We start from the raw sequence: 288,358 nt of genomic DNA on the forward strand, positions 1-288,358 counted from the left end.
GCAACGCTTTAGTTTTCTTCACAAATGGTGGTAATAGATCAGTTTCTGAATGTTCGTTCTAATTGGTTGTAATGTAGGATCCGAACGTAAATACGAGAAACTTATTGTTCACTTAGGGCGTTATGGTAAATGTCTTGAAATAGCCCCTGGTGTAGTTGTAAGAGTTTTTACTGAATAGTGTTCTTTACTGAGGTATATGTGTAATTATATAGATAGGGATCATCGAATAATTATTCAGTTGTTTAGGCACTTGAGTAGGCTTGCGCCCGACACCAAAAATCTGAAATGGTTAATAGATATTGTCATAATTGCTCATGTAAATTAGAACATTAATGTACAGTATTGAAAAATGCTAAACGTAATGAAACTGAGAAAAAAAACACTCACAATTTATCTAAATATTTGCAAATAGATAAATGTATTATTATTATCATCTATCTGCTAATACCTCGCCATTATTTACCCTGGGAAAAATTGTCATGATCGGATAGATATAGACAAAAAAGTAGTTCTTGGTTGTTTGGTTTATTATCATTTGTCTGACAAACTCCAGAGAAACTGAAGTAGACACCCTATACGTGATTTCATGGAAATTCAATTACGTGAGATTGTCTCGGTGGCCTTTTCCTGAATACAGAATACAAATGCTTGTTTCAAATAAAGTATAATACACAAGTGCAAGTGCAAACGAAGTCCTCTCTGTACGTTATTGGTTTTTAAAGCTCAATTTTCGTCAACAACATTAACGCAACATTTAGTTAACAATATTATTAAAATACATAATTGTGAATTTCGAACAAAGTTACAAGAGGACTATTTGCGCTAGCCGTCCCTAATTTAGCAGAGTAAGACTAGAGGGAAAGCAGCTAGTCATCACCACCCACTGCCAACTCTTGGGCTACTCTTTTACCAACGAATAGTGGGATTGACCGTCACTTTATAACGCGTCCATGACTGAAATGACGAGCGTGTTTGATGTGACGAGGATTTGAATCCTCGGTCCTCAGATTACTAGTCGAGCGCCCTAACCACCTGGCCATGCCGGGCCTATAGAAAGAAGAATATTGGTCACCTGTAATTATGTTTGTTTGTGACGAAATCTTCCTATTTCTCGAAATCGCTTAAACGAAAAATACCGCTTTCTAGTAAATAGATTAGAGTTTACGGATATAAATAAAATATTTAATTTTAGTTACATTTGTTTGCCGCTGGTTGAAAACTAATTAGTCTTCGAAAAGAACACTCTAAATTTGTATATAGGTTTGCTTGTTTTTTTGCAAATGGACTTGAAATTGCAAGTCCTCTAATTCTGAGTGCACTTAGCTTTGTTTTCCTTTTATTGAAACAGTTTTGATTGAATAACATATATTGAAATAGAATTACTAGGAAACCCTTTTAATTTTTTCTTCCCAGCGGATTTTTCATAGCCCTGGTTACACACGTTTGTTATCCGAAATGTCCATAAGTCAAATATTTTGTTTTTAAAGTTTTTCTAATTATTTCTTTCCTAGTCTTAAGTTCACCTTCACTGAGCATGCTCATCCTTTTAATCGTGGGAATGTTATAATTCGACGGTCAATCCCATTATTCGTTGGTAAAAGAGTAGCCCAAAAGTTGGCGGTGGATGCTGTTTACTAGCTGCCTTCCCTCTAGTCTTACACTGCTAAATTATGGACGGCTAGCGCAGGTGACCCTCGTGTAACTTTGCGCGAGGGTAAGAAACAAACCAAAAAACTATTCTTAAGTTCTCCTTCCTTTAAATAGAGTTCTAAACTTATAAATATTTATGTTGGAAACAATATTTTTTTAAAGATGTGCTTTTTTAATTTGTTTATTGTTAAGAACAAAATTACAAAATGGGCCATCTGTGCTATGCTCAACATAGATATCTAAACTTAATTTTTGGCGTTATATACCTGTTCTGATACTGCTCAGCCATTAGGGGGGCTATTGTAGTAGTGGTTTAAGAGACAAAAGCTGTGTCAGGAGTAACAACAATAATTATTCTCAGATGCCATCATTAATTTTGTGATAATTTTTTCATTTCAGTTAAAATTATTACACCAAGCTACTATGTACAAGAGAAAGTAATTTTAAGTTATAAAAATGTCATCACACATTCCATATTCGACACATACAGTATATGTGGCTTAGGACAACATCACAGTCCATCTTTGCGTACACGTATCATCATAAATACTCTTATCAATAAACACTTTCTCTAAAATTTAGCAAACATATATGAATATATAATTATTAACATTTGATTGTCACCCTTATAACGCACCTACCACCTAGTAGTACAGAGTACGATTTTGAGGCAAGGAGATGCAAACTATGAATTCTTGGTTTCACAGCACTGGAACACACTAACCAATATATCACACCAGCAAGCACAAAGCATCAGAGTGTGTTATATCTGCTGCACTCATCGCAGGAATCGAGCCCCGAACCTTAGCGTTATAAAACTTCAAGCTAATCACCCAACAACTAAGAGCGTAAGTATTCAGAGTAGCCTGGTTTCCAAACCAATTTAAAACTAACGTAAGTAATATTTTAGTTTTCAACAAATAGCTTCTTAATCAATAGGCTTAGAATTTGTAATAAAATCACGTGAATTCTGGATGTTTACTTTCTCCGCATTATTTTAATCTAATCTTTCATATACAAATCATAATCATGCTAAAATAACATTTCAATCACATACTTTGTCTCCCATGAGTTACTACCTAATTTCTTCCAATCTCAAAAGCCGTCAGTTGGACTGGAAGACAAGAAACAAAGTAGTTTTATAATTCAAACCAAGTCAATCAGTAAGAGACAGTTCGCGTTTTCATTGCTTTACTTCAAATATGTCCAAAGTAAATTAAAACACAGACATTGTCAAGCTATGAGTTGGATACAATACGATTCTCCTATGATTATTTTCTCGTTGACAGCGAAGCGACTTATTGTTCGTTTTTCTCTATTTGAACTTTTTGTCCTTTGAACTTCCTTATAGCTGTCTGATTCGTTTCACATAACATTACGTCTGTGTATAGAACAGACTGTTATCAGTACAGAGGAGTCACTTCAAATATTCTAGTAATTGTTTACCGGATTCAATCTCCCTAATTCTCCTTTCGTTACCCATAACACCCTCTGCACCTTGGGTCCGTGGGTGTCCAACAAGAGTTGCGATCAAATCCTGCTCTCCGGCCACACAAGAACAGATGGTTGGTGCTCCAACCTAGCCGTCTTTCCTCTAGTTCCCCGCAAGTACAGCGGTAAGTATACGGATTTAAAAAGCTAAAATCAGGGGTTCGATTCCGCTCGGTGAACTCAGCAGATAGCCCAAGGTAGCTGTGCTATAATAGAAACAAACACACTTTCTTTCTCTAGTGTTTAAATTTAGAATTAGGACATATTACCTCTCTATGGCTTGCAAAAGGTGAATGTGAAGAACAGAGATCCACATTTCGAAACGCTTGGGTTATAAAATGTTCCATTTATGTTTGTAGTTGAATTCTTGAACCTACGTGTTTTTTTTTTTCTAACATCACGATTTGAAACTGGGAACATGCGCAGAACATACATTGTGTAATTTACACAAAATCCTGAAACAAACGAACAAATACCACTTACAAACCGCCGTATCCAAAGTCTTTTCAGCCACAAAAGCCCTATTTTCCAGTATACATATGAAAGTTGAATATTTTGTTTTCGAGAACACAAAACACATTTTGACCTTTAAACTTCTTGCATTGTGCAGACACTGGTGATGATTGTCAAATAGTGAACTACAATAGCCAAAAATTATATTGGTTCAAAAATATATTAGGGTTGTAGTTAACTTATAACATTGTAAAGCTGTGAAGAGCCTAAAGCCGTGGCATGCCCAAGTTGGTTAAGGTATTCGACTCGTAATCTGAGGATCGTGAGTTCGAATCCCTGTCCTATCAAGCATGCTCACTTTTTCAGCCGTAAGGGCGATATTATGTTACAGTTAATCCCACTATGCGTTGGTAAAACAGTAGCCCAAGAGTTGGCAGTGAGTGGTGATGACTAGGTGCTTTTCCTCTAGTCTTACACTGCTAAATTAGGGACGGCTAGCGCAGATAGCCCTCGTGTAGCTTTGCGTGTAATTCGAAAATCAATCTAAAGCTGTAATTCCTCATCGGATCATCGATAACACCAGTCTTTGTTTTCTATTCTTGTAAGACAACAGCATAGAAGTTATTGTATATAACTTTGCTTTAAAAATAAACAAATCTCTGCTACATTTAGAAATGATTGCATTAGTATAACTCTGCTTGAGTTCGATTAATGGTGATAATTATTTTTATTCGGATTACGAGTCGAGAGCCCCCATAAAGTAGCATAAAAACAATTCTTATAACAATTCATCTGATAAAATATTACAACTGATGTTTAATATTTAATTATAGAACATTAACAGTAAGTACAATTATTGGGTGTTTATCATCTTAATTAATATTTATTTTATTTTCTAACCATTTACATATTAATGGTAAAAAAGCAGCGCTGTTCATTAATAGATGTAACATTTTAACATTTCACTTATATACTGGAAATTTCTACGTATGGAAAAACGATAACAAATATATTATTGTTTAAAGAATATAAAAAATGATTAGTGTTCTTGTTTGTTTTGGGATGGTTAAAAAGTTACTGTTTTATTTTAATCAACATAGATCTGTTACTAATAGCAAACAATATTATATATATGTCGTATTACAAGTCTTTTAATGTGAGGGTCGCGAGTTCGAATCCATGTCGCACCAAACATGCTCGCCCTTTCAGCCGTGGGAACGTTATAATTTGACGGTCAATACCACTTATTCGTTAGTAAAGGAATAACCTAAGAGTTGGCGGTGGGTTGTGATGACTAGCTGCCTTCCTTTTAGTCTTACTCTGCTAAATTAGGGACGGCTAGCAAAGATAGCCCTCGTGTAGCTTTGCGCGAAATTCAAAACAAATCAAACCAAAACCTCATAGGAGAGATTCCTGGGAAAACTTGCTCATGTGACGATTACAAAATTTAGTAACAACAAAGATAAAACCACCACATGCGAATGTTGCTCCTAGTGACGATGTAGAATAAATAATCTAGTTATATTCGCTAAATGATTTGGATATGATTTGCATCTTTCAAAATTTCTCTACTGAGAGGTTTTAGTTAAATCGCTTTCATTCGTTTAAGTAGCTAACTATGAAAAACTTGCAGCTGTTATTTTTTAACAGTTTAAAACACATTTTTACATAAAAAATAAACGAACATAAAATATAATTTAGAGCAATTGCACTTTATATATAGGCTTAAGCGTGGACTATGGACTAGAGTGTGGATCAAAAGTTCTGGGTAGAAAAGTCCTGTTTTTAAGCATTTAGACATTTCACTGTGGTGTGTTATAAGGGAGACAGTTAATCTTATTATTCGGTTCAAAGATACAAGCATATTTCGAGTGGTTCGTTTCCTGCTGCTGGCCAACCGTCTGACTCTTGGTATTTAATTCAAAATTAGGTGTGAGATCTATCTGATTAGTCTACATGCTTAAATCTCCATAAGATATATTTATATATTTGATGTTAAGTAATTTGTCTTATTTATTGGGCCATGATAAATTAGGATGTGTTAGTTGCGGTTCAAGATTTCTAGAATGCATTGAAAGGATATTTGTGTCAAGGCCAGCACTGCTTCTCAAGTTTAGTGTCAACAGACGTCTATGGGCATGTTAACTTTGTTGATAACTATCCATTTTAGCGGTTAATTAGCAAATTGTCCTCCTGTCATTAACGTTGACAAGACTGTAAGCAAAAAAAGATATTCGTTTCTCTGTTAACCCCTGGTGCGTTGAAATCAGTACGTATAAACTATGCTGATTAATTTATAACACGCGAAAACGGGCACCAGTATAAGGATATAATACAATCGCACACGGGTTGCTAATTATCAGAAAATATAAGTAATTCATGCAGAACCATTATATCCTTGCTTAAACAGAGCTATTCCTGGAATGGAGGACTTAATACTTTGCAATATAGATGAAGCGTTGAATTAATTAACTGCCTGTCTTTGTACATATCCATTCACCATGGTGTCTTCTATTCAACTCATCTAAGTGTCGTTTACAATTATCAACATTTTCATAGGTGTACACTGTACAGATGGTAAACGTTTTGCAGTCCCCCTCACCAAAGTGCACATGGAAAATGTTCATGTTTCACCACCTTTCATTATAAGACTATATACAATCCACGTGCAATGAAGTGACACGATCGACATAACCTAAAACGGTAGTGACTGTGCATAATTATTCATTAATTTAATATGTTCCAAACGAGGTTATGCCAATTAATAAAAACAATTTTTCCACTGGCTTCCAAGCCACTATTCCTTCCCCTATGACGGTGCAGATATAGTTTTTATTTCTTTAAATTCTATTTTAAACAATGAAGTGAGTACATCACTGGCTTAATGAGGTATGGAAATTGTAGACAGTTATTTTCAATCAAAGTTCATTGAAAAGAATGTTATCACTGTGTTATCACCCTAAAACTAATTATACAAAGTGCATAGTTTAAGACCTCTTGAACATGGAACAAAATATGATCAACAGTTGTTGTAAATAGATCCGGTCATCCGTGTCTAAGTAAGCACTGTTCGTGTTTGGTCATTCATGTCTAAGTAAGCACTGTTCGTGTTTGGTTATCCATGTAAGTAAGCACTGTTCGTGTTTGGTTATCCATGTCTAAGTAAGCACTGTTCATGTTTGGTTCCTTGGTCTCAACTTTCATGTTTGGTTCCTTGGTCTCAACTTTTATCAGTTTGTGATTCTCTTCATTTTGACGCTTAAGGAACCGGTATCAAGTTGGACATCTCTTTTACACACTGAGTTTGGATACCACATCAAGTGCCCTTTTCAATATCTTGGCTCAGCCATGAATAAGCTCGACGTGTTTCTCTACGCGAGCGCCACCGGGAGAGAAATTTGCATGAACATTTAAAATGACTTGTTTTTTTAATTGTCAAAGTGTACAGTGGCCCTTAGTCCTGTGTCTTGGCATAAGTTTGTTTGTTTTTGAACTTCGCGCAAAGCCATCCCTACTTTAGCAGTGTAAGACTAAAGGGAAGGCAGCTAGTCATCACCATCCACCGCTAACTCTTGGGCTGCTCTTGTCAATGAATAGTGGGATTGAGTTTCACATTATAACACCCCCAAGATTGAAAGAGCGAGCATGTTTGGTATGACAGGGATTCAAATTCACGACCCTCAGATTACGAGTCGAGCCTCTTAACCGCTTGTCCATGCTGGGTCGAATATCTAAGCGAAAGAAACGGTAGATCTAGTTGTATCTGATGATACGTGCTGGCGAAGTGCAGTTTATAGACTTGTAATTTTGTAACACTATTGTGGGGCATATATTTCTTTTAAATATTTCTTTACTGGCCATGTACTATAGGTTTCTAGTAAGAAGAACACAGCTGCCGATAGCGCTTTTCGCTCAGCCCAGAACTCGTCAGATTATCTGAGAATATGACACACAGACACACATATGAAACATTACTCCTATCACAGTTTCAAATTCTCTTTTTATTAACCTGAAAATAACCTAAGAAGGACGAAAATTTGTTTTAATACCCATACCAGCTGTCTTGAGATAAATTTTTACTTCAATTGGTTTTCTCATCATAACAAAAGGCTAATATTACAAGATATGAAATACAAAATTCAGTGCGTAGCGGGTACATTTTTTATTTTATAGGCACGTGTTATGAATGAACCATGTGTAATTGAATTTCAAATATATTACAATAAAAAACAACTGATAATTCCAAGGGACCGGCTAAACCATTTATTTGTTCCAGTTATAGGTTTCAAACTCGCAGATAGGCTGCTCGTATCTTCTACGACTTTTTATTCAGGCGTCTCTTGAGTGCGTGCATCGAACTAGGTTTCACTATGTACTTAGACAATAAATAAATTTGTGGCTAAAAATCTCTTACTATTTTGTTTGGTTAGATTTCTTTGAAATTAAACACAGCGGGCTATCTGTGTTGTGCCCAAAATGGGTATCGAAATTCGGTTTCTAGCGATGAAAGTCCGCAGACATACCACTGGTTGCCACTGGTTGGGGGGCATCTATTTTGTAATCAAACAGTAGTGAGTCGTGCGACCGAAACAATTTGCGCGACACACTGTGTGTCATTAATAGAGGTGACAATTTAGTGATGTTCAAACTTTTGTATCTCGGGCACTGTTATTCCAAAATAGCATATATTTTCAGTGAATATGCCCTAAAACATACCTACTTCACACACCAAATTTCAAGACAGCACATTAAGAATTACGTAAGATATAAAATATTTAATTTTGATTGAGGTTCTTTCAACTGAACTTTGTTCAGATAAAAACATATTTATCTTTTACTAATACTTTTTTCAAAGTTGGTATTTTCATAAATCTTTATAAACTACAAAAAGGAGTCAAATCCGGCCTGAATATAAGCACACATGCAAAGTTATTAAAGAAAACAAACTCAATTTTGACCAAAATTTTTGCGCATCAAATTTGACCTAAATATAAGCACACGTGCAAAATAATAAAAAAAAAATCTCAATTTTGACCAAATCTTTGCGCATCAAAGTTGACCTAAATATAAGCACACGTGCAAAATAATAATTAAATAAAAAACTCGATTTTGACCTAAATCTTTGCGCATTAAAGTCGGCCTAAATATAAGCATACCTGCAAAATTATTAAAGGAAAAAAATCGATTTTGACCTAATTTTTTGTGCATCAAATTTGGCCTAAATATAAGCACACGTGCAAAATTATAAAAGTAAAAACTGCATTTTGACTTAAATTTTTGCGCGCGTGTACCTAAAAAGATACGTGAGCTATCAATCCACGTTTTCTTACAGCTTTTGTGAACTTTGTTTCGTTTTCTTACGGTTTGAGTGCGGCTGATTTAGAGGGCAAAACTAAAGGATGAAAACAGATACTCAAGTATTGGTCAGTCCAAGCAAATTAAATTAACAGTTTCTAGCTGACGTTTTCAAAAGAATTATTATTCTTATTATGCGAGTGTTATTATTGATTATTCATTGACCGTGTGGCTTACATTTTAGAAATATATGAATTCGGTTTTAATTATTGTAAAAGTTATAGTTATTAGAGATATGGCTATATATGGCTACAAAGTAAAATTTTAACAGGAACTAGGGATCTTTGGTTATTGGGAAAATTACCATAAGTTTGTTTGTTTGTTTTTTGAATTTCGCTCAAAGCTACTCGAGGGCGATCTGCGCTAGCCGTCCATAATTTAGTAGTGTAAGGGAAGGCAACTAGTAATCACCACCCACCGCCAACTTTTGGGCTACTCTTTACCAACGAATAGTGGGATTGACCGTCCCATTATAACGCCCTCACGGCTGAAAGGGCGAGCATGCTTGGCGCGACGGGGATACGAAACCGCGACCCTCAGATTACGAGTCGCGCGCCTCAACACGCTTGGCCATACCGGGCCATTACCGTAAGAACTATCTAGAACAAAATAAATGCTATAAGGAATGTAATAATAGTTGAATAGGTTTTAAAACGGGCTTCAATACCTACTATAAACATTTTAATATAGCTATACGAATCACAATGCCAATCAATGTCTAGCTAACTGATGAATGAATATTTGGTGTAGAATTCTTATCAATGTTATAAGTGTAACTACCAGTTTGTCCGCTAATTTATTGTCGTTTCGTTAAGTTGCCTACTTAGTTCTATTATGGTTGTACCTTTTTTTTACCACCTAACATATTTTTGGTTGGGTTATTATATATACGAGTTCTTCTATTATTACTAAGTTACAAAATTTGTTCACTGTTCAAATCTATTTTCCTGATAACGTTTTGTGTTTCATACAAATCGCTTCTTAACTTCCCTCTGTCAAACTTGGTAAGGCCCGAAATGGACAGGTGGTTGAGGCGCTCGACTCGTAATCCGAGAGTCACGGGTTCGAATCCCCGTCACACCAAGCATGATTCCCCTTTCAGCCGTGGGGCGTTATAATGTGACGGTCAATCCCATTTCGTTGGTAAAAGAGTAGCCCAAGAGTTGGCGGTAGGTGGTGATGACTCTTTTGCTCTCTTTGAATCTTATCCTTCTGTTCGTACACTTGTACGTTTGGTCACATTAAGTTTCAACCACAACATTTCCTTTCCTTCAGACAGCCTGTGTAAATCTGTTTGTTATAAAACCTAATCGGAATCATTTGATATTTTCATAGATATCCTTGTGTCATTAGCAAACACTTTTACAACATACACCATAATTTTTGGACTGTTTTTAACATAAATTAAGTATAGCGTGAAACAAGGGACTTACACCTGGGGAACATCACTGGTTACTCTCCCTCACTTTGAATATATTTCCCTAACTCTGCCACGTATCCCCCTACTAGTAGCACAGTGACATGTCTGCGGACTTCTGCCGCTAGAAACCGTGTTTCGATACCCGTGATGGATAGAGCACAGATATCCAGTTGTGTAGCTTTGTACTTAAATCCAAACAAATAAACAAACAAACTTACGTTGTTCTCTGCTTTATTCGTAAAATTTTTAATATACATATTTTACTTAGAGTTACTCGTCGTCACGAAACAAACTTACTATTGTTTTTATTCTGTTTATTTGTAGTCATTTGTTTTTATTTTGTTTATTTGTAGTCATTTGTTTTTATTTTCTTTATTTGTTGTCATTAGGAAACAAACTTACTATTGTTTTTATTTTGTTTATTTATCTTTTTGTGAGCATCCACCTTTTCACGTACAGTCAATTATGATTTTTGGTTCTTAGGAGCCAGACAAAACCATTGTTGTAATGGAAGATGTTTTTCTGGCTAGGGGTCTGATATGGTCACTTAACCCACGAGCGCATGAGATCCTACTCAGATCTAAAATTCCAGCTCCAAACTTACCAACTTATAAAACTTTGCTCAAAATGTTGTCAGCACAGATTAAAGATTCTAACTTAATAACTACAAAATGTTGTCAGCACAGATTAAAGATTCTAACTTAATAACTACAAAATGTTGTCAGCACAGATTAAAGATTCTAACTTAATAACTACAAAATGTTGTCAGCACAGATTAAAGATTCTAACTTAATAACTACAAAATGTTGTCAGCACAGATTAAAAATTCTAACTTAATAACTACAAAATATTGTCAGCACAGATTAAAGATTCTAACTTAATAACTACAAAATGTTGTCAGCACAGATTAAAGATTCTAACTTAATAACTACAAAATCTTCGCGAGTAACTTAATCTAACGAACAAAATACAGTTTTTCTCTTCCGGGCGTGTTTTCTTTGTCCTAGCAGAATAACATTATCGCTAATAATTACTTACAAAAATCACTAAGACTTCGATACTCTGAATCGATAACTTCGACTGAAAATTAGACGCACTGAAATGAAGTGCACGAGGTGTGATCAAAACGTTCTAAGACTTCACTTTTATTCCGAAGAATATTGTACATACATCAGTATTATATGCTATCACCTTCAGGGTAATCTCCCCAGCTGATACACACTTGTTCCAACGTTCCTCCTATTTTACGAAGCAATGCTGGAAGGCTTCAACTATTGTGTGACATAGTTCTGCTCTCACATTATTATGGATGGTTGGAATGTCATCAAATCCGGCTGTTGTGTGACAGAGTTTTGTTCTCACATTATTATGGATGGTTGGAATGTCATCAAATCTCTTTCAACTTAATTTTGATTTTTGAGAACAAAAAAATCACGGGGCAAGATTGAGATAATACAGAAGGTGTGGTATCACAAGAATGGTTTTTTTTCTGCTAAACATTCGTGAACAGACACAGCAGTTTCTCAAAGCGCGTTGTCATGGTGAAGAAACCAGTGACCATTCTCCCACAGCTTGTGACAATCTCTTCTAACTTTCTCCCTCAAGCGAATTAAGACCTCTTTATAAAAGGCTGGTTAACTGTCTTTTACCTTAGTGACCGTTTCATCAGTGGACGATGTCGACGGTCGCCCAGAACTTGGGCCATCTTTGATTGCTTCCCGGCCATCATGGAAGCGTTTTATCCACTGATAAACGACAGCCTTACTTAAGCAGTCATCACCAAAGACAGTTCTTAACATTTCGATGATTTCTGTTCCTCCTTTACCATTCTTCACACAAAACTTGATACAAATACTTTCTTCTTCTTTTATGTCCATTTTTATTACGACAAGAGATACGTCTGTCTTTGAACACGTTTTTTGCAACACGGGTATAAGGTCTGGAGAAACGGTTTGTTAGTGGGTTAGATCACTATTTGTACTTTATACACACCTCAGTAAAGCTCACTGCCTCTGTACTGGCACCTGTGACAGAATAAGTCTCAGAACTTTTTGATCAGACCTCGTATATCCAGAAGTAAGATTAAAACTTACAGTAGTTTATGTTGAAAGTGTTTTAATTACCATACTCGCCTTACACGAAGGATTTTGTTTCCTTTTAATTTTACACAAGGCTACGCGAGGGCTATCTGCGCTAGCCGTCTCTAATTTAGCAGTGTAAGACTAGAGGGAAGGCAGCTAGTCATCACCACCCACCGCCAACTCTTGGGCTACTGTTCTACCAACTCTTTGACCGTCACATTATAACGCCCCCACGGCTGAAAGGGCGAGCATGTTTGGGGCGACGGGGATGCGAACCCGCGACCCTCAGATTACGAGTCGCACGCCTTAACACGCTTGGCCATGCCAGGCCTAGCCGTCTCTAATTTAGCAGTGTAAGACTAGAGGAAAGGCAGCTAGTTATCACCATCCAATGCCAACTCTTGGGCTTCTCTTTTACCAACACATAGTTGGATTGACCGTCACATTATAACACTCCCGCAGCTGATAGGGCGAGCATATTTGGTGTGACGGGTTTCGAAGCCGCGACCCTCGGGTTATGAGTTGAGCGCCCTGACCTCCTACGCCGGGCCTACGCGAAGGACGTTGTCTTGCTATGTCTGTTGTTGCTCCTACACATAACACGTCATCATACGTAATACTTCGACTCTTATCTGGTTATAATCACAACAAAACGAAACGTAGTTCGGAAACTTAGACTTCTTCATCCAGCTTGGTTTGGAAACAATCAATCACTGTTCCAAGATCGGCAAACAACAGAGCTGGGAGGAATCAATCAATCACTGTTCCAAGATCGGCAAACAACAGAGCTGGGAGGAACAGTTAGGAAAGTGACATATATAAATGTTATTCATTTATTTTGTTTTTAAAGATGAATAGCACTGACTGCTTGTAAGGATTTCTGATGCACTGGATATAAAGAATAAATAGTTCGTCTACGAATTGACAACATGATAATTCGGAATTCGATTTCCCGCGGTGGATATAGCATATAGTCCAATGTTCATTTGCACTTAAAGAAAATAACACAAAAACAAACAGTTATTTTGTCGTGGTATATTTCAACATTTATTATACTTGACGATATTCTACGTAGTGGTGATGGTGTAACACGATTTATTATTATGTATTTATTGTAATATAAATGTTTGTTTTAGTTATATATATATGTATGTATTTAAAAGTGCATGTAACGTGTAGTGTTAAATACGTGTTGCGAAATTCCAGCCTATTCTCTAATGTTCTAGAAGATTCTCAAGTGCAATAATTAACAATATATGCTTTACATTGTTGACAACTGAAATTTCTTGAACCTTGCCTTTATAAACGGGCCCGGCATGGCCAAGCGTGTTAAGGCGTTCGACTCGTAATCCGAGGGTCGCGGGTTCGCATCCCCGTCGCGCCAAACGTGCTCGCCCTTTCAGCCGTCGGGGCGTTATAAAGTCACGGTCAATCCCACTATTCGTTGGTAAAGAGTTGGCAGTGGGTGGTGATGACTAGCTGCCTTACCTCTAGTCTTACACTGCTAAATTAGGGACGACTAGCGCAAATATCCTTCAAGTAGTTTTGCGCGAAATTCAAAACAAACAAACGTTTATTAACCGACACGTGGAAAGTCGGTATAATATTGTTGGTTTGCTACAGTTAGTATGATACATATCTCGGAAACTATTACTGTGATGAACACTTATTAAAAGGTAAACTATAGATACTTAACCAGGAACATTTACGTATTTCCGTATATTACAAACCGTTGAATTTCATAAATTTAACTTCTGACTTTAGTATTTCTACCAGGACATAAGATATTTTCTCAGGGGAAAAAACAAAAACTCACATTTGAAGAAGCTACCTAACTTTAAATCAAGTGAATTTTATTTGTGTTTCAACATAGAATTAATTCGCTCATCTTGAAGCGTCGATAAAATATCTTGTTCCATACTACATAGAAGGCTCAGTATTGCTTGTTAGTTTACAAAACTTTTGTATATAATTTATCTTACATTTGTATTAACTATTTGTAATAATCGTTGTTATAAACTGTATTGTTTTGTTTTTGTTGTATACAAAAATATATTTGTGTGAAGAAAGAAAATTTTCTGTGTCAATCTTGTTGGCAAATATAAATTTAATACATAATGACATTTAATTTACTCTTAAATACAATCATAATACGTGGCATTATCAATTTGAGCTCCCCGCCAGTACAGAGGTAAGTCTACGGATTTACAACGCTAAAATAAGGGGTTCGATTCCTCTTGGTGGGGTCAGCAGATAGCCGATGTGGCTTTGCTATAAGAAACACGTTCAGGATAGATTATAATATATAACAGTAGGGCCCCGCATGGCCAGGTGGGTTAAGGCGTTCGACTCATGATCTGATGGTCAAAGCTTTGAATCCCCGTCGCATCAAACATGCTTGCCCTTGCAATCGTGGAGGCGTTATAATGTTATGGTCAATCACACTATTCGTTGGTAAAAGAGTAGCCCAAGAGTTGGCGGTGGGTGGTGATGACTAGCTGCCTTCCCTCTAGTCTTACACTGCTAAATTAAGGAGAGCTAACGCAGATAGCCCTCATGTAACTTTGCGCGAAATTAAAAAAACGTTGACGCAGTTTTTATTAAGCCAGAGCTCATGAGTTGGTCATATAGGAGATTTAAAACATACAAAAATATTCTCTTACCGACTTGGAACAAGACAATGTTCTAAACGAGAAATTGTATTTATTCCTGTTCATATGACAACACAACACTGTAATACGTGGTGATGTAAGCACGGTCACCATATTATACGTGGTGATGCGAACACGATGTACATATTATACGTGGTAACGTGAACACGGTGTACATATTATACGTGGTGATGTGAACACGGTGTACATATTATACATGGTGATGTGAACACGGTGTACATATTAGACATGGTGATGTGAACACGGTGTACATATTACACATGGTGATGTGAACACGATGTACATATTATACATGATGATGTGAACACAATGTACATATTATACATGGTGACGTGAACACGGTGTACATATTATACATGGTGACGTGAACACGGTGTACATATTATACATGGTGATGTGAACACGGTGTACATATTATACATGGTGATGTGAACACGGTGTACATATTATACATGATGATGTGAACACAATGTACATATTATACATGGTGACGTGAACACGGTGTACATATTATACATGGTGACGTGAACACGGTGTACATATTATACATGGTGATGTGAACACGGTGTACATATTATACATGGTGATGTGAACACGGTGTACATATTATACATGGTGACGTAAACACGGTGTACATATTATACATGGTGATGTGAACACGGTGTACATATTATACATGGTGATGTGAAGACGGTGCCTGTATAATATGTGGTGTTCTGATTTTCAACAGGTTAAGGTCAACATGCACCAATGAAAGTTTGTAAGAGAGAAAACTGTAGTGAAATTATGCTGCGGTTTTCAGTGAGCTATTCAAATAAGTGAGGATTGAACATACACACACAATTTTGCCATATTCTACATGGATTTTCCAGTATAACGTATTGTAGTTTATGAACAGTTTTGCCCCTGCCAGTTATGTTCATGAATTCTTACCTATAACAACACATACTTTGCTTACAACAGCCAGATTATTACTTGCTGCAGATCTCTTTCTAGATAGTCTTGGTGCCCCAAGCTGATCCACATTTATTTGTTTTCCTATGCTATTGAATTCAAGGAATATACTAATATTGGAAATTATAAATCCCCAATCTAAAAATATTAGAAAGAACTGTTACATACCCTCTCTAAAAGCAATCATTACTCTTTGACGCCACACTACCTAAACAATTCCAAACAATGTGAAGGTATAGTTCTGATACACTCCGTTTCACTGTGAATTTATATCGGCTGTGGTTGTCAAGCGAGTTGCTGATTTAAATATTCAAAATAATTTTATTATAATGTATTCAACCCTTTGTAATATTCAATTAGGAAATTGTTATAAAATAATTTTAAAATATTATTATTAATCGAGTTACGTAAAGTTTTAAAGGAAAATAGCAAGGAAGTGCAATAACAAGATAAAATTTAATAAGTTACTTTGCATGATGCATATCTGTTTTCAGTAACAGCAGCACCTGTTTTATTCATTTTACACAATAATACAAACCTTGATGGTATTATTGATTCTAGAAACCGTTCAAGTAGTATAAGTCCGCAGACATACCACTGTGCCATTGGCAAGATAGAACTAAAGGAAACTTGCCCCATCCGCCAGATAGAAGATTAAAAAACATGTAATATACGTGAACTTATGCTGAAATTATATGTTGTTTATTTTAAAAGTTCCTCTTTTTTTTAAACAGGAGTGTGTATTTTCTTACATCAAAGACACATTGAGATATCTGCTGTGTCGACCGAGGGCAATCGAACCCTTGAATTTAACGTTGTAAATCCGCAGATTTACTGCTGTCCCAGCGAGGAACCTTTCGACAGGAACGCCTCAGTTTCATAAAATGATAAACTGTATTATAAGTACGTATCATACTTCGGTGTACATTCGGTTAAATAAAAACACCTGATGCTAAATTATCTTAGATACCCAAATTACATAAAACACCAAAAATTACTGTTATATTAACAAGTAAGAGTAAATATCAATTCGTTCATTATCACTACTTAGTGGCACAGCAGGATGTCTGCGTATTTACAATACTAGAAATCGAGTTTCGATACCCGTGATGGGCAGAGCACAAATAGCCCATTGTTTAGCTTTGTGCTAAGTTATAGAAAAAATATATTATCATTGGCAGTTCCATTGAGAAAATTAAAGGCTTTAAAATTATACCAGTAGAAGTTTCAATTATCTTTACATTGATATTTTTATTAACAAAATTAAAAACATTCAACATGAAGATCTTCTGATAATTCGGTTAAATTACATCAGTAAACATAGGCCTGTCTATGACAATGTTACTCACAGAAGTTACCACAGTTTCTTATTAAACGAATTCTTGCAGGCCTTGGATGTTTTCCATTTGAAAATACATTTCACCAGCATATCATTCAACAAACATAGGGAATTCTAGCTGAAGGTAACTGAGCTCATAAGCAGATTGTTTGTTTTCATTTTGAATAAAATATTCTTACATTATAAATCAGACCCAGCTTGGCCAGGTGATTAAAGCGCTGGACTCGTAATCTGAAGGTCGCGGGTTCGAATCCCCACCACACATGCTCGCCCTTTCAGTCGTGGGGCATTATAATGTAATGGTCAGTCACACTATTCGTTGGTAAAAGAGTAGCTCAAGATTTGGCGGTGGGTGGTGATGACTAACTGCCTTCCCTCTAGTCTTACACTGCTAAATTATGGACGACTAGCGCAGATAGCCCTCGTGTAGCTTTGCGCGACATTCTAAGGTAAACAAACAAACAATAACCAGTATATCAGTATCGCTTTTAGATGTATAGATGATGTTATTATCTTTAGTTATCAAGGTTTTCTAAATATAACCATCCAAATGTATCCACCGGAGCTCACTTCAAAACAAAATACAATATGTGAATTAAGATATCACCATCATTACTCAAACATTAAAATTCAATAAAACCGACACTCTTAATCTTGAAGTAATAAATTGCCCAATCCCAAAAATGAATACTGCAAAGCACCATGTTACAAAATGTAGTACATTCAACTTATTAGATACAATAGAACAATATCTCATGGATAGAACTCCTAAACGTATTCTCCTGTTTCACAAGTAAGGTTCTCATTTACAAGTATAAGGAAAAAAATATAGCTAAAAAAAACCAACAACTATGTAGGACTGGCTATTGATCTGAAAGAAAAAAAGGAACCAAACAAGATAAGTGGACATATCACTTGCTCCAGTTAACGGTTGCATAGCAGACTAAGCCGTCTGACTTTACACGGAGAATGAAATCCCTACCGTCACTTTCTCTGTCAAATACTTGGTGTTTGAATAGAATCTCAGTTTAATCATTATACCTTTCCTTTAGTAAACTTTAGAACATTACTATTATACCATTTAACAGTACAGTAACAATTTACGTCTGGAAATTCTGTTTGTTTTTCCAGTGAGGAAACCAGTAATGTAGTTGTTTTATTCTCTATGTAAAGTCCAAACAGTTTAGTCTGCTGTATGATCAGTAGCCAGATTCAGTTACATGTTCACTTCCATCCCTATCTTGTTTAGTTCCTTTTCTAAAGTTCACTAACTAGCCCTACATTGTTTCTATTTAGTGATGAATCTTTTTTTTTCCTAATACTTGTTTGTTTACTTTTTGTAAGACGGTGTACATGAGTTACTAAGTTATAGAGTGTATTCTAATGTTTTATAATAAAATAGGTAGTCAAAGATTGTGGAGACTATTTAGCTATATCAAATGATGATAAAATTATAGTTACTGCTAGAACTAGGTAGGCCTGGCATGGCCAAGCGCGTAAGGCGTTCGACTCGTGATCTGATGGTCGAGGCTTCGAATCTCCGTCGCATCAAACATGCTCGCCCTCCCAGCCGTGGGAGCGTATAATGTGACGGTCAATCTCACTATTCGTTGGTAAAAGAGTAGCCCAAGAGTTGGCGGTGGGTGGTGATGACTAGCTGCCTTCCCTCTAGTCTTACACTGCTAAATTAGGGACGGCTTGCACAGATAGCCCTCGAGTAGCTTTGTACGAAATTCAAAAACAAACAAACAAAAACAGAACTAGGTGGATGCTAGACTTGTTGAATATAGATGGTGAGGCACGAAAATAAGAAATCTCAGTTTTTGACATTACGTCATTATCATAATATAAAAGATTGTTTAATGTAGATATTATTAAGTAAATTATTTTGTGAATTAATATTTCATGATTATTTTTTTATTACTATAAAGAGTTAAAAGCAGAGGATTATTGGAAATTGTGTTTGTAACTTGTTGATGTCGAGAATGTAACAAGCAGACGCCTTAGTAATAGATGTACACGTAGTGTGAGCGGGAAAACAAGAGACAGACAGGGATAATTGCAGAACAAAGTAAAATCACGGCCAAAGTTGGTGTGAAGGTAACTGCTGTAGAAGCGATAGGCCTATTAAAGGTAAGAGGAAAAGTAATAGTTTTAAAAGAGACAAGAAGTAATGTTTATTCCATCAAAGTGATCTATAAAGCAGTTAAACTGGTATGAGTGCACTTTAAACAGAGGATATTTTAAAGAAAGACCAGTTTACAACTGCAGTAACTTGCGCTATATTGTAAGTGAATTACACTATGTGACATAAATTTTGTTCCTGGATGGTATGCGTTATTTCTTAATTGCTTATGTTGTAAGAGTACAGAAAATAGCCATTATTCCCTTCGAACTTTGCTTTTGTGACTTGGATAATGAAATTTAGATATTAAGCTATTTTTTATGTAAAAACAGGCAAATTTGCACATTTTGATTTACATAAGGTCTGAATAATACAACATATGAATCAAAATTTGCATGTATTTATACTAAAGTTACACAAAAATTAACAAAATTTTTTAAAAGTAAAGTAAATCATTTTCACATATCAGCCCGCAAATATAATCTGCCATCACGTTTTCGTTGTACGCTTCCAGGTCACAAAAGCAAATTTTGAAGAGAAAAATAGGTCTTTTCCATTTGCTTTAGGTACAAGCAATTGGGAAATAACACTTTCTGCCCAGGAACAAGTAAAAATGTTGTTACATAGTGTTATATACAAATGACACTTGTCCAATAGAGACAGGAAAAGGTAGTTTGCCTTATAAACTGAAATTCTACAGTAATTACAAAGGCCTAAGTGAGCTTTTGACCGAAAGATTTGTTGTTGTTTTTAATTTTGCGCAAAGCTACTCGAGGGCTATCTGCGCTAGCCGTCCCTAATTTATCAGTGTAAGACTAGAGGGAATGCAGCTAGTTATCACCACCCAGCGCCAACTGCTGGGCTACTCTTTTACCAACGAATAGTGGGATTGATTGTCACGTTATAACGCCCTAAGGCTTAAAATACGAACACGTTTGGTATGACGGGAATTCGAACATACGACCCTCGGATTACTTGACAAGAAAGAGAGAACCATATAGTGTTTATGATATCCCTATGATAACTAGAGTGTAAAGAAATTCTTGTATGTTTGTTTGTTTTCTTGTTTTTTTGAATTAAGCACAAAGCTACATAGTGGACTGTCTGTGCTTTGCTAACCATGGGTATAGAAATCTAGATTCTAACAGTGTGAGTTCGCAGGTATACCGCTGTGCCACTAGGGGCTGTACATTTGTTAAACTAATAATATATATATATATATATATATATATAATTTTGAAAACAAGTTAATGAAGTGCTCTTATTATTTGCTTTTCTTCGAATTAACAGCCAACGAGTCGCAGACACCTACTGTAGAAGAAACCCCGAGCCTAACAGCAACAACTCGAGATATATTTATACTATTAAGAACTACGAGAAAAGCTTTGAACTGATAATTTGCATAATAGCCTTCAAGTTCTCCCAACGTCATTAGCTTAGGAAAATTAGTTTCAATATTTTTATTGAAGTTGCTATAGGCCTATCGCGTTTCCTTTTCAGCTTTTACAAACATTTTAACGTAATTTATCAATTTCTTCAGCCAGATCTCGGAGTTTGTTGTAGGAAGTAATTAAAGTAAACATAATAGTCTTAGACACATCATGTATTACGTTTAGTATGTTGTTTTCTTTGTATAATAGATAACATTGTGATATTTTCATGTATAGTATCATCATAAACATTGATGTCTAGTTGTACTATAGGAAAATTACTCATACTAGCTCGACTTAATTTAAACAGTAACATGTGTCATCTCCACTTGCCGCAGATGTCACTGTGCACTGGGGTTAAGCAAATGGCAAAATGAATTTCTTCAGCCAAAGTTCGTGTTAGGAAGAACTGAAGAAAAATTATCCATGTTATACTAGGTTACATTTATTTAAAATGATTGAAATGATTTTTTACTATGATTGAAGTTGAAGCCAACAGCTAGTGTTTGTAAGTTCCCTAAGTAAGATACACTGTTTTATATGTTTATTATTACTATAATTAAGAGTGTGACTATGCTGTTTTATGTATGGAAGTTCACATTTTTTTAATTTTGTCTTCTAAGTGTTATAGAGACTGTTTTGCACTGTTAGTTTAATATTCATATTTGGAACAGACCTAAATTTCCTAAACTGGCCGAACCTCCTGAGGACTTATTGGGTTTACAGCCGAAAACATGTATAACAGCAAGAAACCCAAGTGATAGAGCAACACATTCTAATCTTTACAAGTAAAAGCGTAGTAGAACTATATTAAATTAGCTCTACTGATCACCATATTTAGTTTTACTCTAAGTACTCAAATCAGAAGTTAATGCTTAATAGCTTTAGCGTTTATAACGCTAAATATCGGGATTCGATACCCAAGGGAGTATTCATTGTATGGCTTTGTATTTAATAATAAACAAACAAGCCTATTAGATGGAGAGAAAAACACGCGTTTTGTGTGCCTTTGTTATTTTTACAACATTGGAGACTTTGTAGGCAAGGAATCCAGGGTCACTTACATTAACAAGTACAGATTTGTCAGATGGACAATACGAATTTTTGTTGTTGTTTACATATATTAACTGGAGTACCCGTCCCCTGAATGGAAGTTATGAAAATTCATGATTAATTAATGGTTCTTTCCCTTATATGTAATTGTAAAAAAAAAAAAAAAAACGCCTATAAAAACTACAAAACACAAAATGTGAAACCAGAAGTTCGCATGTCTTTTAGAGTGGACCCAACAAATCCTCATGCGAAATTTGGTGAAGATTCATCAACAGAATTTGAAGTAGCGGTAAAGACACAACAACGCCCATAAAAGTCGCAAAAAGCGAAATTGAAAATTTGTATATATCTTCCCAAGCACCCAAAAACCTTCCTGCCATGACGCGAAATAGTGAAATAACAAAATGCCCATAAATTCGTTAAAACAAAAACTGAAAACTTGTATGTACCCCCACTTGGGCCGAATGAACCTTCACAACAATTTTGGTGGAGATCCATTAACACTTTGCGAAGTAGTGACAGAGACATAAAGCAGACAGTACTATCAAATTTATACAGATAAATAGTTACATTGACATACATAGACAGTATTATTATATTTATATAGATAAGTAATTACATGGACACACAACACACAGTACTCTTATATTTATACAGATAAGTAGTTTCATGGACATATATAGACAGTACTGTTTAGTTATATAAATAAGTAGTTACATGTACATACAACAGACAGTATTGTTATATTTATATAGATAAGTAGTTACATGGGCATACACAGACAGTACTGTTATATTTATATACAGGGTGTCCCGAAAAATGTATACACACTTTGAATGATTATAAATATAATGTTTGTTAAGATATATCTAGGTTTTATAATCCAAGTTTAAGAAGGCAAGTGTAGAATATTTTCAGTTATCGCAGGTGTTCGAACTTATGACCGTTCTGATCCAGGCACTGCAGGTAACGCGGACAGATGGAATTGCAAACTTCAAGAATCATTTTATTTCGTATTTGGGTCCCTTTACGGACAGTTTCATTTGTTTCAAACTTATCTCTGATGCGAGTAATGATGAGACACATTAGTGGATCTGTTTGAAACTCCATTCTAAACCGTCTTTATACTTCAGATATATACTCACACTTCCAGTAACACTTTAAGATAAATTTCCTTTTGCAAAGATTAGTCTTGCTTCTGCCATTACTTCAAATCAGTTGCATCTGTAAAAAAAAAAAAAATAGTTTGAGTGAGTTATAATCGTTCAAAATGTGTATACATTTTTTTGGGACACCCTGTAGATAAATAGTTACATGACATACATAAACAGTATTATTATATTTATATAGATAAGTAATTACATGGCCATTCAACACACAGTACTATTATGTGTATATAGATAAATAGTTACATGGAATATCACAGACAGTAGTGTTATATTTATATAGATAAGTATCTATGGACACACATAGTGCTATTATATAAGTTAAATACAGATAAGTATTTACATGGACATACATAGACAGTACTATTAGATTTATATAAAGATATACTGGGAAATCCAGAAACATACGTGTTAGCTATAGCAACATATCAATACAGTTTTTTGTTGGAGTAAACTTTCATATTTATGATAACTAAACAACAAAGGAAGTAATGTTTTAAGATGATTCGTATTAGCCTTCAGTCTCGTGGGTTAACAGAAGCTTACGTGGAAAAACAATCTACTTGGAAGCTTAAACTATGTTATTCTACACAACTTATGGTCTCTCAAACGACAATTTTTGTTTTTTCTTATGACTTTCAATTTTTTTCTTTAACATTTCTTTTAGTATTCTTCAGGGCTACATTTATAAAACATTCTGTTCCCTTTCCATATTGGATAGTTACAGGGATTTACTAGGTACAGATCGAGGTTATTATCTTCTTGTTTGCTCAATAATGAAAAAAAAAAAAAAAGTAAACAACGGTTAGAGTGGGTTGGTATTTACCCTTACATTAAAGGTTCCAGATACCCGAGGAAATTACCACAAAACTTCCCCGGTTAATGTATTATTTAATATCATTCTAGGTCTGATTATTTTTTTTTTCTTGGCGAATCTGTAAGCATGGAGTTTATTTCAATATTTTTTTCTCTTGTAGTCAAGCTCTTAACTGAGAATTAGCGAATTAGTCTCTCACAATCCCACACCCACTTCAGGTATTGAAACGTTAATTTTGTTTGTTTCTTATTCGATAACAAGGTACACAAAGGGATATCTGTGATGTGCCTATCACGAATATCGAAACCCTGTGTTTATCTTCATGATCCTCCAGACACAGCGCTGAGCCACTGGAAAGCTTAGTTATATAAGAATAATCTGTAAAACAACTGCGTGAAAACGTTCCAACAACAAAATAGTGATGTAGGTAATTCGAATATTTATGAATAAAAATATACAAAAACGCATGTTTCCAGCACTAATGCCTATAAAAACTAGGCATAGATCCAATGTTTTTAATTTTTATTTCTATTGTAAGAAATATTTTGTTTTTTGAGTATATATTCGTGATCTTCATTATATCGTTAACTTTTTTTTTTTTTTTTTTTGCTAATGAGAAATAATAACGGAAAGTAGAGTGTTATAAATACGTTCCTCGCTGGGACAGCGGTAAGTCTTCGGACTTACAACGTTAAAATCAACGGTTCGATTACCCTTGGCAGATACAGCAGATTGTTAGATGTAGTTTTACTGTAACAAGGCGCACACGAAATTATAAATAAATAACTAAAGTACAAATAAGTAAGAGAATGTATGAAATATATTTTAAATCCCCGGTTGCTAAAATATTAATTGTTTCAGACCTATCCCCTCCAATATAGATAATCCAAACCAGTAAAAAGATTCAGACCCATCCCCTCCAGTATAGATAATCCAAACCAGTATAAAGATACAGATAATCCAAACCAGCAAAAAGATTCAGACCCATCCCCTCCAGTATAAAGATTCAGATAATCCAAACCAGTAAAAAGATTCAGACCCATCCGAACCACTATAAAATGTAAACAGGAATGTTACCGTATCCAATCTGTATAAATAAATTTAAATATTAATCTGTTCCCTTTACGTTTCCATATTTCTTGATCAATCACCACCAAATTTTACACTGTGATACAGTATAATATGAGAAAGGTCAAACGGGTGGGGGTTTGGACACTCTACCTAATTTCGCATTGATAGAATTCTTAAAAACAGATTGTCTTTATTTTCAATATTAGTACGTTTATTTGTTGTTGTCACTTGCACTTTTAACGGTTATGATGCAAAGAATCACAATTTCCTATCCTTTACCACTGCAGCTAGTATTTTCATAAAGCAGGTTTTATAGGAATCATTTCAAAAATATGACTAACATTAACGCAAGATTCGTCCTTGCAATAATTAAAATCTGACAACATAAGATACATGTTTAGTATACACAGATGTTTATGTAAAAAAAAATCATTATTTTATATACAGAACGATATTTTCATTGTTGTATATTGTTGTTCCTTTTTATCGCGAGGTTACTCAATAAGTTATCTACACTGTGAAAGCCCTGGGGATTCGAATCCGGATTTTAATACTGTACATTTAGAATATTACCTCTCACCAATCTGGAGTTGGATTGGAGAATGGGAACATTCTGTCCTTAATGAGTATAACTTATGGGGATTTTTACATACGGCAAAGGTTATTTCCGTTTTCTAAACTTTATTACGATTCCATCACAACTCGCATTTGTTCCCATTTTATCAGAATAATATCATTTTACTCTCGTTATATAAAAGCGCTGGGTATAAAACACGAACAGTGTTCCAATAATGTTATAATTTTTTCACGCTAATTGACAGAACAATGCCATAATTTTTTTGCCTATATTTTAGGAATGGGAGAAGTTTGAAAGGCTTACTCATTAAAATTTCCCTTCACACAATATCACCTGATACTATCTTGAATATCAGGTTCGTGGTGTTGGTGCAGCGACAAAAAGGCTTCCATATATCTGTCGCGATCTTCTTTTTAAGGCCATTCGTAAAAAAACAAAACAATAAAAAACCTTATTATCGGTTATTCTAGAAATAAGATTGTAGATCACTTCGAAACAGCGAAAATGATAAAAAAAAAACTACATGTGAACTTTTATTTTCTCGTCGAAAGTAGATTTTTATATTTTATTTCGCCCTAGCAACTGATAATTGCTGCCATTTGGTAAACCGAAAGAAACAATCTTTCCGGTTTATTTTTTTGTTCTCCATAAAATGTACTTATAAAATCACGTGACCTGGCTTAATCGTGAATCTTTACTTCTGGTTAACATTACCATTTTATAAGTTAGGAAACCAATACGATAGTTAATGGTTCATAATATTGTTTAACGTCGGCTTACGGTTTGATAAGTTGCAAACAGAAAAAAACAAACAAACCTCTTTATGAAATAATTCAAAATCGGATGTAAGACTACAGTAGTGTAACTTTTACTTACACCGTGGTTTACTTAAAAATGCTTATCTTTAAGATTTTGTTTGTTTATTTATTTCGCTCAAAACGACGTGAGGGCTTGTTTGTTTGTTTTGGAATTTCGCACAAAGCTACTCGAGGGCTATCTGTGCTAGCCGTCCCTAATTTAGCAGTGTAAGACTAGAGGGAAGGCAGCTAGTCATCACCACCCACCGCCAACTCTTGGGCTACTCTTTTACCAACGAATAGTGGGATTGACCGTCACATTATACACCCCCACGGCTGGGAGGGCGAGCATGTTTAGCGCGACGCGGGCGCGAACCCGCGACCCTCGGATTACGAGTCGCACGCCTTACGCGCTCGGCCATGGACGTGAGGGCTATCTGCGCGAGCCGTCCCTAATTTAGCAAAGACTAGCGGGAAGGCATCTAGTCATTATCACCCGCCGCCAACTCTTGGCCTACTCTTTTAGCAACGAATAGTGGGATTGACAGTATTTTATAACGCCCCCAAGGCTGAAAGGACGAACACGTTTGTTATGACGGGGATTCAAGTGTTTTAACCACTTGACCATGCCGGGCCGCTTTTAACATACTGATCGACTAAGGTTAGAGATTAAAATACAAAGCGATCTCGGATGTTTCTTTTAAACAGCTAAACTTAGACGTTGATACAGTTGGTGTCCGTTACCTTTTACGGCCCCAAAACACATATTTCTTGATTTCGTTCATCACGTTTTTCTCAACAGGCCTAACAGAAACTTTAATTTTATGTTCATGTAATAGTAAAAAACAGTCTTCATTATGTCTGACTATCTATTTATCATTATTATATGAAAAATTAAAAAAGAAAAAATCGTAATTCTAGTGTAAACGATGTTTTTATCCATTGAAGTTATCTTACATAAATTTTATGTGATTTTTAGAAGATTAGACACATGGTAAAACAAGAATTATCGGTCAATAATATATTAATATTATATGACTGTAACTTGTAGAATACTCTATACTTTGTACATTATACAATCGGTGTTTTTAGAATACCCTATATTACACTACGCAACAACATTTTTATTTTTTTCTTGTTCCTGGGCAGAAAGTGTTATTTCCCAATTGCTTATGCCTAAAGTAAATGGAAAAGACCTATTTCTGTTTCCAAACTTTGCTATTGTGATACTGGAGCGTATAACGAAAACATCATGGGAGAGTATATTTGGGGGCTGATACGTGAAAGTGATTTACATTACAGTCACAAATCTCGAAAAACTACTCACTTCTAAACATTTTTGTATAACTTTAGTATAAATACATGTAAATCTTGATTCATATGTTGTTTTATTCAGACCTTATGTAACTGTAAATGTGCAAATTTGTTCGTTTTTACATTGAAAATAGGTTAATATCTAAATTTCATTATCCAGGTCACAAAAGCAAAGTTTGAAGGGAATAATTGCCATTTTCTGTACTCTTACAGCATAAACAATTAAGAAATAACACATACTATCCAGAAACAAAATCTGTGTTACATAGTGTTATGTATGAAGTGGTTCGTTTTGAATTTCGCACAAAGCTACGCGCTAGCTGTCCCTAATTTAGCAGTGTAAGACTAGATGGAAGGCAGCTAATCATCACTACCCACCGCCAACTCTTGGGCTACTCTTTTATTAACGAGTAGTGAGATTGACCATCACATTATAACGCCCCCACGGCTGAAAAAGCGAGCATGTTTGGTGTGACGGGGATTCGAACCCGCAACCCTCGGATTATGAGTCGATTATGAGTGTTAAAAAACAACAATTCGTGATGACCAGAAACACTTGAAGTAAAATGTATCACAGGATGGATGGTATTGGTATTAACACTTTTACCAAAATAGAGCAGAAAACAACGTTTTGACTTTCTTAGATCATCTTCAGATTAACTGAAATTTTGTCATAATTTGACAGAGCTATAAGTATTCATGATATTTGGGTGCCTGTTTTATTATATTCAACCAGGACCTGAAGTTTAGATGTTGGAAATTAAAGATGTACTTTCCAGATAACATGCTTGTCAAAGGTGATCCTAAGGTACTTTCTATGAATGAGATATTTTTACTCGGACATTAAAGAGAGGCGGGTCACGATGGGGACGAAACGTATGATGGGTAAGACACACAAAATGGCTCGAGTTTTAAAGGCATTGATACTAAGACACCAACGACAAGTGTTCTGGATGTCTGTGTCAATGACAGCTTGCAGATACCTGTTAAGAGTAACCATTCTCTTAGAAGTAGCAAGGAGGGCAGTATCATGAGGAGGAAGTGGGATTGGCATGTCTGATACATAAAGCAGGGGTAAAAGAACAGAACCCTGAAGAACCCCTGCTGCATTGGGAAACGATCTAGAATAGGCTCCCTGGATAAAAACTGTGCCTGGCTGATTCTAAACAAAGGAGTGAATAAGACGGATATACGAAAGCGGAAGGTGCAAACATCATAACCTGTAAATCAAATCTCGATACCAAACTGTGACAAATAAGTTTAAAAGTGTTACTATGATTGGTTACGGTGTCAGATAAATGGAGAAGTTGATCCACAGTTGAACGATAGGAACAGTAACCAGCCTGGTTATGAGGAAGAATGCTGTACCAGGTCAAGTGTGTATGAAGTCTGCGAACTAGATTTTTCTCAAACGTTTTACTCAAAACAATGGTAAGACTTATAGGTTTCAAGAAATTAGAGAATTGGGTGGTTTTTGGAAGAGGTAAACAGTAGAAGTCTTATATGAAACAGGGTGTCAGCCAATGTGAAGAAGAAAATTTAAAAAGGCAACCAGAAGAAGTAAAAATTGTGTAGTGGCAATACAAAGATGAGAGTAAGTTACACCTTCAGGGCTGGGGATGGTATTACGTCGACTACGTCGAAGGAGATACTAAACATCGTGAATGCATCAAGGGGCAGACAGAGAGAACATGGTGAATACTGGGAATGAGGTCAGAGAGAGAAGGTTCAGTTTGATGATAAATAATAGAAGAACCTTTAAGATTTATAGGGTGTTGATCAGGAACGTGAAAATGGGTTTCCAAGAAGAAGGCAAAAGCATCAGCTTTATCTAGCGAAGAGAGAGGAGCAGCCCCATTAACAAGAACAGTGTAGTAAGGAGTAATATGTTGCCCAGTAAGGATGTGACATTGCTTCCAGTACTGGGAAAACAATGAAAGTGGTTGAGAAAAGAGCTGACCTTTGTAGACCATGGGAGGAGGTCTAATGGGTCATTAGATTGATGCAAATCATGAAGTAGCATGAAAGAAAGGTGCAGAACATTCAGAACCTGAGGAGGAACAGCAGGCCTAGGATAAGAAAAAGAAGAACAAGGGATATGAAAAGTACCAACAGAGAGGAGAAGAGGTTCCAATGTGTAGACATAACTATCAACCTGGATAGCAGAGGTAGAACAGACATTTGTATCACCAAGTGTAGCATTAATACAAAGAACGACAGGCATCCCAATAAGCATGGCGAAAATTCCAGAATGGACGATGAGGAACAGGGGGAGCAGAGGTATGGGTACCCTTAAGATGAACCAATAGAAAAGAGATGACTGGTGGAAAGAAATGGTAAGAGATTGGCAAAAGTAAAAACAACATCAGGAAGCGTGTTGGAAACGGGACGACTCGGAGATAAAAATGAACAGGAAAGATCAGCTAGCATGGAGTAAAGTAAGATAACTCTGCTGTGGATGTTAAGGTCGATTAGAACGATATAGCTTCAAAAGATGTTCCAAAGTACAAAAGAAGGCACAAGGTAAAGGATGGCTGTGACGAAGGTATATGGTGACTAGTGTAAGAACACTAGCAGAAAGGTATGCTGTACGAATGTGTATGGTGACCAGTGTAAGAACCCTAGCAGAAAGGTATGCTGTACGAATGTGTATGGTGACCAGTGTAAGAACCCTAGCAGGAAAGTATACTGTACGAATGTATATGGTGACTAGTGTAAGAACCCTAGCAGAAAGGTATGCTGCACGAATGTGTATGGTGACCAGTGTAAGAACCCTAGCAGGAAAGTATACTGTACGAATGTGTATGGTGACCAGTGTAAGAACCCTAGCAGGAAAGTATACTGTACGAATGTATATGGTGACTAGTGTAAGAATCCTAGCAGAAAGGTATACTGTACGAATGTGTATGATAACCAGTGTAAGAACCCTAGCAGGAAAGTATACTGTACGAATGTATATGGTGACTAGTGTAAGAATCCTAGCAAAAAGGTATACTGTACGAATGTATATGGTGACTAGTGTAAGAACCCTAACAGAAAGGTATACTGTACGAATGTGTATGATAACCAGTGTAAGAACCCTAGCAGGAAAGTATACTGTACGAATGTGTATGATGACCAGTGTAAGAACTCTAGCAGGAAAGTATATTGTACGAATGTATATGGTGACTAGTGTAAGAACCCTAGCAGGAAAGTATACTGTACGAATGTGTATGATGACCAGTGTAAGAACTCTAGCAGGAAAGTATACTGTACGAATGTGTATGATGACCAGTGTAAGAACTCTAGCAGGAAAGTATACTGTACGAATGTATATGGTGACTAGTGTAAGAACTCTAGCAGGAAAGTATACTGTACGAATGTGTATGATGACCAGTGTAAGAACTCTAGCAGGAAAGTATACTGTACGAATGTGTATGATGACCAGTGTAAGAACTCTAGCAGGAAAGTATACTGTACGAATGTGTATGATGACCAGTGTAAGAACTCTAGCAGGAAAGTATACTGTACGAATGTATATGATAACCAGTGTAAGAACTCTAGCAGGAAAGTATATTGTACGAATGTGTATGATAACCAGTGTAAGAACTCTAGCAGGAAAGTATACTGTACGAATGTGTATGATGACCAGTGTAAGAACTCTAGCAGGAAAGTATACTGTACGAATGTATATGATAACCAGTGTAAGAACCCTAGCAGGAAAGTATATTGTACGAATGTGTATGATGACCAGTGTAAGAACTCTAGCAGGAAAGTATACTGTAACGAGTGGATGCTCGGGAACTTGATTAAGAGATACGGAATGAATACTGAAAGGAAGGCGAATCTCACAACTAATAGCAACACCATCTTTGCCAGCACCAGAAGAATGATCATAGTGAATAAAATGATAACGGTACAGCTTTCCGTGTGAGAAGGCTTAAGAAAAGTCTGATTAAGAAGAAAGCAGTCGTAGGAAACTTTATGGAAAAGCAACTCCAACAGAGGAAGATTCTGAATGGATGTTAACAAAGAGAAAGTTCAACACAGTCTCGACGTCTAATACGTCTGGTTCCCATAATCGACGAAAATTTAAATGTGTATTCAACCCAGAGTAGCTGGCATATCGAGTTGAAAGACGTCTTCAGCAGCAAGTTGAATGTTATAAAGAACAAATGGGCGTTAATGGGGGTGTTGTTTTGGAGAGTAATAGTGTAAAAACGAAGAATGTCCTCAACCGGAGGAAGAGAGAGGACAGAATTAGAAGGGCAGTAACAGTATCAGAAGTATCAAGAGGAGACACTATCTTTCAGTATCAGAAGTATCAAGAGGAGACACTATCTTACAGTTTCAGAAGTATCAAGAGGAGACACTATCTTACAGTTTCAGAAGTATCAAGAGGAGACACTATCTTACAGTTTCAGAAGTATCAAGAAGAGACACTATCTTACAGTATCAGAAGTATCAAGAGGAGACACTATCTTACAGTATCAGAAGTATCAAGAGGAGACACTATCTTACAGTATCAGAAGTATCAAGAGGAGATACTATCTTAGGATCTTTTTAGTTGGAAGAAGTTTTGCCACGACACCTGTATGAGTAGGTAGGGTGGTTCTAGCGATATGTCTTACAAACAGGAGGCAGTTGTGACTGAAGGCACTGATGGACAGAATGAGGGCCCCAGCAGTGGGAGCACACAGGCGACTTTGGACATTTATCAGTTGAGTGAGAGTTGTAAATTAAACATTTTCCACTGGGAGAGCCGATCGAGAGGTTTCAACTCGATGTTGTTGATGAAAAAATAGGATCTATGGTGAAGAAGAAGGCTAGTGACGTGACTGTTCTTACAGAGACCAAGAACCATGAATGTGTGATCCTGAACATTTATGATATGTATGACAAGCCGTACGTCGAGGTGGTCCTCCAGGAATTCAGAGATAATGATGTCTTTAGTGATAAGAGGATCCACTCCATTAATAACACACGTGAAAAAAAGAGCAGCTCGTTTAAGTGGTGGGCGTTGTTTTAAAGGACAGTTAAGTGTGTGAGCGGTGGTGTTGGAGTTCAGATTCAAGAGACCCATCTGATTACAAAGGATGTCACAGGGCCGAGCATCAGATGTTTTGAAAATAACACCATTACGAGTAGGAATTAGTTGTAGGATATTACATTGAAGACAGTATTTAATAAGCTCCTGGAACAACAATGGTGTGTTGAGAAAGTTAGGTTCCATTTGGGAAAGAAGTGTCCACACGGACAGATTACGAATGTGAAGAAGGCAAACTAGTAGTCACAGTCGGTGTTGTGACGATAGAGAAAGCAATAACATCAGTAAAAGTCGGTGATCCCACAGGCATGGAAGAGAAGACACACTAACAGTTCCAATATAATACCGATCATAAGATTGGTGGGAAGGGCCAAAATGAGAATCTGACTTCTCGTAAGGCTTAGCATGGCGACAAGTAGGTGATAGAACAGCTTTCGTAGACATCCTCGGACGATCCACCACAGCGGAAAAGACAAAGTGCATCGAGTAAAACACCGTGCAAATAAGTAAACCAAAAACTAACCTAGTAATAACGATGTAGAGCACAAGTAACAGTAACTCACTAATATTTCACACTCCAAGATCACACACTAAATCCAAAAGTCTGAAGCCTCATGATTTATAGGGAACAAGTTTGATATATAAGGTGTTATTTTGGTAATTAACAAATGGTGTTATTAAACTGAGAAATCAATAATATACACACAGATATCAAATGTATCGGTTGCGTAAAGGCCTCAGCTATATTATGCATTGAATATTAGTTTAAATAATTCTTTATTTATTTTTAGCGAAATTGTTTTGGCAGATATGTTGTGCATAAATCCTAAGGTGTTATTTATAAAAATATGTTCTGTTATCTAGCGCCAAAAAATAAAACTATTATGAAATATAAAAGCAAGATATGTTTAAGACAAAAACTTGATAAAATACATCAGAAATGAGTTTTTAGGACATCTTTACGAAACAAAAGCGAGTTAGTTATATTAAGGATAAACTGTAATTACTTAACAGTCAATAACAATTATACATAACATTTTTGTACTAGGTCTCAGAAAACAGTTTTTTCTAATTTATAATAAGCTGGCTTCTTAGATATGAACAATATTGCTAATTTAATATACTGTTCTTGTCGTGTAATGGTGAGAAATTCATGTATAAATAAAATTATTATTCATGTTTATATTAGAGGAATAAAACTGTAATCGCATAATAAACCAATTATTCTCCAAATAGTTCCATAAAGTATATTAAGAGCAATTTGAAATAAAACAAAATTTATTGCTTTTGAGTCAAAATAATCCATAACCTTTATCTTAAGTTTGATGTCTTATTAGCTATAACATTAAATTATAAGTTCAGTCTTAAAAAGAAGTTGATATATATTTGCTGCAGGTGTCTTTTTTTAATTTAATAGAATTCTTAAACCTATCTTAATAATATTAAGTAACAAATAAGCGAGAACAGATATGCTCATATGGTTTGATATTTCGCCAAGTTAAAAGCACCAGCGTTTGTACAAAGTGACCTACAGTCTCAAAAATCAATAAATTGTTTCTTTTCCTAGGAGTTCTTGATTTAGAAGTAAAGTGCAGCGTGACTTCTCTCCACTGTTCACTAGGTAACAGCTAAAAGGCAGCGTTTAGCTATAAAAAGGACTAAAAGACTACCATTCCTTCACAAGTAAACTAATTTCACATTTTTTAAGTAAAGAAGAACATAACTTGGAACAAGATTAGCAAAAACTTGATCAATAATTGATTTTTTTTTTCTACGATCAGATAATACATAGTGGTTTGAAAGCTACACGAGGGCTGTCTGCGCTAGCCGTCCATAATTTTTCAGTGTAAGACTAGAGAGAAGGCAGCTAGTCATCACCACCCATCACTAACTCTTAGGCTACCTTTTCACCAACGAATAGTGGGATTGACCGAACATTATAACGCCCCCACGGCTGAAAGAGCGAGCGCGTTTGATTTCGAACACGCGACCCTCGAATTACGAGTCGAACTCCTTAACCACCTGGCCATGCCGGGCCTACACACACACACCCATACAACAATTATACTACTATAAATTACATCAGTTGTACATAGACGATAAATTTAGCTCTATGTAACAAGACTGAAAAAAAAAGAAACTAAAACTTAAAGCTCGAGCTGTCATTCACAGCCAAGTTAAAAATAATGTTTATAAAAACAATTATAAATAAAACAGATTCGTTAACGCACTACTAACACGTCATAAGCAAGAAAATTAGCAACTGTATTACTTGACAAGAAAGCAAAAAAGGTTTTCATTTGAAAGATTCATCCGCAGTGTTACGAATCGTAACAGCACTGATGACCCCACCTGGTTGTGGGTATTCATCCCGAAACGACATTAAACATGGTGAAAATAACGTAGCAGAAATTATTTTATTGTTAAAACCATTCTTAGTTTTTACATTTATCAAACACCTAATCTCAAGTTCCCCGTTGAGACAGTCTATGGATTTACAACGCTAAAATTAGGAGTTCTATTCCCCTCAGTGGACACAGCAGATAGCCCTATGTGGCTTTGTTCTAAGAAAACATACATTTAATCTCAAACGTATCTGCTAATAAAATGACCCTTAGAAAAAAAAAAAGAGTAATGTATATACAACGTTGTTACCCTTCAAAGCTATATCTGTTGTGTACATTAACTCGTCATAATGGAGTAATTATTTTACGCTGGAAGGGTTTATTTGATTTAACTCGAATTTCGAGGACTGTCTGCTCTACCCGTACCGTAAGTTAGTTGTGATAGACTAAAGGGAAAGGCAGCTAATCAACACCACTCATAACGTATTTTGTTACTATTCTATAATATACTTACGTAATCAGTTCGCTATCGATTACAACGTGTTTCATAATTATCTGATAATATATATATAATTAAGTCAGTTTTTAATGTGTACACTTACAGTCTGTGTAAGTAATAAACTTGTAAAACTGGGGATTGTATTCTCTGATAACACGCTCTCCTCAATCCACCAGGGCACTATAAAAGACCGACAACACCTACACTCACACTGACCTGAAGACAAAAGGCGGAAGACTTTCGAAACGTCGTCCTCTATACTTGTGTCTCCACAACACGCAATTGCTGCCTATTCTACAAAGTTTCATCATTGGGATTGGATATTACCTTGTCAAATGGTTTAATGCACTCGATTCGTAATCTGAGGGTCGTAGGTTTCAATCCCCGTCATACCAAACGTGTTCGTACTTTAACCCTTGGGGTGTTATAATGTGACAGTCAATCCCACTATTCGTTGGTAAAAGAGTAGCCCAAGAGTTAGCAGTGGGTGGGGATGACTAGCCACCTTCCCTCTAGTCTTACACTGTTAAATTAGGGATGGATAGCGCAGACAGCCCTCGTGTAGCTTTGACCGAATTTCAAACAAACCTGTACATTGCATTTTTAAAACTTATTTTCAGTTTAAGTGATGTGCTTGAGTTGTAGTCTTATTTTGTTTTGTGGTGTTTCACTATTTGAAAGACACAGTATTCCTACTCACCTAGTCATAATCCAATGTTCTGAACTTTTTACCTCCTTTCATAACCCTATCAGACGTTCAGTTTGGCGCAGACAGCCTAATTGCTTTGTGCCATAAAACACCAAATCAATCAACCAACCAGTACGTGTTCAAGATGTCCGACCTGTAAATGAATGTAACCTTATTAAATCAAGGAAATATAAATTAATGAACAAACTATGACGTTTCAAATACTGTGTTTTTCTCATCAAACCCAAGGAGAAACGTTTTCACCCTCTCTCAACTTCAAACGTAATTTATTTGAATGTGTTCGTGAGTTATTTATATAAGCTCGCTAGAATTATTTGTAAAGGAACGTAATTGTATGTCTGTGGTTTTTTCCCACACTAATTAAAGAGTAGGCCTTTTTAAAGTTTTTGATGAAACTCGCTGAATGTTTAATTTCAGTTAACATCGACAAGAACAAAAAGTTTAATTAAATATCTAGATCCAAAAAGAAGCTAAGTGGAACGAAGCTGTCACAAGGCTGGCTTTCTCCAGCGAGAGGAAATCGACACAAATAGGTCGATTTGTTGTTGTCCCCTTGCGACAGCAGTAGGTCTACTGATTTATAACACTATGATTAGGGGCTCGATTCCCCTTGGTGGATACATCAGACACCTGGTTGTGGCTTTACTGTAAGCAAACACACCAATAGATATTGTTTGATAACTTCCTACCCTATAGGGAGACCATATGTTCCACATCGCCCGTCGCCAACTCCTGTGCCACTCTGTATTAATCGGTTAATGGAATTGAAACCGTTGCTCTTATTACGGTCCCATGATGCCAATACGATTTTGTGGGTTGCAAACCAGTTCCTTCGAATTCCAAATCTAAGCACACTAATGTGAGCCCATGTCCAACCCTTATAAATGAGTTAAATACACTTAAACAGGTTTAGAGGTATAATTTTGGAATTTCTCAATTACTGAGTAAAATCAGTAGCTACAAAAAAAATAACGCAGAATCTCAGGTCGAAGCAAAAAGATCCCTAGAAAGATTGGTTTATTAAAAATAAATAACTAAGCGCACTCTTTATCTTATTTAGGAAGAGACTGGAGCTTCAGAAGTGAAAGACCGCATTGTCTGATAAAATAAAAAAAACCCATTAGGAAACAAAACAGACACCGTAAAAATATATCATTTATTTAATGGTGAATATCAGTGACAGTTATGGTCCTTCATGAAAATATTAAATAAATAATAAATATTCTTGATATATGCTAAACAGATTAAAAATATCATTACAAAACAACTGACTACGGATATAGTAAACAACTGATTACGGATATAGTAAACAACTGATTACGGATATAGTAAACAACTGATTACGAATACAGCAGACGACTGATTACGGATACAGCAGACGACTCACTACAGATACAGCAGACGACTGACTACAGATATAGTAGACAGCTGACTACGAATACAGCAGACGACTGACTACGGATACAGCAGTCATCTGATTACGGATATAGCAGCCGACTGACTACGGATACAACAAATAACTGACTACGGATACAGCAGACGACTGACTACGGATACAGCAGTCATCTGACTGCGGATACAGCAGACTACTGACTACAGATACAACAAATTACTGACTACGGATACAACAAATAACTGACTACAGATACAGAGGACAACTGACTACGTATAAAATATGGAGCTGGTTACGGATAGATGACGACTAACTAGGAACACAAACTATAAACAAATCTGGATATTTTTTCTTTCCTGGTTCGGAGCTGATTAAAAGTAATTGTTCCATTAAGTAGGTTCTGGATCCAATTGGGTTCTTCTCTTGATTCTTCAAATTGGTCTATAAATTGGTTTTCAAGACGAATAGAAAGTACTGCACGACTGTTAACTCGTTTTCTTCCAAATATTCACCGAGGCAAGAAAATGTTTTACCTTTCTGAATCGGTTTTTCTACAGCGCAAAGTTTTTGCCTTTTTTTTGTGAAATGAAGACGCTTTGTCACTTCGCTTAAAAAATACTGCTATTTCAATTCTGTAGTGATGATTTAAGACTGTTGAGTTTATCGCAAACATCAGCCAGTGTCGCGTTCCACAAGTTGTTTCTCGTTTATAGAACGTGTTGGCCTGACGTAGGACTGCCGTGTAACTAACAATGGGAAGTTGGTTCTTCGTCTAAGAAGTACGACATGATAAATTTCCGCGAGATTAGAAGCGCACCTGCCGTTTAAATCCTTTGATTTTACGACGTTCACAACACTAAAAGCGTCTTGTAGCGCTTTGTTTGTTTCGAGTACAGTTTCGTTGCTTCTCTGTGTATGATACAATGTGTATATATTTGAGCAAAAACACTTGTAATAACTCTGAACCATTTTTTTTTATATACACTTACCTGCCCCATTAGTAGATACTCCCACACGATTACTCCACGAAAGATTGTTTGAGATAGCAAACACATCAAGAAGGAAGAAGTTGGCGTCTGTGAAATTATACCTTTCAGTTTCTGACGAAACACAATTCTTACACCTTTCATCTTAGTAACAGTATCGTAAAAATACCAGTAGCTGAGCTAAAGTTATATAGCGAATTCGGTTGTATAATACTAGTTGCATTTTTCTATCAGCAAAGATTACAGTGTCACGTGATTAAGTGATAGACCTGAGGGCCTCATTCTACCTCTCACATTTTTATGTCAGCAAAGATTACAGTGTCACGTGGTTAAGGGATAGACCTGAGGGCCTCACCCTACCTCTCTCTCACATTTTTATGACAGCAAAGAGTACAGTGTCACGTGATTAAGGGATAGACCCGAGGGCCTCACCCTATTTCTCTCTCACATTTTTTGTCAGCAAAGATTACAGTGTCATGTGATTAAGGGATAGACCCGAGAGCCTCATCCTACTTCTCTCTCACATTTTTATGTCAGCAGGAAGAACATATTATACCTATATTATACCTCTCCTATATTATACAACTTCAGGGTTTTTCCTAATCAAATAAGACAAACGTCTAAAGTATGTCATTTTTAGAACTCACGTTGTTTGTTTCATAAGTTTATTCTTCATGCTGTCATTATCTGAAATCTGTTAACAAATAATGCGCCACGATTGTAAGTAGCTCTTCTGATACTGACTTAAGTTTTTGGTTTGGTGTTCGTTTTACTGACAGAAACTGAGGAAAACGGCTAGACAGCCGTAGGTTTGTTGTTTTTTTCATTATCCTCAGCATTTAATGAATTATTCTGTTTACTTCTGAACTGTCTCTTGAAGATACACGAGATATTTTCTTGCCGATACGTAACACTCACTTATACATGCTTTTGACGAACTAGTAAATCTGTATTAATGACCAAAACTGGAAACTGACAATTATAAGGTGCCAGTTCAGGGTATCTCGACCATCTAATAAACAGTCACGTGAATGAAACCATGACTACGGGCTAAGTTCCCATATCATTGGTTTATTAATATTATTATGTGACAACTGGAGCTTTCAGAAAAGTGTAGTACTGCCTGGGTTTATTAATCCTTCGAACAAAATTAGATTTTGATAATGTTTGTACTAGTGATGCATAAGCAGGATAAATGGTTTTATGATGAATTAATCGAATTTGCTCTTCAGCTAGCGCCAAAAATAACAAATCACAAACATAATGCAGTAAATTTAATGGACATTTAATTCGGTAATTGGGGGGGGGGGAATATTAATTAATCAGGTACATGACTCATCAGCGCCACCTGTCATCTCGGTTCGTTCCTGTTAAAATAAATAAGGCCAAACAATGAGCAGTTTTAAGGGCAGCTTCCTTGTTTCTTAATTTACAGGTTTCAAATTACTGTTAGTACACAGCAAGGTGCGTTGTTTGGGGACAACCAAAACAGCCACTGTCCAGAAGAGAAAAAGTATTCGAATTTTTTATGACTTGAGTAAGAAAAATGTTTTCTATTTGTACGTAAATTTTCGAATACAAAACTCTCTGTATATCATAGACTAGTTATATGCGCTGAAATGTACAAAACTCTCTGTATATCATAGACTAATTATATGCGCTGAAATGTATAAAAAATGAAATACGTAACGTTTCGGTTTAGAAGTGTTTCTTTCTACTTAGTTCTGGACGTGGAAATAATATCTTTCTTTTTACAGTCCGCACGTTAATGCAGCTCTTTAGCTCGAACTGTTTGTGTATATGGTGTACTTGTCATTTTTTCCATGTAAGCTATTTATATTGTATTACCTAATAATACTAATATTTATACGATAGTTGTTTTTTTTAACTTTGCCTCCCAGTGGGACAACGGTTTGCAGATTTACTACGCTAGAAGTCGGGTTTCGATGCACATGGTGGATAGAGCACAAATAAACCGTTGTGTAACTTTGTGCTTAACTTCAAAACAAACAAATCAGTTACTTTTTTATTTTCAAACTTGTACTTCCGGGTGTAATTTTTACACCCTTGTAGACATATATGTCACCTCCCTACCGACTGTTAGCACTCTCTTGTTGTTGAAAGGGCGAATATGTTTGGTACCGGGTTTTGGTCCGTTGACCCTACCAAATCAAGAGAAGTTATATAGATAAACAGAAAGGAAGAGTGTGGCCAAATAAACAATTGAAAACACAAGACAAATGAATCGAGTGAAAAACAGATTAATGGATAAGTTATAAATAAACAAACAGATGGGTTGAGTAGATGAGAAACTGTGTGATGCTTAGAGTTATACTTATAAATAAACAAACAGATGGGTTGAGTAGATGAGAAACTGTGTAATGCTTAGAGTTATACTTATAAACAAACAAACAGATGGGTTGAGTAGATGAGAAACTGTGTGATGCTTAGAGTTATACTTATAAACAAACAAACAGATGGGTTGAGTAGATGAGAAACTGTGTGATGCTTAGAGTTATACTTATAAACAAACAAACAGATGGGTTGAGTAGATGAGAAACTGTGTGATGCTTAGAGTTATACTTATAAACAAACAGATGGGTTGAGTAGATGAGAAACTGTGTGATGCTTAGAGTTATACTTATAAACAAACAAACAGATGGGTTGAGTAGATGAGAAACTGTGTGATGCTTAGAGTTATACTTATAAACAAACAAACAGATGGGTTGAGTAGATGAGAAACTGTGTGATGCTTAGAGTTATACTTATAAATAAACAAACAGATGGGTTGAGTAGATGAGAAACTGTGTAATGCTTAGAGTTATACTTATAAACAAACAGATGGGTTGAGTAGATGAGAAACTGTGTGATGCTTAGAGTTATACTTATAAACAAACAAACAGATGGGTTGAGTAGATGAGAAACTGTGTGATGCTTAGAGTTATACTTATAAATAAAACAAACAGATGGGTTGAGTAGATGAGAAACTGTGTAATGCTTAGAGTTATACTTATAAAAACAAACAGATGGGTTGAGTAGATGAGAAACCGTGTGATGCTTAGAGTTATACTTATAAAGAAACAAACAGATGGGTTGAGTAGATGAGAAACTGTGTGATGCTTAGAGTTATACTTATAAATAAACAAACAGATGGGTTGAGTAGATGAGAAACTGTGTAATGCTTAGAGTTATACTTATAAATAAACAAACAGATGGGTTGAGTAGATGAGAAACCGTGTAATGCTTAGAGTTATACTTATAAACAAACAGATGGGTTGAGTAGATGAGAAACTGTGTGATGCTTAGAGTTATACTTATAAATAAACAAACAGATGGGTTGAGTAGATGAGAAACTGTGTAATGCTTAGAGTTATACTTATAAACAAACAAACAGATGGGTTGAGTAGATGAGAAACTGTGTGATGCTTAGAGTTATACTTATAAACAAACAAACAGATGGGTTGAGTAGATGAGAAACTGTGTGATGCTTAGAGTTATACTTATAAACAAACAAACAGATGGGTTGAGTAGATGAGAAACTGTGTGATGCTTAGAGTTACACTTATAAACAAACAGATGGGTTGAGTAGATGAGAAACTGTGTGATGCTTAGAGTTATACTTATAAACAAACAAACAGATGGGTTGAGTAGATGAGAAACTGTGTGATGCTTAGAGTTATACTTATAAATAAACAAACAGATGGGTTGAGTAGATGAGAAACTGTGTAATGCTTAGAGTTATACTTATAAACAAACAGATGGGTTGAGTAGATGAGAAACTGTGTGATGCTTAGAGTTATACTTATAAACAAACAAACAGATGGGTTGAGTAGATGAGAAACTGTGTGATGCTTAGAGTTATACTTATAAATAAACAAACAGATGGGTTGAGTAGATGAGAAACCGTGTAATGCTTAGAGTTATACTTATAAACAAACAGATGGGTTGAGTAGATGAGAAACTGTGTGATGCTTAGAGTTATACTTATAAACAAACAAACAGATGGGTTGAGTAGATGAGAAACTGTGTGATGCTTAGAGTTATACTTATAAATAAACAAACAGATGGGTTGAGTAGATGAGAAACTGTGTAATGCTTAGAGTTATACTTATAAATAAACAAACAGATGGGTTGAGTAGATGAGAAACTGTGTAATGCTTAGAGTTATACTTATAAACAAACAGATGGGTTGAGTAGATGAGAAACTGTGTGATGCTTAGAGTTATACTTATAAATAAACAAACAGATGGGTTGAGTAGATGAGAAACTGTGTAATGCTTAGAGTTATACTTATAAACAAACAGATGGGTTGAGTAGATGAGAAACTGTGTAATGCTTAGAGTTATACTTATAAATAAACAAACAGATGGGTTGAGTAGATGAGAAACTGTGTGATGCTTAGAGTTATACTTATAAACAAACAAACAGATGGGTTGAGTAGATGAGAAACTGTGTGATGCTTAGAGTTATACTTATAAATAAACAAACAGATGGGTTGAGTAGATGAGAAACTGTGTGATGCTTAGAGTTATACTTATAAATAAACAAACAGATGGGTTGAGTAGATGAGAAACTGTGTAATGCTTAGAGTTATACTTATAAACAAACAGATGGGTTGAGTAGATGAGAAACTGTGTGATGCTTTGGGAGAATAACAATGTTATTTTAAAACATCGTTGTTTGCTTTAGAGTTTCACACACGAGGACTATCTGCGATAGCCGTCCATAATTTAGCAGTGTAAGACTAGAGGGAAGGCAGCTAGTAAACGACAGCTGAAAGGGCGAGCATGTTTGGTGTGACGGGGACTCGAACCTGCGACCTGTGTATTATGAGTCGAGTGCCTTAACCACTTGGTCATGCTGGGCCAGAGAAATATGTATAAAAAGCGCTGACAACCAACTAAAGATACTAAAAATTTACAGTGTTTCGACCCCTGCTGTCCTTTTATATTTTTGATATAAATTACGCTCGAGAAAATAATTCCTTTTAAAAACATTTATGTATTTCATATTTTGAACATATATATATATGTGATACAGTGCACTAATAAAACCAACTGGTGCATTTCAGGTCGTGTGGTTTGGGTACTGACACATCTATTGGTAAGCAGACAACAACGTTTCGACTTTCCTAGGTCAATTTCAGGTTAACAAACAGAGAGTTTGCAACGGACACGTCTTATGGACGAGAGTATAAACGGGTACGGGATTGTAGGTGGTGTTGCAGTTAGATGTTAGGTTATTAATTAATATAGATATAAAGGTGTTCCTTTATATTGCTTTAATTTTGGTTTTAGTTTATGTATAAGTAGGGATTCTTTGATTTTATGTTTGTTTATATTTGTTTCTCTACTTAGTATTTGGGTGTTTTCTATGGCCATGCTGTATTTATTTGATTTGCAGTGCTCAAAAATACTAGAAAACCCACTGGCATCACAGTTATCTAACCAATTACCGGGTAATTACACATTAAATAAATTCAAAATGTTAACAAAAATGAGAAATAAGAACAGTGAGCAATTACACAGGACTACGATGGTTGTATTGTCTTTGAATGTTTACATGTTGTACAGCAATTTCTGTACATTGAATCTTAAAATATTCATATTTATCTATCATGTACAGATTTTTCACAAAACATCACATGTACCATTATGTAAGTGAATCATTTTCATTGAAATCGGATCACATTTTGTTATCTATGAAATGTTGACAACCACTAGACCAATCGCGACGTGAGAGTCTTATCGACCGTCCCAGAACCCAAACATAATAATAAAAATTGTTCATTGTGGTAAACGAAATAATAATTTGATTTACGTAAGAGATTTTTTCCCCATTTGTAAAACATCCTTACAAGATAGAAAAAATTAATATTATTTTCAAAAAGTAAGTAGCTGAATTATGGAAAAATCCGTTATAAAAACCAAGCAACTTTTATGAAGTTTAAATTCCAACAGAAAAGAATCTAGCGAGTGCAAGAAATTAAAAAATAGACATTTCTCCAACCTAATGAGAAATGAACGCCTTTTTTTTTGTGATTCGAATTAACCAGTCTACTTTCAACATAAAAGGCGTTCATTTGCTATTAGATTGGAGAAATGTCTATTTTTTAAATTTCTTACACTAGCTAGATTCTTTTCCGCAAGGATTGCACTAGTTTTATTTTACGTTGAGAAATCGGTGTCTCTAAAGAAAATGGTATGTCCTGCCATAAATGTTTCGCTAATAAAGTAGCAGATAGCCTAATGTAGCTTTGCTATAAAACACACAAACACACACAGGCGCGCGCTAATTAAAACTGTTAAGGCAATGTCTAACAGCTTCTAAAGTTTTACATACAAGAACAAAATGGAGTGTGGCGAGTTTAATGTGGCCTGAATGCTTTTTACGAACGCATTTCAATCTGAAGTTCATTTTTTGTTTGTTTTGGGATATCTGTTCAAAGTTATTGATAGATTAGAGGGAAGGGCTATCGGATAGCACCCACCGTCAATCCTTTAGTTACTCTTGACTGATCATATATCAAGTACTGACAGTCATTCTTATAATACACCTTCAAACCCAAAGTGCGTGACGTGATTTTCTGTTTTTGTGATAACGAGACACGAACACTGGGCTCTCAGATCCACGATCAGCCGAGTTAACCACTGAGCCACACTTACCGATTAAGTTATAAATTTCTAAATCCAGCAAAGAAAAGTATGGAAAAAAAATGCCAGGAGGAAGATGTGCAACAACGTTTGAGAAACTGATAGAAGAAAACTTTAAAAATATAGTTTGGAAATATCCTACAAATATAGCCGTTAATAATTACAATTATAATTATTTTCAAGAGAATAAAGCAGTACAATGCTAAATAAAGGAAAGTGTGCAATTATAGCTCCGTTAATAAAGAATATATTGTATAATTGTAGTTCTGTTCAGAAAATAAAATTGTACAATTACAGTTTATATTCGTGGAGATCAGATGTACAATTAAGCCTACAGTTTTATTCAGAAATATCAAACGTAAAATTAGGCTTAGAGGTTTGTTAAGGATGGTAAAGTGGTCTTTTATAAATTTCGTTTGTGGATTCTTTCCGATTACTTGATTAAAATTATACGAAATCAATTCCATGTAACGATAGCGAGATAGTTTACTTCTTCTGTAACCTACATATTACATTAAATCTAAATTTACAAATGACATTTCAACAGTGCTAATGTCGTAACAACGCTACGACTAACATACAAATAAACTTATATTGTTTCAAGGCTAATGGACCAAGTAACTGAATATACACAACAACTAATGCTGAGTTAAATACTTCACTGAAACTAAATATTTCAATGAATGACTAGTTCTCTACCAACTGAATAAAACTGACTCAATGTTTCAATGGTTTTCGTATTTATAATTTAGTCTTCTTTCTAAATACTTTACTAAGTACCATTCCACCAATATTCCCAATTATTCTGGGATTTCTTGATCTTTACGTTCTACCTTCCTTTGAAAAGTTTTAGATCTAACAGAGCTGGAAGGGTCAGGTGGGTTTGATTTCTTCCTCCAGTTTTGTGAATGGTAATAGTTTCGGTGAAACGACTGTAGTTTCTGAAGATATTAAAATAATCACTACATGAGGGTCAGAGTAGCCCTCACTTACTCTGACCCCTGAAAGGGTAATGTCCATGTACGTATTTAATTTCAACATGATGCGCTTTCTACTTAACATTCAAATGAAAACATTGGAAATGTAACTTACAACAAGTATATTTAGTGACAGTGGGCACAAGGAGGCATACAGTTCCAATGTAGCTTACAACAGGTATATTTAGGGACAGTGGGCACAAGGAGGCATACAGTTCCAATGTAGCTTACAACAGGTATATTTAGAGACAGTGGGCACAAGGAGGCATACAGTTCCAGTGCAGCTTACAACAGGTATATTTAGTGACAGTGGGCACAAGGAGGCATACAGTTCCAATGTAGCTTACAGCAGGTATATTTAGGGACAGTGGGCACAAGGAGGCATACAGTTCCAATGTAGCTTACAACAGGTATATTTAGGGACAGTGGGCACAAGGAGGCATACAGTTCCAATGTAGCTTACAACAGGTATATTTAGAGACAGTGGGCACAAGGAGGCATACAGTTCCAGTGTAGCTTACAACAGGTATATTTAGTGACAGTGGGCACAAGGAGGCATACAGTTCCAGTGTAGCTTACAACAGGTATATTTAGTGACAGTGGGCACAAGGAAGCTTATACAGTCCAATGTAGCTTACAACAGGTATATTTAGGACAGTGGGCACAAGGAGGCATACAGTCCAATGTAGCTTACAACAGGTATATTTAGAGACAGTGGGCACAAGGAGGCACACAGTCCCAGCAGCTTACAACAGGTATATTTGAGTGACAGTGGGCACAAGGAGGCATACAGTTCCAATGTAGCTTACAGCAGGTATATTTAGGACAGTGGGCACAAGGAGGCATACAGTCCAATGTAGCTTACAACAGGTATATTTTAGGGACAGTGGGCACAAGGAGGCACACAGTCCAATGTAGCCTTACAACAGGTATATTTAGAGACAGTGGGCACAAGGAGGCATACAGTCCAGTGTAGCTTACAACAGGTATATTTAGTGACAGTGGGCACAAGGAGGCATACAGTTCCAGTGTAGCTTACAACAGGTATATTTAGTGACAGTGGGCACAAGGAAGCATACAGTTCCAATGTAGCTTACAACAGGTATATTTAGGGACAGTGGGCACAAGGAGGCATACAGTTCCAATGTAGCTTACAACAGGTATATTTAGAGACAGTGGGCACAAGGAGGCATACAGTTCCAATGTAGCTTACAACAGGTATATTTAGTGACAGTGGGCACAAGGAGGCATACAGTCCAATGTAGCTTACAACAGGTATATTTAGGACAGTGGGCACAAGGAGGCATACAGTCCCAGTGTAGCTTACAACAGGTATATTTAGTGACAGTGGGCACAAGGAGGCATACAGTCCAATGTAGCTTACAACAGGTATATTTAAGGTCAGTGGGCACAAGGAGGCATACAGTTCCAATGTAGCTTGCAACAGGTATATTTAGAGACAGTGGGCACAAGGAGGCATACAGTTTTAGTGTAGCTTACAACAGGTATATTTAGTGACAGTGGGCACAAGGAGGCATACAGTTCCAATGTAGCTTACAACAGGTATATTTAGGGACAGTGGGCACAAGGAAGCATACAGTTCCAATGTAGCTTACAACAGGTATATTTAGTGACAGTGGGCATAAGGAGGCATACAGTTCCAATGTAGCCTACAACAGGTATATTTAGGGACAGTGGGCACAAGGAGGCATACAGTTCCAATGTAGCTTACAACAGGTATATTTAGGGACAGTGGGCACAAGGAGGCATACAGTTCCAATGTAGCTTACAACAGGTATATTTAGTGACAGTGGGCACAAGGAGGCATACAGTTTTACTCATGAAATTAAAATGTGTAGTTAGGCATATAGTCGCAATCACGAAGATAAACTGGTGTAAGCCTGTAGTTCTTCTTGTGATAACAAAATGTGCGATTAGGTTTAGGCCATATAATTCTATTCAGGAAAGGCCCGACATGGCCAGGTGAGTTAAGGCGTTCGACTCGTTATCCGAGGGTCGCGGGTTCGAATCCCCTTCGTACCAAACATGCTCGCCCTTTCAGCCAATCCCACTATTCTTTGGTAAAAGAGTAGCCCAAGATTTGGCAGTGAGTGGTGATAACTAGCTGCCTTCCCTCTGGTCTTACTCTGCTATATTAGGGACGGCTAGCGCAGATAGCCCTCGAGTAGCTTTGCGTGAAATTTAAAAACTAATCTATTCAAAAAAATAAAAGATACAATTAGTTAAGTTCAAGCAAAGCATAACATGATGAATAATAATAACAACCGAAGAACTGACGTGACCTTTTGCTACAAAAAAAAATAAAAAAAGGTTCCAGACTAAAACATTGTGCCCCGGTGATTCAGTAGCAAACATTGAAGTTTATAATGCTAAAACAGCCCATTACGTAACTTTAATTAAGATGAAGAAACATTTCTAGTTAGTACAGTGTCTTAATCGACAAACCTAGCAATACGCTATAACTAGGTTAGCATATTTTAAGAACTTACTAGCTGGGGTACCCGTCCTCTGGACATAAGTTATGTAAATTCATGATTAATGAAAGACTATCTTAGGACATGAAAAGTTATTTTCTTTATATATAATTAAAAGAGAAACAAATAAAAACAGCAAAACACAAAATGTGAAGCTGTAACTTTGCAGGTATCTCCTCACAGACCCAACAAATCTTCATGCCAAATTTGGTGAAAATCCATCAACGGGGGCGAAGTAGTGGTAAAAAATACCGTAAATATACTCATAAAACCGTAAAAATAAAGTTGAAAAAATTTGTGTGTATTTCTCCATGGACCTAATGAACCTCCACACCAAGTTTGGTGAAAACCCGTCCATACCCTTAGAAGTATTTACATGAGAATGGAAAAAAAGAAAGTTATCTGTGACGGGAAACGGAAGAGAAACGTGAAAATCGTGACCCCTATTGCAAATGTACATGCACACAGGATAAAAATTTCGCGAAGTTGGGGGCTGCACATCGCCCAATAAAAAGTTTTTTTCCAGTGTCATATAAGCAAGAGTTCCATTATAGTATGACAACTGACGGTAAAGATGAATATGTATGAACATATGATCCACACTATATCTAGTGCCGACTACACCTTTCGCTTAATACTAGGGCTCATCTGGTCGACAGAGATACGACAGACATAATAGTGATTAAGACGCAATTTATACCATTACTTGCACGAGCAAAAACTGTTTTTGGTGTGAATTGGATCAATGTTTCTGTTATTGTTTAACCTTGAACCCATTGCTGAAATATAGCAACTGTCACGTTTTTGTTTCATACCCTATTATTTCTTGAAGGTCAACACACAAAAATAGCTAAGAATGTTTCTTAACGTATATTCACACAATATAATAAGTTTTATTGTATAAATTTTGGAAGACATACAGTTGCTATTGTTCTAACGTTGCTTTTTTGTTAGGTGGATTCTTTTAAATTGCCCTGTGACATAATTAAGAATCCAATCCACCTAAACGATAAAAAATTATATTAATTCAACCTTAACTTTTCTACAAGCTTGTGCATTGTTATAAGATGTATTAAGTTACAGGCCTCGGTTACAAATGGCGTTTTGACGTAAAGAAGAAGCTAGCTGTTACACTAATGTAAAAATTAACTTATACAGCTTCACAGCTGATTGATCGATCAGGTAACTGAATACAAAACGCTAATTGAAATAAGAAAAACACAAGCTCTGAATTAAGATTCACTCTACTTACTAGAAACAACTCTATCCTTTTGCTTCACTGCTCCTATATCCTTCTCGAATTTAAGAGAAAATCAAGATTAGTAGAACCTTCTAGCCCTGCATTATTAAACTTTATGATCTCAATGTCATGTGACTGCTAGTTAATATTTAAATTACAGAGTTTAACAAGGATATGGCTTATAACACCATTAAAATAGTTTGTGAAAACTTCAGTTTTCCGTTCCTTATTTTCAAGGTTTCATAGAAATTCAGATGTTTCTATGTATAGCGCTAAGTGAATATTTTATTAAGAAATTTGAAATTAGCCTTTTCTACGTAATTTGTCCTTGCTTACTATTGCTAATGTCTTAGTTTCTTTAAAATTACCACTATTTAGATCACTAGTGCTAATACATGCATTAACAGGGCTAGTTTAAGGTTTAAGAAAAGTTTGTGATTGTATACGGCGAAGATGAATAAATAAGTGAAGCGAATTTAAAATACAGGGATATTTCTTTTATTAACTGGCATTGAAAAACAAAAGATATGGATCAACTTCAGTATTTGGACCACCTAGAAAGTGGCCTGCAATAAGTCGTATTTTTGTTATGGTAAGCAAAGTATGTCATCTTGTAATAAGTGAGGGTTCAGGAACTCAAAACCAATGGTACACATCATCTTCTGTCAGGAAAAATGGCATACTCTATGTGTACAGTAGTTCCATGACATATCCGTTCAACCACTACATGTCTTAAGCAACCAGAGAATGAAAGGGTATTCATGCTATTTCATATGAAGTCGTTGTATAGGCAGTGCCTGTGGTTTCTTGTGTAATATATATTGCTGAAATTGGCGCTGGTAAACAGTTATCCTCGTACACTGGATGGATTATGGAAAACATGCAGGTAGGGATGGAGTAGTTTGGACATTACAGCCTTTTGTAATGGAAACTACGTTGCAAGAATATAATCAAGACGCACGGTTGTCATGCTGCATTAGTTATGAACGTGGCGGCATTTACAATGATGGTAGGGTGAGACTTTAAAGTGGTTTTAATATAACATGTTCAACCTCTATTGATTCAATAGATGTATAACTTTATTTGATAGGCATTACTTTATTTTTTAAAGAAAAACACGGATCTTACAAATCTGGATACTTTTAATACAATGAACAATTTAATTTAAAACTGTAATTTCAAAACAATCTCGGATTTAAATTATCTTTATGATTTCAAAAGCGCGTGTTATTAGGTTAGTTGTTGATTATTGCTATTATACTCTTATTCTGAAATAATTTCTGTACTCGCAGAACATAAATTTTATTATTCTATTTATTACATATGCTTATTTCATTTTATTATGGTTTATTTTGGGTTTTGTATTGGCTTCAGTGGACGTGCTTCATTAAAAGAAATTTCGCTGCTGTTTCGCCAGTACAAAACTAAAAGTGAAACGCACAAGGTACATTCTGGTTAGCTGAACGAATTATGCTGTTGCTATTGCTATATAAACTATTTTTCAGATAAACTAATAAATCATGGCCTTGGAATGTGAGTTCGATCTGAATTGAGTTGTTTCTATTTATGGATTATACGAAGACTAAATTATTTAACTCCAACTATTGGCCGGTACCTCACGTAGTTTCGGGTTCGTGACATGACGTCGTGTATTTTTATTCCTCACAGCTAATGAGATTTCTAGAAACGATTTAGTGCTTCTATAAGGAAAGACACAAATGCTGACAGTAGGCATAAAGTAATGCAAAACAAGAAATGGTCACAATAGTATAATAGCAGAAGAACGAGAATTTTAAGAGAAATCTTTATAACTAAGCGTAAGTATAACAAAATATTGCAGGCGTGAAGAAATAATATAAAATTAGCTAGATTATTAAGCTGAGAAGCAATAACCACAAGAACGAAACAGAACAAGTCAAAAGTTATTTTCTTTCACCTCGAGATCAAATTTAAACTGTTTTCGAGTGCAGTGCCGCCAACTTGTGTTTTCATTCGCGTTCGTACACACCCGAGAAAAAATAAAATACCTACACGTCTGATACTATAAAAAGAGCTGATGCCTTTTTTATTGCTGTTGTCTGTCTATTTATCTGTCTATTCTCTTATCCAAAGCTTCGTCGTATTTCCAACTTTTACTCTCGTTCTCTACTGATCGATACATTTTCTGCCCAATATCGATTATATCTTTTTAACATTTTTATAAATCGGAAAACACTCGTTAAAACCAGTTAATGGCAAACTGTATTTTTAGTGTATAAAGGAAGTCTCGAGTTGGTGAAAATTGCTTTGTAATAATACACCTAACATGGCGCCACTAGTTGCTTGATTATCTGTATCTCGACAATATTATACCTTCCTGCTAAATCTGATTTTATTCAGTTATAGATTTGAACAATAATTAAGTAAAACGTTTTATATTCTGAATAATATAATTATGCATGCAAAAGAATCAAATAAATACACGAGAAAAGAGTGTTTGTTTGTTTCGGATATTTGCGTAAAGCTAGACAAGGGTTATCTGTGCTACTTGTTCTGAGTTTCGTCTGGTTTATTGGAGCAGTGGTATACGACAGATGGCCCTCTATCTGCTTCATTCGAGTCATTAAAATCATTTTTATTGAACAAGTGCAGTTAAAACGATCTAGCTTAAATCGTAATAATTTGTTATTTCTTTAAGGACTACAGATTATTCTTAGGCCTCATTTCTTCGTAAAACTTGTGTTAAAATTCCACCTAGTGTTAAAAATAGATACTGATGATGTTGCAAAAGTTTTTTTTAAATTTGCGGTAAAAATGAACACAATGTTCAGAACACTTTTTAACATATTTTTTAAATATTTCTACAGTAAATTCTACTTTCGCTAATAGGCCTAATTCATGAATAACACTGAAATTTTCCCAAATACGAGTGTTAAATTTTACCTCAGAGTTTTGGGTCTTTGGCTACTTTTTTTTTTTCTCCAGACCTGCTCACTCCCCAACAAATTAAGGTTGTGTATCACTGAAATGGAAGGTAGGAAGCTGGTCAATATCACCAGAGGTACCAAGGACAAAGCTCAGTGTTACGGCAGTGGGACACAAACAAAAAACGGTCAGATCCATAGATCGACACTTTAACTACGCCCAACCCAACTCAGCTCAAATATGTGTAACAATAATCGTGAAATGGTGTATTTACGAGATATTAAAATTATTCCTTGTTTAATTAACAATGTTTCAAGAACATATTGCTACAAATAATTAAATATACATTTTTTTTCCTAAAGAGGACGCTGTCGTTCACTAGTGTTTTGCATGCTTTGTTTTTGTATTGGTATGTTTTGTTAGTTTGAATTAAGCACAAAGCTACACAATGAGCTATTTGTACTCTGCTCACCGTGGGTATCGAAACCAGGTTTTGAGTGGTGTGAGTCCGCAAACATACTGCTGTGCCACTGGAGGGCGTATTGGTATTAAGTGACTAAAATAATTATTAACTGATAACCGTATTTTACAAAAAAAAACTCTAAGTAAGGTTATAACCTCTGGTACTGTAGAACATCTTGATTTGTATAAATGAAAAAACTGCTATTTCATCAAAATACAACTGAAAATTTATCTATAGAAAGACCGACATAAGTTCTTTAATATTTATTTCATATTTATATTTAGCAATTCTTAATCATAAAGTTCAACTTGTTGCGTATGTAGGAATATAATTCCAACGTTATAATCTTACTCGAACAAGCAGTGTATATACACAACCTGGTTTTTCGATGATAAATATTGTACTTACACAATCCAGTTTGTTTTTATAACTTCTACTAAAGGGTTTAAACTGAATTATTGAGTTCCTAAACACGTGAAACCTAAAACAAATACAAACATTTGAAGAATCTCAAGCCAAGAGAATATTTAATACAAGTTTCATATTATTATTCTGTATAGAGCTGTTTCACTATTTTATTTCTTTCAATCATCGTAAGCACATCATCAGCTAATGCCTACTGGACCGAAACGTCCTGCGCTTTAACAGATTTGCACATGAGAGCATAATCACGAGCTGTAACTGCAGGAAGACGGTTATCAAAAGACGCTCTTGAGTTGTCGTTATATTGAATAATTATATATCGATAGACGAATGCATTACAATCTATCAATAAAACACTGTCATCCTGTTTAGCATAATGGAAAGCAAAACTGCGAACGCTTTAATATTTTAATGTAAAAAAAAACTAATTATTAAACAGAATTCGCTGATGCATGTGTAGCACTATTATCTAAGAAGATGTGTAAAAAAAATACGTTTTAGGGTTAAATGTTATATAGTAATATCGATTACGTGGCCTTCAAAGTTGTTTTCTTGTTTGTAAAATAAACCAAAAACATAACTTTACAAATGTTATGATATTAGGGCTCTTAAAAACAACACAAAACAAATAGAACGTAAGTTAAGGTGGTTAGGAAACAAAGTTGCTGATTCTTTCTGTCTCCCTTTGTCGTTCAGAGTGTGTGTGCCACAAGGTATTTGAAATACTTAAGTTAAATGGCCGATAATAATCGGATTAATTCACGAGTTAAAACAGAAATGAAGCAATGGGTAATCATAAATCCTAATCTCATGTTAATATAAAAGAAGGATCTTATTAACATAAACCCTAATCTCGTGTTAATATGAAAGAAGGATCATATTAACATAAACCCTAATCTTGTGTTATTATGAAAGAAGGATCATGCTAACATAAACCCCAATCTCATGTTAATATGAAAGAAGGATCATGCTAACATAAACCCCAATCTCATGTTAATATGAAAGAAGGATCATGCTAACATAAATCCTAATCTCGTCTTATATGAAAGAAGAATCTTATTAGCATAAAGCCTAATCTCGTGTTAATATGAAAGAAGAATCTTATTAACATAAAGCCTAATATTGTGTTATTGTGAAAGAAGGATCATATTAACATAAATCCTAATCTCGTCTTATATGAAAGAAGAATCTTATTAGCATAAAGCCTAATCTCCTGTTAATATGAAAGAAAGATCATGTTGACACAAACCCTAATTTCGTGTTATTGTGAAGAAGGATCATATTAACATAAACCCTAATCTTGTGTTATTATGAAAGGAGGATCATGCTAACATAAACCCCAATATCATGTTAATATGAAAGAAGGATCATGCTAACATAAATCCTAATATCATATTAATATGAAAGAAGGATCATGTTAACATAAACCTAATCTCGTCTTATTGTGAAAGAAGGATCATGTTAACATAAACCCTAATCTCATGTTAATATGAAAGAAGGATCATGTTAACGTAAACCCTAATTTCGTCTTATTGTGAGAGAAGGATCATGTTAACATAAACCCTAATCTCATGTTAATATGAGAGAAAGGATCATGCTAACATAAAGCCTAATCTCGTGTTAATATGAAAGAAGGATCATGTTAACATAAACCCTAATCTCATATTAATATGAAAGAAGGATCATGTTAACATAAACCCTAATCTCGTGTTAATATGAAAGAAAGATCATGTTAACATAAACCCTAATTTCGTGTTATTGTGAAAGGAGGATCATGCTAACATAAACCCTAATCTTGTGTTATTGTGAAAGAAGGATCATGTTAACCCCTAATCTCGTGTTAATATGAAAGAAGGATCATGTTAACATAAACCCTAATCTCATATTCATATGAAAGAAGGATCATGTTAACATAAAGCCTAATCTTATGTTATTGTGAAAGAAGGATCATGCTAACATAAACCCTAATCTCTTGTTAATATAAAGAAGGACGATCATGTTAACATAAATCCGAATCTCATATTAATATGAAAGAAGGATTATGTTAATATAAACCCTAATCTCGTCTTATATGAAAGAAGGATCATGTTAACATAAACCCTAATCTCGTCTTATTGTGAAAGAAGTATCATGTTAACATAAACCCTAATCTCGTGTTAATATGAAAGATCATGTTAACCCTTTAAATATGAAAAAAGGATCATATTAACATAAACCCTAATCTTGTGTTATTATGAAAGAAGGATCATGCTAACATAAATCCTAATCTCGTCTTTTATGAAAGAAGAATCTTATTAGCCTAAAGCCTAATCTCGTGTTAATATGAAAGAAGAATCTTATTAACATAAAGCCTAATCTTGTGATAATAGGAAAGAAGAATCTTATTAGCATAAACCCTAATCTCGTGTTAATATGAAAGAAGAATATTATTAACATAAAGCCTAATCTTGTGTTATTATGAAAGAAGGATCATGTTAACATAAACACTAATCTCGTCTTATATGAAGAAGGATCATGTTAACATAAACCCTAATCTCATGTTAATATGAAAGAAGGATCTTATTAACATAAATCCTAATCTTGTGTTATTGTGAAAGAAGGATCATGTTAACATAAACCCTATTCTCGTGTTAATATGAAAGAAGGATCATGTTAACATAAATTCTAATCTCATATTAATATGAAAGAAGGATCATGTTAACATAAACCCTAATTTCGTGTTATTGTGAAAGAAGGATCATGCTAACATAAACCCTAATCTTGTGTTATTGTGAAAGAAGGATCATGTTAACATAAACCCTAATCTCGTCTTATTGTGAAAGAAGGATCATGTTAACATAAACCCTAATCTCGTGTTAATATGAAAGAAGGATCATGTTAACCCTTTAAATATGAAAAAAGGATCATATTAACATAAACCCTAATCTTGTGTTATTATGAAAGAAGGATCATGGTAACATAAACCCTAATCTCATATTCATATGAAAGAAGGATCATGTTAACATAAACCCTAATCTCGTCTTATTGTGAAAGAAGGATCATGTTAACATAAACCCTAATCTCGTGTTATTATGAAAGAAGGATCATGTTAACATAAACCCTAATCTCGTGTTAATATGAAAGAAGGATCATGTTAACCCTTTAAATATGAAAAAGGATCATATTAACATAAACCCTAATCTTGTGTTATTATGAAAGAAGAATCTTATTAGCATAAAGCCTAATCTCGTGTTAATATGAAAGAAGAATCTTATTAACATAAAGCCTAATCTAGTGATAATAGGAAAGAAGAATCTTATTAGCATAAACCCTAATCTCGTGTTAATATGAAAGAAGAATATTATTAACATAAAGCCTAATCTTGTGTTATTATGAAAGAAGGATCTTTTTTAGCATAAAGCCTAATCTAGTGTTAATATGAAAGAAGAATCTTATTAACATAAAGCCTAATCTAGTGTTAATATGAAAGAAGAATCTTATTAACATAAAGCCTAATCTTGTGTTAATATGAAAGATGAATCTTATTAGCATAAACCCTAATCTTGTGTTATTATGAAAGATGGATCATATTAACATACGGCCTTGTAATCATTAGGATACAATAATGTTAGGTTTTCTCATCGTATTTAAAGTTTTATTAAGATCAACAGAGGATATACCTTGTAACCAACTGCAGACAGCTTCATTTAAAGTATTTTTTATTGGGCCTATTCTGACATCGAATCTTTTTATAGGAAAATAGTTTTAGATAAAGTTCCTGGACAAGAAACCTGGCGTCACCAGCACTTTTAGGAGCGAGAAATCTTTCTTCAGTTATGAGTTAGAAAAGAATGAGGAAATATAAATATAAAAATTAACTAAAGGTTAATTTCAAGGATGTCATGGATATGAATATATGTACAGTGGATTTCCCTTGAAAATGTTTTTTATTTGTCATATCTTTTATTGAATAACAGAAAAATATTTAAAACTATATTATCTCAAATCCTAATTTTAACACTGGCTTTAATAATACCTGAACTTTCCATTATTTTAGTTACATTTTATCATAAAAGTGTCGTGCACCTACTGTAGTTTGTTAGATCTTTTGTTCCAATTAGCCTACAAAATAATGAAACAAGTTTTTCTGCAATAATCAAACGTAAAAATGAATTTCTAAAGAACACAAACCAGTTTCACAAGTTACTATATAGTCGGTATTTCCTTGAATTCCAGTACTACATCACATCAACATGGCATGCTTTCAATGAGTTTTACAGATATTCCTGAGTAACTGATTGTCATCCTTTTTTGAGTACATCAAAAAGTTCACCTTCCATTATTGACTTAACTCGGTTTAACTCAGCCCGTAAATTTTCAATCGGATTGATATCAGATGACTGATCCGGACATTCTATAATATCAGTTCTAAGATATTTTAATGACCCCAGAATTGTAGATCATTTTATTATTTCGTGGTCTAATCGGAATAAGATCTAACAATTCATAACAAGTGCACAACACTTCTTGTGATAAAATCTAACTAAAGTCATGAAAAGTTCAGTAATTTATGGAAGCCAGTGCTTATATTATGATTTAAGATCATATTTGAACAGATCTTGTCGAGTATGTTTTAAAAACATATAGCTTTACACATTTTTCTGTTATCTAATAAAAATATAACAAATTAACAATATTTTGAAGGGGTCCATCTTTTTTTGTCCATCCCTGTATATTAAAAGGTTTTTGAATATGTCGACACTGCCCATATAAAGTCGTGATGGAACGGCATACATCAGGCTTACATTCTGACTTTGTTTGACGTTGCGTAGGTGGTTTGAGATTGTCATAAATGGATGGCTTTTGGAAAGAGTATGCGACATCTCTTTGAGACGCAAAATATGAATCATTCCCATGATTAAGATGAGGTTAGAAAGAAGATTTAGAATTTCTAAGTATCCCTTATACTCAATGGGGTAACAAAATAATATGTATCATCTTGAGTCACTAGGACCATCAGTACTAGATCTACAAAACGTCGTACACTAGCCGTAGTAAGCAAAAGGCCTTACTTTGTAACAGAGGAGGGTCCACGAAAATAAAGGTTAGTGGCCAAACCGTTCGCACTCCCACCCTAGGCAACAGCATACAAGATAGTCGAGAAGGTTCTTCATCAGGAAAAGCGACATATGTCGTTTTGTACAAAAAATTGTTTCCATAGCATATCTGTTCAACGTTCACAAACCTCAAGAAACCGATGAATAAAACTGTTACTCATGTTATAGAAACACATATCGGTCAAGTTATCGGAAACAGAAGTAATGGATTTACGTATAATGAGACTGTTAAGATTAGCACTGGGCAACTGCTGTCCTCGTACACTGGATAGATTGTGGAAACTCAGCAGGACAAAATGATATGCGTTGAACATGACAACCTTATCGCGGCACATTCTGCACTGAAAACTACGTTATAAAGCTACTGTCAAGACGAACAATCGTTAGATAGAACATGGACGACAATGGCAACATTGACTCTAACAGTGCAGTTAAGCTCAAAAAACGTTTAATATAAATCATTCAGCTTTATGTATAGCAACTCACCGTAAAAAATACGGGAAGCATTTTGATTGGCTTTCAGTGAGAATGTTGCAAACAAAGTTGATTTCCGGTCTTCGAAAAGAGGGCGTGGAAGAGAAGTGTTTATTAAAAATTCAATGAATATTAAACAAAATATTTATCACCGGTTTTATAACTCCAGTTATTAAAAGCATATAAAAAAGATAAGTTCTTATATATGTATATTTCATATTTTTCAAATAGCGAACGAAAAGATAACGAAAAATATTTTTTCACTTATTATAATGCCTCATAGAATTTTTATAATGATGTCAAAAGCTATCCGTAAAAACTAAGACTAGAAAGTCAGGCATGAAACAAACGAACACACTGTTGTTCAGAGCTAAATGTTTCATCTGATTTCTCAGTACATTTGGTTAGCTTGAGATTATGTAAGTAGGCCTGTGTAAAGTAGAACACAATTTCCCGTTTAATATGCTAAAAATGATAAAAGTAATCGTTGGGCATATTCATTTTAAACACGCTATCGATTTAATATTCTCTGGACAACGAAGACGTTTCAGAGATCATACAGTAATAATCTTTGAATTTCTTTTTCAAACTCCTACATTTTAACTTTACTTTTCGTCTTTCTTTCAGTATGTAATAATATCGGACCTAATGTTTTTTTTATTATGTATTTATCATCGTGTCTACTTATTTTTCAAAGAACGCAACACAAAGTGTGTGTGCAAACCGCAAACGAACTTGGCAGGGGTTTAGTTTAGAGAAAGAGAAGTCTGAAGAATTCTCTCTCCAACTGGGTTGGTCAGGAACGTCGTGGTTCCTCTTCGTCCCCTCACGTGAGAGATTATTCAACTGTACTTGAAACTTTGCCTGTATTTAATTTTTTCTTGTTTAAGGTGATGAAGTGCGATGGGGCATTATAAATTTACAAGTGTGTGTGTAAGGTGTTGTCAGTCTTTTATAGTGTCCTGGTGGATTATGGAGAGCGTGTTATGATTGGTTGGATTATCACTGTTTCTGATTGCAGGAGAGATTTCCTGTAGAATCAACCAATGGTAGCCACAGGTTACTCACATCTAATCTGAAATCTCTGTTTAGTAAAGGTTTAATAGTGTTAATATAAAATGATTATTTGATTTTTCTTGTCTTCCAGAATTTGTCTGTATCGATGATTCTATTTTTCTCCCAGTTTATTCTGTGTCCAGTTGACACTCTGCAATGGCTAAATCTTGTGTTTTCATGAGACTTGTACTATCTTTATGTTCTTTTATTCTTGTTATGAGTTTCCTTCCCGTTTCTCCAATGTATGTATCGTTGCAGGAACACGGAATTCAATAGATGACGTTTCTGAGATTCTCTTTGGTTGGTCACTGTTTTTTTACCAGAATGGACCTTAAGGTATTGTAGGATTTCCACCGAACTTTTATGTTGAATTTCTTGGCTATGTGTTTGAGTTTTTCACTGAAATATTATAGGTATGGTAGGTAAAGTGGTGGTGACTTTCTTATCTTTTCTTTCTGTCGTGGTCTTCTTCGAGGAGTTTTTGAAATTTAAAACAAACAAACAAGCATCGCTTAAACCCGAATTTCGACACATGTGGTGGGCACAGCAGAGGTAATCCATTGTGAAACTTTGTGCTTAATAAGAAACGAACAAAATCATGTTGTATCCTTATGATAAACTATCTTTTCCTCTGACATGAAGCATGTTCCTTGATATTTCTTTTTATGATAAACTCTAATCAATAATACACTTTACAACGGAGAAGTTCTCGAAGGAATACTTTTAAATGTGCAGAAATCGCCCTGTGTTACACACAATTTTAAAATCGATGAAATAACGTTTTATAATACTTCTGTAACTTAATGTGTATTTTAAACCAAGTGACTAACAAAAACATCTTGCTATTTTCTCAGCTTCAACTTAAGTAATTTGAAGTAAATTTTAATTTTACGTTTGTTTATATGGTATCATGAATGTTAAAAACAGATAATTTTAAATATCAATGGATGTGTTTAATTTAAGTAAACGGCGGGAAATTCTAGGAAAGAGAGAAGTATTGTGATATTTAGATGTGCCACTGATTAATTTTGGTCCCCGAGTGAATTACTTATTTCGTACATTATACGTGTTTAAATTAGCCAAATTCGTGTAATATATTAAGCTTCAGCTTACTAAGATGTTACTTTCAGGCTAAATAGGCTATCTTGTGTCCTAGTTTTAACTCGCAGTAAAATTCATTAGTTTCTCTTTGAAATGGCCAAGCTGTTTCAGTCCTCAAGCCTTCTTTAACAATCTAAAGTAATGTTTTTGTCATCAAATTTGCAGTTTTCTGACTCTCGTAGGAATTAAAACATCATGTTATCTGTCTATTATCGTTCAAGAGAAACATAGTATATACTGGTTCATGATGAGAAATGCTTGTACAGTTCCATTAAAGCCGTTACTACGAAAAGTATCTCATTTCAAGACTTCGTTAATTCTTTTAGATCTTTGGGTTTTGGGAACTACTCACTGTCACTTAGATGTTATTATCCAAACATTCGGAGATTGGAAAACGTGTTTGTTTTTGAATTTCGCACAAAGCTACTCGAGGGCTATCTGTGCTAGCCGTCCCTAATTTAGCAGCGTAAGACTAGAGGGAAGGCAGCTAGTCATCACCACCCAACTCTTGGGCTACTCTTTTACCAACGAATAGTGGGATTGACCGTAACATTATAACGCCCCCACGGCTGGGAGGACGAGCATGTTTGGCGCGACTCGGGCGCGAACCCGCGACCCTCAGATTACGAAGCGCACGCCTTAACGCGCTAGGCCATGCCAGGTCCCTATTGGAAAAACTAAAAACATGTTTAGTGAAGTGAAATGTTTATTACAAAGAAACAGAAATAATACTAGGTAATAATATAATAATAAATAGAATATAAATCAACTAAACTGACTGTTTTCTAACACAAACTAAACTGACTGTTTTCTAACATAATACTTTGAATAACTTTTAGGAAGAAAATAATAAAATTAAATGTTTCGTTTTTCTTTTGCTAAGTTTCACACAAAGCCACTAGGAGGCTACTTGCTCTGACTATCTGTAATTTTAAACTAATAGATGAAAGAAAAGACAATTAGTCAACACAAATGGATAAAGACTCGTGGGATTGTGTGTACGAATAATGGGATATGACTGTTACTCTAATAACGCATCCATATCCCTGAAGTGTAGAGTGGTAATATATTTTTGGTGTTAGCGAGGCTTTAACCACTGAGCAGTACTTATTAACGTGTTAGCTTAGTTTAACTGTGACACATTTGAGTAAATGTTTAACAGACTTTTCAGACTAATTTCTTTATAGTTTAGGGTTCTATCATCGAAAATAAAAAAAAACTAAGGGTCGTGAATGTAGTGGAATAGTTTGGGTTATTTTTCTATTTACCGGATTTATTTATTTTTAATTTATTTTTTTATTTTTAGTGCAAGATTACATAATAGAATCATTTACCAATGGTACACAAACCGTTGGATATACCAAGATGGATCAGTATCTGATGGTCCTTGTACTAGTCCATTATTCCATATATTTTGCAAATATCTGCTGTTGCCTTGCCAGAGAAAAACCCCTCAAATCATCACACTGCTTCCCCCATGCCCCATGGGAGGTACTATGCATTGAGGTAAGTATCTTTCACCTTTCTTCTGCCGGACATACAACCTATACTTTTGGACCAAATATTTAAAACTTGGACTCATTTTTCCATAGCACATTTTTAACCGATCAACAGTCCAGTTTTGTATTTTTTTTTTTTTTCAAATTTCATTCTCTTGACAATATTTGGAAATCAAGCAAATATTATACTCTCGTTATGTCTTCTTGATACTGTTGATCAGTGACATTTTTTCCTTTTGTTCCAAAGGTTGCATAAACAAAGATACTTGACATCAGTATCACTGAGATAAGATATTCTGCTTCTTTCTTTCCTATTTTCAAATTTACCTGTCTCGTGTCACGATCTACGGTGTACCTGATATTGTTTGGGGAGCATTTCAAAGTCTGCTGCAATTTGTAAGAAAGTTCAATCAGCATCACTTAAAGCTTTTGTGCGAACTCCCTGTTCCTTACTATCTTCTTTATATGTACTTAGGATCGCTGCATGGGGCACCATGATAGTTATTTCAGGGCTCATATCTCATCATTATCTTAATTCGTGCAGAACCCTTATGATTGTGCCATTGATACAAGTATATGATAAAATATTCTCTTGTTCTAACTGGTATTTATTGTGTAACAGTAAATGAGTTCTTATCGAGATATTTCACTTTACATACATTTATTTTCAATTCCTAGTTGTTCTCCAATGGGAAAGCGGTAAATTTACAGATCTAGGGATATACAATCAGGCTTAGCAGCATATTTTAAAACATATTTTTGCTTATATTTATCTCACATATGTGCTAAAAGTAGAATAATCACATAAAGTCATGTAATATTAGTGCACTGACACGAGTATCCAACTAATGAGATCTACATTTACTGGTACACATATATAATTCATTTAAAACTGTACAACTGATTACAGTGTCTTTATATTGTAAATATTTCCTACCAAAACGTCTCTCGGAAGGTAAAATAAAGTATACATGTTGTTACTATCAATAGATTAAATAACAAGGTTGATTTTCCATCTGTGAAATGGATAATTCATGAAACAAGAGCGCTTTAGTTAATCAAAGTTTCGTAACTATTTCTTTTATAAATGAAAGCAAGTTAACGTTAAACGACATATTTGGCTTAGTCGCTTTGCCAAGAGCTTTCACATGCCATATACCTTTTAAAATTGAAAATATTGATAAATAACCAATAAGTTCCTCTTATTCCTTCAACGGACTGAATTGTTAAAGAAAATATCAATTATAAAGAGAAGGCCCGTTACCTTTCACGGCTCTGCATGGCTCGGGGGTTAAGGCGTTCGACTCGCCATCTGAGGATTGTGGGTTCGAATCCCAGTCGCACCAAACATGCTCGCCCTTTTAGCCGTGGGGCGTTATAATGTGACGGTCAATCCCACTATTCGTTTGTAAAGAGTAGCCCAATACTTGGTGGTGGGTGGCCTTCCATCTTGTCTTATACTGCCAAATTAAGGACGGCTAGCGAGATAGCCCTGGTGTAGCTTTGCGCGAAATTCAAAATAAAGAAAAAAGCGCTTTTAAATTACAGCCATTTTTCTTTCATCGCTTATTACTTAACATTTATTTTATGTCTTTTTTAGGACTACAAAATTCTCAGAGTGGTGTTACGTACGTTTCGTATACCTATTTATAAATCACTGGAAATAAGGAGTAATCATTTCTGTGATGTAATAACTAATTTATTCATTTGTACTTTGCCTAAAGAAAAATATTTAAAAAAATAGTTCGTTTGAAAGAGCATATACTTGAACCTGTTTCAAATTGGAAGTTTAAAGTTGTATTCTACAAAGGTGCTTATTTACATGTAAAAAACATGTAGAATAACAGGTTTTACTGTAAAAACTCGTTTTGTTAAACTTTACTGGTGATTTGTACAGACGTACTTGACTGTATATCTTAAACTGTTAATGAATGGTAAAGGATTAGTTCAGAAATAACACTATGTAATAAATTTGTACTTTTCTTGTTCCTGGACAGAAAGTGTTATTTCCCAATTGCTTATGCCTAAAGTAAATGGAAAAGACCTATTTTTCTCTTCAAACTTTGTTTTTGTGACCTGGGAGCGCATAACGAAAACATGATGGAAGACTATATTTGCGGGCTGATACGTGAAAGTGATATACATTACAGTCGCAAGTCTCGAGAAACTACTCACTTCTAAACATTTTTGTATAATTTTAGTATAAATACATGTAAATCTTGGTTCATATGTTGTTGTTTTTTAGACCTTATGGAAATAAAAATGCACAAATTTGCCCGTTTTAACATAGAAAATAGGTTAATATCTAAATTTCATTATCTAGGTCACAACAGCAAAATTTGAAGGGAATAATGGCCATTTTCTGTACTTTTACAACATAAGCAATTAAGAAATAACACATATTATCCAGGAATAAAATTTGTGTTACATAATGTTATTATTTACTGAATTTTCAAGTGGCTTCAAGTTTTGTTAGTCTTTGAGTAGACACACAGTTTGAGTGTGTATTTTCTTATAGTAAAGTCACGTCCAATTATCTTGCGTGTCCACTGAAAAGTTTGTGAGCCTTCTGGTGTCTCAGCGGTAAGTCTGAAACCATTTAAGACAAATGATCTGTTTTCACACCCGATGTGGACAGATAACCCTTCACAATGACTTTGTTCTTAAATTAACAGCTTCAATTTTTGTTTTAGTTGATCTTATGAAAAAGAAGTAGTCGGTATTTTAACTCGCACCCTGGTGTTTCAGCGGCGTGTTGAAGTAGTCGGTATTTTAACTCGCACCCTGGTGTTTCAGCGGCGTGTTGAAGTAGTCGGTATTTTAACTCGCACCCTGGTGTTTCAGCGGCGTGTTGAAGTAGTCGGTGTTTTAACTCGCATCCTGGTGTTTCAGCGGCGTGTTGAAGTAGTCGGTATTTTAACTCGCACCCTGGTGTTTCAGCGGCGTGTTGAAGTAGTCGGTATTTTAACTCGCACCCTGGTGTTTCAGCGGCGTGTTGAAGTAGTCGGTGTTTTAACTCGCACCCTGGTGTTTCAGCGGCGTGTTGAAGTAGTCGGTGTTTTAACTCGCACCCTGGTGTTTCAGCGGCGTGTTGAAGTAGTCGGTGTTTTAACTCGCACCCTGGTGTTTCAGCGGCGTGTTGAAGTAGTCGGTATTTTAACTCGCACCCTGGTGTTTCAGCGGCGTGTTTACGAACTTATAGCGCTATAAACCGGGGCTCGATTACCCGTAATGAACCCAATAAACAGCCTAATGTGATTAAACAATTACTTAAAAATAAATAAACCTTGCACATTTTATTATTATTATCACACTTTATTTTGTTGTAAATAAAACTTGAAGAAAATCATATCCTGTTATTGTAGGCTTAATGAGAATTAGAAATGCGTTATCATTAATGAAAGTTCTCTAATTGATTTTCAAAGGCCCATATAATTTACAGAACACCCTTTTGTAAACTTATTAAGTAACTTAGGACACGTAATTTAAGGGTGGTTGACAAAGAGCCGAAAGTACAAACATTAGAGTCTTTAGACCATGACCCTTGGAGGTACGATGACCAGAGATAAGTATTGACTCTCGCAGTGTAGAATTTTCATCTTATAATAACTTTCAGTTTCAGAAACTATTCATTTGTTCGTAAATGTTATTTAGAAAAATCGGTATCTTATACTTTTCATGTAGCGTTTCTACATGACGAAGAATTATCAATATTAATACCAATCACCATTACACACGTCATCAAACTACTAACAAGGTGAAAACCAGTCACCACTACTGACGTTACCAGAACAAGAGGAATAAACAGTTAATAAGACAGACCTCTCTACAGTTAATAAGACAGACCTCACTACAGTTAATGAGACAGACCTCACTACAGTTAATGAGACAGACCTCACTACAGTTAATGAGACAGACCTCACTACAGTTCATGAGACAGACTTCACTACAGTTTATGAGACAGACCTCACTCCAGTTCATGAGACAGACCTCACTACAGTTAATGAGAGACCTCACTACATTTTTGTGAAACGAACATGAAAATGATGAACGTTTACAGAAGTTGCTGTGTTTGTTTTTGAAACGTAGCCTCATGCTCATCTTTTCAACTCGCTGCGTCTTTAACTGTATAAGCCAACATCCGATGTGAACAGGAAAAAATAAGTAAAGCCATTGTGTGCCTCAGGTCACCTTGACCTTAGCACGAGCTGAACTGAACTGTTGAAAGTCACAAAAGCAGAAAGCTGCATTTAGAATACTAGGCAACCTGTATGAACATAACAAAAAACTATTGTAATTTTACACGTTCAACAAGAAATCAGCAGATGTTCAGACAGCCTGTTTAATAACAGCATGCGTTCTGTTACCACGATAACGTAGTTTCATTTCCTGTTGCTATGAGACTCTTCTATCAATAACATCAGTGTATGGATAAATTCTTTTCACTAAATTCCGCGATGATTAGATGTTGGTGAAAAACTGTTCACACAATCTTTAGAAATACTTATTAGCCACGTATCTTTTTTCAGCACTACTTCCTCTTATGTTTTATTAATGTATCGTTGAGACACCCCCTTCTGAAAAGTATTTTCGCAAACACAGAGCACAAAGTAAATAAACTGTTTGTTTTGAAATTAAACACAAAGCACCATGATAGGATATCTGCGCTAGAAAACAAACAGTGAGTTAGTTCATTTTATGGGTACTTTTGAATATACTTAAAGTTATCTTTAATTTATACTTTGGGTTTACGGCCGAAAATGTTAATAACGAGGGTGCTAACTGATCAAACAGTGCATTCTAATCTTTGTAAGTAGAAACGTAACAAAACTACCTCTAATTAGCTACACATATTGTCAGGTTGATTTTGAGTTTCGTTCTACCTAGGTATTTTTGCTTAATTCGGTTTGTTTGGAACTTTGCAAAAACAATACGACGATTATCTGTACCAAATGTCCCTAATTTAGCAGTGATACACTGAAGATAAGACACCACCCACTACCAACTTTTGGCTATTCTTTTACTAATAAATAGTGGGATGAATAGTAACATTATAAGGCTGAAAGGGGGGATCATGTTCAGTGACAGGGTACGAGCCTACAACCCGCATGTTATTTTCCTTTATCCATTGGTTTTTGTGTGTTTTACTTTATACTAATTTGGTGGTCTTGTGTTGAGACGTTTGAAAACTGTTCTTACTTTATGGATCCACAGCGGACTCACACGGCTAGAAAACGGGTATCGAAACTATACGGGTCAACTATATATTGTGTCTGTTATTGTCTACCTCTTTAGACTTCGTGTTTGTGATCAACATTTGCTTCTTTATTAGGTGTTTACGGTATTCCTTGTTAAAAATGATCATCTGTTTTCTTCAATCTTCTTGGTTTCTATAAAGTAGATATTATTCAATCATAAAGCTAAATATCCTACAGGGTGCTATGGTACAGTCCATAGGGCGCTATGGTTTATAGTCGACGTGTTTATCCGTTGGTGTGAATTTCCTGTGAATTCCTTGTGGTATATGTCTCAGTAACCACTGCGTCAAAAAATTGGAGATTTTTATAATCTTCTATTTCTACAAGCGAATTTTATTACTGTTCGTTGGTTCTAGAATCACATTTGAACTTAAATCTCGGCATTTAGAGTGTCTGTTTTCATGGCGTCACCTTCGAATATTGAAGATATTATAGAGTTAAGCCTTTTTATTCTTGGTAGTAATTTTTTGGAGATACGTTTTGTTGGCACAAAATATTGCGAGTTTTATTATCAAGGAGATCGTCAGTTAGGTGTGTTTATGAATGTATTTATCGTTTTCAAATTATTGGCGTGTTTCCAAGGTTGCTGCGAAGGAGAATATATTGGATACATCAAACTGATAATAGTGTTTTGTCAAGTTGTTGAGAATATTTTTGTAATCTCTACAAAATGGACTTAGATCTTAACAAGTGAGGACTTTACCTGTGAATGGCACTGGCGGATCTAGGGAGCTACAAGGGCATTGGCGATCGTATCTACTGGGTACATTGGACAATTTCCCCGGACCCCACACATGGAAGGGCCCCGATTCTATACCTTTTAATCTGCTTCTGAGTTTGTTTATCATTATGGGACCCCGATTTACTGGTTTCTGCCAGGGGCTCCAGTATAAGAGATCATGTCCCCCTCTCAAAATCTCCGAACTGTTGCATATAAATGTTTGAAAACAAGTACGTAAGTTATGCTTGTTTACATTTGTTTATTTTTATTGGCTGAATGTTATAAACAGGCCATCATTTTCACTTCAAATGCTTGGTTTCTAGTATGCTGCAAACTATAAAACGTGTACTATACAATTAGATTGTACATCCATCGAATGAACTATACCCGTGGTAAAGACAGGATAACAGTCAGTCAACTTCAAGTTACATCCTTGGTCATCACCTCACTAGGTGTTTTCTTACCGTGACCCAGGCTGTTAAACAACGAATTTTATGAGTCCCAAAAATTATATTTGGTTCCAGGTAAAACACAGACTCAAAGATTAATACCTTATTAGACTCTCAATAAAGGGGCGTTGGAGGCGTGATGGACCAAGGAATCTTTGCTCCCCTCCCCCCAATTATTGTTTATAACTATATATTGTAGTCTGATAATGTGTTGTTAAGTTAAACTGGATGTTTGTTTAGTGATCGTCTTTAACTACATCTTGTAGTCTGGTTGTTGAGTTAAACTGGATGTTTGTGAAGTGATCGTTTTTAACTACATCTTGATGCACGTGGTGTTTTTTATCTGATGACAGAATTGTTATGGTGTTTTGTTTCTTCAATTTCTTGAGGCTGGCGCATTTTTGGACCTTGAGTGCATTGTAAAGTTCACAGCGAAACTGAAATATTTAATCATACACGAGTAGCCTTGAAGTTGGCGGCTGGTTCTGTGGTGCCTACCTACTATTGTTTGAGTTTAGAATCAGGGAAGTACAATGGAAGTTTTTTGAGTAGCTTTGAGCAAATATCTGAAACAAACAACATTAATGGCAGTTTTTGATGGTCATTACAGTGGACCTTCCGTTTCATAACTTTCTGAACATTTTACTAAACTCTTGGGGCCCGGCATGACCAAATGGGTTAAGGCGTTCGACTCGTAATCTGAGGGTCACGGGTTCGAATCCCCATAGCACCAAACATGCTCGCCCTTTCAGCCGAAGGAGAGTTATAATGTGACGGTCAATCCAACTATTCGTTGGTAAAAGAGTAGCCCAAGAGTTGGCGGTGGATGGTGATGACTAGCTGCCTTCCCTCTAGTCTTACACTGCAAAATTAGGGACGGCTAGCGCAGATAGCCCTCGTGTAGCTTTGCGCGAAATTCAAAACAAAACAATCATGTGTGAACATCAAACGTATTAAAATATTAATAACTTTATTTATGTGCTTAATACCATGTGTATAGTTAATATGAAAATAAAAAAATAAAAAAAATTACCGACAAGCTAATTCATATCAATAGTATTGTAGCGTGACCATTATTAATCAAGGGAAAAGAGCGTATTAAGAATATTGCGCCACCTAATGGTTATTTATAGCACTATGTTAAATTTAATCATACGAATCGAAAAACTAACCTGAGCATGAGGCGATATCTTGACATTTACTATTTACGATCATGCAAAAGTAGGCTTATTTGTGTTACATGTCAACTTTAATCTCAGGTGCCTTAAGAAAAAGTGTTGAATTTTTTGTTAAGATGTGGGATTAAAAAGAAATTCGTTTTTGAATGAATGCACTCGAGGAATATTCCCGTAATCCTGCATTAATTTCCTTCAGAAATTAGAAACGCTGTCATGCTAGTAATTCAGCTTGTCAGTAAATATAAAAAGTTTTGACATGTAAAAGTGTAATAAATACGAATGACTTTTGTTGCAACATTATCATATTTTTAAATAAATGTTTATTTTTAACTACGCTTTAATTACGTGCCATAAAAAAAACGAATTTTACTTTAGTCATTTCAAATGCTAGTTATTTCTATTGGTTAACAGCAAATTATTTGATACATTTAAAGAGCTTAGACACGTAACTGTTGTGATTAATTTTAGGCTACGATGCATAAAACAAGTTTCTGTTTTGAGGCTTTTTATTTGTGAATGTTTTGAATTGTTAGCTGATTATAATATATAGGTTAATAAGCATTAAATAGGTTAATAAAAACCTGTTGTTTTAACAATTACTTTATTTCTCTGATAGGTTTGTTAGTAGTTTTCCAACTACAAATTCTTCTAATACTATGAAAAATGGTTTTAATTGTAAAATGTTCTTTCGTAAATGTTCTGTAATTTTTTCTATGACTAGTGTGTTAGGCTACAGATCGAAGGATTCAGGGTTTGAGACGCAATGTACTAATCATGCTTCGTACGTTACTCTGTGGGTGCGCTATAAAAGTGGTATTTTATCCCAATTTGCGGTTCGAAAACCGGATAAAGTCCTTGTGGCGGAGGATGGTAGAGTTTGGCAGCTTTCTCATTGATCAGTAGTTAAAAATTGGCGATAATTACGCATGATTCTTAGAATTCTCTCAACCGGTCATTTAGATAACATAATGTGGTGTTTAAGTTGAAGAATTCATTGCATTTATTGAGGGTTAGGTTGGTAGAAACTCAGTTGCAACAATTAGCTTGAAGAAGATGTTTGTTTGAAATTAAACACAAAATTACACACTGGGGTATCTGCGTTCTGTCCATGACGGGTATCGAAATCTGATCTCTAGCGTTGTAAGTCCGCAGACGTACCACTGTATCGTCACTGGGAGGGAGGGTTTGTTTTGAATTTCTCTCAAAGCTACACGAGGGCTATCTGCGTTAGCCGTCCCTAATTTAGCAGTGTAGGACTAGAGGGAAGGCAGCTAGTCATCACCACCTACCGTCAACTCTTGGGCTACTCTTTTACCAACGAATAGTAGGATTGACCGTTACATTATAACTCCCCCACGGCTGAAAGGGCGAGCATGTTTGGTGCAACGTTGATTCGAACCTGCGACCCTCAGATTACGAGTCGAACGCCTTAACCAACTGTCCATGGCAGCCGGGGGGAGGGGAGAAATAAGATCTCATTGTCCCAAAGGGAAAGCCCTGTGTCCTTTGTGACAATGAAATTCTTATTCTTGAATCATCACGAGTGAAAAATATTGTGCTACCAACCGCAGTAACTTGAGTTTTAAACTTTTATTTAGCTTTGAAATGTGTTCAATCAAGAATAACAAAATCATACAGTGTATTATTTGACGTATTGTTTCACAATAAGACAGCGTAGTTTATTTCTATAAAGAAAGTACTTTGAATTTCAAAAGTAATGGGTTTCTTCATCTGATATTGCTTTGGTTGAAACATCAAAATTCGTTTCTGGTGGAAGGAATTATTACGACCGCCTGGACATTCAGTTTGATCTTTAAATGAAAGAGTATTGAGGCCAAGTACGAAAAGTGGTACTTTGATCAGTGAAGGCTGAATGATATAAGATAATCTACTTTTCAACATGTATTATACTAGTGGTAAAGTCTCGAAAGTTACTTGCTACCATCCCTAATTTTGAAATACTAATCAGATGAAAGAAAGTCAGTCAGCAGCACTCTACCACCTGCCATCCACGCTAAAGGATTGATTGTCACTTTTATAACGCATCCACAATTTTTACAAAATTCGGGAAATAATATGTGATAACGCAGTGATTCGAACCCAGCTCCCTAGTTCAAAAAATCACAGAGCCAATCTGCACTCATTGTAAAATTATGTTGTATAAGAAATTTAATAATTAATTAAAGGAAATTTAAACGGTTTTTTTAAATAAAGCTTGAGGCTTAAATAGCACACACAGAACTGCTTGGATATTTACCCCTTTTGGTTATTTATACACTGTCCCTTGACAGTATGTTTACAAAATAAACAGTCAGCAGCATTACTCAGTAAAACTTTGTTTTCAAAAATCAGTTTGTAAATAACAATCATTTTTTCTACTGTATACTTTCCAAGAGTTATTTCCTTACATTAAAAATATATACAACATATTTTAATAGTTTCGTAGCAAATACGTGTGGACATTTCTTTATTTTTCTGCTAGAATTGGGCATGAATCTAATCAAGTCTGCTGTGTTTATCTATATATATATCCTTTTGTAAATTTTCTTTAACAACTTTGCTCGTAATAATATGGGCATATAAATATTGTTAGAGGAATACTTGGCATTGCTGGTTTTTGTTTTTAATGAAACTTTAAAATTCGAGTGTTTTGATTAAGATATTTCTGTCTTGATACATTTTAGAAACGCTTATTGGAAATTAAATTTGTTTATTTTTCGATTAGTGGCATAACTTTGTAAACGGATATTTAAAATAAAGACTATACATTAGCTACAAGGAATTTCAGCATTTTTATTGTGCTATTGTAATAGCAAATAATCAATTTCGAACATACAGTGTCATCTGTTGACAATTATTGAAAATTAGAATGCTTTGTTTGAAACTCAGCATACTGAAATCACAGTTACAAAATGTACTGTTGCGTTAGATAGTTACATCTAAGATCATAAAATCAATTTCGTACATACAGTGTTATCTGTTGACAATTACTGAAAATTAGAATGTTTTGTTTGAAACTCAGCATGCTGAAATCACAGGTACAAAATGCACTGTTGCGTTGGATAGTGTTACATCTGAGATTATTAATCACAATGCATTGAAATAAAATTTCATTACAACCTATTTTTAATTATTGTTTAATACACCTTAAAATATTTTAAAATATTATTATTTATTAAAATATCATTTTTAATTATTGTTTAATACACTTTGATTAGACTGAAAGTACAGCAATCGGGAAGAAGACCTGAAAACTAACACTTGACCAGTAATTGTTCTGTTCTTATAGATGCGCTATGTATAAAGAACGACCTGTTAAGTGTTACAATCATTTACTAAGACGCACGACATGGCCAGGTGGGTTAAAACGTTCGACTCATCATTTGAGGGTCACGGGTGCGAATCCCCGTCGCACCAAACATATTCGCCCTTTCGTTGGGGGCGTTATAATATAACGGCCAATCCTACTAAGAGAGGAGACCAAGCGTCGGCTGTGGGTGGTGTTGACCAACTGCCTTCCTTCTAGTCTTACATTGCTAAATTAGGGACGGCTAGCGAAGATAGCCCTCGTGCAGCTTTACGCGAAATTCAAATACACAAATCATTTACTAGCTATCCACAGTCTCATAATCATAACACTAGTACTGAAAGACTCACTGGTAGACTAAAGTAGTGTGTCGTCATTTATGATCGAATTTAACGCTTGCAATATCAATAAAAGTAAGTGTATCGATTTTAAATACACTCCTGGAAAGTATAGCAATATGATTACACTGCTTTAAATTCTGGGAGTATCACTGCACTAGAGGAAAGTGTGGCACTCGTGGAAGTTAGAGGATTGTGACTACTCTAAAGGAAAGTGTAACACCAGCCGGCTATTTTGTCGAATACTGTTTGAACTTTAAATCTGTTCTTGATCAACTAACCCGTAAAACCTTAATGAACAGTTTTGATGTAATCTTCCTCTTCACAGAAGTCCCAACTACCGTAGCCTGTAATATAGCTTTAGAACTTTATATCCAAGACCCCAATCTATTAATACACATTCACAGCAACCAATTAGAGTCATATAATTCATCAAAAGTAACTTTATGTTCAATAACCAAAACTCCATACATATAAATGATCTAAGTGTGGACAATTCCGTGTCACCAGTTTTATCCAACATTTTAATGACGCAAATTGAATCTTAAGCGATCATTTAAGCCTTACACCCGCTACTGTATTGGTTCAGATATGTTGATGATACAATTGCTGGATTCACATCTACAGAACACACACTTAGTTTTTTTTCAGGCACGTTAACTCGATACATCCCAACATTAAGTTCACCTGTGAACAGGAAAAAACTAACCAAATAGCATTTCTTAACATCAAGATCACGAGAACTGATACACAATTCAAAATAGAAATCCACAGAAAAACACCCATACTGGATTATACATTCCCTAGGACTGTTTAAATCATTTTTGAAGGACGTTATGATTAAATTAATGAAATACAATTAACTTAACAGCCATAGAATATAGCAAATGAACCTCAGAATTGGATTAAACTTTTAACTGGATCACTCTAATCTGGTTTGTTTGTTTAGAGCAAAAATAACATACTAAGAAACCAAATAAACACAGCCCTAAAACTATGCTCACTCTATAAAATTAATGATGAAATTAACAAAATAAAACAACACTTCATCAACATCAACAAATTTCCTCAAATGACTGTGAAAAAAATTATACGCACACACCTAGACCAACAACAAACAAACAACAGTAAATCCCAAGATACAACAAACTACAAAACATTATATACTGCTGCATATCATATGTTCCGGTCATCAGCGAAAAAAATAACCAACATTTGGAAAAAAACTTATAACAAAACATAACATTCCGGTAAACACCAAATTTATTTAAAAAACCGGTTATAAAACTAAAGTCCATATTATGTAAAAACTATACTGACAAATACAACACCAACACTATTTATATAATACAATGTAATAGCTGTCATAATTTCTTTTTGGAGAAACAAGCAGAAAAAATGGAAACCAGATTCAAAGATAAAAAATAATGGTAAAGAAAAACGCACATTTTTCTAACACTGCAAATCAAACAAACACAACATACCCCTAGAAAATACCCATATATTAAATAAGGAAACAAATATAAACAATCGCAAAATCAAAGATTCCCTACTTATACAAAAACTAAAACCAAAATTAAACCAATATAAAGGAACACCTTTAAATCTATATTAATTAATAACCTGCAACACCACTTACAATCCCGTACCCGTGTATATTCTCGTCCCTAAGACATGTGCCTGGCAACGGTCAGTTGCAAACTCTTTTTGTTAAAGTGAAGATGACCTAAGAAGGCCGAAGCGTTGCTTTATACTTTATTTTAATTAAAGTGCTAATACCCATACCATCCGTCTTTAGAATACAAACTTGGACAAAGATAGCAAAGGATAAAAATGAAAACTAAACATACTCAATTGAGATAAAAGAATTATCAATTGTTTGCCATTAAGCCCAAAGCTACATAATGGGCTATCTGTGCTGTACTCATCATGGGTATCAAAATCTAGTGTTGGCCCGGCATGGCCAGGTGGGCTAAGGCGTTCGACTCGTAATCTGAGGGTCGCGGGTTCGAATCCCCGTCGCACCAAACATGCTCGCCCTTTCAGCTGTTGGAGCGTTATAATGTGACGGTCAATCCACTATTCGTTGGTAAAATAGCAGCCCAAGAGTTGGCGGTGGGTGGTGATGACGAGCTGTCTTCCCTCTAGTCTTACACTGCTAAATTAAGGACGGCTAGCGCAGATAGCCCTGGTGTAGCTGTGTGCGAAATTTAAAAAAAAAATCTAGTGTTTATCATTAGAAGTCCACTGACATAATGCTGAGTTACTGGGGTTATTTATGTAAATAAAATGTTGGGCTTCTATATTCATTATTATGGATTCTAACTACAATAAAAACTACATCTACATACGATAAAGAAAAAATAAGAAAGACAGCATAACATTTTAGTGTGGTTATCTCACAGTCCTTAAATTACCTAGGTGGTCATTTCCATTTTACATATTAAAGAGAGATAAACGTCAACTCGTACAAGTCTCTGTACCAACACCCTCAAACTGGTATGAACTCACTCCAGTATGTATGATCCAGAAAGGAGACCAAGTGTGTGATCCTCACGGAACAGCTGTTTTATAAGTTAGAGAATTAATGGAAGTTAATAGTATTTCCATATCTAGCTCACAAGGGCGTTAGTAAAAATATGCAGAAGAATTATATGAACATTTAGAAAGATCAACCTGAGTAATTCTAGTTATGGAAGAATGAAATCTGTAGTTTTCAACTTCGACTTTTATGTCATGCACGAAGTATTGAAACTAGAAAGAAAATCTAGGTAATTAAAGGATAAATTAAATTATAATTTTCAGGTTACAGTTTTTATTTGTGAGCACTGAAAATGCTTCTTAGTTTTAAACTAATATTTTACCAAGCGAATTATTATAGGATATCGAATTTCTGTTTCGTGTTAAAACAGAATGGTATGTATTTGTTTACATCAAAAGTACAAACTTATGTATTATAAAAACAACACAAGTGGGTTAATAACTGGTTCTCGTGGCTGTTGTTAAGAACAGAGCTAAAAAATTGGTTATCCATGCTCAGCTCACTGCACCGATATTGTACCACCAACAGAAGTACGTCATTGTGTTTGTGTTTTTCTTTTGCATAGCAAAGCCACGTTGAATGTTTACCGAGGGGAATCGACCTCCTGATTTTACCGTTGTAAATCAGTAGACTTATTGCTGTTCCAGCGGGGGACATATTGTGATAATGTTAGAAAAATTTTCGTAACTAGCTTCTTAGTCATTGACTATTTGTCAATGTGTAAGCTTTTATGAAATGTTAAATGTAAAATTTTCTCTTTACGTTTTATTTTAATTTTAATTTAATAGTTTAAATGATCGGGGGATTTTTTATTTTGCAAATTGAAATCACGTGGAGACTTAACGGAACAAAAAATCTTGGGAAAAAAATTATGACTGTTTTAAAAGTGAAGCCACTGGAAACAAATAATGTTCCTACACTTGATATGTCAATAAAGTTGTTGATATTCGATTATTCTGATCATTTAAAGGATAGAAACAACATTACCTTTAGACATGAGAATGACCACTTTTGATAAATATGTTTTTTTCGTTTGTGGGGTAAATTTCATTAGTTTAGATTTTACTCGTAACATTTATTCTGGTTCTTGTGTTTATACACAACTTCCAAGTTCAGTGAACTTCTAGTTCGGTGCTCGTTAATGTTTCCAAGTGTTTTTATTTACCTAAGCTGTTATACGTTTTAGTTGTCTTTTCTCTTGAACATTATTATAGTTTGTCAATAATTTTTAAACGATATTTATTTAAAAATTCCAAGGTATCAGTATCATGCTTTATAATTTTGCAGTTATTATTATTCATTGTGTTACCCCTAACAATGCAGTTATTATTATTCATTGTGTTACCCCTAACAATGCAGTCATGGATATTTATGTAGAAATTTAAACATTAAAACGTTCATATGTGGTATTAAGTTACATAAATATTGAGAGATAAGATTAAAATATGTTTCTGGATTTCGCACAGAGCTACACGAGGGTTATCTGCGCTAGCCGTTTTTAAATTAGCAGTGTAAGATTAGAGAGAAGGCAGCTCGTCATCACCACCCAACGCTTGGGCTACTCTTTACCAAAGAATAGTGGGATTGACCGTAACATTATAACGCCCCCACGGCTGAAAGGGGCGAGCATGTTTGGTGAGACCGGGATTCGAACCCGCGACTCAGATTACGAGTCTAACGCCTTAACCCACCTGGCCATGTCAGACCTGTCCAGTATGAAACTCTGATGAGACATTTCAGGTTTAGTATTATTTAAGTGCTTATTAATTGACCAAACTATTTATACATTACTACACGAGTTTGAAGTTTTTGGTTGCAAAATTTTCTTTTACTTATTATTACAAGTTTAATTTTATTATTGTCATAAAAATGTTTTGCATTTTTACCTTAATTTATATCTAATTTAAATGTACTAAGATTGTTGAGCCAAGTATAACTTTTACCACGGTGTGATAGTTCTTATTTGGATATTGGTTTAAAGAAGTGATAAATTTACTATAGCGTGGACACAGCGTTGGTTAAAATGTCTGCTTTCATTAGTAGTATTTTATTATTTATAATTTTATATTTATCACAGAATATCTCCTCCACTAGACACGCATCAGAGGAATGACAGGTACCAGATGTGAAGAAATATTGGACGTATTTGATTTTTATGACATTTTTATATTGATGTAACATACAATAAAACGGTTTATAAAATGGACAGAAACTAACAGCTAACACTGACCACATGAACACCAAAACTCCAAAGTTAATTACTTCTTCTTGTGTTTCAAATAGTTCCGTTGCGTAAGCATTATTTTTCTGTGGCCATCTTTGTAGCTATTTGTCAGACCAAAGCTCATCAAATACTTCCAAGTTCCACTGGCCATGACTGGAACTTTGCTACTTATCAAGCATTATTCCCTTGATTACTTGCACATAAAAGGTTTTTAGATGTTTAATTTGCAACCAGTGTGGACGTATTCACATTGAACTTTCAGATTCTTTATTGAGGCAAACCCATTTGTCGAATCCAAAGATAGGTTTGGTATTGAGAAGGACAGTAGTAATAGGAGTAGTTGTCTTCCTCCAAGATAGAAGGTCAAGAATAAGGATTCAAATGTCAAACATACAATAAAAAAGAGGATTGCATAATTTGATTTAAAAATCAAGCAAAGATCATTTTTGTGTGTGACCATTTGGTGGTGCAGCCACTTCAAAACCACAAGGCTCTTTCTAGATGTTCGTAACTCCCAGTAGAGAAACGTTACAATAATATGGATTCTGTATTTGACTACAGATGATCCTAGACGTTTTACCAGTGCGTCCAACATCTCCAAGAGACTACTACCAGAATTTCTTGTTCCTTGCCTGCCTCTCCATAGCACTACTTAATGTTTGGTTGAGGAAGAGATCCTGTGTTAACGTCTATTATGTTACTATAATGAGAGCTCTACATAACACTAAATTCAAATGTTGGTACCAATGTTGGGCGCAGCATAAATGACACAGTGTGTAGCTTTGTTCTTCACAACAAACACAAATATTATAACATGTATTTGTTTAGCACAAGAATCATAATTGGGTGTCTGGGTTCTACAGTCTCCAGGAGGAAACCAAATTCTGGATTTTAGATTTGTGAATCTATATAACATATGATTATTATACGTATATTAGTTTGTTATAACCTAAAAACAAGTTGGAATAAAAATAACGCTGCACTAACTGAAAAGATCCCAGGGTCGTTTGGAGCTATACTAGTTTATTTAGGTAACTTGATGGGATGCTTCCTACTACTATAATTTGTCTACTGTGCTACCAGTTAGTGCCTTTCTACCATATTGGGGGTTGGAATGCTAACTTCAAGAGGTAAGTTTTCAACTTACTTACCCCCAAATGGTGGTACCTTATTTTCTTATTTCAAATAATTTTTCATTACTTGGGAGAGCAGTCACCTTTCTACAACTGTCTGCAGGCAGTGAAGGGTGATAGACGTGGGACGTTGAGCACCCACATCTTGCTCTTCTAATTTATATTTCTGTATCTGTTGCTGCTCTTTTATTTCTTTTGTGAGACTGGCGATGAAGATTAAGATTAATAAACAGTGTACCCCCACCGCACTGTGGGTCCTACTTCTTCAGTCATCTCCAAAACCTAGGGTACATTTTATAATCCCACATTATAGTTTGTATCTTGGGATCTTTTAAATTACACTGCACAACAATTTTTTTGAAACGTTTTGCTTCCTGAAAAGTTTTTGCTGATTATGACAAGGACCTGGTGGATATGCACAAATATAGTTTTGGTTTTGCTTCATCACGTAGGAACTGAGAAATAGACATTTAACTCTTTACCGGCAATAACGTATTTAATTGCGTTTATGTTTCTAATACGCTATTAAGTTCAACATAAAGCGTTTTGCTTCTGATTTTCGTTTGTATTCAATATCCGGTGTATCACGTTGCAGTGTCCAACAGTAGTCAGCAAACATTGACGGATTCCAGTTGCCCTGATATCGTTTTTACATTGTAGCAATGTCCTGGTAAAACTGAAGATTTCGATGAAACGGTACATAATGGGCAAGTTTGGATGTGATTTTCGTGATCAGCAGCCAAAAATCTATAAGGAACACCCAACAATGTTCAAGAAGCAAAAACTTTGTTGTGCAGTGTTAGTGCATCGATTTTCTGTCTAATTCATTTTTGTTTCGGCTTGTTTTTTAAGTTATAACAAATTAATATAATTAGTCAGAGGTTTGAATTTGCTGTTTTTAATGCAGTCCTTCCTTATGACTTTGTTCACTTAAATTTATCAAACTGTATTAAATTTCAGTAAAATTATATATAAATATATATAATAGTAACTCTATAGCTTCACTGCTGACTTACTAAGAGACAGTCTATATAACATATGATTACTGAATGCAGCAACAAGTTTTTGTATGAGTGAAGATAAAGTGCCCGGCCTGGCTAGGTGGGTTAAGGCGTTCGACTCGTAACCCGAGGGTCGCGGGTTCAAAGCACCGTCACACCAAACATGCTCGCCCTTTCAGTCGTGGAGGCGTTATAATGTTACGGTTAATCCCACTAATCGTTGGTAGAGTAGCCCAAGAGTTGGCGGTGGGTGGTAATGACTAGCTACCTTCAACCTAGTCTTACACTGCTAAATTAGGGACGGCTAGTGCAGATAGCCCTCGTGTAGCTTCGCGCGAAATTCAAAAACAAACTAAAGATAAAATTGAGAAAAATACCACAAGCTTAGTACTATTTTTTGTGTGTAAAACATTTATAAAACTTTCCATAATCTTTTTAAAAAGGAAATCAGTATTCCACAGAAGCCTGATTTGTTACAAGATATATTTTTGGGTAAAGACCAGTTGATATAAAGGACATTTGAGAACTTATGGACTTTTTTAACGTTTGATGCGTGTGCTTTTCTTATAGCAAAGCCACATCGGACTATCTACCGAGAAGAATCGAACCCTGAATTTAACATTGTAAATCCGCAGTTACCGCTGTACAAGCGGTAGACTTTAATTTGACTCATAAACTGATACAACTTGTTTTTTGTATTTTTCAATATGTTTCCACATCATGAACATCCCAAATGCGACCAGATATCCACTTTAGAAGTCTTGCTGTTTCAACCCGCTAAATATACCGTATTACTTCGAATTTAAGACGCCCTCTAATCTAAGACGCACCCCACTTTTAAAAAGGTATTTTCAGGAGGAAAAATATGGATGATAATTAGAAAATAGTGTATATATCTTAAAAAGGTTTATTAACGAATCAAAAAATGTTAATGCATTTAAAATGCAATATATATAATATACAAATAACATTTTCATTACAACAATGTTTCCTTATTTAATCAGAATGTTACTCTGTTTCTTCTGACTCACTATTAACATTCTGAAGTTGAAGCATCTTCATCACTTGATTGTCATCTTGTGTTCCATCTTCCACGTCTTCAAACTCTGACAGCAATTTTTGACTAATTGTTGTTCTTCACCGTAATGATAAACCTTCACTCTTCATAAATTTCTGACATTAGCCACGACTAGCCTTGATATAAATACCACTATTTCCTGCACATTAGTTTTTAATATTAAGAGTTTTCTCGTTACAGAGAGTCCTCTATTTCGTAACTCTCTGAAATGCGTAAAAACGGCGGCATCTTGGACCACAAAACGACTTTGTACTCTTCTTGCAAAAAAACAACTTTGGTTTTCATACCATGGCAACGACGTACATTTGTCTCACTGTATATACTACTTTTTATCTACTCCACGATTCCCAATCTGTTCGGTGCACAAAAGAACTTTTCTCTTAAATTCGGTATCGTACGTAAAACGCAATAAAAATAAAATAAACACAATAAAATACGATCTGAACAAGAGAAAAGTCAGACTGAGGACGCTGATATCCAACTACATCGCTAGAAGGCGCTGCCATCGGCAAATTTGACGTTTTGTCTATGATTTTTTAGTCTTTCTGAATTCTTTTTAAAATATAGTCCAATCTGTTTGTTAATGCAAGGATTTTTCGAAAATGTTTGTTGTTCTAGGAAAATGATGTTTGCGAGACCCGAAAAGTGAAAAATATCTCGAATTTAAGACGCACCCTAATTTTCAGTTCGGAAAAATGTGAAAAAACGCGCGTCTTAAATTCGAAGTAATCCGATATGTACATTTGTAAGATAATAATTACTAGTGTAATAATAAAATGTTATGCTTGCTTGATACTGTAAAAGGCCAATAATTTGGTTGTATTTTTAATAAATTTCTTTATATCTACAACGCTTTTGCACTCAAAGGATTGCACAACAGAGTTGTGAAGAAAAACATTTAATTAACAAGCGTAGCTTACAATATTTGGAAACTCCATTCAAAAGTTCACACAATGTGAATAACTAATTCTGGAATGGCTGGAGTGGTTTAAAACTGCCCACAGATTCACTTAACTTACATGAAAGCTTGATACTTCTAAACACAGTCACGAACACTTGACCACTTCAACTGGACAGTGTCCAGAAAATCATAATTATTGCTCACAACATATATATGACGTCACCAAAAGTGACGATACATTTTTTTAAAATAATAAGACACCTGGTTTATAATGTTAGTAAACAGAGCAGACAAATATGCAAGATAAAACGGTTGAGACACAAAAACAGTGAAAATTACCTGAAAAGTAAATTGAAATTCAAACTTTTTTTAATTGTATTTTAGGATGTGATTAATGAAACTGGAACTTACTGAAATATGTCATGATTGTTACACAAACTTCAAAACATTCAGTTTTACAACAATTAAAAATATTCTCTTCCTCATTTCGCCCACTTTACTGTTACACAAACTATGATGAAAAATAACACGTTAACACGAACTGTACAACTGATACACAAACATCACTCAGAACATTGTAATAAATGTATGTACTTCAGTCAACACTCAGGTAACCTTAACAATGATTGGAGCAGGAAATCTCACTACTACCGAACATCTTCCAGCTTTGCCAACACGTACAAATTCATCACTGGTTGTATGATTGTGGAACACGGAACTGTGCAGAAAAGCTAGAATTTTAAAAATAACTCAATTTTGAAATGGTCGAGACTTTTCCACACTAGTTCCATTCTGATTCAAAACCACCAGTACAGTTTCACAGTCAACGGGGAACTCACTACGTGTACGTCGTATTTCCTTTTAGTAACTCCTGCATCTAACTACCAAGGGCTTAAAACACTCGAATTCTTTACCAAAACAAATAGTGTTTAACTCAGACGGTACAACTTATGATCACGTAATTTACTGGCAAAACAGTCTTAGTGTTACTGACTTTTAATTATCATGTTGGTGGATTTTCACTGGCAATTACACACAAAAATACTCAGAACTCAAAAAACAAGAAGTCTTCTCAGTAATGAGGTGTAGAAACAGAATGGGAGACACCGAGAGAAAAACAAGGAATGATATTTATTATTCTGATTATTTGAGGTATTTCTTATTTTGAAGTCAAAAACCACTAACTTATTATATATAAACATATTTACAAAACGGAAAGTATCTAATGCTAAAAAACAAGAAATATAAATTAAATGTAACTTAAGTCGACATTTGGTCAACTTTGTGTTAATTTTGCACCAACAAAAATATCCTACAAACTATTTTAAAGATACTCAAAAAACAATCTTTGAACAAAATGGAATGTTCAGTTTCCCATAGCAGCAACATGGGTATATAAAAAATAATGGCAAAGAACATTTATTAAAAAAATATTCCAATTAAATGCAATAGTTTGGCTATTATTTCAGAAGTTAAGCCAAAGAAATTGTTTTTAATAATTAACTAAAAGGAAATGCTATTGGACTGGTTGAATCAAAACCAGAAACAAGTTAGCTTCATAAAGTAAGTACTAAAAACAACTGTACTACAATAACAAAGGAAAGAACTGTTTTTGGCACAACTAATTTTAAAAATTATATATACAAGTGCACCTGTATTTGTACATTAAATCTCAAGGGTTTGTTTTGTTAGGAAGTTTAAGGTTGACTGGAACCTTGTATTATATAATTCTCTAATATCGTATAATGAGAACAGATTATAGGAATTTTTTTTTTCTCCTGGAGTTCATATGAAGTATTATTGTTAACAGACATCTTAAGTAAAGATACATTATGTATATATTAAATTACTGGTAGAAATTTTGAGTCTATTATATAGGTGCAGATAAGAATACACTAGCTGGGTGACTAAACTTTTCTGATTTCAACAACAGTACATTTTAGTGAGTGTGTATGTTAAATAACCCTATTTTTGTGTATTAATGACTGAATATTTAACACTATTTCAAAACTACCATAAAAATAAACTACTGGCTTTTGAAAGCAAACATAAACTGTTACTTTACCATTAAACTTTTTCTTTTAATGACCAAAATTATGGCCTTTTAATTTGTTTTTACTCATTAAAATAAATTTTCTCCACAATTAAAATGATCTTTTTGGATAAAAAAATAAAAATATTAAATCATCAACCTTGGAAAATATTTTTTATGGTATTCACTGTATTCATTCCTTCAATGTTGTGACTAAACAAACATACATTTGTTTACCTTATTACATGAATATTGTCAACGTACATGCCAAACAACTGTTGCTTTTAGCAAATATTTTTTCTTTTTTACGATGTACATTATGTTAAAATTTACAAAATGCTGTTTCCTACAAAGAATAGTGTATTTTTACTCATACAACCCATGATAGACTTGGGAAATACTAAAAAAGAAAATTCCAGTTTTCATATGGTTAGGTACTGGGTGGATTATATCTTTCAAATAAATATATTTGACAGTATGTTATTTGTTCCAATGGTTAAATATAATTTTCTCAAAATTTTAAAAAGAAACAGCTTGTGTCTAATCAGCAAATATACAAATTATTATAAACAATGTGTTAGGATGAAAAAACCTAAAACAACTTGAATATGTTCTAAAAATAAGATATAATTCCAACTCAGTGTCTAAAATATCTTGTTATATTTCACACCAAACAAGCAAAACTGAAAACGTTATTCATTTTAAATGAAACAAGTTCACAAAAAAAAAAAAAAAACATTATAGTTTGTGGAAGGTGTAATACAAACATAGAACCTTAAGACAACATCTATAAAGAATGTTTGAAATGTAATGCACGTCTGTCACCTAGACTTCATACCTACATTAAACAATAGCAATATAGATGTCAAGTATTGAGAAAACAAGTTCAATTGTGTAGGTGATAGAAAAAAAAGTTAAAAAACAAATTACAACTGGAAAATAACATATACCACTAGAAAACAAGGATATGATTTCTTGTTTATCACATACACCTGACAAGAAACAAAAGTATCTTTTATTGTTCCTCTTATTAAGAACAAATAAAATTAATTCAGAAAAAAATTAACCAATAGTGATCAAGATATAGAAAATAAGTGCCAACAATCTAATTTTTAATGTAATGTTTTAGTTTCTTCATCTTACCCATGTTAGTGAAATGCATCTTGAAAACAAAAGTTAAACAGACAATACGGAATACAAGACCAAAATGTGAGAACTTTTTTATACTCTCACTATTGGATATAGAGGGAGGGGAAATCCTCAAGTTGTTACATTGAATACAAGTACAAACGTTTTGTGTCACTAGTCAATTTCTGTTAGCTGTAGGTCACAAGTAGACCTTCATTTTCAATTCAAATGCTTACCTTCTACTATGACTTACAACTGGATTATACATCTACTGATTCAAATATACTTGTGGCCTTCACAGGATGGAAAATCATTCACACTGCATCCATGGTTACTGCCCCATCAGGTTCTCTGTTACCATGACCCAGTTTGTAGAGCAAGAAATTTTAAGAGTTCAAAATTATCTTTAGTTTCAGGTAAAACACAAACTCATGGATGAATGCCTTACAAGACTGCCAACAGAGACTATAGGAAAGGGAAAGCACCACAAACCCTCAATTTTGTAAACACTGAAGTCATGCCTACACATTTGTTTTTACTTACATTACATAGAGACTGAAATGGATGATGCAATCAATCTTGTTTCTTTACTAATTTTGATACCCCTATTCAAATTAGGTAGCTCCTTCCAAGATTGGACGCTACATATGAAACTGCCTCTTAACAGCATAATTTGAATAAACTATAAATGCAACGAATAACTTTTATATCTTATTCTAATTTCACCTAGTTCTTTACGTACAGTAAAATGTGACTCCGATTGGGTTTTAAGAGTATATTTTAGTTTATATAAACACTAAACAACAACTAACAAAACAGTTATCCATTGTTTACACCCTGCTGCCCCTTCTTTTCATCTCAGATGCAACACAAAACAACGTAAAGGTACATAATTTAGTGTCTAACAGCTCTAGACATCAAAATTCATGTACTTATTTGGAATTCAAGACACGAACATTTAAACCATACCTGTAACACTTTTTTCTGAACTTTCTTTGCTGTACTAGAAAATATGATTCTCTTAAACCTAACTTATATTTCATTTACAAACTCACAAGTCACATATTTGAGGACCGTTTCCTCTACGATCAATTATGAATACACACAGTACATCACTTTCAAGCACCTACAAAATTGACATACACATTAAACTAAGTTCAAACTGGGAAATAAACTAAGTCCAATGTTACAAAAAGATCTGAGATTCTATTTCAAAACACTACCTTTAACAAAGACCTTCATAAAATATTATTTCAATTTCCAATAAATAAACTTATGTCAAGTTATTTATATTCAATCCTTGTGTCGACAGTAAACACAGCTCAAAATATTTCTCAGCTTTCAAAGAAAATTCTACTTGCAGTTATGTGTAATAGATTTCATATATGCACACAAACGAAAAACAAATACAGTTTACTACATTTTAATAATAATAATAATAAATAACAAAATTGCTGAGATTTGGAAACACCATATCTGTTCATATCTGAGAGAAATGAATACAGACATTTACCTACTAACAACAACTGCAGTACTCACAAAAGTTCAGGAAGCATCTACTGTGTATCGCCATATTAGTAGATCTGTTCTGTTTCTACGCTAGCCATATGTATTTCTGTATACCATAGCTGTCAAAAGGCATTAATTAGAAATTTGATGATTTTCAAAGACACAGAAAAAAGAAAGAACAAAAAATGAAAACAATAATTTGAGGGGACCACCATTTTCATTGGAAGTAAAATCACAGAAATGTGGTACTCTAAACCTCCATTATATATACAGTAATATAATTTTCTATATCCACACATACACATAAATATATATATATATCTATAGATATACTGTATGTATACAAGAAGTATGCTTCTTTGGTGAGGTGATACCTGTGTCCTTCACTACGTTACGGGCCCCGATACTGATAAAGAGTACAGTTACACCTGGACTAGACCAGGTTCTGTTGAGGTTGCTTCTCAAATTCACTCCATGCATCATTCAATTCCATGAATATGAGTTTAGCAAGAGATTCATTCTCTGTTCCTACTTGCTGTAGTAGAAAAAAAAACAATTTATTTGACTCTTAACAATGAATTTTTAAATCAGATAAGAAGAAACGAATTTAATTCAAAATGATTCACTCTATTCATCTTATACCAATATTTTCCTGCAAGTTCTTGATAACATAATTGTGCAACTAGTATCTTTAAAAAAGATTCCTTGTAAATAATGAATACATAATATCAGAAGCTACTGTATTCAAAGACAAACATACAACAGTAACTATGAATGCAATACCACCTGATCGCTGAATTAACCCATGACAACAAAATGGAAAACGTCTGTTTTCAAAGTGCCACCCTATGAGAATAGTGAGATCCGTTTCCAAAAACAACTTTAAATACAGAATATACAGTGCATCTGTCAAAGTAATACCCAGTTGCAGTATACTAGAGTCTTTGCTAAATGTTAACTATAAGAGCGTGTTATAGGTTAAATATCTGTGAATAAATAATGGAAACACATGATGTGGGCTGAACAATTTTGATTAAAAAAATAATATGATGAAGACCAGCAGTGGTGTTACCTTTACCATTATTTACCAGTGGTAAATAATTCATTATTTATTAATTCTTTAATATGCTGAATACATCATTTCTTAAATATGTTGAATAATTTACTTTCTAAGAAGTATATTTTAGGCATCTTGGATAATCCAATAAGATCTTCAATAATCGATTCAAACAAGTGATATTTAAATACAATGGGTAGTTTGCTTTATTTTAAATTTTAAACATGTCTGTTGATTAATTAGTTTTTATCACAACACAACAATAACAATGTACAGTTTTAATTTATTTAAGTACTTATAATAATATCAGGTTAACCATCATCTACTGTCATGGTTAGTTGGCTATACAATCATGTATATCTAATTCCTGTTTGTTTTATATTAATTTTCAGTTGCTGTCTTCAGGAAGGTCCTGAGAATGTTCATTGTCATGTTGGTAATGAACAACATAAAGTATGAACAAGAGTTCACAAGCCACATCACAATACAAACATATAGCATCACCGAAATATCAACTGTTATAACATACAAGCATAGAGTCCAGGATTAAATACCAGCACTACAGAAACAGTCCTCAGGGTTTCCATGAAGACAACAGATTAGTAGTTGAAAGTTATAATAAAGACTGGTAAGTAATTAGCATCCAAAAAATTAAAAATACACATCAATAACTAATTATTAAATAGACTTAGGTATACGTTATTAACCATGACAATGAATGGAACTTCTTTGAAAGTACAATATTTGTTAAAAAAACAGTAAATTGTATTGGTTCTCAGTGTAAACAATCAGTAAAAGTGTCAAAAGTAAAAAAAATCAACTTAAAACTACAGAAAAACAAAAAAATCAGTTAAAAATACACTTAAATCGAATTGAAAAAAGTCCATTACCTGTAAAAAGATGGAAATGCAATCAAGTTGGACCTTCACCTGTGACATTATCAAATGTAAGAAATAAGCTCTCTGAAAACATATATAAAATGATGCCACCACTCACAGTCGTAACAAAGATATGAAAGTAAAATGTGCAATTGTGTCAATTCCAACTGAAAGAAAATGATGAGCTAAGAAAGAATGTGACCAATGTATAGTCCAGCCAGGACAACTTTCTCCTTCTGATCCTTAAGGAGATGAAATGATAACAGAGCAATGTGGCAATATTAATATCAAAATTAGAACATTGGTTGGCAGCATAATTCCATCCTTGCAAGTAGAGATGTGTCACACAACAGAAACTCCTTGGCTGAAGAGACTAGTGAGGATCTTTGAGTCTGAGATATCCTTTAAATCCCTCTCTACAATAATTCCTCATGAGGAGTTCAAAGTAGCATGGGGAATAATCTCAACAGGTATGTACCCAAAGGTTTCAGACTTCAGGAAGAAAGGTAGCATAACTTCTTGACTGACTTGGGAAAGCCAGCAAGCCCCTCTAATCCCTTCTTGATAAAAGAAAGGTGGCATCTGCCCCACAGATTTCTCAATCAAGGGATGTAAACATAGGAAATATGGTACAGGAATTGACTTAGGTAGTGACAGTGGAACAAAGTCTTCCATACATGATCATTTACCAATTAATTGTTTTTTTTACAATTTTATTATTTGGAAATGAATCCCCCTAAGAAAAAGATTCAGTACCCACTGACCCAACCCACCACAAAGTAATGCATTACAATGCCAAACAAGGACACTGTAGCAATACCAGGACCTCATGAGCACCACATCCAAACATCAGCATCAAACATAATGTCAACAACATCCATTGAGAATCCTCAATACTGGTACTCAGTTGACCCTAACCCAAAAGGACTAGCCAAGTGACCCTGGAGAGGTCACTCCAAAGCCACCCATCTATAGGAATTTAAGACACAACTCTTTCCCTTCATGGGTTTCCACATACAGAAAGCATATGAGTGGACATAAAATCCCAGAAATAGTAAAATGAGAATAGAGAAGCTTCCCCAAGAAGTCTCCTCACTACCTCCAGGAGTCCACCTCAAGAGGACATAGGTATGGAATGAACTACCAAAAGAACACTAATTTTCTACAATTCTGTATTCATAGAAAAAATAAAGTTATATTTATACTACTAATGTAAGATAATATCACTATCGATTACAGTTTTGAACTGAAGAACATATTATGGATTATGACATTAAAGCTGTATTCTTACTTTAATGATGCTGTATGCAAATTTTCATTCCTTTTTCCAATGGCCAAATTACTATGCACTCTTACTATGACATTATTATCCACAATATTTGTTAGTGTTTTCTTTAACATTTTCAAATGAAGTGGTTTACATATTTTTTTGCATGATAACAACCTACCCTTTTACCTTGAATTACACGTCGTACCTGTTATAACACGTAGTAAAATTTGGGAGTTTTTAAAAGTTATTTTTCATTTGGTAAAACTCTTGCAACACCCCTAGCAACTTGCCATGACACAAGTTTGGAAACCAGTGGTCTTAAGAGATAAGATTCTGAGAACACTACAACATCATTAGCATGAACTCCATTCACTTGGACCCCTAAGGTTAGGATTATAGTTTTGTATTCTCAAGTACTTATTTATTCTTGAAGCAGTATTAATAAAAATATCCTACCTAAATTGGACTCATCACTCCTAAACTTCTACAATAAACTCAATACGTGGAAAACTGTTCAAAAAATTATAATTTATCTTAAGTCTTTGAACACAAATAATTTTATTACAGAAGTGAAACTGTGGACTCACCTTATCTGGATGTACTGCTAGACAAGCTTTTCGATAAAACTTCTTCACATCTGCTGTTGTTACCAACTGATGCATGCCAACCTCTTGCCAACGAGCACTGTCCCACAACACTGTGTGAAGTGAACACAAGAGAGCTCGGATGTTTCTTTCTTTTCTTTGTGTCCAGTCTAAAACCTTTAAAAGGAAAATCAACTTAAACTTGCAGAATAAACTGGGAAACATATGATAATAAATTATGAAAATTCCATGTATAGTTTTCTGTGCTTAACATTATTTTAGTGAATTATGAGGTTTGGTATTTAGTGGGGGTGTACAAAGAACATCATAAAACATTTAATCTCAACTTATAAACAAACACTGCAATACTCAACTAGAAGAATTCCATTACAGTATATTCTGTACTGACTTTAAAACTTGTTACAAACCCTTAGTTTCTCAGGATCCATCTCTTTAGCTAGAACTTCTCTTCGCATATCAGCTATTGTCTTTGGTCCAACATCTTTTCTACCAAATCCTGAAAACCCTTGTGATCCTAATAAATCCTCAAACTCGTCTTGATCAACTACAGGCTTTGTACCTAGGTGAACAGCAATGATGTGAAAATTTAGTTTAGTATAAAACAAGATGAAAAAAACTGAAATTTTATAATGCCAGTAGTTGTTTTACAAAACCAACTGACATGTCATTTTTTACCATGATTGTATAACAATTCACCACAATTAAAATACAAAAACAATCTTCACTACACTCTGAAACAAAACAAAAACAGAAAAAAACACTTGACTGATCTCCAATAAGTATATATAAACATATATATATTTAATCAATCATAAATCTACTACAAAAATATTTAATAAGATTTAATGTAGTGTTTGTCCTGAAAAATAAATTTGAACAATTTTGTTCGATATTAATAAATTAGAGACACTTTTATTGCTATACTGAACCTAGAACAGGAAAACAAACAAGGTGTTTGCTATCTAGCTTTTCTGTTACATACTGGTTCTCTTGAAAGTTACTAAGCTCTGACAGTTAACTACTTAAAAGCTGTTTCACGTGCATCAATGGACACTTGCATACAAACTAAAAACTCCAAATTCATATTTCATATTTAGACTGCCATAAAACTAGATTTAATATTTTGATGTCCAATGAAACAGCAACCATTTCTCTATATGTTTACTGTCCCAAAGCATTTGATATATTTTAAAGTTTTCCTTTATTTTGTAAGGCACTTCTGGCCCTAAACTGAACACTTTTATCAAACACATGCTTTAAGCACTACATCTTCTGATAAATTACTAGATCAGAGTTCCAGCCACAATGAAGAATTATAAAAAAAATATTTAACAACCTAAAGTCTCCAGTGTTTTTGGAAAAGATTATTTAAATTATAGCACAATTTAGAAAGAGAACCTGAAATGTTAAGATGTTAGAAAAAAAACTTCAAATTATAAACATGCAAAAATACAGTCCTCTTTACCTTTGAAATTTTGTTGGCTTTGTACTTTTAACATACAAAATAATGATTACAAGAGATTCTGTAATGATAATTTAAAACTGAGTATACCAAAGGAAGAGTATATTTTATATTTGAAATTGAGACTTAACTCAAATGTAAGTATGTTTATGAAGATCACTACAATAAATAACCAAATTGTTTATCTTTAATAATTAATAACTGCTGTTTATAGTAATGTACAATAATAGATTAGTCTAAAATAAAAATATTTAAATAATAATAAACTATTATTTTGTAAACAAAACACACTAACACTGAAAATCTTTTCTTTTAATCAATAAATGAACACTGAAATCTTGTTGCTTTTTATCAGCTGAACTGAGTGCAACACTTTAACACCAAGTAGTTGAATACCACAGCTGCTGAGAACAAACTTGTGCTTCCATCTGTCAGCAGCAATGTTCACAAAATATTTGGGGTCCACAAAGACCCCAAAGACTAATGCAATTTGATGAACACAGGTCATCATAATCCACCGAGCAATCCCAGATAAACCAAACTGATAAAATTTAGTATCTAATTGATACATATATTTTTAAAGTTTCACGAAATTTTATCCTATTTTACAATGTGAACTTGAATATCTAAATATCACATTTCAAAAACTATGTTCCAAGTTTTGTTCACTAGCTCACAACACCAAACCTATAAACTCCTAAGACTGACAAAATATAAAAAAAAACAACTTACCAAAACCTTTTTTGGCCCCCCTTTCATCCCGTTCCCCGAAAATGCTGGTAAAATTGGTCCGGCTATAATCACTTTTCTGCAATCCTGCAGCAGCACTTGGCTTGGGCTGTTGAGAGTTCATCCCTGCTGCCTGTGGAAATGCACTGGGTCCAGTGCCTCCATATGACTGTGGGCGTGGCATGTGTTGAGGACTAGCACCAGGGGAAAGGCTGGAAGTGGTTCGTTGCTGCCAAGTGCCAAAGTTTTGTTGCAAATTTTTTCCAAAATTAGTTGTGAGATTTCCTGAATTAATAAAAAAATATATTTTTATGAGAACTGTTGTTACAGGAAGTATCAGATATGGATTCAAAGTGAAATTTAGCTGGCATTAATATATGAAAGAACATTTTAAAACCATTAAACATAACACCAATTTGCCTTTATATTAACCAAAGAAACGTGAACATAGTTCATCTATTTTACTTTATTTTGTATGCAAAATGTAACCAGTTTTCAGAGTTTGAGAAAATTATAGCACAATAAAATATTTACCTTAAAATAAATTATACAGTGTATAGCAGATGTGACAAACCTATAAAGTTAAATTACCATCTACGAGGTTTAATTAGCATCACATTAAGTAATCAGACAACCTAAGAGCTTTGTTAATTTGATTAGTGTCATGTAAGATAATTAACTAAGTAAACTTAATTAAATCTACTGTCATGAAAATGGTCAATACTTTTAACTATCCAGTAATTGAAATTATACCTGTTAATGTCTTTATAACAACTTAGTGTTTCCCCTTATTACTGGTTACTAATCAGTAATCGAAATACTGTTATTATGATTTTAATTTTCAATTTAGTTTACTCAAGTTATATAACATAATCAGCTAAATGAAATCAGGGTTTATATAACTACTCTTGATTATTTCAACTATTCAAGCGATCAGAATATTGCAATTATATCTGTTTTTTGTTAAGCATTAACTACGTTAGCATTAATTGTCAGTCAAACGTTTAAGTCTTTCCTTACAAGTAAATTTGTGTTACTTTTATTTTACAGTATTTGCTTATTACTGACACAGAGTCTCAGTCTGCTAATTTCCATCCAATGTTCAGCTAATACTTACAAGTCATTACATAATCTACAACACTTAACCCAGTGTGCACAGGGTCAGTCCAATTAACAGTCAGTAATTTTGACTATAATTCTGATATTACTATATGTACCTTCACAGAATGTGGCTTTTTATAAAAAGTGTAATTCTATTGTACAAAAATAATAAAGAGATGTCAGAAAAGTGTCTTAAGATATGTCTGTACTCGAGATATGTCTGTGAGTCGACTAAATCAATCTGTTTCAAACTGTTAGAAAAATATCTGTACTCGAGACATGTCTGTATGACAACTAAATCAATCTGTTTCAGACTAAGTGTTAGAAAAATATCTGTACTCGAGAATGTCTGTGTCGACTAAATCAGTCTGTTTCAGACTAAGTGTTAGAAAAATATCTGTACTCGAGACATGTCTGTGTCTACTAAATCAATCTGTTTCAGACTAAGTGTTAGAAAAATATCTGTACTTGAGACATGTCTGTGTGTCGACTAAATCAGTCTGTTTCAGACTAAGTGTTAGAAAAATATCTGTACTCGAGGCATGCCTGTGTGTCGACTAAATCAGTCTGTTTCAGACTAAGTGTTAGAAAAATATCTGTACTCGAGGCATGCCTGTGTGTCGACTAAATCAGTCTGTTTCAGACTAAGTGTTAGAAAAATATCTGTACTCGAGAATGTCTGTGTCGACTAAATCAGTCTGTTTCAGACTAAGTGTTAGAAAAATATCTGTACTCTAGACATGCCTGTGTGTCGACTAAATCAGTCTGTTTCAGACTAAGTGTTAGAAAAATATCTGTACTCGAGGCATGCCTGTGTGTCGACTAAATCAGTCTGTTTCAGACTAAGTGTTAGAAAAATATCTGTACTCTAGACATGCCTGTGTGTCGACTAAATCAGTCTGTTTCAGACTGTTAGAAGAATATCTGTACTCTAGACATGCCTGTGTGTCGACTAAATCAGTCTGTTTCAGACTAAGTGTTAGAAGAATATCTGTACTCGAGGCATGTCTGTGTGTCGACTAAATCAGTCTGTTTCAGACTAAGTGTTAGAAAAATATCTGTACTCGAGGCATGTCTGTGTGTCGACTAAATCAGTCTGTTTCAGACTAAGTGTTAGAAAAATATCTGTACTCGAGACATGTCTGTGTGTCAACTAAATCAGTCTGTTTCAGACTAAGTGTTAGAAAAATATCTGTACTCGAGGCATGTCTGTGTGTCGACTAAATCAGTCTGTTTCAGACTAAGTGTTAGAAAAATATCTGTACTCGAGACATGTCTGTGTGTCGACTAAATCAGTCTGTTTCAGACTAAGTGTTAGAAAAATATCTGTACTTTCGAGACATGTCTGTGTGTCGACTAAATCAGTCTGTTTCAGACTAAGTGTTAGAAAAATATCTGTACTTGAGACATGTCTGTGTGTCGACTAAATCAGTCTGTTTCAGACTAAGTGTTAGAAAAATATCTGTACTCAAGACATGTCTGTGTGTCGACTAAATCAGTCTGTTTCAGACTAAGTGTTAGAAAAATATCTGTACTTGAGACATGTCTGTGTGTCGACTAAATCAGTCTGTTTCAGACTAAGTGTTAGAAAAATATCTGTACTCGAGACATGTCTGTGTGTCGACTAAATCAGTCTGTTTCAGACTAAGTGTTAGAAAAATATCTGTACTCAAGACATGTCTGTGTGTCGACTAAATCAGTCTGTTTCAGACTAAGTGTTAGAAAAATATCTGTACTCGAGGCATGTCTGTGTGTCGACTAAATCAGTCTGTTTCAGACTAAGTGTTAGAAAAATATCTGTACTCGAGACATGTCTGTGTGTCGACTAAATCAGTCTGTTTCAGACTAAGTGTTAGAAAAAATATCTGTACTCGAGACATGTCTGTGTGTCGACTAAATCAGTCTGTTTCAGACTCAGAGAAACTGAAGTAAAGATGACATTCACAATTTTCATATTACCTCTACATAACCTCTAGAACCTACAAAATGCATACCTACAGTTTTTTCAGTATCTCTGTATACTGAATCTGGTATTTCTCTACTGTCCTACATAATGTTGTTTAACCAGCAGTTATAACCCTGACATCAAATACATAATACCACGATGAATGGTATTTTGTAACAAGAGGTTATGAAATGTGCACTTTGACCCCCCCCCCTCATCCAATCTACATTTTCTATATAGAATGTTCTAAAAAACAACAAACTTACCAAGATCAGCAAAAGGATCACAAGTTTCTTTCAATGCTTCCAGATTGGGGGTAGAAGCATTACGAGGAATGGTAACGTTTGGAAAATGTTTACCTGGGGGCACTGCTGGGCTGGGAGATGTGAAAACAGAATCCCAGCCACCCATAAGGGAAGCATCTTGACCTTCAGATGCCCGAAGATTACAGGCAGAAGCACTAGATGAAATACTGGGTTTACGCTGTTAACAATGAAGAAACAGACATATCTAAATATTCTACGTAACTTCAGACAAGGAAAGTAGATATAACAACACTTGAAATATACTAAAAATTATACAAAAATACAAGCACTAGGAAATTGAAAAGGGTGGGAATACTGGGATAAATAGTTCAGCTAAACTTAATATATTATTGTGAATTATTCAAAATGTCCATAAGTGATTTCTTAATCAAAATGGGTATTTATTGTTACAAAATATATAATGAAACAATTGGTATATTAATTAATAATACATTTTGTCAATGAATGGTTATGATCTTTTGAAATGGTATGTATATTTAAGGTGTATAAAATCAAAATACCCCATTTGAGTTTTAATTCAGATTTTCTGTTCTGATAACTTTATTACAACAGTTTATTTAAACCATAATTACATTTTAATAAGTTTTCAATGATAGCTACATAAACCAGCATTGCACTTTCTTATTCTGTCTTCAAAACATCAGAACTGGTATACTACAAAACCTCAAGACAGAGTTAGCAGTTCCCGATAAATTCCCAGTATTGTTCATATCTTCAAAAAATGAACATATTATACAAAGTATAGTATCTGGAAAAATGTAAATTTTGTAGTTTTAAACACAGTGTTGGAAGGTTCAGTATTAATAATTCATTAGAGGTATAAGCTACTAACTTTCTAAGTTATTTAGCTTTTAATGTTGTGGTTTAAACACTGGAAATGTGTGTGATCTAAACTTCATGATTCTGTCCAGGATCACTCATTGGAAATAAACAAACTACTTTATTACTGACAGCAGTTAACATTAACACTCATAAAACACGTAAAACAAATATTAGTTTTGCTATGGTTAAAATTTAAAGTTGTCACACCACATACAAGACTAAAGTCTGGTTATTAACCATGAATATACCAATTTATAAGAAATAACTTGTTTCTCATTTATATAACTGTCTTTAAAAGACAAACTTTTAGACAGTTATATACCATTTACATTCAAGTGCAACTGTGACGGCTCATTATATAATCAGAATTCAATTTCTCGAGAATATAGCACTTGTTTTGCTGCAAAAATCATCTGTTTTATAAATTCTTCTAGCTGTCCGACACAACACCATCTTTATTACAATGATAACACTATCTTGGACAACAAGATTATAAATGTTGGTTGGAAGTATGGTTAATACATTTTCAGTGTTTCAGATATTTCAAGAGTCACCTGTTAAAATACAAAGGTATATTAATCTCACAGCACCTAGTACATCAAACTAATCTTGTATAAGAAAATGTTGAATATAAGTAGCGAAATTCAGCCAGAGTAGCATTTATCTTAAGAAAGAAAGTAGTGACCGTTGTCAACCACAAGTAGTATTTGTTGTGAACCAGCATCCTATGCAATGAAATTGTACCTTCTTTAGACTTGTATTCAATATTTATTTCTGTAACTACAACCTAAAATTCTCTTTGCCCTACCACTAGCAACAGCACACTGCTTGAATGGCATAACAGACTGATTAACCATTATACCAAAGTCATTTTCTTAAGGATACTCCCATCCAAATTATACATATAATTGAAATTATGATAACCCACGTGTATTATCTTGCATATATTACAATGAAAACCCATCTGTCACTTATTTGACCAACTCACTAAATGATATAAATCCTTATGTAAACCAGTAACATCCTCTTCACAACCAGCAACATCCAAGAACTTAATATCATCTGCAACTTTAAGTAATTTATTGAGTATTCCTTCATCTATGTAGATAATGTAAATCAAAAAGAGTAATGGTCAAAAGACTGATCCATGAGGTACACCAATATCAATGTTAATCCAGTTTGACTGAACTCCATTTATAATAACCCTCTGCTCTCTTTCATCAAGCTACTCTTCTACCCAATTAGTTAACTTATCCCCTACACCTATAGAAATGTTTCTTTATAAACCTTTAATATGGCACTTTATCAAATGCTTTTTGAAAATCCACATACACCAAATCCTCACCTTTACCCTCATCTACATGTGCAGTAACATTTTCAAAACATGTCAAAAGATTTGTAAAGCAAGATTTTCCCTTTAGTAAAACAATGTTAACTATCCAATAAAATTCTAGATAACTTTGCAAAATATCAAACTCTCCAAAACTTCCCACAACTGATGATGTAAGACTAATAAGACCTATAATTACTAGAACTTCTATTAGCTCCCTTAAAAATATGAATGTCATTAGCTAATTTCCAATCTCTTAGTACTAGTCCACTATTCAAGGACAAAAAATTGTGGAAAGTAGTTCATGTATCCAATCTTTGACCTCTTTCAAAACCCTTGGGGAAGTACCTGGGGAAATATCTGGCCCAGGAGCCTTATCATTCCTTGAACTTCCCAACTTTATTTTGAATAACGCTCAGAATTTATGTAATTGTCTTGTTCATCTATCAAGTTCTCAAGATGTGGAATCCTGCTCACATCTACAATAGTAAAAGCTGAAAAAAAAGAATTTAATAACCTAGCCATTTCAGAATTATTAAATATAAGTCTTCCTTTATTACCCCTAAAGGGTCCTATCTCTATCCTAACATTGTGTTTACTCCTAATGTACTTTAAAAATTCTTACTGTTAATTTTTGTATTTTTAGTCAATTTGTTTCATTCATCCTTTTGAATGTATTAATTTTGTGTTTAACAAACATGTTCTACTATAGTCCTACACGATATCAGACAATTTAAATTTGTCATGGTTTTTTGCTTGCAGCTACCTTTTCTTGTTATAAATAATATATTTGTTTTGAATACTGAAAACAATTAACATTATCCACATTTGCTCAGTTTCTTCACATGCTTCACCTATTCAATACATCACATATAATTCTTGTTGCATCCCTTCAGAATTTGCTTTTGTAAAATTTGGAATAAAAGTAATATTTTTCCTGATTTCTGTATGTAGCAAAATAAACCTAATACAGCAATGATCACTTCTTCTGAGGTTTACCCCAATTTCCACCCTCTCAAGCATTTTTATATTAGAAGTTAACAATAAATATAAAACAGTATGCAAGTTCCTTGACCAACTGATGAAGAAATCCATCTTGAACAGTTTCTAAAAACCTTTCTTCCCCCTGATTTGACTCTAGCATTTCACAATCAATATGTCTGAAATTAAAATCACCCATAATTATGACTTTATTTACAGCTGAAATATTAATATCAGTGTAAAGTTTCTCAGTAATTTCATCACTTTCATCTGATGGTCTGTAACAAGTTCCTACTAAGAACTTTTCCCTTGATACCCCCTAATAGAACACCCAGAGATTTAATGTTTTTACTATTATCCTTAGTATTACAAACGTCAACAGGATATAACCCAAACTTTACATATAGAGTCAATTCTCTGTCTCTTGTCCTTAGTATTACAAACTTCAACAGGATATAATCCACACTTTAATAGAGTCAATTCTCTGTCTCTTGTCCTTAGTATTACAAACTTCAACAGGATATGACCTACACTTTACATATAGAGTCAATTCTCTGTCTCTTGTCCTTAGTATTACGAACTTCAACAGGATATAATCCACACTTTACATAGAGTCAATTCTCTGTCTTGTCTATTGCCCTAAGTATTACAAACTTCAACAGGATATAATCCACACTTTACATAGAGTCAATTCTCTGTCTTGTCTATTGCCCTAAGTATTACAAACTTCAACAGGATATAACCCACACTTTACATAGAGTCAATTCTCTGTCTTGTCTACCCTTATTACGAACTTCAACAGGATATAATCCACACTTTACATAGAGTCAATTCTCTGTCTTGTCTATTGCCCTAAGTATTACAAACTTCAACAGGATATAATCCACACTTTACATAGAGTCAATTCTCTGTCTCTTGTCCTTAGTATTACAAACTTCAACAGGATATAACCCACATTTTACATATAGAGTCAATTCTCTGTCTCTTGTCCTTAGTATTACGAACTTCAACAGGATATAATCCACACTTTACATAGAGTCAATTCTCTATCTTGTCTATTGCCCTAAGTATTACGAACTTCAACAGGATATAATCCACACTTTACATATAGAGTCAATTCTCTATCTTGTCTATTGCCCTAAGTATTACGAACTTCAACAGGATATAATCCACACTTTACATAGAGTCAATTCTCTATCTTGTCTATTGCCCTAAGTATTACGAACTTCAACAGGATATAATCCACACTTTACAAGTCAATTCTCTGTCTCTTGTCCTTATTACAAACTTCAACAGGATATAACCCACACTTTACATTGTCAATTCTCTATCTCGTCTATTATCCTTATTACAAACTTCAACAGGATATAATCCACACTTTACATAGTCAATTCTGTCTTGTCTATTGCTCTAAGTATTATCCTTATTACGAACTTCAACAGGATATAATCCACACTTTACATAGTCAATTCTGTCTTGTCTATTGCTCTTAGTATTACATCCTTATTACGAACTTCAACAGGATATAATCCACACTTTACATATAGAGTCAATTCTCTGTCTCTTGTCCTTAGTATTACGAACTTCAACAGGATATAATCCACACTTTACATATAGAGTCAATTCTCTGTCTTGTCTATTGTTCTTAGTATTACAAACTTCAACAAGATATAACCCACACTTTACATAGTCAATTCTCTGTCTCTGATATTCATGTTTTTCAAAGAAATTCCTATCATCCAAATCATCTACACTTAACTATGTATCAATTGTTCTCATTATATTATAATCTTCTATTTCTACCAGTGCTCTCAAGTCATCTATTTTATTTCTTATATTTCTAGCATGACAACAGTAACAATTAAGCCTATTTTATAAATACTTTTATACTGATTTTCAATGCTAAACATTCCTCTACATCTCAATTTTTCATTGAGTTTATCTCTGCTCTCACCACTGTCTAATCCTATAATCCTAGTTTAAATCTTCCTTTACAACTGAGTTAATAGTTCTTGCAGATGATTTCTTATACAGGTGTAAACCAGCCATTCTAAAAGTTCCCTCTTCCCACTAGGCTGATCACACAAGTCCAATCAGTTAACCTGCTCATCCTTGTATATTAATTTCAGCTTAGCATTTAGCCCTAATAACCTAACTCCTTTGACTTACTATTCCCTACACTGTTAGTCCCTAGGTGCAGAACAAATATTACATCATTGCCAGTTCCCTTCATTATATCTCTTGCTCTGTCAGTTAAGTCTTCTACTTGTGCCACAGGATAGCATAATCTCTTTTCTTCCTATTCCCCCCCCCAGACTATTGTATCCACATGTTATGTCCAGGAATTTTTCTAGTAAACCTTGTACATCAAGAAAATGTAAAGAATGTTTCAAATACACCTTATGCACCATAAGATATGCTCCTAATATACCATATACACCATATACTGACTGAGAAAAAAATGCAAGGAAAGTTTCCAATACATCAAGAGATTGTATGGAATGTTCCTAATACACCCTATACACCAAGGGATTGTGAATAATATTAATACATCCTAATACACTCTTAATGAGTTCTATACATCACATAATTGTAAAGAATGCAGCTGATACACCCCGTACACCAAACAATTGTAAAGAGTGTTTCCGTTATACCTAAACACCAAGAACCATATCAAACTTAACTAATACATCCTATAGGTCACAAAATTGTAAAGTGTGTATATAATACACTGAAAGATTGTATGTGTATCTAATACACCCTTCATTATGAGGTTGTATGAAATGTATTAATACACCCTATACACCAAGATTTTATGGAATGTTCCTAATACACCCTGTACAACAGTACATGGTTTTATATACATACAGTACTTGTAATTCAAACATTTTAAAATTCATATTTAGTCATGTTTCAACATTCATTTAGAATAATTCACAAGATAAAAACCTAACTTTCATTTCTGCAGTGTGCCAAGGACTTTCACACATAAAACACTTATTTTTATTTCAGAATATTTCTGTTTATCCTACATTATAGCTTTATACTTACTAGAAAGCTATCACTCAGTGAGAATATAAACATTCATGGATGTGTTTATCACGTTTCTTTTCTGTTTGAAAATTTATCACTACAGGTTCTTGTTCTCACCCTTTCACAATGTCACAGTGTGTGGTCTGAACAATTACTAATGAAGAACATTTGAAAATAGATGAAGACATTTAAATATGAATGGATAGAACATTAAAACTACTTACATCAACATAAAACAAATACAGTGGTTTAAACAGTATGTGTAGCAAAGCCACATTGAACTATCTGCTGAGTCCACTGAGGGGAATATGTTTTAGCAGTAATATTTGATTTTGTGGGAAGGTGACAAAATGGAATCCCTTGCAGAAGATAGTTTGTTAAGGCATTCTTTTCATTTCTATGGCAATAAGTCAAGTAAGTTTTGTAAGGTTTGGCAAGTATTGAGTACATACAATTAATTATAGCAAAATTTAAGTTTTTCACACGTTAAATACACTGATCATTTTAATGTTTTGCCATCAAGTACTGTTGATCTTTTATGAAATTGCATTAAATAATTTATGTCTGTTTCATGAGCAATGAGTTGGCAATTAAATACATACTTGAGGCGTATTTCCTGCACTGCTACTTCGAGTATCATTAATGTTGGTAGCAAATGGATCAAATATATCAGCAGAAGTATCTTCTGAAGTCTTTGGCACAGAACCTAAACCACCTGCATTGAACACGCCAAAAGGATCGGTTTCTGAGTTCTGGTTAGTTGCTGGTGTTGGACCTTTCATGGACCCAGCTGTGAATGGATCAAAAAGATCATGAAATTCAGAGCCTGAATTTAATGTTGTGATCAGTGGAACATCTGGATTGTTTAACAGATCAAAGTTAGTTAGCTGTGGCTTGCTTCCTTCAGCTGATATGTCCAGAAGATCAAAAGAGGACCCATTTTGATCTTTTTGTGTTCCTCTTTTAAAATCTCCATCTTCAGCAGAAGGGCTTGTTCCAAGGTTTAGAAGATCAACATCTTCAGGTGCTGATCTTTTTGAGTCTTCCAATGTTTTCTGTCTCCCTTGACTAAGAGGTGGTGATGTAGGTGTTTGGTCACTTTCTTCTTCCTTTAGTAAAAACATTAGAAATATGAATAAAAAAAATTGCCAATCATATGACTAAAGAGAAAAATAACAAAAAATAATCATTTATTTCTAAATAAAACTGATTGTATCTAAGGGAGCTATTTACTCTGAGGCATTGCTATGAACTTGGATGCCTTGTATAAGTGATTGTAATAACAAACAGAAAATGAAGTATAGGAAAGCATGTTCAAGACAATGATGTTTATAGAATGACAGCAAGGAGACACGTCAAGAAACTTGTTGTCATGTGGTTAATTTACAGCTAGTTTAAGAACTGATGCTACTGAGAACAACAAAAGAGTTATTGAAAACAGATTCAGAGAAAGCTGCTGAAAAACATCTACTATTTGTGTAGATTGAACAGATAGACATTATCAACATTAAAAGCTATAAACTAAAAATGAGAAACTGTCCATTGTATATTTGATTTGAAGTGAATTGACACTATCAAGGTTAAAAGGGGTGAAGCGTACTTGGACATTGAAACCAAAAAAGAACCTTGGACAATGGGCCGACACTACAGTATGGGCTGTTTCCAAGAGACTGATCAACTAACAGTCTTAGAAGTTCATAAACAAGAAATAAGTGTTGACCATTTGGTGACATGTAACAAAGAGGAAGAAGTTAACGTATATATGTAGTAATCAGTCGAATGGTAAATTGATTACCATCTTTCACTTTCTAGTTCAGTGATTATTTATAGAATGTATCTCTTGCCACAAGACATTATTACAATTTTGATTAAAGGTTGAAAAGATACAACATTGATTTTAACTCCTAGACAACATCAGGAAAAGAATAAATTTATTAATTCATACACACATATTTTTCCCAAGTTCATTGTTTCTTTCAGTCAACGTATGACCCCTCCCCCCCTTCCACATGCAACCCCATTTTAAAATCCATAAAACAAAATTCACTGATTTGAAAGTTAATATTTAAAACATGAATCTTGCAGATACCCCTATATATGATAGTTTCACATCTCATGCATCTGCTTACAAGTTTGCATGCTGCTGACCACCAGCTAACTCCCACGAAAAAACATTTAATGTAAAGTGTGCCATGATAGCCCTCCACCAATAGGAGGGCAACACAACTTCCTTTTACAATTACTCCCCCCTGTGCACTTTGTGTAATGGATGATTTAAGAAATTACCTTGGAATTGTCAGAATGGATTGCAACAAATGATCAACAAGAAGAGGGAGGAAACTGAAATACATCCTACTGACAGCTAGAAGCTTAACAATCCATATCAGAGTTTGTCTCTGAATGACTACAGTATTTCAGAGACAAACTCAAAAGAGAAGCAGCTGTGAAAGAACAGATAACTGGTTGGGGTGAGGGCAGTAAGAGGATGCCATCATGGTGGTATGAGCGAGCTACTATGACAAGACCTTGAAAAGAAGAAAAGTGCACAATCAAGGACAACAGATCTTCAAAAAAGTTCTACTGGAGGAAATGCATATTTGCGTGTACAACTTAAAAGAATGAGTGTCTTGAGGAAAGCCAGAGTTGAGAAGAGTTCTCCCAAGAAAGGGCATGGTTAAGCCAGTCATCTATGTAATACCAAGACCTTAATCCCCAATCTCTAAACAAGAGAGACAAATATTCTCACACCATGATTAAGGAGCAGATCCAATGCCAAAAAGCAGAGCACAGAACTGGATGACCCTATCCCAAAAGACAAAACATTAACAACAAAAAACACCAGAAGGACAAAGCAATCAGAACAAAATGTGTAAAAAAGTGTCCAAAATGTCAATCTTTGTCATCCACAGTATGGGTGAAATGAACCACCATATAGAAAAGAAACACTCCACAGGGAACCAGGAGATAATCAGAAGCTATATGAGAGACAACAGTTCATTAAGCTGAAGTCAATCCTTATTCATCTTAGGGAGCACAAAAAGATAAAGGTAATAATCAGTTGAAAGAGTAAATACTCTTTTGATGGAATTCTTGACCAAGAGATCCAAGACCATATTCTCAAGACATTGAAAATAAATGGCAGATGGAGGGAAGAAGAAAGGAAATGGAAGAATACGAAGAAAATGGAATGTCAGGTTGTGAGTGAGAACCTGAAGAATCTCTCCGTGAAATAAAAATGGAGACCAAAGGCTGGTGAAGAGAAACAGACAGGTCTACACAGGACCAGACACAACAAGATGAGTTTATCACTAGAAGTAGAAAAGATGAAGTTGAAATTGGTAGAAACAGAACAGTAAAGTTAGGAAAGACAAGAAGCCACAGTATACAGTTATAACTGGTTACAGGCCACTTTAGCCCAGACCTCCAGTAAGTCAGGAACATTCCCAAAAACCTCAGAATAAAGAAATGGAGCCTGACAAAAGTCATAGAGATAGGGGCAAGGGAGGCATATATTAACAAGGAGAGATCCCTATCCTAAAAGCAAAAAACAAGAAAGAAAAAAATACACTAGAAGCAGTATCAGTTAATGTGATCAAAAGAAGAGGACAAACCTCTTCAGAAATCTTCTCTGGAACATAGAGAAGTACTTCAGACATAAAATTAAGTGACAAGAGTAACATGAAAGACTGGTAAGAAAGAGATGAAGGCACAAACATGGGGCTCTACAAAGAAAAACAGAAATTAATGGGTGCACCTCCCAATCAAGTAAAAGAAGATCCAAAGACTAGGAATCAAATAACTGATACGAAGAACAGCTGTAAGCCAGAACAAAAAGATATGGTCTGTAGTTGTTTGAGAAACGCGTCTCTATGGACCATAATGTTAGATGAGAGTTGAGGAAAGACAAATTAATCTTAAATATGGATTTCATGTAGTAAAGCATGAGAGAAATCAACAGAACATATCTGCAAAATCAAGTCAAGAAAAGGATTAGTAAAAGTAAAGTGGGGATTTTCCTTCACAAGTGAATCTGTTCCTAGAGAAAACAGTAGTAGAAGTAGTAGCCACTCATATTAGCATGGTCACAATCATGTTCAAACTGGGAAGAAAGAGCATCTGTAAATATATATGCAAAAAGGGCTTGTTTGGGTTGAGAAAATATTTTACATAGAAGAGCGAACAACGTTTCGACCTTCTTCGGTCATCGTCAGGTTCACAAAGAAAAAGGCAACTGACCGGAAGCTGATCACATGTTTGAAAGGGGTTGTGTAACTGAGTGTCGGAATGTAGAGGGCAGTGTTAGATGTCTGAATATATTTTTATTTATTTTATTATATTAATATAGGTATAAAGGCGTTCCTTTATATTGGTTTATTTTGGGTTTAAGTTGTTGTATAAGTAAGGCTTCTTTAATTTTGCGTTTATGTTCATTTCTTTATTTAGTATTTGAGTGTTTTCTATAGTTATGTTGTGTTTATTTGACTCGCAGTGTTTGAAAACGTGTGAAGGTGACTTTTTATGTTCTTTGAATCTGGTTTCCATTTTTCTACTTGTTTCTCCAATATAGAAGTCGTGGCAGTTATCACATTGTATTTTATAAATAATGTTGGTGTGGTGTTTGTCAGTGTAGTTTTTACATAGTATAGACCTCAGTTTTGTGCCTGGTTTTTGAATAAATTTGGCATGTCATATTTTGTTACTAGTTTTTGCCAAATGTTGGTTATTTTTCTGCTGATGTCAGGAATATATGGTACACAGCAGTATATGGTTTCATGATTTTTTTATTTGTGAGATATATTTACTTTTGTTGGTTGATTTTGCTTTCTGTCTAGGTGTGTGCGTATAATGTTTTCTACGGTTTGTGGAGGAAACATATTGATGTTGATGAAGTATTGTTTTATTTTGTCTAATTCATTGTTAATTTTATCTGGTGAGCATAGTTTTATGGCTGTGTTTATTTGGTTTCTTAGTATGTTGAGTTTTTGTTTTGTTTCATGTGCTGAGTCCCAAGGAATGTATAGTCCAGTATGGGTGATATTTCAGTGGATTTCTGTTTTGAATTGTGTGTCGGTTCTTGTAATTTTGAGGTTAAGAAATGATATTTGATTGCTTTCTTCCTTTCATTCCTGTGAAGTTAATGTTGGGATGTATAGAGTTAATGTGATTGAAAAAATTAAGTATGTGTTCTGTAGATTTGAATCCCGCAACTGTGTCATCTACATATCTGTACCAGTATAGTGGTGGATGTAATGCTGTGTTAATTGCTTGTGTTTCAACTTGTGTCCTAAAAATATTGGCTAGAACTGGTGACACTGGGTTGCCCATGCTTAGGCCATTTGTTTGTATATAGTTTTGGTTGTTGAACATGAAGTTTGTCTTTATCGTGGTGAATTCTATGAGGGTTGCTAACTGGTTACTGGGAATTTCTATAGTTGGGTTAGGGTCTCGGATATAGAGTACTAAGGCTATCTTGCAGGCTTCAGTGGTTGGAACTTCTGTAAAGAAGGATATAACATCGAAACTGGTCATTAAGGCTTTATGATTAAGTTGATTTAGATTAGACATGAAATTAAAAGAGTCTTTGATGAATGAGCTGGCTGATGTTACATATTTGGAGAATGCCCATGCTATGTATTTACCAATATTGTAATTAAACGATTCATATGTGGAGATTATTGGTCGTAATGGACAATCTGGTTTATGAGGTTTGGGGATGCCGTATATTTGTGGTGTGCGTGAGTCGGTTTTACGTAGGTAGGAATAAAGTGTTTGTGAAATTTTGTTGGCTTTTTTCATTTGTAGTAGTAATTTGTTCAGTTGCATCTTGTGTGTCTTTGTTGGATTTGTGTGTATTGGTTTAAATTTGTTCGTGTCTGATAGAATGTTCTTCATTTTTTGGGTGTATTCATTTGTGTTCATTATGACTATAGCGTTACCTTTATCTGATTTTAGAATTTTTATGTTTTTGTCTTGTTTTAGGTTTTTGATGGAATTAATGTCTATTTTTGTAAGGTTGTTTTTTAGTTTTCTGTTTTGTGAAATTATGTTGATGGTTTTGTAAGAAAATTCTTTGAAAAAATCGTTTAAGATGTTTTTAGGTGTTTCTGGAAAATATAAATTTGTAATTTTACCTGGGAAGTTTGTCTGTTGGATGTCAATAAAATTATCTAAGTTGTCTTCTATCTGTTGTTTGTTTCCTTGTTTTTGTTTTCTGTAAATGATGGAAGAAGGAGGCTTAGTGAAAGTGTAGGAACCCCATATTACATCAAACAATGGCTTTCACTTCTTCCACTGAGAAGCCCTCATTAGCCACTACAGACACAGATCTTCTGATAGGAGCATTGCTACTATCACAGGATAAAACAAAAGTTTCCATCACTTAAGAATTCATAATAGCAGGATACACCACAAAAATTTTTCTTTTTTTCATTTCTAACTAAAAGAAAAAACAAAAAGATGCTGGTTTTGTGAATTATGAACATTAAACAAAAGAAACTAAAATAAAATTTAAATCAGCAGAAAACCATCACAAATTTACAGTAATTGAATATCAATTTTGAAATATGTCCATTCTAGACAATGCCAAGGGAAAGAATGAAGTTATTTTGAGTGCAAGTGCTTAGGGGGATTACTGTGCAAGGTAATGTTGCTCTCCTACTGGTGGAGGGCCCTTGTACTGAGACATTATGCCCTAGCACAGTTCATTTTAACCATGATTTTCACAAGGGAGTTAAGTTAAAGAGTAGCAGCATGAAAACATCATAGGCAGATCCACAAGGGGTCATGATATTCCTTGTGAGGTGTCATCCAACAACTTCCTCCATAATGTTTTCTAATCAAAGTTCTACATATCACAACTTATTTAATAGCTTCAACAACAACTATTAAAGCTGTACAAACCCAAGCCACTTCCTGCTCCTTCCAATTGACAGGTGGTAAAAATTCTGATGAAACAGTAGTTGTACCATTGGTCTCTTCACAAGATTGACGCTCATTCACAACATTTGTAAACTGGGCTGGAAATGACCATAAACCAGGAAATTAAAACTAATAAAACACAAAATAAACTCATGAACCACAAGTTGATTTTTCAACAGGCATTTATAAAATAAACCAGTATTTAATTTAAAAGAGAGTTGATGTATAAAGGTTTAAAAGCTGCTACTTTTCACTAATAATTGTTTCTTTTGAACTTTTTTAAGCACAACACTGTACAATTGTATCAGTTCTCTCTCTCTTCATCTATTTTAATCAAACCTACATAAAGGTTATCAACACAAAGCTGTCTCCTTCTAAAGAGGCAGACATGAGAAAAGACAGCCAGTTAACAGCATCCCTGGTATAAGTGGTGAGTCTTAACAGTAAGTGTTATTGAAAGAAAAACTGTAAACCAAACAGAAGGATTTGACTATTACCATTATAGCACATCCTCAATACCAAAGTGTGAAGCACATTTATGTGGTAATGAAATGCAAACCATGTAATCACAAGGAATTCTGGGCATGCTAAACATTAGGTTGTGTCTTGCCCCTACCACAAAGTTTGAACCCTGTATTAGTATTATAATGTTTTAAAGTTACTAAGCCGTTTTGGCTTCTTTTGTAGTTGTTTGAAAACCTAGTGAAATTCATCATAAGAAGCAAGAACAGAAAATAAAGGATATGATATCATAAGTTATATATTTTTTTATACATTAAATATAATCAAACATGTCAGGACCTCAAAATGTTATTCCCTAAATGTCATGTTGCCAATAACCACTGATTAAATACTCAACTGAGAATCAAACACTGTATTTTAACACTATGTATTATTAAATACCAATAATTTGATTTTAATACTTGAGTAAAAATGAAAAAACTGAAAAAAAAACCCATAAGAATAGTGATACTGGTTTGTTCAGTTCTTGTTTGGAAATTATAATACATCTGATTCAAATATCCAGAAACCAATGATACTCATACATTCAAATATCCAGAAACCAACGATATTCATACATGTATATAAACAGCAAAACAAACTTGTAGAACTTCTGTATTGTTTAACAATTAACAGATACGATACATAAACATAATTAACAATATCTCACAAGAACACTTAGGAAGATACATTTTAACACTTAAAGGAAACCAAATTATTTCAAAACTAATTCTTCTTTTAGAGATATAGCTAAGTATGTAAATAAATCAATAAAGGTAACACCTTATGGCACTTTTTCAAAACCATCCAAACTACAAGAAACTATCTTGGAAAGAACCTAAATGCCATAATGATTTAATACATTTTGTGCAAGTGCAAAAATATAGTCATGAAATTAAACATAATGACTTGCCAAATAACTGAGAATTTATCTGTAACATCTCAGGAATAATAAAACTTCATATTTTTGCACATAAAAATTACATGAATAATATTAAGTTAATAAATTAATACAAAATTTTTAATAAGTTACAAACATTAATGAAATTTTAAAATTATTTTGCTCTGACATTGGACTTTATCAAGTAAGTGCATAACAGACTGCTACATGTTGTTGCTGGACCTGAAACAAGGCTTACTTAAGTATTATGCTTATACATTACTACGTGCTGTTGCTACACATAAAACTGGGCTTATACAAGAATGATTCTATTACATATAACTGCTGCATGCTGTCGCTACACCTAAAACAAGGCTTACTTAAACATGACTCCATTTCATCCTCTGTAAAGAACAAAATTTTTGGTGAAAGATTCATCTTATCCAACCCCTCCCAAGCAAGGGGTTTATTGGGATGAAGAGGTTGTTCTTGGTTTCCAACTTCAACTTTCAGTGTTACTGTAAATCCTTCAGGATAACGATCTAATTCTTCCACACCATCTAAGTCATTTCTAAACACAAATATTAATATTTTAGATAATAAAGAAGTTATACATACAATTAATAGCCTTGTGTTACATTACACTTCAACTTAGTATGATAACGGTTTTATATTTTCAACATCAACCATAAATACAAAAATACTTATGTAACATTTTGCCCCTGGTTAACATACACAAAAATACTTATGTAACATTTTTATTCTCTTTCATGTTTTTTTTTTTCCTTTCACTCAATTTTGATCAATTTCAACATTTAAGTTTTGACCACAATTTTTCTAACTAATAACAAAAGCATTATACAGTTTGAACAAAGCATATATGAAATAAACACTTGCTTCTGCAGCACAGACTAATAACAGGAACCATACACATGTGCCTATGTGTGCAGAATTAGTGCAGTATTTTTAAGCCTAAAAGTAAGAGTCACTAAAATGGAGGAGGATATTAGAATACCTGTGAAATGTTAGCGTTTCTGTGCCAGGCTGAATAAAACCAGAGAAAAACCGTAAGTGTAAAATCTTGATAGCTGTAACCTGTAAAGACAGTTAACTATAAAATAATGTGTTTCTTTTGTTAACAAAAGTACACAAACTTGTATCTTTACACATATAGTAAGTTTCTTAGCTCTTTAATAACCACAGCACTTCTATTGAAAAACTTTAAAATATATAGTAATTAATAGTGTATAGTCTATAGGATTAGTACAGCATTCAGTAGTCTAAGAATAGTGACATAAATTAAGTTTTATTTTAATGTTTACCATTTGTAAAACATTAGATACTTCAACTTTTAAAACTGTAAAATTAATATTCACTTCATAGTACCAAATAATACGTACTTTTCCTTGAACTTTGCCCCCAAGAGTAGATCTGGCATGGTGGACCATCACTGTAGTGTCACCCATGACTGAAACATGCAGAGGTATAACAGCATGCTGGTCAGCCATGTTGAAATGCCTGAAAATTACAATACAGGTATCACAGTAAATTATCGCATGTTGTTCACAAAATATACACTGCTAATTGGTAAATAAAACATAATATTACAAAATGACACAGTAAACAAACAATTATATATGGTTTTAAATTTCAGCTTCTAGGAGCAGCAATCTCCTTTGCTAATATCAGAACTGTTGATCAATGTAATTTATATATATATATAAAATATGGAGGGTTCAGTAGTGTATTAAAATGCTTTTGCATATGCAAGTCAGAAATCCATGAGCCAACAAAAGTTGATGCAATGTCACAGTTAAGCAGCACAATTGTTTTCTTATAACAAAGCCACATATGGCTATCTGCTGTGTCCACTGAAGGTAATCAAACCCCTGACTTCAGCATTGTAAATCCAAAGAATTATCATTGTCCCATCAGTAGACTAAACAGCATATATTAGAACCACATTTTAACACTGTTTAACATTTCACACATACTGTGATCCCATGAAAAACTGGTCATTTTTAGGAAGAGAAAGTAACAGCCCCTTTTTATGTAAAATATTCATACAATTAAACCATAGAGATGTGTTCAAATCAGAAATTTAGAATTTTCACCCAAAATGGGGTTACTCCTTTCAGTTAATGGTGTTGGAAAAATAAAATATGGATCAATGTGGGATATCAGTAACATTCATAAAGAGACTGCTTACAAGCTCTAACTTCACTGTGATAAGCAAAGTGCAGTGTCTTTTAACAGGTAAGGAACCACAAGTTCAGTGATAAATATTGCTCATGAGTCCCAGACAACACTTCACTGCATAATCAAGCATAATCTGAGTCAGGAAAAGCAATACAAAGAATTTGTACATTGGTTGTTTACAGGACATACCTATTCAACCATTGAATACTTCAAGCATCTGAAAAATGAAATGGGTATGCAAGTTATTCCATACAAAGACATATCAATCAAGTTACTAGATGCAAAGGACTATAGATTTCTGTGAAACAGGCACTTGGAAAACATTACAAACAAAATGGATTGTGGAAAGCAATCAGAGAAGAGTATTATGCTTTAGACTGGATAGCCCTAAAATGGAGCTTTTTATAAAGTAATTTATGCTCCAAAGCAATTGTAAAGATGCTTGATCTTGGACAGAACATAACTGCACATCGGGACAAGGACTGGAAAAACATAAGGTTCAAAACTGTTTTAATATATAACATACTCAACCTTTATATCTCCCAGTTCATAAAACTTAATAAACTCTCTATACTTACTGGATTCTTTCATATTCTTGTGAAGTAGTAATTATCCTTTCTTCTCTTACATAAACCTCAGCAAAAGGACGACAACCATCTCTAAAAAACAAAGTTGAATCCTTATCTACTGTTAAGTAACTATACCTTTAAATAAACATGTTTATAAACAGGAATTAAACAACCATCTCTAAAAACAAAGTTGAATCCTTATCTACTGTTAAGTAACTATACCTTTAAATAAATATGTTTATAAACAGGAATTAAACAACCATCTCTAAAAAACAAAGTTGAATCCTTATTTACTGTTAAGTAACTATACCTTTAAATAAACATGTTTATAAACAGGAATTAATAATTGATTTGCTATTCCTGTATGTAGATATACTGATATAAATAATAAGATGAAACAGAAAACGACAGATTCAAGGCATCACTCACAGACTTTTCATATCCCCCATGAACTACTATTATTTAACATCGTTAAATGTTGTTAATAAAAATATGTGAGAATGCTATCTAAAGTTCTATGGCATGTGACAGGGAATAGCTTGACATTTTGTTTCACCACAAACAGAAAAACTAGTGATAAGAAAATACTACAAAGTATCAAAATATATTAACTGGTGAAAATTTTTGAATAACATAGATTGTTATGTTGGGTAAAAAGCATTTCAGACATCATGAACACAAATTTTCAATTCATTACTATAGTTCTGGTTGTTTTTTTAATGTCTTTCATCAGGGTTACTAACAGGGGATGACATTTCCCAAAACCAATATTACAAATAAGGAACTAAAAACAAAAATGCTAAGACGAGCAACACTGAAGAAAATGTATCCAATACTGAAACAGCATGTTCACTGTCATTAATACACACAAACAGACAGATACACGTTTTTAACTTTTTTTTTTTTTGCTTCTAACCTTTAGCACTGTGGTTTGCTATGTCTCACACAATACGAAATATAAATACCAAGTAATATTATACCATGACAGGGCTAAAAAATAACTTAAATCATATTTATTAATCTAATAAAATTAATGTATGATGGTATTTCAACTACACTATATATTTTACATGCTGTTGTTAATGGGGCCTTTCACTTGATAACAACTCATGTCAGCTGCTTTAAGCTTATTGCTCACCAAAATGACTCACTTTAGTTTCGTGAATAGAGGAACTGGTTTCATTTCAACAGAAATAATCTTCACCCTCCTTCTGTGAGGTAACCGTGGTTGCGATGAAACTAACTGGGAAACATAACCTATGTACCTGCAACAGAAAGTTACAGGTGAGAAGTGTGGTATCCATGCTATTGCATCAACAACTATAACCTTAATTACACAAAATACATATTTATTTATGGATTTTCTAAATAATTTACAGTACAGAAAAAGTTAAATGTCTCTACCCAAGTATCATTTACTACATGTCATGAAGTTTTAGTAACTTACAATCAAAATTCAAACTACCTTCCACTAATGTTATACAAATTAGTAACTAATAATCCATATTTTAAAAGTATACAAGTTTTAATTTCTTTATTTTAAAAAGCAATGTTTAAAATAATCTGATATCCCCTAGTGTGAGAAATGTAACATTTTCTCAAGATTTACCTCTTCTATTTTCTTCACCAACCCTCCAATATGTATGAAATTTAATGTAAATTACTTACTACAAAATTATCATTCCTCAGACAAGCCATAATTTTTAGTCTTCAATTTCATCTGGTTAGAGCCATCAAATAGAAAATCAGGCCACACCCACCTCTCTTTCATGATTTTTGATACTTCACTCTTACTCTTAACAGTGTATTATGTATAACCAATAGAATGCCAAAGTTTTCATCTATCAAATGACATAGTAAACTAATTTTTGAACAGAGAATTGTAGAAATGTTGTTTTCTCTGTCAGAACAAGTTTTGCTCCCATGAGAAAGATAATGACTAATGTGGATGAGCTTGTAACAACTCTTGTCACACAGTTGGAAAGCCAGAAAAATTGTGTCAGTTAGGAAAAATTGTCTGCTTTGCATTTTGGCATGTTACTATTAAATGTTCTTTGATGCATTACTTAATTAAATAAGAATTTTCTAGTGCATTACCACCACTGATATAAAACAAATTATGGTTAAGTGTTATCAACTGTCAACAACAAAAGAAAAAAAGATGACCCAAGTACTTTAGATTTTTTATTTCTCATGTTTATTCTTCATTATAAAAGTAACTAAAGCATAAAAACATAGAGATCTCTTTAGTTTAGTGAAAGTCAGATTATGTAAAATATATAATAATATAATGTTTCATAAGGTGCACAGAGTGACCAGCTCAGAGTAATATAATGTTTCATGAGGTGCACAGAGTGACCAGCTCTGTGAGCAGCTCATAATAATATAATGTTTCATGAGGTGCACAGAGTGACCAGCTCTGTGAGCAGCTCAGAGTAATATAATGTTTCATGAGGTGCACAGAGTGACCAGCTCTGTGAGCAGCTCAGAGTAATATAATGTTTCATGAGGTGCACAGAGTGACCAGCTCTGCGAGCAGCTCAGAGTAATATGTGACTAATGGAATTTGAAAGCACAAGTTCCGTGTTCCACGAGTGACTTACAACTTATAATGACATGAATAGTAAGAGGTAGATTTGGTTAAAAGAATAATAAAACAATAAGATTTAACATACAATGATGTATGTTATATGAGTTTAAGAGCTACTTAAGATAAACAAATGTGGTTTCATCTTATAATTTGAAGTAATTCTAGAAAGAAAAAATGGTAAGTTATTTTTTTGTAGTGGTTATGAGGTTGGTTAAACTGATCAACCTTGTTTAGAGTTAGGGCTGGGAAAATAATAGTTTTACTAAAAACAAATATTTGAAATTACTTATGAGATTTTGCAAATAGAATTTGAGATTTTTAACAAAGAAAAATACTTTTAACCTTAACACGATATACATACTACGTTAAAAGTTAGTAATATCCAAACTGTAAAGAATTTAAACAAGAACAAAGGGGTCATATGGTCAGCCAATTTGACCAGGCTCCTGTTGAGAGAGTTAATATATATTCTTATAGGTTTTGACTCCTTTGGATGAATGTAATTTATTCCATACGTCAGAAGAGAAACATATTAGCCAACAGTGTGCTTTACATTAATAAGCACAGAGGCTGAATGCATATCTCTTCCACTTCAGAGAGGCATTACACCAATTACTGGACAAAAATAAACATGTAAAAAGAAACAATATAAACAACTCTGGTAACAAAATTGGTCAAACCAGAGCAATGAACATTTTTGTATATCCAACCCAGATACATTTCAACATCGGTTTTCATAAAAAGCTGTTCATTAAAAAATAATTTTCCAGAACAATTCAGCCATTTTTCACACCACTTCATAACAACTCTCATATTTATGCTGTCCTCACACCTATTCATATTTTGTTTAATTTATTCAACCACATTGTAATCAAGTTAGTTATTCCATGAAATGACAAACTGTTATTACATCAAATAATACTTTTCATAAAGTCAGTTTTCCATGGTTTTCCAGACCTGTAAGTTAACTTTGGAATTTTTTAAAGTTTTCCAGTACAGATGAGAACCTTCCTAATAAACCCTTACAGTTTTTATTTTAATTCTGTCTTAACAAATGTGAGCACTGTATTAAAATGAGCAGAATGGTGTTACTCACAGAAAAGTGGGTACATGTAACAAAATACGTAACATCCACATTCAGTTAGACTGGATTGAAAGTTTTTTGTTTTGTTTTTTACATTTGTAACAGAATTATAAAACTGGGTGTCGTGAAACTGCATTAACAAATTTATCTACATAATTATGAAAATCTGCTGGCATAATCTAAATACTCTGAAATTAAACTGATTCAATTTAAAATTCTTACAAAATTGAACAAACAGCACAAACAAAATTAAAAACTTCACTGACCTTTTCTGTGAGGGCAGAAGACTGACTGGACATCTTCGCACAGCAAACAGCTGCAGAGCCTCTTCTGGTGTTTGAAAAGCTCTACACATTACCAGAAATGCACAAACAAGAACAGCTGAGGATACTTTTCCATCCTTAAGATAAAAAGAAGACATTAAGTTGTAAACATGTGAACAAATTCATGTGAAACACCATCAGTAACATAAAAAGGCTGCAAGTATAATATTAATCTTGAAACTGAGTTTCTAAATATGACACAATCCTACACTGATGGATATAACTATCTAATACACAGTTAACCACTTTAACCTGTTTTTATCAGTGTACATTACACTGATGGATATAACTATCTAATACACAGTTAACCACTTTAACCTGTTTTATCAGTGTACATTACACTGATGGATATAACTATCTAATACACAATTAACCACTTTAACCTGTTTTTTATCAGTGTACATTACACTGATGGATATAACTATCTAATACACAGTTAACCACTTTAACCTGTTTTATCAGTGTACATTACACTGATGGATATAACTATCTAATACACAGTTAACCACTTTAACCTGTTTTTTTATCAGTGTACATTACACTGATGGATATAACTATCTAATACACAGTTAACCACTTTAACCTGTTTTTATCAGTGTACATTACACTGATGGATATAACTATCTAATACACAGTTAACCACTTTAACCTGTTTTTATCAGTGTACATTACACTGATGGATATAACTATCTAATACACAGTTAACCACTTTAACCTGTTTTTATCAGTGTACATTACACTGATGGATATAACTATCTAATACACAGTTAACCACTTTAACCTGTTTTTATCAGTGTACATTACACTGATGGATATAACTATCTAATACACAGTTAACCACTTTAACCTGTTTTTATCAGTGTACATTACACTGATGGATATAACTATCTAATACACAATTAACCACTTTAACCTGTTTTTATCAGTGTACATTACACTGATGGATATAACTATCTAATACACAGTTAACCACTTTAACCTGTTTTTATCAGTGTACATTATCCAGATTCAACCACCATACATTTTTCATTGCATAACTGAATTTTTATCTTTTTATTTTGCTTCTCAGATGTGCATTATTCACAAGTACACAGAATTATGCACACACACTCAATCAATCACTATAAAATTATGCAAGTTAAAACATTCTGACTCTCCATATCTAGTAGCCAAGGTTTGAATACTCTTATCCAATCTGTACAATTATAAACTATTTAGATATTAATGAACAAATAGAGTAACCATTATAATTTGACTATATGTACTTGTATAACATACAAATAACTAAAATATTCCTACCAAATAATATCTATGCATAAATATTTAATATTCTAAATATATATTTTAATCATAAAATGTAATTTTTTCACATCACTAACATCCAACAGTTCTCACAAGTTAGAAAAATATACTTAATTTTAAATCTATAGCTTTCCTAAGTTTTGTTTACACTACTGTGTTAAACTTTACGAACAATCTCAGGTTAACTGTTAAAAGATAACATATTGACATCATAAATATATCTGCCTAATTTTCTAACAAAAAATTTCTGACCTACTAATAAAGAATAAGAATACTGATAGGTCGTGAATCTTGTGACCATTGCACAATTTGATTACTTGTCTCTTTTTACATTCATATATTTCACATGTGGCAACTTCAAGTTTTACAGCATTCTATGTCCTTTCTTACATACAGTGGAACCCCTCTAAAGCAGCCACCTTTGGGACTGAGACAAACTGGCCTGATTAGAGGGATTCCACTGTACATAATTAGGGATTATGTAAACAAAAAAGGGACTGATTGATTGACTGCTTTCAAGGGGTGACTGAATCTGAGGGGTTCCACTGTATATGTAAAACTCCACATTTAAAATAGTTGAATCTACAAGCTGTATTTTCAAGACAGCTGGTACGGGTATTAAAACTTTAATTAAAATAAGGAACAGAACAATTTTTGACTTTCTTAGGTCATCTTCTGGATAACATTAAATCTGGTAGACATCAAAAATCATAAATTTTAATTAGTAAAGTTTGGACATGTCACGGAACATTTCAAACCCTATTATTTTGCATCATTCCAATCAGTATATCAATCCTATCCTTGATTCAGTGTGTACAGGTGGAAGTAACAGTACACATGTCACAACCTTTTATAATTACATCCAAACTTTAAATAAACAACTTTATCACAAATTCACAAAATTCAGGTTTCAGAATTACAATTAACTTTAGGAGTATATAATTTCACATACAATTGCTCTTTCAGCCTTGAAATAAATATTAAAATTCAGATTTCAGAATTACAATTAACTTTAGAAGTATATAATTTCACATACTACTGCTCTTTAAGCCTTAAAATAAACATCAAAATTATAATTAATTTTAAAAGTAAAGAACCTCACATATAATTGCTCTTTTGGTCAATATGTTGAAAGGTGATGAAGAAACAGAGGGAAAAAATGTCTTAAATGTAAACTATGAAAAAAGAAGTTAAGAAACAGGAATTAATAAAATGATACTTTACTCTTCAAATTTTAGAAGTACTGAATCTAGTCTTAAAACATTATACTCAAGTAGGAAAGCTACATTAGGAGTACCACAAGAATCTACTATATTTCAAACTGAAATAGTGTATTATGTTAGTATACTATCACCAGTTATATTTTCAAATAATGATCACTAGAAATTACTGTTAATTATAATCTAAGTTAAAAAAAACTCTAAAGCTATATTAAAACTAGCAAAGCCAATGTGTTCTAACTAGAGTAATTGACTTACCATACAATGGACTACACATATATTTTTAGGATATTGTTGAAGCCACCAGAGCATATTTCTACACAAAGAAACTAATACTGTGAAAAGAGGTGCTTTTCTAGCATGCCAACCCACTTGGGTTACTTTGGATTCAAACTTCACTGAAGTGTACGCTCGACCAGACACATTGTAAATTGCATAATGATTACGATGCCTTGCATCAAGAAATCCTCGAACATCTTCTATGTGGTTTCGGTAAGTTGACTCTAATCCTTCGGCTGGGTACGACATAACTACAAGAGGAACAAGGTGTGACATTAATGACCTAACCTATGACCCACTAGGTGGCTAAGCTTTAAGTATTAATAAAACAAATTTGAAGAAAAGTGTTAAAATTGTGAAGCAGAAACAGAAAGATATGGACTAATACATAAACTAGAGGTATTAGTTAAACCAGATCATATGAACCAGAAAATAATTTATAGGAACCCGTAAATAGGTCACAAAAATCAGTAAATAATTGAGAAAAACTAGTAAACAGATCACATGAGCCATTAAATAGTTCCTAGCAATTAAATATAATTAAAGCAAATATCTTATGCAGTTTGTGTTGAGAATTTTCACCAAATAAAAATAAAAAGTTAAGCGAAAGTGATAACATTAATATGTGAAAGTGATCTCTAAAACTTCAGTGAAAATATCAAAGATTTTTGAAGCATCATTTTACAATTAATAAGAACACACAAGAAGTTTCAAGACAGAAAAAATCCTTAGGTATACATCTAGATGTAAAGAGATTTAAATATTCTAATATATTTATTCAAACTCATGTGAGTTTAGATGTGTTTAAAAAACTGAGGAAATGTACTAATACACAAACTTAACAAGAAATGTGATTATGAATCATGAAGGTCCTATACAAACTGAAACTAAACTTTTCTACACAAGTTAAATGTATTTAACTACCAAAAATTATAATACTTGAATACAGTTAAATAGAGGCCTAAATAAATACTTCAGATACTACTTAATTAATGAAAAACATAACAGAATATCATCTGTGAAAACTATTAACAAAGTCTTGTTATACCTGCTATTCTTGTAGTGACATAACTAAAATCCAAGTCTGTCTTTGTAATGGTTCTGAAAGATGTAAAATACAGCATTATCAACAGCTGGACACATCATTCTCTAATGGTTCTGAAAGATGTAACATACAACATGATCAACAGCTGAACACATCATTCTCTAATGGTTCTGAAAGATGTAACATACAACATGATCAACAGCTTGACATCATTCTCTAATGGTTCTGAAAGATGTAACATACAACATGATCAACAGCTTGACACATCATTCTCTAATGGTTCTGAAAGATGTAACATACAACATGATCAACAGCTTGACACATCATTCTCTAATGGTTCTGAAAGATGTAACATACAACATGATCAACAGCTTGACACATCATTCTCTAATGGTTCTGAAAGATGTAACATACAACATGATCAACAGCTTGACACATCATTCTCTAATGGTTCTAAAAGATGTAACATACAACATGATCAACAGCTTGACACATCATTCTCTAATGGTTCTGAAAGATGTAACATACAACATGATCAACAGCTGAACACATCATTCTCTAATGGTTCTGAAACATGTAACATACAACATGATCAACAGCTGAACACATCATTCTCTAATGGTTCTGAAAGATGTAACATACAACATGATCAACAGCTGAACACATCATTCTCTAATGGTTCTGAAAGATGTAACATACAACATGATCAACAGCTTGACACATCATTCTCTAATGGTTCTGAAAGATGTAACATACAACATGATCAACAGCTGAACACATCATTCTCTAATGGTTCTGAAACATGTAACATACAACATGATCAACAGCTGAACACATCATTCTCTAATGGTTCTGAAAGATGTAACATACAACATGATCAACAGCTGAACACATCATTCTCTAATGGTTCTGAAAGATGTAACATACAACATGATCAACAGCTGAACACATCATTCTCTAATGGTTCTGAAAGATGTAACATACAACATGATCAACAGCTTGACACATCATTCTCTAATGGTTCTGAAAGATGTAACATACAACATGATCAACAGCTTGACACATCATTCTCTAATGGTTCTGAAAGATGTAACATACAACATGATCAACAGCTTGACACATCATTCTCTAATGGTTCTAAAAGATGTAACATACAACATGATCAACAGCTTGACTCATCATTCTCTAATGTTTTTAATAGATGTAAAATACAGCATGATCAACAGCCGGATACATCATTTGGAATGGTTCTGAAACATGTAACATACAACATGATCAACAGCTGAACACATCATTCTCTAATGGTTCTGAAAGATGTAACATACAACATGATCAACAGCTTGACACATCATTCTCTAATGGTTCTGAAAGATGTAACATACAACATGATCAACAGCTGAACACATCATTCTCTAATGGTTCTGAAAGATGTAACATACAACATGATCAACAGCTGAACACATCATTCTCTAATGGTTCTGAAACATGTAACATACAACATGATCAACAGCTGAACACATCATTCTCTAATGGTTCTGAAAGATGTAACATACAACATGATCAACAGCTGAACACATCATTCTCTAATGGTTCTGAAAGATGTAACATACAACATGATCAACAGCTTGACACATCATTCTCTAATGGTTCTGAAAGATGTAACATACAACATGATCAACAGCTTGACACATCATTCTCTAATGGTTCTAAAAGATGTAACATACAACATGATCAACAGCTTGACACATCATTCTCTAATGTTTTTAATAGATGTAAAATACAGCATGATCAACAGCCGGATACATCATTTGGAATGGTTCTGAAAGATATAAAATACAGCATGATCAACAGCCGGATACATCATTCTCTAATGGTTCTGAAAGATATAACATACAACATGATCAACAGCTTGACACATCATTCTGTAATGGTTCTGAAAGATGTAAAATACAGTAAGATCAACAGCTGGATATATTATTCTGTAATGGTTCTGAAAGATGTAAAATACAACATGATCAACAACTGGATGTATTGTTCTGTAATGATTCAGAAGGATGGATGTAAAATACAGTTTGATCAAAATTTCAATACGTTAATAGTCACAACATTAGGAATTATTTTAGCCAATATTAGAATAAACTAATCTATGAAACCTGTTTTTCCTTTTTGTTAGTTATAGTTTTTATGAACCATAAACACTAAGTGTGGGTACACCCAATCCAATTTTATTGTTTAAGATTTGTACCAGCCTACCCTCAAATTGAAATTCTCTTAAATTAACCTGTGAGGTCTTGAGCATGGTCAAATACATCAATAAAAAGTCCAAAACTGTAATTAAATCTCAAATTGGTTAATAGATGACAGAGCTATGAGCTAAGTGTTTGTACTGGAACTCTGAGCCACTATATGAGTTGCTATACCACAGGTATAATAAAAAAAACAAAGTAATATTTTTATATGCATACTAAAACAAAATGAACAATTAGAGGAATATTTATTAAACATTAAAAAACATTTAACATATCAAAAGGTATGAATGAATGCTTAACATCAACAACAACCTCAGCTTCTGAGTTACAACTACTACATTCTTCATAAGACTTACTGTTGAACAGTTTGGATTACCCGTGTAGAAGTATCTCTAATGTTTTTAAATAGACTTCCAGCACCTCCTCGTATGGAAGTAAGAATTCCACTACCTGCAGCTACCTGGTTAGAGTTCTGGGAATAAGCTTGGCTTTGGTTAGTAGGAGGTGGAGGGGTTGGTGTATTATTACGTTCAGTACTACACTTCCTACCCTGACCAACGTGGGCTGAAATGGCAATGATCAAAATTATAAGTCTTGTGGACCATACATATGGTCTAGAAATATCTTGAACTTTTTTATATCTTGCATAAACAAACTAATCCACAGACTCTCAAACAAGAGTACACAAACTTTAACACATGTAAACATTAATACCTTAAACCTTCAAACAAAATTCTAATAAATAATAAAGATGCAGAATAATTAGATGCTTAGTAGAAACTTCATTGTTCCTGATGAATAATTAATATAATTATTTTGTAACCTGGACTAGCAGGATTGCTTTCTCCCATAGGTTGTCCTAGTCTTAATGGCTCTTGAAGGTTTATCTGTCTAGTTTCTGCTATTTCTAATAGCTGTTCTATCACAAGTTCAATTGTAGGTCTATCATCTGGATTGATCTGCAGCATTGCACCTAAAAGTATTATGAAAAATAGAAAACATTATGACAGTTGGAAAGTGTTAATACAAACTGTACTGTTTAAAATACTACACCACAAAGTAATATGCAGCTCTGACACAGCAGGTGTATCTTCACAAAATGTGGAGTGAATTATTTAATACTGCATAATAAAATTAATAACCTAAAATTTATGTAATATTAAAACACTGATTTCCAACTTCCTTTTTTATGCCAAGTTTACTTGAATACCATGGTAAGAGATTAGTTTAATTAAACATTGAATGTAACTCACTAACATCTGACATGCACACAAAGAAGTATTACAAGGTACTTGATTTGTTTGTACACATTGCACACCACACAAAGAAGTATTACAAGGTACTTGATTTGTTTGTACACATTGCACACCACACAAAGAAGTATTACAAGGTACTTGATTTGTTTGTACACATTGCACACCACACAAAGAAGTATTACAAGGTACTTGATTTGTTTGTACACATTGCACACCACACAAAGAAGTATTACAAGGTACTTGATTTGTTTGTACACATTGCACACCACAAAGAAGTATTACAAGGTACTTGATTTGTTTGTACACATTGCACACCACACAAAGAAGTATTACAAGGTACTTGATTTGTTTGTACACATTGCACACCACACAAAGAAGTATTACAAGGTACTTGATTTGTTTGTACACATTGCACACTTTCAGATGCTACACAAAGAATTGGTTGGTGAGTTGATTTAGTGTTTTATGGCACAAAGCAGATAGGCTATTTGTGCCAAACATTCAGTAAAAAGTAAATTTAGTAAAATTCATAAAAGGAAATTAAGGTAAAACAAAACAAAGTTTAAAAACAACAAATAGCATAAAACCAATGTTTACATCTAGTCTACAACATCAAGACAAAAACTATAGTAATTCAAGTTGTAAAGGACTTTCTGCAGCGTGACTGTAATAATCATACATGTTAGTCTTCCTGGCGAGTTAAGTACAAAAACCACCATCAGTCACCTGAAGTTGGCTTTTCCAGTCCTGGTTCCGACTTATTTGACGAAATAGCCATTTTCAAAAAGAAAAGTAATAAAAAGGTTTTAAAAGACGTGTAGCAAAATTATAATAATAACTCACCAAGATGACTAACGGGTAGTTCAAACAGCAGCATTAATCACCTGAAGTTGACCTTTCTAGTCCTGGTTTCAACTTATTTGATGTTACAGCCATTTTCTAATTTCAAATTGAACTAAATGAACTGTGATTCTTAAAAGGGAATCACATTAAACAAGGTCTAATGTATAAATTAAAAAACATAAATAACATTAAAAAGACTAATGGCCTTTAAAAAACTAAAAACTTTATCAAGAAGGATTGTGTCACCATCACCAATAACACTGCCCAATGTTACAGATAAACCTTGGGACAGAACATGTTTAAAATGGTACCCTCATTGAAAGTCATAATGACAGCAAGAAAGTAAAATGTGCCTTATTGTGATCTGAGTGTTACATAAACTACACACTGGTGCATCAGTTTCAGATAAAAGAAAACAATGAGTTAAGAAACTGTGACCAATGCATAATCTAGTTAGAACTTCCTCCTTCCGATCCTTACAGAAGCAAGACGGCCAAAGTCCAATACAGGGTTTTATTTACAAAATCTTGCTTTCATGTTGTTCACTGTAAGTCTACTGCCAGCTAACACAGAGCCAAGCCTTGATTACAGGACCACAGTCCATGTATGGAACAGGTACAGTGCCAGAGCAGATAGATTTAGCTGGAGTGTCAGTGAGCTCATTCCCTCAAATACCAACGTGGCCCGGTATCCAGAAAAATTGAATAAAAGTAGATGTTAAAGAGAAATGGACCAGTCAGTTTTGAAATATTGGCAAGAACAGGGTGTGAATTAACGTGAAGGGATTCCAGGACCAGTAGAAAACTAAGCAAGTCAGTGTAAATAGTGCAGTTTAAGTACTGCTTAGCTCCTGTGTGATCCAGGGCAAGAGAAATGGTATACAGTTCAGCAGTGAACACAGATGCTGTAGAGGGGATTCTGTGCACAACCACCGAACCACAACAAACCATGGCAGAGCCCACACAGTCACCTGATTTTGAACCATCTGTATAAATAGGAATGGAAGGATGGTTCAAAAGATGTTCAGCAAATAACAGACAGTATTTCCAATTGGGAGCATCTGCTTTTCTCAGATAACTTAAAGATAGGCCACATTTGGGAACTGTAAGAAGCCATGGTGGAATGGACTGACCAGTGGATACAGCAATGTTATCTACGGACAGACCCAATTCATCCAACTGAGCCTGGATACGAAGGCCAAAAGGAGCAATGGCAGATCATCCGTTCTGAAAAAGTATGATCCACCGAGGAAGAAAAATGTAACCCTACGTGGGATGCTATGGTAAGAAATGAAGTTTTGAAGCATATAGTAAAGACAGTGCAGTCCAGCATCTTTAAGGACAAGGTTCTGACATGAGATGTGAAAGTTGTTGACATACAGCCCATTTGCAAGTGAGAGGGAGTTGTTCAGTGATGGCATTAATCTTTACACTGAAAAGCATGACACTCAAAACACAGCTCTAAGGGACTCCAAGTTCCTGTAGAAAAGAGCAGGAAAGTGTCAAATCCAAACAAACTTGGAATCTCCTGTCCGTTAAAAAATTAATAAAAATGGCCAAATGGCCACATAACCCACATATATGGAGGTCTTGCAACACACCATACCTCCATGTTGTATCATAAGCCTTCTCAATGTCAAAGAATATTGATACAATATGTTGTCATTTGAGAAAAGCTTCTCTGATTGACATTTCAATTCAAATCAGGTGGTCCACGGTGGAGGGCTGTCATCAGAACCCACACTCGATGGGCAAGAGGTGGTTGGTTGATTCGAGGAACCAAACAAGATGAGCATTAACTATCCTCTCTAAGGTCTTACAGAGACAGCTTATCAAAGCAATTGGAGAGTAGTTTCAAGGAATCTTGGGATCCTTCCCAGGCTTAGAAAAAGGTAGGACAATAGCCTGGAGCCAGGCATCAGGAAAAGCATTCTCCTGCCAGATCTGGCAAAAAACAATCAGAAGAATAGCAAGAGAATTAGGAGATAGATGGTGCAGCATATCACAGTGGACATCATAAGGCCCAACTGACGTACTGCCAGATCGATGAGAATGATACATGGGATGGAAAGGCTGTCATATGAGAACAGGTTAAAATCTCTGCAATTTTGAGAGTTTAAAGGAATCTGATGTCAGAGTATAAGATTGTTAAGGGAACTGATATCGTATATACTTTGTATTTTTCTAATGGTGAGACAAGAAGACACAATTGTGTGTTTCGGCAGTTTAGACAGGCTAATTTTCTATCAGGATGATTCGTCTTTCGAACAGATTATGGTCACATGATAGACAACAGTGAATTCAAAGGAGTTTATGGAAAAGTTTAATAAAATATTTAATTAAGGACTAGCTTTGAGTTTTTTTATGTGTAGTTAATTTACTGGATGGGATAGCCTAGACAAACTAAATTGGCCCTTGTTGTCCTTGATGTTACATGTTAAATGTCATATGTCAGACTGCATCACCCATTGTCTTAAATCTGAATTACTTGTTTCTGTAAATACACAATTTCTATATTTGCATGTTACTTCAAATACCTGTTTATATTTCCATGCTACAATGTACCTCAAAGAATAATTATTACCTAGCATTCTCTCCAAACTACTGTCTATTTCTACTATCTGCTGGACTCTCATCTGAGTGTATAAATGACTATGCTATTTAGGCAAAATGCAATTTAACAAAAACCACAAATTAAAACATTTGATATGGTGTCTTTTTTATTCAGAAAAAATGTACAACATGACACAACATAACCTTCCTTGCCTTAACTCTTTAGATGTGTAACATGACACAACATAACCTGCCTTAACTTAAATTTTAAAACATAACACAACATAATAACCTTCCTCACATTAACTCTTCACATGTGAAACCAATACAACCTTTCTCCCCTAACTAAATGTGTAACATAACACAATAAAACCTTTCCTCACCTTAAATCTTTAAATGTGTAATATGACAGCATAACCCTCCTCATATTAGCTCTTTACATGTGTAACATAACACAATATAACCATCCTCACCTTAACTCTTTAGATGTGTAACATGACATAACAATCTTCTTCACTTTAACCTTTTTAGCAATAGATAATACACCACATATCTCAAATAGTTTGTAAAGTCAAAACAAAAAATACAATAGATCATGTGGTGATGTTCTGATCTCTACAGCCTTTGGACAAACAATAACTGCTATGGACACTCAATGCTATGAAGGTCTAAGAATGCCTCCATCCGTAAAGGCCTTATATAAACAAGTGTTATAGATGTGGATATTGCACATCATTATATTCTAGAAATGTTCCTGTTCCTATGGACTTTAGATAAACTATTGTTAATGGTGTTTGTTCCAGAAACACCAGCTATGACATAGTAATTAATATAACTCTTAAACATGACAACCCTATGTGTTACTTCATAATTGATGAAAGGAAGGTAAAAGCAGTTACATGAAGCAATTGAAAATATGCATGCATTCACCCATATACAAACACAATATCGTAGAGGCATAAACAAATCTCAAATCTATCTAACAGTACATTAAAAATATCTTGTGGTCCATCACTAAGTTTGCTAGCCTTACATCAGATAATCAGGAATAATTTAAGAAACTATAACATCCTATTTTGCTGTTAGCAATGATAGCTTAGCAAGGTTTCAAAACAAAAGTTTCAGAAGCAACAAGAGGAAGAAATCCAGAACTTGAAACAACACATAATCAATGGTATATGACATCACCTGTCTGGCAAATAGATATTTTCACTTGATTTTCTTTATAAACAACATTCAAATATACTCTTCAAAAAAAGAAACGCAAAAGGCAAAATATGAGACACATTGTTAAGTTTATTCCAGATAGTTCTGTGTGACGTGTGAAACTTTGCACATTCACTGCTAAACATCCAAAGTCTGCAAAGGCGAAGTCCACGCTCACTAGTTGAAGTTTAACGTCACTCAACGTCAATAATGAGTATGCCCCCCGTGAGCATCAATAACTGTTTGGCATCTCCTGCCCATGGAAACGATGAAATGACGAATCATATCCTGTGGAATGGCTGTCCACTCAGCCTGCAAAGCTGCTGCAAGCTGAGGTAGAGTCTGCGGTTGAGGTTGTCGCCGTCGCAGACGTCGGTCAAACTCGTCCCAAAGATTTTCGATGGGGCTTAAATCTGGTGATCTGGAGGGCCAGGGAAGAACGTTGATGTTGTGGTGTCTCAAGAAGACAGTGGTGAGTCGGGCTGTGTGAGGACGGGCATTTTCATGTTGAAAAACATCGTTGACGTTCACCATGATGGGTTGCACATAAAGCCTAAGAATCTCATAAACAGTTGCGTACGGTCTGATCGGAAATCCTACGCAGCCCTGGTATGGTTGAGGCAGTAGATGTCGCAGTGATGGTCCTATCCCGAAAGTGATGTAACCGGATGTTGCGATCTTGTGCGGGCGTGGTCACAAGAGCTCTGCCAGATCGTGGACAGTCACGAGTTGATCCATGTTGTTGGTGACGATTCCATAGCCTTATGATGGTGCTTGGGTGGACATTCACAGCTCTGGCAACATCTGATCGAGATTCGCCTGCTTCCAAGCGACCAATGGCGTTGTGCTTCAGTCAGTCTTGGCGTAACTGTATTGCATGTCGGTGGCTTAACACTGAGGTATGGAAACCGAGAACCCGTCACTTTTATAGGGATTTTGCACATGTTGCACTTGCAGAACATGCAGATCTCTCAAACAAATTTATTGGACATGCATGCGTTTTGGCGAAAAATCCAATGTTTTCCTACGTTTTCAAAGTGCACAACTTTTATTGTCATTTTGGTCTGACAATCAGTGTCTTAACACGTGTAACATCACATACTCTGAGCTTGTAATGTTATTACATATATTTCTCTTTAAAATAACAAAAATATCCCTTTTGCATTTGTTTTGAAGAGTATATATAATGGGTAAACAATTCAAGATAAAAAAAAACAACACACACACACACACAAACACTATATAACATTACCATAGCAGTAAAATTCAACTGTTAATTTCAAGTAAAAACAAAACCTATGAATATTTGTACAGAAATTTAACAATAACACTCACAAAGCTAATTTTTTCATTTATTAAAATAAACCTAAGGACTTACGTATTAGATTATGAAGAACTTTATAATCACTATCATTTTCTGGAATGGTGTATTTGCCATTTATAATACGTAACTTTGCAGAATCTTCAAATGGATGTACTCGAAAGGCTAATAGAAACAGCACACATCCCAAGGCCTAAGTTGAAAATTGAAAACCAGTTGAACTTTTTATTACATATAACTTTCATCAACAGTACTGTTACACAATATAAAGTTAGTAATTATAGAAAACTTGACTTAAATTACAGGCTTATTTTCAACAATGTCACCAAAAACTTAAGATAACCTTTTAACAAAATCATATTTTCTTTTATCATATACTTTACAAATAAGTAATTATATAATTAATTTTGTAATTATCCTTAGTTACCAAAGCCATAAAACAGTTTAAAAGATTACTAAATATAAGTACACAATGAATAGAAACAGATAATCCCAATGGTGCCAGATGGATGATCTCAGAATACAAACAGATGATCCCAATGATGCCAGATGGATGATCACAAAATACAAACAAATGATCTCAATGATGCCAAATGGATGATCTCAGAATACAAACAGATGATCCCAAGGATGCCAAATGGATGATCTCAGAATACAAATAGATGATCCCAAGGATGCCAAATGGATGATCTCATAATACAAACAAATAATCCTAACGATGCCAGATGGATGATCCCATAATACAAACAGATGATCCCAACGATGCCAGATGGATGATCTCAGAATACAAACAGATGATCCCAACGATGCCAGATGGATGATCTCAGAATACAAACAGATAATCCAAACGATGCCAGATGGATGATCTCAGAATACAAACAGATGATCCCAACGATGCCAGATGGATGATCACAGAATACAAACAGATGATCCCAATGATGCCAGATGGATGATTTCAGAATACAAACAGCCATGTTAAGAAGAAAAAGATATAGGAATTAACTGTTTTTTGTTTCTGTTACAACACTGCATTGTTCAGGCATGCCAATGACATTTATGAAAAAAAGAGGAAAAGGTATATAGCCTGGCGCCAGAGGCGCCACAGCGAGGCTCACCCACGCCTGACTTGGGGGGTCCCTAGTAAACATTCATTTACAGTTTTTAGCAGATTGATTTATTCTTTTAATTTGCATTCATTTTTTAGAAGATATATTTCAAAATATCTAAAATTAACAAATAAAATAAAAAGTAAATAAATGAAATTTAAGATTGTTTATTTGCTATTTATTCAGTTTAATTTTTTTCTAAATCAAAATATATTAGTAATATGAGTTAATAAAGCCAAAATAACTCAGTAAATATTTCAAATACAAATCATTTCATTATTATCCTTTTTGTCATTAATAACATCATCATCGTCAACTACTGGTATGCCGCCAATTGAATGTTTTACAGTCATTGCCAATAACTACTTTTCTGCTGCATATATTCCATACAATTTTCAAATCACATAAAATTACTCTTTTGACCAATCACGACTACCTACAGTTCAAATTGTTCATTTGTGCAATCTTATCATTACACTACTGGTACCTTAATGTCAGTGAATTTTCCATTCTTTCACAAATTGACAATACAAACTAAAACAGCATATGAAGGAAAGCTGTGACATTGCTTAAAAATTCAACTACTGATATGGTTCAATATTAAACTACTGATATCAGTGATATGACTCAGAAATTAAATTTTGTACAGTCACTGACATCAACAACTTCTGCTCTGCTGCATGTATTCCATTAAAATTTCAAATTACTTAAAATTAGTCTACATGACTACCTACAGTAAAACTTGTTCATCTATACAATCTTGTCAGTAAATTACTGGTACCTCAATATCAGTATATTTTTCATTCTTTCACAATACAAACTGAAACAGCAAATCAAGGAAAGCTTTGACATTGCTTCAAAATAAAATTAATAATATGCTTTAAAATAAACCACTGGCACTGTATGCTGCAGATAATAATAAAATGTTTTTCAGTCACTGATATCAACTTCTGCTCTGCTACATAAATTACAGTCAAATTTCAAATCACTTAATTTCCTTTAATCAATCTTGGCTACTTTCCTCTTTTTCGAAACAAGGGTTTCCAGTGCTCTCTTCCGAGCTTTTTTTCTCTCCTTCTCTGAATGGGCAGCTCTCTGTGCCTCTGCAGCTTTCTGGACTTTTTCTTTAGCCAAGGTGGCTGGACCAGATTTCACAGAACCATAGGCCTCAAGCCTTTCTGCCCTTTTCTTCTGATCCTCCCTCAGCTTTGAGGTATACTTTGAAGCTGCTGATCTAATGTCCTTACACATTCTCTTGTCTACAGGATCAAAATGAACATCTTTCCTTTTAAACATTTCAATCGCTGTTGTTTCTTTGGAGCGTAGAGAATATTTTATCGTCTGGTATGCACACGATACCAGACCACAAGACTGCCTCCAAGATGGCGGTCAGATTTTTTTTTTCTGCAAGAAACATTGAAAAAATATGATTTCTCCTCAAAAACCACCTACCCGGCCCCCAAATCGCTCATATTTTCTCCTCAAATATACACGAATCTCGTGGGTGATCGTTGGCCGTTTGAAAACCGCAAAAATCCGCGTTTCAGTGGAAAAATGGCACACATGATTGTTGGATGATAAGAGAGTGGTCAAAGATGGTTTCAAGTTACCTGTTCACTTGCAATATTCTGTACAAAGTGAATTTGGTGATAATGCAGTTTTGGTCATATTGGAAAACAACAGTCTGCAGATTTCAGTTGCCAAAAACCAATAAAATACATATTTTGTTAAGAGAAGTGTGGAAAATGTGAAAACAACCACTTTTTTACAGAACAGGAGCAAATTTGTCCCAAAAATAGGAGAATTATCTTCACAGTACAAGTCACAAGGTAAGGAAGCCATTCCTCATTCCAGACAATACCGTATATTGGCAGCATTATGAACCACTCTACTATCAGAATCATGAACCAATATACTATCAAAATCACAAACCACTATATTATCAGAATTACGAACCATTATATTATCACAACTTCCTACAGTTTGAGATACTGTAAACTCTTCCAGCAAGTCCAAAGGTGCACAATTCTTTGACAGTATACAGTCCTTACATGAAATTTTGTTAAACCATCTACAAACCCCAATAATTATGGTAACAGTTCTGTAATGTTGTGGCATATGAGTAACTGGATGATCAAGGTTTGTGGTATATAAAGGAACAGTTGCTTCTGTTAGATCCATTACAATGTTTGAGGAGGGCCTTTATACTGTCTACACCAGTGACCAGCTTACCAGACAATGTAGTTTTCATGTTAGGGCTCCTACTGATTCAATTCAAGGTAAGAGCTTTACCATTCTTCTGTGAGAGTATATGTGGTCCACTCTTAATCTTACTTGATGTGAAAGTATTCAAAACAATCAAGTTCAAGGAAACCCCAGTTCTTCACAAGTGGGGTACAATCACATAAATTTAGATGTCAGAATTATAATGTGTAACAATTTTCCTGCTTTAAATACTGCAAAAGGCAGTTTCACTAAATAATAACAATAACCTTTTACTCTTTGTTTCTCAAATGTTTTTCAATTCAGAGAGATGTCACTGATATCCCTTGATTTATTTCCCTTCTTACACTGAAAATAATCAAATTGCATGAAAGTTAGCTCAACCTTACTAAATGTCTAGTTTTAGAATTGCAAAATTCACAAACTTTATTTTCGTGTTTCTGTCCTTTTATTGAGTTATAAAATTCACATTATTTTGTTGTGATACACCATTCTGAAAAAACATAAATACTCCATCTTAGAATCTCAACTTTTACTGCTGATCAAAAGCTTCAATATGGTTGACATTTATGAGCATACTTTATGATACCTTAGTTTATACAGACAGAAGTGATGACTTCTGTCTATACAAAATATCTTTTGGTGATTTATAATAACCCATTCTTGACATATGGGGTATCCACTACCTTTTAAGCTAAGTATTATGACTTTTGCTAATAATATTTCTGATCAAGATCCACTTATGCATATAATAAACTATTTCTTCTATTTGTATTCATTTCTTGAATGCAATAAACTTACAAATAACCTTCAATATAAAGGATTTGAGTAAATAGAATATTCTGTCTTCACCCACCACACTCACTAAACCTAACTTCACTCCTGAGGCATTTCCTCATCAGTAGTAGTATGAAACCTTCAAACTGATATTGTTTAACCCCAGAACAGTTTCATGATTAGAAAAAAGCATCTAATGAAACTGTTGAAACAACAATCCAATGTTTGTTGTTTACTCCTAAGTCTTCTAAACTTCCCATAACATTACTTTGTTCATTCCTGCAGAAATTAATTGTCAATTACTCTCTCATAAACCATAAATTACTACTCAAACCATTTGCCCTATACTAAACCAAACAGCTTTTAATCTAGTCCATCAAAATGTATTTAAATGTTTCCTGTAACTACTTTCCAAGCTTTCCGTCATTAGCAGGCATTCAGACCACATACTGTGCCAAGACTAAAAGGCAGTTATTAAGCCCATATTAATAAAATGTGGATAACTGTATTCTCAAGAGATAATAGTTTATTAAAAAGTGTAAATGTGTACTTTAGGATAGATAATAGAATTCAAAACAAGTTGGCAAGTGTGTTGTTTGCAGGTTAGACTCCTCACACATGTGCAGACAAAGAAAGTTAGCATTACCTTCCTTTATATTTTTAATTAAGGAACATTGTAAAATATCAATTATAGAATATTTTAATAGTAATTATTATATGAATTTAAATTATGAAATTTTGGTGTACACCTAACACCTAAAAAATTCATAGGATTAATAATTTACTACTGAAGATAGTTTTAATTAACCTATTGGATAAATCAATATAAATAATTAGTATCAACCACTAGAAATGGATTATTAATATAGTTAGCTACTTATGAACATCAGTTGGTGTCACATAAAATAATAAGATTATAGGTAAGCAGGTTGGTGTCATGAAAATTAACAACTAATCAAAATGAATGTTTCCTGTTATAACTACTTCAACTACCCAAGTAACTGAAATATCAGGATGCAATTCTTTAGGTTACTGTCCAGGAAATTACTAATGAAAGAAATACACAGCTATTTTATCCAAACAAGTACTCGGCATATTCTAATGACAATTAAATTGATTTTACCCAAACTATTACTGACTCATGGGCAGGTATAAGAACAGGTACCACTCTTGTAATCTCAGGACAGCTGGTATGGGAATTAAAATAAAGTACAGAACAATGTTGTGTTGTTAAAAATAACTAACATGTTTGAAATCTTAAAAATATGAGACCTAACCTGTATACTTAACTATGACACTTACTGACCATAAGTTATTTAAACAATAAGCTTCATGTTACAAGTGTGACAGTTTTGAAACATGAACAGCAAGTTATTTTATTCTAGGTCAGAGCTTAAAAATACAAACATTGAAAAATGGGTTACTGACCAATATCTATGTATATCAGTAAGTGAATGAATATCTTAAAAACTTCTTGGACAACTCAGACATTTAGTTTCAATATCTTCAAGTTAACACACTTACCCAGATATCCATAGCTTGATTAATTGGATAATTATTATATGTATCAAGGATTTCTGGTGGTCTGTACATAGGAGTCGTATGTTTGGTCATCTAGCAGGAACAAGAACAATATTACAATTGTTTATCTGCTTTTTTTTCCATAATCCATTTGAATGTAGAAACACCTATTTTATTATAATTACCTATGTAATACAAAAATAAAGTTTAACATAATTCCTGTCATTTCTGGAAGAGGTCAGTTTTGTTCTAAAGCATGCTTACGGTTTCAAGAAGAGGTCACAGTTTTGTACTAAAGCATGCTTATGGTTTCAGGAAGAGGTCACAGTTTTGTACTAAAGCATGCTTATGGTTTCAGGAAGAGTCACAGTTTTGTAATAAAGCATGCTTATGGTTTCTGGAAGAGGTCATAGTTTTGTAATAAAGCATGCTTATGGTTTCAGGAAGAGGTCACAGTTTTGTACTAAAGCATGCTTATGGTTTCAGGAAGAGGTCACAGTTTTGTACTAAAGCATGCTTATGGTTTCTGGAAGAGGTCACAGTTTTGTTCTAAAGCATGCTTACGGTTTCAGGAAGAGGTCACAGTTTTGTTCTAAAGCATGCTTACAGTTTCAGGAAGAGGTCACAGTTTTGTACTAAAGCATGCTTACGGTTTCAGGAAGAGGTCACAGTTTTGTTCTAAAGCATGCTTATGGTTTCTGGAAGAGGTCATAGTTTTGTACCAAAGCATGCTTACAGTTTCAGGAAGAGGTCACAGTTTTGTACTAAAGCATGCTTATGGTTTCAGGAAGAGGTCACAGTTTTGTACTAAAGCATGCTTATGGTTTCAGGAAGAGTCACAGTTTTGTAATAAAGCATGCTTATGGTTTCTGGAAGAGGTCACAGTTTTGTACTAAAGCATGCTTATGGTTTCAGGAAGAGGTCACAGTTTTGTTCTAAAGCATGCTTACAGTTTCAGGAAGAGGTCACAGTTTTGTTCTAAAGCATGCTTACAGTTTCAGGAAGAGGTCACAGTTTTGTACTAAAGCATGCTTATGGTTTCAGGAAGAGGTCACAGTTTTGTTCTAAAGCATGCTTATGGTTTCTGGAAGAGGCCATAGTTTTGTACCAAAGCATGCTTACAGTTTCAGGAAGAGGTCACAGTTTTGTACTAAAGCATGCTTATGGTTTCTGGAAGAGGTCAGTTTTGTTCTAAAGCATGCTTATGGTTTCAGGAAGAGGTCACAGTTTTGTTCTAAAGCATGCTTACAGTTTCAGGAAGAGGTCACAGTTTTGTACTAAAGCATGCTTGCAGTTTCAGGAAGAGGTCGCAGTTTTGTACTAAAGCATGCTTGCAGTTTCAGGAAGAGGTCACAGTTTTGTACTAAAACATGCTTGCAGTTTCAGGAAGAGGTCACAGTTTTGTACTAAAGCATGCTTACAGTTTCAGGAAGAGGCCACAGTTTTGTACTAAAGCGTGCTTACGGTTTCTGGAAGAGGTCTTAGTTTTGTATTAAAGTGTGCTTACAGAAGTAATATCCGAGCTCACCTCATCTTCAACAAGGTTACGTTGTATGGCAGTCCATGAACTATTAGGATGATACGTCTTTGTTGTAGCAGATCCAAAGTCACAGAGCTTTAAAGTACCATCACTACTCAATAATAAATTTTCTATCTACAAATAAAAAGAACACATAGTGTTGGTTGTTTACACACTGCAGAGGACATTAACAATTACTTAAAACATATACCACTAAATAAATAAATTTATACTAACTGTTTTTCCTTTTGAAAATAAGTCTTAGTGAAGGAAATACTTGGAAATGATTTCTTTGAAGTGGAAAGCTCCATAATTTACTTTAATTAAACTTTCAGAGTATTAAAACTGTTTAAAACTCACAAGGAAAAAGAAACAGTTTCAATAGCTTGTTAAAATCTATACATTTACTTTAATAAAATCCACAAATTGTAGACCAGTGCTATTCATTACATACACTAACAATAGATTTTAGTAAAGCAATTACACTTGTATAAAAAGATTCAAATGGAACCAGAACCAGAAAATGCATTTTAAAATATCACTACCAGTATCTTGCTAGAACTTACATTCTTTTCAAATTCATTTCAACCATTAACTGAAATGTGCAAATCATGAGAGTACATACAGCTGGTCAAACACTGCACATCTTGTAAAACCTAGTGATGAACAAACCTTGAGGTCTCTATGAATGATTGGAGGCTGTTGTTCATGCATGTGCTGTACTGCTCGACATGTCTGATAAAATATCTGCACAACTTGTTGACACGTCAAGGGACCTTGTTTTGCTTTCAGAACATCTACTAGAGGTCCTCCTGAGAAATACAAGCACAATCAAAAACATTAAATAAACAGTACAAGTACCTTTATGGGTAAATCTCATTATTGTAACCGTTACAAATATGTTATGGAACATTACCCTTCCTTTTCCTCCAACGTTCCTGTAATTAGTAAAAAAGCCACAACTTAGCTAAACAGTGTCATAGCCACAAATGCCACAGAAAAGTAACTGATGAAAGTATTACTTGAAATTTACAAGCTGTTATGTCAAAGTTAACTTGTACTCATTAAAGTTTACATGATGTTGGTTCACAACAGGAATTGACTTTAAAAAACAAAATCAAAACTATTTTACAACAATCATTTTTAGTTTTATCCTTTCATAAGTACTGGACTCTCAAATGATGCACCATATGGTCACAAAGTGTTTAAACATAGCACCTTATGCCTAAAAAACTACATTAATCATCTTGTCTCTTGTTTTTATATGATCACAACAACAGAAGGGCAATCTTTACCCAACTAGTCAACAGTATTCACTGTCAGCTCTTGAACTACTCTTTTCTGAATGAATGGTGGACTTTGACAATCACTCCTGTAATGCATCCACAACAAAGTGTGAACCTTTTTTGTGTGTGGCAATGAGCTTTGAGCCACAAACCCTCAGATTCACAGACCACTCATGCTAATCATTAGTTCACACTATGACCAAGAGTAATGAGTAAAGTCTGTGTGTAATTGTTTAACATCATACAACATTAAGTTAATGTTAAACAAATCTAAAGGTTTTGTATTATGCCTAATAAATTTAGTATACTTCTGCTTTACACAAGAGTGTTCTTGGTTGTTTGGCAAATTCAAAATACAAAAAAATTAATATCTGACACTTTATATAATGTTTCATGCCTCATACAGTACTCTGTAAACTGTACACCCATTTGAAGACACATATTAACTTAAAAAGTTACACTTATCGTAAGCATATTTAACACTCTTGATAGATTGTTTAGGCAGAGTATTCATGCTGAAACTTTGTAAATTGGACAGCATCTGCCTGTTGTGGAGAGAAAGACTTTCAAAATATTGTCCTCTACACTTCTGTCTCCACAACAGGCAGTTGTTGTCCTTTCTACAAAGTTTCAGCATATTTAATATTTAACTTAATTTACTAAAATATCCAATTAGCCTTTTCACAGAGTGGCTGAGTTTCAAAATGTGACATTCTCTGATCAGTTACACTTTCCAAATCTGACCCATGAACATTTTTTTATTGTATAAAAGTTGAAAATCGGGGAACAAAGTGAATAATTAATAAAATATAAATAACTGAATTACCAGTCAACCAGTTATCTCCAAATAAAATAAATACACCATGCCTATTTGCAGCACATGTTCAAATCCATTCATTTAGACTTCTTATTTGTAGCTGATAGCTCTTGATAGGTTAACTCTTTCAGCAAATATTACAAAATCACCATATGGTAAACATGAAAATATACATAAACACAAGTATCATGATTGCCTATTTCACAGTAAGTGACTGAAATCTATTCTGCCATCACTTTAATGCCTGACAAACAATCATATTTAGGACTCAGGTGAGTTTTCTCGATTTCATTAATAGCAAATTTTACTTAAAGTTTATGTATTTAAAGATTTCAATAACAATGGTTAAAAACAAAAACTACCTTCTTGTTCAGTTTCACAGGAAGATGCTAAATACGTTATGTATGTGTGTGTGTATGCACACCACCTCACAACAGAGAATGTAGAACTTATGTAAAACAGGTTAATTTTTTTAATATTAAAAAATCAATTTATATTACACACACACACACACACACACTGAGAGAAAATTTAGTGATAGTTTACTTAATTAGTGTGCTCAAAGCTATTGAATATAATTTGTTGTATATCAGTGACATTAATTAATGCTTAACTTAAGATAAGGTAAAGGACCTTAACAATGGCATTAATAACTAACTTTCACACAAAAAAATTTCAAATTTAAGTTAAAAAAGCACTAAAGATAAAACAGTATTTGATTTTCGAAAAAATTATTCACTTAAAATACGATCAATTGAAACAAACAATAATTAAAACTTCTTAAAGGTTGTTAAAATGATCTAAATGTGTACTTCAAACTTTCCTTCTATATAGTTTGTGTACAAAACTAATTAATTCCCAAAGAAACAATTTTATGTAGTCATCACTTGAAATATCAACATGTTTTACATAACTTATATTTGAAACCATTAATACTTGGTGAAACTCCATTATTATTACACAATCAGTGAGAAAAACAAAGACAACTGTATGTTTCATTTATTAATGACCAGGGTTTGGCCAGTAAAGACATCAGCTTCAGATGATCATGATGTCTTTACTGATAAGATCATGGATGTTAATGGATGAAGTGTTTCCCAAAACTTACAATTGTATTTTGTCTTCTCAATTCCGTAGATACAGTTTACTCAAAAGCTGTTTCTCTATCAACATTTTCAACACCTTCCTTCTTCAATGTTATTGAGTATTATACCCACTATCTCATTTATTGCTATAAATTAAAGACTTCAAAAAATAACATTTTTGAATCAAAATTTGCTATTCAAAAACTACAATCATATATTATTTCACAAAATGCATGTGTAAATTTATTTAGCTATAAATTCCTCGGGCTAAGGTGGCTAGGCTCAGGTGGAGGGTTCCTTATTTATATGGTGTAGCCTCCCCCAGGCATAATGGGAGTTTAGGAATAGTTTTAAGATTTGCTTGATTTAAATAAACATTTAGAATTTTTGTTTCTGGTCCCTAAGAATACCATGTCATGTTTGAAACTGTGTTTATACCTCATTACAAATGTGTCACATGTGGCCAAGCACCTTGGGCATTTGTTCTAGCAAGGTTTATTTTGCAGTATCGACCCCCCCCTCCACTTGAGGTAGGTTTTGAAGTAATTGAGATAACAAAGGAATTTGATCAGTATATGGAGGATGCCTTGAACCTTGAAAAGGCTTTCAGACCATACAGCATTACTGCAATTTGTTTTCTATTTGCTAAATTTGAACCAGTTGCTAATTGGGTCATTACCAAAACAATTTTTATGAATATCAATACATATATTTCTGACAACTTTGTAATTATTAATAATACAAAAGGAACACCACAGAACTTCATGAAAACAGAACACAGAAGAGACTATCTATATACCTGTATATAGTTCTGTAAGCAGCAGATACTCAGATTTCCCATGGTCAGACTGGTTCTTGTCAATAGCAGCTGCTGCCATAAACTGTATGATGTTTGAATGGCCTGACAGCTTTTTCTGGAAGGTTGTCAAGTTATTTTAACAAACTAGATAAATTAATTACAAACTACAGTAGGAGTCTGGTTTACATTTTGCTTATATCACAAGTGATAAATGAATTAAAGGTTCTGTTGGCAATCTCTTCATTTAAGAATATTACAAGCACAAAATAACAAAATTTCAACTTTAAGTGGTATGTAATCATGATAACAAAAAATCTTTTTAATTTAATTGTAAATATATGCAAACTATAATACTTCACCAAAAGGAAAGGTGAGACAATGAAACAGTATGGTACAAAAGGAAAGGTGAGACAAAAACAGTAAGGTACAAAAGGAAAGGTGAGACAATGAAACAGTATGGTACTAAACATACGAGTTTTGATTTATCATTTGGAACACATTACACAGACTGTTCTTCCTCAAACAACACAGCTATGAAATAAACTTAGAACTAAACAAGTACAAAGTGAAATGATTAATGTAAGAAACCAATACCAGGTTTTTCTAGTGAGTGAACTAAACCTAAACTATAATACTTCACCAAAAGGAAAGGTTGAAACAGTACGGTACTAAACATACGAGTATTGATTTATCATTTGGAACACATTACACAGACTGTTCTTCCTCAAACAACACAGCTATGAAATAAACTTAGAACTAAACAAGTACAAAGTGAAATGATTAATGTAAGAAACCAATACCAGGTTTTTCTAGTGAGTGAACTAAACCTCAATCAACGGTGGTAGAAATGACAGTATAACTAATAAATCTACCAACTTACCACCTTCTAAAATGTTCTCAAAGTGACTTCATTTAAAAAATTTCAAAACAAAATCTGTAAATCCACATAAAGAGGAGAAATATATTACAAATATGTCAAGGTTTGTGATTTATATTTAATAAACTGATGTTTTAAATATAATATTTATACTGAATACAGTAACTCAAATGTAATGAGAATTTCTCTTCCAATACTGTATACATTGTACAACAGGGTATATTTACAAGACTGTATGAATCATGAGCTATTGTATTATTAATTATTACGGAAAATATAACAGTGTCATAAAATTTCTAACTGTTCTAGGAACGTTCTTAGCTATCACGCTGTTTTAATTTAACCAGTCCAAACTGAAACTCAAATTAAATCTAACTTAATTGATTAACACTCATAAAAACAGTAAAGCAAAAGATATGCCTTTATAGAAGTACAAAAACCAGAAGCTTTATAAGAAAATACGTGCAACAGCAAAATAGAAAAAAACACAGAAAAGACCATGCCATCACCCCTACTTTACTAGTATTATAATGCCACAAAACATTAGAAACTTGTTACTCCTATTTAAAATATTTTTAAAGAGTTTCACAATAACACTAATTTTTAAGGATACAAGTACAGATATCTCTTGTAAAATGCTCCTGCTTGCTTCCTCATCAGATGCCAGAAGTCTCTGAAAGATTCACAACAGGAAATGCACATGAATAGACAGATATTGAAAATTTATCTACCTGCATAATGTATACCAAAGTTTGCAGAGGTTACGGACTTATTCAAAAACTAACACACAGGATACTTCAACAAAAAGTCATCTAACACCAAATGCTTTACACAATTATATAAAAACAAAACTGTTCATTTTAAAATTGTGCAAATAAACAGATATACAAACCACATTCACCTTTCACATTTTCTTGACAACACAAGTTACCTTTGGTGTACAAAAAACATTTTTCTAGCCAAAGCTTTATTACATAATGTTTACACATATAGTTTTTGTTCTCTGAGATTACTTGCTTTATACCTACATACCATGTCTGTATGTTTGGCTTCAGCAAATTGCAGATGTTTATGTAATTATCTCAACAGTTATCCACGAGGCAGCATCTTTTTTACTTATAAATAATGAGTAAAAACACTGATTTTTTATTTAATGTTAGCATAATAATCAAAACACCAAACATCATAATTAACTCAAAATGCACATTGCCATACAGCTGCACTTAAAGATCAACTGATTTTATTTTGATGACAAGAAACCCACTTAAAGTAAGAATCTTTGGCAATTGGTAGTGTAATGCATGCCTTGAGTAACTGTGTTATGAGTTTTAACAGTTATCGACCTACAAAGGCAAAAAATGTATAAATGTAAATCACTTCTAGTAATGTGATTAAACACAATAATAAATGAAAGACCAATTAAAATGTGTCACTACTAAACAAGATTTCACATAAATCACTATTAAGAGTATGATTAATACATCTGAATTACTATTTGACAAATGTTTTGTTTTGGGTTTTTTCTCTATATGACAGCTGTGACCCATTTTAACAGTTTGCTGCATCACGTTAATGCCTACAAATTTTCAATCAACACTGAGAGATTATCTATTTTGGTATTACTTTTCAAACATATCAATTATTTATTATTTAACTCAATTAATGTTTTTCTTTTAAATAGCTATGAATTAACATATCAAAGTAAAACATACTTTATCAATCTCTTCTACTGGTCATCATAGTTCAGTCTTATGCAAAACATTACTTCTGATATCTTACAGGTAAGTTACATGACTGTTCATCCTAGAATAAGTTTTCACCTGTAAAACTATAACTGTTGACAAGAACAACTGTGAAGAAACTTATACACATGTCAGACAGGATCTGAATAATAGTATCCAGTAGTCTAAGAATCCTGGTAAAATAAGAACATTTTAAACAATGGTGATGTTTAGAAATCTTAAATTTTAAATAACAACAAGTTCACATGATGTATAATTCATCAGACATTATTTGTAACTTTATGAAAAACAATTTTTGCACATGACAATGTCAGTGGAACATTTGTTCTTCGGATACCACTCCACATGTGACACAACTCGGACAAGTTTCATTAACTGCAAGCACTGGTCATGAGAAATGAAAAGCTAATTATTATATAGTGATGGAAATCTGAGAATAAATGATGCTAATGGTTTAACATTCTGGATGTATAACCCATAAGGAACAATACCCAACAAGATAGGAAACTACAGAATTGTAACACAGTTCATCTTGCCCAAAGATAACAGGAGGCAATAAAAACAAGCTACATAGAAGTGTTCAAAGTTTATCATACAGAAAACCTTCCTTTCGAAGATCGTAAATACTTGTGAACAGAACTAGGACAAATGGAGTTGGTTCCAAAGCAATTAAAATGGGAAGGAGGCAGTTTTCCACTAGGGAAAAAGTCAATCACTTCTCAACAAGTGCTCCCACAACTGAGGCAAATAAAATACCTGTTTAATTGCAGATGTGATTTTTGCTTATCAAAAAGAGAAAAACTTGTTTGAAGAACATCTGGGAAGTACTCAACAGTCCAATGGACTGAATGAAGTCAATAAAATAAACAAGTTTTAAATTAAGATATTAACAAACATTCAATGAAGTGAATGGTATTAGTGTTCAACATAATAAACACGAGTTTTAAATTAAGATAATAACAAACATTCAATGAAGTGAATGAGGCTAGTGTTCAACATAATAAACATGAGTTTTAAATTAAGATAATAACAAACATTCAATGAAGTGAATGAGGCTAGTGTTCAACATAATAAACATGAGTTTTAAATTAAGATAATAACAAACATTCAATGAAGTGAATGAGGCTAGTGTTCACCAAAATAGTTGAAAGTTTCAAATTAAGGTTGATGAGGTGCTATATGAAAGATTAATTTGGATTAAAAAATAGACCCAGTTCTTATAAGAGATAAAATTTGCATTAAATGAGGACTTTTTCAACTGAAAGGATGCAACTAGTGAATTTTCTTGAGGAGTCTGCAATGATACCTATATTATCTCTATTTGCACAGGCAGGGGTCAAAGTCCACACCTTTCCATTTTACCCTACACTATTGATTTGTGTTCAAGTATTAAAAATACTAGATATAATATAATGAGATACAAAAAAACAATTTAGATACACACTTGGCAGAATATAGATGTTAAGCAAATATAATATGCAAACCATGTTGGATAAAGGTATTTTTATTCTTCACATAAACATTAACTTGAATTCTGACTATTCAGTGTGAGGCAGATGCATATTGTATTTGTGAATAGACTTTAATAATGTTTATTAACAGCTTTCCATAGTTCATGAAAATACAATTAAATTCTGAATTACAGTTAACACTTCTCCAATAAGGTGTTTGTCCTGTGAACTTATAAAGCTACTCATGCACAGATGTTTTCAATTCTAATCATGATGGTACTAAGATGCTAGAAAAAAACTTGACTATGTTACCTAAAAGGAATATAAATCTTGGTAAGCAAGTTGTATCACAAAAAACAAGTTACAATATCTCAGGGTCTAGTTTTACATTTCATACATTAGTTTATTTTCTATGTGAGTAAATCATTAATGTTGTAAAGGAAAAGAACTGAGGAATTTTTGTTAATAGACCTTCAAATATAATGGTGATTAAATCAATGTACAATGTGATATTTATACCATTTTTAAACTGAAAGCACAACAATTACTTTAAGTATTATATGGGGTACTAGGTAAAGTATATGATCCAACATTATAGAAAACTATGAACATGTTTGAAAAACTTATCTATATAAATGGTGAAATAGAGGAAGTTAGACATGAAATCATACATAAAAAGAGGCATTTTGATTTCAGTTTTGCTGTGTAACAAACTTAATCTTTTTTGTCTACTATTATGTAAACTGATTAACTTTATTAAACTTGTATAATTTTTCAGATTATATTTAATTTGATTGGTTGCTTTAAGGTTAGCACTGAGCTAATTGGATTGAATCCCATAATGTGTCATCTTCAATTTATTTTTTGCACTTTAAAATGTTACTGGCATCTATCCTGAAGAAAAGGAAGATATAATACAAATGCTATTAAAAGAAAGTTTTGTTAAATTTTAATCATTCATGCTTGTTTGTTCTTTCAATTCTAGCTTTATGGCCACAATTCCAAATAAATGTTGCAAACATCTGATATGTTTCACACACACACAAATAAACAATTAGCCTATCTACAACAATGTATGTTACTGACAATCTCAAATGCTAAATTATAAATCAAAGCTTACCTTAAGAGCATATTCTTTTCCAGTTGTGGGGTCCTGGGCCACAAACACAAATCCAAACCCACCTGTAATTTGTAGACATTTATTATTACTATTTGGGATAGTATTTAATGACTTGTTATAGTTAATTGTCAAAAACATTCTCTTTCATTTAAGAATTAATAAATATCAAATTATATACAATATATAATGGAGTAAGAAGTATTTCTTTCACACTCCAATTTCGAAAGGCTCTTCATAACTATCATTTAAGATTTAGGCTTAAACACGCCTACCTTCTGCAATGACTCTTTTTACTCGCAGTTTCTGAGTGCCCAACTCAACTATTTGACCAACAAATTCGTGATCTTCTTTTTGCGTGCTGTTACTACCAGAAAAATATACAAGAGCTGACTTAAAAAGATCTGTCATGTTTAGTTCCTTTAGATACAATTTTTACTAATAATGCATTACTAATTTAACTGTTTTCAGGCAAAAATCGACAGTGAATAAATTACTCCCCAGTATCAGCCATAACGGCAGTTGTGACGTCACAAAATTGAAGTAACTCGCTGTCATCTAGTGGTGTACATATTTGTTTATATAGATTAAAATATTTTTCATAAGAGAAATGTTGAGAATTTGTTTCGGTATTTTCGAGCAAAGAACTGCTTGAGCCTAACGGTCATATAAGTTCAACAGATAGACAAGATAAAAAGAAACTCTCGTACATCTGGTATTTCCGGATGAAAATGAATCAACTTTAAGGATATCAAATAGGTCCATTAGACGTAAAATGAAAAAATAAAACTTAACACAAAGTATAATACAGAATATACAATCTTTGTTAAAAACATAAACATAAAAAGCGTGTTTACTTGCTTACATATAATGACGTACTGTTGCTATAGCTGAATACTTTCAATTGTTAACTCTACATTATCTTTGTTCCACACTAAACTAACAACATGTGGCATTTCTTGACAAGTAAAAAACTTAGCATCTACCAACGGCGACGAGCGCTACACGCGTGACCGGTCATTCTTTGTTGAAGCACACTGTTGTCGAAATCCTTGCACAACGTGTAGTATTAAATAATATCTTCTACGGCAGAATAGCTGTTATTAACCTTCATAATAAAGTGAAACAAAGGTAGTTTTCGTGACCACATTTTATGTCAATACCGGTAGAAATACAGAACTTAGTTAAATCAGAATAAATACTACAAGAAGACAAAAATGTATGGTATATTCATATATCACACATATAACTCTCTGGTTACTATAAATAGGCTGAATAGCTACGAAAAACCTCACTTATATCAACAATCACAAATTGCAGAGCACGTTTTTGCAGCAAGGGATCTTGAACCAGTTAGCTATTAGACCATGTGCTCGGTCCAAAATCGTAACATAAAACAGAAGAAGATAACACAGAAGAGCAAATATTGTGATATTTGCAGCTAAACTGATTTTTATATAAATATTTTATACATCCACTAATAACAACAGGCTAAATCAGGAAATTTAAGGTTGCTTTGAATCAGAAAATATTGTATAAGTTTGAAAAAAAGCAACAACTAAGACAATCTTTATTACAATGAAACAAAAAGGAGTTGCAGTATACATATTTGTATAGAGTAGTGGACCTCCAGTTTTACAGTATTGTTGAGTAGATAGTCAACTTTTGTTCAATAAGTGAACTAGTCACGATAAAGTAAAATAGTTAGAACGAAAAACAAATTATTGCTTCACTTTCAAAAGAATGCCCTGTATTCCTTCTCTTACGAGAAATTCGCTACGATAATGTTATTCTCTTACAACATTCATTGGCTGTAGCATACAGATATCATCCACTTAACAGCAAAAGATGTTACAACTTTTTACCCTTTAAAACTTGAACAAAATATAATGCAGTATCCCATCATCTACAATAAATACAATCTGCTACAGAGAACAAAGATCAAAGTAAATAAAATAAGGCAACTTCAACAGTTTTCTGAACCACATGTTTATGGTAAAAGGCGAAGAAATAAGAAAAATTAAAAATTTTAAACAATTTTATATTACCGAAAACAGGTAGAAAGCATGTGATTTGTCGGCATATTACAAGAGGACGAAAACCCCTGCTTTATGGAAAGGTTTGGCTTAGCTTGTTTTGAATTTCGCGCAAAGCTACTCGAGGGCTATCTGCGCTTTATGGACAAGAACAGCTGCAAACGAATATTGAGAAGATGCTAAAAGTGTGTTTTGAATATACAAATATTAAGATAGGCACTTTCATAAAATTTATTTTCACTAAAACTGTGATGTATTTTATTTTTTCTTGTTATGCTATAATAGTTACGAAATTAATATATACGTGTATATGTGTGTGTGTTCTCGCGTACTTTCTTATACTAGGCTGTCTTTCAAAAAACAAAAACTTTTAATATAGTACTATGCAAAACAATAACGACTAATTAGATTATTTTGACATCACTTAAAGGTGGGTTGAAAGTGCAAACGTACTTGGTGCAAAAAATGAGTAAATAATAAATATAATTTCATATTAAATGAAAATAGCTAGAAGAGGTACTAAAGTGTGCGCTTTGAAACATATGTTCTCTTATTATTGTTAAACTAAAATATTTATGATAAAATAACTCTTGTTGTGTTAATTATTAAATGCTAGGACAAGTTCAAACTTATTTGAAAAATAAATAAAACTGGAAAAACGTGCCGCATACAGATCGGTTACGTAACCACTCCAATAACAAAGAAACACCTTTGACTTCGTGATAACCACACAAAATCTTTATCAGTACTTCCACTATGGTATAGGTTCGCTCTCAGCATTTAAGTGATAAACTTGAAAACTATAGTTATAAAATTTGAGGTTCGATACCCGAGGCAGACACAACTGCATACAGCTAATAGCGTAACTTTGCGCTAAAACAAAAATACTCGAAAAACATTCAGAAAGTAAAATATTTAGCATAAATAATATCTCTAATTTAGCATTAAATTTCTCAAGAGTGAATACTGTTTTAGTACAACTTCCCTTATTGATTGTTTTTAAATACATGTGAGATATTCTGTTAATTGATTACTGTTTGACAAAAAAAAATTCGCAAGATTTTTAACGCGAGCATATATTACAGTGTTTCATAATTATTCCAACAGATGTCGTCAGTTAAAACAAACTGTATATTTGTTTGTTACATGAGCTCAATTTTTGTTTGTTTGTTAGTAATTAAGCACAGAGCTATACAATGGGTTATCTGTGCTCTTACAACGACGTGTCGTAGCACAACGTTGTTATAGTAAACATTTAATAAATTGTATACAAATAATTGGTTTACGATTCGTGGACATGCGCCGTCTGGCTAAATTAAAGGTTAAAAAATACAAACATTGAATTAGTTGTTTCTATATCTTGTGTTTTGAACAATTCATCGATCTGACAGAATATGAATATTTTAACAATGTTTACTGGGCTTCACTAATAAATAAGTTTAGGATAACGCGAAAGGTAAATAATTTCTGAACCTTTGTTGATGGTAGAGTAAAAAATCTGTGTTGCATTTTTTGAAAATACAATTTTAGAAAACAAATGGCGATGAATAAAAATTTAAATTAAATTACTTTTAGACAGCCATTTTTAGACCGCTGTATGTACATTAGCATCTATTGCTTGTGCTTTTACTCACTTCAATTAATAATAGTTTTATTTTCGTCTTAACGAAAGATGTGGATCTTAGAATAAAATCGTTAGATATTTTAAGCGTGAAAAGTATATGAAAAATAACTTTAAGAACTAGCTTACTTTAGAATTAAAAACAAGTTTGATTGTTTGTTTGTTTATTTTAGAGAGAAATATCTGCACATTGCCCATTGTTTATATATATATATATATATATATATACACTACATGGCCAAAATTATTTGGACATCCGACCTTCACACCCATATGTGCTTGTTGAACATCTCATTCCAAAACCATAAGCATTAATATGGAGTTGGTCCCCCTTTGTTACTATAACAGACTCCATTCTTCTGGGAAGGCTTTTTACTAGATTTTCGAACATGCCTGCGGGGATTCGCTCCTCTTCAGCCACAAGAGCATTAGTGAGGTTGGGCACTGATGTCGGGCGAGAAGGCCTAGCCCATAGTCGGCGTCCCAATTCATTCCAAATGTGTTCGATTGGGTTGAGATCAAGGCTGTATGCAGGCCAGTCAAGTTCTTTCACACCAACCTCGGCAAACCATGTCTTTATGGACCTCGCTTCGTACACGGGGCATTGTCATACTGAAACAAAAAAGGACCTTTCCCAAACTGTTGGTACAAAGTTGGAAGCACACAATTCTCTATAATGTCATTGTATGCTGTAGCATTAAGATTTTCCGACCCAAGCCCCAAGACCATTATTCCTTCTCCTCAAAACTTTACATTTGGTACTATGCATTCAGGCAGGTAACGTTCTCCTGGCATCTGCCAAACCTAGATTCGTTCCTCAGACTGACAGATAGTGAAGCAGGATTCGTCACTCCAGAAAACGCATTTCCACTGCTCCAGAGCCCAATGGCGGTGTGCTTTACACTACTCCAGCCGACGCTTAGCATTGCGCATGATGATCATAGGCTTGTGTGCAGCTGCCCAGCAATGGAAACCCATTTCATGAGCTCCCGACGAACAGTTCTTGTGCCGATGTTGCTTCTTTCAGAGACAGTTTGGAACTCGGTAGTGAGTGCTGTAACTGTGGACAAACGATTTTTACTCGCTTCAGCACTCAGCAGATCTGTTCTGTAAGGTTGTGTGGCCTACCGCTTCGTGGCTGAGCTGTTGTTGCTCCTAGACGTTTCCACTTCACAATAACAGCACTTACAGTTGACCTGGGCAGATCTAGCAGGGCAGAAATTTGACGAACTGACTTGTTGACAGTGTCAGGTTGAAAGTTACTGAGCTCTTTAGCACGACCCATTCTACTTTCATTGTTTGTCTAAGGAGAGTTGTATGACTATACGCTTGATTTTATGCCCCTGTTAGCAATGGGTGTGGCTGAAATAGCCGAACAACTAACTAAAAAGGGTGTCCACATACTTTTGGTCATGTAATGTATATATAAACAGAAAGGTAGCATAATAGGCTTTGAGGTTTGTTTTTTAATAATTGGTGTCTGACACATACAAAGAGAAACAAAACTTAGTTTCTCATTGGAAACATATAACTAATCAAATTACACCATCTTTATTTGTCGTATGAACTACAATAAAAAAAAAATATTTTGAAGCTTTATTACTCCCCACGCCCCCTAGTGGGATAGCATCAAGTCTGCGGATTTAAAACGCTAGAAACCGGATTTCAATACCCGTGGTGGAGCAGAGCACATGTAGCCCATTATGCAACTTTATGCTGAATTCCGAACAAACAAACAAAACTAATTAATATAAAAACTTACGATTTTCGCCAAAGCGAGTAGCATCATTTTCTATACATATAATGTAATCCTTTGTTTATGAGCAGAGTAAAAATCCTACACAGTTTCTTAATTCCAAACAACCAATCACTTTCTGTACATTGAGACAATGACTCATACATTAGTCATCACTACCTAATTAAAATTTATACTGACTCTGGCTGTAAAACCTTTTTCAACTAAACCGAATATACTCAACAAACTTTTCGTGTTTTTTTCGATTTTTCTCTAACATTTTCGATTAATTTAAAACTTTTAATGTTTATACTTTTCGAAAACTAATCCAAAAATGACGCCTTTCGACTTAATATGACAACTCCATGATGACGAAAAACCAACTTGAAGTAAAAATGTATTCTAAAGACGGATGGTATTGGTTTAGTTTTCAACTTGCGCGCAAAGCAACACGGGGGCTATCTGCCCTAGCCGTCCATAATTTAGCAGCGTAAAACTAGAGTGAAGGTAGTTAGTCATCACCACCCAGTGTCAACTCTTAGGCTACCGTCACATTATAACGCCCTCACAGACGAAAGGGCGAGCATGCTTTGATATGACGGGGATTTGAACCCGCACCATTCGGAACACTCCCCCTCGCTAGTACAGCGGTATGTCTCCCGATTTACAACGCTAAAATCAGGGATTCGATTCCCCTCGGTGGATCTCAGCAGATAGCCCGATGTAGCTTTGCTATAAGAAAACACACGCCTTAACCACTGGGGCGTTGGTTTTGGTATTAAAATATTAATTAGATTAACCTTTTTATTAACCTGAAGATGACCTAAGAAGGTCAAAACGTTGTTCTATAGTTTATTTTAATTTAAGTTTTAATACCCATATCAACCGTCTTTAGAACATATAATATGGCTACTTATAATCGAAAGCATAACAAATAAATATTTTTATTCAACACCTGTAAGGCCCGGCATGGCCAAGCGCGTAAGGCGTGAGACTCGTAATCCGAGGGTCGCGGGTTCGCGTCGCGCTAAACATGCTCGCCCTCCCAGCCATGGGGGCGTAAAATGTGACGGTCAATCCCACTATTCGTTGGTAAAAGAGTAGCCCAAGAGTTGGCGGTGGGTGATGATGACTAGCTGCCTTCCCTCTTGTCTTACACAGCTAAATTAGGGACGGCTTACGGAGATAGCCCTCGTGTTTCTTTGCGCGAAATTCAAAACAAACAAACAACTCACAGAGGGACAGAAAAAGAAACATATCTCGACGGCATTTCAGAAGTAGTTGTAAATGACAGTCGTAACTGACCTAAATCGAATGTAGATGAAAGTTTCCTACTCGTTTGTGTTTTACAAACATAGTCATATTCTCTCAACCCCTCTATGTAAATTCAACAGGAAGGAATAATTTTGTTCTTGATTGTTTTTTCACTTAATCATATTTTATTATAAATTATTAGATTAAGAACACAAAATCTCCGCATTGTTAGCGGCGCTTTTGTGGTTCCTGCTGAGAAATTGTTAATTATTTGAATAATAATCAAATGGGGTGATGTTATGATATGTACAGTTTATTATATCACTTGTTCTGTCTAGCTTAGGTAAGGAGGGGAAAATTGTATATAGTACACAGATCTACAAGTGTATAGCTATATACAAAAACATTGATTGTTGGTTTTTGAATTTCGCGTAAAGTTAAAGAGGGGTACCCGCGCTAACTGTCCCTGATTTAGTAGTGTAAGACAGGAAAAGCGGCTAGTCATCACCACCCACCGCCAACTCTTGGGCTACTCTTTTACCAACGAATAGTGGGATTGATCGACCTTTATAACGTGCCCACGGCTGAAAGGACGAGCATGTTAAGTGTGACGGGGATTCGAACGCCTTAAACCACCTGGTCATGCCAAGCCTGCTTTTGTCAAAATGTATATTTTAAAATAATTTAAGTTTTCCAAAATCGCTTCTTTTCCGAAAATTTTTATTTAGTAAATTCGATAAGTATAATTTATATATATATATAACGCCCACTAGTGGGTCGGTGGTAAGTTTAAAAACTGACAACTCTAAAATCAAGTGGTCGGATCACCGCAGATAGCACGTTTTGTAGCTTTGAGCAAACACACACACACAAAATGAAATAAACGTTTTCTTTCATAGCTGAGACGCATTCGAAAAATACGTTGAATTTTTTTCCTACTTTTATTTGTTATAAATCCCTTTAAGAATCATTGTTTTTATGTTCTTTATGACGACAAACTCACTTGAAGTAAAAATGTATCTCAGGACGGCTGGTATGGGTATTAACACTTTTACTTATAAAGAAAACAACAACGTTTCGACTTTGTTAAGTCATCTTCAGGAGGCTCGGCATGGCCAGGTGGGTTAAGGCGTTCGACTCGTAATTTGAGGGTCGCGGGTTCGAATCCCAGTCGCACCAAACACGCTCGCCATTTCGGCTATGAGGACGTTATAATGTAACGGTCAATCCCACTATTCGTTGGAAAGACAGTAGCTCAAAAGTTGGCGGTGGATGGTGATGACTATCTGTCTTCCCTCTAGTTTTACGCTGCCAAAACAGGGACGGCTATCGCAGATAGCCCTCGAGTAGCTTTGCACGAAACTCAAAAAACAAACAAACATCTTCAGGTTAACAAAAACTTGAAATACATGTTTTATGTTTGTTTCTTACATAAATATATTTATAGCTTAGTTTTATTATGTTGCTTTCTAAATGGAGCCATATGGTTCAGCGACAAGTCTGCGAACTCAAACCGCTAAGATCTGGGCTTTTAACAACAAATAAACAGAGTTTTGAATACAACCAATGAGCTTCTGTTACATAAACAAGTTATGTTGCCCTTTCTTTAAAATATAGAAGCACTACGAACGTTAACGTAAATATTTAATATGATCAGAGTTATCTTGTGCTCCGGGGAAGAATTAGTGTTAGCTCAACGAACAGTTTTTGGAATGATTCAGTTTAAAAACATAACGACTGATTAATGTTTGTTTAAAAATGCTATGCCGTGTGATACAGTTCTGCTCAACCGCCTCGCCCCCCCCCCCCAGAAGTATGTCTGTAGACTTACTCTAATAAAAACAGGGTTTCAATAACCGTAGTGGGTAGAGCACAGATAGCCCTTGGTTTAGCTTTGCGCCTAACAACAACCATCTTTCATTTACCGTACTCAAGGTCCTCCTGATGAATAAGGGGCCCTGGGGAAATATCCTTGCCATCTCGGTGGGCTTGAATACGGTACTGCTGTACCATAATAAAGTTAATCAAATTACTAAATGATACAATAACTAGTGACACAAAGATTGCTAGAGAAAGCAGCAGACGTCCTTGGCACGTGCTTAGCGTCATCCAAGTCATGGCGTTACGCGTCCTGAGACATTACAGCTAGGCCTGAATTAATTAGCAGTGTTTTTGTGATCATTTTAAGCACACTCATGTTTTGTGCATATCAGCAAGTTGTTGAAATTTGGTCAAGGCTACCTATAGGGGCTCACATATATTTGTTTACACTGTAGTATTTGAATACAGTATAAACCATTTCTCGAGATGTTTAGTTTAAATGTATTGTTTATTTCCTACTACGTACATCAGGCAGGACATTCATTGTTGAGTTACATCACTTACTTTCTTGTAAACAATTAAAACTTTTCGAGGTTCTGTCAAAAATCACAATGTACTTTGATGAATAATAACAACAAACGTTTTTATATATTCGTTTTTATATTACATAATTTGTTTGTTTTTTCTTACAGCAAATCTACATGGGGCTATCTGCTGTGTCTGTCGAGGGAAATCGAAACCTGTATTTTAGCGTTACCAGCCCGTACCTTTGTCCTACTGCTGCTAAGTAGATGTTACAGAAACCAATTTAACCATCTGTTTGTTTCAAAGTTTCGCACAACGGTACACAATGAATGACTTCTGAATTAGCTGTCTGTAATTTGTTAACTGAAGTATTAGCGAGAAGGTAATTATTCAACATAGTTAATCACCAACTTGTTTGTGGGAAATGGACAGCAAACATTCAATCCGCAGATTAACAGTGATTAAATAGTTATTTATTTTCCACATCAAATGATGACGTAATCCGAACATTTGTGATTAGAAAAATTAATCAGTTCATTATAACTAATATCAGGTAATATTTGGAATAAATGTGAAGGGTTACTTAATGCTTACACACGTGTAACATTTGCCGATTGTTATGTGACAGACACACGTGTAACATTTGCCGATTGTTATGTGACAGAGAACTAACTGGTTTCGTTGTAGACCTCCCTACGGCAAGGAGAGCGTTTACGTCATCAGAAAACCATATCCGGCCCATTTCTTCCCCCTTTAATGACAGAGAAAGTATTAGAGGATACCAAACAGTATTGCAGAATGAGTTCACGTGATAACAGCTTGTACGATATTAATAGACGTTAGGCCTAAAACCATTCTTGGTTGTGCCAAGTATTACGTCATGGAGAGAAAGATCCAAGGTTACGACGACCCAGTTAGCATTCAAGGGACAAAAAATTATTCTAATTTGCAAGTATGCCCTTGGCAAAGGTCACGTACTTAAACACCGTGTCTTTCTCTGGACAAATTGTGTCACACTCCATGTCGACTTCACAAATGTATTGTGGAAGTAAACCAGCCTATGAAATTTGTAAAAGTACTTTTAAAAAATAGTATGAATTTTCTGCGTATATCTATTCATATCTTCTAGGTGCTTTCCAGTGGCACAGCTGTATATATGCGGATTTAGAACGCCAGAAACCTGGTTTCGATACCTATGGTGAGCAAAGCATAGAGAGCCCATTATGTAGCTTTTTGCTTGTATTTTAACCAACAAAAACACATGAAAAATATGTAGGAAAAAAAAAAAAACTTAAACTACAAATGAAAATATGTCATCAGAGATACAAAAGATATATGCATTGCTATTCAAGCATTCTAGGCCTAACATTCATTATAAAAATTAAATATAATAACGGTAGACTACAAGGTTTCTTTTTTCAAAATCTTCTCGACCCCTCAGTGGCACAGCGGTTGTCTACAGACTTATAATGCTAGAATCCGGGTTGTGATACCCGTGGTGGGCAGAGCACAGATAGCCCATTGTGTAGCTTTGTGCTGAACTTCAAACTGCAATCTTCTTAATCAATCCATTAAGAACTTCATAACAGTGGTGTGTAAATAGTTAATAACAGGTCAGGTTCATGTGAATGTAACAGTTCAGGTTCGTTGTTCCATCTCCAAAAGCATCTCTGGTAACTCAGCGATAACTCTGTGGATTTATACATTAAAAACCGGGTTTTGATACCCATTGTGAGAACAGTCAATTGTGTAGCTTTTTGCTTAACTACAAACGAAACCTCATACAAATTGCTGCCGAAGAGTTCCTTCGTAAATACCAAAAGTATAGAATGCTACTTTACACAGTACAACAACCACGAACCGTGGCAATAAAAAATAATAAAACTGGATATGGTAAACATTCTAATGTTTATTAGCTTTCAGCTTTAAATACTGTCGAATATAGTTAGGTGCAGAGGCCCTGCATGGCCAGGTGATTAGAGGTTCGACTCGTAATGTGAGAGACAAGAGTTTGAATCCAGTGACACCCAATATGATCGCCCTTTCAGCCGTGGGAATGTTATAATTTGAGGGTCAATCCCATTATTCGTTGATAAAAGAGTAGCCCAAGAATTGGCGGTGGATAGTGATGACTAGCTGCCTTTCTTCTAGTCTTACACTGTTAAATTAGGGACGTTTAGCGCAAATAGTCCTCGTGTAGCTTTGCGAGAAATTCAAAAAACAAAATGAAAGTTAGGTGCAGAATTTATGTCCATAAATATAATTAACAACTCCCGTCACATTAACCTATCCCCCAAGTGGCACAGTGATATGTCTTCGGACTTACACACTAAAAACAGAGTTTCAATACCAGTAGTGGGCAGAGCACAGATAGCCCATTGTGTAGCTTTGTGCTTAATTCAAAACAAACAAACAAACAAACAAACACATTAATCTCTCTTGGAATATGTGCATGACTTAGGTGAAATAGGCTTAGAAGACAGATAAGTCAGTGAAGGTGATTTAAAAACTGTTCTTGCTGAACAAAACATTTGATTAAGTTTGGTTTACTTACAAGTGCATTTAAAAATTACGCTTGGATCTATTACTAGAGGAAAATCCAGTTACACAAACCGTGGTAATCCCGTTCAACTGGACCCCCGAATTGGGAGAAATTATCATGGAATGTGAGGTGAAATGTTTTCAGAGGTGGAGTGAGGTAAGAAGAGCACTATACATACAAAGATATTTCTCCCAGAATAATTCTGACCTTGAAAGATCCCCGTGTTTGTCATTTTAAACACAAAACGGGGCGACTCAAAGATTGGAATTGTGAAGATGTAAATTAAATACTCCGTTTCTATTGAGACATGTCCGCAATAAGTTTAGATAAGATGTGTAATATTATGATGAATATTGAAACAAGAACCAAGAACCCTTTGGAACCCCTGATTAACCACTTTTGAAATATAAGTTGGTAGGATTAATTTAGTTCTCCTTTCTCTCTAGACAGAATCAAAGAAAATCGACTCGTTATACCGGCTTTAGGTCATTCATTACCTGCACGTTATACCGGCTTTAGGTCATTCATTACCTGCACGTTATACCGGCTTTAGATCATTCATTACCTGCACGTTATACCGGCTTTTCATTACCTGCACGGGCTCATTCATTACCTGCACGTTATACCGGCTTTAGATCATTCATTACCTGCACGTTATACCGGCTTTAGGTCATTCATTACCTGCACGTTATACCGGCTTTAGGTCATTCATTACCTGCACGTTATACCGGCTTTAGGTCATTCATTACCTGCACGTTATACCGGCTTTAGGTCATTCATTACCTGCACGTTATACCGGCTTTAGGTGATTCATTACCTGCACGTTATACCGGCTTTAGGTCATTCATTCATTACCTGCATACCGGCTTTAGATCATTCATTACCTGCACGTTATACCGGCTTTAGGTCATTCATTACCTGCACGTTATACCGGCTTTAGCATTCATTACCTGCACGTTATACCGGCTTTAGATCATATTACCGGCCGGCTTTAGATCATTCATTACCTGCACGTTATACCGGCTTTAGATCATTCATTACCTGCACGTTATACCGGCTTTAGGTCATTCATTACCTGCACGTTATACCGGCTTTAGGTCATTCATTACAGGTCATTCATTACCTGCACGTTATACCGGCTTTAGGCATTCATTACCTGCACGTTATACCGGCTTTAGGTCATTCATTACCTGCACGTTATACCGGCTTTAGGTCATTCATTACCTGCACGTTATACCGGCTTTAGATCATTCATTACCTGCACGTTATACCGGCTTTAGATCATTCATTACCTGCACGTTATACCGGCTTTAGATCATTCATTACCTGCACGTTATACCGGCTTTAGATCATTCATTACCTGCACGTTATACCGGCTTTAGATCATTCATTACCTGCACGTTATACCGGCTTTAGATCATTCATTACCTGCACGTTATACCGGCTTTAGATCATTCATTACCTGCACGTTATACCGGCTTTAGATCATTCATTACCTGCACGTTATACCGGCTTTAGATCATTCATTACCTGCACGTTATACCGGCTTTAGGTCATTCATTACCTGCACGTTATACCGGCTTTAGGTCATTCATTACCTGCACGTTATACCGGCTTCAGGTCATTCATTACCTGCACGTTATACCGGCTTTAGATCATTCATTACCTGCACGTTATACCGGCTTTAGATCATTCATTACCTGCACGTTATACCGGCTTTAGGCACGTTATACCGGCTTTAGGTCATTCATTACCTGCACGTTATACCGGCTTTAGATCATTCATTACCTGCACGTTATACCGGCTTTAGATCATTCATTACCTGCACGTTATACCGGCTTTAGATCATTCATTACCTGCACGTTATACAGGCTTTAGGTCATTCATTACCTGCACGTTATACCGGCTTTAGGTTATTCATTACCTGCACGTTATACCGGCTTTAGATCATTCATTACCTGCACGTTATACCGGCTTTAGATCATTCATTACCTGCACGTTATACCGGCTTTAGATCATTCATTACCTGCACGTTATACCGGCTTTAGGTCATTCATTACCTGCACGTTATACCGGCTTTAGGTCATTCAGTACCTGCACTTTAGCTCTCATATAATCAGTTTTTGAACTCTGATGATGCTAGCTGACAGCATCTTCTCACATGGCGCTGATGGGGAGAGTTGGATTGTCATGTATATTTCACTTTACAAGCTTGACTAGTCTGACTTTTCTCGGTTCGATACCACCAGTTGGCAATTACGGTTGTTAAGAATAGTAGACGTTTTCCCTTAATATTGTAACTGCTTGTAGACTTTATAGTGTATTTGAACAGTGTATCAAAAAACAGGATTGGTAACGGCACTCCTGCAGAAGAATGGTATCGTCTATCATACCCCCGTGAAAATCGATGAGATCTTTGCTTTTATTAGTAAAGACTTGTGTTATTATTACAACTCTGCATTTATATTCCTCGGACAATCACCTGACAAATCATATGATTAGTTTAACATATTAATGGAATATTGTACGAGTGTATGTTTTGAGGCTCTTAATAAAGTGCCTTGTCAGGGTGATTTGTTGACTATTACTGTACATCAGTAAGTTTCGTGATACATCAAGAAACGTATCAGTTTTACAGAACGGCACATTTTTAAGTAATATAATAATAAACTCCCGAAACTAAACCATTATAAATTATTATATTTATATTACACATTGACACGAATACGTTCATCAATAACTATATAATTTGAAAATTTTACAGTGCAAACAAACTCAATGGAGTACATGCACTCTATCAACTGTGGAGAAGCGAACTTTGGATTTTAGAGTTCTTCAGCCCAAGTAGATTAGTTAAAAGCTATTAATAAATTATTTATTTTATTCCTGTATATAGATATTTCAGATGCATCAATCACAAACATGAAAATGGTAGTTAAAGATGTATACCAACAATTTTATAATCTCGTTCCCAGTGGACGGTAAAAATTATTCCGACCGTTATATGTTGCATACAAGCTTATAAGAGCATATAAGCTCGGTAGCTTCAATTCTACATCGTCATTATGTTAACGATCATTTAATGTTATACATTTTCAGGTAATGAAACCATTTATCCAATACTGAAGAGAACGAAACAGCTCAGGATGTTTCTATTGGTTACAAAATGACGGACTTGATTATCAAATCCAGTGTCAGTTCCACATAACATTGACTTTATTGGATAGAAAATTTTAAACAAAGCATTGTCAGAGTTTGAAACTGTATCTCAGAACGGCGGGTATTAGCACTTTTATTGATAAGCAGAGAACAACGTTTCGACCATCCTAGGTCTTCTTCAGGTTAACAAAGAGAGTTTGCAACTAAGCGTTGCCGGACACATATGTTACGGACAAGAGTATAAACGAGAACGGGATTGTAGGGGGCGTTGCAGTTGGATGTTAGGTTATTAATTAGTACAGGTATAAAGGTGTTCCTTTATATTGGATATGATATGCATATGTAGCGCTACTTATACAGCAATTAAAACCAAAATTAAACCAATATATGATGAACTGATATAAGATGAACTGGGAAGGTCGAAACGTTGTTCTCTGCTTATCAATAAAAGTGTTAAAACCCGCCGTTCTGAAGTACATTTTTTTTTTATTTCAAGTGGATTTCTTGTCATCAACAAGAGCTTGAAACCAATACTTCGTTCTGTAACAAAGACAACACGAAATGTTTACTTTCCACAATTAAAGTGAACTTTACAATGCTATTATCACTTTTCAATAATTTAACTTCGGTTCGTTTCAGAAGCTGTTAATTACTTTTGGTTTCGTTTTCAACTTTAGTTGTTATTTATTATTTGCAACTTATTTCACACACTGTGTGTAATTTCCTAACAATATTAACGTTACGCTAAGTACTATTGCTAGAGGATACGGTTTCTTTTATTTCGAATTTCGCACCAAGCTACACGAGGGCCAACTGCACTAGCCATCCCTAATTTAGCAGTGTAAGACCAGAAGGAAGACAGCTAGTCATCACCACCCACCGCCAACTCTTGGGATACTCTTTTACCAACGAATAGTGGAATTGGCCTTCACATAATAACGCCCCAACGACTGGAAGGGCGAACTGTTTGGAACGACGGGGATTCCAACCCGCGACCCTCGGATTTAGAGTGGAGTGCCTTAACCACCTGGCCTTTCTCGACTTATTTAGGTCTAAAATGCGTATGCACTGTTTATTAACAACTAAAGCTTATCAATTTGTAAACACACATTCAAACGTTTCTGTATAATCAGCTAAGTTTACCTTAATTACTTCTTTACGGTGGCCCGGCATGGCCAGGTGAGTTAAGGCGTTTGACTCGTAATCTGAGGGTCGCGGGTTCTAATCTCCGTCGCACCAGACATGCTCGTCTTTTCAGCCGTGGGGGCGTTATAATGTGACGATTAATCCCACTATTCGTTGGAAAAAGAGTAGTCCAAGAGCTGGTGGTGGGTGGTGATGACTAGTTTCCTTCAATCTAGTATTGCACTGCTAAATTAGGGACGACTAGCGCAGATAGCCCATGTGTAGCTTTGCGCGAAGTTCCAAACAAAACCTTTTATGTTTACTTTATTTAGTAATAATTTAACTTCAATTCGTTTCTTATAATCTAAAAATACGTTCTAGCTATTTGATACCAGTTTAGTTTTTCATTTTTGTGAGTTTCTTTGTTTCATCTAGTAAAACAATGTCATACACTAAGTGTTAGTAAAACAATGTCATACACTAAATGTTAATAAAACAATGTCATACACGAAATGTTAGTAAAACAATGTCATAGTAAAACACTAAATGTTAATAAAACAATGTTAGTAAAACAATGTCATACACTAAATGTTAATAAAACAATGTCATACACTAAGTGTTAGTAAAACAAAGTCATACACTAAATGTTAATAAAACAATGTCATACACTAAGTGTTAGTAAAACAATGTCATACACTAAATGTTAATAAAACAATGTCATACACGAAATGTTAGTAAAACAATGTCATACACTAAGTGTTAGTAAAACAATGTCATACACTAAATGTTAATAAAACAATGTCATACACTAAGTGTTAGTAAAACAATGTCATACACTAAGTGTTAGTAAAACAATGTCATACACTAAGTGTTAGTAAAACAATGTCATACACTAAATGTTAATACAACAATGTCATACACTAAGTGTTAGTAAAACAATGTCTAAAGGTTCTTTATTGTTTCATTCTTGTTTATCGTACTTATTGTTTATTTTATGTATAGTTTTATTAAATAAGGTTACATCTACCCCAGTTTTTCTACGACGTATTTTTTTTTTTTCAAGCAGGCACGTAATATCTGTAATAAAGAATGGCGTAAATGGCGTACACGAAAATGAAAGAATAAGGGATATTCTAGGGAAGGGCGTGAAAAGTGTCGTAAATATTTTGCAGGTCGCGAACAGCCGGAAATATTAAATACACTTTTGTGGGCGTTTTAGTTAAGGTTGTTTTTGCTTAAGTCGCTCAATTTTCGCATATAGACCCCAAAGACGATTATTCGTTACCTAAAAATCTTAAAAGCCCCTATGTACGACCTTTCATCTGCTTTGAATGTTTCCGTTTCATCTTAAGTTAGTGTTGCTTTTCACTCCGAATTAAACAACTTTTTATGGCACTATACACAGGGATTTTAAAGACGTGTATGTTAAATTTGAAACCACGCAGTCAACTAGATACTTTATAAACATGACTCACTTAACCTCTGACACATCCAAGGATCTTAAACCTCTCACGTTTCTGTTACTACGACAACAGCTATTAAAAACCTTCCAACGCACGTATTCAAGGTGCATGGAGTTTCATGTTGTGCCAAAAAAACAAACAAAACACACACACACACAGCATACAGTTTCGTGTATTGGCGGATAAAATATGATATTAAATATTTATCCTAAAGAAGCACCTATTTACATCTCACTGGCGAACATTATTCGTCTCAGTTCCCACTGTACAGATTACCAATACGTTTCTGAAACATGTTATGTTTAACGCCCAACAGTGCATCTGTTTAATATAAACCGTTACGAAGAAATATCAGAATTTGTTACTGATTTTAGGGCAACGAACTTCTCCTCACACTATTATATTAACAGTAAGTTGATCTCTGTTAAGATAGGAGTGCACATGGTACTGTATTGTATACTTTATTCCTGCATCTCTTAAACTTACACATGATACTATGCACTTCACAACAACAATTAACACATTCTGACAACTCTTGACAGTACACACGATACTATGTACTTCACAACAATACTTAATTTACTCTGACATCTCTCAACAGTACACATCATACTATGTACTTCACAACAATACTAAACACATTCTGAGATCTCCCAACAGTACACATGATACTATGCACTTCACAACAATACTTTATTTATTCTGACATCTCTCAACAGTACACATCATACTATGTACTTCACAACAATACTAAACACATTCTGAGATCTCCCAACAGTACACATGATACTATGCACTTCACAACAATACTTTATTTATTCTGACATCTCCCAACAGTACAAATGATACTATGTACTTCACAACAATATGTAATTTATTCTGACATCTCCCAACAGTACACATGATACTATGTACTTCACAATAATACTTTATTTATTCTGACATCTCTCAACAGTGCACATGATATTATGTACTTCACAACAATACTTAACACATTCTGACATCTCCCAACAGTACAAATGATACTATGTACTTCACAACAATACTTAACACATTCTGACATCTCCCAACAGTACAAATGATACTATGTACTTCACAACAATACTTAACACATTCTGACATCTCCCAACAGTACAAATGATACTATGTACTTCCCAACAATATGTAACTTATTCCGACGTCTTTTTAAAGCAGGTACTCAGACTTTTGTTCATTTATATCACAAATTTTGGGTTTAAATACGTTAGCTAAGATTGCTCTGTCTTAAAGTCCCGTGAGAGAAACAAGGTTCTGAGGCTTTTCACCCTAAAGTGTTTGAGTTCAAACAAACCTCTAAGTAGCTTTTCCGTGTCCAACATATTTACTTTAAAAACCTTGAAAATCAGATTAGTCAACACTTTAAATCTAAGGAAGTCGTAAGTTTTATTTAATGTACTCAATACTAGATTACTGGTACTGTCACCCTGTTGTGTTTTAATTAATGTACTCAATATTAGATTACTGGTACTGTCACTCTGTTGAGTTTTATTTAATGTACTCAAAACTAGATTACTAGAACTGTCACCCTGTTGAGTTTTATTTAATGTACTCAAAACTAAATTACTAGAACTGTCACCCTGTTGAGTTTTATTTAATGTACTCAAAACTAAATTACTAGAACTGTCACCCTGTTGAGTTTTATTTAATGTACTCAATACTAGATTACTCGTATTGTCACCCTGTTGAGTTTTATTTAATGTAGTCAATACTAGATTACTGGTACTGTCATCCTGTTGAGTTTTATTTAATGTAGTCAATACTAGATTACTAGTACTGTCACCCTGTTGAGTTTTATTTAATGTACTCAATATTATATTACTACTAGATTACTAGTATTGTCACCCAGTTGAGTTTTATTTAATGTACTCAATACTAGATTACTAGAACTGTCACCCTGTTGAGTTTTATTTAATGTACTTAATACTAGATTACTAGTACTGTCACTCTGTTGAGTTTTATTTAATGTACTTAATACTAGATTATTAGTATTGTCACTCTGTTGAGTTTTATTTAATGTACTCAATACTAGATTACTGGTACTGTTACCCTGTTGAGTTTTATTTAATGTACTCAATACTTGATTACTACTGTTACCCTGTTGAGTTTTATTTAATGTACTTAATACTAGATTACTAGTACTGTCACTCTGTTGAGTTTTATTTAATGCACTCAATATTAGATTACTAACATTGTCACTCTGTTGAGTTTTATTTAATGTACTCAATACTAGATTACTGGTACTGTTACCCTGTTGAGTTTTATTTAATGTACTCAATACTTGATTACTACTGTTACCCTGTTGAGTTTTATTTAATGTACTTAATACTAGATTACTAGTACTGTCACTCTGTTGAGTTTTATTTAATGTACTTAATACTAGATTATTAGTATTGTCACTCTGTTGAGTTTTATTTAATGTACTCAATACTAGATTACTGGTACTGTTACCCTGTTGAGTTTTATTTAATGTACTCAACACTAGATTACTGGTACTGTTACCCTGTTAAGTTCTATTTAATGTACTCAATATTAGATTACTAGTATTGTCACTCTGTTGAGTTCTATTTAATGCACTCAATATTAGATTACTAGTATTGTCACTCTGTTGAGTTCTATTTAATGCACTCAATATTAGATTACTGGTACTGTTACCCTGTTGAGTTCTATTTAATGTACTCAATATTAGATTACTAGTATTGTCACTCTGTTGAGTTCTATTTAATGTACTCAATATTAGATTACTAGTATTGTCACTCTGTTGAGTTCTATTTAATGTACTCAATATTAGATTACTAGTATTGTCACTCTGTTGAGTTCTATTTAATGCACTCAATATTAGATTACTAGTATTGTCACTCTGTTGAGTTCTATTTAATGTACTCAATATTAGATTACTAGTATTGTCACTCTGTTGAGTTTTATTTAATGTACTCAATACTAGATTACTGGTACTGTTACCCTGTTGAGTTCTATTTAATGTACTCAATATTAGATTACTAGTATTGTCACTCTGTTGAGTTCTATTTAATGTACTCAATATTAGATTACTAGTATTGTCACTCTGTTGAGTTCTATTTAATGTACTCAATATTAGATTACTAGTATTGTCACCCTGTTGAGTTTTATTTAATGTACTCAATACTAGATTACTGGTACTGTTACCCTGTTGAGTTCTATTTAATGTTCTCAATACTAGATTACTGGTACTGTTACCCTGTTGAGTTTTATTTAATGTACTCAATACTCAATGTGCTCGTCACTATTATTAAAGATGGTGATGATAAAAAATGTTTTTTTCTTTAACTTATATCAATTTTAAGAAAGGTAGTATTTAACAACAGAGATTGACAAATAACTCACACGCCGAAAAAACATTAGTTAAATTCCTGAGCGAAAACCCTGACAAGCGATATATTATTCGCATATGTATTAATAACATGTTAGAAAAAGTCGTTCATACTTCAGGTGTAACAATGTCAAACATTTCTATAAAAAGTAAAAAAATAAGTAAACTTATAACAATATAAAAATATTAATTAGAAAAATAAAGATTGTGCTATAACAAATAACGCCCCCAGTAGCATAGCGGAATTTCTGTGAACTTCCACTATTAGCCCCATCCCCAATACAACAGTAAGTCTACGGATTTACAACGCTAAAATCATAGGTTCAACTACCGTCGGTGGGCTCAGCCGATAGCCCGATGTAGCTTTGCTACAAGAAAACATACACACACCCAATACTAGAAAGCGGGCTTCAATACTCGTGGTGGGCAGTGCAGAGATAGCCCATTCTTTTGCCTCGTGCTTAATTTCTAATAATCGATGAACAAGAAACAATGAAATGAGAGTTAGAATGATGATCACAAATCTACAAAATTGAATCTCTGTATCGACAGCTTTATACACGTATCTGTAAGTAAAAGTGAGGATTACATTTTATAAACCTGAGACTATCGTGTTCATTCTTGTAAAAGTTATACTTAACAGAGATATGGATGCTGTGTTCATTCTATGGACATATAAAAACTGAACAAATGAATAAGGAGAAACATTTAGAATGTTAACAGAAAGTTTGGATTGTTTGTAGAATGTCTGTAAGAAGTATTTAAACCAAAATAAATGTTGCTGTGAAAAGTGTAGATTTTTTAAATTTGTTTTGTTGATAACATTGTGATCCGTATAGATAAATAAGGCTAACATTGTGATCCGTATAGATAAATAAGGCTAACATTGTGATCTGTGTATATAAATAAAGCTGACATTGTGATCCGTATAGGTAAATAAGGCTAACATTGTGATCTGTATAGATAAATAAGGCTAACATTGTGATATGTATAGATAAATAAGGCTAACATTGTGATCTGTATAGATAAATAAGGCTAACATTGTGTCCGTATAGGTAAATAAGGCTAACATTGTGTCCGTATAGGTAAATAAGGCTAACATTGTGTCCGTATAGGTAAATAAGGCTAACATTGTGTCCGTATAGATAAATAAGGCTGACATTGTGTCCGTATAGGTAAATAAGGCTAACATTGTGTCCATATAGATAAATAAGGCGAATATTGTGATCCGTATAGGTAAATAAGGCTAACATTGTGATCTGTATAGATAAATAAGGCTGACGTTGTGATTCGTATAGGTAAATAAGGCTAACATTGTGATCTGTATAGATAAATAAGGCTGACATTGTGTCCGTATAGGTAAATAAGGCTAAAATTGTGTCCGTATAGATAAATAAGGCTAACATTGTGATCTGTATAGATAAATAAGGCTAACATTGTGTCCGCATAGATAAATAAGGCGAATATTGTGATCCGTATATGTAAGTAAGGCTAACATTGTGATCCGTATAGATAAATAAGGCTAAAATTGTGATCCGTATAGATAAATAAGGCGAATATTGTGATCCGTATAGGTAAATAAGGCTAACATTGTGATCTGTATAGATAAATAAGGCTGACGTTGTGATTCGTATAGGTAAATAAGGCTAACATTGTGATCTGTATAGATAAATAAGGCTGACATTGTGTCCGTATAGGTAAATAAGGCTAAAAATTGTGTCCGTATAGATAAATAAGGCTAACATTGTGATCTGTATAGATAAATAAGGCTAACATTGTGTCCGCATAGATAAATAAGGCGAATATTGTGATCCGTATATGTAAGTAAGGCTAACATTGTGATCCGTATAGATAAATAAGGCTAAAATTGTGATCCGTATAGATAAATAAGGCTAACATTGTGATCCGATAGATAAATAAGGCTAACATTGTGATCCGTATAGATAAATAAGGCTAACATTGTGATCCGTATAGATAAATAAGGCTAACATTGTGATCCGTATAGATAAATAAGGCTAACATTGTGATCCGTATAGGTAAATAAGGCAGTCTTTGTAAGGGTTGAAAATGTGTTGTTTTTTAATTCAATCAACTAGCGTAATTTCTTTGCTTATGCACTTGTTATTACAGTATTTACTTTGTTTTGGTTACTTCTTATAATAATTCTCTGAATAACCAACGGTCCCTTTTTTCGTTAAATTTTTAATATTTTTCTTTTCATGTTTATAAAATAATTAAAAATGAGTTTGACTCTTAACCGTACTTACAGTGGTGTTCAATAGTTCGTTTGTTTTTTAATATTGGGCAAAGCTACACGAGGGCTATTTGCGCTAGCCGTTCCTAATTTGCAGTGTAAAAATAGAGAGAAGGCAGCTAGTCTCACCATCCACCGCCAACTCTTGGACTACTCTTTTAACAAAGAATAGTAAGATTGATCGTCACGTTATAACACCCCACGGCTAACAGGGCGAGCATGTTTGGTGTGACGGAGATTCGAACTGTCGACCCTAAGATTATGAGTCGAACGCCTTAATCCATCTGACCATGCCGGGCCGAAGATGTGTAAGTGAAAGGAAAGATGTTTGTCAGTTATAAAAGACTGTTTAATATAGGTGGTGTTATAAAATACTGTTTAATATAGGTAGTATTATAAGAGACTGTTTAATATAGGTAGTATTATAAAATACTGTTTAATATAGGTAGTGTTATAAAATACTCTTTAATATAGGTAGTATTATAAAATAATGTTTAATATAGGTAGTATTATAAGAGACTGTTTAATGCAGGTAGTATTATAAAAGACTGTTTAATATAGGTAGTGTTATAAAAGACTGTTTAATATAGGTAGCATTATAAAAGACTGTTTAATATAGGTAGTATTATAAAAGACTGTTTAATATAGGTAGTATTATAAAAGGCTGTTTAATATAGGTAGTATTATAAGACACTGTTTAATATAGGTAGTATTATAAAAGACTGTTTAATATAGGTAGTATTATAAGAGACTGTTTAATATAGGTAGTATTATAAAAGACTGTTTAATATAGGTAGTATTATAAAAGACTGTTTAATATAGGTAGTATTATAAAAGACTGTTTAATATAGGTAGTATTATAAGAGACTGTTTAATATAGGTAGTATTATAAAAGACTGTTTAATATAGGTGGTATTATAAGAGACTGTTTAATATAGGTAGTATTATAAGAGACTGTTTAATACAGGTAGTATTATAAAAGACTGTTTAATATAGGTAGTATTATAAGAGACTGTTTAATATAGGTAGTGTTATAAAAGACTGTTTAATATAGGTAGTATTATAAGAGACTTTTTAATATAGGTGGTATTATAAGAGACTGTTTAATATAGGTAGTATTATAAGAGACTGTTTAATACAGGTAGTATTATAAAAGACTGTTTAATATAGGTAGTATTATAAGAGACTGTTTAATATAGGTAGTGTTATAAAAGACTGTTTAATATAGGTAGTATTATAAGAGACTGTTTAATATAGGTAGCATTATAAGAGACTGTTTAATATAGGTAGTATTATAAAAGACTGTTTAATATAGGTAGTATTATAAAAGACTGTTTAATATAGGTAGTATTATAAGACACTGTTTAATATAGGTAGTATTATAAAAGACTGTTTAATATAGGTAGTATTATAAGAGACTGTTTAATATAGGTAGTATTATAAAAGACTGTTTGATATAGGTAGTATTATAAGAGACTGTTTAATATAGGTAGTATTATAAGAGACTGTTTAATATAGGTAGTGTTATAAAAGACTGTTTAATATAGGTAGTATTATAAGAGACTGTTTAATATAGGTAGTATTATAAAAGACTGTTTAATACAGGTAGTATTATAAAAGACTGTTTAATATAGGTAGTATTATAAAAGACTGTTTAATATAGGTAGTATTATAAAAGACTGTTTAATATAGGTAGTATTATAAGAGACTGTTTAATATAGGTAGTATTATAAAAGACTGTTTAATATAGGTAGTATTATAAGAGACTGTTTAATATAGGTAGTATTATAAAAGACTGTTTAATATAGGTAGTATTATAAGAGACTGTTTAATATAGGTAGTGTTATAAAAGACTGTTTAATATAGGTAGTATTATAAGAGACTGTTTAATATAGGTAGTGTTATAAAAGACTGTTTAATATAGGTAGTATTATAAGAGACTGTTTAATATAGGTAGTATGAACTAATTTATTTTATGAGTTAATATTTCATGACTGTTTAGTTTTTTCATAATAAGAAAGTTAAAAGCAGACAATTATTGGAAGTTGCGTTTGTAAGTTACTGATGTTAAGGCACTGGAACGTCGCATACAATCCATTAATGTGAAAGATACAGATATTTCTAGAAATCCTAAGTAATTGACGTATAAATAGTGACGGAGAGACAAAGAAAGAGCAGAGGAATAGTAAAGTTACAGAAGGAATTCGGCCAAAGAAAGGTTAAAGACAAGGTTAATTGTCATAGGAATGGAAGACCTAACGATTAATGTAGGCGTAATGATAGATATATTAAAAAGTGATAAGAAAAATAATTTATATCGTCAAAAATATTTGTGAAGTAATCGTACTTGTCTGTGTGAAACTTTGACAAAAAGGCAGACAGTTATCGGAAATATAAAGAGGTAAAACGGAACAAATGATTTTAAAAATGTAGAACACAACAATTGTAACTCCGTGAAAGTAAGTGAAGTATACTCTCATAACTTGGCATTAGTAATAAAGAAAAATAGTAAGGCTTGTCAAGTAAAATTTTAAAGCAATTGAATAAGCCAATGTGGACTTTTACGTAGTGTTTGTGATATGCCTATGTTCATCCATATTGTGAAAAATTTATTGTTTTTACGTTTAACTTGTTTTGAATATATACTGTTTGCAAAATAAGTGGTGTGTGCTGTTCGTTTATTTTTTGGATTTATCTCCAACAAGTTACAGACACCTACTGTAGAAAAATCATAAGCCCAACATACACCTATAGATATATTTTACTACTACTCAAAAAGTAAGTTCCTGACATCTGGCCAGCCACAGCCAGGATTATACAGTGGTAAACAACGATTGATGAAAACGTGAATGACAACGGAAATAACTAGGGCTATAAACACACAACTGTAGTAGTAGCGCAGAGACTGTAAAGATTACAATTGTATACACACAACTGTAGTAGTAGCGCAGAGACTGTAAAGATTACAATTGTTTACACACAACTGTAGTAGTAGCGCAGAGACTATTTAACCAACTTCCAGGAGGAAAGAAGAGACCATTAAACCTGACCATCCTAGGTCTTTAGTCCTAAATCCCAGTAAAAGAAAAATAATTTTATATTCTGTAAAATACCAGAAAACGAAAACGAACTTTTTCTTAAGTTTTCAACCTATCGGAACATTGTAATTTAAACATAATACAAAAAAAAACTGAACTTTTTACATTGGGTTTTGTTTGTTTGTTTTCTAACTGTCCCTAATTTAGCAGTGTAAGATTAGAGAGAAGGCAGTTAGTCATCGCCACCCACCGTCAACTCTTGGACTACTCTTTTACCAGCGAATAGTGGGATTGACCAGAACATTAACCAAAACGTGATAAGATAATTGTTTGTTTGTTTGAAGTTAAGCAAAAACCTACACAATGGGCTATCTGTGCTCTGTCCACCACGGTATCGAAAACCGATTTCTCGCAGTGTAAATCTGGACTCATACCGTTGTGTCACTGGTCGGGGGGCAGATGAGACAATAATAACCTAAAGAGACTGACTGTTTATAATACCAAACCTTTTTATTAAAAACAACTAATAGAATGTAACAGGTGACTGGAGAATTACACATATCAGCAGGTTTTGTACAGAGTGTAGTGGACTAATTTTTATTGATAGATAAATTTGTTCTTAATGTCAAACGCAAGGTTATTCAACGAGTCATCCTTGCTAAGCCAACCGCGAGTGTCGAAACCTGATTTTTAGCATTGTGTATTTGTGTGTGTGTTTCTTATAGCAAAGTCACATCGGGCTATCTGTTGAGTCCACCGAGGGAAATCACGGAGATATAACTGTGTATTAGCATTTGAAGGTTTTACCAATCAGTAGGAATGAAACTCTTTCCTTAGAGATTACAAACCTCGAATAATTTCTCTTTCTTTTATGGATTTTTTTCTCACCGACAATTTTGGATTTAATTCTCGATTAACCACATTGGTTACTTTGATGATTAATTAATGTGAGGTCCGGCATGGCCAAGCGTGTTAAGGCGTTCGACTCGTAATCTGAGGGTCGCGGGTTCGAATCCTCGTCGCACCAAACATGCTCGCCCTTTCAGCAGTGGGAGCGTTATAATGTTGCGGTCAATCCCTTTATTCGTTGGTAAAAGAGTAGCCCAAGAGTTGGCGGTGGGTGGTGATGACTAGCTGCCTTCCCTCTAGTCTTACATTGCTAAATTAGGAACAGCTAGCGCAGATAGCCCTCGAGTAGCTTTGTGCAAAATTCAAAACAATCAATCAATTAATGAGAATCTAATTGTTATTTGACTACTGTATTTATATAGAATTTGACTTGTGGACTCTACACATACATGTGTATTTTTACATATGTGCATGTATAACAAAAACAAAGAAAAACATAAAATGCGAACGTGAGTCGCAATTAGGTCAGAGACTGTGTGTCGAAGGTCACCTTTTCAGGGACAAATCTGTTTCATTGACATTTGGCCATGGAGTACAAGAACAAACACGTTATGCTAAATTGATGTATATAACTGTTACCTAGGTTTTGTACAGCTGTAACAGTGTGGAACACAACATTGATCTCAATAAAATTACACAAGTCTTATATCACTAAAGTAACATAAGCCTTACATCAGTAAGGTAACACAAGTCTTATATCACTAAAGTAACATAAGCCTTACATCAGTAAGGTAACACAAGCCTTGTATTATTACAGTAACACAAGTCTTATATAAATAAAGTAACATAAGCCTTACATCAGTAAGGTAACACAAGCCTTGTATTATTGCAGTAACACAAGTCTTATATCACTAAGGTAACACAAACCTTATATCACTAAGGTAACACAAGCCTTATATCACTAAGGTAACACAAGCCTTATATCACTAATGCAACGCAAAACTTTACCATTAAGGTAACACAAGCCTTATATCACCAAGGCAACACAAAGCTTCTAACATAATGGTAAACAGACAACTACTATAAGGCACGAAATATTTTCTAAGATAACAGACCCATTCTATTATTACCATAATATAGACATGGTTCAAAATTCAAGTCATTTAGTCCTTTTAGACGACCAGATTTAAATGTATCTCGTCGTTTAATGTGCATCCTACATTTATTTTCCTGAAACTATAATTGTATTTTCGTCTCGTGAAATCGTCTTCTTTACTTGAAATCCCCAAATAAAACCTCGAGCTTTCTGGGGATCCATAGGTTATTTTTAGACATTATAAGAAATTTCTATGACGTCTGAAATTGAAAGGAGGTTCCTGAAATACGTGAGATCGATGAAAACAAGATGTGACAAATATTGACGTCTTAATGTTGATCTATTTACCTCACATCAGTATTAAAATAACAATCTCAAATGACGTTATTTTATTTATTAAGATTAATATAAGAAGTAGGTACATTCCAAGAGTGATATAATCAGAAAAATGTGTTTCTAATTAAAGGATTTTGTTTAATGTTCATGTATATATATATACCTACTTGCATCTGTGCTTTCCTACAAAAACAAAACAAACTCACATCTGCACTGTAAACCTGTGTATACACCTTCTTGGAATGAACCAGCTGGTATTTTAATGAAACACCGATTAGAAAGTTTTACGAATCCAGATCCAGAGAAAGGAAACGTTATACAAAATCCATACGACCCGGAACATATACCCTGACTTAATAATTTGTTGTTGTTGTTGCGATTACAATATAAGGTAAATAAAAACAGGTAAAATAAATAGTTTTCATAATAACGTGCGTTTTTTTTAGCTGGATGAAAATTATCAAAATTGTTGTTTTTTTTATATTTATTCAGGTCAATATGGAACCCTCCGGATATCTCTAAATCCGGATGTTTAACCTACGAGTTCGGTTAAACATAATAATCCACTAGTCACTTCTTATAAGACAGATTTTAGCACCTGAAACAACCAGTTATATAAAGGTTTCAAGAACCTGTATCCTAAACGAAGAAAATAATATTTAGAGTCCTTTCTGTTATATTTTAAATATTTTAATTTGTTTAATATTGTGGTTAATTGTACTGAAATGATGTATGCATGTAATCATCATGTTCACATGGTCTGTAAGATGGACTTAAATAACCTGTTATCAAGTGTACTATACTTGTTGGTACTTGGTGATGACGCATCCTCATCTGTAAGATGGACTTAAATAACCTGTTATCAAGTGTACTATACTTGTTGGTACTTGGTGATGACGCATCCTCATAAGCTGTTTCTTGTTGTTGTTTTTTAATTTAGCGCAAAGCTACACGAGGGCAAGCTGCGTTGGCCGTCCCTAATTCAGCACTGATAAACTAGAGGAAAGTCAGCTGGTAAATATCACCTACCGCCGATTCTTGGGCTATTCTTTACCACCGAAGAATGGGATTGATTGTCACATTATAACACCCAAATGGTTGATTCACCGATTGGGATTTAAATACCCTAACAACCAGACCACGTCATTTTGTTTTGTGGAAAATGGATGAAAGAACTTCTCTTGTGTGTGTAGGTAACGTTTGTGGATTATACTTAGTTGACTGTATAGGCATAAATCTACAATGCTAGAATTCGAACCTCAATCTCCGCAGAGAACATAGTGTAAATAGCCCATGGTATAGTTTTGTACAGGTATATAAGCATGCATACATTAACCGATCCGTTTACTTTATGTTTTTAACATTTCTCGGATTCTTTTCGAACTAAATTGAAGTTTATATTTGTGACATGTAAAAAACAACAACATCAAGTTAATATAATATTTTTGACATATAGAATAACCCAGTGTAATGGAATTTGATCTCTCCAAGTCCAAAGTTGGTCTGTTAACAATATGTTTTAAATTAAAAACGAATTAGGCTTAACTTAGTTTCTTCACGCTGGCAATTCGGTTAAATTGTTTAACAGATCTACTGGAAATGGAGAATGATTATTTTGACAATTAACAGGCTCTAAGATAATGTTAATAGTACAAAAATTCTGCTATTAACACCTAAAAATAGTATGATTACTATTATAAATACATTGAAATATTCTCAGAGTTTGACTTTTGTCATACAAATTCACTGAATATATATATATAAAGTAAAATATAAGTAATTCGCTAAATGCATTACAAATAACATTAGGATCTTTTTTTTGTAATACAGCAACAATCATATCTGCAAGATGATCGAATATGCTTATGTTGGGACCAATAGATGGCGGTAAATGAATCGGTACATGAATTGATTTGTTTGTTTTGAACTTCGCGCAAAGCTACTCGAAGACTACCTGCGCTAACTGTCCTTAATTCTGCAATGTAAGACTAGAGGGAAGGTAGCTAGTCACCACCACCCACTGCCAACTCTTGGGCTACTCTTCTACCAACGAATAGTGGGATTGACCGACATTATAACACCCCAACGGCTGAAAGGGCGATCATGTTTGGTGTAGGACAGCAGTTCGAACCCGCGACCCTCGGATTACGAGTCGAGTGCATTAATCACCTGGCTATGCCGAGCCTAAAGTGATGAGGAAGCGAAAGAAAAACGAACTAGAGAAAATTTTTTAGAATTCAATTATTTATTGAGAGGGTGAGTTAGCTATAATATTAACGTTGCTGCAAAACAAACGTCGCTACAAAGCGAATTGACTGCACACTTGATTTGAAAAGTCCGTGAGAAAAACATATAGTGGCAATTATGATACTGAAATAAAAATGTATCTTTGAACGGCTAATATGTCTGTTAACACTTTTATTGATGAGCAGAGAACGACATTTTGACCTTCCTAGGTCACCTTCAGGTTAACCTAAGTCGATATGTTGTTCTCTGCCTATCAATAAAAGTGTTAATACCCATACTATCCGTTCTGAAACACATGTTTATTTCAAGCGGATTTCTCGGCATCAAAAGACACAGAGATAAGGCCCGAGGACAACCAGTATTTATGAGAGGGGGAAAATGTGGCAGTTGAAGTTGTTAAACGTTGTTTGTTAGGAAGTGGTAAAGGCTTAGCTCTTCAACTCAGTTAGTAAAACCTCCGCTCGTAGTGCGAGCACTTCTGGATTCAAATCCTGCTAGAAAAAAAGACGGAAGGGGCGGGTCAGATTACTCCGTCTATCCACTACCAACGTATTTAAAACTATACCGATACGATTTTATCTTTCGATAGTAGGTTACTTAACATGACTGACCCTCACTACTATACTACCGACATATCTATCACTATCACTATCATCTTATTCACTGTAAATTAAATAACACGTGTTTGACCTTCTATATATAGATCAGTAAACACATGCGTGACTATGTCTCATCAGCCGGTAAGATACTTAATCTGTTGTTGATCTCTTATGTATTATCCATTTGTAGGCTAGTTGACCCCAGGCTACCATCCTTTCGTTTTTTCACTTCCGGAGTAATCTATATACTGAACAGTGTTACAACACTGTTATAAAACTCATAGAGGACTCAAAGAGCAATTCGTAAGATTCAATCTAATGTTAATATTTTTCTTTAAATGTAGTGCGGTGACAGATATGTTACAGTATTTTTCAGTCTATATTACAAGTGATGTAATAATAGAAACAATTTCAAAATACGGAAAAGCTGGTAGAATACGAATTACATATGTAACCCTGAAGTCAGCACGTGCCCAATTCTTTATATGGTCTTCACTTATAGGTTAGTCCCCTGGTGGGTCAGTCGTAAATGTTTGGACTTTGAACTCTAAAATTCGGGGCTCGACTTTCCATGGTGGATAGAGTCCAGACAACACATTGCATGGCTTTGAGCTACAACAAATCATACAGTAATGGTTTAATTATCACTGACCATCCACAACCATTTCTGTTTCTTTAGAAACTTGATTAAGACAATTTATTAACATACACACGATATTTATAAAATTCCGTTAAAAATATATGAATATTGATACTAAATCACAAAGCGTTGTTTTTGTCTACATAAAGGCTCGCTTACTCTGATTGTTTGTTTTTTTTTATATATAGACTGATTACTGTTGTGGCACTTTTTGATTGGTTGAAACGAAAACCAGTTACTTCATTCAGTACTTAGGACATGAACTAGTGATTCACCCATGATTATAAAGTTACAAAGAATCATGGCTGTTTCAAATATTGTTTAGTGAGGAAAGATCTAAGCATTATTTGTAGAAACATTATTTGTTATTTGTAATTTAATGTTATCAGTTTGGCCGACAGATGTCAGTGCTCATGCAGTGCTATAAGGTTTTTGTTATTGTTTTCTAAAGTGAAATAATAACGCTGACCTAATTTAAAATGTCACAGAAATTCCGAAAAAAATGATTCTAAATGAGCACATGTTAATGAAGAAGGCTGATGAGATAGGGTTCAAATAAAGTGAGATCTAAAAATAAGAAGTCGCCAACTCTGGTTTTATTTAGTCTTGGGATAACGTCTAGACTTCATCCTCAAGTCAATCAATATTTATCAGTAAAACAATAATAGTACATGCTTGGGAAGCTTTAAACTTTATTAAACTATTTAAAAGTGAAATTAGAAGTAGGGAAGTACAGATGATGTCACCACGTGCATAAGGGAGGGGTAAGGGGTCGCAGATAATACTATTATCAGAGTTGCAAATGGAAAGGTATTTGGAGCGCTATACCTCAGACTCCCCTCTGCATGGCTAGGTGGTTAAGGCACTCGACTCGTAATCCCAATTTTGCGGGTTCGAATCCCTGTTACACCAAACACATTCGCTCTTTCAGCCGTAAGGACGTTATGATGTGACTGTCAATTCCACTATTTGTTGGTAAAAGAGTAGCCCAAGAGTTGGCGGTGGGTGGTGATGACTAGTTGTCTTCCCTCTAGTCTTACATTGCTAAATTATGGACGGCTAGCACAGAAAGTCCTCGGGTAGCTTTGCGCGAAATTCAAAACAAACAGAAGCGTTTATATGTTAAGGTTTGAGACGGAATTTCATTAGAGGCACTCACTCAGATTACGGGTACTGTCATCCTGTTGAGTTTTATTTAATGTACTAAATACCAGGTTACTGGTACTGTCACTCTGTTGAGTTTTATTTAATGTACTCAATACTAGATTACTGGTACTGTCACCCTGTTGAGTTTTATTTAATGTACTCAATACCAGATTACTGGTACTGTCACCCTGTTGAGTTTTATTTAATGTACTCAATACTAGATTACTAGTATTGTCACTCTGTTGAGTTTTAATTAATGTACTCAATACTAGATTACTGGTACTATCACCCTGTTGAGTTTTATTTAATGTACTCAATACTAGATTACTAGTATTGTCACTCTGTTGAGTTTTAATTAATGTACTCAATACTAGATTACTGGTACTGTCACTCTGTTGAGTTTTATTTAATGTACTCAATACTAGATTACTAGTACTGTCACTCTGTTGGGTTTTATTTAATGTACTCAATACTAGATTACTGGTACTGTCACTCTGTTGAGTTTTATTTAATGTACTCAATACTAAATTACTAGTACTGTCACTCTGTTGAGTTTTATTTAATGTACTCAATACTAGATTACTAGTACTGTCACTCTGTTGAGTTTTAATTGACTTATCGTGCACAATACCCAACCTTTGCAAGCGTCGTTAGACCTCGTGTCTCTCACTAGCCAACTCGATCGGTTCGACATTTTTGATTAGACCATTCGGCTCAAAGTTTCCTTTGTAGTAAAGGTGTTTAATGGATATCACATGTTGTGGAATAGTCATAACCCTCTTAGGTTTGACTTTACATCATTGAAACACCCTGTACAGCCGTCAAATTGGTTCAGAACCTTATCTATCTAACATCACACGAGAGTGATCTAGGCAGATGACTTAACTGATTTAATTACTTTAAATGTGCAGCACTGCTTTCACACTTTATAAAATATCGCAAACAAAAATGTTTTATTCGCGAAGCTAGGGTTTTCTTCCTGGTTTCCTATAAAAGTGATAAATCATCTTATTGCGAAATGTAAGTTAACAGGCAAAATCAGGGTGAAATTAGGACAAGTTGGGGTTGTGGTCGCTTGAAGCTAACTAATTATATAATCACACTGAGACTGAAGTCTAGACAAGCTGGGTAGTGGTTGTCTCGAGATAACCAACCGGTTGTCTTCCCTGAGAAACAGCTGAATTGGCATCTGTGTGTCGTTAGGTTGTGGATACTGATACAGGAAGGCTTTTGAGTTAAATCTGTTTTTTGTATTTAAAAACGTGCTTTGTCCACGAAAACTGCTCGATTCACGGGTTATTTCTTATTCTTAAAAATATAATTAACTGAGGTGGGCTGTCACGTGAAAGCTAAATTTATGCAAGTAATAGTTTCTTTTATCAAATTTGCTACAGAATCACGTTCTGAGCAAATGCCCGGATAAAATGTCAGTAAGACCTATTTGTAACACACACTTATACAATTTTTCTGGTTATGGTTTCACGTATATATGAAATACACCTACTGGTGTTGCTCCAATAGGCAGCCAAGAGTTATTGCTTGAAAATGCATACACTGTAAGGTCAAGAATGACAACTATATGCGTGCGTATATGGTTGTTCCAGTGACGTATTTAGGTAGGGGCTAGAAGAGGTCAATTGATAATTTTATTCTCTTTAAAATTACCTGGGTTTTAGGGACCACAGAAATTATTAGCCTCTGTACCCATACTCTCAATGAGGCTACATTGATAATTTTATTCTATGTAAAATTATAGGGGCTGTAGCGACCACAAAAATTATTAGTCCCTGTACCCATACTCTCAATGAGGCTACATTGATAATTTTATTCTATGTAAAATTATAGGGGCTGTAGCGACCACAAAAATTATTAGTCCCTGTACCCATACTCTCAATGAGGCCTCATTGATAATTTTATTCTATGTAAAATTATAGGGGCTGTAGCGACCACAAAAATTATTAGCCCCTGGGCCTACACAACCATAAATCTGCCCCTGATAACTTCACCCTTTATTTTTGTGTAATTTCTATACGTTTTTCTCTCAAATAATCTAAACTGGTTATGAATTTAGCATTTGAAAGTGAATAAAAATCAAAGACTTTTAAGATCAAATGCATATTTGTTGTTGATAAGAAAATATAATATAATAATGAAAATAAATACAATGTTTATATATTTAGCTAAATATAAGGTTGTTATTATTTAGGTGGAATACAGGTACACAGAGTGCTGTCAAATTAAGAAATGCATCTTAAATTAAACATCTACATATGTAATTTGTATAATGAAACAGTTTCTATGGATATCACGAACGATTTATTCGTTTAGCAAACAACTTTATCACCCACCTGCAGAAAAAGTGACTCATGATTTCATCCATCGCAACAATGCTTTACCAAAACATGTAGAACACAAATTATAACATAATAGTGTTATAAAAAGCCTCTAAAACCTTAAATCAATTCATACGAAATATTTAATACTTGGTTGGTCTTTCTGGTACTCTAATAATCTCGGTAAGATGACGTGGCATGCTGTCGATAAGGTTATTGATGTACTTTACCGTAATTTCATTCCAGCCTGCCACTAGAAGGCGTTGCAACTCAGCTACAGTAACTAGTTTAGGGTCGGCAATGGTTAGTAATTTTCAAATTCAGTTCTCCCCAATAGTTCTCAACGGGATTATAACCTGGAAACTTTGCTGACCATGGAAATCTTGTAATGTCCTCCTAGTTAAGATAATCCAATACAAAGCGTGCACTATGGTCAGTTGCATTGTCATCTTGAAACAAAAAGTTATTTTAAAACCTTGCCCTAGGATATGACAGAAATATCTACTCCATGTTATGCTTGTGGGAGACCCATTAACGTTTGAAGAGCAGTTTATCATGATGAATAACTGCCCAAACATGTACTGAACCATCTCCTGCGTGCTCCCTGTGAGAAAGACAGTCTTCCATCATTTCTTCTCCAGGAAAACAACAAACAGAAATCCTACAATTAGCGTCAACAAGCTGGGAACACGATTTATCTGATAAGATGGCATGTCTTTGGTGTTGACATGCTGTCTTGCCCAAGTAACATAGTAAATTTTGGTTAATATCGGTTTACAGATATCTCTTCTTGCAGAATAATCTAGTTTTGTCAGTCTTCTATTCAATGATCTTCTGGATACCCTGAGTTAAATGTGTTTACGCGATTTCTGTCGCCAGGTGTTGCAAGACTTCTTTCGACCTTAAACTGTTAAGCTAATCAAAACATGATAATCTCGAGCAACAGTTTATCAGCGTCTACCAATGAACAACGTTTCCTATAGTCCGATAACTTTACAGGATTCTGAATACATTCTACTTGGTTACTATACTGTTTTGGCAATGTCCGTGCGTTTCAAAACATATCTAGACAGTTAAACAATTTGATGCCGTGTAACTTCTGCCACGTAACAACGCACGACTTTACAACAAGTGCAGAGAAATTGTCTGAACAAAGATGTCATCTGTATTGAAAAATATTATATCCAAAGTACACCCTTTTATACAAAACAGATGTGCATGTGTGTACCGAATCAACATAACTTATGCGACCCCTATAATATATCCATTACTAAGGAATCAAACACAATTATTTGTTGTTGATACTTGTAATCCTATAATGTATTTATCTCTTAAGAATCAACCAAAATTCCCCACGTAATTACATGTCACCGTATAAAACAATCGACCACAAGCGAATGTAACAAAATCCACCTTTTTGTTTCGTGTAATTATAAGAAAAACCGTATAAAACAATTCACAATTACCTGCCCTCTTATAAAACAGTGTAACATAATAATCAAACACGATTTCCTTTTGTTGCTTTCCACCCGCCATCTTGTAGAAACCGTGAATTAATAATTTTGCTTATTACAACTTAATAAATCGAAATATTATTGTATGGTTTTTCTACGTTTCTCCGCCGCTGTCTGAGATCTTCATTAAAAAGTATCTATCGGGGAAAATATTGTTTGTTTGTTTGTTTTGGAATTTCGCGCAAAGCTACACCAGGGCTATCTGCGCTAGCCGTCCCTAATTTATCAGCGTAAGACTAGGTGGAAGGCAGCTAATCATCACCACCCACTGCCAACTCTTGTGCTGCTATTTTACCAACGAATAGTGGGATTGACTGCACATTATAACGCCCCCACGGCTAAAAGGGGGAGCTTGTTTGTTGCGACGGAGACTCGAACCCGCGACACTTCAGATTACGAGTCGAACGCCTTAACCCACTTGGCCATGCCGGGCCCGGAAAAGTAAAACACTGACTCTTTCAATGAATAATAAATTATTCAGTTTATTTACTGAAAACAAAATCATATTATGAAGATTAACCGAAAATATACATTTTTGTCACACCGTTGAATCGCATGCAATTTAAATGTTAATGACTACAATATTACTGTAATTAATATAAAACACTAATTATAATTTCAAATGCAGTTGGAATGCAACTATTTTATTTTCTGGTATAATATGAAGAAACCTAAATCAAACATCTTAAGAAGGTTTGGAAATAAAAACTTCTTAATTAGATAATTGTATCTTGATTTTAGATCAGATGTTTTTGTTTAACGCTTTATATTTTAACTAAAAACATCAGAGATTATAAACATTTTCCGGAAATTTCTTCAACTTTTACAGTAAGGTGTTGTTGTTTTTCAGTGCAAGACTGTTTGCGCTCTCTGCACCCTTGGGAATTGAACCCTGGATTTCAGAATCTTAATTTCAAAAATTTACCGGTGACAGGCTGAGGTTCTTCAAATTAATCCGAGGGTCGCGGGTTCGAATCCCGGTCGCACCAAACATGTTTGCCCTTTCAGTCCTGGGAGCGTTATAATATGACGGTCAATCCCAGTATTCGTTAGTAAAAGAGTAGCCCAAGAGTCAGCGGTGGGTGGTGATAACTAGCTGCCTTCCCTTTAGTCTTACACTGCTAAATTAGGGACGGCTAGCGCAGATAACTCTCGTGTAGCTTTGCGCGAAATTCAAAACTGACAAAACAAAACAACCAAAGTAAAAAAATAAATAAATAAATGATGTATTTACACTTCAGTTTTATGTCCTGTATCAGGGAATCTATAAACGGTTATAGATTACATACGATTATCGGCTTCTTTATATATTTTGTAGTTGTTGTTATTTGGCATTTTATGGCGCAAAGCAAATAGGCTGTCTGCGCCAAACAACCGATAAATCATCTTATTTCAAAGCAGTGTCACATTGGACTATCTACTGTGTTCATAGCAAGGAATCGAGCCCAGGATTTTAGCGTTATAATTTTCGATGAAGGCTCATTAGCAGCGTTTGTTCCCAATGTAACTACGTTTATCTGCGGACTCACACCGCTAAAAACTGGGTTTCGATACTCGTGGTAGGCAGAGCACAGGTAGTTCATTGTGTAGCTTTGTGCTTAATTCTAAACAAAGAAACAAAATAAATGCGTTTAACATCTATAGGTTCTTATGTCATCCGGGAGCCAACGGACGGTACAAGGTTGAGGAATATGGAGACACTTTCTAAGTAAAATCACTGAGAGGTTTTGTGTAAATTGAGCAAACATAAATTCCTCATTTTCAAACAAAATAAAGGGGGGGATTCTTTTTAAACACCAGACATAATAGAACTCTCGATTATTTGTGCAGTTAAATATTTATTGGTATACAAAGATTAAATACTAGCAACATTTTTAAAATTCTGAGAAATAACGTCACTTAAGATCCGGTTATATTGACATTTCACTAATTATTTCCAAATATATTTCGCTAAAGGTTTTTGTTGGTTTCTTTAACTTTTACCCGAGAACGTTTTCTGCGAATGTTGGCCTTGAAAATGAATTTGTAACGTGAGAAAACAACATTGTCATGTCGTATGACATATAACCTTCAACATAATTAAGGTGAAACAATTACGTTTCGAAAAACAAATGCCAGTGTATTAAGCGAGGAAAGTACATTCCAGGTTTGGTACTTTCATGATAAAACCAGGTAAACAAGTGTTATTATTTACATATATTATTACATTGCATAAAGTTGCAACAATATTTTTCCTTTCCAGAGTAATTACGTAAGCAGTAGGTACATTTTTAATCTGTCGTCTCGTAATCTTGGTGAGATAAAGCATCTTACGTTTTGTTGTGTAAGATATCATTATCTTATCGTTTTAGGTAAGAATAAAACCGTCTAATGAACCTTGAACATTGACGAGTTTCTTTGTTTGTCTTTTGTTCTTTATTGAACACTAGTCTCCATATAATGTCGCAATATCGGTATTTGCAAATTCATGTTTATTTTTCAGATGTTCAATACTTTATTATTTCAATGCACAGGATACTACAATTTACAGCATGGCACGAGCTCATATCTGCGGTTCTATTCGAGGTCAGATGTTTGGGGTCGGTCTGTGGTTGGTTATATTAGAAGGCAGATGTGTGGCTGTATTCCAAATTAGTCAACTGGAATATATCCATAGTTATATTAGAGATTAGATCTGTGGTTGTGTTCGAGGTCAGATGTTTGAAGCCTATTCTTTTTTACATTGTACATCAGATTGATGGTTGTATTCGAGATCAGATGTTTAGGGTTTGTAGCAAGAAAAAACGGTTCCTCACAGTTTCTCACTGTTATTCTTTTGAATGATATGGCTAATGTTTAAGTGATTTTAAAAGTTGGATATTCTAGCTTGAACTACGAGTGGACAACAAATACTGTATTAACAGAATTCAAGAAATGCAAAAATACTAGAAGTAGAATATGACCACGTGCTGGGTTGTTGTTTTCATCTTGTGTAGAACATAATATGTTTAAAGGTCGTCACAGTTTATCTTCAACTGTTAAATAGATAACATTTGGTGTTAACAAGATTTTCTTGAAGCTAAAACAGATCAGTTGTTAACATGAAGGAAGCACGATTATTTAACAGAGCTGTTATTAACACGAAAAAAAATGTGATTAACTGAAACTCAACACAAACCAACACGTGCATTGTAACACGTGACTTAGCGCTAAGCACCAGGAATTAACAAATTATAAACAGAAACTGAGGAGTTAGAAAACAAATATTAGTGTCCATGTGTGAGAGGGATTTCTTCATACAATTTTTGTTAATGTTCATGTACAACACTAGAACGTCATGTGCAATATGGTGGAAAATAAAACATAGTTTTCCCAGAAATTCCCCAAACGATGTAAAGCATACGTACTTTTTGCACGGAACGACACCATTTTGTTTTTTGCCGCATGAACATCCTAAAAATGCGAAATCCTCTGAGTATATATATATATATATATATATATATATGCATATGTACAACAGTAATATATGTTTTTAATAATTAGAAGCAAGCTATAACAATATATAAACATTTCCGAATAACATCTATAAGACTAGTGTCAGGTATATACGACAGTAATATATTTTTTAACAAGTAGAAGAAAGTTGTAACAATATATAAACATTCTGGAATTATTATCTATAAGGCTAGTGTTAGAAAAATACGAGAGTAATGTATTTCTAATAATTAGAAGAAAGTTACAACGATCTATAAACATTTTGTAATTATTATCTATGAGGCTAGTGTTAGATATATACAACAGTAATATATTTTTCAATAATTAAGAGAAAGTTATAACAATGTGTAAACATTTTGGAATTATTATCTACGAGGCCAGAAACGTGGGAAGCCATCTGAATCATCAAGGTTAAATTTTTTCTCATCAGAGAACAAAACCTTCTTCCAATTTTATATGTCCCATGTTTGGTGCTACGCAGCAAAGTTTAACCGAGCTGTTTCGTGGTGTGGAAGGAGGCGTGGTCTTTCAAGACGTTTACGTTTTGACGTAAACGTTATTGCGTCCGTAAGACCTTAATCTGGTTCGACGATCGGCTGGTGTCTTGCCGGACAACCCGTCGAATCCACCTGCTCAACGCCGGCGAAATTTTCTTGAGCCGACCACTTGAAATTCTCGTTCCGTATCCCTCAAGGTCTTTTAATAAATTTGCAAAAGCAGTTTTACTACGCCCAATCTCACCAGCGATGGCACATTGAGAGAGACCTTGCTTTTGCAGCCCGACAATTCTGCCATATTCAAACTCTGTCAACTTTTAGCCTTAGCCATGTTTTTACCCAATGTAACACAGGAGATGTCAGTGGGTGATGTTGACAACGATAATGCTTGAGCACAAATGACTAAACGTCGTTACGTGTTTACCGATTAACGCTTCGTTTGAGTATGGTCTTAAACTTTAGACCAGCTAGTATTTAGGCTAATTTCATAGTGTTCACATTTTCCCTATTAAATGCTAAAAAAGTTTTTATTTTTATTTTCCCTTTTCTTATTATCATCTTTCAAAACTCTACTCAAATAAGTGGTTGAGTCTAACAAGGCAAAATGCATATTTTGCCAGCAGTGCATAAACATTTTGGAATTAACATCTATAAGCGTTGCTGTTGCTACACAATGGGCAGTTTGTCTAACACTGAGAATCGAAAACGGGATTTTAACGTTGCAAATCTATAAACTCATCGCTAACCAACTAACCAGTTTGCTTTTAAATTACCAAACTAAAACTTTATGTGTTTCTTTCAGTAGTTGTAACGTTTTCCAACGCTGAAGTCAATCAGCAAAGAGCTAAATGAGGATGTGCTATGTATTCTTGTAGAACTGAAGCAATCAGTCGCTATGTTTCGGAGCCAAATGAAGATGTGCTATGTATTCTTGTAGAACTGAAGTAACAGTCGCTATGTTTCGGAACCAAATGAGGATGTGCTATGTATTCTTGTAGAACTGAAGTAATCAGTCGCTATGTTTTGGAACCAAATGAGGATGTGCTATGTATTCTTGTAGAACTGAAGTAATCAGTCGCTATGTTTCGGAACCAAATGAGGATGTGCTATGTATTCTTGTAGAACTAAAGTAACAGTCGCTATGTTTCGGAACCAAATGAGGATGTGCTATGTATTCTTGTAGAACTGAAGTAATCAGTCGCTATGTTTTGGAACCAAATGAGGATGTGCTATGTATTCTTGTAGAACTGAAGTAATCAGTCGCTATGTTTCGGAACCAAATGAGGATGTGCTATGTATTCTTGTAGAACTGAAGTAATCAGTCGCTATGTTTTGGAACCAAATGAGGATGTGCTATGTATTCTTGTAGAACTGAAGCAATCAGTCGCTATGTTTCGTATAAGCTGAAGATATTAATAATCTATTTGAGATAATGGCTAAATCCAGATTTCAAACACTTATAAAACATTTGATTCGTTTGTTATGAATTTCATGCAAAGCTACCCGAGGGTTATTTGGGCTAGCCATCTATAATTTAAGAGGAAAGCAGCTAACCATCACCACCCACCGCCAGTTCTTGACTATTACTTTACCAACGGCTAGTGGGATTGACCGTCACACGGCTAGAAGGGCGAGCATTCAAACCCACGTCCCACAGATTGTGAGTCGAGCTCCCTAACCACCTGGCCATGCAGGGGGCCTTCACAGAATGTAACTAGTACTTAAAAATTTCAAAATATCTGAAAAGGAAGGTTTAAGAAGTTGACTGTCTAATTTATAAATACATTCAAGAAACCATTATTTCTGAACAAATAAAAAGTGTAGATATAATAATGTTATCTCCAAATTCCTTTCTCTTTACACGAGTTATTAAATAGACTTGTTAATTATTCTGTGGTTATTAAATTTGTTTAGTTAACACAATGCTCTGCCCAACACGTGTATTGAAATCCGGTTTCTGGCGTTATAAGTCCGCAGGCATTGCGTTATGTCACTGGATAAATAAATAATAGTACCGTCATCACCCGGTATTCCCAACTGGTCACCATTCCAAGTACTGACCGTTGGTGTCAACGGGAATCATAAGGAATCGCGATTTTTTTTCAACACGGTATGAAGGACGGCTGAAATTGTGTTTCAACATGGTGTGAAGGACGGCTGATATTGTGTTTCAACATGGTATGAAGGATGGCTGAAATTGTGTTTCAACATGGTATGAAGGACGGCTGATATTGTGTTTCAACACGGTATGAAGGACGGCTGATATTGTGTTTCAACATGGTATGAAGGACGGCTGATATTGTGTTTCAACATGGTATGAAGGACGGCTGATATTGTGTTTCAACACGGTATGAAGGACGGCTGATATTGTGTTTCAACACGGTATGAAGGACGGCTGATATTGTGTTTCAACACGGTATGAAGGACGGCTGATATTGTGTTTCAACACGGTATGAAGGACGGCTGATATTGTGTTTCAACACGGTATGAAGGACGGCTGATATTGTGTTTCAACACGGTATGAAGAACGGCTGATATTGTGTTTCAACACGGTATGAAGGACGGCTGATATTGTGTTTCAACACGGTATGAAGGACGGCTGATATTGTGTTTCAACACGGTATGAAGGACGGCTGATATTGTGTTTCAACACGGTATGAAGGACGGCTGATATTGTGTTTCAACACGGTATGAAGGACGGCTGAAATTGTGTTTCAACACGGTATGAAGGACGGCTGATATTGTGTTTCAACATGGTATGAAGGACGGCTGAAATTGTGTTTCAACACGGTATGAAGGACGGTTGATATTGTGTTTCAACACGGTATGAAGGGCGGCTGATATTGTGTTTCAACACGGTATGAAGGACGGCTGAAATTGTGTTTCAACACGGTATGAAGGACGGCTGATATTGTGTTTCAACATGGTATGAAGGACGGCTGATATTGTGTTTCAACATGGTATGAAGGACGGCTGATATTGTGTTTCAACATGGTATGAAGGACGGCTGAAATTGTGTTTCAACATGGTATGAAGGACGGCTGATATTGTGTTTCAACATGGTATGAAGGACGGTTGATATTGTGTTTCAACATGGTATGAAGGACGGCTGATATTGTGTTTCAACACGGTATGAAGGACGGCTGATATTGTGTTTCAACACGGTATGAAGGACGGCTGATATTGTGTTTCAACACGGTATGAAGGACGGCTGATATTGTGTTTCAACACGGTATGAAGGACGGCTGATATTGTGTTTCAACATGGTATGAAGGACGGCTGAAATTGTGTTTCAACACGGTATGAAGGACGGCTGATATTGTGTTTCAACATGGTATGAAGGACGGCTGAAATTGTGTTTCAACATGGTGTGAAGGACGGCTGATATTGTGTTTCAACATGGTATGAAGGACGGCTGATATTGTGTTTCAACATGGTATGAAGGACTGCTGAAATTGCGAGATAAATAAATACAACGTTATTTACTTCCATTACTTATAAACTATTTAAACTGTAATTATTGGCATTTAATCAGTTTTTTTCGTAAGTTTCACAAAGGAAACCCATAATTCAAACAAATAGACGTTATATTTGGTTATTTGGTTTGTTTGATTTCACGCTACTTGAGGACTAACTTCGTGTGCCGAATGCAAGTCGAAAGCCCTAATTACTAGGCCATGTTAGAGGCCTCACAAAACGCATGAGGCAAGTAGCCTAAAAGAAAATGTTGTTTTTTTTGAGGCTGGAACAATACGTGGTTAGTGTGTTTAAATTAATAAATGGTCCCCTTGTTAGAGTTAACTATATATGTGCAGAGTGAGTGTGCAATATTCGGTTCTGAAACATTACTCCTGTATATATGTAAAATCGGCTCGTTTGTGGGTTTTCTCGACATCACTGATTACTCTTGTATGCTGAGTATTTACTGCTCGCAGTCAGTGACAGCTACTTTGTAGACAATGATTTTTCACAAGAAACTAGGAGTTTCACATGATCAATAGCATTTCTAAAGGGTAAACCCCTGGGGAAAGTACCCGGTTTCACAGTTGTACGATTTCTTTCTTTCTGGCGACTAAGGGCGTGACAATTGTTTGACGTTACGAAAACATACATTGCAAACAGTTTCTGAAACGATACATGTAAATGGAAAACTTAAAAATTCAGCAGTTATTTTAATTATATATCATGCTACAAAAAATAGAATTGTCGAATTAGTCATTCTTAAAGAACAGAATGTCATAAGCGACGGTTTTACCTTACATATTAAGATTCATTCTTACACATTCTGAAGTAAAAAGTCTAAATGTCATCAGAGGTGTTATAAAAGTTTGTTTTGTTTGTCTGTCTTAAAGCAGACAGTTTGTTTTGTTTGTCTTAAAGCATACAGTGTGTTTTGTTTGTCTTAAAGCAGACAGTTTGTTTTGTTTGTCTTAAAGCAGACAGTTTGTTTTGTTTGTCTGCCTTAAAACAGACAGTTTGTTTTGTTTTGAATTTTGCGCAAAGCTACACGAGGGCTATCTGTGCTGGCAGTCTCTAATTTAGCAGTGTAAGACTAGCAGGAAAGCAGCTAGTCATCACAACCCACCGCCAACTCTTGGGTTGCTCTTTTACCAACGAATAGTGGGATTGACTATCACATTATAACGTCTCCACGGCTGAAAGGGCAAGCATGTTTGGTGTGATAGGGATTCGAAACCGCTGCCTTTAAATTACGAGTCGAGTGCTTTAACCACCTGGCCATACAGCAGAGGGACAATGGGGTATCTGCTATGTACAATGTGATGAATTGAACCCCAGATTTTGGCGTTTTAAGTCCGTAAACTTATCGTTGTCGCCCCACAGGACTATATCATAAGTAACGGCATTATCTCATGATACAGTGGGAAGGCGTCTTATCATAAGTAACGGCATTATCTCATGATACAGTGGGAAGGCGTCTTATCATAAGTAACGGCATTATCTCATGATACAATGGGAAGGCGTCTTATCATAAGTAACGGCATTATCTCATGATACAGTGGGAAGGCGTCTTATGGAAACTTAACATTTAAATTTTACGCTATAGTATTTAAATCACAAGAATTAAATCACTGAAACCTTGTACTCAATGTACAGGAAGTACATCCGTTCGTCCAGTTGGTGAGGACAACATTTTTTCCCTTTTTCCATTGGTGTAACTATTGACATGTAATCACTCTTTCCATATGTTATTGTACTTATAGCCGAATACATTATTAGTTGCACTGGTTGTCTAAATGGTGAATAACGGTAAATTAAACACGATGTTTCAAGCAGACTGTGTGATTTGTATCTTAGTGTATTAAAAGTTATTGTATTTTCAGTTCTGTTTTCTGTTGTTTCAAACTGATCATTAATTTTGGCCTTCGAATTAAATGCGCATGTCTGTACAGTCTGGTAACCTTGAATATGCGAGTACTGAAAAATTTAAATATGCGCATGTTTAAAGCCTTAAGCATCAACAACGCTCATTTATCCGTGATGACGAGAAAACCCACTTGTAGAGAAAATTATATATTAAAAAACGGCTGGTATAGATAGAGAAAGCACTAATAGAGGAGCGAACAACGTTTCGACCTTCTTCGGTCATCGTCAGTTCACAAAAAAGAAAGGCTTACTGACCGATAGCTGACCACATGTTTCAAGGCGGTTGTGTAATTGAGTGTAGGAATGTAGAGGACATGCTTAGATGGTGAATATACTTTGGTGGCCAAAATCTTAAGGCCAATGAACATAAAGAAAAAGTATGAATTTTGCGTTGTTAGACTTAACCACTTATTTGAGTAGAGCTTTGAAAGATGAAAATAAAAAAAGGGGAAATAAAAAAAAACTTTTTTAGCATTTAATAGGGAAAATGTGAACACTATGAAATTAGCCTAAATACTAATTGGTCAAAAGTTTAAGACCATACCAAAAAGAAGTCCTAAACAGGGTGCGAAATGGCCAACAAGAGGTCTCAGTAGTGAGTTGCACGGTCATTTCGAATAACTGCAAACATTCGCTTTGGCATGGTCGATATAAGCGTTTGCAGAAGGCTGGCTGGAATGTTATTCCAAGTGGCGAAGATGGCTTCACGAAGATCATGCACTGTTTTGAATTGACATTCATTTCTATAGACTTCTCTTGCCATCCACCTCCAAACATTTTCAATTAGGTTCTGTTCAGGCAAACACGCTGGATGGTCCACAAGAAACACGTTATTTGCTATGAAAAAGTCCTTTGTCCTGCGGGTATTGCGGATTGCAGCGTTGTCCTGCTGAAAATTCCAGTCATTCCCACACAAGCGAGGGCCTTCAGTCGGTAAGGATGCTCTCTCCAACATGCCAATGTAGCCAGCTGCTGTTTGACGCTCCTGTATAACCTAAAGCTCCATTGTTCCATGGAAGGAGAAAGCACCCCAGATCATGATGGAACCTCCTCCACTGTGTCGTGTAGAAAATGTCTCCGGTGAGATATTTTTATCGTGCCAGAAACTTTGGAAGCCATATGAACCATCCAGGTTAAATTTTTTCTCATCAGAGAATAAAACCTTCATCCACTTTCATCCAGCAAAGTTTAACCGAGCTGTTTCGTGGTGTGGAAGGAGGCGTTACCTTTGAAGACGTTTACGGTTTTTAAAGCCTTTCTCTCGTAGATGCCGTATTATTGTTCTTGAGCTGCATTCTGCGTCCGTAAGGGCCTTTATCTGGTTCGAGGATCGGCTGGTGTCTTGCCGGAAAACCCGTCGAATCCTCCTGCTCAACGCCGGCGAAATTTTCTTGGGTCGACCACTTGAAATTCTCGTTTCGTATCTCTCAGGGTTTTCTAAGAAATTTGCAAAGGCAGTTTTACTACGCCCAATCTCACCAGCGATGGAACATTGAGAGAGACCTTGCTTTTGCAGCCCGACAATTCTGCCATGTTCAAACTCTGTCAACTTTTAGCCTTTGCCATGTTTTTACCCAATGTAACACAGAAGATGTCAGTGGGAGATGTTGACAACTCTAATGCGTGAATACAAATGACTAAATTTCGATACGTGTTTACCGATTAACGCTTCGTTTGAGTATGGTCTTAAACTTTTGACCAGCTAGTATTTAGGCTAATTTCATAGTGTTCACATTTTCCATATTAAATGCTAAAAAGTGTTTTATTTTTATTTTCCCTTTTCTTATTTTCATCTTTCGAAGCTCTACTCAAATAAGTGGTTGAGTCTAACAACACAAAATGTATATTTTTTCTTTATGTTCATTGACCTTAAGATTTTTCCCAGCAGTGTATTTATTAATATATGTATGAAGGTATTCCTTTGTATTGGTTTATTTTGGTTTTGGGTTGTTGTATAAGTAAGGCTTCTTTAATTTTGCGTTTGTTTATGTTTACTTCTTTATTTAGTATTTGGGTGTTTTCTGTGGTTATGTTGTGTTTATTTGATTTGCAGTGTTCGAAAACGTGTGAAGGTGACTTTTTGTGTTCTTTGAATCTGGTTTCCATTTTTCTACTTGTTTCTCCAATATAGAAGTTGTGGCAGTTATCACATTGTATTTTATAAATAATGTTGGTGTGGTGTTTGTCAGTGTAGTTTTTACATAGTATAGACCTCAGTTTTGTGTCTGGTTTTTGAATAAATTTGGTATTAACTGGAATGTCATATTATATTACTAGTTTTTGCCAAAAATTAAACAATATAAAACAATATTTCATCAACATCAACAAGTTTCCTCCACAAACCGTAGAAAACATTATACACACACCTAGACAAAAATCAATTAACAAAAGTAAGTCTACCCCACGATTTATAAAATCACGAAACCATATACTGCTGTATACCATATATTCCCAACATCAGCAAACAAATAACCAACATTTGGCAAAAACTAGCAACAAAATATGACATTCCAGTTAATACCAAATTTATTCAAAAACCAGGCACAAAACTGAGGTCCATACTATGTAAAAACTACACTAACAAACACAACACCAACATTATTTACAAAATACAATGTGATGACTGTCACGACTTATATATTGGAGAAACAAGTAGAAAAATGGAAACCAGATTCAATGAACACAAAAAGTCACCTTCACACGTTTTCGAACACTGCAAGTCAAATAAACACAACATAACCATAGAAAACACTCAAATACTAAATAAAGAAACAAACATAAACAAACGCAAAATTAAAGAAGCCTTACTTGTACAACAACTCAAGCCCAAAATAAACCAATACAAAGGAACACCTTTATACCTATATTAATAAATATATCCAACATCTGAGCATGCCCTCAACATTCCTACACTCAATTACACTACCGCCTTAAAACATGTGGTCAGCTATCGGTCAGTTACCTCTTTCTTTCTTTGTGACCCTAACGATGACCGAAGAAGGTCGAAACGTTGTTCGCTCCTCTATTAGTGCCTTCTCAACTCATACCAGTCGTTTTTATATATATAACAACGTTCATAAGTAATACTGCATCATCAGGTAACACAACGTTCATAAGTAATACTGCATCATCAGGTAATACAACGTTCATTACGTAATGCTGCATCATCAGGTAACACAACGTTCATAAGTAATACTGCATCATCAGGTAACACAACGTTCATAAGCAATACTGCATTATCAGGTAACACAACGTTCATAAGTAATACTGCATCATCAGGTAATACGACGTTCATAGATAATACTGCATCATCAGGTAACACAACGTTCATAAGTAATACTGCATCATCAGGTAACACAACGTTCATAAGTAATACTGCATCATCAGGTAATACAACGTTCATAAGTAATACTGCATCATCAGGTAACACAACGTTCATTACGTAATACTGCATCATCAGGTAACACAACCTTCATAAGTAATACTGCATCATCAGGTAACACAACGTTCATAAGTAATACTGCATCATCAGGTAACACAACGTTCATAAGCAATACTGCATTATCAGGTAACACAACGTTCATAAGTAATATTGCATCATCAGGTAACACAGCGTTCATAAGTAATACTGCATCATCAGGTAACACAACGTTCATAAGTAATACTGCATCATCAGGTAACACAACGTTCATAAGTAATACTGCATCATCAGGTAACACAACGTTCATAAGTAATACTGCATCATCGGGTAACACAAGGTTCATTACGTAATACTGTATCATCAGGTAATACAACATTCATTACGTAATACTGCATCATCAGGTAACACAACGTTCATAAGTAATACTGCATCATCAGGTAATACAACGTTCATAAGTAATACTGCATCATCAGGTTACACAACGTTCACAAGTAATACTGCATTATTAGGTAACACAACGTTCATAAGTAATACTGCATCATCAGGTAGCACAACGTTCATTAAGTAATACTGCATCATCAGGTAACACAACGTTCATAAGTAATACTGCATCAACAGGTAATACAACGTTCATTACGTAATACTGCATCATCAGGTAGCACAACGTTCATTAAGTAGTACTGCATCATCAGGTAAAGAGAGCATAATGGCTCCTCATCAGATTAAGTAAACAAATCGTTGGTCAGTAAGAAAACCTCTTGGTCAATAATCTGTGGCTAGAGATATAAAATGCTGATGACTTAGAAGAAATTCGAATTCAACTGCTTGACTTCGAGGGTTCATTGTTGATGCTGGTTGTGGGCATGTGAACCATACAAAAATAAACGTAATATAGGGTTAAGCTTAAAGCTGGGACTGGGAACAGAAGATGGAAGTTTATTTTAGTGGCAAAAATGTTAAGAGATGGTTCAGACTCCACTGGTAATGGCTAGTTTACACTAAGTTGTCTCTTTTGTGTTCTGTGTTTCTTAAAAGAGCGAGAAGCATTCCAAGTAACTAGATAAACCTCTCTCCATCTAACTGGGAAAGACTCAAAGTTGACAACATTGCTGATGATGAAGGATATTAATCAAAGTCACAAAATATTCAGATAAACTGTCGTGCTGGTCATTGTAGTCTGACAACTGTATAGATGGAAAGTATTCGACTTTAAGCTATACATTCTCTACCAGTTTAAGAAATGAAGGAAGGAACCATTATTTTCTAGATATAATAAGCCTGCATCAAGGCATGGTCAGGGCGATGGTCATAATATCAATGGTGAACCATTGTCGATGTAATTTTTAAAGAAAATGAACCTGCCTGGTTAACCTCCTCTGGTCCTCTATCTATTGTTGTCCAACTAGTTTACTTAATTTACAGTAATAATAGAGTCTACGTGCTTTCTCCTTTCCCCGTAATTGTCCAAATGTGTCTACTTGACATCCATTAGTGAAGTCCATCATCTCGATCCTTTGTCCATAATTGTCCAAATGTGTCTACTTGACATCCATTAGTAAATTCCACCATCTTGATCCTTTGTCCATAATTGTCGACCTGGCTTGCTTAATGATGATAGTTGAGTCCAACTGCTTGTTCCTTTGGCCTAGATAACTTTTGCTAATGGAGTCTAACTGCTTGATTAGAGAATTTCGCGCAAAGCTACACGAGGGCTATCTGCACTAGCCGTCCCTAATTTAGCAGTGTAAGACTAGAGGGAAGGCAGCTAGTCATCACCACCCACTGCAAACTCTTGAGCTACTCTTTTACTAACGAATAGTGTGATTGACCATCACATTAAAACGCCTCCACGGCTGAAAGGGCGAGCATGTTTGTTACGACCGGGATTCGAACCCGCGACCCTCGGATTACGAGTCGAATGCCTTAACACACTTGGCCATGCCGGGCCAGAGAATGAGGAAATGTTTTAAATATATTACGACGCTCCTTACTTCGGACAGCACAGACAGACCATTGTGTAGCTTTGTGCTTAATTGCAAACAAATAAACAAACTACTCTGATACCGGGGACAGCCTAGTGATTAGCGTGCCGAAATGTGAATCCTAGAACTCATGATTTGCGTCCTGTTGCCGCAATCAGGCTCTCTAAGCCTGTAGGATGTGGGCGCGTTTCAAGAGTGAATGTCAGTTCCAGCTACTCTTTTTGGAAGTTGCCCAATAGCTACTTTCTCTGTCTCTAGCGTATCAGTTAAAAATTGTGGACAGATGGCGTAGAAAGGTAGCAGCCTTTGTAATGTCTGTGCGCTGGCATCTATAGCAACCGCCAAACTTACAGTACTGAGGACAGAGTGCATTTGTTATACGTTTTACTAAACAAACAGAGAATTGCTCCGTCTTCCACTAAAACTAAATATCACCCTAACAACAAACTTATAACATACACTTTCATCCAATGGGATCTATATACTATTTTATTGCATCCTTCCTGTAATTATGCAACAGTTCTATGGAACACCCGATAAATGCCCCCGGATCACAGACTGAGAACTGTGGCTCTGATCCACCACGTGGTGCTATCATATTATAAATATATAGCATCGTAAAACTTTAAATTATACCGCAATTACAATCTGTTCATGGTGCACCCTAGTGGTTTAGCGGTAAGTCTTTGGCTCACATCGCTAAAAGTCGGGTTTATGTTCACGTTTTGAATGCTGTAAAGACAGTCCATTGTGTAGTTTTTTACTTACCCACAAGTAAATCACTCTTTGTAAGGTTTCGCTTTTGTGGATTCTTCTACAGTAGGTGTCTGTGATTTGCTGACGATAAATTCAACGATAAATGAACAGAATGCATTACACTTCTTTTAATATCAACATATATACATTCTGAATTGAATATGCAGAAATGCATCAACATAGACATATACCTTGTCTTGTCTGTATCTCTACTTCAATATGTTCTCTTCCTGATCCACTGGCTCAATATACACATTTCGTCTCATTTTCGGTTCGCCACCATTCCTTCACTCTCAATTCCCACGTACCAATCTACACTTTCAACAACGAGTCACAAACGCATAATTCAATACATAAACTAAAGAGACAAGAAATAATATTATAATGATGATAAAACACAGCAAATAAATGACAGTTTTTACATCGTAACATCAATCCCTTTTCAGGATAAATATTCACAATATTTTATTTTCCAAGAAGTGAAATAGAAACTGTATAAACTTACGTTTCTCACGTGGTGGTACATAACCCAGTTATAGAGTTTCTATTTCATTTCTATCAAGACTTATTTCCCATGAAATACGAATCCTCCTTTTTTAACATACATAGTCTGCCCATACAGTCTGCTCTAACATTTGCAATCCCTGTGATAGTTTATGTGTAAAACATGTAGTTCTGAAGGTACAACCTCACGGGCCTTGCACCCTCGATCTTGCACTTGTGAATGGTTGATGGTCTGTCTGGATGACACATTCCTTCTCATATAGATAGTTATGGAACTTCCAAACTATAAATATGATGGTCAGACACTCTCATAGAGTAATTTTTCTCACTATTTGACAGTCATTTTACTTATGTGCACTACCAGAAACGCTTCATATTCTCGTAACATTACTGGACAATGAATAGTTTGTTGAAGTTTGGCATTCTAAGAGTTGGTGAACTTCCTAATATATTTCTTAATTTCTGAAATGCCACCTGGTATGGTTGTACCCACTTCACCTTTTTGGGCAAGCCTTTCTTGATCAGGCCAGTCAATGGTGCAGTAATTTAAGAATAATTTGTGAAGAATTTCTTGAAGTATTCCACTAATTCCAGAAAGGATCTGACTTGCTGCTTAGTCGTTGAATCTGGTTTATCTTGTGTAACCTTTTCTATGACTATCTGTCTGTTACCAACTATATTTCCAACAACCTCTAGTACATAGCAACCAATACAGAAGTTGAATGATCTAATAATGAGTCCTGCTGCCCTCACTGGAACAGCTAAGTCTCTTCAGGTGACCTTGTAGTGTATGTCACAATGTCAGCCACATAGTGAGTGATCAGTGTTGGTGGAGTTTCACAGCATCCATCTCATCGTGTGGTTGAATGTTGCTGCTAAGTTTACTCTTCCAAATGGCATCTGCTTAAATTAATAACGTTTATCTGGTGTCACAAATGCTGTCCTTTCTTTAAATTCTATATCTTTTGGGATTTGCCAATAACCTTTGCTGTGGTATATTTTTTAAAAAAACCTTACTCCATCTAATATTGCCGTAATGACCTCTGGATTGTTCATAGATTCTGAGTCAAACTTTGTCACGAGATTCATCTTCTGTAAGTCTATGCAGAAATGATATGACCCATCCGTCTTCTTCACGATTACAAATGATGAACAGTAGGATGAATTTGACGGCTCAATGATTCCAGCCTTCATCATTGTCTTCACTTCGTGCTTTATCACGTTTCTCATTGAATAAGGTTCCTGATAAGGCTTTATTATTACTGGACCCTATATTGAGTCTCAGTCTTTCGTTTGTTGCACCAGTTCTGTAAGTTTTTATCAGTGAAGGTATCTTCATACCGGTACAGTTGGTCTTGTAATAGTTTTTTTTATTGCCAGTCAGTTCCTCTCATTGTAGGAAATGATCACTCTCTTCTGGTTCTGCATCTATAACTGCCACATATGCAACATCTATTGTTGTTTTAATAGCTGCACCATTCCAACAGAATGGTACGACAGATCCTGGTCTTTTCATTCACCTTGTAGTCCATTATGTTAAGTACTTCTTGTCTTTCAAAACATCCTTTTTGTTACAGAGTCAGTTTGCTGTGATCTGTGGGCTGCAGAACAAATACCTTCTGTCTAACCTTCAAATGCCAATCCTTGGCCTGCTTGTCAAAGAATTGTTTATAACTGTCTTGAGTTACACACAAGCTCTCCAGAACAAGTTGACAGTTCTCCTTCAGTCAGTCCATAAGGTTTAACACTTACTTTGTGGAACTTGCTGTCCGATCATTTAGCACACACAGATGTACTTTGCCTGTCATCAGATATTAGACTGGTTCTCACTGCTGCACCCAGTGCCTCGTAGAATCTTTACTTTCTTGTCTCTAACATAGCTTTCACATACTGATGGTTTGTTGCCACCTATTGATATTTCCGGTATTGATAAAATACTTTCTGTGAATGTTACTATTAATAGCGATCATGTAACCAACTAAGTCATGAACTTGCCAACACGTTTGATTACAAATATTTTGAAATAATCGACTTTAAAAGTCAGATAATATCTGTCATCTGTAGTACTTATACATACACTTGCCTATTACAGTTTGTTCTGTATATTCAACCACGCTGCATGGCAAAAAGTGTGTGGACACCCCTTCCAATTCGTGGGTTCGACTATTTACGCCACAACCACTGCTAACAGGTGCATAAACTCAAGCATACAGCCATGCAATCTCCATAGACAAACATTGGCAGTAGAATGGGTCGTACTGAAGTGCTCAGTGACTTTCAATGTGGCACTGTCTTTGGATACCACCTTTCCAATAAGTCAGTTCGTCAAATTTCTGCCCTGCTAGAGCTGCCCCTGTCAACATTAAGTGTTGTTATTTTGAAGTGGAAACGTCTAGAAGCGACAACAGCTCACCCACGAAGCGGTAGGCCGCACAAGCTCACAGAATACGTAAAAATCATCTGTCTATAGTTGCAACTCTCATTACCGAGTTCCAAACTGTCTCTGGAAGCAACGTCAGCACAAAAACTGTTCGCTGGAAACTTCATGAAATGGATTTCCATGGCCGAACAGCCGCACACAAGTCTAAGATCACCATACGCAATGACAAGCGTCCGCTGGAGTGGTGTAAAGCACATAACCATTGGACTCTGGAGCAGTGGAAACGTGCTCTCTGGAGTGATGCATCACGCTTCACTATCTGGTAGTTTGACGGACGAATCTGGGATTAGCGGGCGCCAGGAGAACGCTACCTGCCTGAATGCATAGTGCCAACTGTAAAGTTTTGTGTGAGGAGGAATAATAGTCTGGGGCTGTTTTTCATTGTGTGGGCTAGGCTCTTTAGTTACAGTGAAGGGAAATTTAATTCTACAGTAAACAATAACATTCTAGAGAATTATGTGCTTCCAGCTTTGTGGTAACAGTTTGGGGGAGGCAATTTTCTGTTTCAGCATGACAATACCATCGTGCATGAAACGAGGTCCATAAGGACACGGTTTGCCCAGGTTGGTGTGGAAGAATTTGACTGGCCTGCACACAGCCCTGGCCTCAACCCCATCGAACACCTTTGGAATGAATTGGAACATCGACTATAGGCTAGGCCTTTTCGCCCCACATCAGTACCCGACCTCACTAAAGCTCTTGTGGATGAATAGAAGTGAATACCCACAGCCATGTTCCAAAATCTAGTGAAAACCCTTCCCAGAAGAGTGGAGGCTGTTATGGTAGCAAAGGGGGACCAACTCCATGTTAATACCCATGGTTTTGGAATGAGATGTTCAATAAGCACATATGGGTGTGATGGTCGGGTGTCCACATACTTTTGACCGTGTAGTGTAATTTTTAACGCCAAGCAAGTAGCCAATCACGAAGTCAATGAATATGACTAGTTTGAAAAAGAATGTTTGCTAAACTTTGGACATTCCAGTGATAAAGAGTTATCAAACTGTTTTACTTTTATGCCTAAATATTTGATATTTTAATTACAGAACACGGAGTGTTAATTAATAGATGTTAAACTATCGACACAATTCGACTACATTTCCCCTTCATACACCAAGTGTATATGTTTGTGTATATGTACATGTATATGTAAGTGTACGTGTAAGGTCCTTTTTTCAAGGAAATTTTCAGATATCTGTAATATCTGGTAATATTTCAAAACCGATGGCATAGTTGTTACTGTAAAGTGTCAAGCCTATGTGACGCAATGCCGCTGAATATGCACTGTACTTTCAGCTGTTAGAGCGTTATAAGAGTGATAGTCAATTCTGCTAAATTTGGTTTAAAGCAGGAAAAAGCCCATCTGTGCTGGTTGTTACTAACTTGCTACGTTCCTGTCAGTTGCTAGTCCAAAATTAGAGACCTGAACCTTTACGGTTCTTTGATCTAGGATCATTTAGTTCAAGAAAGAAACTAATGATTGATTGTTTGTTTGTTTTGAATTTCGCGCAAAGCTACACGAGGGATATCTGCACTAGCCTTCCTTAATTTACCAGTGTAAGACTAGATAGAGGGAAGACAGCTAGTCATCACCATCCATCACCAACATTTGGGCTACTCTTTTACTAACGAATAGTAGGATTGATCGTCACATTATAACGCCCCCTCGGCTGAAAAGGAAAGCATGAAACTGATGAAGACAATAAAACCAAAATCATAGAAATTTTTTATCAATAGTTTGTCAAATACTTATTTTTGTTTAAATACTGTTTGGCCGCCAATACAATATCTTCAAATACAATTCGGTAGTAAGATAGGATGGACTGAATCTTTTGCAAAAACAAAATGCCCCCAGTGGCTCAGTGGTAATAAGCCCGAGAGATTTTATCGCTAAATCCAGGTTTCGCTGAACAAAGTAGGCACAGCATATAGAGACAACATTATCCCAGTTTGAAACACAACATAACCCTACTTCTATTTGCTCCTGGCTTCTTCTCATCGGATCTTCATGGGTAAACCTCTTTTCTTTCTGTGACTTGAACCTTGACGCTTCATTTCTCTTCTCAAAGTTTCAAATACCGGCTGTGATAAGTCACTTTTCTGTTTTACAGTTTCTAGCATTGAGATCTTCTATATTTTTTATGACCTCATACTAACACTTGGCCTGGCATGGCCTAGCGCGTTAAGGCGTGTGCTTCGTAATCTGAGGGTCGCGGGTTCGCGCCCGAGTCCCGCCAAACATGCTCGCCCTCCCAGCCGTGGGGGCGTTATAATGTGACGGTCAATCCCACTTTTCGTTAGTAAAAGAGTAGCCCAAAGTTGGCGGTGGGTGGTGATGACTAGCTGCCATCCCTCTAGTCTTACACTGCTAAATTAGGGACGGCTAGCACAGATAGCCCTCGAGTAGCTTTGTGCGAAATTCCAAAACAAACAAACATACTAACACTAAAGTAAAACAAACAAACAAACTAATGCGATCGATTTACTTCAAATGTCCTGCAAATTTGTATCCAAAGAATTCCGTACGAAAGATTGTGATAACGGAACAATTCAGTTCACAGCGTACAGTAGATTCTCCAAAACATAAAATCACTTTCCTGCTGAAACATTGTAACAATTATCCACTGGATGGCTCACTTTGAGAATTTTCATTAAACTCACTTCACCACAATTTTAGAAGCTTTATTAAAGAAATAATTTAGGTGATAATAATAAATATACAAGATCAATGTATGTTATTAGAAAAGAAAGAAGTATAGTTTCTTCATTAAGGGGCCCAGCATGGCCAAGCGTGCGACTCGTAATCTGAGGGTCGCGGGTTCGCATCCCCGTCGCGCCAGACATGCTCGCCCTTTCAGTCGTGGGGGCGTTATAATGTAACGGTCAATCCCACTATTCGTTGGTAAAAGAGTAGCCCAAGAGTTGGCGGTGGATGGTGATGACTAGCTGCCTTCCCTCTTGTCTTACACTCCTAAATTAGGGACGGCTAGCACAGATAGCCCTCGAGTAGCTTTGTGCGAAATTCAAAAACAAACAAAATTCTTTGTTAAGGAAACGACTTCGGAAAAACGTGTTATGAAATAAGGCCTAATTATTTTTAGGCGCGACGTTATAAAATGGATCCGAGTGTGTGTGTTTTTCTTTTAGCAAAGCCACAAAGGCTATCTGCTCAGCCCACCGACGGGAATCGAACCCCTGATTTTAGCGTTGTAAATCCGGAGACATACCGCTGTACTAGCGGGGGGCAAATGGATCCGACTTTGTTTCTTTTTTAAGTACAAACTTTTAGCTCATAGTTCCGTTATATCTTGAATCATTTGAGATCTAATTATAGTTTTGGACTCAGAAGAAGCCCTTTCAAATCATGTATGTGACCACACTCAAGGTCTCAGATTAATTTATTCTAGTACATCTTAATGGAATTTGACTTCGAGGGTAAGCTGGTAGATATCTTGATGAGAAATAAAATCGAATCCAGTATACTAGCGCCCCTCGCTTAGTATTGCTGGCGTACAAAAATATATTGCCAATAAAAAGCACAAAAAAATTTTGATAGATTAATTCACACTAATCCTTCCTGAAAAACTTCAAGTGCGACGGCTGTCGAGGATTCCATCTTGTTTTAATTGTAACGATGGTCTATTTTAATAACATATTTCATTCAGGTGCGATATGAAGTCCTTACTGAATTATTTCTTTTTAAAAAGTGAACAGAGCCATTAGATAACATTATTATTTTATAACAATTATTTTTTATATAATATTATTTATTTATAATTGTAATGAAATTTTGTTAGAAACGTTTTCTTATAATTTTGAAAAATTGTGAGGAGCTTCGTGGGTAGATGTACATTAGCTTCTCAAGTTATTTCTAAATAAATGATACATGTATTAACCCAAAATTTTTGATATTATAATTAACTATCTTTAATCACGAGTATCGATATTTTGAAATTGTCACACACACACACACACACAAAAAGAGTTTAGTGAAACAGAATTATGTTCCGTTTGTAGCATATTATAGTGGAAAGCCCGAAGTTTTGACGCCTGTGGTAGGCAGAACACAGGTAACTTATTGTGTAGTTTGACAACAATGGTAAAAAGAGACTTTGTCGTCGAGCGTACAGAATGGCAACAACTAAACAAACAAAACTACTTAAGTGTTAGTTGTTAAGCTCAACTCTTCTGTAACCAATAGAATCGACAGAACTCAATATGATTGGCTCACTTACTACTGGCGTATACACATGGGGGTCACTGTAATAAAACGTGTCTATTATGTTTAAGGATATGCAAATATTATTAAAACAACAACTATAGGTTAGCTAAAACACTAGACACCAAATAACATTTCCTACCGATTTATTTATCACATTTGGACAATTTACAACGAAAATAACAAAACACACCAACTGTTCAGCACTCTCGTGATCTAGTCAGGTATATCGTCCTCACTTTTTGTTCTTCTTGGTCGAAACACATTTTACAAATTGTCTATACAAAAGTGCTGCTAGGACATAGTTGGTTCTTTGAGATAAAAAAACAAGATTGAGTTAAGGGTTAAAATACACAGAAATATTTAAAGACATAGAGTTCCTATTTCAAGTGTTTTTTTTATATTTAAAAACGAATATGCGAGTAATTATACTGTGTAATACACTCATTAAATATAACAGGTGGCTTCTATGTGGACACAAAAATTTATCCTGACAAAGAATTTCATTTGGCCATGTTTCTCTCAAAGACAGAATTACTATGGCAGTTGTGTGATACCTTAAATTTTTTATATACATTTATTATAGTAAACAATATATTAAAAGCTGTACAAAACGTGGAAGAATAGTTATATACTTTTCACATGGAGGTAACATGTTCAGATTCGTGTCATAAGAAGAGTACAGCGAGAAAAGCATTTGAAAGAAACTGTACCAGAAAGAGGAATACGCTTACGACGGTACACCGACAGTTTGTTCAACTTTTGGCACTAGTTAATGACACGTGGGACATTACGTCACATTATGTGTTGATAATTTGAGCACGTGTGTTCCTTTTCGTCACATCGTTGGTCATGGAGCCCCATATAACTGCGATTTTTTAGTATCAATGTCCGTAAACTGGCCACTTCTGTGGCTAGTCTCTGCAGCTCCGACCGTAGCTGAGAGTTTTCGGCCTGTAACAGATGGCGGTCATGAGATGATGTTTTATGAGAAGACCTTCTTGGAACTCGGTGTTTCCAGTTGCTATCAGCGGAACTGAGGCTGACTGAAGAAGGATTGTCATTACTTCCAGTGCTGTCCCAGTCGGAGGAAACTGAAGACGTGTCCTCCCGGATGTCTTGTCTGCTGCTGAGGCCACTGTCTTGTCTACTGTTCCGGCCACTGTCTGTTGGGCTAGATGGATTCTGATGAAATTCTCGCTCTCCGAGGCGAGTCTTATGTCTCAGCTTATGTGGTAAAGAGAAATGAGGACTAGAGTGCCCACTAGCACTCGTTTGAGGACTGTCTTCTGTTGACGAGCAACAGCTGGAAGAACCTGTAGACTCCTGGTCAACAGGGGAACTCCGTACAACTGGAGAAGCAATGGTCAGAGTGTCTTCTAGCGTTGGACAGCTATTAACTTTGAGTTCTATGCTCGAATTTGATTGGAGAGAAGATAGACTGTTGCTGCTGCTAGTTGCGTATCCACTGTCATTGCTGCTTGTCATTACATTTGATTCCAGACCCACTTGGCTGACCTGGGGTGGATGAGGGATTGGCTGGACCGATACAAGAGAGGGGGTTGAGCTGGATGTGTTAGGGTTGTGAGTGTATGAAGTGGTGGCACTACCCATTGGTGGGCAAACATTCGGCATGATTGTGGGCATTGATTCCATGTGTCTCTCACATAGCTCTGGATGTGCAGAAGAAACATGCAGCGAGATTTGGTCAGAATTGACCGTCTGCTGTGAAGAAATCCCGTATTTGTTATTAATAGCTCCTAACTCGGCTCTAAGAATAGCATTCTCTTTGGTCAGTTCCAGGACTTGGGTTTCCAACACCAAGTCATTTAGACGACGTTTCTGTCGGGATCTTTTAGCTGCTTCATTATTCCTTCGTCGTCTATCCCAATAGATGGCGTCTTTCTTGGAGTCTGGAATGAACACACGCTGCTTCCTCGCAGATAAATTTTTTCCAGGCTTCAATTGGGCGGTTAGATCCACTGGTACATTCACTTGGTGAGGCCAGCCATCGGTCTGACAGGGGAGGTTAGTAGGAGAAGAGACAGGGACTGCACCAGGGGGTGGTTCTCCCTGAAGAAGAAATCGAGGTAACTCTTGAAGTCGGGGTTGTTTCGGCAAGGGCTCGTTTTCTGTCAACATGTTGTTGTCAGAATTTGATCTGGAAAGTACAATAAAACTGCTTACAAATTTAAAAACAAAACTACGCTACAAACTTTAATCTGGCAAATATGTATATAAACGTAATATCAACCGCAAATTGATGAAGTCAAACGAACACGAGCCAGTGATGAGAATAGCCTAACTGATTAATTGTAAACACACAGTATATTTCGTCGCGTATTTCAACATTTGATATTTTCATTTCGATCACAAGTAATCTATATCATCGATATGTTACATCAACAACCCTTCCAAATATATCGATCTTAGGTCGGAAATTAATACCCTGAAATGTACGTAGAATACAAAGTACAGATTAAATTAAACTGTCTAATATTCTAAAGAAATATCTTGCACATAATGTATAAAATGGTGTTGTTGAATAACTCTAGATGGCAGCACACAACACCTGTCACAGATCTTTAAGATTTTAAAAATAGTTCACGGTAAGTGTAAGTGCGCGTGTTCTGTCTCAGAAAGTGATATATTAATATATCTATTAGTTTTCGAAATTTAAACAAAATTCTCCTGCTGATATTTTTTATGTTCTAAAATTTTAGTTTTACAAAAAATTCTCATATGAAAAACATATGAGAATCAATTTACCAACGATCAACTTAACAGTGAAACTGCAAAAAAATCTACCTTAGTAGTTGACGTTGATCAGAACATTTTTAAACAAAAGAGGGCGAATTTGTCACCAAAGACATGGTTTCCACTGCCAGGAGTCGTAACAAGGAGACGAAATCCTCAATACTCTTGACAATATACTTATTAACTCACAGTCCCTAAAACACCATGCGCGATAGCTTTTTCTGTCTGTCTGTTTAAACGCGGTACTGTTTATGTTTTATCGAGCCCCGGTTTCTTCTCAACGGGAGTCACATGCTACACGAATCTCTCTATCTTCATGATGTGAGATCGAATATTAAGTACCAGTTCCAACCAAACTCACTACTACCAAACGCACACCTACATAACATCTGGACAGGAATGGTGCATACTAAGCCCTTATGACAACAATCGGTATCGAAGCGTAAGAGCACGTGAAAACTGAGGCACGTGAGTCGCTATTCACGCGCCGCCATCAACTTACGTTCATCTCTAAGTAAAGTTCTATTATTAGCTTTTCATAAGGCTTCGTCTACAAACCTTAATTCGTTAAATAACGATGAAACAAGTCCTTTATAGTCAGTGTTAATATTAGTTTAGGTAGAGTGGTGGTTACTTAGAGAATATACATAAAGGCACCATAAGATTAAAGGGTTTTGTTTTCGGTCGAATAAGTCAAAACCATACCTGATCAAAATGTTCTCCCAGGTCGCTTGTGGCATGAGTGACTAACCATTCAAGATTAAACTAAGAAAATCGAAAATCTAGTGCCTCTGACGAGGATTCCGTCCTTTCTAACGCTCAGTAGGGCGAGTTGACCACCTTGTACGGTAATATGACCTAGATTTGGAAACTCGCTGCTTCCGGACAGCTAGCGATTTAATGACGTATATATAATGGGGAGAAGCCGTGTGAAAAGGGGTCAGGGGTAAAAAATCATGTCAAGGTACATGAAAAATACCTCCAACACCCCCTTACTCTCAATTAACTGGCACTTGAAATTACTAAAGTGATTTTCTTACACTTTATGCTTTGGTTCTGAGATTATGTAATACTTAAACACACAAAACACGCCATAATCAAATATATTTACATAATTTTACGAGATCTGTGCCGCGTATGGATGACACATACATATTGTTTTGGTGCTTTATATGAAATACATGGAAGGCTACCGCTAAACATGCGCACATGGGAAACTGCTTTTCGTGATTCTTAATTAAAACATGAAAAAGCACAATTGGTACCTCAGATGAATCAGTTAAAACAGTGTCTAAAACGAGGCATGACCAACAGCAGATTAATAGTTTAAGAGAAATATTTATATTAATTGTATTTAACTTCTCATAAGAAAAAGATACCACAGAAAACGCAAAATAAAAAAAAATTAACCTAGTATTTAGTGAGTATATGTTTTAAGCCTAACCACAATCACATTACCAATACGATCGTTGTTACAACTGTAACAATATTTTAAATATCACTGCACACACTCGCATCTATTTGTAACAACAATGACAAATAGAACATTAAACACATAAAGACGTGTGTATTTAGTACCCGTAACAAGCGAATGACAGACTGGATATAACTTTTAAGAGTTCTGAACATCTCTACATATTTAACGTGTTGAGTAATACACACTATACATATTAGGTGAAATAGTCAGCTAAAGAAAGGTTTACCACTACTGTTTTCTTCGCTAACTTTGTTTAATAAACATGTTGTTTTTATTGAACGTGCAGCTTAATCTAGTTTATGGTCAATAATTAAATATGAGCTTTATTCGTCAAGCCTAAAGTAAGACTCAACATCAGTGAAGTCTCGAGATGACGCACGCACTTTATTATCGTGACGTATGATCTAGAAATAGCACACTTCTGTACGGTGCTTTCTGTTTCGCCACTTTAATCCTCAGCAAGGTAAAACGTTATACTAAAGTAAAATTTTGACATTTCCTCATTAATAGAAACAACAGAAATTAAGAAATTTTGTACATAAAGTCTAGCATGCGAGAAAGCCCTATGCCTAATTTGTAAGTTACGTCGCTTTGTTAAAAGTCTAGAAGCACTAATTTGTTTTATAAATCGACTAAGATCCTTTGTGAAATGGATACACGGCATGAAAGGCATTGACTAAACCTGTTTTTACATGAGCTGTTCAGAAAAGAAAACTAAATCTTACCTGGAAAATCGTGCCTGAGAGGTACAGCTGAATTTGGTTAGCACTCGTGTAGCCAAAGCAATAAATAGGTACAACGGAACAGAACAGTTTTCAATACGATTTGTAACGAACGTTAAATATTGAATTTTAACAGAATAACAAAAGAGAAACACCAGCAGATTATACTAAAGAAAACAATTACTACTGTTCGTTTGAAACTACAAAAACCCCTTGCGGTGACGAGGAAACATGAGACTATTGTGAGTACAGCAATGCAACGTCCAAGTTATCTCGAGATAGAAAACCTTTGTCATGTAACAAGAACGAAATATTTCACAACCCAAATTTGAGTTCATTAGTATACCAACAGTAAAATAAAACACCACAACAATATGGCCTCGCGTGGATAGTAAGTTACAGACTCGCGAGTCTGGCGGATTGAGGCTTTCGATAGCCCGTTATGTAATACTTTGAGAGCTTTCCTGCCTCAGAACTCTTGTATCATAACTTGTCTTCTCGGCACTCGGACGTGGAACGGCCTTGTAGGGCACGTGTATGCTTCTGTTCAGCTCAGAGCTATTGATCTGCTGACTTACTCTCACAGAAGCGCACGACCTGCAAGTCACATGGTTTTATTTATATACAAGGAATTGATCCAAAGTGCTGGCACGTGTTGAATCGTTTTTATATGTTCGTACACCAAATAAACACAAAAGTGGTATTTAACTAAACAACAATGTCACGAGATAATCGCGCATTGTTCACTCGTGCATTTTGCCAAGAATAAGTTTGATGGATGTTCGTTAAATCTTAAAACCGCTCAAGTGCTGAAAATATCGGGGTACTAAAGATGGAGTACGTTAATCAGTGTAGATGTATTCTTTACTAAACTCCAGCTGATGTTTTCCCCCTTTTTGATATACGCTTGTTTTCTTCTTGTACGAATACAAAGACAGATGTGGCTAGTGGTTAACGTGGCCGGAATGTGAAACTTAAGATTCGTGATTCATGCTGCACTCCTTGAGGTTAAATGTGCTGTATAAAACTGACGGTCAAATCCCACTATTAGGTCTACAAGAGCCTCCTAATATTTGGTGTAACCTTTCCCATGCGCAGATAATTCTTATGTAAAATTGAGAAACAACCAAACAAATTGAACAAAATAGTCAACTTCACTTAGCTGGATAAAGCCCATGTTTAACCTAAAGGTTTAAATGTCAGATTCTTCGTTATCGATATTTTATGGGCTTTTACTACGTAATAAGCTACGTATGGACAATGGAGAGTATTGTCAGCTGTCGTCACTGGTACCATCGAACCTCGTGAGATATTACTGGGTTTATGGTAAAAAAACTCTCAATACCTCAAAGGACGAAACAATGCATTGTTATCTTTATAAGTAGGAAGGTAAACATAGTATATGCGGATGGCTGCTCTATTCGTTGCTACATTGATTTCAGATTACTATCTTTATAAGTAGGAAGGTAAACATAGTGTATGCTGATGGCTGCTCTATTCGTTGATTTCAGGTTACGATTTCAAATGGCACCTTACTTTAAGCGAAAGTTACGTTGACGTTTCCAGTTTAAAATTTGATCCGCGTGGCACGGGACCTGAGGTGGTTACGTAATAGGTGTAGGAACTGGTTATGTTTTGCGCCACGCGACGAAGACGTTTTGCGTGAACGAGGAAAGCGAAGCCATCGTGATAATAAAATAATCCTACTTTGCTTCAGAAACGTGGGAGAAAAAAGGTGACAGCAAATTCCGTTCGTAGTAGTTTCTAGTTTATCGAGAATTTAAGAGCCGTTTTGTCCCTTCTTGAACTCGAGTCATTGTGGAGAAGAAATCGCGTCCAGGCTTTATAGCTTCTACCACGTGAGTAGGAAAAAGCGTAGGAACAACAGCTAGTTAATTCGAATGTAAAAGCTTTAACTTCATTATTGTCAGGAAATTTGAAGTTACCTAAAATTGAACACGTCAAATGAAAACATTAAATATTGTACTGAATGAGAAGGGAGCCTGTCTGTAAATAGATCTCGCTTTAAAAAACCGTTTATACCACCTTCAAATAACAGTCTCTCATTAAATGGCTGACGTCAGGTTGAGCAAATAAGGGAATCTTGTATAACACAAGGTTATGTAAATAGGAAATCGAATTACATACGCAACATATGTCGTTTTCCTGTTTTTGTCTGTTTTGCAATTCTTACGCAAAGCCACCCCAGAGATGTTTGTGCATTACCGTTTCTAACATTGGACCGATGGGTTACAGAAAATACAGGTAGCCAACAGGAACAATCTTTGATCATTTGTATCTGATCGAAGAGTGGAACTTGAATGATACTTTTATAACGCACCCCAAAGTGTTGAGCATGTTTTTCTTTAGTAAATGTGCCAAATGCGGAGTGTGTTTTTGTGGCGACGGAAGACGAACCATGAATTATCGAATAATTATCGTAAACTTGACTTTTATTATACAAAGTAAAACCAGGAATGAAGACGTAGCCAGTTGTCCTGTGTTAAATGCAAACAGTAAACAGAGTTCTTGTTGCTGAGAGAAAGTGATATTTGGAAACAATAAAACAACCATCTATGGAAGGCGCAATTTGTACAAGAATGTTCGAGGTTAAAACAAGTGACCTTGAAGACGACCCCGGCGCTTAGAATGTATAAAAAAGCGTAAGGCTTCTTAGCACGTTTTCCTTCAGCACGTGAACTTCTAACGATCAATAAGCCGCCAATCGCAGTAAACAGCCGATGAATTTAGAATCACCATGACAACGACTGTGATTGCCTGAGTAGACATCATGGAACGAAAACATCTTTTATTTTAGTTCGTAAATAATATTGTTAAATATGAGTTCATGTAACGATAACATCATGCTATCATAAATGAACAACAAACACATCCAATCGAATATAAATTATGAATATCCTATATTTTTGAACGAAAGAGTTGAAATATACATTTTAAACCGTAGTTTTTCTTGTTCTTTTTTACAAATAATAAAACAATATGTTTGTCTTTATCGTATTTTATAAATTAATCTAATATTTAGTACTGCAGTGTATGTCGTAACCATTAATCCACGTGACTGACGTGTTTATGTGTTAGTGTTATACAGGAATCCCATAACAACAACGACAGGAACTCATTAATATTTCATTAATATGCCCACATACTAGAGACAGCAAGAGTCAAAACACGGATAGTTTACTTTCAAAGTTTCTTATTGTTGCTTTAAGTAAGACAAGCCATTAATTCAGTTCTTGTTTACTGGAAACTAGGAAGCAATATTATTTAAATTACAAGGGTAGTATAATAATATTACATTTAGTGATGGGGTAGTATAATAATATTACACTTAGTGATGGGGTAGTATAATAATATTACACTTAATGATGGTGTAGTATAATAATATTACACTTAGTGATGGGGTAGTATAATAATATTACACTTAGTGATGGGGTAGTATAATAATATTACACTTAGTGATGGGGTAGTATAATAATATTACACTTACTGATGTGGTAGTATAATAATATTACACTTAGTGATGGTGTAGTATAATAATATTACACTTAGTGATGGGGTAGTATAATAATATTACACTTAGTGATGGGGTAGTACAATGATATTACACTTAGTGATGGTGTAGTATAATAATATTACACTTAGTGATGGGGTAGTATAATAATATTACACTTACTGATGTGGTAGTATAATAATATTACACTTAGTGATGGGGTAGTATAATAATATTACACTTAGTGATGGGGTAGTATAATAATATTACACTTAGTGATGGGGTAGTATAATAATATTACACTTAGTGATGGGGTAGTATAATAATATTACACTTACTGATGTGGTAGTATAATAATATTACACTTAGTGATGGTGTAGTATAATAATATTACACTTAGTGATGGTGTAGTATAATAATATTACACTTAGTGATGGGGTAGTATAATAATATTACACTTACTGATGGGGTAGTATAATAATATTACACTTAGTGATGGGGTAGTATAATAATATTACACTTAGTGATGGGGTAGTATAATAATATTACACTTACTGATGGGGTAGTACAATAATATTACACTTATGATGGGAGAGTACACTTAGTGATGGGGTAGTATAATAATATTACACTTAGTGATGGGGTAGTATAATAATATTACACTTAGTGATGGGTGTAGTATAATAATATTACACTTACTGATGGGGTAGTATAATAATATTACACTTAGTGATGGGGTAGTATAATAATATTACACTTAGTGATGGGGTAGTATAATAATATTACACTTACTGATGGTGTAGTATAATAATATTACACTTAGTGATGGGGTAGTATAATAATATTACACTTACTGATGTGGTAGTATAATAATATTACACTTAGTGATGGGGTAGTATAATAATATTACACTTACTGATGGTGTAGTATAATAATATTACACTTTGTGATGGTGTCGTATAATAATATTACACTTTTTGATGGGGTAGTATAATAATATTACACTTAGTGATTGGGTAGTATAATAATATTACACTTAGTGATGGGGTAGTATAATAATATTACACTTAGTGATGGTGTAGTATAATAATATTACACTTAGTGATGGGGTAGTATAATAATATTACACTTAGTGATGGGGTAGTATAATAATATTACACTTAGTGATGGGGTAGTATAATAATATTACACTTAGTGATGGGGTAGTATAATAATATTACACTTAGTGATGGGGTAGTATAATAATATTACACTTAGTGATGGGGTAGTATAATAATATTACACTTAGTAATGGGATAGTATAATAATAATACACTTAGTGATGGGGTAGTATAATAATATTACACTTACTGATGGTGTAGTATAATAATATTACACTTAGTGATGGTGTAGTATAATAATATTACACTTAGTGATGGGATAGTATAATAATATTACACTTACTGATGGTGTAGTATAATAATATTACACTTAGTGATGGGGTAGTATAATAATATTACACTTAGTGATGGGGTAGTATAATAATATTACACTTAGTGATGGTGTAGTATAATAATATTACACTTAGTGATTGGGTAGTATAATAATATTACACTTAGTGATGGGATAGTATAATAATATTACACTTAGTGATGGGATAGTATAATAATATTACACTTAGTGATGGGGTAGTATAATAATATTACACTTAGTGATGGGTAGTATAATAATATTACACTTAGTGATGGGATAGTATAATAATATTACACTTAGTGATGGGGTAGTATAATAATATTACACTTAGTGATGGGTAGTATAATAATATTACACTTAGTGATGGGTAGTATAATAATATTACACTTAGTGATGGTGTAGTATAATAATATTACACTTAGTGATGGGGTAGTATAATAATATTACACTTAGTGATTGGGTAGTATAATAATATTACACTTAGTGATTGGGTAGTATAATAATATTACACTTAGTGATTGGGTAGTATAATAATATTACACTTAGTGATGGGGTAGTATAATAATATTACACTTAGTGATGGGGTAGTATAATAATATTACACTTAGTGATGGGGTAGTATAATAATATTACACTTAGTGATGGGGTAGTATAATAATATTACACTTAGTGATGGGGTAGTATAATAATATTACACTTAGTGATGGGGTAGTATAATAATATTACACTTAGTGATGGGGTAGTATAATAATATTACACTTAGTGATGGTGTAGTATAATAATATTACACTTAGTGATGGTGTAGTATAATAATATTACACTTAGTGATGGGGTAGTATAATAATATTACACTTAGTGATGGGGTAGTATAATAATATTACACTTACTGATGGGGTAGTATAATAATATTACACTTAGTGATGGGGTAGTATAATAATATTACACTTAGTGATGGTGTAGTATAATAATATTACACTTAGTGATGGGGTAGTATAATAATATTACACTTAGTGATGGGGTAGTATAATAATATTACACTTAGTGATGGGGTAGTATAATAATATTACACTTAGTGATGGGGTAGTATAATAATATTACACTTAGTGATGGGGTAGTATAATAATATTACACTTAGTGATGGGGTAGTATAATAATATTACACTTAGTGATGGTGTAGTATAATAATATTACACTTAGTGATGGGATATTATAATAATATTACACTTTGTAATGGTGTCGTATAATAATATTACACTTTGTAATGGTGTCGTATAATAATATTACACTTACTGATGGTGTAGTATAATAATATTACACTTTCTGATGGGGTAGTATAATAATATTACACTAAGCGATGGGGTAGTATAATAATATTACACTTATTGATGGTGTAGTATAATAATATTACACTTAGTGATGGGGTAGTATAATAATATTACACTTACTGATGATGTAGTACAATAATATTACACTTAGTGATGGGATAGTATAATAATAATACACTTATTGATGGTGTAGTATAATAATATTACACTTAGTGATGGGGTAGTATAATAATATTACACTTATTGATGGTGTAGTATAATAATATTACACTTAGTGATGGTGTAGTATAATAATATTACACTTACTGATGATGTAGTATAATAATATTACACTTAGTGATGGTGTAGTATAATAATATTACAGTTATTGATGGTGTAGTATAATAATATTACACTTACTGATGGGGTAGTATAATAATATTACACTTACTGATGATGTAGTATAATAATATTACACTTAGTGATGGTGTAGTATAATAATATTACACTTAGTGATGGGATAGTATAATAATAATAACTTACTGATGGGATAGTATAATAATATTACACTTAGTGATGGGATAGTATAATAATAATACACTTAGTGATGGGATAGTATAATAATATTACACTTAGTGATGGGGTAGTATAATAATATTACATTTACTGATGATGTAGTATAATAATATTACACTTAGTGATGGGATAGTATAATAATAATACACTTAGTGATAGTGTAGAATAATAATATTACACTTACTGATGATGTAGTATAATAATATTACACTTAGTGATGGGATACTATAATAATAATACACTTAGTGATGGTGTAGTATAATAATATTACACTTAGTGATGGGATATTATAATAATATTACACTTAGTGATGGTGTAGTATAATAATATTACACTTAGTGATGGGATAGTATAATAATAATACACTTAGTGAGGGTGTAGTATAATAATATTACACTTAGTGATGGTGTAGTATAATAATATTACACTTAGTGATAGTGTAGTATAATAATATTACACTTAGTGATGAGATAGTATAATAATATTACACTTAGTGATGGAATAGTATAATAATAATACACTTAGAGATGGTGTAGTATAATAATATTACACTTAGTGATGGTGTAGTATAATAATATTACACTTAGTGATGGGATAGTATAATATTAATACACTTAGTGATGGTGTAGTATAATAATAATACACTTAGTGATGGGGTAGTATAATAATATTACACTTAGTGATAGTGTAGTATAATAATATTACACTTAGTGATGGGGTAGTATGACAACGTTACACTTATAGATGGTGTAGTTAAAAAAAATTACACTTAGTGATGGTGTAGTATAATAATATTACACTTAGTGATGGTGTAGTATAATAATAATACACTTAGTGATGGGATAGTATAATAATAATACACTTAGTGATGGTGCAGTATAATAATATTACACTTACTGATGGGATAGTATAATAATATTACACTTAGTGATGGGATAGTATAATAATATTACACTTAGTGATGGTGTAGTATAATAATATTACACTTAGTGATGGGATATTATAATAATATTACACTTAGTGATGGTGTAGTATAATAATAATACACTTAGTGATGGGGTAGTATAATAATATTACACTTAGTAATGGGATAGTATAATAATATTACACTTAGTGATGGGGTAGTATAATAATATTACACTTACTGATGGTGTAGTATAATAATATTACACTTAGTGATGGTGTAGTATAATAATATTACACTTAGTGATGGGGTAGTATAATAATATTACACTTAGTGATGGGATAGTATAATAATATTACACTTACTGATGGTGTGGTATAATAATATTACACTTAGTGATGGGGTAGTATAACAACGTTACACTTAGTGATGGTGTAGTTAAATAAAATTACACTTAGTGATGGTGTAGTATAATAATATTACACTTAGTGATGGGATATTATAATAATATTACACTTAGTGATGGGGTAGTATAATAATATTACACTTAGTGATGGTGTAGTATAATAATATTACACTTAATGATGGGATAGTATAATAAAAATACACTTAGTGATGGTGTAGTATAATAATATTACTCTTAGTGATGGGATAGTATAATAATAATACACTTAGTGATGGTGTAGTATAATAATATTACACTTAGTAATGGAATAGTATAATAATATTACACTTAGTGATGGGATATTATAATAATAATACACTTAGTGATGGTGTAATATAATAATAATACACTTAGTGATGGTGTAGTATAATAATATTACACTTAGTGATGGGATAGTATAATAATATTACACTTAGTGATGGGATAGTATAATAATAATACACTTAGTGATGGTGTAGTATAATAATAATACACTTAGTGATGGTGTAGTATAATAATATTACACTTAGTGATGGTGTAGTATAATAATATTACACTTAGTGATGGGATAGTATAATAATATTACACTTAGTGATGGGGTAGTATAATAATATTACACTTAGTGATGGGGTAGTATAATAATATTACACTTACTGATGGTGTAGTATAATAATATTACACTTAGTGATGGGGTAGTATAATAATATTACACTTAGTGATGGGGTAGTATAATAATATTACACTTAGTGATGGTGTAGTATAATAATATTACACTTAGTGATGGGATAGTATAATAATATTACACTTAGTGATGGGGTAGTATAATAATATTACACTTAGTGATGGGATAGTATAATAATATTACACTTAGTGATGGTGTAGTATAATAATATTACACTTAGTGATGGGGTAGTATAATAATATTACACTTACTGATGGTGTAGTATAATAATATTACACTTAGTGATGGGATAGTATAATAATATTACACTTAGTGAAGGGATATTATAATAATATTACACTTAGTGATGGTGTAGTATAATAATATTACACTTAGTGATGGGGTAGTATAATAATATTACACTTACTGATGGTGTAGTATAATAATATTACACTTAGTGATGGGGTAGTATAATAATATTACACTTAGTGATGGTGTAGTATAATAATATTACACTTAGTGATGGGGTAGTATAATAATATTACACTTAGTGATGGGATATTATAATAATATTACACTTAGTGATGGGGTAGTATAATAATATTACACTTAGTGATGGTGTAGTATAATAATATTACACTTAGTGATGGGGTAGTATAATAATATTACACTTAGTGATGGGGTAGTATAATAATATTACACTTAGTGATGGTGTAGTATAATAATATTACACTTAGTGATGGGGTAGTATAATAATATTACACTTACTGATGGTGTAGTATAATAATATTACACTTAGTGATGGGGTAGTATAATAATATTACACTTAGTGATGGTGTAGTATAATAATATTACATTCACTGATGGGATAGTATAATAATATTACACTTAGTTATGGGGTAGTATAATAATATTACACTTACTGATGGTGTAGTATAATAATATTACACTTAGTGATGGGGTAGTATAATAATATTACACTTAGTAATGGGGTATTATAATATTATTACATTCACTGATGGGATAGTATAATAATATTACACTTAGTTATGGGGTAGTATAATAATATTACACTTACTGATGGTGTAGTATAATAATATTACACTTAGTGATGGGGTAGTATAATAATATTACACTTAGTAATGGGGTAGTATAATAATATTACACTTTGTAATGGTGTCGTATAATAATATTACACTTTGTGATGGGGTAGTATAATAATATTACACTTAGTGATGGGGTAGTATAATAATATTACACTTAGTGATGGTGTAGTATAATAATATTAAACTTACTGATAAGGTAGTATAATAATATTACACTTTGTAATGGTGTCGTATAATAATATTACACTTTGTAATGGTGTCATATAATAATATTACACTTTGTGGTGGTGTAGTATAATAATATTACACTTACTGATGGGGTAGTATAATAATATTACACTTAGTGATGGTGTAGTATAATAATATTACACTTATTGATGGTGTAGTATAATAATATTACGCTTAGTGATGGTGTAGTATAATAATATTACACTTAGTGATGGTGTAGTATAATATTATTACACTTAGTGATGGGATAGTATAATAATAATACACTTATTGATGGTGTAGTATAATAATATTACACTTAGTGATGGGGTAGTATGATAATATTACACTTATTGATGGTGTAGTATAATAATATTACACTTAGTGATGGTGTAGTATAATAATATTACACTTAGTGATGGTGTAGTATAATAATATTACACTTAGTGATGGTGTACTATAATAATATTACACTTAGTGATGGGATAGTATAATAATATTACACTTACTGATGGGATAGTATAATAATATTACACTTAGTGATGGGATAGTATAATAATATTACACTTAGTGATGGTGTAGTATAATAATATTACACTTAGTGATGGGATATTATAATAATATTACACTTAGTGATGGTGTAGTATAATAATATTACACTTAGTGATGGGATAGTATAATAATATTACACTTAGTGATGGGATAGTATAATAATATTACACTTAGTGATGGTGTAGTATAATAATAATACACTTAGTGATGGGGTAGTATAATAATATTACACTTAGTGATGGTGTAGTATAATAATATTACACTTAGTGATGGGGTAGTATAATAATATTACACTTAGTGATGGTGTAGTATAATAAAATTACACTTAGTGATGGTGTAGTATAATAATATTACACTTAGTGATGGTGTAGTATAATAATATTACACTTAGTGATGGGATAGTATAATAATAATACACTTAGTGATGGTGTAGTATAATAATATTACACTTAGTGATGAGATAGTATAATAATAATACACTTACTGATGGTGTAGTACAATAATATTACACTTAGTGATGGGATAGTATAATAATAATACACTTAGTGATGATGTAGTATAATAATATTACACTTACTGATGGGATAGTATAATAATATTACACTTAGTGATGGTATAGTATAATAATAATACACTTAGTGATGGTGTAGTATAATAATATTACACTTAGTGATGGGATATTATAATAATATTACACTTAGTGATGGGATAGTATAATAATAATACACTTAGTGATGGGGTAGTATAATAATATTACACTTAGTGATGGGATAGTATAATAATATTACACTTACTGATGGGATAGTATAATAATATTACACTTAGTGATGGGATAGTATAATAATAATACACTTAGTGATGGTGTAGTATAATAATATTACACTTTGTGATGGGATATTATAATAATATTACACTTAGTGATGGGGTAGTATAATAATATTACACTTAGTGATGGTGTAGTATAATAATATTACACTTAGTGATGGGATAGTATAATAATAATACACTTAGTGATGGTGTAGTATAATAATATTACACTTAGTGATGGGATAGTATAATAATAATACACTTAGTGATGGTGTAGTATAATAATATTACACTTAGTGATGGGATAGTATAATAATAATACACTTAGTGATGGTGTAGTATAATAATATTACACTTAGTGATGGGATAGTATAATAATAATACACTTAGTGATAGTGTAGTATAATAATAATACACTTAGTGATGGGGTAGTATAATAATATTACACTTAGTGATGGGATAGTATAATAATAATACACTTAGTGATGATGTAGTATAATAATATTACACTTAGTGATGGTGTAGTATAATAATATTACACTTAGTGATGATGTAGTATAATAATATTACACTTAGTGATGGGATATTATAATAATATTACACTTAGTGATGGGATAGTATAATAATAATACACTTAGTGATGGGGTAGTATAATAATATTACACTTAGTGATGGGATAGTATAATAATAATACACTTAGTGATGGTGTAGTATAATAATATTACACTTAGTGATGGGATAGTATAATAATAATACACTTAGTGATGGTGTAGTATAATAATATTACACTTAGTGATGGGATAGTATAATAATATTACACTTAGTGATGGGATAGTATAATAATAATACACTTAGTGATGGTGTAGTATAATAATATTACACTTAGTGATGGTGTAGTATAATAATATTACACTTAGTGATGGGATAGTATAATAATAATACACTTAGTGATAGTGTAGTATAATAATAATACACTTAGTGATGGGGTAGTATAATAATATTACACTTAGTGATGGGATAGTATAATAATATTACACTTAGTGATGGTGTAGTATAATAATATTACACTTACTGATGGGATAGTATAATAATATTACACTTAGTGATGGGATAGTATAATAATAATACACTTAGTGATGGTGTAGTATAATAATATTACACTTATTGATGGGATATTATAATAATATTACACTTAGTGATGGGATAGTATAATAATAATACACTTAGTGATGGTGTAGTATAATAATAATACACTTAGTGATAGTGTAGTATAATAATAATACACTTAGTGATGGGGTAGTATAATAATAGTACACTTAGTGATATTGTAGTATAACAATATTACACTTAGTGATGGGGTAGTATAACAACGTTACACTTAGTGATGGTGTAGTTAAATAAAATTACACTTAGTGATGGTGTAGTATAATAATAATACACTTAGTGATGGGATAGTATAATAATAATACACTTAGTGATGGTGTAGTATAATAATATTACACTTACTGATGGGATAGTATAATAATATTACACTTAGTGATGGTGTAGTATAATAATATTACACTTAGTAATGGTGTAGTATAATAATAATACACCTAATGATGGGGTAGTATAATAATATTACACTTAGTAATGGGATAGTATAATAATAATACACTTAGTGATGGGATAGTACAATAAAATTACACTTACTGATGGTGTAGTATAATAATATTACACTTAGTGATGGTGTAGTATAATAATAATACACTTAGTGATGGGGTAATATAATAATAATACACTTAGTGATGGGATAGTATAATAATATTACACTTAGTGATGGGGTAGTATAACAATATTACACTTAGTGATGGTGTAGTTAAATAAAATTACACTTAGTGATGGTGTAGTATAATAATATTACACTTAGTGATGGGATTGTATAATAATATTACACTTAGTGATGGTGTAGTATAATAATATTACACTTAGTGATGGGATAGTATAATAATAATACACTTACTGATGGTGTAGTATAATAATATTACACTTAGTGATGGGATAGTATAATAATAATACACTTAGTGATGGTGTAGTATAATAATATTACACTTACTGATGGGATAGTATAATAATATTACACTTAGTGATGGGAAAGTATAATAATAATACACTTAGTGATGGTGTAGTATAATAATATTACACTTAGTGATGGGATAGTATAATAATATTACACTTAGTGATGGGATAGTATAATAATATTACACTTAGTGATGGGATAGTATAATAATAATACACTTAGTGATGGTGTAGTATAATAATATTACACTTAGTGATGGGATAGTATAATAATATTACACTTAGTGATGGGGTAGTATAATAATATTACACTTAGTGATGGGTGTAGTATAATAATATTACACTTAGTGATGGGATAGTATAATAATATTACACTTAGTGATGGTGTAGTATAATAATATTACACTTAGTGATGGGATAGTATAATAATAATACACTTAGTGATGGTGTAGTATAATAATATTACACTTAGTGATGGGATAGTATAATAATATTACACTTAGTAATGGGATAGTATAATAATAATACACTTAGTGATGGTGTAGTATAATAATAATACACTTAGTGATGGTGTAGTATAATAATATTACACTTAGTGATGGGATAGTATAATAATATTACACTTAGTGATGGTGTAGTATAATAATAATACACTTAGTGATGGAGTAGTATAATAATATTACACTTAGTGATGGGATAGTATAATAATAATACACTTAGTGATGGTGTAGTATAATAATATTACACTTAGTGATGGGTTATTATAATAATATTACACTTAGTGATGGGATAGTATAATAATAATACACTTAGTGATGGGGTAGTATAATAATATTACACTTAGTGATGGGATAGTATAAAAATAATACACTTAGTGATGGTGTAGTATAATAATATTACACTTAGTGATGGGATAGTATAATAATAATACACTTAGTGATGGTGTAGTATAATAATATTACACTTAGTGATGGGATAGTATAATAATAATACACTTAGTGATGGTGTAGTATAATAATATTACACTTAGTGATGGGATAGTATAATAATATTACACTTAGTAATGGGATAGTATAATAATAATACACTTAGTGATGGTGTAGTATAATAATAATACACTTAGTGATGGTGTAGTATAATAATATTACACTTAGTGATGGGATAGTATAATAATAATACACTTAGTGATGATGTGTAGTATAATAATAATACACTTAGTGATGGGGTAGTATAATAATATTACACTTAGTGATGGGATAGCATAATAATAATACACTTAGTGATGGTGTAGTATAATAATATTACACTTAGTGATGGGATAGTATAATAATAATACACTTAGTGATAGTGTAGTATAATAATAATACACTTAGTGATGGAGTAGTATAATAATATTACACTTAGTGATGGGATAGTATAATAATAATACACTTAGTGATGGTGTAGTATAATAATATTACACTTAGTGATGGGTTATTATAATAATATTACACTTAGTGATGGGATAGTATAATAATAATACACTTAGTGATGGGGTAGTATAATAATATTACACTTAGTGATGGGATAGTATAAAAATAATACACTTAGTGATGGTGTAGTATAATAATTTTACACTTAGTGATGGGATAGTATAATAATAATACACTTAGTGATGGTGTAGTATAATAATATTACACTTAGTGATGGGATAGTATAATAATAATACACTTAGTGATGGTGTAGTATAATAATATTTCACTTAGTGATGGGATAGTATAATAATATTACACTTAGTAATGGGATAGTATAATAATAATACACTTAGTGATGGTGTAGTATAATAATATTACACTTAGTGATGGTGTAGTATAATAATATTACACTTAGTGATGGGATAGTATAATAATAATACACTTAGTGATGGTGTAGTATAATAATAATACACTTAGTGATGTGGTAGTATAATAATATTACACTTAGTGATGGGATAGCATAATAATAATACACTTAGTGATGGTGTAGTATAATAATATTACACTTAGTGATGGGATAGTATAATAATATTACACTTAGTGATGGGATAGTATAATAATAATACACTTAATGATGGGGTAGTATAATAATATTACACTTAGTAATGGGATAGTATAATAATAATACACTTAGTGATGGGATAGTATAATAAAATTACACTTACTGATGGTGTAGTATAATAATATTACACTTAGTGATGGTGTAGTATAATAATAATACACTTAGTGATGGGGTAATATAATAATAATACACTTAGTGATGGGATAGTATAATAATATTACACTTACTGATGGTGTAGTATAATAATATTACACTTAGTGATGGGGTAGTATAACAACGTTACACTTAGTGATGGTGTAGTTAAATAAAATTACACTTAGTGATGGTGTAGTATAATAATATTACACTTAGTGATGGTGTAGTATAATAATATTACACTTAGTGATGGGATAGTATAATAATAATACACTTAGTGATGGTGTAGTATAATAATATTACACTTAGTGATGGGATATTATAATAATATTACACTTAGTGATGGGATAGTATAATAATAATACACTTAGTGATGGGGTAGTATAATAATTTACACTTAGTGATGGGATAGTATAATAATATTACACTTACTGATGGGATAGTATAATAATATTACACTTAATGATGGGATAGTATAATAATAATACACTTAGTGATGGTGTAGTATAATAATATTACACTTAGTGATGGGATATTATAATAATATTACACTTAGTGATGGGGTAGTATAATAATATTACACTTAGTGATGGTGTAGTATAATAATATTACACTTAGTGATGGGATAGTATAATAATAATACACTTAGTGATGGTGTAGTATAATAATAATACACTTAGTGATAGTGTAGTATAATAATAATACACTTAGTGATGGGGTAGTATAATAATAGTACACTTAGTGATATTGTAGTATAACAATATTACACTTAGTGATGGGGTAGTATAACAACGTTACACTTAGTGATGGTGTAGTTAAATAAAATTACACTTAGTGATGGTGTAGTATAATAATAATACACTTAGTGATGGGATAGTATAATAATAATACACTTAGTGACGGTGTAGTATAATAATATTACACTTACTGATGGGATAGTATAATAATATTACACTTAGTGATGGTGTAGTATAATAATATTACACTTAGTAATGGTGTAGTATAATAATAATACACCTAATGATGGGGTAGTATAATAATATTACACTTAGTAATGGGATAGTATAATAATAATACACTTAGTGATGGGATAGTATAATAAAATTACACTTACTGATGGTGTAGTATAATAATATTACACTTAGTGATGGTGTAGTATAATAATAATACACTTAGTGATGGGGTAATATAATAATAATACACTTAGTGATGGGATAGTATAATAATATTACACTTAGTGATGGGGTAGTATAACAACGTTACACTTAGTGATGGTGTAGTTAAATAAAATTACACTTAGTGATGGTGTAGTATAATAATATTACACTTAGTGATGGGATTGTATAATAATAATACACTTAGTGATGGTGTAGTATAATAATATTACACTTAGTGATGAGATAGTATAATAATAATACACTTACTGATGGTGTAGTATAATAATATTACACTTAGTGATGGGATAGTATAATAATAATACACTTAGTGATGGTGTAGTATAATAATATTACACTTACTGATGGGATAGTATAATAATATTACACTTAGTGATGGGAAAGTATAATAATAATACACTTAGTGATGGTGTAGTATAATAATATTACACTTAGTGATGGGATATTATAATAATATTACACTTAGTGATGGGATAGTATAATAATATTACACTTAGTGATGGGATAGTATAATAATAATACACTTAGTGATGGTGTAGTATAATAATATTACACTTAGTGATGGGATATTATAATAATATTACACTTAGTGATGGGGTAGTATAATAATATTACACTTAGTGAGGGTGTAGTATAATAATATTACACTTAGTGATGGGATAGTATAATAATAATACACTTAGTGATGGTGTAGTATAATAATATTACTCTTAGTGATGGGATAGTATAATAATAATACACTTAGTGATGGTGTAGTATAATAATATTACACTTAGTGATGGGATAGTATAATAATATTACACTTAGTAATGGGATGGTATAATAATAATACACTTAGTGATGGTGTAGTATAATAATAATACACTTAGTGATGGTGTAGTATAATAATATTACACTTAGTGATGGGATAGTATAATAATAATACACTTAGTGATGGTGTAGTATAATAATAATACACTTAGTGATGGAGTAGTATAATAATATTACACTTAGTGATGGGATAGTATAATAATAATACACTTAGTGATGGTGTAGTATAATAATATTACACTTAGTGATGGGTTATTATAATAATATTACACTTAGTGATGGGATAGTATAATAATAATACACTTAGTGATGGGGTAGTATAATAATATTACACTTAGTGATGGGATAGTATAAAAATAATACACTTAGTGATGGTGTAGTATAATAATATTACACTTAGTGATGGGATAGTATAATAATAATACACTTAGTGATGGTGTAGTATAATAATATTACTCTTAGTGATGGGATAGTATAATAATAATACACTTAGTGATGGTGTAGTATAATAATATTTCACTTAGTGATGGGATAGTACAATAATATTACACTTAGTAATGGGATAGTATAATAATAATACACTTAGTGATGGTGTAGTATAATAATAATACACTTAGTGATGGTGTAGTATAATAATATTACACTTAGTGATGGGATAGTATAATAATAATACACTTAGTGATAGTGTAGTATAATAATAATACACTTAGTGATGGGGTAGTATAATAATATTACACTTAGTGATGGGATAGCATAATAATAATACACTTAGTGATGGTGTAGTATAATAATATTACACTTAGTGATGGGATAGTATAATAATAATACACTTAGTGATAGTGTAGTATAATAATAATACACTTAGTGATGGAGTAGTATAATAATATTACACTTAGTGATGGGATAGTATAATAATAATACACTTAGTGATGGTGTAGTATAATAATATTACACTTAGTGATGGGTTATTATAATAATATTACACTTAGTGATGGGATAGTATAATAATAATACACTTAGTGATGGGGTAGTATAATAATATTACACTTAGTGATGGGATAGTATAATAATAATACACTTAGTGATGGTGTAGTATAATAATATTACACTTAGTGATGGGATAGTATAATAATAATACACTTAGTGATGGTGTAGTATAATAATATTACTCTTAGTGATGGGATAGTATAATAATAATACACTTAGTGATGGTGTAGTATAATAATATTTCACTTAGTGATGGGATAGTATAATAATATTACACTTAGTAATGGGATAGTATAATAATAATACACTTAGTGATGGTGTAGTATAATAATAATACACTTAGTGATGGTGTAGTATAATAATATTACACTTAGTGATGGGATAGTATAATAATAATACACTTAGTGATAGTGTAGTATAATAATAATACACTTAGTGATGTGGTAGTATAATAATATTACACTTAGTGATGGGATAGCATAATAATAATACACTTAGTGATGGTGTAGTATAATAATATTACACTTACTGATGGGATAGTATAATAATATTACACTTAGTGATGGGATAGTATAATAATAATACACTTAATGATGGGGTAGTATAATAATATTACACTTAGTAATGGGATAGTATAATAATAATACACTTAGTGATGGGATAGTATAATAAAATTACACTTACTGATGGTGTAGTATAATAATATTACACTTAGTGATGGTGTAGTATAATAATAATACACTTAGTGATGGGGTAATATAATAATAATACACTTAGTGATGGGATAGTATAATAATATTACACTTACTGATGGTGTAGTATAATAATATTACACTTAGTGATGGGGTAGTATAACAACGTTACACTTAGTGATGGTGTAGTTAAATAAAATTACACTTAGTGATGGTGTAGTATAATAATATTACACTTAGTGATGGTGTAGTATAATAATATTACACTTAGTGATGGGATAGTATAATAATAATACACTTAGTGATGGTGTAGTATAATAATATTACACTTAGTGATGGGATATTATAATAATATTACACTTAGTGATGGGATAGTATAATAATAATACACTTTGTGATGGGGTAGTATAATAATATTACACTTAGTGATGGGATAGTATAATAATATTACACTTACTGATGGGATAGTATAATAATATTACACTTAATGATGGGATAGTATAATAATAATACACTTAGTGATGGTGTAGTATAATAATATTACACTTAGTGATGGGATATTATAATAATATTACACTTAGTGATGGGGTAGTATAATAATATTACACTTAGTGATGGTGTAGTATAATAATATTACACTTAGTGATGGGATAGTATAATAATAATACACTTAGTGATGGTGTAGTTTAATAATATTACTCTTAGTGATGGGATAGTATAATAATAATACACTTAGTGATGGTGTAGTATAATAATATTACACTTAGTGATGGGATAGTATAATAATATTACACTTAGTAATGGGATGGTATAATAATAATACACTTAGTGATGGTGTAGTATAATAATAATACACTTAGTGATGGTGTAGTATAATAATATTACACTTCGTGATGGGATAGTATAATAATAATACACTTAGTGATAGTGTAGTATAATAATAATACACTTAGTGATGGGGTAGTATAATAATATTACACTTAGTGATAGTGTAGTATAATAATATTACACTTAGTGATGGGGTAGTATAACAACGTTACACTTAGTGATGGTGTAGTTAAATAAAATTACACTTAGTGATGGTGTTGTATAATAATATTACACTTAGTGATGGTGTAGTATAATAATAATACACTTAGTGATGGGATAGTATAATAATAATACACTTAGTGATGGTGTAGTATAATAATATTACACTTACTGATGGGATAGTATAATAATATTACACTTAGTGATGAGATAGTATAATAATAATACACTTACTGATGGGATAGTATAATAATATTACACTTAGTGATGGTGTAGTATAATAATAATACACTTATTGATGGTGTAGTATAATAATATTACACTTAGTGATGGTGTAGTATAATAATATTACACTTACTGATGGTGTAGTATAATAACATTACTCTTAGTGATGGTGTAGTATAATAATATTACACTTAGTGATGGGATAGTATAATAATGTTTTCCAAGTCCGAGAATAGTAAAATAATATTATTTGGAATCCTAGGGTAGTATCATAATATTGTTTCATATACAGTTGTACTATAACAACATTGTTTCAAGTCGAGAGATGGTATAATAATATAATTTCACATCCAAGGGTTGTATGATGGTGTTAGGCCAAATCCAGAAGAAGTATAATAATATTTTTTTTTAATCTTGGACTAGTGTAACAATATTGTTTTAAATCTTGGGGAATTATAATAATATATTGTCACATTCTAAGGCAGTATAATAATATTGTTTCACATCCTAGAGCAGTGTGATAATCTTGTTTGAAATCCATGGGTAGTAGTATAATAATATTGTTTCAAAGTCTAGAGCAGTGTGATAATCTTGTTTGAAGACCATGGGTAGTATAATAATATTGTATCAAATCCTAGAGCAGTGTGATAATCTTCTTTGAAATCCATGGGTTGTATAATAATATTGTTTGAAATTCTAGAGCAGTGTGATAATCTTGTTTGAAATCCATGGGTTGTATAATAATATTGTTTCAAATTATAGAGCAGTGTGATAATCTTGTTTGAAATCCATGGGTAGTATAATAATATTGTTTCAAATTCTAGAGCAGTGTGATAATCTTGTTTGAAATCCATGGGTAGTATAATAATATTGTTTCAAATTATAGAGCAGTGTGATAATCTTGTTTGAAAACCATGGGTTGTATAAGAATATTGTTTCAAATTCTAGAGCAGTGTGATAATCTTGTTTGAAATCCATGGGTACTATAATAATATTGTATCAAATCCTAGAGCAGTGTGATAATCTTGTTTGAAAAAAATGGGTTGTATAATAATATTGTTTCAAATTCTAGAGCAGTGTGATAATCTTGTTTGAAATCCATGGGTAGTATAATAATATTGTATCAAATCCTAGAGCAGTGTGATAATCTCGTTTGAAATCCATGGTTTGTATAATAATATTGTTTCAAATTCTAGAGCAGTGTGATAATCTTGTTTGAAATCCATGGGTAGTATAATAATATTGTTTCAAATTCTAGAGCAGTGTGATAATCTTGTTTGAAATCCATGGGTTCTTTAATAATATTCTTTCAAATTCTAGAGCAGTGTGATCATCTTGTTTAAAAACCATGGGTAGTATAATAATATTGTTTCAAATTCTAGAGCAGTGTGATAATCTTGTTTGAAATCCATGGGTTGTATAATAATATTGTTTCAAATTCTAGAGCAGTGTTATAATCTTGTTTGAAATCCATGGGTTATATAATAATATTGTTTCAAATTCTAGAGCAGTGTGATAATCTTGTTTGAAATCCATGGGTTGTATAATAATATTGTTTCAAATTCTAGAGCAGTGTGATAATCTTGTTTGAAATCCATGGGTTGTATAATAATATTGTTTCAAATCCTAGAGCAGTGTGATAATCTTGTTTGAAATCCATGGGTTGTATAATAATATTGTTTCAAATTCTAGAGCAGTGTGATAATCTTGTTTGAAATCTATGGGTTATATAATAATATTGTTTCAAATTATAGAGCAGTGTGATAATCTTGTTTGAAAACCATGGGTTGTATAAGAATATTGTTTCAAATTCTAGAGCAGTGTGATAATCTTGTTTGAAATCCATGGGTAGTATAATAATATTGTATCAAATCCTAGAGCAGTGTGATAATCTTGTTTGAAATCCATGGGTTGTATAATAATATTGTTTCAAATTCTAGAGCAGTGTGATAATCTTGTTTGAAATCCATGGGTAGTATAATAATATTGTATCAAATCCTAGAGCAGTGTGATAATCTTGTTTGAAATCCATGGTTTGTATAATAATATTGTTTCAAATTCTAGAGCAGTGTGATAATCTTGTTTGAAATCCATGGGTAGTATAATAATATTGTTTCAAATTCTAGAGCAGTGTGATAATCTTGTTTGAAATCCATGGGTTCTTTAATAATATTCTTTCAAATTCTAGAGCAGTGTGATCATCTTGTTTGAAAACCATGGGTAGTATAATAATATTGTTTCAAATTCTAGAGCAGTGTGATAATCTTGTTTGAAATCCATGGGTTGTATAATAATATTGTTTCAAATTCTAGAGCAGTGTTATAATCTTGTTTGAAATCCATGGGTTATATAATAATATTGTTTCAAATTCTAGAGCAGTGTGATAATCTTGTTTGAAATCCATGGGTTGTATAATAATATTGTTTCAAATTCTAGAGCAGTGTGATAATCTTGTTTGAAATCCATGGGTTGTATAATAATATTGTTTCAAATCCTAGAGCAGTGTGATAATCTTGTTTGAAATCCATGGGTTGTATAATAATATTGTTTCAAATTCTAGAGCAGTGTGATAATCTTGTTTGAAATCTATGGGTTATATAATAATATTGTTTCAAATTCTAGAGCAGTGTGATAATCTTGTTTGAAATCCATGGGTTGTATAATAATATTGTTTCAAATCCTAGAGCAGTGTGATAATCTTGTTTGAAATCCATGGGTTGTATAATAATATTGTTTCAAATCCTAGAGCAGTGTGATAATCTTGTTTGAAATCCATGGTTTATATAATAATATTGTTTCAAATTCTAGAGCAGTGTGATAATCTTGTTTGAAATCCATGGGTTGTATAATAATATTGTTTAAAATTCTAGAGCAGTGTGATAATTTTGTTTGAAATCAATGGGTAGTATAATAATATTGTTTCAAATCCTAGAGCAGTGTGATAATCATGTTTGAAATCCATTGGTTGTATAATAATATTGTTTCAAATTCTAGAGCAGTGTGATAATCTTGTTTGAAAACCATGGGTTGTATAATAATATTGTTTCAAATTCTAGAGCAGTGTGATAATCTTGTTTTAAATCAATGGGTAGTATAATAATATTGTTTCAAATCCTAGAGCAGTGTGATAATCTTGTTTGAAAACCATGGGTTGTATAATAATATTGTTTCAAATTCTAGAGCAGTGTGATAATCTTGTTTTAAATCAATGGGTAGTATAATAATATTGTTTCAAATTCTAGAGCAGTGTGATAATCTTGTTTGAATTCCATGGGTTGTATAATAATATTGTTTCAAATTCTAGAGCAGTGTGATAATCTTGTTTGAAAACCATGGGTTGTATAATAATATTGTTTCAAATTCTAGAGTAGTGTGATAATCTTGTTTGAAAACCATGGGTTGTATAATAATATTGTTTCAAATTCTAGAGCAGTGTGATAATCTTGTTTGAAATCAATGGGTGGTATAATAATATTGTTTCAAATTCTAGAGCAGTGTTATAATCTTGTTTGAAGACCATGGGTTGTATAATAATATTGTTTCAAATTCTAGAGCAGTGTTATAATCTTGTTTGAAATCCATGGGTTATATAATAATATTGTTTCTAATTCTAGAGCAGTGTTATAATCTTGTTTGAAATCCATGGGTTATATAATAATATTGTTTCAAATCCTAGAGCAGTGTGATAATCTTTTTTGAAATCCATGGGTTATATAATAATATTGTTTCAAATTCTAGAGCAGTGTGATAATCTTGTTTGAAATCCATGGGTTGTATAATAATATTGTTTCAAATTCTAGAGCAGTGTGATAATTTTGTTTGAAATCAATGGGTAGTATAATAATATTGTTTCAAATCCTAGAGCAGTGTGATAATCTTGTTTGAAATCCATTGGTTGTATAATAATATTGTTTCAAATTCTAGAGCAGTGTGATAATTTTGTTTGAAATCAATGGGTAGTATAATAATATTGTTTCAAATTCTAGAGCAGTGTGATAATCTTGTTTGAAATCAATGGGTGGTATAATAATATTGTTTCAAATTCTAGAGCAGTGTTATAATCTTGTTTGAAGACCATGGGTTGTATAATAATATTGTTTCAAATTCTAGAGCAATGTTATAATCTTGTTTGAAATCCATGGGTTATATAATAATATTGTTTCAAATTCTAGAGCAGTGTTATAATCTTGTTTGAAATCCATGGGTTATATAATAATATTGTTTCAAATCCTAGAGCAGTGTGATAATCTTTTTGAAATCCATGGGTTATATAATAATATTGTTTCAAATTCTAGAGCAGTGTCATAATCTTGTTTGAAATCCATGGGTTGTATAATAATATTGTTTCAAATTCTACAGCAGTGTGATAATCTTGTTTGAAAACCATGGGTTGTATAATAATATTGTTTCAAATTCTAGAGCAGTGTGATAATCTTGTTTGAAAACCATGGGTTGTATAATAATATTGTTTCAAATTCTAGAGCAGTGTGATAATCTTGTTTGAAAACCATGGGTTGTATAATAATATTGTTTCAAATTCTAGAGCAGTGTGATAATCTTGTTTGAAATCCATGGGTTGTATAATAATATTGTTTCAAATTCTAGAGCAGTGTGATAATTTTGTTTGAAATCAATGGGTAGTATAATAATATTGTTTCAAATTCTAGAGCAGTGTGATAATCTTGTTTGAAATCAATGGGTGGTATAATAATATTGTTTCAAATTCTAGAGCAGTGTTATAATCTTGTTTGAAGACCATGGGTTGTATAATAATATTGTTTCAAATTCTAGAGCAGTGTTATAATCTTGTTTGAAATCCATGGGTTATATAATAATATTGTTTCAAATTCTAGAGCAGTGTTATAATCTTGTTTGAAATCCATGGGTTATATAATAATATTGTTTCAAATCCTAGAGCAGTGTGATAATCTTTTTGAAATCCATGGGTTATATAATAATATTGTTTCAAATTCTAGAGCAGTGTGATAATCTTGTTTGAAATCCATGGGTTGTATAATAATATTGTTTCAAATTCTACAGCAGTGTGATAATCTTGTTTGAAAACCATGGGTTGTATAATAATATTGTTTCAAATTCTAGAGCAGTGTGATAATCTTGTTTGAAAACCATGGGTTGTATAATAATATTTTTCAAATTCTAGAGCAGTGTGATAATCTTGTTTGAAAACCATGGGTTGTATAATAATATTGTTTCAAATTCTAGAGCAGTGTGATAATCTTGTTTGAAATCAATGGGTGGTATAATAATATTGTTTCAAATTCTAGAGCAGTGTTATAATCTTGTTTGAAGACCATGGGTTGTATAATAATATTGTTTCAAATTCTAGAGCAGTGTTATAATCTTGTTTGAAATCCATGGGTTATATAATAATATTGTTTCAAATTTTAGAGCAGTGTTATAATCTTGTTTGAAATCCATGGGTTGTATAATAATATTGTTTCAAATCCTAGAGCAGTGTGATAATCTTGTTTGAAATCCATGGGTTATATAATAATATTGTTTCAAATCCTAGAGCAGTGTGATAATCTTGTTTGAAATCCATGGGTTATATAATAATATTGTTTCAAATTCCAGAGCAGTGTGATAATCTTGTTTGAAATCCATGGGTTATATAATAATATTGTTTCAAATTCTACAGCAGTGTGATAATCTTGTTTGAAATCCATGGGTTGTATAATAATATTGTTTCAAATTCTAGAGCAGTGTGATAATCTTGTTTGAAATCCATGGGTTATATAATAATATTGTTTCAAATTCTAGCGCAGTGTGATAATCTTGTTTGAAATCCATGGGCTGTATAATAATATTGTTTCAAATTCTAGAGCAGTGTGATAATCTTGTTTGAAATCCATGGGTTGTATAATAATATTGTTTCAAATTCTAGAGCAGTGTTATAATCTTGTTTGAAATCCATGGGTTATATAATAATATTGTTTCAAATCCTAGAGCAGTGTGATAATCTTTTTGAAATCCATGGGTTATATAATAATATTGTTTCAAATTCTAGAGCAGTGTGATAATCTTGTTTGAAATCCATGGGTTGTATAATAATATTGTTTCAAATTCTACAGCAGTGTGATAATCTTGTTTGAAAACCATGGGTTGTATAATAATATTGTTTCAAATTCTAGAGCAGTGTGATAATCTTGTTTGAAATCCATGGGTTATATAATAATATTGTTTCAAATTCTAGAGCAGTGTGATAATCTTGTTTGAAATCCATGGGTTGTATAATAATATTGTTTCAAATTCTAGAGCAGTGTGATAATCTTGTTTGAAATCCATGGGTTGTATAATAATATTGTTTCAAATCTTAGAGCAGTGTGATAATCTTGTTTGAAATCCATGGGTTGTATAATAATATTGTTTCAAATTCTAGAGCAGTGTGATAATCTTGTTTGAAATCTATGGGTTATATAATAATATTGTTTCAAATTCTAGAGCAGTGTGATAATCTTGTTTGAAATCCATGGGTTGTATAATAATATTGTTTCAAATCCTAGAGCAGTGTGATAATCTTGTTTGAAATCCATGGGTTGTATAATAATATTGTTTCAAATCCTAGAGCAGTGTGATAATCTTGTTTGAAATCCATGGTTTATATAATAATATTGTTTCAAATTCTAGAGCAGTGTGATAATCTTGTTTGAAATCCATGGGTTGTATAATAATATTGTTTAAAATTCTAGAGCAGTGTGATAATTTTGTTTGAAATCAATGGGTAGTATAATAATATTGTTTCAAATCCTAGAGCAGTGTGATAATCATGTTTGAAATCCATTGGTTGTATAATAATATTGTTTCAAATTCTAGAGCAGTGTGATAATCTTGTTTGAAAACCATGGGTTGTATAATAATATTGTTTCAAATTCTAGAGCAGTGTGATAATCTTGTTTTAAATCAATGGGTAGTATAATAATATTGTTTCAAATCCTAGAGCAGTGTGATAATCTTGTTTGAAAACCATGGGTTGTATAATAATATTGTTTCAAATTCTAGAGCAGTGTGATAATCTTGTTTTAAATCAATGGGTAGTATAATAATATTGTTTCAAATTCTAGAGCAGTGTGATAATCTTGTTTGAAATCCATGGGTTGTATAATAATATTGTTTCAAATTCTAGAGCAGTGTGATAATCTTGTTTGAAAACCATGGGTTGTATAATAATATTGTTTCAAATTCTAGAGTAGTGTGATAATCTTGTTTGAAAACCATGGGTTGTATAATAATATTGTTTCAAATTCTAGAGCAGTGTGATAATCTTGTTTGAAATCAATGGGTGGTATAATAATATTGTTTCAAATTCTAGAGCAGTGTTATAATCTTGTTTGAAGACCATGGGTTGTATAATAATATTGTTTCAAATTCTAGAGCAGTGTTATAATCTTGTTTGAAATCCATGGGTTATATAATAATATTGTTTCTAATTCTAGAGCAGTGTTATAATCTTGTTTGAAATCCATGGGTTATATAATAATATTGTTTCAAATCCTAGAGCAGTGTGATAATCTTTTTGAAATCCATGGGTTATATAATAATATTGTTTCAAATTCTAGAGCAGTGTGATAATCTTGTTTGAAATCCATGGGTTGTATAATAATATTGTTTCAAATTCTAGAGCAGTGTGATAATTTTGTTTGAAATCAATGGGTAGTATAATAATATTGTTTCAAATCCTAGAGCAGTGTGATAATCTTGTTTGAAATCCATTGGTTGTATAATAATATTGTTTCAAATTCTAGAGCAGTGTGATAATTTTGTTTGAAATCAATGGGTAGTATAATAATATTGTTTCAAATTCTAAAGCAGTGTGATAATCTTGTTTGAAATCAATGGGTGGTATAATAATATTGTTTCAAATTCTAGAGCAGTGTTATAATCTTGTTTGAAGACCATGGGTTGTATAATAATATTGTTTCAAATTCTAGAGCAATGTTATAATCTTGTTTGAAATCCATGGGTTATATAATAATATTGTTTCAAATTCTAGAGCAGTGTTATAATCTTGTTTGAAATCCATGGGTTATATAATAATATTGTTTCAAATCCTAGAGCAGTGTGATAATCTTTTTGAAATCCATGGGTTATATAATAATATTGTTTCAAATTCTAGAGCAGTGTCATAATCTTGTTTGAAATCCATGGGTTGTATAATAATATTGTTTCAAATTCTACAGCAGTGTGATAATCTTGTTTGAAAACCATGGGTTGTATAATAATATTGTTTCAAATTCTAGAGCAGTGTGATAATCTTGTTTGAAAACCATGGGTTGTATAATAATATTGTTTCAAATTCTAGAGCAGTGTGATAATCTTGTTTGAAAACCATGGGTTGTATAATAATATTGTTTCAAATTCTAGAGCAGTGTGATAATCTTGTTTGAAATCCATGGGTTGTATAATAATATTGTTTCAAATTCTAGAGCAGTGTGATAATTTTGTTTGAAATCAATGGGTAGTATAATAATATTGTTTCAAATTCTAGAGCAGTGTGATAATCTTGTTTGAAATCAATGGGTGGTATAATAATATTGTTTCAAATTCTAGAGCAGTGTTATAATCTTGTTTGAAGACCATGGGTTGTATAATAATATTGTTTCAAATTCTAGAGCAGTGTTATAATCTTGTTTGAAATCCATGGGTTATATAATAATATTGTTTCAAATTCTAGAGCAGTGTTATAATCTTGTTTGAAATCCATGGGTTATATAATAATATTGTTTCAAATCCTAGAGCAGTGTGATAATCTTTTTGAAATCCATGGGTTATATAATAATATTGTTTCAAATTCTAGAGCAGTGTGATAATCTTGTTTGAAATCCATGGGTTGTATAATAATATTGTTTCAAATTCTACAGCAGTGTGATAATCTTGTTTGAAAACCATGGGTTGTATAATAATATTGTTTCAAATTCTAGAGCAGTGTGATAATCTTGTTTGAAAACCATGGGTTGTATAATAATATTATTTCAAATTCTAGAGCAGTGTGATAATCTTGTTTGAAAACCATGGGTTGTATAATAATATTGTTTCAAATTCTAGAGCAGTGTGATAATCTTGTTTGAAATCAATGGGTGGTATAATAATATTGTTTCAAATTCTAGAGCAGTGTTATAATCTTGTTTGAAGACCATGGGTTGTATAATAATATTGTTTCAAATTCTAGAGCAGTGTTATAATCTTGTTTGAAATCCATGGGTTATATAATAATATTGTTTCAAATTTTAGAGCAGTGTTATAATCTTGTATGAAATCCATGGGTTGTATAATAATATTGTTTCAAATCCTAGAGCAGTGTGATAATCTTGTTTGAAATCCATGGGTTATATAATAATATTGTTTCAAATCCTAGAGCAGTGTGATAATCTTGTTTGAAATCCATGGGTTATATAATAATATTGTTTCAAATTCCAGAGCAGTGTGATAATCTTGTTTGAAATCCATGGGTTATATAATAATATTGTTTCAAATTCTACAGCAGTGTGATAATCTTGTTTGAAATCCATGGGTTGTATAATAATATTGTTTCAAATTCTAGAGCAGTGTGATAATCTTGTTTGAAATCCATGGGTTATATAATAATATTGTTTCAAATTCTAGAGCAGTGTGATAATCTTGTTTGAAATCCATGGGCTGTATAATAATATTGTTTCAAATTCTAGAGCAGTGTGATAATCTTGTTTGAAATCCATGGGTTGTATAATAATATTGTTTCAAATTCTAGAGCAGTGTTATAATCTTGTTTGAAATCCATGGGTTATATAATAATATTGTTTCAAATCCTAGAGCAGTGTGATAATCTTTTTGAAATCCATGGGTTATATAATAATATTGTTTCAAATTCTAGAGCAGTGTGATAATCTTGTTTGAAATCCATGGGTTGTATAATAATATTGTTTGAAATTCTACAGCAGTGTGATAATCTTGTTTGAAAACCATGGGTTGTATAATAATATTGTTTCAAATTCTAGAGCAGTGTGATAATCTTGTTTGAAAACCATGGGTTGTATAATAATATTGTTTCAAATTCTAGAGCAGTGTGATAATCTTGTTTGAAAACCATGGGTTGTATAATAATATTGTTTCATATTCTAGAGCAGTGTGATAATCTTGTTTGAAATCAATGGGTGGTATAATAATATTGTTTCAAATTCTAGAGCAGTGTTATAATCTTGTTTGAAGACCATGGGTTGTATAATAATATTGTTTCAAATTCTAGAGCAGTGTTATAATCTTGTTTGAAATCCATGGGTTATATAATAATATTGTTTCAAATTTTAGAGCAGTGTTATAATCTTGTTTGAAATCCATGGGTTGTATAATAATATTGTTTCAAATCCTAGAGCAGTGTGATAATCTTGTTTGAAATCCATGGGTTATATAATAATATTGTTTCAAATCCTAGAGCAGTGTGATAATCTTGTTTGAAATCCATGGGTTATATAATAATATTGTTTCAAATTCCAGAGCAGTGTGATAATCTTGTTTGAAATCCATGGGTTATATAATAATATTGTTTCAAATTCTACAGCAGTGTGATAATCTTGTTTGAAATCCATGGGTTGTATAATAATATTGTTTCAAATTCTAGAGCAGTGTGATAATCTTGTTTGAAATCCATGGGTTATATAATAATATTGTTTCAAATTCTAGCGCAGTGTGATAATCTTGTTTGAAATCCATGGGCTGTATAATAATATTGTTTCAAATTCTAGAGCAGTGTGATAATCTTGTTTGAAATCCATGGGTTATATAATAATATTGTTTCAAATCCTAGAGCAGTGTGATAATCTTGTTTGAAATCCATGGGTTATATAATAATATTGTTTCAAATTCCAGAGCAGTGTGATAATCTTGTTTGAAATCCATGGGTTATATAATAATATTGTTTCAAATTCTACAGCAGTGTGATAATCTTGTTTGAAATCCATGGGTTGTATAATAATATTGTTTCAAATTCTAGAGCAGTGTGATAATCTTGTTTGAAATCCATGGGTTATATAATAATATTGTTTCAAATTCTAGAGCAGTGTGATAATCTTGTTTGAAATCCATGGGTTGTATAATAATATTGTTTCAAATTCTAGAGCAGTGTGATAATCTTGTTTGAAATCCATGGGTAGTATAATAATATTGTTTCAAATTCTAGAGCAGTGTGATAATCTTGTTTGAAATCCATGGGTTCTATAATAATATTGTTTCAAATTCTAGAGCAGTGTGATCATCTAGTTTGAAATCCATGGTTTGTATAATAATATTGTTTCAAATCCTAGAGCAGTGTGATAATCTCGTTTGAAATCCATGGGTTGTATAATAATATTGTTTCATATTCTAGAGCAGTGTGATAATCTTGTTTGAAATCCATGGGTAGTATAATAATATTGTTTCAAATTCTAGAGCAGTGTGATAATCTTGTTTGAAAACCATTGGTTGTATAATAATATTGTTTCAAATTCTAGAGCAGTGTTATAATCTTGTTTGAAATCCATGGGTTATATAATAATATTGTTTCAAATTCTAGAGCAGTGTGATAATCTTGTTTGAAATCTATGGGTTATATAATAATATTGTTTCAAATCCTAGAGCAGTGTGATAATCTTGTTTGAAATTCATGGGTTGTATAATAATATTGTTTCAAATTCTATAGCAGTGGATAATCTTGTTTAAATCCATGGGTTATATAATAATATTGTTTCAAATTCTAGAGTAGTGTGATAATCTTGTTTGAAATCCATGGGTTGTATAATAATATTGTTTCAAATCCTAGAGCAGTGTGATAATCTTGTTTGAAATCCATGGGTTGTATAATAATATTGTTTCAAATTCTAGAGCAGTGTGATAATCTTGTTTGAAATCTATGGGTTATATAATAATATTGTTTCAAATTCTAGAGCAGTGTGATAATCTTGTTTGAAATCCATGGGTTGTATAATAATATTGTTTCAAATCCTAGAGCAGTGTGATAATCTTGTTTGAAATCCATGGGTTGTATAATAATATTGTTTCAAATCCTAGAGCAGTGTGATAATCTTGTTTGAAATCCATGGTTTATATAATAATATTGTTTCAAATTCTAGAGCAGTGTGATAATCTTGTTTGAAATCCATGGGTTGTATAATAATATTGTTTAAAATTCTAGAGCAGTGTGATAATTTTGTTTGAAATCAATGGGTAGTATAATAATATTGTTTGAAATCCTAGAGCAAGTGATAATCATGTTTGAAATCCATTGGTTGTATAATAATATTGTTTCAAATTCTAGAGCAGTGTGATAATCTTGTTTGAAAACCATGGGTTGTATAATAATATTGTTTCAAATTCAAGAGCAGTGTGATAATCTTGTTTTAAATCAATGGGTAGTATAATAATATTGTTTCAAATCCTAGAGCAGTGTGATAATCTTGTTTGAAATCCATTGGTTGTATAATAATATTGTTTTAAATTCTAGAGCAGTGTGATAATCTTGTTTGAAAACCATGGGTTGTATAATAATATTGTTTCAAATTCTAGAGCAGTGTGATAATCTTGTTTTAAATCAATGGGTAGTGTAATAATATTGTTTCAAATTCTAGAGCAGTGTGATAATCTTGTTTGAAATCCATGGGTTGTGTAATAATATTGTTTCAAATTCTAGAGCAGTGTGATAATCTTGTTTGAAAACCATGGGTTGTATAATAATATTCTTTCAAATTCTAGAGCAGTGTGATAATCTTGTTTGAAAGCCATGGGTTGTATAATAATATTGTTTCAAATTCTAGAGCAGTGTGATAATCTTGTTTGAAATCAATGGGTGGTATAATAATATTGTTTCAAATTCTAGAGCAGTGTTATAATCTTGTTTGAAGACCATGGGTTGTATAATAATATTGTTTCAAATTCTAGAGCAGTGTTATAATCTTGTTTGAAATCCATGGGTTATATAATAATATTGTTTCAAATTCTAGAGCAGTGTTATAATCTTGTTTGAAATCCATGGGTTATATAATAATATTGTTTCAAATCCTAGAGCAGTGTGATAATCTTGTTTGAAATCCATGGGTTATATAATAATATTGTTTCAAATTCTAGAGCAGTGTGATAATCTTGTTTGAAATCCATGGGTTGTATAATAATATTGTTTCAAATTCTAGAGCAGTGTGATAATTTTGTTTGAAATCAATGGGTAGTATAATAATATTGTTTCAAATCCTAGAGCAGTGTGATAATCTTGTTTGAAATCCATTGGTTGTATAATAATATTGTTTCAAATTCTACAGCAGTGTGATAATCTTGTTTGAAAACCATGGGTTGTATAATAATATTGTTTCAAATTCTAGAGCAGTGTGATAATCTTGTTTGAAAACCATGGGTTGTATAATAATATTGTTTCAAATTCTAGAGCAGTGTGATAATCTTGTTTGAAAACCATGGGTTGTATAATAATATTGTTTCATATTCTAGAGCAGTGTGATAATCTTGTTTGAAATCAATGGGTGGTATAATAATATTGTTTCAAATTCTAGAGCAGTGTTATAATCTTGTTTGAAGACCATGGGTTGTATAATAATATTGTTTCAAATTCTAGAGCAGTGTTATAATCTTGTTTGAAATCCATGGGTTATATAATAATATTGTTTCAAATTCTAGAGCAGTGTTATAATCTTGTTTGAAATCCATGGGTTGTATAATAATATTGTTTCAAATCCTAGAGCAGTGTGATAATCTTGTTTGAAATCCATGGGTTATATAATAATATTGTTTCAAATCCTAGAGCAGTGTGATAATCTTGTTTGTAATCCATGGGTTATATAATAATATTGTTTCAAATTCCAGAGCAGTGTGATAATCTTGTTTGAAATCCATGGGTTATATAATAATATTGTTTCAAATTCTACAGCAGTGTGATAATCTTGTTTGAAATCCATGGGTTGTATAATAATATTGTTTCAAATTCTAGAGCAGTGTGATAATCTTGTTTGAAATCCATGGGTTATATAATAATATTGTTTCAAATTCTAGAGCAGTGTGATAATCTTGTTTGAAATCCATGGGCTGTATAATAATATTGTTTCAAATTCTAGAGCAGTGTGATAATCTTGTTTGAAATCCATGGGTTATATAATAATATTGTTTCAAATCCTAGAGCAGTGTGATAATCTTGTTTGAAATCCATGGGTTATATAATAATATTGTTTCAAATTCCAGAGCAGTGTGATAATCTTGTTTGAAATCCATGGGTTATATAATAATATTTTTTCAAATTCTACAGCAGTGTGATAATCTTGTTTGAAATCCATGGGTTGTATAATAATATTGTTTCAAATTCTAGAGCAGTGTGATAATCTTGTTTGAAATCCATGGGTTATATAATAATATTGTTTCAAATTCTAGAGCAGTGTGATAATCTTGTTTGAAATCCATGGGTTGTATAATAATATTGTTTCAAATTCTAGAGCAGTGTGATAATCTTGTTTGAAATCCATGGGTAGTATAATAATATTGTTTCAAATTCTAGAGCAGTGTGATAATCTTGTTTGAAATCCATGGGTTCTATAATAATATTGTTTCAAATTCTAGAGCAGTGTGATCATCTAGTTTGAAATCCATGGTTTGTATAATAATATTGTTTCAAATCCTAGAGCAGTGTGATAATCTCGTTTGAAATCCATGGGTTGTATAATAATATTGTTTCATATTCTAGAGCAGTGTGATAATCTTGTTTGAAATCCATGGGTAGTATAATAATATTGTTTCAAATTCTAGAGCAGTGTTATAATCTTGTTTGAAAACCATTGGTTGTATAATAATATTGTTTCAAATTCTAGAGCAGTGTTATAATCTTGTTTGAAATCCATGGGTTATATAATAATATTGTTTCAAATTCTAGAGCAGTGTGATAATCTTGTTTGAAATCTATGGGTTATATAATAATATTGTTTCAAATCCTAGAGCAGTGTGATAATCTTGTTTGAAATTCATGGGTTGTATAATAATATTGTTTCAAATTCTACAGCAGTGGATAATCTTGTTTGAAATCCATGGGTTATATAATAATATTGTTTCAAATTTTAGAGAAGTGTGATAATCTTGTTTGAAATCCATGGGTTATATAATAATATTGTTTCAAATTCTAGAGCAGTGTTATAATCTTGTTTGAAATCCATGGGTTGTATAATAATATTGTTTCAAATCCTAGAGCAGTGTGATAATCTTGTTTGAAATCCATGGGTTATATAATAATATTGTTTCAAATCCTAGAGCAGTGTGATAATCTTGTTTGAAATCCATGGGTTATATAATAATATTGTTTCAAATTCCAGAGCAGTGTGATAATCTTGTTTGAAATCCATGGGTTATATAATAATATTGTATCAAATCCTAGAGCAGTGTGATAATCTTGTTTGAAATCCATGGGTTGTATAATAATATTGTTTCAAATCAAGAAGTAGTATAATATACTCTTCAAAAAAAGAAACGCAAAAGGCAAAAAATTGTTAACAAGTTTATTCTGGGTAGTTCTGTATGACATATGTGAAACTTTGCACATTCACTGCTGAACATCCAAAGTCTGCAAAGGCGAAGTCCACGCTCACTAGTTAAAGTATAACGTCACTCAACGTCAATAACGAGTATGCCCCCCGTGAGCATCAATAACTGCTTGGCATCTCCTGCCCATGGAAGCGATGAGATAACGAATCACATCCTGTGGAATGGCTGTCCACTCAGCCTGCATAGCTGCTGCAAGCTGAGGTAGAGTCTGCGGTTGAGATTGTCGCCGTCGCAGACGTCGGTCAAACTCGTCCCAAAGATTTTCGATGGGGCTTAAATCTGGTGATCTGGAGGGCCAGGGAAGAACGTTGATGTTGTGGTGTCTGAAGAAGACAGTGGTGAGTCGGGCTGTGTGAGGACGAGCGTTATCATGTTGAAAAACGCCGTTGACGTTCACCATGATGGGTTGTACATGGGGCCTAAGAATCTCGTCGACGGTTACGTACGGTCTGATCGGAAATCCTACGCTGCCCTGGTATGGTTGAGGCAGTAGACGTCGCAGTGGTGGTCCTATCCCGAAGGTGACGTAACCGGATATAGCGATCTTGTGTGGGCGTGGTCACACGAGGTCTGCCAGATCGTGGACGGTCACAAGTTGATCCATGATGTTGGTGACGATTCCATAGTCTTGTGATGGTGCTTGAGTGGACATTCACAGCTTTTGCAACATCTGATCGAGATTCGCCTGGTCCAAGCGACCAATGGCATTGTTGCGTTGTGCTTCAGTCAGTCTTGGCGTAACTGTATTGCGTGTCGGCGGCTTAACACTGAGCTATGGAAACCGAGAACCCGTCACTTTTATAGGGATTTTGCACATGTTGCACTTGCAAAACATGCAGATCTCTCAAACAAATTTATTGGACACGAGTGCGTTTTGGCGAAAAATCCGATGTTTTCCTCCGTTTTCAAAGTACACAACTTTTATTGTCATTTTGGTCTGACAATCAGTGCCTTAACACGTGTAACATTACATACTCTGAGCTTGTAACGTTATTACATATATTTCTCTTTAAAATAACAAAAATATCCCTTTTGCGTTTTTTTTTTGAAGAGTATAATAATGTTTCAATTTCAAAAGAAGTATAATAATATTGTTTCAAGTCCAATAATAATATAATAATATTGTTTCAAATCCAGGAGAGTATAATAATATAATTTCAAATATAGATGTAGTATACTAATATTATTTCAAGTCCAGATATAGTATAGAAATGTAATTTCACATCTAAGGGTAGTATAATAATAATAGAACAAATCCATGGGTAGTATAATAATATTGTGTGAAATCGTAAGATAGAATAATAATATTGTTTCAAATCCAGAAGTAATATAATACCATTGTAGTGAGTTCAGGAATAGTATAATATTATTGTGCTCAGTTAACGGGTAGTCTAATAATATTGTTTGAAATCTAGGGAAAGTATTATAATATTGTTTGAAGTTCAGAAGTAGTATAATAATATTGTTTCAAATCCAGGTGAAGTGTAATAATATTGTTTGAAGTTCAGAAGTAGTATAATAATATTGTTTCAAATCCAGGTGAAGTGTAATAATATTGTTTGAAGTTCAGAAGTAGTATAATAATATTGTTTTAAATCCAGGTGAAGTGTAATAATATTGTTTGAAGTTCAGAAGTAGTATAATAATATTGTTTCAAATCCAGGTGAAGTGTAATAATATTGTTTGAAGTTCAGAAGTAGTATAATAATATTGTTTTAAATCCAGGTGAAGTGTAATAATATTGTTTGAAGTTCAGAAGTAGTATAATAATATTGTTTCAAATCCAGGTGAAGTGTAATAATATTGTTTGAAGTTCAGAGGTAGTATAATAATATTGTTTTAAATCCAGGTGAAGTGCAATAATATTGTTTGAAGTTCAGAAGTAGTATAATAATATTGTTTCAAATCCAGGTGAAGTGTAATAATATTGTTTGAAGTTCAGAAGTAATATAATAATATTGTTTTAAATCCAGGTAAAGTGTAATAATATTGTTTGAAGTTCAGAAGTAGTATAATAATATTGTTTTAAATCCAGGTGAAGTGTAATAATATTGTTTGAAGTTCAGAAGTAGTATAATAATATTGTTTTAAATCCAGGTGAAGTGTAATAATATTGTTTGAAGTTCAGAAGTAGTATAATAATATTGTTTCAAATCCAGGTGAAGTGTAATAATATTGTTTGAAGTTCAGAAGTAGTATAATAATATTGTTTCAAATCCAAGTGAAGTGTAATAATATTGTTTGAAGTTCAGAAGTAGTATAATAATATTGTTTCAAATCCAGGTGAAGTGTAATAATATTGTTTGAAGTTCAGAAGTAGTATAATAATATTGTTTTAAATCCAGGTGAAGTGTAATAATATTGTTTGAAGTTCAGAGGTAGTATAATAATATTGTTTCAAATCCAGGTGAAGTGTAATAATATTGTTTGAAGTTCAGAAGTAGTATAATAATATTGTTTCAAATCCAGGTGAAGTGTAATAATATTGTTTGAAGTTCAGAGGTAGTATAATAATATTGTTTCAAATCCAGGTGAAGTGTAATAATATTGTTTGAAGTTCAGAAGTAGTATAATAATATTGGTTCAAATCCAGGTGAAGTGTAATAATATTGTTTGAAGTTCAGAGGTAGTATAATAATATTGTTTCAAATCCAGGTGAAGTGTAATAATATTGTTTGAAGTTCAGAAGTAGTATAATAATATTGGTTCAAATCCAGGTGAAGTGTAATAATATTGTTTGAAGTTCAGAAGTAGTATAATAATATTGTTTCAAATCAAGGTGAAGTGTAATAATATTGTTTGAAGTTCAGAGGTAGTATAATAATATTGTTTCAAATCCAGGTGAAGTGTAATAATATTGTTTGAAGTTCAGAAGTAGTATAATAATATTGTTTTAAATCCAGGTGAAGTGTAATAATATTGTTTGAAGTTCAGAAGTAGTATAATAATATTGTTTCAAATCCAGGTGAAGAGTAATAATATTGTTTGAAGTTCAGAAGTAGTATAATAATATTGTTTCAAATCCAAGTGAAGTGTAATAATATTGTTTGAAGTTCAGAAGTAGTATAATAATATTGTTTCAAATCCAGGTGAAGTGTAATAATATTGTTTGAAGTTCAGAAGTAGTATAATAATATTGTTTTAAATCCAGGTGAAGTGTAATAATATTGTTTGAAGTTCAGAGGTAGTATAATAATATTGTTTCAAATCCAGGTGAAGTGTAATAATATTGTTTGAAGTTCTGAAGTAGTATAATAATATTGTTTCAAATCCAGGTGAAGTGTAATAATATTGTTTGAAGTTCAGAAGTAGTATAATAATATTGGTTCAAATCCAGGTGAAGTGTAATAATATTGTTTGAAGTTCAGAAGTAGTATAATAATATTGTTTCAAATCAAGGTGAAGTGTAATAATATTGTTTGAAGTTCAGAAGTAGTATAATAATATTGTTTCAAATCCAGGTGAAGTGTAATAATATTGTTTGAAGTTCAGAGGTAGTATAATAATATTGTTTCACATCCAGGTGAAGTGTAATAATATTGTTTGAAGTTCAGAAGTAGTATAATAATATTGTTTCAAATCCAGGTGAAGTGTAATAATATTGTTTGAAGTTCAGAGGTAGTATAATAATATTGTTTCAAATCCAGGTGAAGTGTAATAATATTGTTTGAAGTTCAGAAGTAGTATAATAATATTGTTTCAAATCCAGGTGAAGTGTAATAATATTGTTTGAAGTTCAGAGGTAGTATAATAATATTGTTTCAAATCCAGGTGAAGTGTAATAATATTGTTTGAAGTTCAGAAGTAGTATAATAATATTGGTTCAAATCCAGGTGAAGTGTAATAATATTGTTTGAAGTTCAGAGGTAGTATAATAATATTGTTTCAAATCCAGGTGAAGTGTAATAATATTGTTTGAAGTTCAGAAGTAGTATAATAATATTGTTTCAAATCCAGGTGAAGTGTAATAATATTGTTTGAAGTTCAGAGGTAGTATAATAATATTGTTTCAAATCCAGGTGAAGTGTAATAATATTGTTTGAAGTTCAGAGGTAGTATAATAATATTGTTTCAAATCCAGGTGAAGTGTAATAATATTGTTTGAAGTTCAGAAGTAGTATAATAATATTGTTTCAAATCCAGGTGAAGTGTAATAATATTGTTTGAAGTTCAGAGGTAGTATAATAATATTGTTTTAAATCCAGGTGAAGTGTAATAATATTGTTTGAAGTTCAGAAGTAGTATAATAATATTGTTTCAAATCCTGGTGAAGTGTAATAATATTGTTTGAAGTTCAGAAGTAGTATAATAATATTGTTTCAAATCCAGGTGAAGTGTAATAATATTGTTTGAAGTTCAGAAGTAGTATAATAATATTGTTTCAAATCCAGGGTAAGTATAATAATATAGTTGAGAGAATAATACAGAGAGAAACTATAGTAATTCCAGTTGTAAAGGACTTTCTGTAACATAACTGTAATAATCATAAATCACCAGGAAGACTAACATGTAAGTACAAAAACCACCGTCAGTCACCTGAAGTTGGCCTTTCCAGTCCTGGTTTCAAGTTACTTGATGTTACGGTCAGTTTCTAATTTCAAACTGAACTAGATGAACCGTGATTTTTAAAAGGGAGTCACATCAAAAGGTCTAATGTTTATATTAAAAAACTTAAATGGCGTTAAAAAGATTAATGGCCTTTAAAAAACTAAAACATTACCAAGGTGGACAGTGTCACCATCACCAATAACACTGTCTAACATTATGGACAAACCTTGGGACACAACATGTTTAAAATGGTGCCGTCGTTGTGTATCATAACGATAACAAGAAAGTAAAATATGGCTTATTGTGATCTGAGTGTTACACAAACTACACACTGGTGCATCAGTTCCAGATAAAAGAAAACAATGAGTTGAAAAACTGTGACCAATGTGTAGTCTAGTTAGAACAACTTCCTCTTTCTGATACTTACAGTAACAAGACGACCAAACTCCAATATAGGGTTTTATTTGGAAAAGCTTGTTTTCGCGTTGCTCACTCCAAGTCGACTGCCAGCTGGCACAGAGCCAAGCCTTGAATACAGGACCATAGTCCATGTGTGGGACAGGCACAGTGCCAGAGCAGATAGACTTAGCTGCAGTGTCGGCAAGCTCGTTCCCGTGAATACCAACGTGGTCTGGTATCCAGTAAAACTGGATAGAAGTAGATGTTAAAGAGAAGTGGGCCAGTTGGTTTTATATATTGGCGAGAACAGGATGTGAACCAACGTGAAGCGATTCCAGCGCCAGTAGAGAACTAAGCGAGTCAGTATAAATACTGCAGTTTGAATACTGCTTAGCTTCTATGTGATCCAGGGCAAGAGAAATGGCATACAGTTCAGCAATGAATACAGAAATTGTAGAGGGGATTCTGTGCGCAACCACCGAACCACAACAAACCATGGCAGAGCCCATGGAGTCACCTGATTTTGAATCATCCGTATAAATAGGAATGGAAGGATGGTTTAAAAGATGTTTAGCAAATAGCAGACAGTATTTCCAATCAGGAGTGTCTACTTTTCTCAGATGGCTTAAAGATAGGTCACAAGTGGGGACTGTAAGAAGCCATGGTGAGATGGGCCGACCAGTGGATACAGTAATGTTATCTAAGGACAGACCCAATTCATCTAACTGCGCCAGGATACGAAGGCCAAAAAGAGCAATGGTTTGAAAAAGTACAGCCCACCGAGGAAGGAAAACACAACCTTCGGTAAGATGCTTTAGTAAGGAACGAAGTTTCGAAGTATATAGTAATGACAGTTGCAAACAGCGGAGGTGCAAAGAAGATTCATAAGCTCTGAACTGGGGAAGTGCGGAAAGCCCCAGTGCAGAGTCGAAGTCCTTGAGATAAATAGGGTCTAACATCTTTAAGGCCGAGGGTCTGGCAGAACCATAGACCAGTTATCCATAGTCGAGTTTCGATCGAATAAGAGCACGATATATCTTCAGCATAGAACGTCGATCCGCTCCCCAAGTGGTGGTAGAGAGGACACGGAGAATGTTCAGTGCTCTTGTACATTTGACTAGTAGCTGCTGGATGTGTGCTATAAAGGTTAGCTTACGGTCAAAGATAAGCCCCAAGAACTTAGTCTCAGAGACAACATGCGGCACAACTTCACTGATATGGAGTTCAAGATCAGGGTGAATACCCTGTTGACGGCAAAAGTGCATACAAACGGTTTTAGAGAGAGAGAAGGTAAAGCCGTTTGCTGTGGTCTACTTCAGCAAACAATTGAGGGCATTTGTAGCTGCCGCTCAATATACCTCATGTTCGACGACTGACATGAGATGTGAAAGTTGTTGACATACAGCCCGTTTGCAACAGTAAGAGGGAGTTGTTCAGTGATGGCATTAATTTTTATACTGAAAAGTGTGACACTCAGAACACAGCCCTAAGGGACTCCAAGTTCCTGTAGAAAAGAATGGGAAAAAATTAATAAAAAAATGGGCAAATGGCTACGTAACCCATATATATGGAGGTGTCGCAAAATGCCATATCTCCATGTTGTATCATAAGCCTTCTCAATGTTAAAGAATATTGATACAATATGTTGTCGTTTGAGAAAGGCTTCTCTGATTGACGTTTCAAGTCGAATCAGGTGGTCCATGGTGGAGCACTGTTGTTGGAGCCCACACAGGGTGGGCGAGAGGAGGTTGTTTGATTCGAGGAACCAAACAAGACGACCATTAATTATCCTCTCTAAGGTCTTACAGAGACAGCTCGTCATAGTAATTGGACGGTAGTTTGAAGGAATCTTGGGATCCTTCCCAGGCTTGGAGAATGGCAGGACAATAGCCTGGAGCCAGGCATTAGGAAAAACGTTCTCCTGCCAGATCGGGTTAAAAACAACCTGAAGGATAGCAAGAGAAGCAAGAGACAGATGGTGCAGCAAGTCATAGTGTATGACATCATGTCCAACAGATGTACTGCCAGACCAAGGAAGGGCCAGTTTGAGTTCCACCAGAGTAAAGGGACGATTACAGTCATAGAGACAATCAGCTCGAAAGGAAATAAGTGATTGCTCTGCCCGTGTCTTCATGGCCAAGAAGATGGAAGAAGAGGCAGAAGTGCTAGATACCCGGCAAAAGCTTTTAGTAGAGTATCGGCGATGTTCTGGCTATCAGCTACTTCCTGGCCATCTGAGAACAAGATTGAGAGAGGGACAGAATTATATTGTCCACTGACCTTTTGAATCTTGTCCCAAATAACTTTGAAACTGGTGGTGGAGGATATGTTGGTTGTGAACTTAATCCAAGATTCCTTCTGGCTTTGACGTCTTACCCATCGAGCATGTGCACGGGCCTGCTGGAAAGCGATGCGGTTCGAGAGTGTAGAATAACTAAGGAAAGTATTCTAGGCTCGTTTTTGAGCCTTCCGTGCCATATGGCAGGCAGGATTCCGCCATGGACGAGGATATAGTGGAAAACATGTAAAGGTTTTAGGAATGCATTAAGCAGTTGCTTGTATAATACAGTCAGTTACTGCTGCCACACAATCATCTATTGATGGCTTACAGATGATGGCAGGATCAAGTTCTGCAAGAGCAGTGAAAGAGGACCAGTTTACCTGATCCAGCTTCCACTGGAACATGCGGGTCGGGTGGCATCGACTATGGCCAGTCTCTCTCAAAATTATAGGAAAATGATCACTGCCTTGTGGATTGTTGTAAACCCTCCATGAAAAATGAGAGAATAATGAAAGGGAGCAAATTGAGAGATCAATAGCAGCAAAGGACAGACTAGGTGCATGAAAATAAGTAGAAGAACCAGTATTGAAAAGAGAAAGGTTTTGATCAGAAAGCATATGCTCTACAAAGGGAACCCTCCTATCAATATCAGCACTTATCCAGAGGGTATGATGTCCATTAAAGTCCTCAGGATGATAACCCTTCTGTTTACGACCACGTCTTATTTCCTTACTTTCCTTGTTCGAGGGAGGTCTGTCAACCTCCATGGATCCTGCCTTGGGTCGATTTGTCGGTCTTTGCTGTTGGAAGAGGGTTCCAGAGACTGAGGACGTAAACGAATGATTGTTTTGCATCTTGGGGTGAGAGAGGAAGATAGATCCGAGGAAATGCCTGTACTTGGAACCAAAGGATGTGGATTTTGGAGTTTGGTGGAATGTTTATAAGGTACAGAGATAGGTGTCGAAGTTGATTCATCAACTTTTTTAACCATGGAGGTCAAAAGACTTTTCATTTGTTTGGAAAACGATTCTTTAGAAGGCACAGAGAGATCTGTTGCACTCCCACGGTAGCTGTGGAACAAAGTGCAGCAACACACGTCTAAGATGAAGTGGTGGACAGCAATATTCGAGCTTCAGGATAAGTAATGTTATGAACTGTTTTCAAACGCTGGACCTCTTTTTCTTCCAACCATTTAGGGCAAAAATGAAAGTAGGACGGGGGAGAGCCACTGCAATTGATACAATGAGGATTCATTTCACACCCATAGACATCATGATCTTTGCCACTACAACAAGCACATGTCAAGGAACCACGACATGATGTCTTCTTGTGACCGAACCATTGACACTGAAAACATCGGAGAAAGTTTGGAATGTATGGCCGTACTCTGCAATTAAGATAACCTGCCTTGATGGTAACAAGTGGACGTGATGAAGTAAATGTCAGAATGAGGACATTGGTCGGCACCATAATTCCATCTTTGCGAGTGAAGATGCGTCTCACTTCAGAAACTCCTTGGGTGGAAAAACCAGCGAGAATCTCTGACTCTGGGATGTTCTTCAAATCCCTCTCAACAGTAACTCGTCGTGATGAATTCAAAGTAGCATGAGGTGTAACCTCAATAGGTATATCCCCAATTGCCTTTGAATGCAAGAGGAGTTCACTGTGTTGAGATGTGGATGCTTCAACCAATATGTCACCAGATCGAAGCTTTCTTACTGACTTTGGAGGGACAGCAAGTCCCTCTAGTCCATTCTGAATGAAAAAGGGAGACATTTGCCCTATAGGTTTGTCTGATATTGAGTGCAATATAAGAAAATGAGGTACAACAGGTGGTACAGATGGTGAGAATTGCTGCTCAGAATCTTCAAGACGTGGTCGTTTACCTAAAGACTGTTTTTTCCCTATTTTGTTAAGATTTTTAATTGAAATATCCATAATAAAGAAAGGGAAATTTTGGTGCCCACTGACCCCACCCACCATGGAGCCCTACAAGGGGACGCGCTACAATGTCAAGCAAAGACACTGCAGGAACGCCAGGGTTTCGTGTGCACTATACCCAAACACCAGCATCAGCTATAAAGTCCATAACACCCATTGAGAACTTCCAACACTGGTACTTGGTTGACCCTAGCCCGAGTAAACCAGCCGATTTACCCAAGTGGGGTCACCTCAAGGACACTCGTCTGCAGGAATTCAAGGCCAAAGTGGTGTTTTTGGGTTGGACTTCTCAACTACTAGGATCCTCTCCTGTCCTTCACGGGTTGCCACGCACGGCAAACACACGTGTGGATGTTTAGATTCCAGAAGAGGTAACCTGAAAGAACAGAACCTTCCATGGGAGGTCCCCTCACCACGTACAAGAATCCACATCGAAGGGTAATAACACAGTTTCAAGTCCACAGATAGTATAATATTATTTCAAGTTCAGGAGAATTATAATAGTATTTTTTTTTTAAATCCAGTTGTAGTACAACAATATTGTTTCAAGTCCAAGGATAGTACGATAATATAGTTTCACGTCCAAGGCTAATATAATAGTTTTAGGCCAAATCTAAGGGTACAACAATAATATTTTTCCACATCTTGGACTAGTATAATAATATTTTTTTTAAGTCTAAAGGAAGTATTATAATATAGTATCACATACAAGGGTAGTATAATAATATAGTATCACATACAAGGGTAGTATTATAATATAGTATCACATACAAGGGTAGTATTATAATATAGTATCACATACAAGGATAGTATAATAATATAGTATCACATACAAGGGTAGTATAATAATATAGTATCACATACAAGGGTAGTATAATAATATAGTATCACATACAAGGGTAGTATTATAATATAGTATCACATACAAGGATATAATATAATAATATAGTATCACATAGGGGGTAGTATAATAATATAGTATCACATACAAGGGTAGTATAATAACATAGTATCACATACAAGGGTAGTATTATAATATAATAATATAGTATCACATACAAGGGTAGTATAATAATATAGCATCACATACAAGGGCGGTATTATAACATAGTATTATAATATAGTATCACATACAAGGATAGTATAATAATATAGTATCACATACAAGGGTAGTATAATAATATAGTATCACATACAAGGGTAGGATAATAATATAGTATCACATACAAGGGTAGGATAATAATATTGTTTCAATTCCTGGGGTAATATGATAATATTGTTTGAAATCCAGGAGTATTATAATAATATTGTTTTGAGTTCAGGGGTAGTAAAATAATATTGTGTACAGTGCAGGAACTGTACAAGAATATTGTTTCAAATTCAGGGAAAGTATAATAACATGATTTCTAGTCCAGAGGTAGTATAATAATATTGTGCTGTGTCTAGGGGTAGTGTAATAACATTGTGCTGTGTCTAGGGGTAGTGTAATAACATTGTGCTGTGTCTAGGGGTAGTGTAATAACATTGTGCTGTGTCTAGGGGTAGTGTAATAACATTGAGCTGTGTCTAGGGGTAGTGTGATAACATTGTGCTGTGTCTAGGGGTAGTGTAATAACACTGTGCTGTGTCTAGGGGTAGTGTAATAACATTGAGCTGTGTCTAGGGGTAGTGTAATAACATTGTGCTGTGTCTAGGGGTAGTAGATACAGGGAAAGGGGCTGATGCTCCATATTTCGTACCACGTGTACCTGAAGCCGTTATTGATCACGTGACGTGTTCTTGAACTAAGTGATAAAGCATTGTTGGTGTAACATGAACTTTACAGAAATGTACTGGACAGGTCAGATAACTTTTACATCAAATAACTCTAGTAATTGAGGTTTCCATGTTATAGACAAGAATGGTGTACTGTCGTAGTCTCAAATTAGTCGAGAAGTGAATTTATTGTTTGAAAGTATAACAATAATGTTCTGTGATATGTGAAATAAATGACACTAGTTGGTTTATTAACCGAGAAAATAAACAACCAAAATATATTATCTATTTGACAAATAAAAACACATTTTATCCAGTACTACTTCAATAAACTTTTACAAGTATGTCGTTTGTTTTGAAGTCAGGCACAAAGCTACACAATGGACTATCTGTGCATCAAAACCCGTTTTCTAACGTTTTAAGCCCACGTACATACCCCTGTACCACTGGGGACCATCCATAAATACTGTACACACAAATTCAACATGCCTTTAAAAAAACTGTAATTTTATCCTTTTTTTTTGAGTTTCTGTTTTCTAACGCTGTTGTTACTCACGGAAAGTAGATTAACACGTTCCATTTCAGAAAGTTATGTTTAACTTGCTTTCTATAGCATTAGAATTATGGGTTTTTCGTAATTTGTTTTTCACAACGAATCACCCATTATGTACACGGATTTCAATGTTTGTTTTTGTTAGTATTTTAATATAATTATATTATCGACTACAATATATATTTTTATATGTCGGTACATCAATGTTACACTTATTCAAACTTTAACATATAGAATTTTATGCAGTAGTGTATATTTCCATATCAATATTACTGAGATTTATGCAGTAGTTTATATACCTATCGTAATTATTTCAAATATAAAGTGTAGAGTTTTATGTATATTTCGATGTTTGTAAAGTGGGTAAGTATGTTTTGTATCTTTTCGAATAATTCTTGTAAAGTAACAAAATATTTCCTTTATCGTTTCTTGAGATTAGCGGAGGGAACACGTCCTTCAAGTGCCTTGTTGGCGCGACAATGGTGTAACTTTTTACACACCCAATAAATCGGTAGATACGTTCAGATGTGAACAGGTTACAATATATTCACAATATTTCATCAACAGTTTTGAATTAATATTGTGCCTTGACAGTCTAATCCATATGCCTAAGGTACCAAGTACCAGCTTAGTGGCTATGGCACTTCTGTTTATGAATTGTTTTAAACTGTGTAACTTGTACCAGTTTGTGACGTTGATGCATTTATCACAAGATATCCGTCCTAGGACTGATCCGCTAAATGTCCCATGCGTTTGAACTTATAGCCCAGAGGGAACACAACTATTAAAGGTACCCACCGACAACTCCTCGACTTCTCCTACCTGACGAAATAGTGGGATTTGACTGTCGCTATTATAACGCATAAATGGCCCAATAACGCAGATCACTGTTTCTTTTTTTCCCACCAACAGGTGAAAACTAACCACTGGCCAAAGTTTATTCCTGTAACCTTAAAGGTTCACTTTGGTTCATTAATGAATGTTAGAAACTACGTTCTGAAAAAAAAAAGAGAGTATAGTAGCGAAGCACGTAAGGAACCCCTCCTGATGGGAGAGTATAGTAGCGAAGCACGTAAGGAACCTCTCCTGATGGGAGAGTATAGTAGCGAAGCACGTAAGGAACCCCTTCTGATGGGAGAGTATAGTAGCGAAGCACGTAAGGAACCTCTCCTGATGGGAGAGTATAGTAGCGAAGCACGTAAGGAACCCCTCCTGATGGGAGAGTATAGTAGCGAAGCACGTAAGGAACCTCTCCTGATGGGAGAGTATAGTAGCGAAGCACGTAAGGAACCCCTCCTGATGGGAGAGTATAGTAGCGAAGCACGTAAGGAACCTCTCCTGATGGGAGTATAGTAGCGAAGCACGTAAGGAACCCCTCCTGATGGGAGAGTATAGTAGCGAAGCACGTAAGGAACCTCTCCTGATGGGAGAGTATAGTAGCGAAGCACGTAAGGAACCCCTCCTGATGGTTTAGCTGAAATTTTGTATATTTTTCAACCTTCGCAATGTTTTTGAAATAAAATAACATTTACTGTTACCTGTGGAACACTTTGTTCTTAATTTGCTGTATTGTGTTAATGCTGTTACAACTATTACTGATTTGCTGTGTTATAATAGTGATACAACAACTATCCTTTGTTTAATTGTTGTGTTATGTTAGTGCTGTAACAACTAACCTTTGTTTAATTGTCGTGTTATGTTAGTGCTGTAACAACTAATGTTTGTTTAATTGTTGTGTTGGGTTAGTGCTGTAACAACTAACGTTTGCTTAATTGTTGTGTTATGTTAGTGCTGTAACAAGCAACCTTTGTTTAATTGTTGTGTTATATCAGTGCCGTAACAACCAACCTTTGTTTCATTGTTGTGTTGTGTTAGATCTGGTACCGCTAGTTTTTATTTAATTGTTGTATTATGTTAGAGATAAAACAGCGAGTATTGGTATTTAAATGAAGAAGTGTGTTTGTTGGCTAGGAAACTGGTAAGAAGAAAAATTTCGTTTGATTTGTGTCAAATTGTTTATGTTTTAGAATTTCTCGCAAAGCTACCCGAGGGCTTTCTGTGGTAGCCGTCCCTAATGTAGCATAAGACTAGAGGAAAGGCAGATAATCATCACCACCCACCAACAACTTTTGGGCTACTCTTTAACCAACGAATAGAGGCAGTGACCGTCACATTATAATGCCTTCACGGCTGAAAGGGCCAGCATTGTTGGTATGACGGGAATTCTAGCCCGCGATCCTCGTAATGTGAGTCGAGCGCCTTAACCACCTGGCTTGTGTCAAATCAACCACCAATTTTAATATTTTATGCACTTAATGGTTTGGAGAAGTGATTTTTTAAAGCCAGATGATAAGATATTTAAAGTATCTTTTCGGAAAAAATTTCAACTTGCATTTCTCGTCTTTTAGTGTAAGGATTTTCTTTCACGTGCTGCTTGCGAGAAAAGTTCAAAGTCCCAACAGATTTAAAAGGATTTCCGAAGAGAACAACAAGGAAGTATAAAAACAAGCTCTTTATGTGCGACACTTGGATACCTCAACAAACATGTGTGACGTCAGTTGCTAAGCAGAAACAGCTGTTGCCTCGTTATTGGTGCTATAACAAAGACGATAATCCTATGAGTGGCCTCTTATAAGCATTCTGTTGTTTATTAACGAATCGTTCTTTCTTTCAGGCCAGTAAGGAAGTAAAATAACTTTGTATTCTATAAGCAACGTTTGTTAGGCCAAATGAAAGAAACAATATTACAGGAATATCTGGAAACGTCTGAAACTCAGTCAGGATTTTAAAATCTTAATATATTTGAAATGTGGTAGAAGATATTGTAGTTCTTAAACTCCCAGAAAACTAGGATATTTCCCCTCACAATTTATATATTTTATGATGTAACTTAATATCACTGTGTTCATATTTTTCCAGTTTGCAAGCCCTTCATTTTCACACACCATCTGCTCAATTTTGTAGTTCACGCTTTGTTCTAGTAAAAGATACATGCAATTTGCAATCTGAATAACCTAAGGTCAGCTTTTGATGTATTTTGCCACTCTAACCGACATTTTCTCTTATTTGCTCCAATAATTTTCATAACAATATATAATACAAATTTTCTGCATTTTTTAAAAAAAATTAATTATTATGTGTTTGAGGTTAGAATAACCTTATTAATACCTACTTATTAAAGGTGCGCCATTTTTATATATGTTAAACCACGTTTTTAATTTTAACCACAAGTCTTAATCCTTCACCGTCTTAGTAGAGAAGCCGGCACGTGATTATTAAGTCACGTGCTTATCACCTTCTTATATAATATACAGTATCCGTCTCAGCGAACGTCACCCAGAAACTGACACACCTGTGTTGACTGAACTGAGACTGCGCAAACAAATCGACTTTTCGGAAGAAACCAAATGAATCATCATTGCAGTGATTGCAAAAAAAAAAAAAAAATGTGTTTTATCTCAAGATATAGAGACGTAATTAACCCTTTAAGATGTGGAAAGCTGAGTTAGAGAACTGGGTTTAAGTTGCATAGTTGGAACATTTTAAATAAAAAAAAAAACAGTACTGATCATTCATTTATTATTCTATTGGTATTGTTAGTACAAACTTTTTATCTACATAATATAAGTAAGGTCAAAATAAATATAGTTTCGTTTTGCCTTTACTTACGGACTATGAGGCCCAGCATGGGCAGGTGGGATAAGGCGTTCGACTCGTCATCTGAAGGTCGCAGGTTCGAATCCCCGTTATAATGTGACGGTGAATCCCGCTAATCGTTGGTAAAAGAGTAGCCCAAGAGTTGACAGTGGGTAATGATGACTAGCTGCCTTCCCTCTAGTCTCACACTGTTAAATTAGGGACGACTACCGCAGATAGCCCCGTGTAACTTTGCGAGAAATTCAAAAACAAACAAACAAAACTAACTAAAAGTATTACTTGATTATAAGTTACAGCTTGTACAAAAGGAATAATGCTGTTTAGAACAGATACAACATTTTGATCACCGATGTATTTGACAATGACCGCATTACGTCTTACCTATTTCAAAGCTGTAACTTGTGATAAAATAAAACAAAGTAAATGTATTTGTTATTTATTCCCTGGATACATTTGCCAGTGTAATTTGTATTGTATCCTAAGTTCAGTTATTATCTCTTCCTCTATTTTATATTTATTCACAGATATTTTCTAAGTATACCCTGTATTCTTAAGTGTAGGATCACATATCCCTATACAATCTCTTCAGGAAGAGTAACCTATTAACCTTAGTAGGTTTTTGGAACCTACTTAACCCTGCACAAGAACCAAGTATTTATTGAGATAGCCCTTCATAGCTATATAATTACCATTAACAAAATACGAAATTCTTCTTTATGACATAACTTTCCTTTAAACATTTAAAATTCTCATAATGGTTTGGTTTGAATTTCACGCAAAGCTACACGAGGACTATCTGCGCTAACCGTCCCTAATTTAGTAGTGTAAGACTAGAGGGAAGGCAGGTAGTCATCACCACCAACCGTTAACCCTTGAGCTACTCTTTTACCAACGAATAATGGAATTAACTGTCACATTATATCGTCCCCACGGCTGAAAGGGCGAGCATGTTTGGTGTGACGGGGATTCGAACCCGCGATCCTCGGTTTACGAGTCGAGTTCCTCATAATGAAGTGAATATTGGTTTTATTTTACTTTATCTATTTACATATAACCAAATTTTATATAACAGTACATATACGAACAGACAAAACATTAGTTTGTAAAGTGTCAAAGGTTTTCCCAGATTAAAACTAAACAAGGTTACTTTTCACTTTAAGTAACTGAGGAATGCAATATTTTAACTCCATTTCGGCAAATAAGTAAATTAACTTTCAATATTATATACGTTTCTTAGAATTTTTCTAACATTTATAATTGATTTGATTATCTTAATATTAAACTGTTCACCATTTATATGTGTCCACTAACAATATTTCAGTCCTTTGGTTTATCGGTCGTAAGCAACAATTAGTTCGATAGTGAAATAGGATAATTTAACTAACAAACAATAAAATGAGTGTTTACTATTGTTTTAATATTAAAATATCCAACGTTGTGACCAGCGTTTATCATGCATGCAGTATTAATATACCTCCATGGAACACAAAGTTTGTGGTGTTTTTTTTTATAGCAAAGCATCAGGCTCTCTGCTGAATCCACCGACGGGAATCATTTTTTATTCGAGTGAACATTTATTGTATTATGTTAAGTAATTTTATGATTAATTCTGTCATCCCGCTAGAAGTGAAACAAAGGTTATTTATTGTGGACATTGGTCAGTTACTTTCATGTGATATTGGCAATCCTTTATCCTCAAACATTTCTAATTATCTTCCAAAACCGTAATCCGAGGGTCGCGGGATCTAATCCCTGTCGCACCAAACATGCTCGTTGTTTTAGCCGTGTGGGCGTTATAATGTGTCAGTCAATCCCACTATACGTTGGTAAAAGAGTAGCCCAAGAGTTGGCAGTGAGTAGTAATGACTAGCTGCCTTCTCTCTAGTCTTACATTGCAAAATTAGGAACGGCTGGCGCAGATATCCCTCGTGTAGTTTTGCCCGAAATTCAAAAACAAACAAACAAACTCGAGGCTATCTCATTTCCGGAACGGTCAGTTTTGTATTCTTACTTTTACTGTCACTCTCAATATTTTTCTGAGATCTACTTGAAATTTACTGATCTGATATACATTCTAGTTCAGCTTTCTTTCGTTTATTCCTGATTCTGAGGTCTGTCAGAACACTAAATCAAAGTTTAACTAGCGTGTTTATCGTGTTGTTTAGTGTTTTTGAACGCTAGTTAACGGTTTTATATTGTAAGAAATTGTAGGAGCTCTTAACACGACGTTTTCCCTGAGTCATTATTAAAATTTTGACTGTGATGTACAGCTTACTGAACCATCAATTTAGATTTCAAATGTTTTAGTAGCCATCTTTTGCGTGTGCTTTATCTTGGTCTCACTACTGTTTTTTACAGCTGAACTGTTATTAGTTTAGAAAGAACTATGTTTTAAGAAGCAGAATACACGAGTGATTGTGAGGGTTATCACTACACCTTTGGTGACCAACAAAGCTTAAAATATCTACTTACTTACAAGTGTAAGCAGTCAATGAATGGATTTTATAATCACTTACATGCATGGATTTATCACGTCAAACGGTAGGTTGACAATATTTCAGTGGAATGTTCATCGGGCAGAGAAACTGCGAGATATAAAAAAACAACAACTTTCGAAGTGCCATAGTACAATATTATATTATTACTTACATATACGTAAACTATCACGTGATCTCGACTGTACAACAAGATGTACACATCCTCTGCTGTTGCAGGCCCGGATATTTTTGTCAACTGAGATCCGATAAAAACCGGATAACAGCCGTCAAGAGAACTTTTGTATTTAATTTTGGAACGATTCGTTTTACTGTTTGTTTGTCCTACAAGTCGGAGCCAAAATTGTCCTTACAAACTGGCGTTATTTTTTCTTGTAACAGCTAAACATTGTACTTGGTTTGTGCGTTACTTTGTGCAGACACTGAGTAAACGTCGTGTTAAATGTCTACTAAAGTTCATGAGAAACGAAGTTTAGGCAACGTTGCATTTTAAGGTTGTTTTTTTTTTAATTCCGGACAGTCCAGTGCTTAAAAAAAGAATAAAATTACATGATCCAATTTTGGTTGATGGATTTTCTTGAAATTTCTAACGTGAATGAGCAAACTGGAAGACAATATAGATGGAAAAAATCAGAACAAAGAATACAAGAAGGGTGAGTGTTAGGGAGTGTTTTCTTACAGCAAAGCCACGTTGGGCTATCTGCTGAGCCCACTGAGTGGAATCAAACTCCTGATTGTAACTCCGTAGACGTACCGCTGGTCTATCGGTGGGTGCAATAGAAGAAGGAAGTACTAAGTTACAGAGAGCTGAACGTCACATCCTGTGAATAACGCGTTGTGTTCGGAGCGAATTTTTATTTTTATTATCGGCTGCACGAACAACCACCGTGGGTTTTCATAAGCAAAGCTCAATTTAGTGACTTTGGTTTTTATTTCTTTCTTTCTGGGGCTTCCCTCGACATGAGGAAGACCAGGATTCTGCGCCCGGGCAGTATATTCTTGCAGCCACTGACCGTTTCTGACTTCCACTACATACAAAGCCCGTGGAGCATAGTTCCACCCGTCAAGTGCACCACTCTCCACAGGTCTAGCCACCTTTTCTCAGGTTTTCTCAAAGGTGTTCACCCGTCTATTTCCATTGATTTCACCTACAAAACTCAACTCTGCGCCATTCATCGCAGTTCTACAAACACACTTCACAACCTCCAAAACAACAGCTATATTTATCTTGAACTAAGGATACCAACTGTTTCGCTTCTAACGCCGTAAACAACCGCTTTCTTGACCCAACTAGCCTAACTCATTTCACAGTTCTAGCATTCATCCCATCATCACTACGTTAACAACCTGGATTCAAACCCCCAAGTCAGCCTCAGTTTCTAACCAGTCAACCCATCCGGATTCCAACCCCCAAGTCAGCCTCAGTTTCTAACCAGTCAACCCATCCGGATTCCAACCCCCAAGTCAGCCTCAGTTTCTAACCAGTCAACCCATCCGGATTCCAAACTCCAAGTCAGCCTCAGTTTCTAACCAGTCTACCCATCCGGATTCCAAACTCCAAGTCAGCCTCAGTTTCTAACCAGTCAACCCATCCGGATTCCAATCTCCAAGTCAGCCTCAGTTTCTAACCACTCTACCCAAACAATCTCAGGTTCATCAACAATAACCGTCGCCCACATCCTCGTCTTACAAGCTTCAAAACGAAACCTTGTCGTCGGAAAAAAAGCTACTCAAACTGCCTAATCTCTCGACTTCCAGCTTCTGTCTTCCTCCAAAATCCCCGACAACCAGCATCTTGTACCAGATAAAGTCATTCCCATTTCTCGAATCTCTGTCAGCATCCAACAACTCAATGAATCCAAACATCAAGCTACCCTACTATCAAACCACGTGTTCCGACAGTAGAACTCAGCCTACCCTAATCCTTGTACCCTTGTACACAACAATAAATTTCAATAAGCAGTAATTCAAGCCACAAAGCGTTTCTTTACTCTTCACATTAGGTATCACAGGGCGTGTATGTATGTGTGTGGGTGGGTGTTTCTTACAGCAAAGCCACATCTGACTATCGTCTTTGGCTACTGAAAGGAATCGAGCCCATAATTATAGCGTTGTAAGTCCGCAGACTTACCGCTATCCCAGAGGGGAACTCACAGACCACGATCGGGCAGTATTGCGTAATTTAGTGAAAGTGGGTTTTCTCGGGGGCCTCATGTCTGCCTCACATCCAGTTCTTGATGCAGGATGATTCTCCGCCCATTCAATATGATTTTGTACTGCCAGTCGGTGTTGTTGTTTGTCTTTAAGTTAAAACTAATTTCATTCACGTAATAAATTTTAGTTTCTTATCATCGTTTTATAATTTCTTTAAACCTATTTATTTTTTGTTACATGTAGTTTACTCACATTAAACCAACAAACAATTCAAATCACGAGCAAATCAAAGATGAATAACTTTTCTGAGCACCTTCAGGTTATACCTAGCGCCTTCAGGTTATACCTAGCACCTTCAGGTTATACCTACCCCGAAGCTTCGACTGAGGGCGAGATAAATTGAAACCGAAATCCCTGCCACAAGCTCTGCCCAACTGGCGTTTTTTTATATGGTCCAGACCGGACTGAAGAAAGCTTATACAACTACAAACTATAATCATCAGAGTTAAGGATGATACAGCTACAGTTCCTACAGTTAAGGTTGATACAGCTACAGTTCCTACAGTTAAGGTTGATACAGCTACAGTTCCTACAGTTAAGGATGATACAGCTACAGTTCCTACAGTTAAGGTTGATACAGCTATAGTTCCTACAGTTAAGGTTGATACAGCTACAGTTCCTACAGTTAAGGTTGATACAGCTATAGTTCCTACAGTTAAGGTTGATACAGCTATAGTTCCTACAGTTAAGGTTGATACAGCTACAGTTCCTACAGTTAAGGTTGATACAGCTACAGTTCCTACAGTTCAGGATGATACAGCTACAGTTCCTACATTTAAGGTTGATACAGCTACAGTTCCTACAGTTAAGAATGATACAGCTACAGTTAAGGTTGATACAGCTACAGTTCCTACAGTTAAGGTTGATACAGCTACAGTTCCTACAGTTAAGAATGATACAGCTACAGTTAAGGTTGATACAGCTACAGTTCCTACATTTAAGGTTGATACAGCTACAGTTCCTACAGTTAAGAATGATACAGCTACAGTTAAGGTTGATACAGCTACAGTTCCTACATTTAAGGTTGATACAGCTACAGTTCAGGATGATACAGCTACAGTTCCTACATTTAAGGTTGATACAGCTACAGTTCAGTTAAGGTACAGTTCCTACAGTTAATACAGCTACAGTTCCTACAGTTCAGGTTGATACAGCTTCAGCTACAGTTAAGAATGATACAGCTTCCTACAGTTCAGGTTGATACAGCTATAGTTCTTACAGTTAAGGTTGATACAGCTACAGTTCCTACAGTTAAGAATGATACAGCTACAGTTAAGGTTGATACAGCTACAGTTCCTACAGTTAAGGTTGATACAGCTATAGTTCCTACAGTTAAGGTTGATACAGCTATAGTTCCTACAGTTAAGGTTGATACAGCTACAGTTCCTACAGTTAAGGTTGATACAGCTATAGTTCCTACAGTTAAGGTTGATACAGCTACAGTTCCTACAGTTAAGGTTGATACAGCTACAGTTCATACAGTTAAGGTTGATACAGCTACAGTTCCTACAGTTCAGGTTGATACAGCTATAGTTCATACAGTTAAGGTTGATACAGCTATAGTTCATACAGTTAAGGTTGATACAGCTATAGTTCATACAGTTAAGGTTGATAGAGCTATAGTTCATACAGTTAAGGTTGATACAGCTATAGTTCATACAGTTAAGGTTGATACAGCTACAGTTCCTACAGTTCAGGTTGATACAGCTATAGTTCATACAGTTAAGGTTGATACAGCTACAGTTCCTACAGTTCAGGTTGATACAGCTACAGTTCCTACAGTTCAGGTTTATACAGCTATAGTCAGTGTTATTCAGAAAGGCTGTTTATAGTTACTGTTTATAGTCGTTTCTTGTTTTTGTTAACCTCATATTTCTTTGGGTCCAGGGACAATAAAAAGTACAAATGTAATTACATAGTGTTATTGTTTCTGGACAGAAAGTGTTATTTCCCAATTACTTATGTTTAACGTAAGTGGAAAAGACCTATTTTTCTCTTCAAATCTTGCTTTTGTGACCTGGGAGCGTATAATGAAAACATGATGGCAGATTATATTTGCGGACTGATACGTGAAAGTGATTTGCATCATAGTCACAAATCTCGAAAAACTACTCACTTGTAAACATTTTGCACAACTTTAGTATAAATACTTGTAAATTTTGATTCATATGTTGTTTTATTCAGACCTTATGTAAATGAAAATGTGCAAATTTGCCTGTTTTTCATAGAAAATATGTTAATTTCTAAATTTCATTATCCATGTCACAAAAGCAAAGTTTGAAGGGAATAATGGTCATTTTCTGTACTTTTACTACATAAGCAATTAAGAAATAACACATACTATCCAGAAACAAAATTTGTGTTACGTAGTGTTATCTGTCCCGTGTGAACAGCAGGGTTTGAACCCTAAAATGTGGCAGTATAAGTCCTCAAACTTACGGATGAGCAGCAAGAAATTGGCTCAGAAACAGTAAATATTTCATTTTTGCTGTTGTTAAACCTAATTCATGACTCGAATAATCGTAAAAGTAAGAAATAACTAACCAAAGATTTTTAAATATTTGCACATATAGAACGGCAGAGCTATCTAGATATACATAGGTTGGTACTAGAAGACTTGGTCATGTCCGCTAAAACCCATTTAAGTGAATATATGTGTGGATATATTACGTGAGACGTTGATTTACGTTCCACACTTGGTCGTATTTCTAGTATGGTAACTGTAGTTGTCAGTTTGTTTTGGCAGAACTGTAAGTAGGTGGACAAAGCCTGATATATTATACACTTCTGTTTTTATTGTGTAAAACGTGTGACTGTTTTTTGCTATAGTTTCTTACTTTTTATCTAAGTTTTCAAAATGTTTGTTTTATCTGGTACGTGTTACCCATCGCAGCTTATAAGCTCAAAAACTAAGAGCTTAATAAAAGAGGTCTTGAACTTGCTCAGAAATACAAGTAAATAAACATAAAGAAAGCGTAAACCCAAGGATACTACAAATCATTTATTGATTTTTTTGTCGGTCCGTCTGTGTACCCACCCATCTATCCATTTACCGATATGTCTATCCACTCAGTCTGTCTATCTACCTATAAATGACATTAAATTACATTTAAGATATTTTAGTGAATACGAGTCGAAATAGTAAGCTGTCAACTAGTCCTAACGGACATACAGATATTTAATAATAATATAATTGTACTTGTACAGGGTACATTTTATATGAAACACGACAGCTCTTACTCTATAAATTCAAATATCCAATTTCAGAGTTAGTGTCTTAGTCTCAACTATCTCTGTTACTTACAGATACTTTATAATAACGAAGTCTTCCTTGTGTGTTAACGTGAAACAGTTACATTGGGAAATGAAATATCTTTATGTTTCTTTGGAAGTTAATCCTTTAACTTAGGTGTTTCTTTCGTGATAACAGGACTTGTATGTTTATCTTAAATAGTGTTCCTCATTTCCTGTCGAAAGATTTCAGCTGGATTTCATTATTTATACTTCAAAACAATAAACATTTTGAAAAAAACAACTTACAGAATTTTGTCTTCTTCTCTCGACTAGATAAACTCAAACATCTTACTTTGAAAATTATGAACGTAAAAAACGTTTAAATAACTTTCCTGTTCATGTTAATCGTCTCTGCCCCTTTAACACTTGGACATAGCACATAGCCCAAGCTATGTTCAGAAATGTTTGTTTATCTTTAACACTTGGACATAGCACATAGCCCAAGCTATGTTCAGAAATGTTTGTTTATCTTTAACACATGGACATAGCACATAGCCCAAGCTATGTTCAGAAATGTTTGTTTATCTTTAACACTTGGACATAGCACATAGCCCAAGCTATGTTCAGAAATGTTTGTTTATCTTTAACACTTGGACATAGCACATAGCCCAAGCTATGTTCAGAAATGTTTGTTTATCTTTAACACTTGGACATAGCACATAGCCCAAGCTATGTTCAGAAATGTTTGTTTTTTTATCTTTAACATTTGGACACAGTGAATAACCCAAGCTATGTTTAGAAATATTTGTATATTTATCTTTAACATTTGGACACAGTGAATAACCCAAGCTATGTTTAGAAATGTTTGTTTATTTATCTTTAACATTTGGACACAGTGAATAACCCAAGCTATGTTTAGAAATATTTGTATATTTATCTTTAACATTTGGACACAGTGAATAACCCAAGTTATGTTTAGAAATATTTGTATATTTATCTTTAACATTTGGACACAGTGAATAACCCAAGTTATGTTTAGAAATGTTTGTATATTTATCTTTAACATTTGGACACAGTGAATAACCCAAGCTATGTTTAGAAATATTTGTATATTTATCTTTAACATTTGGACACAGTGAATAACCCAAGCTATGTTTAGAAATGTTTGTTTATTTATCTTTAACATTTGGACACAGTGAATAACCCAAGCTATGTTTAGAAATGTTTGTTTATTTATCTTTAACATTTGGACACAGTGAATAGTCCAAGCTATGTTTAGAAATGTTTGTATATTTATCTTTAACATTTGGACACAGTGAATAACCCAAGTTATGTTTAGAAATATTTGTATATTTATCTTTAACATTTGGACACAGTGAATAACCCAAGCTATGTTTAGAAATGTTTGTATATTTATCTTTAACATTTGGACACAGTGAATAACCCAAGTTATGTTTAGAAATGTTTGTATATTTATCTTTAACATTTGGACACAGTGAATAGTCCAAGCTATGTTTAGAAATATTTGTATATTTATCTATAACATTTGGACACAGTGAATAACCCAAGCTATGTTTAGAAATGTTTGTATATTTATCTTTAACATTTGGACACAGTGAATAGTCCAAGCTATGTTTAGAAATATTTGTATATTTATCTATAACATTTGGACACAGTGAATAACCCAAGCTATGTTTAGAAATGTTTGTATATTTATCTTTAACATTTGGACACAGTGAATAGCCCAAGCTATGTTTAGAAATGTTTGTATATTTATCTTTAACATTTGGACACAGTGAATAACCCAAGCTATGTTTAGAAATGTTTGTATATTTATCTTTAACATTTGGACACAGTGAATAACCCAAGTTATGTTTAGAAATGTTTGTATATTTATCTTTAACATTTGGACACAGTGAATAACCCAAGCTATGTTTAGAAATATTTGTATATTTATCTTTAACATTTGGACACAGTGAATAGTCCAAGCTATGTTTAGAAATATTTGTTTGTTTATCTTTAACATTTGGACACAGTGAATAATCCAAGCTATGTTTAGAAATATTTGTATATTTATCTTTAACATTTGGACACAGTGAATAACCCAAGCTATGTTTAGAAATGTTTGTATATTTATCTTTAACATTTGGACACAGTGAATAACCCAAGCTATGTTTAGAAATGTTTGTTTATTTATCTTTAACATTTGGACACAGTGAATAACCCAAGTTATGTTTAGAAATATTTGTTTATCTTTAACATTTGGACACAGTGAATAACCCAAGCTATGTTTAGAAATGTTTGTATATTTATCTTTAACATTTGGACACAGTGAATAGTCCAAGCTATGTTTAGAAATGTTTGTTTATTTATTAACATTTGGACACAGTGAATAACCCAAGCTATGTTTAGAAATGTTTGTATATTTATCTTTAACATTTGGACACAGTGAATAGTCCAAGCTATGTTTAGAAATATTTGTTTATCTTTAACATTTGGACACAGTGAATAACCCAAGCTATGTTTAGAAATGTTTGTATATTTATCTTTAACATTTGGACACAGTGAATAGTCCAAGCTATGTTTAGAAATGTTTGTTTATCTTTAACATTTGGACACAGTGAATAACCCAAGCTATGTTTAGAAATGTTTGTATATTTATCTTTAATATTTGGACACAGTGAATAACCCAAGCTATGTTTAGAAATGTTTGTTTATTTATCTTTAACATTTGGACACAGTGAATAACCCAAGCTATGTTTAGAAATATTTGTATATTTATCTTTAACATTTGGACACAGTGAATAGTCCAAGCTATGTTTAGAAATGTTTATATATTTATCTTTAACATTTGGACACAGTGAATAACCCAAGCTATGTTTAGAAATATTTGTATATTTATCTTTAACATTCGGACACAGTGAATAACCCAAGCTATGTTTAAAAATATTTGTTTATTTATCTTTAACACTTGGACACAGTGAATAGTCCAAGCTATGATCAGAAATGTTTGTTTATTTATCTTTAAGTTAGTTCTTCAAATACATAGTTGCTCCAATAGTGGTATATTTCATTTCATTTGTATGTTTCTGCTAGTTCAGCGTGAACAGCTGGTTAAGGCACTCCACTCGTAATCTGAGGGTCCCAGGTTCGAATCACCGTCACACCAAATATGCTTGCCCTTCCAGACGTGGAGGCGTTATAATGTTACGGTTAATCCCACTATTCGTTAGTAAAATAGTGGTCCAAGAGTTGGCGGTGGTTGGTGATGACTAGCTGCCTCCCCTCTAAGTTTGCACTGCTAAATTAGAGATGGCTAACGTTGATAGACTAACCTCGTGTAGGTTTATGCAAAATTCGGACCAATCAACGTTTATGTATATATCTCTAACACGTAAACAAAGTAAGCTTCATTCGATTTTCTATACACATATTCGTTTGGTCAAAATTATTTTAAATTATGTAGATTTATAGTGAGAATTACTAAGTCATTATACAGAGCATTCTATATAATTATTATTAATCTACCTGATTAAGGTCGAATAAAGAAATACATTTCGGATTCTTGAATGTGACAACTTTCTCACAAACTCATCAGAAGCTGTTGCGACGGTGATGCATTTTACTGTTGGTGTCGTTATTAAAAATACTGTTTTAACGGGTTTTTTAAACGTTCACTTGAAGCACTGAACAACTCAGATCTAGCGAATTGCTAATTATTAAGTTATCAATTTAGGACGTTTTGTCAATCTAACTAAAGAAATGTCTATTTATCTTAAATGTCTTATTCATCCTATTTTGAAAATTAACGTTCTTTAACTAAGTCTCAGTGAGGCAAAACTGGGATAATTTCTTGGAAATATCTGTCAACGTCATGGCAAATTTTCCAAATTGTCACAAGGAACAATAGTTGTTCGTAAATACAGTTCTGTGTGCCAAAATAGAAAAGAAGATTTTAAGTAAGTAGCTGGAATCAAGAGAAAAGAAAATTAAACATTCTCTTGAAATATTGTTTTGTTTGAATACCACAAAGCTACTCGAGGGCTATCTGCGCTAGCCGACCCTAATTTATCAGTGTAAGACTAGAGGGAAGGCAGCTAGTCATCACCACCCACCGCCAACTCTTGGGCTACTATTTTACCAAAGAATAGAGGGAATGAAATAACACCCCCACGGCTGAAAGGGCGAGCATATTTGGCGCGACGGGGATGCGAACCCGCGACCCTCAGATTACGAGTCGCACGCCTTAACACGCTTGGCCATGCCGGGCCGTCTCTTCAAATATGCTGTATCAGGTTCGTAATTTTTTATTCTTAGCGCCATCTGCATTCGTATTTGTTAAATTTACGGAAATAAAAATAGCACCACCTAAGAGCCAATAACCATTTCAGAATATTATTCAGAAAAATACTTTATTTTAAGGTAATAGCATATTTTGGTGTTCATGCATATGGTAGCTAATGAGATTACATTTAAGGTTATTTTTTAATTAAAGTCATGTTTACATTGTCATTAATGTCTAATCCAAACAAGATACTTGTATATATTTGAACAAACAATTAATCCATTAAATAACAGAAATATCTTATTATATCTTTATAACTTGAAATATGTAATTTCAATAAAACAGCAACTTGTAATGATTAGAATGTGCTGATTCTTTACTTAGATACACTCGCTGTTAACAAAGTTTTCGGCCGTAATCCCAATAACATCCCACGAAGTTTAGCTTGCTTCGGAGACTTAACTCAAAGTCTTAAATAAATATACTAATGTACCAATACAAAATGATTCTCATAATAAAATATATATGTATATTAAAAATACAAAATAACAGTAAATAAATTATATTTATATATTTAAAATATTTTAACTAACATTAAAGAAACACACTACTTATAAAAACACATAAAATTAGTTGTTTAGTTGCTTCATGCAATATCCTTGATCTCTGGTACCTTGAATGTGAAAATAACTTTTTCTTTTCTTATTCTCTCCTCCTATTGGGCCAGCTATAAGTTTATGAAGGAACATTCAAAACTAACAGCAAGTTTTGTTTCTTCATGGTGGGCATAGTGTAGACAGCCCGTTGAGTACATTTGTGCTAAAAACGTCCACAACAACTTTCATATCTTAAAATAGTGACAAAAACCCGTAGGTACCAACAACAAAAAAAAAAACCAACGTACATACAAACAATTCACTAATTCAGAAACTCCCATATGTTCGGACAAATATGTTAGTTTGTAAAGCGAACAGAAACTGACAAGAGATGTGGAAAGTAAAGAGGTCGGCGAACATTTAATACAATACAGCTCAACATGGCCAGGTGGTTTTGCTGCTGGTCTCGTAGTCTGAGGGTCGCAGGTTCGAATCCCCATCACACAAAACATTCTCGCTCTTTCAGTCATGGGGCCTTATAATATCACGGTCAATCCCACTATTTATTGGAAAAGAGTAATCCAAGAACTGGTGGTGGGTGGTAATGACTCGCTACCTTCCCGCTAATTTTACACTGCTGAATTAGGGACTGCAAGCGCAAATAGACCTCGTGTAGCTTTGCACGAAATTAAGACAAAAAAAACAAGATTAACACAAAAAACGGATATTTACATGTTCGATCTTTAATATTCTAATAGAATTTTGACTGAATTTTTTTTCCCTTGTTATTGATTGATGTACAAAGAAATGATATTCTTTCATTAGAACAGGTTTCTTTTTATTAAAGATGAAATGCTACAATCAAGGTTATAGCACTTTAAGTAAATAATAAAAAAACAAAACTTAATTGATATACCATTAGTATCTCACATAACTTGTTTTAGTGATTTATTTTCAAAACTAAAATTCCCTTCTTATTTGTAATTGTAAACAACTGAAAATCTGATACTACAATTTTTCACCGCCAGATGCTCCTACCGTACATTCTATTTTTGGCATACGTTGTGATTCAAATTTTACCGATAGTTCACGATATCAACTCAACGTTCTGAAAGAAAGGCACGTGCTAGAAGTTAGATTTGAAACACGAACGTTTTTTTTTTTTTATATTTATTAAACAGATGTACGTTAGTTTGAATTACTGATCACTGGTGACACTCCACTAACACAACCATGCTTCTGACACTAAATCTGCTAATACTGTAAACATAAGTACCTTTATAAGGGTGTCCACATACGTTAACACAAGATTTCTGGAAGCACGAATCTCTAAACGTAAGAAGGTTTGTTAACAATGGTGAAACTATTAGCATCGTTGTATTTGAGAGTATGAATCATTGAGGATTAGTGTTTTCGTGATGACTTCAACACAACGTGTAGGTAAACATGAATATCTCAACATAACGTGTAGGTAAACATGAATATCTCAACACAACGTGTAGGTAAACATGAATATCTCAACACAACGTGTAGGTAAACATGAATATCTCAATAGAAATTTGTTTTTGAACATAAATACGTTTACGCAGATTTTGTTGTAAGCATAAGTTTGTCACTGAACATGAATCTCTCAACACAAGTTTTTAAATACGAGCATTTTCAGTTAGATACGTTTGAAAACATTATTGCAACATAATTTGTTATACACGACGATGTTTACAAAGTACTTTTTTACAGAGGAATTTTCACAGACATGAATCTGTTAGTATGCATCATTTTATAAACATGAATCTGTTAGTATGCATCATTTTATAAACATGATTCTGTTAGTATGCATCATTTTATAAACATGAATCTGTTAGTATGTATCATTTTATAAACATGAATCTGTTAGTATGCATCATTTTATAAACATGAATCTGTTAGTATGCATCATTTTATAAACATGATTCTGTTAGTATGCATCATTTTATAAACATGAATCTGTTAGTATGCATCATTTTATAAACATGAATCTGTTAGTATGCATCATTTTATAAACATGATTCTGTTAGTATGCATCATTTTATAAACATGATTCTGTTCTTCTCTTATGGTTTCGTTTATTTTGATTTTCGCGCAAAGCTACACGAGGACTATCTGCGCTGAACGTTTCTAATTTTGCAGTGTAAGACTAGAGGGAAGGCAGCTAGTCATCACCATCCACCGCCAACTCTTGGGCTACTCTTTTACCAACGAATAGTGGGATTGACCGTCACTTTATAACGCTCCCACGACTGAAAGGGCGAGCATGTTTGGTGTGACGGGTATTCGAACCCGCGACCGTCAGAGTCGAGTGCCTTAACCACCTGGCCATGCCATTTGAACGACTTCTTCAAATATCTGTTTTCCGACTCGTATTTTGAAAATGGAATTTTCCCTAGTTGCAACACCTCATTCGTTTGACATTAAATTACTTTTAAAACTTGAAGCTAATAATAATACATTGTGTACTTTGTCATTTTTACACAAATCGATAAGAAACTGAAATTTTTAGACATGATACTTGATTTTTTGTAATTTAATTTACTAAAACAAATTCATGTCTTGAGTGAAAAGGACGAGAGACTCTTTCTCCTTCCTGTGTCTTTTGAAAAACTTTGTTGCAATAGTGTTAGCGTTACGTGTTATAATTTGATGTATATGTTTATAATAATATTAAAACCATTACTTAAGATAATTAAAAAATAAATGTGGACGTAAAGATGGTGAGCAAATTACGTAATATTAAATGTTAAAAATATTCATTATTATATTGTATTAGAAAATATGGCGTGATTTTCGATGTAACCTACATTTTATGTTATAACAATTCTTACGTATGGCACGGAATCGGTACAAAATTTGACAACTTTGTCCACTTGGGCGACTCAGATGCGATAGGTGGCAGCACACTCGCAACTATTATACTATATTTTTATATATACATTACACTTTAATTCATATATTACATTTTAATTTTCTGTAATACACTGGAATGGACGATAACTGCCTGTCGTAGAAAAAAAAAGCACAAGGGTAGAAGACGACTTTTCGAAAGCGTTCCTTTTTCTTGGTACTTATGAAGAACGAACAGACTCTGTCCAAACGATCTACTCAACAATAATATTGGACTGGTTTTAGTTTTATGCAAAGCTACACGAGGACGCTAGTAACTACTGAAGGAAAATAATTAAACAAATTACACAAATACTCGTTTGTAGAACTTTAAAATATTTGTTTGTTTGAATTTCGCGCGAAGCCATACGAGGGCTATCTGCCATAACCGTCCCTAATTTAGCAGTGTAAGACTAGAGGGAAGGTAGCTAGTCATCATTACCCACCGCCGACTCATGGGCTATTCTTTTACCAACGAATAGTGAAATTAACGGTCATGTTATAATACTCGTACGGCTGAAAGGGTAAGCATATTGGGTGTGATGCGGATTCGAACCCGCAACCCTAAGATTATGAGTAGAGCGCTTTAAACGTCTGGCCACGCCTAAAACAAACGAGAATAACAACCGATAATATCATGTTAATCTGAATTTACTGATTGTGGTTTGTTATGTTCTACAGTACAAAATGTCAAATTTTGATATGAACTTATACAAGTCTGTCGTAAAGTGGAAAGTGCAGCATAAACACAATCCAATTATAGTGTATTTAAACTATACAAAGCTATTAAATGGTATAGTCGACTGTTTATCAACACAAAAAAAACAACTGTGTTGAACACCATATATCTATATGAATATGAATAGGCTTATAAGGCACATGTTCTGCTAAATGACATTGCTGTACAACATTAACGTACGTTATTTTTCACCTGATATCACAAATTATAAGGTAATTACCTTATAAATGTGTCACAACCTTTCAAAACAACACCCTCTACATTTTGGAAGATATAAAAATATTTTAATTCTTCACATAATTTAAAACTACTGATATTTAAATAAAATTATGCTATTGTTTACCAAGGTGATGGATTCGTATTTTTATGTAACATATAATTAAAGACTTCATCAACCTTAAACTTGGCTGTCTACTGACCACTCAAGTCAGAAAAAATGTGTTTGTTTTTTTTCTTTCAAACAGGAATATGTATTCCACGGCTAACTTGAAACAGTTCACCACCTGTTGGCTTCGAAAGTATCTCAAAATAACTGTTGCCTGCCATGTTTGATGACACTTTATGACACCTTTACCATACCTCCTCTAGCCTTTTCTTTGTTATAAAATTGACAAGTTTCTAGATTTTTCGTCTGTCAAGATCCCAAGTAATCTGTGACATTTTGATTACATAACCAGCAGTGTATCCTGAAGCTGCTTCCTTATAAGGAGAATAAGGTGTACAGTTTGCTACACCTTCATTGTTATGGTCTTCCTGTCAAGGTTCACGTATTTCAAGATTATACCGAGCACATCCGTGGAATCACTGGAAAGTGTGGCATGTATGACTGACGTTTCACTTTGAGAAGTCCAGTTTCCTGGCGCTTTTATTTCATGGCGAAAGGGTAACAACCATGCAGCTATGAATAGTGGAAAATTAGGGTTATTATTACGACAGTAAGATTACTTAGGGCAAATAAAACAAAACAAAAAGAGTTCAAAAGTGGTCCTGGCTTAATTTATATGTCAGAAGAGACTTGAAGACGAATTAGGATGGTAACAGTAAAGTTTCGTGTTATGCTAGACAGATTTATAGCAATTAGAAACCAAATAAACGGTGTTTTACCTCAAGTTGCACATGGTCTTTACGCACTGATGTCTATTAACTGAAAAAAGTAATTTTATATTACTAATAAAAAAGGTTTCCAAAACGGCTCATTGGGTCCGGCATGGTGAGGCAGTTAAAGTGTTCAACTTTTAATCTGAGGATCACGGGTTCGAATCACCGTCACACCTGACATGCTCGCCCATTCAGCCGTGTGGGTGTTATAATATGACGATCAGTCCCATTATTTATGTAGCTTTGTGCGAAATTAACAAAAAAAAAACAAATAATTCATTAGCACTTCTCATTAGGCTCTTATGACGCTTAGCCAATCATTAGACTCTTGTAACGCTTAGCCAATGGATTTCTGGCGTTAACCAGATCAAATAATCTACATAATAATGTTACATTTAGTTGCAACTCAAATCTATTAAACTCAGGTAAGTTCAAGGTTTGCTGCAAAGTTCTGTGGCAGATGCCACACATGAACTAAATGCTGCAAAGTTAATTCTGATTTTTTATTTTATTTTTTGCTGCTGTTAATTGAACATAGGTAACATGTAACATGTTCTTGCTGTGTAATAAACTGATCATGAATATATTTACCATCTTCATTCTTTAAAACATTCTAATGTGCAAAAGACAGGTTTAGCATCATGAGTATATTATTTATGATGTACATTTAGTTTTATTTGTTTTTATTTCTAGGGTGGAAAACCCATGGCTGCAAGTTTTTTTGGCTACATACTGAAATGTACTTCTTACAACAAGGCCCGGCATGGCCAGGTGGTTTTGGCGCTAGCTTTGTGGTCTGAGAGTCACAGGTTCGAGTCTCCGTCACACAAAGCATTCTTGCTCTTTCAGTCATGGGGGCGCTATAATGTCACGTTCAATCCCACTATTTGTTGGTAAAGAGTAACCCAAGAGTTGATGGTGGGTAGTAATGACTAGCTGCCTTCTCTCTAATCTTACACTTCTAAATTAGGGACCGTAAGCACAGATAGCCCTTCTGTGGCTTTGCGCGAAATTCAAAAATAAACAAACAAGTCTTTCAACATTGAGAATTGATAGCTTGGACCCTGAAAAGAAGTACCGCGATGCTGATCTCAACACCTGACAGTTTAATAGGCATATTCTCACCAAATTTGCCCGTTTCTATCCATTAGTAAAAAAAGCAGCCTTATCCAGACGTTGTTTGGAGAAACAACCACATATGCATGTACATTGCTGACTAGAGAAGTTCTGTACCTGTATGAACGTCAACATAGCCATACGTTTTCTTATGACCATTTCAACCAGCATTACAGATACTGTTTACATAACAAGATATGAATAAGAGACGAATGTTGTAGAGTGCGTTTTAAAAACTGCAGTGTCAGTGAGAAAACCCACAAAAATAGAGGATATCTTTTATGGAGGATGTTCATTATAGGAAGTGTCTATAACAAAGAATTTCCTTAATAAAGTATATCCTTTATGGATAGCGTCCTTTATGGAGGATGGTCTTTATGAAAAATGTCCTTTATGAAGGGTATCCTTTATGGATAGCGTCCTTTATGGAGGATGGTCTTTATGAAAAATGTCCTTTATGAAGGGGATCCTTTATGGATAGCGTCCTTTATGGAGGATGGTCGTTATGAAAAATGTCCTTTATGAAGGGGATCCTTTATGGATAGCGTCCTTTATGGAGGATGGTGTTTATAAAAAATGTCCTTTATGAAGGGTATCCTTTATGGATAGCGTCCTTTATGGAGGATGGTCTTTATGAAAAATGTCCTTTATGAAGGGTATCCTTTATGGATAGCGTCCTTTATGGATGATGTTCTTTATGGAAAATGTCCTTTATGGAGGATGTTCTTTATGGAAAATGTCCATTATGAAGGGTGTCCTTTATAGATAGCGTCCTTTATGGAGGATGTTCTTTATGGAAAATGTCCATTATGAAGGGTGTCCTTTATAGATGGCGTCCTTTATGGAAGATGTTCTTTATGGAAAATATCCATTATGAAGGGTATCCTTTATGGATAGCGTCCTTTATGGAAGATGTTCTTTATGGAAAATATCCATTATGAAGGGTATCCTTTTGGATAGCGTCCTTTATGAAGAATGTCCTTTAAGAAGGAAGATTTTTTATGGAAGATATCTTTTATGAAGTTTTTTTTGAGAATATCCTTTATGGAGGATATCCTTCAGAAGTCAGTTCCTTCTTCTGACTATTTATCAACAATGCTCTTTTAAAGATCTCTAAAGGATATCACCTGTTCGGGATATTAAATTTTCGTTTTTTCAGAGCTTGCACAGTCACCCTTAATAAAACAACTGCTCGTTTCAAACACTTGTTGTTTTATTTGGTGAAAACTTTTGTTGTTTTTTTCTAATTGTCTTCAAATATTCATTTTTGATTCTGTCAATTTTTTTAAATAATTGCAGAACTATCACTCACGTGGTCCCTAAGACATAGACGTGTGTGTGTGTTTTCATGTAACAAAGTCACATCTGGCTATCTGCTAAGTTCACCAAAGATATAGAAGTTTATGGTTGACCTGTAAAGATGTTGTATCTGAGATAACTGGACCTGAATCAACATTGTCTGTTCTGCTTTAACTGGTGTCCTTTTGTACCAATGTCCTCCTTTTGACAATCTTCAAATAAATCGCAACATATAAATGAATCAACAATTTTTTTACGAAAGCTATTCATTTATTTTTAATAAGTACTTTATTTCAGGGACGACCTGGTTTATTTCTTGACTACTGAAATTATTATCACATTTCTTATTAACTATTCAATTCTACAGAAATACTTTAGTACCGCTCAGGTAAAACGTTATAGCCTCATTACAGACATAATGATGTTCATCATAGTTTTGATTTACATTTAGAAATGAACTTTATTACAAATATCAGAATCATCATTTTTACTTCGTAAATTTCCAGCATATTCTCACTGGTTTCATAGCGATGCTGTGTTCTTAATCGGATACAGAATATATCACTATAAGTGTTTAGTTTCGAGTATAATAAAAACTTTCAGATCTTCAGGGTTAAGTTGAAAGCTTATAACACTAAAAGTCTTTGTAGAGCTTTGTCGTTAAGAACAAAGCTAAAAAGAATCTATCGATTGATTTCTTGACAGCACTGCAGGCGGTTGTGTGATATCAAATTGATTTTGTTTACTTGTTGTTTTTTTTACAGCAAAATTTAACCAGCTAAAAATGTTAACGTTTAAGAACTAGGCATCTGAACAACAACAGAAGTTTTCTGAGAATAAACATTTAACATTTAACCTGTCTAACAATCTAAAGAAACATTTAAATAACTGAACACCATACTCGTAAGTCCTACTGATAATAAGCCTTTTATAGGTGGTCAGACAATAAAAATATAGTGGGCAAAGTATTATTTTCTAGACAAATATTTTGAACTTTTCTGTCGTGAGTTGTATTTTATATGTTTCATTTCAGATGTTCGCTAGAGGGCGTATGGCATTAAGATCAAGTAATTTTTTATGTGAATCGGCCTACAGTGTCTGAATTTCACTTAAAGGTTTGTTTTGAATTTCGTGCAAAGCTACCCGAGAGCCATCTGTGTCCCTAATTTAGCAGTGTAAGACCAGAGGGAAAGCAGCTAGTCATCACTACTCACAGCCAACTTTTGGGCTACTCTTTTACCAACGAATAGTGAGATTGATCGTTACATTATAAAACCCCCACGACTGAAAGGGCGAGCATGTTTGGTGTGACGGGGATTCGAGCCCGCAACCCTCGGATTACGAGTAGAACGCCTTGACCACCTGGCCATGCTAGATCATAAACGTAATTTACATTGGCCAGGAAACCAAGGACTTAGTAAATTAGAGGAGTATCGAGAAAACAGAGTAGATTGTAAATACGAAAATCGGTGAAGAAATAAATTAGTTGTAGTCACTTATTTGCTTTGAGCTAGCAGTTGAATCAGCCCACTTTGTTTTATTTGAGCAGAGTGCTGGCTTTAGTGAAGTACTTGATCTGTGGTAGTTATCGCGCATGTTCAGTTATTTCGATGATCAACTGTCAAACTGTACAAGTAAATTAATTTTTACGTTATTCTTAGCACAGTTAACATAATACTTTCGTTTAAACTAACGTTTGTAAACGAAGGCCTACAAGTTACTACTGTGTACAAGTGAATGAACTTTGTAGAAACGTTAAAGAATAATTAGACTTATTTATCATTATGTAGACTGAACTTGGTTTTATCTTCACCTAATCATTACAGTGATTTTGAAGGAAAATAGATTCCCTAGATATGTTTGTTTCCGTATAAACCTGTAAAAAACATTGAAATGTGTGATAGTGTTTGAGTTAACGAGTGTCGTATCATAATAAAGATTAAAGAAAACTCCGAGTTAAAAAGAAAACAAGTTATAAGTGTTCAAAAGTCAAAGTTCTTCCCAGTTAGGTACGTTACAGCCATTAGGCCTTAAGTTACTATATTTAATAACGTAATATGTTGGCAGTGGCAAATCAGTTTATATCAATTTACTAACAGATTAAACACGCATACAGAGAGAGAGAGAAAAAAGTTTGTCACTGAAACGACCCAAAACCAGATCTCTCGTTACAATGGCATACAACACAAACTGGTATTTTTACAACTTGGAAACTAAGCTACGTCTTAGCAATTGTAAATATAACAAAGAACCAACAAGGTGGCGTTTATAAACTAATGTGAATTAATGTCTTCGTTCAATCAAGCTGAGTATATAATTCAACGGTTACAATATTTCCAACACGTTCCCGAGATCTTTGTTATGCTTAGTAATACATCGTGCAATATCACAGTAAGAAAAGCGTAATAAACATGTCGTGCTCAGTCCGTTAACCTAAGTGCGATTAGCAATATATTGCCAAGTTTCGTGCTGAGCTCGTGACGTACGGTAGAGTTAGTACGTTCGCAAAATGTATAGTGCATGCAAATACATCCATATACATTACCGAGATTATAGAAGCTACTGTTGTTGTTTTTATTACAGACATTCATTCCATCAAATAGTTCATTTTTACTTGCAAGAGAAATGTTTTATTTATGAAGCGTTTTATACTCAGAATATGTCACCAAAAGAACTTAAGTAACGTTTTCAATAAAGTGACTTTTGTAGTGGAATAAAAGATGGTTTTTAATGAGATTATTTTTGACAAGATTGACAAAAATTGTTACAGACGATATAAAGTAAAGACGTTATTCTTTAAGCCTTTTTAAATCTTCTTAAAATAAACGAAATAAATTAAGCATGAGAGCAAAATGGTTTAATGAGTTTAATTATGATTCACTAAAACCTTCATGTCATTCAAAATCTAAAATTCAAAATTTTATATTTAAATTGTAATTTTTTGTACACTATACTTACATCTAAGCATGTCAGACGCTGACCACCACGCATCTTTAATTTCTAAAATCCAACAATATGTTTAAAAACAAAACTAGTCAAGTCCATTATGTAAAGTTTACTGTAAACGAAATATTTAAGATATTATACACTAGATGGCACTAAGTGCAAACATTTCAGTTTATGATGTTATCCTGTGTGGTATACATTTCAAATTATACGTTGTGTAATAAATGTGAGTTTCATATCTGTTTAAATATAACTAATGTATAAATAACACAAAAACAACTGCTAGGTTTTGTTGTTGTTCTAATATATATATTAGGGTCTAGTCGTTGAAGCAGGGACACCAATGACCTACTTCAAGAAACTCGTATATCTGGATCAAAATGGTAGGTTCTTCCAACTTCCATTGTAAGTTAAAAACAACAAATTATTTCTATTATAGTTTAGATACTACATTCTTTATCGTATTTTTTTAGAGTTTCAAGAATTAGAAGAGTATATGTTAATAGTAATCCAATCAAACCATATTTCTCATGTCCACTGTCGACGACGCGTTTCGCTCAATCCAGAGCTCATCAGGCCGGCTTGAATACAACAAACACAGCAGTGGTTGGAACAATATTCATATAAGACATTTGCTACAACAACAGTTGTTGTGATGTAAACGACTTTACAAGATGGCGAAGATTATAATTATATTTGTAACAAGGCTTAACAAGCATTTGTACTCTGTGATACAGCGACCTAAAAAGACATCATTTCCCAATTTTTCCAGGTTCAAACCCAGAACAAGCAGCCACGCAATTCCAAAATTATGAAATGATTTTTTTCACTGTTTTCTAGTTTGTAAAGTAAAGAAGAATAGTTATGAGAGAAAGTAATAATTGCTTGGCATATCGAGTTTTATGGAAAAGGAGGCGTTGTAAGAAGTATGTTTTTTATTTTCACTAACAGCAGTGGTAACGTTAGTTAATATATCAAGTGTCATTATATTTTAATTTTATATACCTCTCAATACAGTTTTAGTATAAAGATATTTTTGCATTGATGACTAAAATACGTGCTTAGGACTTGCTTAAATCTCCTAAGTTGATCGAACCTCATATGATGTCATTGGGATTTCAGCTATAGTATTCTTCAGTGTGAGAATATCCAACTGATGAAACACTGCATTATAATGTTTATAAGTAGAAATGTAATAATAATGTATTTAGTTAGCCACACCGATGTCCAGGTTGATTTTAAGTCTCACTTTAAATAAATAGTTTACTCTGACTGAAAGTTATTATTTGATTGATTTGTGATTACACATTGAAAATATTTAAAATTTTTAGTTCTAAAACTAAGGGGCTGAATTTAAATACCAGTAAAAATTAGCCTGAAAGAATATTTGGTTAATTAGACTACGTTGAAATTCAAATCAGAGGAGATTTAATGATATGTATTCTACACGATTTCTGATTTTATTTTTTGTATGCTTCTGGACTTCGCACGAAGCCCCACGAGGGCTTTCTACGCTAACAGTCCCTAATTTAGCAGTGAAAGATTAGAGGGAAGGCAGTTAGTCAATAAGTTCACATGTAGTATAAGTTTTTCTT

The 288,358-nt window shown here is 33.9% G+C and overlaps 2 protein-coding genes and 1 long non-coding RNA gene across 7 annotated transcripts; 1 reads left to right on the plus strand and 2 right to left on the minus strand.

Annotated features, from left to right (window-relative positions):
- The first annotated feature begins 19,450 nt into the window (after window positions 1-19,450).
- LOC143230460 (uncharacterized) lies at window positions 19,451-91,805 on the plus strand. The gene is made up of 3 exons (XR_013016446.1): window positions 19,451-19,548; window positions 89,353-89,588; window positions 91,676-91,805. It is a non-coding gene; the product is annotated as an uncharacterized LOC143230460 (long non-coding RNA).
- Window positions 83,216-148,622, minus strand: LOC143230448 (cyclin-G-associated kinase-like). 2 transcript variants are annotated; one of them, XM_076464028.1, is made up of 25 exons: window positions 148,375-148,622; window positions 148,103-148,164; window positions 144,403-144,462; window positions 142,913-143,027; window positions 139,598-139,737; window positions 138,935-139,060; window positions 137,410-137,499; window positions 131,837-131,972; window positions 125,425-125,574; window positions 124,958-125,165; window positions 122,356-122,408; window positions 121,287-121,558; window positions 118,450-118,583; window positions 115,661-115,774; window positions 114,519-114,599; window positions 113,142-113,259; window positions 112,757-112,836; window positions 112,122-112,312; window positions 110,343-110,458; window positions 104,045-104,551; window positions 97,217-97,433; window positions 93,908-94,189; window positions 92,121-92,272; window positions 91,696-91,869; window positions 83,216-88,438 (listed from the first exon to the last, which is right to left on the minus strand). In XM_076464028.1, exons 1-25 carry the CDS (start codon window positions 148,508-148,510, stop codon window positions 88,337-88,339), a joined length of 3,816 nt encoding a protein of 1,271 aa, XP_076320143.1. In that variant the 5' UTR covers window positions 148,511-148,622; the 3' UTR covers window positions 83,216-88,336. The 2 variants fall into 2 exon arrangements, with proteins under 2 accessions (XP_076320143.1, XP_076320151.1); XM_076464036.1 differs by lacking the exons at window positions 148,103-148,164; window positions 148,375-148,622 and adding an exon at window positions 145,502-145,645.
- A 59,002-nt stretch (window positions 148,623-207,624) lies between these two features.
- On the minus strand, window positions 207,625-214,391 carry LOC143230464 (uncharacterized). Of its 4 annotated transcripts, none has more exons than XM_076464101.1 (2): window positions 214,159-214,391; window positions 207,625-209,656 (listed from the first exon to the last, which is right to left on the minus strand). In XM_076464101.1, the coding sequence occupies exon 2, from the start codon at window positions 209,635-209,637 to the stop codon at window positions 208,291-208,293; it is 1,347 nt and encodes a 448-aa protein (XP_076320216.1). In that variant the 5' UTR covers window positions 209,638-209,656; window positions 214,159-214,391; the 3' UTR covers window positions 207,625-208,290. The 4 variants fall into 4 exon arrangements, with proteins under 4 accessions (XP_076320216.1, XP_076320196.1, XP_076320186.1 ...); XM_076464081.1 differs by lacking the exon at window positions 214,159-214,391 and adding an exon at window positions 212,455-213,791; XM_076464071.1 differs by lacking the exon at window positions 214,159-214,391 and adding an exon at window positions 210,958-213,789.
- Between the last annotated feature and the right edge of the window lie 73,967 nt (window positions 214,392-288,358).

The sequence above is a fragment of the Tachypleus tridentatus genome, chromosome 1 (genome assembly GCF_004210375.1).
Source record: "Tachypleus tridentatus isolate NWPU-2018 chromosome 1, ASM421037v1, whole genome shotgun sequence".
NCBI classification, from domain to species: domain Eukaryota; kingdom Metazoa; phylum Arthropoda; class Merostomata; order Xiphosura; family Limulidae; genus Tachypleus; species Tachypleus tridentatus.

Excerpts from the sequence above, each read along its gene's own strand:
- LOC143230464 (XM_076464071.1), bottom strand. The coding sequence starts at position 210,992 with ATGCCACAAGCGACCTGGGAGAACATTTTGATCAG. Across the intron at positions 209,657-210,957 it reads TGGGAGAACATTTTGATCAG|ATCAAATTCTGACAACAACA; the intron begins GTATGGTTTTGA and ends TGTACTTTCCAG.
- LOC143230448 (XM_076464028.1), bottom strand. The coding sequence starts at position 148,510 with ATGACAGATCTTTTTAAGTCAGCTCTTGTATATTTTTCTGGTAGTAAC. Across the intron at positions 137,500-138,934 it reads GTAACCTTGTTGAAGATGAG|ATGACCAAACATACGACTCC; the intron begins GTGAGCTCGGAT and ends TGTTCCTGCTAG. Across the intron at positions 112,313-112,756 it reads GAAACGCTAACATTTCACAG|AAATGACTTAGATGGTGTGG; the intron begins GTATTCTAATAT and ends ATTTGTGTTTAG.